We start from the raw sequence: 288358 nt of genomic DNA, 5'->3' as shown, positions 1-288358 counted from the left end.
CCTCATCAAAAATACAAACCTGTCTCCTCAGATCCCTGCATTCATTTTAACTGAGAAGGCTGGATGGGAACTAAATGTAGATCCAGGAGATCCTGGATTCTTGGACTAGATTTACACTTCTGCTAACACCAACTGGGTGCTTAAGCAAATCACTTAACTTCTCAGAGGCTCGGTTCTTTCTTAGTGAAATAGGGATGATAATAATTTCTACCTACCACAATTGTTAAGCATTGAAGAGATACTACATGTAAGCAATGCTTCTCAAACTTGAGTGTGTATCAGTATCACCTGGAGAATTTGTCAAAATACGGGTTTCAGATACACCTCCCAACCCCCCCCATCACACACACCTAGTTTTTGACTCATTCGGTCTTGGATATTCTGAGCATCTGCATTTCTAACTAGCTCCCAGGTGATGCTGAAGCTGCTGCTAGGGGCTACACTTTGAGTATTGCTGTGGTAAAGCATCTTGTGAATTTTAAGGTGTCGTGTAAACATAAAGAGTGATTAACAGATTCTTAATGTCTTGTCTCTCCCTATAAATATATTTAAATTAGTTTTCCAAGGAGACACAATAGTGGCTTTGACAAAGGAATGAATTCCTTACACTTTACCAGGGGGTTTAATGGGTTACACACTGAAATTTGGGAATGCTAGGGCTGCACCATGTGGTTTGGAACGGAGTGTGACAGCACTCCATCCCTAGGAATTCCCCAATCCTTGGATAATCAGAATCACACTTTACATCCATCTAGGACTTTACAAGGCCCCAAGACTGCTCCTCTTCCAGTGCTTCCCAGCTTAGGGCATAGCTTCACCATCCAATTAGCTTTCAGGCCAGAATAAAGTCCTGTTCATTTTATTACCAAATGCCTTTCGGTTCCATTTTCTTCTCTCTGTTTTACCACCACCATCACCACCCTAAAATAAGCTTCCATCTTCTTTCAACTTGGTTATTGCAGTGACCTCCTAAGTGGCTGACCTGCACTTACTCTGTTCCTCTCTAATTCATTTTCATGCCATAGCAGAGTGGTGGTCTCAAAATACAAAAGATCACGTTCCCACCACCCCCAGTGGCTTTCCCCTTGCTCTTAACATAAAGATAAGATTCCTGAAAGTGGCTCACAGGACTCTGAGCTGGCCCAAACTAAATCCCTCTAACCTTACCTTGGACAGTTCCCGCCACACTAGCACTCAGAGGGAGGTTTAAGTAGTAAGAAATGTTCCTTGCAATGCTTGCAAGACAGTTCAACCTCCAGAAGAATTGAACATGCTGAAAAGCAGGTGTTTAGAGTTATAATCAGTCTGACAATTATTTCCATTGCTCAAAACCTAGAAATTTCTCACTTGATTATCATATCTACAAGGATCATTATATATCTGAAGATATCAAAGATAAAATGAGGGATAAAGTTGTTTTTAATTTTCAAGAAGGGGCTCAAGATGTTATTCATTTGAGGAACGAGGATTAGACATTTATTTCTGATTTTCATGGCCACTCAGATGCAAAGTTGCTTTTATTTTCCCCTCTCACTGTGTATGCAATGTGTACACTTAATTATAATGGTGGCAGGGCAAGGTGCCAATGTTCCTTTTGCATGTCTCTCAATTCTTTGTATTTATTCTGGGTCTCTTCTTTATGAGGCTTTTGTACATCTTACTCCCACTGCCTGGAAGGCTCTCCCCTCTCTCTTCCCCTAGCCAACTTCTATTTTTCCCTTCAGGTTATAGCTTAATCATCACTACCATAGGGGAAGCCTTCTCTGACCTCAGACCTAAATCAGATCTCCCTAATACAGTCTCTCATAGCATCATGGACCTCTGCCTTGGAGCATTTGTCACAGTTAAAGTTTACATTTGTTGTGTGGATTTTAAAACTTGAAATCTAATTTTCCCAGTAGACTCAAGTAAGCCCATATGGAAATAGACCATGTCTATCTTTGCTCTATAATTTCACACTAAGAACCTGTCAGAATACATGGCATACAGTAGGTGCCCAGTAAATTAGAATGTCCATGTTGGCATCTCTTTTGATTATCATTTGATTCCCTATGAGGTGGCCAGAACATACTTTTTTATTATTATTATTCCCATTTGACTGATGATGAAATCAGGGTTCAAAAACATCTATGTCTTCAGGGAGGAGAGCATCATACCTAGGGGCCTGTCATGGGGTGGGGGGCAGAGGGAGGGCATTAGGAGAAATATCTAATGTAAATGACGAGTTCATGGATGCAGCAAATCAACATGGCACATGTATGCCTATGTAACAAACCTGCACATTGTGCACATGTACCCTAGAACTTAAAGTATTACATACACACACACACACACACACAGATATCTGTGTCTTGCTACAGCCTGTATCATTAGTAAGCAGGGGAGTGGAAACACAATCCCTCCTAGCTAGGTCACAATGTTCTTTGGCGCTAAGGGCCTCATGAATCCCTTCCATTGAAGGGTCAGGTGCATTGCAAACTCATGTAAAATATTCCAGGAGGGGGAACAATGAAAGAGAGAGATGATCTTTCAGAAGCTATTCTCAAATACCTAGCTTCAGAAATGTCAGATCAGATAGTACCCAAGACCTTGAAAAGGGCAAAGAGACAGTGAACTCTGCAGTTACATAACACAAAACTCCCAGTTATCTTTGTTCCTGTTCTCTCTGCTTAGAGATAAGCAGACATCAAAACAGACTGACAATATTGCTACTTGTTTAAAGCTAGAAGTTTAAGAGTAGGCGCCTGTTTGACTTCACATAATAAAATGTTAATTGAACTTCACAGTTGAGAAAAGAATGTGTTATTTGCATAATGGCGTATGTGTCAGGTCTTCAGTAAATCTTTGATATCAAGACTCAGTGCAGAGTTCCATGGTGATAGTGGCTGGAATGTTTGAAGCAGTGTTTTTCTCCAAGCTTCCTTTGAAAATATGAATTCCAGACTTAATCCTGTGGCTCCTCTGTACTTATGGTATGTGATTTGTTAGGAGCAGCACAGTATGCCCTGGTTTTGGCTTGAGCACAATGTCTCAGACCTCTGGCCTCTGCAGTTTATATTCACCTACAAAGCAAATGGCATACACTTATGCTTAATTGCCTCCTTGTGTTGCCCAGAATTTAGTGTCTGAGTTGATTAGAAGTGGACGGCTCTCGAGATTGCGCCACTGCACTCCAGCCTGGGCGACAGAGCGAGACTCCGTCTCAAAAAAAAAAAAAAAAAGAAGTGGACGGCTCTGAGCTAATTCCACTTCAAGAAATTCTCTCTTCCTCTATCCCTAGTACCTCCTTGCTATCTCTTTGTTCCTGTGGATTGGTGGAGTGAGGGGCAAGTGAGGGACAACAGCATCACTTTGGATGAGTGGAGGTAAATACAATAGGAAGTTGGGGTGCTCCAAATAGCTGCCCTAACTCTAGGTCATCTGGGCAAGAAGATCCAAGGTCCCCGCCAAAAAGGATAGCAAGGACTATAGCAGTTGTTTGGGCATGGGTGCCCCTCATCGGGAATAGGTGAAGTGTACTTCTACAGGACACCGGGAGATGGTGGGGGCATGGACACAGCTGTCTCATGGCTATGGGCTAAGCTTATAGAGAGGTACACTGAAGGGCCTCATTGAGGCATCATGGTCTCAAGGACAATTTTTCTTAAAAATGTTTAAATGATCCCAAGATACCTGAAAGTGGAGATGCAGCTACAAGTTATACAAGGTAAGCTTCACCAGAAGAGACAAAAATCACTAGGTTTGGTACAAGTTAGCATTGGGAGTCATACCTGATGTAAATAACGAGTTGATGGGTGCTGACGAGTTTGGGTGCAGCACACCAACATGGCACAAGTATACATATGTAACAAACCTGCACGTTGTGCACGTGTACCCTAGAACTTAAAGTATAATTTTTTTAAAAAAAGGGAAAAAAGAAGAAAAAAGAATTTAAATTACCTGGCTTTTTTATTATTAAAGTTTTTTTACTACTGTGTGCTCCTCCGCCACCCTTCCTGTTTCCTGTGAGAACTGACCTCCTCCCAGCAATCCACATAGTAAAGGGGTATCAGGAAAAGGAACCCCTCCATCATGGGCCAGGCAGATCCTTCCTTAGGGATTTGGAATTGCAAGTAGGAGATTCCAGTTGTTCTAGCTCTCCTGTCTTTAATTGAGGAAATGTGTGCAAACCTGGGAGCTGCTGGCTGTGACTATTGTGTCATATAGGCTGAAAAATAGAGACAGGTGGTCTCAACCAGGAAAAAATGGAGCAGATGCATGGAGAAAAATGGAGACATGAGACAAAGAGAGAAAATGTTTTGGTTCCATACAACCTTCCTTTCCTGGGTTCCTGAGACCCAACTGTACCCTGCTCTTGAGACACCCTCGAATCCTTATATTTGATTGGGCTTTTACCTAGGCTAATCCCAGTAGGTCTGTTATTTGATTCTGCTTGTTTTAAGAGATGCTGAAGAAGTATGTTATGTATATGTGCAATTGTTACAGTACTAGTTACAGTAACAAGAACAGTGGCACTGTGAAAATAAACTAAAACCACCCAAATGAAAAGAAAGAGGCTATTTATTCAGAGTTTGGTATAACGAGGGAGTCAGCCACTGTCACTTGTTTTTGGCAGAGTTTCAAAGGCAGGCAGGGGAATAGAAAGGCTTTATTGTGAAAAGAATAGAAGGCTTCAGGTGCATCCTGATTGGAGGTTGTTAGCATGGAGACACTAGAGGTGGGCCAACTAGAAGTGGGACATCTTCTGTGATTTGCTTGGGGAACATACTTGACTTCCTCTGGTGGTCCTAAGTTGGAAAAGTGGGGACAAAAATAGGAAGGTTTCCTCCTAGGCCAGTTGCTACAGAGGTTGTGGGTCAAAGTTGTATTGTCATATCTGTGTGGTCTAGCCATTGTCTGTATCTTCAGTCTCTCGGATCACATATTCATTGAGTGCCTTTTTTTTGTTTCTTTGTTTTTGTTTTTTTAAAGATAAAATCTCACTCTGTTGCCCAGGCTGGAGTGCAGTGGTACAATCATAGCTCACTGTGGTATTTAACTCCTGGGCTCAAATGATCTTCCTGCCTCAGCCTCCCAAGTCGTGAGACTACAGGAGTGTGCCACCATGCCTGGATAAATTATTATTATTGTTGTTATTATTATTATTATTTTGGTAGAGACGGGGGTCTTGCTCTGTTGGTCAGGCTGGTCTTGAACTCCTGATCTCTAGTGACCCCCTATGTCAGTCTTCCAAAGTGCTGATATTACAGATGCAAACCACTGTGCCCTGTCTTGGCCTCCCAAAGTGATGGGATTACAGATGTGAGCTGCTGGGCCCTGCCACGTACCTCCTAACTGATAAAACTGACAATCTCACACCTGGCTGCATGTTAGAATAACTTGGGAAGCTTAAAAAGACTACCCTAGACCAATTAGACCAGAATCTCTGAGGATGGAGTCCAGACCTCAGTGTTTGTAATAGTTCTCCAGGCAATTCCAATGCACGGTCCTGGTTAACAAGCAAACACATGAAGAACTGGCATGTGCCTTGGCAAGACTGCTGACTTCTCCATTGGTCTTCTTTTCTGGAAGATACATGATTAGCAAGGTCTTATAGACATTAGGCAGACTGGTAAGACTCAGAAGTCATGAAATAAGAAAAGTGGATTCACTGGGCACAAAGTAGGTGCTTACTAAATGTATTCTCTAGAGTGAATGCTCTTCCTAATATTTTCATGCATTTATAAGGCTGTTCCCTGGTGCCTAAACCACCATAATGGTTTAAACAGGAGATTTGGAGGATCTCAATTAATGAAAGGTGTCATTTATTCAGCCCATTCCAGGTTGTAAACATTATGCTGAGCACTTTGTGTATTACGCCACCTGGACTTTACCATTATATCTCACAAGCTTAAACTGAAATGCAGATTTACCCCAGAGGTACTTTTTCCTCAAAAATTATCATTTTAGATAATCTAATTATTTAATTAACAAACATATATTGAGTACCTATATGCCAACATTATTTTAGGTTCTGGGAATTTAATAGTGAAAAAATAGACATGGTGTTGCCCTCATGGAGCTTAAAGAATAGTGCGAGATTGGGAGGCCGAGACGGGCGGATCACGAGGTCAGGAGATCAATACCATCCTGGCTAACATGGTGAAACCCCGTCTCTACTAAAAAATACAAAAAACTAGCCGGGCACTGTGGCGGGCGCCTGTAGTCCCGGCTACTTGGGAGGCTGAGGCAGGAGAATTGCTTGAACCCGGGAGGCGGAGCTTGCAGTGAGCTGAGATCTGGCCACTGCACTCCGGCCTGGGCGACAGAGCGAGACTCTGTCTCAAAAAAAAAAAAGAAAAAAAAAAAAGAATAGTGCGAGAGATTAACATTAATAAAATAATTACATGATAGATCATTACAAATTGTATTAGGATTCTGAAGGAAAGGTATAGAGAGCTAATAATTAGCAATTTTTTTCTGTAGAGGATTAAAGAGTAAATATTTCAGGCTTGTGGGCCAATCTTTGTTGCAACTACTCAGCTCTGCCATCACATTGCAAAAGCAGCCACAGACAATACATAAATGAGTGAGTGTGAATGTTTTGATAAAATTTTATTTAAAGAAACAGGCAGCAGGCTGGATTTGACCCAAGGGCCACAGTCTGCTCAAGAAAAAGAGGAAATGACAGGGGACAAACACATTCTGAAAAATTGGAATGAAAAGGTAGCAGATTCCACATTTACAGATAACTCTGCGTTAGAATCTTCACCTATACATGAGAAAAGTAAGGATCACAAAACTAACCAGAAATGCTTTCTCTGAACAAAACTCTAGCTCAGTATAATTTTTTAAAATTCTGCCGGGGATAGAAATTCTGTTGTTCCTTCATTGGGAATGTTCAAAATATCTTCTCAAAGTTATTAACGAAGAGATGGAATTATTTGAAGATAGAAGAGTCAGAAAGAAGGATATGGTATTAGTTTTAAATGTCTTCTTGCCATTCACAAACCAGAGCTTCTAAAAGCTGGATATTTTTGCAGAGAGTACTCTGGAGCTTTGATAATGACCATTGTCATTTTTGGTTTGTTAATACCACAGCTTTTTCAAAAGATAAAAAATTATTACACATTCAATTTTTTATTATTAATCAAGTTTTAGTCATTTTTATTCAGCATCAATTTTAAATAATATTTTATTTCTATTAATTGTCTCTTCAAATAATTCATAGCAGAACAATGTATGTTTAATGACTTTTTATAAATTAATATTTTCATTTCATTTAGTAATAGGTTTAAATATGTTTGCATTTGAAAATGTATTAAATATTAAGTTTCTATTTTTAATCGAGTTGTTAAAACACATATTACTTGTTTGATGCTCACAGCACCCCTATGAGGTGGGTATCAGTATTATCTCCACTTGCAGATGGGGAGGCTGAAGCTCAGAGAGGTTAAACAACTTGCCCAAGGTCACATAGTAGTAAATGATAGAGCTGAGAATCAAACTGAGACAGTCTGGTTCCAGAGCTCATGCTCTTAACCATTATGTGGTGCTAGTACTTTTTGAAAAATAAAATAGTGGTGTTAAAACTTGAAACAAATACTGAAATATTAGCATTGCCATTTTGCTCTAGTATTGTAATTACTACATTTGAACTTAAAACTCTCAATCAAGAAAATGATGAGACAAGTCTCAATCATTTGAGGAGGTTTATCTGCCAAAGTTAAGGATGTGCACCTATGCCTTACTCCAAAGATATTTTGAGGGCTCCACATTTAAAGGGGAAAGGGCGGAATATTAAGAAGTACACAATTTTCATGTAAGAGGGGCGTTAGGAAAAATAGTTATTCATGCCTTTGTCTGGCTCAGTGAATCTGCATTATTTTACAATAAGATGACATAGACAAATGGGACAGAGGAAAAATGCAGGGAATCTGCATTTTTATGTAAGATAACATAGACAAAATGGGACAAGGGAACAATCAGATATGCTTTTACGTCTGGTGGGCAGGGGATGACTGCACCTGTAAAGATAAGCTATCGATTTACATTACCATGGTGAAATTTAAACAGAAAAACCTTAGGGTAAAGATCTTTGGAGCTCATTAGGAATTTCCTTTTGCAGAATATGGGGGAAGGGTGTAGCTGTTCATCTTGTAGCCATCTTATTTAGGAACTAAAAGGGGAGGGAGGTTTGAGTGACTCAGTTCCCAGCTTGACTTTTCCCTTTAGTTTAGTGATTTTGGGATCCCCAGATTTATTTTCCTTTCACAAAACTGAAGAATGAGTTGGTTTTAGCTCAGTGAAAAGGGAGGGGAAGAATATTCCAGATAGGGGAATAGCAAAGGTCCTGAGGAATAGCAAGGTTCACAGGAAGAACTGGAAGGAGGCTTCTAATGGCCAGTTGTTCTGTGAATGTTTGTAATAACCGGAAACTCTTCATGTTTTGGCTGTTAAGAAAATGCATGTGTGTGCTAACAGCCCTAGTGTGGATGCAAAATACAGCTATATTTTCATATATTAATAGATTATTGATAGCTAATCTGGTGCAGTGGACTGGAGACAACTTGAATGGTGAGGGGAAATGGAATAGAAGTGTATGGTCTAAGGGCTGGTAGAGGCAGAGGAGGTACAAAGGAAGAGCAAGACATGAAAAAATTGACTAATCTGGAAACCACCAAATCCAAATCATTCATCAAAGAAACAGGTTGTTTTCCTGGGCTAAAAATGGGCAGAAATGGTTCTTTTTGTGCTTCCCTCATCTCAAAGTCCTTTGCCTTTCACATACCATCTTGCCAAATGGTGCCTATGCCTGGGTCACAGAGGAAGAAAGTTTTGTTCTGAGACCTTCACAAGCTTAATGTTCCTTATTAATTTACACTCCCTCATAGACTCTCCTATGTCCTGTGAGGTTTGAGAACTACCAGAAGGGCCATCTTATCCATCCCACAATCAGATGCTCCAATCCCCCTTCCCTGGTATAAGGTCCCCAGCATAAGGCTGCCTCCAGAGGTGACCTGCTGTTTTCAGACAGCTTCCACTCTAAGCCTCTGCCTAGCTCCACAACCGCTTCTCTTTCCACACCCCACCCCAGTCACAGTGAAGCCAGAGGTTGACTTGGTGGGGCTGGCAATGCAGGATGCCACCTTTCATAACTTTATAATTTACTTGCTGCAGGGCTTTCTCATTATAGTGTTAAACGTACAACTTTAAATAACCTGTTGTCCATTTGCCTCTTTGGGGAAATATGCTCAAATGGGCTACCATTTCCCCAGCTCTCCCCTACACCGCCCACCATAGATATCTCAGACCCCAGGGATAGAAGAACTTTGCCTTCCCACCAAAGCATGTTAATGCCTTCTCAATCACTATAATAACTGTGCATGCACTCTGACACTCCAAGCCATTCTCTTACCCCACTCACTGACAGGAGAGCATCGAGCCTTCCCACTCTTCCACAGCGGAGAGGGAGAATCCACTGCATTCCAACAAAGGAGCAGCTCCAAACTTATGCAGCAGTCCCCTTTCCTCCCCCAGATTCTCTTACCTAGCCCAGAGAATTCTAATGCCCCAGCCTGATTTTTACCTCTGAACTGTGTCACCATTGAGTGTTTTATAGAATAGCCCCCAGAAAAAAATAAACGTGATACCCTAGATCTGACCAGCTGGTGTTGCATGATGTCATCATTCCTTTTTTGGTTTATTAATTCCCCCATACATGCATTCAGTGTTTACTGTACACCGGCCACTCTAACAGTCAGAAAAGAATAAGATATGCACCACCAGTCCAGAACCCCCCTTTTAGCAGGGGACAGACTCATAAACAGACAATTACAATACAGTGACAATGACTGCATTGCATCCTGGATTTTAGATCCTCTATGATACCCTGTACTAGGTTTCTATTGAGATAGATTTTTTTGCTTTTATGGCAAACACATTATACTTCACGTATTTGTAAAAATATTTAGCTTCAAAAATATTGGTGAATAGTTGAGTCTTTACTCCCCCAAAATGTTAAAATTTTATCATGGCAGCTGAAAATAGAACCAGCGGCCACTTAACACCTGGCGAATTTATCATGTCATGGAACAGGTGCAGGGAGAAAACGATTGTCTGAAACAATTAGTAAAACAATCATGTTAAAAAAGAAATAATAAAGGGAGCCCACTGAGGGGGAATAACTAGCTGTTTTATTTTGGTAATTAATAATCATAAATAAACGAGCTGAAGATTGCCAAAATTATCAAAACAATTAACCTTCTGCTAAGCAATAAGACAGCCCAGTGCAGCTCTAAGGAAGTCAGTTAAACTGCGTGACAAATGTGACTCAGGAGGCCACCTCCAAGAGGCTTAGTTCAAAAGTTTGAGATTTGGTTCTAGGAAGAGTTACAATAAATTAAACAGCTCCTTGTAGACCAGTGGTTCTGCAACTTCAGCCTGCATCAGAATCTCCCCATGGGCTTGTTAAAGCACAAATAGCTGGGCCCAACACCAAAGTTTTTAAATCAGGAGGTCTCGGATGCAGCTCCAAAATTTACATTTCTAACAAGTTTCCAGATGATCCTGACGCCGCTGGTTGGGGACCACACTTTGAGAACTGTGGTTATGAATGCTGGCTTTGCATTAATATCACCCGGGGAGCTTTTTAAATGTGCTCAGGCCTTCCCAGAACAATTAAGTCAGAATTTTCGGGTACGTTGCTGGCAGAAGTATTTTTTAAAAGTTCCCTGGGTGATTCTGCTGTGCAGCTAGAGCTGAGAACCACTAGGTAGGGTATATGCCAGCAGAAAACACAACCTCTCAGAATTTTTGTGAGAATGGTTATATGTCAAATAAAATACTAAAAAATTAGAATTTAAGGCCTGAAACCTTCAACCAAAATCCCACATGAGACCTTCAGAAGCTGGGCATCCTGTTTTAGGGTGACTTTGAGTCAGAGAAATTTTCTAGTGACAACATTTTTAACATATAGAACGCATAGGAATTGTATCTAAATGTGATTTGTAAGGGGATGGGGAGTACTTTGGGTTGACTTATTATGGAAAGAGCTATGTAACCAGGAGAAAACTGAGAAATCACCTCCCAAAATGTAAACAGCCACTAGACAGGAGTGAATTTTAATCTTGTTTATGTAAAATTGCAGTACTTTTTCTCTGTAAATGATACATGAATTTCAATGCCCATAAATCCCCAGCCCATTCTGTGGGAAACAGCTCTGCAGGAGGTTTAATCTAGGGGGCAACGATTTTCAATTTCTTATGTCCCACTCAAATTTTACATTTCCGTAACAGGAAGCCATCTGGAACTTTTGGATAAGCAGCAATAAATCATTGTTGGGTCTCCAAGGGACTGTGTGAGCCTTCATCTAGGAAGCCAGGCTGACTCACAGGCAAAAAAAAATAACTACCCATCCTTATCCTGCCCTGCCCCCATGAGCTACAGGTGATTGAGCCTTGGGTGGGCACCTGACACAAAGGCAGCCAATCATCTGCCTTTGGTTTGGGCAGGAGGGGTTCTGCCCAAATGGAGATGATGGATATTGCAGAGGCAATCCAATCTTTTCTTTCATCAGTGGCATTGGAAATAAGGGAATAAGGCAGATGGTGGCATGAGGCAGATGTGGGCATCTCAGAGAGAACCAGATGTACCAAGAAGCTGATCCTGATAATGGAGGAACCCAAAGAGTAGATTCCTGAAACACCTTGAACTTTCTCAGATCCCAAACCCCACTCCACCTCCTGGGTCCACTCTACCTACTGGGTAGATTTCTTTGAGATCCTTCATTTTTCTTTGCCCCAGATATAGCTTTAGAATAACTGCCACTTGGGCCAGGCATGGTGACTCATGCCTGTAATCCTAGCACTTTGGGAGGCCAAAGTGGGAGGATCACTTGAGGTCAGGAGTTCAAGAATAGCCTGGCCAACATGGTGAAACCCTGTCTCTGCTAAAAACAAAAAAAGTAGATCACTTGAGGTCAGGAGTTCAAGAATAGCCTGGCCAACATGGTGAAACCCTGTCTCTGCTAAAAACAAAGAAAAGTAGCTGAGTGTGGTGGCACGCACCTGTAATCCCAGCTACTCAGGAGGCTGAGGCAGGAGAATTGCTTGAACCCAGGAGGCGGAGGTTGCAATGAGCCAAGAGCATGACACTGTACTCCAGCCTGAGTGACACAGCAAGACTACGTCTTGGAAAGAAAAAGAAAAAGAGTAACTGCCCCTTTTCTGAGGTTACCAGAGTAACTCTTGATGGAAAGTATAGTCTAATTGGAAGGGGTCTGTCACATAGGCAGGTAGTCTCTTCCTCTCCAGGTCTGTCCTCTCCTCTCATATTTGTCACGTCACGTTGTAGGCATGATTTTGTCTGAGGACAAGAAGGTCAGTTTGTTGAGGGGTTTTGAAATTTAACTTGTCTATGTTGGGGTCCTTGACTCTTTCTTTGACTTTATGTTGGGCCCTTTTCTACTGCATAGGACTGTAAAGTTGAAATAGAAAAGTATGTCAAACATTTAATAGAGTCATACGTGACACACGTGCACACACACACACACACACACAGAGTGGAGTGAGATTGCCTGGGTTCAAATCTCAGCCCTATATCTTCCTTGCTGTATGGCTTTCAATAGGTTACATAATGTCTCTGAGATCAAAGCTAGTAATAAAACACTCCTTATCTAGTTGGGGGGAATAAGTGAAATATATATGTAAAAATCTTAGCCCAGTGCCTAGTACCAGCTAAATATGTCATCAGTGCTAGCTATTAGGACTGCACAATACAAGAGGTTATTTACCCATTTAAAGGGTTCTCCAAAGAGGAATGGATTCTCACAGTTAGAGATTGGTAAGAGGATCTGACAATCAGCTTGGCTCTCACCTATAGGTCTCTTACCTGTAACTGTGAGTTGAGTTAAAGCTGCCGTAACAGGAAGCCATCTGGAACTTTTGGATAAGCAGCAATAAATCATTGTTGGGTCTCCAAGGGACTGTGTGAGCCTTCATCTAGGAAGCCAGGCTGCCTCACAGGCAATTAAAATACAGCCATGGAGATAAGAAAAGCTCCACTAATTAAAACATAGCACGTGTGCTCATGAGGGACTCATCCACCTACCTGTGATCTTACACTTGCCTCATTCATTCTGAAACTTCAAGCTCTATTCCTGCCTTCTGGGACAGGATGGAGACATGTGAGGTTCCAGCGAGGCAAAACAGTGAAACGGGCCCCCTCCAGACAAACTCTTTAATCCTAACATTAGGCAGCAAGCAGGCCTCCTTCAGCAGGTGAGCTCACACAATCAAAAGACTTGTGTCAAATCAGGGTGACTTTTCCTGTCTCTAATGGCTCCAAACTTGTATGAGAAGGGCTGACTGTGGAAATGCCTGTGGTTGCAAGGCTCTTCAAAACAGATAAACATGTCTTATTAGGCCTCCATGTATAAAAATCTGGGCTGTCAGTTCTTCTAGATTCTCATCATCCTATAAAAATTTAAAACATCTTAATTGCCAAATGTATATTTTATGAATTATAGTAAATGTTCAGCCTTCTTGCAAAGTTTTAATGTCTGGATTGCAGATAATTAGAATATAATGAGATTTTCTGTATTAAAAATGAACTGAGTAAAATAAAATATTGCATGACATAGCTTGAGTCAGTCATAACTGGTTAAACTAGGACAGTAGAAACCACATCATTAGAGCTTTCTGTGTGGAGAGAAGTCCCCTGTATCTACACTCTTCAATATGACAGCAACTAGGCGCATGTGTAATAAAATGTGACAAGTATGACTGGGATACTGAATTCTTTACTTAATTTTAGGTCATCTGAATTTAAATTTAAATAGTCATATGTGGCCAATGGCTACCATTTTGTAAGCTGCAAAAGGATTAAAGATTGGGTTAAATCCCAATGATGTGCCTTATAGGCAACATTTCAGAATTAACACAAATTATTGACTTACTTACTTTCTCAAAATACAAAGATAGAGTCAGAATATACAATATCTACTCCCACAACACATACAAAACAGACTGGTTATCTGAGCTTTCTAATTAGCATAGATTTCAGATAAAGAGGCATTTGCCATATATTTAACTGTCAAAAAATATGTATGATCTCATAGAATCCCAGAATTTGAAGAGATTTTGAGAGTATCCAAGGTGTTCAAAACTCAGATTGTTTGGAAATATTTGGGGATATTTTGGGTCACCATAAAGGCCAGGAGGTGCTACTGGTCAGAAGCTAGAGACTTAAAATTTCCTGCAATGTGCAGGATAGTCTTAGATGTGAAAGAATTTACCAATCTGTGACATCAATTATTACAATATTGTACAGTTAGTGTGACAACAGAGGTAAGTACCAAGGGCTATGGGAGCACGAAGGAGCTAGTAATTAGAGGAGTCAAGGACAGCTTCCCAGGAAAGTAGATATTGAAGGATAAATAGTTGGCAAATGGGGTATGTTATAGGCTGAATTGTGTTCTTCCACCAAAGTCCCATGAAGCCCTAACCCCCAGTGCCTCAACATATGAGTGTATTTGAAGATAGGGCCAATAAAGAGGTGATTAAGTTAAAACAAGGCCCATAGGGTGGGCCCTAATCCAATCAAACTGGTGTCTTTATAAGAAGAGAGGGTTAGGACACTGAAAGACATGCCAGGGTGCATATGTACAGAGTGACGACCATGGGAAGAGGCAGTGAGAGGGCCATCATTTGTGACCCAAGGAAAGGGGCTGCAGAGGAAGCCAACTCTGCTGGCACCTGCATCTTAGACTTCCAGCTTCCAGGACTGTGGGAAAATAAATTTCTGTTGTTTAAGCCTCCCATCTGTGGTATTTATTATTGCAGCCCCAGCAAAGTATTACAAGCTAGAAGAGAAAGATACTTTAGATCACGGTGAGAGCATCAGGGACTAGAAGAGCTATAACATTTGCAGCAAATAGCAAGAGAGTGTCATTAGAGAATTGTGGGTATGGCAGCCTGGGAGGTGGTGGAGGAAATATAAGATGAAAGAGGGACTGTAAATGCTGAAGCATTCATTTAAGTCCCTGGGCAGATAGTGGGCTTCTAGAATCTGGTTTCCAGAATGGTAATTCTGATGGTAGATGCAAGAATAGTCCCAGGGAAACCAAGAGGGTAGCCTGAAATTTATGAGCAAGAGATAAGGAGAACCTGATCTATAGTGCTGTCCATGGAATGCAAAAGTGTGAGTGGACTTGAGAGGCACTTCAGAGGAAAAAAACTAAAAAGATTTTGTTGGCCAACTGAAAGTGGAGGAAATGGTACAGCAAAACTCTATCTGCAATAAAATCAAATTTCCACAAGTTTAAAACTTGTCCTTAACCCAACTGGATACTCATTCCTTGCCCAGAAATTACAGAAAACATTCTTTCCAAGGAACAAATAAACTGTGCTTAAGTTTTAAGATGGGTTAAAAAAATAAAAAATGACTTAACCTGAAGGAATTTCTGGATAGAGAAAATTAGGTGTCATAAATTAGAGAAAAGAAAGATGGTTTTAATGGATAATTAAAACTAGACAGGGCAATGAAAGATAGTTTATCAATACTAGCACTAGGAAGTGTTGGAATGATGTGTATATGGGCCTTACAAGGCAAAAGGAGGTGGCAGCCTTAAAAATGAGATCTGCTTCTATGAGGATGGGTTCAAAATTTATTACTTTAATATAAATTTTAAATTGATGCCAGAGTTTTAAATAATAACAGCATTGTTGCACAAAATGTGGGTGTTTTTATCCTGCATTCGAATGTTTGCTCTTAGTAATATGATGTTCTTTGAAACTGATAACCTAATTATGCAGATGTTCATTCTTGTATGTAGTCAATAAAGAACCAGCCTAGCCACACTGAATGCCTGAAGATACCCTCCTTTTTAGAGGCTTTATTTGAAGGGCCTTAGATTCACTGGAATTGAAGACAGCAAAATCTCCGTGGTTTAAAATATCAAAAATTTCTTTGTTGATCATGCCTCGTAGCCATTGTGAGTTGTCAATCTCAGTGAGAGAGTCAGGCTACTGCAGAAGCCTTATCTTAGAGGTGGTCAGTTGTCATAGTAGAGGAAAAGAGAATGTGGCAAAACATACTTTGACTCTTAAAGTTTCTATCCAGATATGTTATGAATCACAGGCCAAAGCAAGTCACACGGCCACACTTACCATAGAAAGTGTAGAAAATAAAATCCTACTATGTGCTCTGAAGGAAAGAGTGCTGGAACATCTGTGAAACAGAACATTTGGGAAAAGTTTTAATGAGTACCTAGAGCAGACTGTGGCTTACGTCTTCAAAGCATGGCCAGTAACCTTGACTTTGTATCTTTATGTGACGGTACTTACAAACTTTTCGCAAGGAGCTTATTTTAAGTGAACATTTCAATGAAAGGTTAAAAGCTATATAAGAAAGTTCATTTTTTACCATTCATTTATAATCTTGAACGTCATAATGCCCAAAAGTATACTAATAATAACAATAGCTAACATTTATTGAATACTGACTACATTTTGGGCGCTATTCTAAGCAATTTACTTGTATTACCTAACTTTATCTCACAATAACCTTATTGAAAAGACACAAGCATTATCCCAATTACAGATAAGTAATCTGGGACATACATAATTTTTCCAAGGCCATACAGCCAGTACATGGCAAAGTTAAAAATATCAAACCAAGCAAAATATTCCCAGAGTATGGCTGCTTAATCACTTATTATTTGCATAATTAATAGCAAATAAAAATAAATACACATTTAATTGAAAGGGCATTTTAGTAACTGGGCAAATGAAACCCAATTATAATGATTTGATATTTCATTTTCATTGCTGTCAACATTGCAACATTCACATACTTTTAATACCACTGGATGTTTTTACTTATTTGTTATATCACCTTTATCCATGACATAATAAGGAACTAGATATTAATATTTTAAAACACCACTATTCTTAGATTTAAGTCCTTAAACCATCTTGAGTTTATTTTTGTATAAGGTGAGAGAAGACGATCCAGTTTCATTCTTCTACATGTGGCTTGTCAATTATCCCAGCACCATTTGTTGAATAGAATGTCCTTTCCTCACTTTACGGTCTTGTTTGCTTTGTTAAAGATCAGTTAGCTGTAAGTATTTGGTTTCATTTCTGGGTTCTCTATTCTGTTCCATTGGTCTATGTGCCTATTTTTATACTACAGTCACCATGCTGTTTCGGTGACTATGGCCTTATAGTATAGTTTGAAGTTGGTTAATATGATGCCTCCAGATTTGTTCTTTTTGCTTTGGCTATGTGGGCTCTTTTTTGGTTCCATATGAATTTTGGGATTGTCTTTTCTAGTTCTGTGAAGAATGACTTGAAACCATAAAAATTCTGGAGCATTGAAAAAACCCTTCTAGACCTTGGCTTAGGCAAAGACTTCATGACCAAGAACCCCAAAGTAAATGCAACAAAACAAAGATAAATAGATGGGACTTAAACTAAAATGTTTCTGCACAGAAAAAGAAACAATCAGCAGAGTAAACAGACAACCCACAGAGTGGGAGAAAATCCTCACAATCTATATATCCAACAAAGGACTAATATCTAGACTCTACAGGGAACTCAAACAAATTAGCAGGAAAAAAGTCCCCTCAAAAAACGGGCAAAGGACATGAATAGACAATTCTCAAAAGAAGATACACAAATGGCCAACAAGCATATGGAAAAATGCTCAATATCACTAATGATCAGGGAAATACGAATCAAAACCACAATGCAATACCACCTCACTCCTTTAAGAATGGCCATAATCAAAAAGTTAAAAAAAAAAATAGATGTTGGCAGGGATGCAGTGAAAAGGGAACACTTTGGGAATGTAACACTGCTGGGAATGTAAACTGGTACAACTGCTGTGGAAAACAGTGTGCAGATTCCTTAGTGAACTAAAAGTAGAACTACCATTTGATGCAGCAATCCCACTGCTAGGTATCTACTCAAAGGAAAAAAGTCATTATATGAAAAAGATACTTGCACACACACGTTTATAGCAACACAATTCGCAACTGCAAAAATATGGAACCAGCCCAAATGCCCATTAATCAATGAGTGGATAAAGGAATTGTGAGATACACACACACGCACACACACACACACACATATATATATACACACACATACAAACACACATATACCATGGAATACTATTCAGCTACAAAAAGGAATGAAATAATGGCATTCACAGCAACCTGGATGGAGTTTGAGACCATTATTCTAAGTGAAGTAACTCAGGAATGGAAAACCAAACATCGTATCTTCCCACTTATAAGTGGGAGCTAAGCTATGAGGATGCAAAGGCATAAGAATGATATAATGAACTTTGGAGGCTTGGGGAAAAGGGTAAGAGGGGGGCGAGGGATAAAAGACTACAGACTGAGTATAGTGTATCTCAAGCAGCAGACAATTACCTGGGTGATGGGTGCACCAAAATCTCAGAAATCACCACTGAAGAACTTATTCATGTAACCAAACACTACCTGTTCCCAAAAAACATATGGAAATAAAAGATAAATAAGTAAATTGAAAGAAAAAACAAAACACTTTTTCTAAAGGAACTCACAGCACCAGAGGCATTTGATATTTTATGTAAAATTTACCTTATTGACTATAAGAGTCTAATTCCTTCAGATCAATGTAATGAACTATTTTTGCTAAACTACATACAGCCACCTGTACTCCTCCACTACTTTCTTCTGGAAATCACACCTTCCCATCCTCTGCCCTACTCTATCAAGATGGTAAACTCTAGACCAATGATCTTGCACAAAGTGTCCCCTGACTTCAGTTAATTGGTCCAGGAGAAGATGTGTAGGCCACTCACCTCCCATGACCTGTCCTGGCTAGCAGATTGGTTCTAGGGTAAGCATAGGATCCAAGCTGACCACTTAGGGTCCTTCAACAGGGATTTGGCAGATGAAAACAAGGAAGGTCAATTTCTTCCCAGCTGACTGCAACTATAAATGAAAAACTCAGATAGGTTCTGTTAACAGCCATGTTTCCTTCCCATGTGAGCAGAGTACACCAGTTGAGAGAGTGAGAAAGAAGGAAATTAAGTGAGAAGTAAAGACAAAGACACAGAAAGGCAAAAGGTGAAGTCAGAGGCCCACTGGACATTGGCAGCCCAGTCCCACTTCTGCTCTTGAGATCTTTGAGACACCACAGCATCTCTGCTTCAACCACTGTTACTTGGCTTTCTATCATTTGCAACCAAAATAGTTCTAATTAATGTAATCAATTTCTCAAATTCTTTATCCAACTGGAGTTTTATTAAAGATTTATAAAAAGAACATATGTGCAATCATGGTTCTTATAATTCACCAAAGGATATAAAGTGATCAAAACTGAACAGAAGGTTGAAGGGATTCCATGATGGATAATTACTCACATAATGCAACCACAAGAAAAAGGGTAATTCCAAGTTTTCTCTAATTTTTGCCTGTGCTGGCAAAAGCATAAAGAAGCCAGAATCCACATGGTATCTACTGGTTACAAACAAAGGAGCAGTAATAGGATAAAAAATAATTTGAAGCATGCTATCAAATGAGTAGAAACCCAATTTCTGCATCCCTGATGGATGGCCAAATTTCAGGGACACCCCTTTTCCAAAGCTCTCTTGTAACATTCTCATACCTTTGAGATTCTGATAGGATCCTATTTTCCTGGGCTAGAAAATAAATTCCTCCTCAAGACATTGATTATGGAAATGGTCATCAGAATTCCTCTGCATGATCATGAGACACTAGAATTTGGAGGGGGGTCAACTTCACTTAAGAAGGTGTTCTTCTAACTCCCTTCTCTTTCAACCCCCTAAATTCTCCTGATGGCAATTTTGACAATGTTTCAAACTGAACAGGTTTTTAAAGTAAAAGGAAATCATACTGTATCATCATTATCAATTCAACCAATCCTTAATTATTTGTTGGGAATAAAATGTGAATTATGTCAAGCAGCAGATAATAACAATTTAATTCTTAGAGTTAAACTAGTTTATTTGCTTTGTGGATTTCCCAAGATCTCTTCCCCACCATCATACCACAGGATTCTAGGTTATAAAAGAAGTATCAAGTTGGAAGAAACTTGGAGCTAGGAATAGAAGAGTTTTGACTGTCAGTAAATATGGGAGTGGGTGTATCTCAATATCAAATATACATAATTTTTAGGTAATTCATCTGTCTTTTTATGTGGATAACTAAATCATTACTAGACCTAGCTTTGTAATGCAGTTATATAGTCAGACACATACATAGACATGCACATCTTCACCAAACAGAGAAAGGCTTCTCTTTATGTTTGACTCTCTATTGGTACACTTTAGTAAGAAATAATATGAAAGAAAAGAAAATGCTAGCTCCTATTTTATGAGGAAGAATTCTGTCTCAGCCTGGATTCCCCCAAAGCAGAGCCTGAAGCAAAAACTTCCTTGCAGATAGTTTATTTTGGAATATACAAGTGTTTTGGAATATACAAGTTATTTGGAATAACACATCCCTGTGTTATGATGTGTTACTGAGTTGGCCACCACTGTGAGCAGCCAGTGCTTGGTCTACCAGGATGTGCCAGAGTCTTATGACCTCCATCTCAGAAGTGTCCATCCTGGGGACAAAAGAGGGAAGCATTTATCTGTCTCCTCCTTTCTCCCACTCCAGGGTTTACTCCTCTGAAGTTTTAGAAATTTGAATATCTGTAAGTATGGAGCAGAATTCCATGTCTGTGGCACCAGCAAGCCATAAGGCATGAAACTAGAGGTACATGGCCATGGCATGAGTGCATTGCAAGTCTCAGTCTAACTGCACCTGCATGAAGCAGATTTAGTTCTGCAGGAACTAGTAGTCATAAAAGTAGCTTGGGTAAGAAGTAAACCCGAGAAATAGAAAAAGTTGTTCAATATAAATAAATAAATCAAGAGATTCATTTCAAGACAGCTGTTAGGAATTTACCTTATGTTAAAAATGCCATGCCTCTTCTCGCAAACATGCACCCACCATCACTGTGTTAACTAAAGAGGGAAGAATAGTTTTCTCTGTATCGTCCCTGCCACCAGAGAAAAATGTAGCAGCTCTCATCTAACACAAGCTTTTAGCATCTGAGAGTGACAAAGACAGATGGCATATTTCTGAAATATAATTTGATTGTTTGGTGGGGACTTGAAAGAGTATCTTGGGTTCAACAAATACAAGATCATACATGGCTAAAAAAATTCAGCAGCAAACTAAAAACAGAATTTAAAAGCTCTTGAGTAATTATTATTTTCCATGAAAAGCAACTAACGGTCTCCAGGTCAAACCATCCTCAAGGCTTAAAAATGGGAAGACTCCCAGGGGTTTGACTTAAAATGATCCATGGACCTCATATTTATGTACATACCCCATTAGAGAGGGACAGAATTAGACAATGTGCCCTATACAAAAAGGAGAATTTGTCTTAAGACAAAATCCACTCAAAGCCTCAATGTACAGAACAAAGCTGTGACCAAAAGAAAGTTTAAAAAATTGTACGTCTTTGTATTTATTCATTTGATCCTTGCTAGTCTTGGCATCAGCCATGACTTTCTGTGAATGAGCCCCTAGAGGAAACTGGGCTATGGTGTTCAGGAAAACAAGGCAGACCTAAGAGAAAGGATTGTATTTCCCATAGGATTCCCATGGGAATTTGAGGCTAAATTCTTGACTTATTTCACTAGACAAATATTTCATATATAATGATCCAAAAGCTCTCCTAGTTGACTCACCAACTTGAACCATGAGCATCTACCCCAGGTGAGTCCACATTCCTCAACAGGCTGACCACACACTGGAGGCCACGAGATTCACTGCCAAGTGAGCAGCAAATGCCAATAATGTCAGGTTAGTAGGCAGAATTTCCATGGAGAAAGTACTTTATAAATGCGAATGTAATTATCTTTAAAAGTTAACCCAAAGTTTCAAAAAAAATGTCCTCATTAATCATATTCACTATTAAGACTAAGCCATGAGGCTTAATGCCTTGGGAAAGGAGGCAGAGCCAACTAGAACAAAGATGTCTGCAGATGAACAGGAAGAAGGGAATGCCTTAGGGGGCATCCCCAACAGACAGGGCAGGTCATACCCCATCTGGAGGGGAAAAAAGATTGAGAAGAAAAGATTGCAGGAGGAATGGTTTGCTTAATCTCATAAGGGGCCAGTGCTCCCATCCCTCTGCTCCTTAGCTCAGGTACTAGGAGTGGATGATGAAAGGATAGAAATACAAGATAGAGAGAAGGTAACAAAAACAGGATTCAGACAAGCCCACAGGCCAATGAGGGGCACAAAAATTGTAGCTGAGAGTAAAGATTACCAGGCCATGGAAAAGTAACTCCATTGGATGGACATGGGCCATGGAGTGGACATCCTGGGCAAAGATACTGGATAAGGCTTAGCTGAGACTTGAGAGCTGAGGACCTAGGAGAGGGCCTGTTCTCCTAGCAAGGCCAAGGAGAACCTAAATAGAACTGAATCAGCAGCAGTCCTAGCCATCAGCTTCTGCAGTTGAAGCCAGTAGGGTATCCAGGGAACAGCAAGAGCATAAAGCCCTCTTCTCCCCTCTGTCACAAGGATAAATGAGCTGCCCTCTATGCCGAGATACTGTATTATCCAGGGAAGAAGCTCTAAGAGCTTGAATATGCATATAAAATGAGACTGTTACCATTAATTGGCACATTTTAAGTTCCCTGGCCAGCCTCTAATGAGATGCAGACTTGTTGGTCAAGTGAAATAAATTATAGAAAATAATAGATAATACATGCACATCTGAATTGTGTCTTTCAGAATAAGTTATGCTGAGATCATAAACTATGTCAAAATCTCAGTAGCTCAACACAATATGTTATTTCTTGCTGATGGGTATCTCACATCAGCGGGTCTATGGGTGGGGACTCTCTACTCCACGTTGTCCTCACTCTAGCACCCAGAATATTGGAGTCTCTGTCATCTAGAATATCTCAGCTTCTGATAGCAGAGGAAAAGGAGTGGTGGGTCATAACACCAATAATTACATACTTTGGTTCACACATCAGTTTTGCCCACAACCCAGGGGCCAGACTAGTTACATGACTCCATCCAAACAAAAGATGGAAGGGCAAGAGTAACCTCCACTGAGCTGAGATGAGAAGTGAACAGGATAGAGTAAGCACTAAAAGCCTCTACCACATAAGCCAGAGACTTACCTTACTACATAAATTATTGTTCTGTTTGAGAGTTTGAGTTACACAAAATTCACATTATCTCCCAGCAACCAAAATGTAAGTTCTCCACCTTTGACCCACGTTATCTTTTTCTTTTTTCTTTTTTTTTCTTTCTTTCTTTTTTTTTTTTTTCTAAACTTATCCTGTAACTGGTCTGGACTTCTTCATCCCTAACCCAACCTCCCACTGCTACTTTCCTTCCAGATCTTTTCAACAGTGCCTCCATGAGGTGACCCATTCCTAGGAAAACTAACTTCTCCATCCTTGGTTCTCTCACTTTCCCCTGACCCCCAAATACTTCCCAGCCTTTATCACGTCAGCCTGGACCCTACAATGCTCTCATAACACCCATCTTGACCTTGGATGCCTCTGCCCCTGCAGCCACTCAAACAGCCAAATCCCAACACTTGTAGAAACTTGATAGTCCCACATTCTAAGGTTCCAATATTCAGAGGCTGATAAAAATCAACCAATAAAGCTCTGCCTTAGCTGTATGATACTTTGAAAACTGCAAAACTCTGGTTTATTCAAACTGCATTAAGCATTGAGATCAACATTAATATTTTATGATCTAGGCACTTTTTATTTTTAAAAAGCTTTCTTCCTGCTTAGTGTCATCTTGTTCAAGAGGGTTGGTAGGGAGCCTAGAATTTCCTCTGATGGGACTGTTATGGGCAAAGCCAGAAACAGCATCCTGATGCTTCCATTCATAGCATATTCACTGCTTGGGAATTGGAAATCATGTCAAATATTAATAACTCCCCAAATTTTATTCACATATTTGTGTTCACTTTGTTCTGAACCTTTATAACACCAATAATGTCAATCATTTTTCTCTCAGTCTTTATCTAGAAATTCCGAATCTTCTCAGTTTGTCATCTAACAGAGACCAAACCACCCATCACTTCTAAAAATGGGTCCAGGGCAATGACTTTGTATGTGGGGAAAGACAAGCTTGTTTCCCTAGATCTCAATCTACAGGGATAAAGGGTATGATTTAGTCTAATTCTCTCTTCACATGCCTTGAGGGAAATTGGTAGATGTTAAGCAAAGGATATGGTAGGGGAATTCACTAGTATTTGATCAGGGATGGGGTCGGCTCTATAGGAGAGCTTCTCTCTGCTCTCCTGTGGGTGATAACTGCACACTCTCGAGGGCTTTCAGTAATTGTTTGCATCTCCAAAATATGTCACTTCCTTGTGCCCTTGTGAGAAGCTTGTCACACAGCAACACTCTGTACAAATGCTGTCCTAATGAAACAGTGAACCTGAGATACAGACAGACCCTTTCCAAAGCAGCATTTTCATGGTCTGCAGAATAGGGATACAAAAATTAAAACAAATTTTTAAAAAGGATATTTCTAAAATCAATGTAAAAGTTCTTGCCTCACCAAGTCTCTCAGAGTTGTTTATCTCCTCTCTACTTCTCAGGCAAAAGACTGAAAATCTAATAGTTTATGCTCCTGATAGTCACTAAATCTTTGGCAGATTGTATTTTTGCAAAGATGGCTGCTCCAATCTGTATATCCCATCTACATGCTCCCCTTCCAATGTGGTTGACGCTCGTGCCACTGAAATGTGGAACCTTTATTACTTCCACTGAACCTGGGTGAGTTTGAGACTACCCCTACCAATTTTCGAGGACAGCAGAAGTGATGCTGTGTGGCTTCTGAAGTTAGGCCATGCAAAGCACACAGTGCCCCACTGGCTCCCCTTTAGGGCACTCACCCTTGGAACTAACCCTTTAGGGCACACTTACCGCTGGACTAACTGGCAGCATGGTGGCAAACTAGTCCAAACTAGTCCATGCAGAGAGACCACATGAGAAGCCCATGTGGAAAGGAACTATGACTCCATTTGGCACCTAGAAGCAGCTGCTGATCGAGTGAGTGAGTGAACCTTCAGATGATTCTAGTGCATAGCCTTCCTGTCTTCCACCTGATGACCAGGCACTGTGGAGCAGGACAAGCCATTCATGCTGTGCCCATTCCAAATTCATTACCCACAGAATTACAGAGTATAATAAATGTTTTATTCCTCTAAATTTTACGGTGATTTGTTATGCAGCCACACTAACTGGAACAAAACATTTCTGGGTATTTTATCTCTCATTTCATCTTTATATGACTCTTAAGCTGACTTTTTGAAACAACCTGAAAATTATGTGATTGCATCTAGGATAGTAGGAGGATAATTTCTGTCCTTTTCAACAAAATAGGATTTTGCTTCTCCAGTTATAAAATGAAGGCAGTTCTCAAGGTCACAGATTAAAACAAAACAGTCAAAATGTTTCTTCTCTTTACTTTTCACAAGAGAGCAGACGTTTTTTGAACTAAAACTCTGTTCCTCACATTGATAAAGCCCTAGAGTCCAAAGAAAATATTTGTTTTTGGGCCTCCCTGACTTCCTCTTAACTTACAAAGAGTTGAAGAGTGGAGAGTACTTTCAAAAAGAGATCAACTATAACTTCAGTGCCCATTAATCTGTGAGATATCTGGAACAAGTGGCCTGCAGGACTGGTTTTCATCCTAAAGACAAAATAATAAGAACCTATTTAGTAAGGAAAAGAGTGAGTGAGTAATAAGCTAGAAATATAATGAAAATACTAAATGGTAGTAAGAATAAAAGCTCTCCAATAACTTTTGTGAAAACCTGAGTGATGGTTTTTATTTTAACTTACATTTTATCAGTTCCAAAGAGACTCTAACTGGACTTCCCTTTTCTGTCGACACACCCCCACTCTAGGTATGCTTATCTAGCCTTTAGCTTTGAATCTCTCTTTTCCAACAATTCCCCAAATTTGCATCTTCAGCCCAGACTTTGTCCCAAACACTAGACTCATATATTCATCCACCTACCCAACATCTCCACTTAATGTCTAACAGGCATCTCATATCAACTTGTCCAAAAATGGATCCTGTTGTTCCTCCCCAGACCTGTTCCTCTCCCTGCCTTCCCCATCTTAGTTGATAGTGATTCCATCCTTTCACTGACTCAGGACAAAAGCCCCGACATCTTGGTCACTCTTTCACAAACCACAACCCGTCTGTCAACAAATCCTATTGGCTCGAGCCTCAAGTCATATCTAGAATCCAACCACCTCCCATGACCTCTTCTACTACTAATCTGGTCTAAGCCAACACGATCTTTTGCCTATGTTACTGCACCAGCCTCCTACCTGGTCTCCTTGCTTCCAGCCTTGCCTTCCTATGGTCCGCTCTCAACCCCGAAGCCAGAATGATCCTTTAAAAATTTGAGCCAAATTATGTGCTTTCTCTGCTCAGAATTCTTTAATGGCTTTGCATCACACTTATAATAAAAGCCAAATTGTTTTAAATGTCAAATAAGGCCCTCCATGATTGGCCCCTATCACACCCCACTTACTCTTCTCCCCCGGCTCACTGTGCACTAGGGTCGCTGGCTTCCTGACTATTCCTATAAGATGCCTCCTGATGTAGTGCTTTTGGACTTGCTCTTCTCTCCGCCAGGAACACACCCTCTCCCAATCTGCTCCACATCTGTGTGGCTCATTCCTCACCTCCTTTACCTTATCAATTCCCCAAATTAATTAAGGCCTTCCCTCACCACCCAATTTAGAATAAAGACCATGTTCTGTCACTGCAGGTTCCTCTTCCCTATATTATTTGTCTCCAAAGTACTTATTGTCCCCAACATTAAATAAGTAAACAGACCTGTTTGTTCATTCACTTATTGTCCATCTTCCCCATCTAGGATGTAACTTCCATTTGAGCCAGAATTTTTTGGTCTATTTTGCATATTGCTATACTTCCAGTGCTCAAAATAGTCTCTGGCATATATAAATGGCCAAAACAGCACACACCTTCTCATGAGTAAGTGAACAACAAAGGAGCCATTGGACCATAGTCAATTCACAGCCAAGCACTACCTGAGCAGGCAACAGAAAACATACAGAGAGCTTTGGAGAATGCATACATCTGTCCAGCCTGTTCCTGGTTGCCCAAGTTGTACTGGAAATTCTCCTGGGTGCAGAGCAGTGGCAGCAAACTTGAGGGTCTTTGGTCACCCTTGTCTCTACATCAGGGGATTGATTCATCTTGCCTCATTAAAAGTGCAAGCTTTGGTGCCAGAGTCTGGCTTCATCATTTACCAACTCTTTGGGAGATTCTGGACAAGCTAGCCACATTGAGTTTTGGTTTCCTTATCTGTAAAATAAAGATAATGCCAGCTATTTTTCATAGGAGATGCAATGAAGATTAAGTGAGCTATACAGAAATAAAGGGTCAATAAATATAAACTCTAATTGTATAAGAGAAAAACCTTGACTTGAGCCTGCTAAGCACCAACAGTAATATGTTCTTTGTAATTGAAGGATACGTGCTCAGTCACAAATGGACAAACGACAGGTTGGTTACTACTATAGTATTTATTGGCCTAAAAGAGGAGGGAATTGACAATGTTTTAGTGCCTACAAGTGGGGTTACTTCACATACATGATTTTATTTCATCCTAATAAAAAATACTTGTGAGGTAAATATGACAATCACTTTAAAGTGATGTGTGGTTCCGAGAGTTTAAGTAACTTGCCGAAATTCACATGGTCATGTAGCTAGGAATTATAAAGCCATTTCCTAAACACCAAGCCATTCTTTTAGACTTTTAAAATTAACCTTTCTACCCATGATTTTTCAATGTGTTAAAGACAGGTATTCTACATAAAATGTAAATGGAAGGAACATTCTAGTAGAAAGTAAAACAAAAAAAAAATTAGTAGAAAATGGGAAAAGTCTTATACAAAAGAATACATGCTGTATGATTCCATTTACATGAAATCCCACAACAGATAAAAGTAAGCTATAGTCATAAAATCAAAATAGTGATTGCCTCATGTGGATGTTTTGGGAACTGGTTGGGAAAGGGTGAAAGGAACTTACTGGTGCAATAGAAATCTCCTATATCTTGATAGTGGGTTACACAATGTATGCATGTGTCAAAATTCATCAGACTGTATACTTAAGATCTGTTTCACTGTATATAAACTGCATTTAAATTTTACAAGTTTAAGTCAGAAAGAAAAATGAATTTTAGACTTGGAACCCAACTGAAAAATAATATCACTGTTTATTATGATGATGGAGGTTTGGAAATCAAGCTCGTCTTTGAGATGAAGTGAAGTACACAACATCAAGTAACTTTTATGTTCCATACAACCGGGAGTGATGGAACTTGGATTCAAACTCAGCCATGGGATTTACCACCTCAATACAGCTGTCTCTGAAAAGGACTTGCCATGACAATGATAAAGCTGAAAAGGGAAGATTTTGGTTCATTTGTTACAAATATATACCAAGTTTTGAGACTCAGTGTCATGTGGATAAAGAGAATATATGAATACTAAGTAGCCCATCTAGACTTTATTCAAAGAGGTACCTTAATAGGAAATTACAAGGAAAGCTAATAATCTGTAGAACCATAGGGGTAGAAAGAAAGACGAGATTTTGACTCCTAAGCCCCAACACATTTATTTCTTTATATTCATATTTGACCTTACGTAAGTAAAAAAATTGTCTTATCTTTACAGGAATAAATGAAGTAAACATATGGCTTTGAATTGTAACAAAGAATGAACTCTATTTTGAATAACCACCATAACCTAGATTAACTCATTTCAAATGAACTCCTTTTAAAACTAATGTGGAAGTGTTAACCATATTGTATGTGGCCTATTTTTAATGCATCTCTCTATAGACAGTAGTTTTTATTTAAGAGACAGAAGTAAGAATAAAAGTATTCCAGAATAGTTAGGAGCCTTATGGCACATTATTTCCCAATAGTCCTTTTCTTTAATGATTGAATTCTCTATATCTTCCTTAGTAAGGCAAAATGCTAGGCAATTTACATTCACACAACCAAACAGTACATAGCCAACTTAGAATGCAGAGGGTTGCAAAAAGCAACTCTATGGATCAGGGAAGACATTAACCACCATAAAGAAACAACAGAAAATAAATAACAGAATCTTGCTTACCACACAGGCTTCTAACTGTAAATACTTTCTTGATATTTGTCTCGAATGAGACAATAAACAGAAAGACCTCTAAAGAGAAAAGCATTGATTTGGGTATAACTTTTATTTAAAGTTACATAATATAATTAATGGTAATACTGAAGAATTTAATTGGTGCATAGAAGCTAAAACTTCTGCAAAAACCCTAACCTACATTTGACAGGAGTTCAATACTTTTATGGGAGACATTAGAACAGCGCTGCCCAGTAGACCTTTCTGTGATCATGGAAATGTTCAGTATCTGCTCTGTCCAATACAGTAGCTGCTAACCACATGTGGAGTTGAGCACTTGAAATGTGCCTCCTGTGACTGAGGAACTAAATTTTAAATTTGATTTAATTTTAATTCATTTAAATTTACCTGCATGTGACTAACAGCTACTATATTGGACAGTGCAGCCTTACAATAGTTTCAAAAAAATAGATAAACATTCAAAACTGACCTAATCTTTAAAAAAAAAAAAAAGAAGCCCTGCTTATTCTGCCGTTTCCCAAACTGACTTCTGAACATTAGACATGACTGTATGGTTTTAAAAATCTTATTTGTTGTAGATACCTGCTGTTCCCGAGGGGGGATCTTGCAGCCATGTCTGATAAAAGTTTGCCCATAATAACAAAATGGATTGTGACATTCAGAAACACCCTCACTCCTTCCCTTGACCCATGAGATTCCCAGAACATAGCCTACAAAGTTGAAGTATAGTTTTATCTAATTATTGGATTTTAAACCAAGAAAATAACAAGGTTTCCTGGTGGGTTTCTTAAGAAAAAAAAATAAAAAGGTCTGACAGTCTGGCTTCCCTTTGGCAAGAACTTATTTCTCTTACTAGCACATTTCTTCCATGTGGTTTGCTCTGCCACATGCTGTAATGCTATAGCATTATAATCCTCTAGGTTTCTACCATCTCCCAAATAAATGTAGTCATTGGTGGGAACCAATCGTGGAATCTATGTAGTGAAATTCACTTCAACTAACCAAAGCATTAAGCTTTGATTATGAACAAGGCCATAAATGTAGCTAGAGATAGAATGTGGATTTCATGTAATCCACTAGTAATAACTACCAGAAGCAGTTGTTAATAAATTAATAATGTCCTGAGATGCCTTGACGTACATTTAGGCTTAGTGGAAAATCATATTGTAATCATATAGTAATATCTTCCATGGGCTCACAAGTGGAGATTTGTAGCTTCTGTGCTATGTATCTGCCATCCCTCTAGAAGGCAATGTAAGGATACACAATTGAGTAAAACAGAATCTAAACACATTTGCCACTACATATCCTACAATGGAGCATGGTAGGTACAAAAGGAGCACAGAGATAACAGAGATCAGTTGCAATTGGAAATATTGTGAATGGCATCATGGAAGAGGTGGCATTTCAGCTGGGTCTCCAAAGAATGGTGGATTGAGGAATAAATAAGGAGAGCAAAGGCATTGCCAGCAATAACAGACACAGGAATGCACAGCATGTCAGAGGATGGGCAAATGTTGCATGACAAGGACAGAGAGGGATTACACTAAAAGATAATACTAAAAAGTTAACATGGAGTCAGATCCCAAAGGTACTGCATGCCATGCTTTGGAGATTGTTTTGTAGCAATAGGCAGCCAGCAAAGTTTTTGAGCAAAGTTCTAGCATGATCAAATCTGTATGTCAGGAAGATAAGTTTGGCTGCCATGAGCAGGATGGATAGGTGAAATAAGATGTCAAAGGTAACATGCTATTCTATTAATTTATTTGTAATATGAGCTTCAGAAATTTCCAAATCTGGGTTGAGAAGCCTTACTATTCAACCACTGTTGGTTGCTATTTCGACAACCATTTTTTCTTCTTTATTAGTTTATAAAATCTTAATCTTGTTCAGATAGCAAAATGAACAACAGAATTCACCTTACTTTAAAGGCATCTTACCTCAGAAAGATAAGGGCCTTTCACCTTACCTCAAAAGTTGAATCATTATTGGCCTACAAAATCCATTGCCCAGCCAGGGCAGGCACAGTGGTTTATGCCTGTAATGCCAGCTCTTTGGAAGGCTAAGGCAGGAGGATTGCTTGAGGCCAGAAGTTCAAGATCAGCCTGGGCAGCACAGTGAGACTCTGTCTCTACAAAGAATTCAAAAAATATTAGTTAGGTGTGGTGGTGTATACCTGTAGTCTTAGCTACTAGGGAAGCTGAGGTGGGAGGATCGCTTGACCCTAGGAGTTTGAGGTTGCAGTGAGCTATGATCACACCACTGCCCTTCTGCCTAGGGACAGGGTGACACCATGGCAGGCAGGCAAGAAAGAAGGAAAGAAAGAAGGAAAGAAAGGAAGGAAGGAAGGAAGGAAGGAAGGAAGGAAGGAAGGAAGGAAGGAAGACTCCATTGCCCTTTACTAGTGATTGATTTGGGAGAGTCTCATTTCTGGCTAAAGAAACATTAAGTGAAGTTTTCTGGAAGGATTTTGAGCATGGTTTTTCCCCCTGATAAAATCATAAATGGAAAACAGACCTATTCCTTCTTACTACCTAGAAAACACCTATGTGATGATGTGACGTCTGGAGCAGTGGCAGCCATCTTGCAACCACGAGACAACAAACTAAGGTTGAAAACATAACACATAGGAAAATGGCAGAAGGAAAAGATAACAAAAATATGGGTCCTTGACACATATATATATTTATGTTATATATATTATAATATTATATATATATGTATATATTCCTTGGCAAAAGGAAACACCTAAAGTTTGTAAGCTTTGACCCATACTCACCCTGGCTCTTGGCTTGGCAGCATTTTTGTGACCACAATGCAAGGAGATGAAATGTGAGCTGAGAGCATCAGAGAGAACAAAGGGCATCAGAGAGAATAAAAAGTTGCCTGGTTGTGAAGTAGGTGGGGGAAAGTCCGTGTAGGTCTTCCTTGGGTTATTGGTTGAAGGCTAGGCTGCACACGTTTGGGGAAAGACCCAATGATATCTAATAGAGAGTAGCTGCTACAGGGATGCAAACTGAAGTTTGAATTAGTCAAGGTTCTCCAGAGAGACACAACCAATAGAATGGATAGATAAATAGGTAGATGGATAGATAGATAGACAGATAGAAGATAGATAGATAGATGATAGATAGATAGATGATAGATAGAAAGAAAGAAAGAAAGAAAGAAAGAAAGAAAGAAAGAAAGAAAGAAAGAAAGAAAGAAAGAAAGAAAGAAAGAAAGAAAGAAAGAAAGAAAGATAGATAGATAGGGGGTTATTAGGAGAATTGGCACACACAATTTTGAAGACTGGGAAGTCCCATAACAGGCTATCCACAAGGGGATGCCATTAGTATGGCTCAGTCCAGGCCTAAAAGTCTGAGAACCTGGGGCGTCACTGGTGTAAATACTGCAATCCAAAAGCTGGATAGCCTGGAGCTCTGATGTCCAAATGCAAGAGAAGAGTATATCCTAGCTCCAGGAGGACAAAGACCAATTTGTCTTTTCTCTGTTTTTGTTCTATCCAGGACCCCAGCCAACTGGATCATGACAGTCCTTCCCCCACCACAGACACACACACACACACACACACACACACACACACACACACACACACACACATTTAAAGTATATATCTGAAAGAATCGAAAGCAAGGACTCGAGCATATATTTGTACATTTGTGTTCATAGAAGCATTATTCACAATAGCCAAAAGGCAGAAGCAACCCATGTTGCTTCCATCAATAGATGGTAATTCAATATTGTTGCATCCATCAATAGATGAAAGGATAAACAAAATAGGGTATATACATACAATGGAATATTATTCAGCCTTAAAAAAGAAGAAATCCTGGCTGGGCGCAGTGGCTCATGCCCATAATCCCAACACTTTGGGAGGCCAAGGCAGGCAGATATCTGAGGTCAGGAGTTCAAGACTAGCCTGGCCAACATGGTGAAACCCCGTCTCTACTAAAAATGCAAAAATTAGCTAGGGGTGGTGGCGGGTGCCTGTGATCCCAGCTACTCAGGAGGCTGAGGTAGGATAATTGCGTGAACCCAGGAGACAGAGTTTGCAGTGAGCCGAGATCGTGCCACTGCACTCCAGCCTGGGCAACAGAGCGAGACTCTGTCTCAAAAACAAAAAAAGAAAAAAAGAAAAAAAAAAAAGAAATTCAGACACATTCTATAACATGGATGAACCTTAAAGACACCATGCTAAGTAGAATATGCCATCCACAAAAGAACAAATGCTGTATGATTCCTCTTATATGAGGTCTTATAATAGTCAAAATCATAGAGAAAGAAAGTAAAATGGTAGTTGCCCGGGTTGAAGAATTGGGAAGTTTGTGTTTCGTGGTACAGTTTCAGCTTAGGAGAAAAACGTTCTGGAGATGGGCTGTGGGTGAGGGTTGCACAAAAATGTAAATGCACTTAATTCCTCTGAACTGTACATTTAAAATGGTGAAAATGATAAATCTTGTGTTACATATATTTAGCCACAAAATCTGGCACTTGTAGTAGCACTAAAATGTGATATGTGCATCTATATATAATTAAATATATATGTATGGAATAAATTCAGCAAAGACATATATACCAAAAGCTATAACACATTGCTGACAGAAATTAAAGAAGACCTAAGTAAAAGCAGTAAAAAGAATAATGTTAGAACCTCATCCTTCCTGATTTCAAAACTTATTATAAAGGTACAGTAATCAAGACAGTGTGGTATTGGTAGATAGAGAAATAGATTAATGAACAGATTAAAGAGTCCAGAAATAGACCACACATTTATTATATTCAATTGATTTTGAATGAGGAAGTTAAGGTAATTCAATGCTGGTACCTCTGAATAAGTAGTTGGAAAAGTATTAATATTAGCTGAATTATAAACCTAAATGCAAAAGCCTCTAGAGTCTGCAATGCCAAGGAGAAGGATATGAGTCCCAGTTATCTAGACCCAGTCAAGACAAAAATAACTATTCCAAGTTTCAACTGTCATAACTATCAGCACCAAACATGAGCAGAACATCCAGGGATGGAGCCTGAAGCTCAACTGCAAGTGGCAGCTGGGACCAAGCACTCTCTAGCTAAGACCAAAGAAGATCCAAGAGAAACTGCAACAACTGAAGGGACACCTTTTTCTCTCTCAGACTATAATGCCACACAAGTGACATTTTTTCTTTATTATACCCAGGTAGCATTTTGGAGAAGAAAAGAGGTATGAAGAAGCAATCTGAGATGCTGAGCATTTACATGAAGGGGCCACGTGGTAGAGTACAGAAATGGCGACTGCCATCCCTTCTCTGAATCTATGCCCTTTGTAACATGACTTTGCAGCTCCTCCCATTGGGCAAATAATCCAGCAGACTGAATAGCAAGAGGAAAGGCCCTAAGGCAAGGAGATTGGCCGTGTTGAAGAAACACAGAGAAGGCCAGTGTTGCTGAGAAGAGGGTCTGGGGAGTGATATAAGGTGAAGTCTGAGAGGTAAGACAGCAACAGAACACATATAGCTATAACGCATATAGCCTTCAGACTAGGAAATCCCCTGTTAACAGCAGAAGGATCAAAACGTAAACCATGGTGGCCTGCTCTCCCACCGCTGTGTACAGCTGGACCTATTGTTAAAATATTAAAATGCTTTCATTCCAGTTGGTAAATAGCTATTGTGCTGATCTCCCCAAAGTGTCCCTACAGTCCTGGCCAATGAGGCCCCTCCACCAGGACACTAAACCTCCCATGATCCTATAATTTAAGGATTCAGGGCACATAGAGGCCTCTAACACTCTGATCAAGTGTCATGGCCATATCAGTGATTAAGGATTTCCAACATCACTCCCAGGCAAAAGGCAGAGCATTTTTTTATCTACATCTTAATGAAATTCTGAATAAGCATTAATTCATTTCATGAATAAATATTCATTAAACTCCAACTATGGGTCAGGGCGTATTGCAGGCATTGAGGATGAGTGAGAGTAAACCAAACCAGTTTCTGCCCTCACAAAGCTTAGAGTGTAGCATTCAGGCAAATTATTGCCTTCAAGTAGCAACTTTTAGGCAGTGGTTCTCAACTCGGACTCCAGAACCAAATCATCAGAAAGTTTTAAAAAGTACTGATGCCAGCTGGGTTTGGTGGCTCAAGCTTGTAATCCCAGCACTTTGGGAGGCTGAGGCAGGAGGATCACTTGAGGTCAGGAGTTTGAGATCAGCCTGGGCAACATAGCAAGAGCCCATCTCTACAAAAATTAACAATAAATAAAGAAAAAGTACTGATGCTTGGGTCCCATTCCCAGAGGGTCTGATTTAATTGCTCTGAGGTGTGGCCAGGACATTGGAAATTTTTTAAATTCCCCAGGTGATTCAATGTGCAACCAGGATAAAGAACCTCTTAGAGAGATGTGATCTGATGTGGGTAACAGATTGAATTTTTAGTAGAATCTACAGATGTAAATCAAGAGTTAAGTTTTCACTGCATGTTAACTAACAAAAAAAATCAAGATGAAAATGATTTCTTTAAACATATTTGTCAAAGAATGCTAAAGGCTGTCTTTGGAGAACGGTGTTCTGTTAAAATGGCAATCCTGACCCAACATTAGACCAGCTGACTAATTGTATTCTGCCAATATATAGCAGAACTCTGGGCTTTTTGAAATCGAATTCCTCAAGAGAAGGAATTTTAAATATGAACTCTCCTCCTACACCCCCTCCCTCCTGACTAGTACCTTCTCAAACTGCATTCCCCACCCAAAACTAGCTATCAGCCTGAGGAATAGGCACATGCTGAGAACTCCATGCCACAAGTAAGAACACCAGCCCCAGGGGTCAAGAACCAAGACCGAGGGTATTGAGACCACTTTTCAGATGAATTTTTTTTTTGAGACAGAGTCTCGCGCTGTCGCCCAGGCTGGAGTGCAGTGGCCGGATCTCAGCTCACTGCAAGCTCCGCCTCCCAGGTTTGTGCCATTCTCCTGCCTCAGCCTCCTGAGTAGCTGGGACTACAGGCGCCCGCCACCTCGCCCGGCTATTTTTTTGTGTGTGTATTTTTTTAGTAGAGACGGGGTTTCACTGTGTTAGCCAGGATGGTCTCAATCTCCTGACCTTGTGATCCGCCCGTCTCGGCCTCCCAAAGTGCTGGGATTACAGGCTTGAGCCACCACGCCCGGCCCAGATGGATTTCTTTACTCTGTTTTCTAGTTGCTTCCCTAAGCTGTTCATCAAGTGGCAAATGTTCAAGATGAAATGGAATCAAAAACATCTCCAAAAGGTTTGACCCAGTGGAGAGTCCATGGGAACTGTGGGAAGGGAAACATACCTCAGATGCTGGGCTGTCGCATAAGTATTTTCTAGATTCACTGGGTCACGGAGAGGCAGCAAAGCACATTCTAGGGCAGCAAATATGCTCAGTGCTAGCTCTTGATTATTCATTCTAATGAAGGGGAACAATGATGTGGGCTTTCCAAAATAGTGGCTGCTTTTAATGAGTGGTTTGGCTTTGACTCTGGAAATCACCACTAGGCAAATCATAAAAGCACCCAGCAAGACTGAGCATATTTCAGCTGGGCACTGTGGAATGTGGCCAGGAACGTGAAAGAGAATGTGGCTTAGGATTTCAAAATTCACTGGAAAAAAACTCACAAAACAGAAACATTTCAGTGGAAATAACAGAGTCCTATATTATGATTTAGACAACAAGAATTCTTGCCTCTGGTCTATCGTGACCAAGTGTGTCATCCTAGGTAAGTAACTTTTCTGTGCTGGGGTTTCCTCATTTTTAAAATGAGAGCACTGGACTTAAATGCTCTCCAGTAGGATGGCTGGGTAAAATGGAATTTCATATCTTTGTGTGAGAAAGAAAGAAAACGCTGATATGTAGAGCCTGAAGATTGCTGGGGTGAAAAGGGGAGTAGCCAAATTTGCATTTGGAGCCCAAGACTCTCCTAGAGGAAGGGATCAAGACCCCTGCACTTTGTCTCTAAAATTAAAACTAGTCAGAGTGGACTAGGGGTGGCCCTGAGCAAGGCCTGGAGTCAGGAAAGGGCCATGAGACCCTCAGATAAGCCCTTACCAAAGAGAAAACATAGGAGCACCAGACCAGCCTCTGCAGACTTAGGCATTTGAAAAGGAAGGTGCTTTTGGAGCTATAAGACAGTGCACACTGGGTCTAGACCCAACCCAAGAATCAGATGGCAGATAGGAGTCCTAGAGAAGTGGCTGTGTGAGTGAATTGAAGGGATTCTAGTGATGGGAGGCCAGGCCAGGTCTCACAGGAGCCCTCTCCTGGCTGAACTTATCCAAAGGCTGGGGATCTTCTCTCTGGCTCCCTAGAAAAGAACAGTCATCCACTGCTTTAAAGTTCATATGGAACCAAAAAAGAACCCACATTGCCAAGACAATCCTAAGTCAAAAGAACAAAGCTGGAGGCATCACGCTACCTGACTTCAAACTATACTACAAGGCTACAGTAACCAAAACAGCATGGTACTGGTACCAAAACAGAGATATAGACCAGTGGAACAGAACAGAGTCCTCAGAAATAATACCACACATCTACAGCCATCTGATCTTTGACAAACCTGAGAGAAACAAGAAATGGGGAAAGGATTCCCTATTTAATAAATGGTGCTGGGAAAATTGGCTAGCCATAAGTAGAAAGCTGAAACTGGATCCTTTCCTTACTCCTTATATGAAAATTAATTCAAGATGGATTAGAGACTTAAATGTTAGACCTAATACCATAAAAACCCTAGAAGAAAACCTAGGTAATACCATTCAGGACATAGGCATGGGCAAAGACTTCGTGTCTAAAACACCAAAAGCAATGGCAGCAAAAGCCAAAATTGACAAATGGGATCTCATTAAACTAAAGAGCTTCTGCACAGCAAAAGAAACTACCATCAGAGTGAACAGGCAACCTACAGAATGGGAGAAAATTTTTGCAATCTACTCATCTGACAAAGGGCTAATATCCAGAACCTACAAAGAACTCAAACAAATTTACAAGAAAAAAACAAACAACCCCATCAAAAAGTGGGCAAAGGATATGAACAGACATTTCTCAAAAGAAGACATTCATACAGCCAACAAACACATGAAAAAATGCTCATCATCACTGGCCATCAGAGAAATGCAAATCAAAACCACAATGAGATACCATCTCACACCAGTTAGAATGGAAATCATTAAAAAATCAGGAAACAACAAGTGCTGGAGAGGATGTGGAGAAATAGGAACACTTTTACACTGTTGGTTGGATTGTAAACTAGTTCAACCATTATGGAAAACAGTATGGCGATTCCTCAAGGATCTAGAACTAGATGTACCATATGACCCAGCCATCTCATTATATACCCAAAGGATTATAAATCATGCTGCTATAAAGACACATGCACACGTATGTTTATTGCGGCACTATTCACAATAGGCACTATTCACAATAGCAAAGACTTGGAATCAACCCAAATGTCCATCAGTGACAGACTGGATTAAGAAAATGTGGCACATATACACCATGGAATACTATGCAGCCATAAAAAAGGATGAGTTTGTGTCCTTTGTAGGGACATGGATGCAGCTGGAAACCATCATTCTTAGCAAAATATCACAAGAACAGAAAACTAAACACCGCATGTTCTCACTCATAGGTGGGAACTGAACAATGAGATCACTTGGACTCGGGAAGGGGAACATCACACACCGGGGCCTATCATGGGGAGAGGGGAGGAGGGAGGGATTGCACTGGGAGTTAAACCTGATGTAAATGATGAGTTGATGGGTGCTGACGAGTTGATGGGTGCAGCACACCAACATGGCACAAGTATACATATGTAACAAACCTGCACGTTATGCACATGTACCCTAGAACTTAAAGTATAATAATAATAATAAATTAAAAAAAAAAAAAAGAAAAGAACAGTCATCCAAGGCAGGGTCTACACCAGCAGCTTCCTCTGGAGCCACCAGCTTCTTGTGGGGCATCAGAGACAGACACTCCTGGTGTCTGAGTTGAGACATCAGGAGTTGAAATGGAAGTGGCCAGAACTGACCCTAGGAATATCAAGGGAGGGGGCTCCCAAACAAAAGCACTGTTTCCTGTTCCTTGGGCATGTGACGCTCACGTATTGCACTTTGGGACCTCTCCTGAGCAGTCCCTTATTTGCATTCCAAACTATAAACTGGGGCACTCTGGTTACAGACCTTTAAGATCCCTTAGACCTCTAATATGTTGTGAGTACAGTGTATGATTCAAAACAGCACTTAAAGACTGACTTTAATTCAGAGTTAACACATAGCTCTATCCATAAGTTTGTAGTCAGTGGTACTCCTGTCTAAAAAAAGGAGAAGTGCAAACTAAGGATCCATCTGGGATTATTAAATAGCTTAAAATTTACACAGAAGTTGTATCACTGCTAACAATCCATGAATTCCTCTAAGTACACTCATTAAAGATTGTTAAAGGCCAGGCACGGTGGCTCACGCCTGTAATCCCAGCACTTTGGGAGGCAGAGGTGGGCGGATCACGAGGTCAGGAGATCGAGACGATCGAGACGGTGAAACCCCGTCTCTACTAAAAATACAAAAAAATTAGCCGGGTGTGGTGGCAGGCGCCTGTAGTCCCAGCTACTCAGGAGGCTGAGGCAGGAGAATGGCGTGAACCCGGGAGGTGGAGCTTGCAGTGAGCCCAGATCGTGCCACTGGGCGACAAAAAAAAAAAAAAAAAAAAAAAAAATTGTTAAAGGGAAAGCTGGGAATACAAAAGATAATTACACAGTTAGATATCTAAGCGTCTTTCTGATAGAGGGCAGAAATGTGTGTGTGAAATACAAGTGTGTTACCCTGAAATTGAAACTGAAACACATGCTTGCTTTAGTGAAAGATGATCACTACATCAATTTATTGTTTAATATTGCCCTAACCAATAAATATCAGCATTGTAAATGGACATACTATCTGATCCAGTAATTTTACTTGTAGACATTTATCCTGCTGAAATGTTGCACATGTATACAAAAATAAATGTACAAGAATGCTCACTGTTGCAACATGGATAGCGGGAAAAAAATGGGAAGAATTAAAATGCTCATTAATAAGAGACTAGTTAAATAAATAATCAGTAATCCCTATGCTGAAATACCAGAAATAGTCAAATATATCTTTGTAGCAAATAAATAATTTTATATTAACTAATGTTTCTATCATTTACAATTTGTTTGTTTACCCTACATCTGCTTCGAGCTTTAAAGCAAATAGATATTGAGGCTAAATCCTTCTTAGTTTCAGGGAGGTATGGTTGTGAAGAGCACTGATTACAGAAGGATAATTGCAACTGCTTTGCACCAAGGACAAGAGGCCAAGAGAAAGGCATTCCTCATCTTGAAAGTCTAGCTTTGAATGTCCAAAGCCAAAGTTTGGGCGCAAAGCAATAGATTTTTGAAAGCCTGCATGTTGAAGGTAAAGCCATTATATTTGGTTAGTTCATAAACTTACTTGGGAAAAAAAAAATCCCTAAATGAATAAGGAGCTGAGAGAGTAATGAGAGCAGTGGAAGGGAGTTCACTCTGATGTCATCTGCTACACTGGGTGAACTCGAACATCAGTGTTCCTAGACTCTCAGGCCTCTGAGAACAGACAACAAAGTCTAGGTCTTGAAAGTCTAACATGACTCCCAACCCCCACCTCCACTGAGCAAGTCTTCAAAGGGCTGCATTTTCAATATAAGGGTAAACTAGAAATAAACCTGACCCCTATTTCTTTTAGAGGAGGCTTTAAAGAAAATTGCCCAGTCTCAAAACTTGATGGTGGGAGGAAGGAGAAAAATGTCCCACATGAGCATTCATAATCATGAACCATCCCTTACAGGAATTTACAACAAAATTCCAAAACTTGCAAGCTGATAATTCACAGTAGTTCCAGAGCAGTAGTATCACCAAGGAATCTAATAAAGGCAGATAAACTTTCTTCCGGGAGGAACTCATCTTCATCCTAGGCCTCAAAAAATGTTTCACAGATCAAGAAAAATAAACAGCATAAATCAATAAATGTTAAAAACCATAAAACACACAAGGAAACAAAGCACCAGGAGAGAGGACCAGAAATAAAACCAGCAGCAAAATGAAATCCATGTAAAACTTCCAATATTAGAGTCATTATGTAAGTGTTATATTTCAAGAACAAAAGAAAGGCTTGAAAATATGAGGAAAGAAAAAGTAGGCTTGATACTGGTATAAGTCTCTGAGAAGAGCCACTTACCCTGTTCTCACCTGTGGTATAAACCCCAAAGGGGAAAGATAAAACACTTGAATAATTTGGAAAACCCAAAAGTAACGATCTTGTGTGGGGAGTGCACAAAGATTTATGTAATATATATTTATCTACCAGTCCTCCAACTCGCCTCCCCTTAGGCGAAAAGAGTTAGACCCAAGCTATAAATGGAAGCTATTCAAAAACGTCAACACCTGTACATTGGAATGTTTTATGTTAAAGTTAGTCTTCCATAAATATGAAAATCAGTTGATGTATGCTGAAATTGCACCATGAGATTTCTTGACTTTTTCTTTCCCTTGTGAGTGCACAAAACCAAAACTAAACAGCAAAACATAACCACCAGGATCTGATAGTTAACAAGAAGATACTGTTTCAGAACATCAGCAATCACATTTCCACTCTATTCATGGAACATGACCAATCCAAATAGTAAGGTCAACTACTGCCTTTATGACTAACATTCCTATGTTAGCAGCCTTACCGTTGGGTTTATGTATATAAGAATCACAATTTTCACAGTTCTTTAAAATCTTGCTGTTCAAGCTATGTTCCTTGGATAGCAAGACAGGCATCACCCAATCATTTGTTACAAATGTAAAATCTGAGCAGCAACTTGGGAGGTTAAGGTAGGAGAGCAGCACTTGAGGCCAGGAGTTTGAGACCAGCCTGAGCAACATAGCAAGACCCTGACTCTGTGAAAAAAAATTTAAAAAATTAGTCAGATGCAGCGGCACACGCCTGTAATCCCAGCTGCATGAAAGGATGAAGCAGGACGATTGCTTAAGCCCAGAATTTTAAGGCTGCAGTGAGTTATGACTGTGCCAATGCACTCCAGCCTGAATGACAGAGCAAGACTCTGTCTTTAAAAAGAAAAAAAGAAAGAAAAAAAAAGTAGACTCTCAAGAGGCACCCCAGAACTACTAAACTAGAATCTGCATTTTAAAAAGATTTTCAGATGATTTGTATGCCTGTTCAAATTTGAGAAGCACTGGTCTAACTATTCTCACTGTCCTACCTAACAGGTGGTAGACATGCTTTTAGAGAAATAAATGTGTGTGTATACATTTTTTTAACTTTTTGTTTTTAAATAACTCCAGACTTATGAAAAAGTTGCAAGATAATAACAAGTTTGGCCCCAAATATGTACATCTTCCATACCATGGTACAATTATTAAACAGGAACCGATTCAACAGTATTATTACAGACCTTATTTAAATTTCACCAAATGTCCTACTGATGTCCTTTTTTTGTGGTCCAGGGCTCAATCCAGGATGACACATTGCCTTTAGTTGTCATGCCTCCTTAGCCTCATCAATCTGCAACAGCTGAGAGCAGTGCTGTCCCATTGAACTTTCTGTGATGATGGAAAAATTTTATAATCGCACTGTTCGATACAGTAGCTACTGGCCATACATGTGGCTAGTGCAACAAAGAAACTGCATGTTTAAATTGTAATTCATTTTAATTAATGTAAATTTAAGTTAAATAGAGGCTCTTACTGTTTTAACATACAAAACACAAATATTTCAGCTGGGAAAACCCAGTTCCAAAATCTCTCTAAAGCAAAGCATAATGAACAGCCCTTTCATAAGCATGCAAGGGGAGCACTTAAAAAAGCGTAGTCATAATTCTGCTTGGCAAGGCATACAGACTCTTCATTTAGCCCAATCCAGTCTCTCTAACTGTGCCACCTGCCCTACCCCTCCACCACCAGTGCCCCCACTGCCCCACCACGATGAACCCCTCACCATGCTTTGAATGGTACCAGTCAATCACATGGCCAGGTCTTTACTCATGCATGAGTTCCTCTACCACATAGGCAGGATGACCATGTAATGCATTATTCAGCTGGTGCTCATTTGATGATGAAAAGGAATGCTGTTCATAATTACGTGGAAATAACTTGGACTGTTCTGGGAAAACAGGGACACCCTACCTCTGGATCTTTCCCCTCAGGTAAACTCATTTTCTCATGGCCCAAAGACACATGTCCGCTTTTAACAGATAAGAATTTTGTTCCCACGGAACGTTAGGCAAATAGAGATAAGAAATAAGAGAGCAAAGAAGTTAATGAACAAGATCATTAAAAATGAATAAAGTTCTGAAGAAAACCTAAAAAAACTGGGTGAAGTAAGGCAAAGTGTAGGGGAAGAGCGGTCAAGAAGGCCCGCCTGAGGAGATGTCCTCTGACTGGAGATTCTATTTTTTTTTTTTTTTTGAGACGGAGTCTCACTCTGTTGCCCAGGCTAGAGTACAGTGGTGCAATCTTGGCTCACCGCAAACTCTGCCTCTTGGGTTCAAGCAATTCTCGTGCCTCAGCCTCCCGAGTAGCTGAGATTATAGGCATGTGCCACCACACCTGGCTAATTTTTATATTTTTAGTAGAGACAGGGTTTCGCCATGTTGGCCAGGCTGGTCTCAAACCCCTGACCTCAGGCGATCCGCCTGCCTCAGCCTCCCAAAGTGCTAGGACTACAGGCATGAGCCACCGTGCCTGGTGGAGATCTTAATGTCCAGACAGGGCTGGACATGCCAAGATGTGGGGGCAGAGTGGTCCTGACAGGAGACTCATAAGGTGAAGCCCATGAGGCCCTTGCTGGGTTGAAGGGACAAACCCATGGAAAGGAGCATCCACTGGCATTTTTAAGCAAGGGGATGGTGTGATTTGATTCATAGTTTAGGGAAAGGAATCAGAAAGAAGGAGACTATGAAGCCAAAGACAACTGACGGAGGCGTTGGGCGATGTGTCTAGAAGAAAACAAAATTAGTAAAGGCAGGAGAAGGGCATTGGGCACACAGGAAAGAACAATCCTTGTACCTGCTCCAGACTACAGGTATACTGAGAATTGACAGCACCAGGACTGGCTCACATGGAGGCAGAGGAATTTTCCTAAAGCCAAAGGGAGATAGGGGTGAATAGAAGGAAGACCTGAAAGTGGAGAAATGTAGCCTATTCAAGGAAAGGCTAATGTAGAATTTACTTTTAAACATATTCATTAGGATTAGAATTTATCTCAAGTTAAGAAAAGCTCTCTGGGAATTGAGCTGACTTGACACTGTAAGTAGAAGAGGTAATTTGAGTGGTTGGATATTTCCTCTGCAAAAATGCTCCAGAGTGATAACTGCTTTGCAATTCCATATTGTTGGGGCTTTGTACTGTGTTCCATTCATCTGTGTATCTGTCCTTTGACCAATAACAATGTTTTGATTTGTAAAGACTTTATACACGCTTAGCTTTAGAATAAGTCTTAAAATCAGGCAGTGTGAGTCCTCCACCATTCTTCTTTTTCAAAATTATGCTCCCTACTCTGCAATTCTGTCTTTAAAAATCTTATTTTAATCTTTGTAAGAATGTTTTCATGTTTACTACATATAGTTGGTAAATTTATTTTTGAGTGGAAAATAGAAAATTTTTAAAAGAAGAGCTGTTAGTAAGAAACACTTGGGCTGCAAGTAACAGAATCCTTCATTTCAATGCCTTAAACAAAGAGGACTTTGTGTTTCCTCGCATAAGAGAAATCTGAAGTCAGGTGTCTGCTAGCATTGGTTCAGTGCTTCAGTCATGTCAGGGCCCACTTCTCTGTGAGTCTTGTGGCCTCTCTCTCATGGTCACAAAATGGCAGTGATGTGGATTGGAAATTTATTCCCTTCAAGTCTCCTGTTGAAATATGACCTTCAATGTTGGAGTTGGGACATGGTGGGCGGTGTTTGGTCATGGGGGCAGATTCCTCATGAATGGCTTGGTGCCCTCCTTATGGTAATGAGTGAGTTCTCACTCTGAATTCACACGAGATCTGGTTGTTTAAAAGAGTGTGGTGCCTTCACCCACCCCTTATTCCCTCTCTTGCCAGGTAACACTGCCTGCTCTTCCTTCACCTTCCACCATGATTGCAAACTTCCTGAAGCCTTGACCCAGAGCAGGTGCTGATGCTGGCACCACACTTCTTGCACATCCTGCAAAACCATGAGCCAAAATAAAACTTTTTTCTCCATAAAGTACCCAGTCTCGGGTATTCCTCTATAGCAATGCAAATGGATGAATACAGGCAGCTACAGCTGCTGCTATCTTATCAATTTAAGGTAGAAAAAAAGGAAAAATAGGAGAGGGGTAACTTATGTCTCCTTGTCCCCAATTGTGTCAGATGACCTCCTTTGGCTACAGGAGAGGCTAGGAAAGTGAGTACTTTTGTTTTTCAGCCTACAAAGTAGACAGAGGTTAGAAAGAAAAGGGTTTGATATGAGAGGTGAGAGTGCCAACGTGCAGCATCTGCCACAAAAATTGATGAGAAGTTATCCCCCCAAAGAAGCTTTTCATTAAATTCTTCCTCCATCCTAAAAAAAACCGCTTTCTTCTACCAGTGGTAATGAATCCATCTTAAGCCACACTGCTTTCCTTCTCCACGTTGGATGGGAACCATCTCAGTGCCTCCTGACTCTGCCTCTCCCAGCCATGAGAGTTAATTTTCCCCCAGCATTTTGCAGCACATACGCAGTCTGTGAGAGTCAGAGAGACCAGCTAGAAAAATAAATCTAGTCTATTGCTAAAGAACAAGAGTGACATTATGATCAGGATACAGTCTAGCTCTCTTTAATAAATTTTCAAGGAAAGACTGTTAGAATTCAATTCATGTCCATGAATTGCCCATTTCAGTCCCTGTATAGAAGAAACTAGGTATTTCTTCTTTTCTCTCATTCAGTAAACATTTACAGGACTCCTATGTGCCAGGCGCTAAGGGGTTTTATTCTTTTTTCCTTTGTTATTGCTCCTTATCCTATTTTCTTGGATTATTTTTCTTTCCAAGTGTATATGGAATATGTGTGTGTGTAAAGTTACACGAAAAAAAGTCAAGCCTGCAGAGTCAGGGCCCCATAACTGCAGCTCCCTCCAGTCTCCTTCCAGGGCCATGAAGAGCACAGATCACAACCCTTTGAGAAGGAAGGTCTGAGAAGGTACGAAGAATCAGGACCCAAGTGGTATCTGTCAGTAGTGCCACTTCTTACAACGTCATGTACTTATTTATGCATTTATTTATTCATAAAATATTTGAGCCCATTTGCTAGACGTTGGGGACATTGTGGTGAACACACAGATATGGTCTCTATCCTCATTGAGTTTATATTTGCTGCCGGGCAATGTTTTTAAAATATCAACCAATGTTATTTTCTCCCAAGAGTTCACCTTTTTCTTCCCCTGCTTCCACTAGCTAGGCTGTGCTCATTGCCTCAAGGGAGAGATGTAATAAGCAGAAAGCAGAGAAAAAAGAGAAGACTTCTTCTGTGTTAGGGGAATAGAAGTGATATTAGGCTAGACAAAAATGCTATCAGGAGCAGGGCTTCACCTCACACAAATACCCCTCTAAACTGAAAAAACAAAAACAAAAAAACAAAACTAGTGTGTGTTGAAAGGAAGAGATGGGGAATTACTCTAGAGATACCAGGGAAGACAGGAGGGAGCAATCCAGATCCGAAAGGGACAATGGATAAGCACAAGATGTGTCTCTGTCAAGAACCACAGTGAAGAGAGCTGTGGAACCAGGAATCTCATGGTAGCAAAGGGTGGACTCGCCAAAACTTAGGGATCACCACCTATCACCCACACCTGGGCCTATACCAATCGTTCTTTCCCTGGGCATCCAAACTCCATGCCTGCCTCTTCTTCCTGGGCATAGAGTTAGACTATATTTCCCAGCCTTCCTTGCTATTAGATGAAATCCTATTGTGAACCAGTGGGTTCTGGCCAATGGAACGTGGGTAGAAGTGACATACACTTCTTCCTGTTTTGTCTATGCTCCTTCCATGCTCCCTCTTTCTTGTTCTGCTGGGTAGAGATGACAGGCTCTAAATCCCTAGGGGACAGCTTATATCCCTGAGTCCCTGCTTGGAAGAAAATGACACAAGGTAGCCACCCTGATCACACATACCTGCAATGGACTCTTACTTGAGCAAAAGTGAACTTTTATGGTGTTAAGCCACTAAAATGTTGTAGTGTGTTACAGAAATGTTAGCCTATGCTAACAAATATTCCCAGAAACCACCTAGCTCAAGTAACACTTTCCTGTCTCTAGACTTAGTTCATACCTCATCCAACTTATCTCATGAGGACAGGTACTCCATTTGTAAAATACCAGGACACAGTACATACCCACGCCACAAAAGGAGGATGGGACTCTCACAATCTACCCTGGCATTGTGATGACAAGGAAAGGAAAGGTTCTGCTTGTGAGGCTAAACAGAATCTGGTTAAGATTTTTACCCTGAAAGAGTGATTACACGCACAAGCGTTATACAATATAGAAGGAGAGAGAAACGGTAAACAAGTAAATGTAGAGTTCATATAGAATTACAAATCATGCTAACCTCTATGGAGCAAAACTACAAATGGCACAAAGAGAATAACAGTTGGGATATAATTTGTATTTGGGTTGGTGAGTGAAGAGTTTTCTGAGGAAGCAACAGTTGAATTGAAACCTAAAAACGCAATCAGACTCAAGCAGGTTAAGAGTTGGGGCAAGGACATTCTAGGAAAAGGGAGCAGCATGTGCGAAGTCCCTGAGAAAGGAAGGAGGTAGGCTCATTTGAAGATCTGAAAGATGCCAGCAAGAGCTATGACACATAGAGAAGGGAAGAGAGGTGTATGTGGTGGGACTGGAGAGACGGGGAGAGGCAAATTCAGGCAGGGCCATCTAGGCAGTGTTCTTGAGTTTGTATTTTATTACAAGAGTCTAAACGGCCATTGAGGAATTATAAGCATGGATTGTGGTCAGGACTGCATTAAAAAAAAAATCAAACTGACCAAGATGACAATTCGTTGGAACAGAAGCAAAAGTGGGAGGAGAGAGCTCATTTTGTGAAGCTATTTTAGAAATCCAGGCAAGATAGAATGGTGTATGAACTCAGAGGCAAGGCAGCATGCATATGGGAAAAATGAATGTGTTTAAGATCTGCTTGAGAAGTTGAATGGAATAGTAGCTTTTGCATGCAATATCCTTAAACTCTACTACAATGTGGGAGAAGGTAATAAGTTGTGTTTGACAGTGTTCAACCCATTATCTGTTGAGAGGATGCAGCAAACAACAGTAATGGTACCTTCCCCTGTGTCAGAATCAGCACTATTTGAGCAGAAAAGTCTGGAGGAGATAGAGATTACAGGGAAAGCTGGGCTTGGAGTCAGAAAGCTGTAGCCCAATTGGGTGAGTGACTGTGTACTCACTTAAATGTGTTGTACCAGGAAGGATAGAGGCTGATTAGTTAGCAACGTTGAAATCTAATAAATTAGGACTTTCCCCAGACATGATCTAAGCACTATGGGGGAGGAAGTGGTCCTCAAATAATTTTACTTTTGCCAAATCTTATTAGTTATTAATAATAATATCAAGAGGAAGAAGAGCTAATATTATGGAGCTCCCTGTGCCGGAGTCCTGTGCTAAGGAATGTGTATGTATTCTCTCATTTAAGCTTATGAGAGCCCTGTGAGATGGGTACAACGACTGCTCTTGTTTACTAACACCAAGGCTTAGAGATTAGCGCCCTGTCCAAGAGCATATCTCTCGTAACTACAGTAGTTACTCAAACCCAGCTCTGTCCTGACTCCAGAGTCAAGGTTCCTACCAATGTAGTCTAGTGCTGCATGGAGGACTCCAAAGATGCTTTGGGGCTCAGCAGGGCAACGTCAAATGGGTACAGTCTGACAAGTCATTTATTTGTCACCTCTGTACCAGAACTAAAAGCTTCTAAAGTATACAGACTCTAGCCAGGCATGGTGGCATGCGCCTGTACTCTCAGCTACTCAGGAGTCTGAGATGGGAGGATCGCTTGAGCCCTGGGAGCTCGAGGCTGCAGTGAGCCGTGATTATGCCACTGCACTCCAGCATGGGTGACAGAGTGAGACCCTGTTTCAAGAAAAAAGATAGATAGATAGATAGATAGATAGATAGATAGATAGATAGATAGATAGATAGAGTCTATCTAAATAATAGTAGATGCTAAGATTATGCCTCTTTCAGCTGGCTTTCTTACTGTAAAGTGAGTGCCTTTAACCATTGCTGCCTTATTCTAAAAGATAAATCACTATGGATTGCATGCAGCTTCAAATAAGAAAAGAAATTTATAACAGTACATTATAATTTTTATGTGACATTATTATGGACTGAATGTTGTGTCCCCCCCAAAAGTCATATGTTGAAACCCTATCTACAATGTTATAGTATTAGGAGGTAGGGCCTTTGGGAGGTAATTTAAATTAGAAGAGGTCTATGGGAGCCAGGCACTGAGGCTCACGCCTGTAATGCCAGCACTTTGGGAGGCCGAGACCAGTGGATCACGAGGTCAGGAGATCGAGACCATCCTGGCTAACATTGTGAAACCCCGTCTCTACAAAAAATACAAAAAATTAGCCGGTCGTGGTGGTGGGCCCCTGTAGCCCCAACTACTAGGGAGGCTGAGGCAGGAGAATGGCGTGAACCCGGGAGGCGGAGCTTGCAATGAGCTGAGATTCGTGCCACTGCACTCCAGTCTGGGCGACAGACTCCATCTTAAAAAAACAAACAAACAAACAAACAAAAACAAAAAGACGGTCTATGGGACTAGTGCCCTTATAGGAGTCATGAGAGAGCTTGCTGCTTACTGCTCTCTGTTCTCCACCATAAAAGGATACAGCAAGGATCAGCAGTCTGCAGCCCTGAAGAAGGAGCTCACCAGAGTTCCACCATGCTGGCACCCTGGTCTCAGGCATCTAATTTCAGAACTGTGAGAAATAAATTTCTGTTGTTCATTAGCCACCCAGTCTATGGTACTGTGTGTGGGTGTGGGTGTGTGTGTGTGTGTGTGTGTGTGTGTGTGTGTGTTTTAACTTAAAAAATCTTGTACATGCTTTATTTGGGTTTTTAAATTTTTTAATCGTTTTAAAATTTTTTGTGGGTACACAGTAGGTGTATATATTTATTGGGTGTATTTGTTATGGAAACCGAAACAGACTAAGGTATCATATTCCTATTCTAATGGCTGGCTGTATTTTCCAAGGCAATTACCTCAAAAGAATATTATTTAAAGAGTCTGTTATATCATGCCCTCTGGACATCTTGACACAAAAATTCCAAAAACGTAATGCAAGATTAAAAACCTTCTTTGAAAGCCACTTCTCTTCAGAGATGAACTGAGGAGTCACATCAGGCTAGAAAATGGTTCTGGGACTAAGCCAAGCTTTAAGCTATCAGAGGAAAGGCTACATTGAAACAGAATTGTATCATCTCTGGGAACTCAGTGTTAACTGGTATAAACCAACATTATTGTTCTTAAATGTTCTCATGAGAAAAGAGCATTTTAAACTACTAATGTGATTTTCTTCTCCTCACACTCTTTCCTTATCCCAGGGAGGGAAAATGTTTATCCTTCTTACATAATTTGCTCTTCTTTATGTTGCCAAATGCCTTCTGACAGTATTACATTTGACAGATATCTTATTGAGAAGTTGCCAGCAACCAAAAGATAATTAACTTAAGTCTTCCAAGCATATAAAAAACCAAAGTGGACTATGCACAATTCATTGGAAATAGTGTCCAACTCCTCATATTTCAATGAAATTCACTGGGGTTATGAACAATTCTGCATCTTAAAGAATGCTTTGTGCAATAGAATTTTTTGCTGAAAGGAGATAAGCCCTTATTTATAAGAGGATAGAAGTAGAGAAGGATTACACAGGTGTCTTTGTCAGCTTGGAGTGCTATAACAAAATATGATGGACTGGGTGGCTTGAACAACAACTTTTTATTTCTCGGAGTTTGGGGACTGGAAGTCTGAGATCAGGGTGCCACCTGATTTGGTGGCTAGTGAGGGCCCTCTTCCAAGGTTGCTTCTCCTTGTAAAATCATGTGGAGAAAAGAGGGTGAGCTAGCTTTCTTATAAGGGAACTAATTCCATTCATCAGGGTTCCACCCTCATGATCTAATTAGATCTCAAAGGCCCCACCTGCAAATACTGTCACACTGAGGATTAGATTTCAACATAGGAACTTGGGGGAGAAACAAACATTCAGTCCATAACAACAGAGAATCAACAAACATTTGTGAGATGTCCACTTGGTCAGGCACATTGCCAAACTCTGAGAATATAAAGAAGGGTGAGACCTAAGGAAATTAACAGTCTCACAAACAGAGGAGAGCGGATTTTGCATAGCAACTCTTGCAGTGAGCAAAAAGAGATTAGTTTAAAAACAAAACCCATAGGATCATCTCAATAGACACAGAAAAAGCATTCAATAAAATCCAAAATCCCTTCATGATAAAAACCCTCAATGAACTGGGCATCAAAGGAATACACCTCAAAATAATAACAGCCATCTATGACAAACCCATAGCCAACATCCCATACTGAATGTTCAAAAGTTGGAACAAGACAAGAATGTCACTTTGGGAGGCTGAGGCAGGCAGATCACTTGGGGTCAGGAGTTCAATACCATCCTGGCCAACATGGTGAGACCTCATCTCTACTGAAACCAAAAATTAGCAGGGCGTGGTGGTGCGCACCTGTGGTCCCAACTACTCGGGAGGCTGAGGCACGAGAATTGCTTGAGCCCGGGAGGCAGAGGTTGCAGTGAGCCAAGATGGCACCACTGTACTCCAGCCTGGGCAACAGAGTGAGGTTCCATCTCAAAAAAAAAAAAGAGAGAGAGAGAGAGACAATGTTCGCTTTCACCACTCTTATTCAACACAGTACTGAAAGTCCTAGCCAGAGCACTCAGGAGACATATACATAAACGGCATTCAAATAGAACAAGAGGAAGTCAAATTATCTCTTTGCTGATAACATTCTATACCTAGAAAACCCTAAAGATTCTGCTAAAAGACTCCTAGACCAGATAAACAACTTCAGCAAAGTCTCAGGATACAAAATCAACATACAAGAAAACAGTGGCATTTCTTTCTTTCTTTCTTTCTTTCTTTCTTTCTTTCTTTCTTTCTTTCTTTCTTTCTTTCTTTCTTTCTTTTCTTTCTTTCTCTTTCTTTCTTTCTTTCCTTTCTTTCTTTCTTTCTTTCTCTTTCTTTCTCTCTCTTTCCTTCCTTCCTTCCTTCCTCTCTCTCTCTTTCCTTCCTTCCTTCCTTCCTTCCTTCCTCCTTCCTTCCTTCCTTCCTTCCTTCCTTCCTTCCTTCCTTCCTTCCTTCCTTCCTTTCTTTCCTTCTTTCTTTCTTTCTGACAAGATCTCACTCTGTAGCTCAGGCTGGAGTGCACAGGCACGATCCTAGCTCACTGCAGCCATCTCCTGGGCTCAAGTGATCTTCCAACCTCAGCTTCCTGAAGAGCTAGGACTACCAATTCTATACACCTATACAATCTGAGAACCAAATCAGGAATGCAATCCCATTTACAATAGCCCCCAAAAAAGAAATACCTGGGAATATACCTAACCAAGAATTTACCTGGGAATATACCTAACTGCTGAAAGAAATCATAGATGACACAAGCAAATGGAAAAGCATTCCATGTTCATGGGTTGGAAGAACAAACATTGTTAAAATGTCCATAATGTTGAAAGCTATCTACAGATTCAATGCTATTTCTGTTACACTTCCAACGTCATTATTTACAGAACTAGAAAAAACTATGCTAAAATCCATATGGAACCAAAAAAGAGCCTGAACAGCCAAATCAATCCTAAGCAAAAGAACAAAGCTGGAGGCATCATCTTACCTGACTTCAAACTATACTACACGGTTACAGTTACCAAAACAGCCTGATACTGCTACAAAAATAGACACATAAACAAATGGAACAGAACAGAGGCCCCTGAAATAAAGCCACAGGCCTACAACCAACTCACCTTCAAAAAAGTTCACAAAAATAAACAATAGGGAAAGAACATCTTATTCAATGAATGGTGCTGGAAAAACTGACTAACTATATATGCAGAAGAATGAAACTGGACCCCTACTTCTCACCATATACAAAAATTGACTCAAGCTGGACTACAGATTAAATTTAAAACCTTGAACTATAAAAATTATAAGTTCCTAAAACCCCAAACTATAAAAATAAAAATTCTAGAAGAAAACCTAGGAAATGCTCTTTCAGACATTGGTCTAGGCAAATAATTTATGATGAAGACCCCAAAAGCAAGTGCAACAAAATCAAAAATAGATAAATAGGACTTAATTAAACTAAAGCACTTCTGCACAGCAAAAGAAACTCTCAACAGAGCAAACAGAAAACCTTCAGAATAGGAAAATTTTTTTGTAAACTAGACCTCCCACAAAGGACCAATATCCAGAATCTATAACATACTTCATGGAATCAACAACAACAACAAAAAAACCAAACAACTCTATTAAAAAGTGAGCAAAGGACGTGAACAGACAGTTCTCAAAAAAAGACCTATAAGCAGCCAACAAGCATATGAAAACCTGCTCAACATCACTAATCATCAGACATGCAAAACAAAACCACAATGAGATATTATCTCACACCAGTCAGCATGACTATTATTAAAAAGTCAAAAAATAACATGTGCTGGTCATAAAAAAGAATGAGATCATCTCCCTTGCAAGAACATGCATGAAGCCAGAGGCCATTATCCTTAGCCAACTAACACAGGAACAGAAAACCAATAATTGGGAGCTAAATGATGAGAACACATGGACATACAGAGGGGAACAACACACAATGAGGCTTTTCAGAGGGTAGAGGGTGGTAGGAGGGAAAATAACTAATGGGTACTAGGCTTAACACCTGGGTGATGAAATAATCTGTACGACAAACCCCCGTGACACAAGTTTACCTATATAACAAACTTGTACATGTACCTTTGAACTTAAAATAAACATTATTTCTTAAAAAGTGTGGGCAGAGATTGCCCTGGAACCTGAAGCTTTCTTATTGCCATAACTAAAATATTTATAAAAATTAGGGAAGGTTCATTATCATTATTCTTTATTGTTGATATGTACCTCTTTTGAGTAATCTCAAATGATTGCATGTAAGATCATTTATTCATTTATTAAATAAATATTCCTTGCCCTGTAAAAGCAGAATAAATATGACCTGTCTTAAAAAAAATAATAGTAATAACAGGTGCTGGTGAAGTTATCGAGAAAAGGGAATGTTTATACACTCTTGGTGGGAATGCAAATTAGTTTAGCCTCTACAGAAAGCAGTTTGGAGATTTCTCAAAGAACTAAAAATAGAACTACCAGTTGACTCAACAATGCTGTTACTAGATATATACCCCAAGGAAAATAAACTGTTCCACCAAAAAGATGCATGCACTTGTATGTTAATCACAGCACTGTTTATAATAGCAAACACATGGAATCAACCTAGGTGCCCATCAAGAGTGGATTAGATAAAGAAAATGTAGTACATGTACACCATGGGATACTATGCAGCCTTAAAAAAAGAATACATTCATGTCCTCTGCAGTAACATGGATGCAGCTGGCAGCCATTATGCTAAGAGAACTGATGCAGAAACAGAAAACCAAATATCGCATGTTCTCACTTATAAGTGGATGCTAAATATTGGGTTCACAGGGACATAAAGACAGGAACAATAGACACTGGGAACTCCAAAAGACTGGAGGTAGGGTAACAAGGGCTAAAAAGCTTCCTGGTGAGTATATATTCACCTTCTGATACATGTTCACTACAGAAGGACAAACCTCGGCACTACACAACATACCTTTGTAACAAACCTGCATGTATATGACATGGTGAAACCACATCTCTACTAAAAACATAAAAACTAGCCAGGCGTGGTGGTGGGTGCCTGTAATCCCAGCTACTCAGGAGGCTGAGGCAGGCGAATTGCTTGAACCCAGGAGATGGAGGTTGCAGTGAGCCGACAGGGTGCCACTGCACTCTAGCCTTAGCAATAGAGGGAGACTCCAACTCAAAAAAAAAAAGTGAAAATTTTTAAAATAAAAATTTTTAAAAGAGATGAGTGTGTGTGTGTGTGTATTTTATATATACACACACACACACACACACATATATATATATATATATATAAAATATTAATTCTCAATGTTGTCCCCAGACTAACAGCCTCAGCATCAGCTGGGAACTTGTTAGAAATGCAAATTCTCAGTCCCTACCCCACACCTACTAAATCAGAAACTCTGAGAGTGGAGCCCAGCACTAACCCTCCAGGTGATTCTGGTGCACATTAATGTTTGGAAACTATCGATTTATCAAAACACTTCTTCCTTTAGCATACGTAGAGAGAAGCAGGGTAAGAGGGAAAGGAGGGACAGGTGTCTGGAGTCAGGAGGGAGTGGTGTAAGTTGCACTAGAACACACTGGTTGGAAGAAGAGGAAAGACAGCAGCTCACTTTAGACCATACATAAGGGAGGATGATCCTACTCAAAGGCAAAGAACTAACTTGTGTCACTCTTTCATTCTGAAGGTACAATGGCAACTTCCAAAAGCAACCAACTCAAAGACAATCTGTAGTCTTCTGTTTTAGATATAGGATGACTTGATGCTCTTCCAAAACTCAAACTGTGACATAATTGAAAAATATGGTTATTATGCACCTGTTTGTTCATCACTGTGAATTTAAGGACATTTACAGAGGACACATCCAAGCATATGGTCTGCCTCTTCCTCATTGTAAGTTGTTGGCAACATAGCTGCCCACAGCTTGGTATGCTGTGTTAGCACTAGCAAGAGAATTTAAGGAATGCCATTCTGTGCCAGCTAGTCCATCTGAGATTCCTGGCTAAGATAGACCCCCAAGGGAAACTTTGTGAAGAAGGCAGAATTCTTCTTTAAAACTTAAAATTGTAAGTTAGTGATGTACTCAAACACCCCAAAAACTCCCTAATCTGAGTCTATTGTGAATAAATGGCCTAAATCTTCAGCCAATTTATACTTTGTCTTTACTTCTTCTTAAGGTAGCGATTTCTCTTGGTTGACTTTCTACGCAAAATAGGACAATTTCTCTTCCTATTAACTTCAATTATTTTGGTTTTGACCTTCAAAGAAGGGTCCCAGTTCTAATACACAAGATTTGATAAACACATGGATGCAGCTGGAAACTATCATTCTCAGCAAACTATCGCAAGAACAGAAAACCAAACGCCGCGTGTTCTCACTCATAGGTGGGAACTAAACAATGAGATCACTTGGGCTCGGAAGGGGAACATCACACACCGGGGCCTATTATGGGGAGGGGGGAGGGGGGAGGGATTGCACTGGGAGTTATACCTGATGTAAATGACGAGTTGATGGGTGCAGCACACCAACATGGCACAAGTATACATATGTAACAAACCTGCACGTTATGCACATGTACCCTACAACTTAAAGTATAATAATTAAAAAAAAAAAAAGATTTGATAAACAAGACCTGTTCTAACTATCCTTACTTGCTTTTATAAATTTTGGTCATGTCTCCATGGCCTTTCACTTTATAGACTAGAAAATGTTTTAGTTTTCTCCTGAAAAGAATCCATTTAGGCCAGGTGTGGTGGCTCTGGCTGGGCTTGGTGGCTCATGCCTGTAATCCCAGCACTTTGGGAGGCCAAGGCAGATCACTTGAGGCCAGGAGATCGAGACCAGCCTGACCAACATGGTGACACCCCATCTCTACTAAAAATACAAAAATACAAAAATTAACTGGGTGTGGTGGCGCATGCCTATAATCCCAGCTACTCAGAGGCTGAGACATGAGAACTGCTTCAACCTGGGAGGCGGAGGTTAACGTGAGCTGAGACTGTGCTACTGCACTCTAGCCTGGGTGACAAAGCGAGACTTTGTCTCAAAAGAAAAAAAGAATTCATTTGAAGAAAAGATTAGACTTGAATCCTGATTACCTGGACTTGAATTTCAGCCTTCTCACTTACTAGCTAAATGAATTTGAGGAAATTAATCTCTGAATCAGTATCTTCATCTATAAGTGGCAATACCAACAAGTACTTCACTTGACAATTATGAAGATGAAATAAGATAATACATATATTAGTCAGGGCACAGATTAAGCTGCTATAACAAAGAATACCTAAAATATAGGGGTTTAAATAAGATAGAAATATATTTCTTATGTAATATTCCAGAGATAATGGACAATTCAGGACTTACAGCTTCGTCTTCATTCTCAATCTGTAGCTTTCATTTGTGGATAGGTTGCCTTCCAACCAGCAGCCTAGAGGAAAGAGACAGTGGTGGTAAAGAGCTTCCTTTTAAAGACATAACCCAGAAACCACAGACATCCTGCTGCTTATGAACCATTGGCCAGAATGTGGTCATGTGGCCATATCTAGCAACAAGAGAAATTTAGTCTTTATCTGGATGGCCATATGCTCATTTAAAATTATGGAAGATGTGGTCTATTACTAAAAGGAAGAAGGACAGAATGCACATTGGGGGGTCATGAGCAATTTATGTCAGCTACTTTCTCACCATTACATACATTTCTATTACAGGTTTAAAAAAACTTGACATTTTATTTCTGATCCCCTTCTTATAGACAAAAAAGTCCATATAGCCAGCACCTTCAAGAAGCAGAAGATGAGTTTCTGAAGACAGAAGACCATGTCTTATTCATCTGAACATCTCCAGAAACTAACATAGAATCATTCTTAAAAAAATATTTGTCAAAGTGAACAATTACAGTCAATCCTAGAGCCCTTAACTGGGTTAAACCCCTTTAGTGACATGTGGATTATAGACTTTCCAAATTTTGAGGAACTGCACTATACCATGTAAATGGCACCACTGGCCATGCCTACCATATAATCCAACAGGTTGCACAGTGAAGCTCTTTAGTATGTTCTTGCTATATGGTATTTTTTTTTTACTTTGAGTTCCAGAATACAAGTGCAGAACATGCAGGTTTGTTACATAGGTATACATGTGCCAGAGTGGTTTGCTGCATCTATCAACACATCATCTAGGTTTTAAGCCCCACATGCATTAGCTATTTGTCCTAATGCTCTCTCCCCCCTCGCCCCTCACCCCCCGACTGGCCCAGTATGTGCTGTTCCCCTCCCTGTGTCCATGTGTTCTCATTGTTCAATTCCCACTTATGAGTAAGGACATGTGGTGTTTGGTTGTTATGCGGTATTTTTGAGGAGGAAATGGTAATATATTTTTCAAAATGGACTCTAAAAGCGGGGTTATATATGCTCAAGCTGAAGATTTAAATCACACATGAAGTCATTAATTTTTGAAAACGTTTTTCATCCATTTTCTTGGCAGTCAGAGAAAACCGACTGCAGAAGCAGCCACTGGGAACCATTGCCTGGCCTATGCAGCTATGTAGTAATATTTTGTAAGCTATGTTTCTTTATAACTTGTCCCAGAATAGACCTGTTTTGCCTGAGATTGGGCAAACCAACTGAAAGGATTCAAATTCTCTCAAATCCCAGATAGTATATGTTAATTTGTGGTTGCACGAGGTGTGCAGTCTGGGAAAATTTGACTTAATTGGAAACAGGAAGGAAACCTAGCTGGGGACTGGAAAGGAATTTTCCATCATTGGGCATCTATTCTGTGTCCAACATTGTGCTGGGGGGACATTCAAGCACGTTATTTAATTTAATTCTGATATAAACCTTGATTAAATGAGACAAACATCGTTACAGGAAATTTTTTAGGATCAAAGAAGTTAAATGACATGCAAGATCACTGTTGCACATTGGGTTTCTCAGAAGCAGACTTTGAAATGGAGATTTGTGTTCAGAAAATGTGTTAAGGAATATTCTCAGGATCAGCATCTGGAGGGGAAGCACAAGAGGCAGGAGACAGGCAGAGGGAGAGCTGGGCTTCAGTGTGGTTCCAATAAGGCCTCAGCTTATCTGACAGAGAGCCCTAGAGTTGTCATGACCTTTAAGAGAGGTTCTGAGTTGGGATGAGGGGACTGGAACTTTACACTGTCATGTCAGTTAGTTGGATGAAGTCTGAAGCAATTGTAGCAGCTGGGGGGAAGCAAGTTCCTTAGTCCTGAATAGAGATCGGAGCAACATATCACAGAGTCTGCTATAGTCAACCAGCCCGGAAGTAACAAAGCTAGCATATGAATACAGCTTTGGCATCAAAGCTCATGCACTTTTCCACTCACTTGACTCACTAGGCAATCAGCCAGTTGAGTACCCATACATTTTACCATTTTAGAAAAGGGCAAATAATTAATAATAATAATAATTTGTATCCTGGTTTTGGAAATATGGTCTTGGTGTCTTGACATCCTGAAAATTCTCCAAATTTTATATAGATAATTCAACCTTGGATCTATTATTCTCTTTTATGATAAACACTTTTTATAAAATTATTCACAAAAATGTCCTTACTTCTTAAACTAGGTTCAACTAAAACAATAACTACGCTGAAGACTTAAAACATACTCAATTTAAGCTGATTCATTATATAACTTCCAAACGTTGCATCTTAGAAATCAGGAATAATTTAATAGCATAACTTGTGCCAGATGTGTGGCATTCATTTTTAAATATTTTTGATTCACCTAAGGCCTGATAGCTAAGGACAGATATTGGTTTAGAACTCCCAGGAGAAAAAAATGCACAGGAACTCAGAGAGCCTTAGTGAAATGCATGTGCTCCTCATCCTGATATAGAAATCTGAAAAGTGTAGCTAAAATCTATCAGCCATGTTCTTCAACTTGAACGTTGTCATGATTGAGCCAATGTAAAACCCACAGCAGATAAAGCATTCATCCATTCAACAAACACGTAACAGAGGACCTATGGTGTGCAAGGATCAGTGTTTAGCACTCTAAGCATCCTACCCGTGACTTCACTCTTCCAAGAAATTTGGTCTGCTTTCCAGCTGCATCATAACGGCATCTTCTTCCTGTCTTGTTTTAAAGCAATCATTCTACGTAACAAGTGAAGCCAAATATCCTCGTCAACTGTCTTCACATGCAAATTTTCCTCAGCTTATGATGGGGTTACAGCCTGATAAACCCTTCATAAGTTGAAAATATCATAAGTTGAAAATATATACCCCATCAAAAAGTGGGAAAAGGATATGAACAGACATTTCTCAAAAGAAGACATTCATACAGCCAACAGGCACATGAAAAAATGCTCATCATCACTGGCCATCAGAGAAATGCAAATCAAAACCACAATGAGATACCATCTCACACCAGTTAGAATGGCAATCATTAAAAAGTCAGGAAACAACAGGTGCTGGAGAGGATGTGGAGAAATAGGAACACTTTTACACTGTTGGTGGGATTGTAAACTAGTTCAACCATTATGGAAAACAGTATGGCGATTCCTCAAGGATCTAGAACTAGATGTACCATATGACCCAGCCATCCCATTACTGGGTATATACCCAAAGGATTATAAATTATGCTGCTATAAAGACACATGCACATGTATGTTTATTGCAGCACTATTCACAATAGCAAAGACTTGGAATCAACCCAAATGTCCATCAGTGACAGACTGGATTAAGAAAATGTGGCACATATACACCATGGAATACTATGCAGCCATAAAAAAGGATGAGTTTGTGTCCTTTGTAGGGACATGGATGCAGCTGGAAACCATCATTCTTAGCAAACTATCACAAGAACAGAAAACCAAACACCGCATGTTCTCACTCATAGGTGGGAACTGAACAATGAGATCACTTGGACTCAGGAAGGGGAACATCACACACAGGGGCCTATCATGGGGAGGGGGGAGGGGGGAGGGATTGCACTGGGAGTTATACCTGATGTAAATGACGAGTTGATGGGTGCAGCACACCAACATGGCACAAGTATACATATGTAACAAACCTGCACGTTATGCACATGTACCCTACAACTTAAAGTATAATAATAATAAATAAATTAAAAAATAAAAATAAAAAAAAGAAAAAAAGAAAAAAAAAAAAAGAAAGAAAAAAAAAAAAAAAGTTAAGGAACTTGCCCAAAGACATACAAGGAGGCAATGGAACAGCTGAGAATAATACTCACATCTTCTGATTCTTGGCCTGAGTTTAATCTAACTATTTCTTGCTAAATGGACATCATAAAATTACTATTGAGAACGAAGCATTGTTCCCAAGTGTTGCGAAAAACAGTACTGGTAATAAAACTACCCTTGAACAAGCATGAGATAGCCGTATCTAAACATCTTGCATATTTCTGGGCATTTTAGAGTAATAGTTTTATTTATTTATTTTTCATATTCAATTAGATATTATTCAAATATTATAGGGCCCATGGTATAGGAACAACCTACTAGAATTATGATGTGTGAACTTGAAAAGAAAGATGGAGGCTGAGAAGAAGCAGGACTGATAAGTCAACAATATAAACGTATTTACTATGTCCTGAAGTACTATGAAAGAAGATCATGTAAATTCAGGTAAAATAGAATGATGTTACAATGTAAAGTGATTATGCCTGTAATTAAATGCTTTAAGGTTGTCACGCCAAAAAAAAAAAAAAAAAAAAAAGAAAATATATTAAATATGCCTAACCTGCTGAACATGATAGCTTAGCCTAGTCTACGTTAAATGTTATCAGAACACTCCCATTAGCTTACAGTTGGGCAAAATCATCTAACGCAAAGCCTATTTCATGATAAAGTGTTGAATATGTCGTGTAATTTATTGAATACTGTACTGAGAGTGAAAAACAGAATGCTTGTATAGGCACATGAAATACAGTTTCTACTGAATGCATATTGCTTTCAGCACCATGGTAAAGTAAAAAAATCATAAATCAAGGGCCCTCTGTATATGTAAAATTATTATAGATTTGGATGGTATAAAATTTTGCATTTTGTGTTTAGGAAAATCAAAAGTACTGGAATTTTTGTTCTTTCTCCCTTTCAAGCAAGTATGAGGAAAAAAAGCAAATAATGTATTCCAAAGTGTACACTGAAAAAGACTGAGATTATTTAAGGACATCTGAAAAGATTTTTCACTTACATATGGCATTATATTATAATTTAGGTCTGCCCTCTACCACATTATTGCTGCCCCAGGCACTGAATTATTTTCTTTCCTGTAGTGCAGTGGTTCTTATAGTGTGGTTCCCAGACCAGCAGGTATCAATGTCACCTGGAAACTTATTAGAAATGCAAATTATTGGATCCCTCCCCAGATCTACTAAATCAGAAATTTTGGGGGTGGGGCTCAGCAGTATGTGTGTTAATAAGTCGTGCATAATTTTCATGCATGCTGAGGTTTCAGAACCATGGTTTTAAGGTTATATATTAAATCATGTTTTTCAATTTCCATTCAATAAATGTTTATTTGGGGTCATGTAATAAGTGCTACACATTATTCAACCTTTGCCAATGGCACTCCTGCATCATATGTAGTTTTTAAAATATATTTATGTCAATTTTTAGCATGATATTACATATCATGTATGCTGGGCACAATCGTGTTTTCGCAGGCTCACCAGGTGATTCTGATGCACTCTCAAGCTTCAGAAGTACGCTGTAACTCATTATCCATTAGTCCTGGCCAAAACAGAAACCCAGTATAAGCTACAGCAAGAAGTAGGAATGTTGTACTCATCTTTAAAGACAAGAGGCAAACAAAGATCTAAGAATTCTTGGCAGCACAGAGCATCTTGTTGCATTTCCAGGCAATGAAGTCTATCAGCCAAAGTAGCGGATTCTGCATAAGAACACAGGGGTTTGAGTCTTGGTTCTTTGACCTCCTGGCTGTAACTTCTTAGGAGGTCGTTTAATCTTCATCATAATTTGTTTCCTCATCTATGAAAAAAGGGTTTTGCCCTGGAGATCTGTATGGCGACTTTCAGCTCTAACTTCTGTGATTCCACGCATCTCAATCAATATGTATATTTTATTATCATTTTGGAGATGAGCATATTGCCATTTGTTTCCACTTCATGCTACTACTTAAAAGCATATCAAAAACCTCTTATAACTCAATAAGAGAAAGGTCAATTAAAAAGTGAGTAAAGGATCTGAATAGACATTTATCCAAAGAAGATAATATACAAATGGAATATAAACACATGAAAAGATCCTCAACAGACAGAGAGAGAAGAAGGATGGTTACCAGAGGCTGGGAAGGGTAGTGGGGGCTAGAGGAGAGGTAGCGATGATTAATAGGTACAAAAAATAGTTAGAAAGAATGAATAAGATCTACTATTTTATAAGCACAATAAAGTGACTATGGTCAGTAATAACAATTGTATATTTTTAAAATAATGAATGTAACTGGATTGTTTGTAACTCAAAGGGTAAATGCTTGAGGGGATGGATACGCCATTCTCCATGATGTGCTTATTTCACATTGTATGCCTGTGTCAAATCATCTCATGTACCCCATAAATATCTACACCCACTATGTACCCACAAAAAGTTTTAAAAATTAAAAAAAAATTTTGGGGCGGAGCAAGATGGCCGAATAGGAACAGCTCCAGTCTCCAACTCCCAGCGCGAGCGACACAGAAGACCGGTGATTTCTGCATTTTCAACTGAGGTACTGGGTTCATCTCACTGGGGAGTGCCGGACAATCGGTGCTGGTCAGCTGCTGCAGCCCGACCAGCGAGAGCTGAAGCAGGGCGAGGCATTGCCTCACCTGGGAAGCACAAGGGGGAAGGGAATACCTTTTCCTAGCCAGGGGAACGGAGACACACAACACCTGGAAAATCGGGTAACTCCCACCCCAATACTGCGCTTTAAGCAAACAGGCACACCAGGAGATCATATCCCACACCTGGCCGGGAGGGTCCCACACCCACGGAGCCTCCCTCATTGCTAGCACAGCAGTCTGTGATGTACCGGCAAGGCAGTAGCGAGGCTGGGGGAGGGGCGCCCGCCATTGCTGAGGCTTAAGTAGGTAAACAAAGCTGCTGGGAAGCTCGAACTGGGTGGAGCTCACAGCAGCTCAAGGAAACCTGCCTGTCTCTGTAGACTCCACCTCTGGGGACAGGGCACAGTAAACAATAACAAACTCAGCCGAAACCTCTGCAGACGCAAACGACTCTGTCTGACAGCTTTGAAGAGAGCAGTGGATCTCCCAACACGGAGGTTGAGATCTGAGAAGGGACAGACTCCCTGCTCAAGTGGGTCCCTGACCCCTGAGTAGCCTAACTGGGAGACATCCCCCACTAGGGGCAGTCTGACACCCCACACCTCACAGGGTGGAGTACACCCCTGAGAGGAAGCTTCCAAAGCAAGAATCAGACAGGTACACTCGCTGTTCAGAAATATTCTATCTTCTGCAGCCTCTGCTGCTGATACCCAGGCAAACAGGGTCTGGAGTGGACCTCAAGCAATCTCCAACAGACCTACAGCTGAGGGTCCTGATTGTTAGAAGGAAAACTATCAAACAGGAAGGACACCTACACCAAAACCCCATCAGTACATCACCATCATCAAAGACCAGAGGCAGATAAAACCACAAAGATGGGGAAAAAGCAGGGCAGAAAAGCTGGAAATTCAAAAAATAAGAGCGCATCTCCCCCGGCAAAGGAGCGCAGCTCATCGCCAGCAACGGATCAAAGCTGGACGGAGAATGACTTTGACGAGATGAGAGAAGAAGGCTTCAGTCCATCAAACTTCTCAGAGCTGAAGGAGGAATTACGTACCCAGCGCAAAGAAACTAAAAATCTTGAAAAAAAAGTGGAAGAATTGATGGCTAGAGTAATTAATGCAGAGAAGGTCATAAACGAAATGAAAGAGATGAAAACCATGACACGAGAAATATGTGACAAATGCACAAGCTTCAATAACCGACTCAATCAACTGGAAGAAAGAGTATCAGCGATTGAGGATCAAATGAATGAAATGAAGCGAGAAGAGAAACCAAAAGAAAAAAGAAGAAAAAGAAATGAACAAAGCCTGCAAGAAGTATGGGATTATGTAAAAAGACCAAATCTACGTCTGATTGGGGTGCCTGAAAGTGAGGGGGAAAATGGAACCAAGTTGGAAAACACTCTTCAGGATATCATCCAGGAGAACTTCCCCAACCTAGTAGGGCAGGCCAACATTCAAATCCAGGAAATACAGAGAACGCCACAAAGATACTCCTCGAGAAGAGCAACTCCAAGACACATAATTGCCAGATTCACCAAAGTTGAAATGAAGGAAAAAATCTTAAGGGCAGCCAGAGAGAAAGGTCGGGTTACCCACAAAGGGAAGCCCATCAGACTAACAGCAGATCTGTCGGCAGAAACTCTACAAGCCAGAAGAGAGTGGGTGCCAATATTCAACATTCTTAAAGAAAAGAATTTTAAACCCAGAATTTCATATCCAGCCAAACTAAGATTCATAAGTGAAGGAGAAATAAAATCCTTTACAGATAAGCAAATGCTTAGAGATTTTGTCACCACTAGGCCTGCCTTACAAGAGACCCTGAAGGAAGCACTAAACATGGAAAGGAATAACCGGTACCAGCCATTGCAAAAACATGCCAAAATGTAAAGATTATCGAGGCTAGGAAGAAACTGAATCAACTAACGAGCAAAATAACCAGTTAATATCATAATGGCAGGATCAAGTTCACACATAACAATCTTAACCTTAAATGTAAATGGACTAAATGCCCCAATTAAAAGACATAGACTGGCAAACTGGATAAAGAGTCAAGACCCATCAGTCTGCTGTATTCAGGAGACCCATCTCACACGCAGAGACATACATAGGCTCAAAATAAAGGGATGGAGGAAGATTTACCAAGCAAATGGAGAACAAAAAAAAGCGGGGGTTGCAATACTAGTCTCTGATAAAACAGACTTTAAACCATGAAAGATCAAAAGAGACAAAGAAGGCCATTACATAATGGTAAAGGGATCAATTCAACAGGAAGAGCTAACTATCCTAAATATATATGCACCCAATACAGGAGCACCCAGATTCATCAAGCAAGTCCTTAGAGACTTACAAAGAGACTTAGACTCCCATACAATAATAATGGGAGACTTCAACACTCCACTGTCAACATTAGATAGATCAACGAGACAGAAAGTTAACAAGGATATCCAGGAATTGAACTCATCTCTGCAGCAAGCAGAGCTAATAGACATCTATAGAACTCTCCACCCCAAATCAACAGAATATACATTCTTCTCAGCACCACATCGTACTTACTCCAAAATTGACCATGTAATTGGAAGTAAAGCACTCCTCAGCAAATGTACAAGAACAGAAATTATAACAAACTGTCTCTCAGACCACAGTGCAATCAAACTAGAACTCAGGACTAAGAAACTCAATCAAAACTGCTCAACTACATGGAAACTGAACAACCTGCTCCTGAATGACTACTGGGTACATAACGAAATGAAGGCAGAAATAAAGATGTTCTTTGAAACCAATGAGAACAAAGATACAACATACCAGAATCTCTGGGACACATTTAAAGCAGTGTGTAGAGGGAAATTTATAGCACTAAATGCCCACAAGAGAAAGCAGGAAAGATCTAAAATTGACACTCTAACATCGCAATTAAAAGAACTAGAGAAGCAAGAGCAAACACATTAGAAAGCTAGCAGAAGGCAAGAAATAACTAAGATCAGAGCAGAACTGAAGGAGATAGAGACACAAAAAACCCTCCAAAAAATCAATGAATCCAGGAGTTGGTTTTTTGAAAAGATCAACAAAATTGACAGACCACTAGCAAGACTAATAAAGAAGAAAAGAGAGAAGAATCAAATCGACGCAATAAAAAATGATAAAGGGGATATCACCACCGACCCCACAGAAATACAAACTACCATCAGAGAATACTATAAACACCTCTACGCAAATAAACTGGAAAATCTAGAAGAAATGGATAATTTCCTGGACGCTTACACTCTTCCAAGACTAAACCAGGAAGAAGTTGAATCCCTGAATAGACCAATAGCAGGCTCTGAAATTGAGGCAATAATTAATAGCCTACCAACCAAAAAAAGTCCAGGACCAGATGGATTCACAGCTGAATTCTACCAGAGGTACAAGGAGGAGTTGGTACCATTCCTTCTGAAACTATTCCAATCAATAGAAAAAGAGGGAATCCTCCCTAACTCATTTTATGAGGCCAACATCATCCTGATACCAAAGCCTGGCAGAGACACAACAAAAAAAGAGAATTTTAGACCAATATCCCTGATGAACATCGATGCAAAAATCCTCAATAAAATACTGGCAAACCGGATTCAGCAACACATCAAAAAGCTTATCCACCATGATCAAGTGGGCTTCATCCCTGGGATGCAAGGCTGGTTCAACATTCGCAAATCAATAAACATAATCCAGCATATAAACAGAACCAAAGACAAGAACCACATGATTATCTCAATTGATGCAGAAAAGGCTTTTGACAAAATTCAACAGCCCTTCATGCTAAAAACGCTCAATAAATTCGGTATTGATGGAACATACCTCAAAATAATAAGAGCTATTTATGACAAACCCACAGCCAATATCATACAGAATGGGCAAAAACTGGAAAAATTCCCTTTGAAAACTGGCACAAGACAGGGATGCCCTCTCTCACCACTCCTATTCAACATAGTGTTGGAAGTTCTGGCTAGGGCAATTAGGCAAGAGAAAGAAACCAAGGGTATTCAGTTAGGAAAAGAAGAAGTCAAATTGTCCCTGTTTGCAGATGACATGATTGTATATTTAGAAAACCCTATTGTCTCAGCCCAAAATCTCTTTAAGCTGATAAGCAACTTCAGCAAAGTCTCAGGATACAAAATCAATGTGCAAAAATCACAAGCATTCTTATACACCAGTAACAGACAAACAGAGAGCCAAATCAGGAATGAACTTCCATTCACAATTGCTTCAAAGAGAATAAAATACCTAGGAATCCAACTTACAAGGGATGTAAAGGACCTCTTCAAGGAGAACTACAAACCACTGCTCAGTGAGATAAAAGAGGACACAAACAAATGGAAGAACATACCATGCTCATGGATAGGAAGAATCAATATCGTGAAAATGGCCATACTGCCCAAGGTAATTTATAGATTCAATGCCATCCCCATCAAGCTACCAATGAGTTTCTTCACAGAATTGGAAAAAACTGCTTTAAAGTTCATATGGAACCAAAAAAGGGCCTGCATCTCCAAGACAATCCTAAGTCAAAAGAACAAAGCTGGAGGCATCACACTACCTGACTTCAAACTATACTACAAGGCTACAGTAAACAAAACAGCATGGTACTGGTACCAAAACAGAGATATAGACCAATGGAACAGAACAGAGTCCTCAGAAATAATACCACACATCTACAGCCATCTGATCTTTGACAAACCTGAGAGAAACAAGAAATGGGGAAAGGATTCCCTATTTAATAAATGGTGCTGGGAAAATTGGCTAGCCATAAGTAGAAAGCTGAAACTGGATCCTTTCCTTACTCCTTATACGAAAATTAATTCAAGATGGATTAGAGACTTAAATGTTAGACCTAATACCATAAAAATCCTAGAGGAAAATCTAGGTAGTACCATTCAGGACATAGGCATGGGCAAAGACTTCATGTCTAAAACACCAAAAGCAACGGCAGCAAAAGCCAAAATTGACAAATGGGATCTCATTAAACTAAAGAGCTTCTGCACAGCAAAAGAAACTACCATCAGAGTGAACAGGCAACCTACAGAATGGGAGAAAATTTTTGCAGTCTACTCGTCTGACAAAGGGCTAATATCCAGAACCTACAAAGAACTCAAACAAATTTACAAGCAAAAAACAAACAACCCCATCAAAAAGTGGGCAAAGGATATGAACAGACATTTCTCAAAAGAAGACATTCATACAGCCAACAGACACATGAAAAAATGCTCATCATCACTGGCCATCAGAGAAATGCAAATCAAAACCACAATGAGATACCATCTCACACCAGTTAGAATGGCAATCATTAAAAAGTCAGGAAACAACAGGTGCTGGAGAGGATGTGGAGAAATAGGAACACTTTTACACTGTTGGTGGGATTGTAAACTAGTTCAACCATTATGGAAAACAGTATGGCGATTCCTCAAGGATCTAGAACTAGATGTACCATATGACCCAGCCATCCCATTACTGGGTATATACCCAAAGGATTATAAATTATGCTGCTATAAAGACACATGCACACGTATGTTTATTGCAGCACTATTCACAGTAGCAAAGACTTGGAATCAACCCAAATGTCCATCAGTGACAGACTGGATTAAGAAAATGTGGCACATACACACCATGGAATACTATGCAGCCATAAAAAAGGATGAGTTTGTGTCCTTTGTAGGGACATGGATGCAGCTGGAAACCATCATTCTTAGCAAACTATCACAAGAACAGAAAACCAAACACCGCATGTTCTCACTCATAGGTGGGAACTGAACAATGAGATCACTTGGACTCAGGAAGGGGAACATCACACACAGGGGCCTATCATGGGGAGGGGGGAGGGGGGAGGGATTGCACTGGGAGTTATACCTGATGTAAATGACGAGTTGATGGGTGCAGCACACCAACATGGCACAAGTATACATATGTAACAAACCTGCACGTTATGCATATGTACCCTACAACTTAAAGTATAAAAAAAAAAAAATTTTAAAGATGCTCATCATTATTACCATCAGATAAATGCCATTCAAAACCACAGTAAGATACCACTTCATACCCCTTAGAATGAATAAAATAAAAAAGACTGACAATAACACGTGTTGTGGAGGATGTGAAGAACTCAGAATTCCAATACATAGCTGGTGGGATTGTAAAATTATGCAGCTGCTTAGAAAACAGTTTAGCAGTTCCTCAGTTAAACATAGACGTTCTACAAGACCGAACAGTTCAACTTCTAGATGTATACCCAAGAGAATTGAAAACATAAGTTTAAAAAGTTCTACACAAATGTTCATAACAACATTATTCACAGCAGCTAAAATGTGGAAACAATATAAATATCTATCAATGATGAATGAGTAAATAAAATGTGGTCTTGCCCATGCAATAGAACATTCTTCAATAATAAAAAGGAATGATGTATGAATAAATGTTACAATATGGATGAACCTTCATAATGTTGTGCTAATTGAGAGAAGACAGTCACAAAAACTACATTATTTTATGATTCCATATTTATGACGTGTCCAGAATAGGCAAATCCATAGAGACAGAAAGTAGTTTCCTGGTTAGCCAGGGCTGGAAAGACTTGGGGGAAGAGGGGGACGGGTGTGATTGCTAAAGGGTATAGGTTTCTTTCGAGATGCTGTAAATATTCTGAAATTAATTGTGGTGACAGTTGCACAATTCTGTGAATATACTGAAAATCATTAAATTATATGCTAAAAATGGGTGAGTTGTATGGTATGTAAATTAGATCTCAATAAAGCTGTTACAAAGAAACAACAGTATATCTGGACTTTCTCCCCTGCTCCACCTCTCCTCTCATCATATCTAGTGACCATCAGTGAGATACTGAACTAGCTGAACTAATGCCTTGACAACTCTAGTAGTCTGGAATGATAGTGCCATCCTACTGTATCTCATTCATTATTTTAATACTCAAGCAATTTGGATGCATTATAGATGTCCAAGACATAATTCTGTGTTGCTGTTAATCAAACCCAAACTCCTAACAAAAGACATTTCTAGGACTTATTTGTTCTTCTTCTTCTTTTTTTTTTTTTTTAAGACAGAGTCTCACTCTGTCACCCAGGCTGGAGTGCAGTGGCATGATCTCAACTCACTGTAACCTCTACCTCCCAGGTTCAAGTGATTCTCGTGCCTCAACCTCCCAAGTAGCTGGGATTACAGCCATGTGTTACCACTCCTGGCTAATTTTTGTATTTTTAGTAGAGATGAGGTTTCGCTGAGTCACCCATGTTGGTCTTGAACTCCTGAGCTCAAGCGAACCGCCCACCTTGGCCTCCCAGGCGGGAGCCACTGTGCCTGGCATTTTTTTTTTTTTCTTACTCATTAATCACTCCCACCTCTCTCCCGCCCCCCACTACCCTTCCCAGCCTCTGGTAACCACCCTTCTATTCTCTGTCTCCATGAGTTCAATTGTTTTGGTTTTAGATCCCACAAATAAGTGAGACACAACAGGGGGACTACAGTCAATAATATTTTAATTGCATCTTTTAAAATAACTAAAGGAGTATAATTAGATTGTTTGTAGCACAAAGGATAAATGCTTGAAGGAACAGATACGTAATTTTTCATGATGTGATTATTACACATTGCATGTCTATACCAAAAAACCTCATGTACCCCATAAATATATATACCTACTATGTACCCACAAAAATAAAAAAAATATATATGTATTTTTTAATGTGTAAAGTGTGATTTTTTTTATTTATTTTTTATTATTATACTTTAAGTTCTAGGGTACATGTGCATAACGTGCAGGTTTGTTACATATGTATACTTGTGCCATGTTGGTGTGCTGCACCCATCAACTCGTCAGCACCCATCAACTCGTCATTTGCATCAGGTATAACTCCCAATGCAATCCCTCCCCTCCCCCCTCCCCATGATAGGCCCTGGTGTGTGATGTTCCCCTTCCCGAGTCCAAGTGATCTCATTGTTCAGTTCCCACCTATGAGTGAGAACATGCGGTGTTTGGTTTTCTGTTCTTGTGATAGTTTGCTAAGAATGATGGTTTCCAGCTGCATCCATGTCCCTACAAAGGACACAAACTCATCCTTTTTTATGGCTGCATAGTATTCCATGGTGTATATGTGCCACATTTTCTTAATCCAGTCTGTCACTGATGGACATTTGGGTTGATTCCAGGTCTTTGCTATTGTGAATAGTGCCGCAATAAACATACGTGTGCATGTGTCTTTATAGCAGCATGATTTATAATCCTTTGGGTATATACCCAGTAATGGGATGGCTGGGTCATATGGTACATCTAGTTCTAGATCCTTGAGGAATCGCCATACTGTTTTCTATAATGGTTGAACTAGTTTACAATCCCACCAACAGTGTAAAAGTGTTCCTATTTCTCCACATCCTCTCCAGCAACTGTTGTTTCCTGACTTTTTAATGATTGCCATTCATCAAAAAGTGGGCAAAGGATATGAACAGACATTTCTCAAAAGAAGGCATTCATACAGCCAACAGACACATGAAAAAATGCTCATCATCACTGGCCATCAGAGAAATGCAAATCAAAACCACAGTGAGATACCATCTCACACCAGTTAAAAATATATATTTTAAAAAGACATTTACCAAGATGAATGCTAGAAGCTAGCTCTTTTTAAAATTATTATATGGGAAATGACCATTGTCAGTTAATGGCACATGATGAATTGGGCATAAACAGGACATCCACAGAATGAGCAAACATTTTTCAATTCTTTCTTTAATCCTTGATTCATTCATTGTGAATTTTATCAGTGAATGTGAGGGTTTGCAAAAGGAAACCTTATCCTTTGTGAAGCTCACTAGTTTTTAAGTTCACACACATAAAAATGATGCTCTGAAAACCTTTGCTAAATTATGCACATGAAAATAAACAACAATCTAGGAAGCAAATTTCTCAAAGTCTACAATGATGAGGCTAATCACAATCATAAATTGGGCCTTATAGGGCATGCCAAATGTCTGCAGCAATTACACCTACCTGTTTTATTTGCCCGAGCTTCAGGTAGGCCAAAAGACATTCACTGTGAAAGTTAGCATGACTGATTTTTCGTTAATCAAATCAGAAATGTAAATTTCCTTTTCTAATAACACAGGGCCAGAGGAGATGATTTTCATTATAGAAAGGGCTGTGGATGCATGAGGACATTCTAGAAATCTGGGCCAAATAGTATTTTTAGACATTAAGAGTTAGTGAGAATTTGTGTTACTTAACTGCATTTTACAGTAAAATAAAATCTATAAGAAGTGAGAGCATAAATAGTTGATTCCTGATATTTTATTATGGCCTATGCTATCGGACTGACCAGAAATCATACATTTAGAGACTGCCCTTTGTATAAATGTAAATACTTGAAGAGATGAAGGACTGCATTAAGAAGCTGAAAATTATAGACTCTGTCCACACGCACACAAAATGTAAGCAACTGTAAAGTTTTGCATATAATTTCACAAACATACCCCAAGAGTGTTCTATAGATACCAGATTAAGAATCCATGAAAATGTTAAAAAAAAAAAAAAAATCAGTGATACCATGAACACACTCGTGGCTACATTGAAAACTATCTGACAACACCAAGTGTTGGCAAGGATATGGAATCCCTTAAACACTTTGGGAAACTGGCAGTTTCTGTAAAAGTTAAATGTATGTCATCTACACTATGACCCTGCAATTCCAGTCCTATGTATTCTTCCAGAAGAAAGGAAAACAGAAGCTTTTACAATGACTTGTATAAGACTGTTCTTAAGTTTTTTTCTTGATAGTTAAAAACTAGAAATAATACAAATGGCCATGAACAGTAGTATGCATAAAGAAATTATGGCATATTCATACAATGGAATCTTTTTTAAAAAATTCTAATGTTACTTATATCCACAACAATATGATTAAATTTCCAAAACATGCTGAATGAAAGAAGCCAAACACAAGAGAATACAAAGTTCTAGAACAGACCAAACTAATACAAAGCAATAGTGACCAGATCAATGGTTATTTCTGAAAGGAGTGATGGTCTAGAAGGCACATGGAACTTTCTCGGGTGACAGAGATCTTCAATATCTTGATAGAGGTATGGGTTGCACAGGTATATGCATTTATCAAAAGTGATTGAACTGTTTACTTAAGACTTGTACATTTCACTTTATGAGGAACAAACCTCAATAAAAATATGCTTTAGAAAACATGAATTGGAGATCTGTAAGTATCAGTGTGAGAGAATTCATACTTTTACTACATGTTTAGGCATTGTTAGTAAAAGCACTGGACAATATGGAAAGTTGTTTTTTAAATCATGGGGACATTCTCTTTGAATGTATAGCTGTAGACAGAAAGGATGACACCTCTGACAGAAATATAATTTGTACTTTTGTACAATTTATTCGGCATTTTCCTACATCTCTCATTTGATTCTCACGGCAACTCAGGCATTATAATCACACCTGCCACCCCACTGCTGCCATTGTGCAGATGAAGATATTAAGGTTCAGAGAGGTTGAAGGTTGTACTCAAGGTCACACAGTCCATTTGTGGCAAAGCTGGGACCAGAACCCTTATTTTTAAAAGAAAGTTAAGTGCTCACTTTACTCCTATTCTTTTAGAGAAGCAAAACTTACAATAGCCAGAGAAACATATGATTTAGACTCCAGAAATATAGACATTATTTAGTGAATTAAAACTCCACTTTGGGAGGCTGAGGCGGGCAGATCACAAGGTCAGAAGATCGAGACCATCCTGGCTAACACGGTGAAACCCTGTCTTTACTAAAAATACAAAAAATTAGCTGGGTGTGGTGGCAGGCGCCTGTAGTCCCAGCTACTTGGGAAGCTGAGGCAGGAAAATGGTGTGAACCCAGGAGGCGGAGCTTGCAGTGAGCCGAGATCACGCCACTGCACTCTAGCCTGGGCAACACAGCGAGACTCCATCTCAAAAAAAAAAAAAAAAAAAAAAAAAAACCTCCAATGTGTCTGATACACACTGTAAAGCGCCTCTAGAGCCCCTTTTAATTTGGGCTCAAGAATACCTTGTTCACTGAAAAAGCATGGCTGGCCATGTTAAAAACTCAGAGTTAGTTTGGGTTTCTCTGTCACTCAGTATCAAGATTTACTAATAATTTTAAGGACACAGTAATTAAGAGGCTGTGAAGGTTAATTTTATGAGTCAACTTGACTGAGCCACAGGGTGCCCAGACATTTGGTCAACCATTATTCTAGGGGTGTATGTGAGGGTGTTTCTGGATGAGGTTAACATTTGAATCAGGAGACTAAATAAAGCAGATTGCTCTCCCTAATGTGACTGGGCCTCCTCCAGTCAGTGGAAAGCCTGAATAGAACATAAGCCGACCCTTCTCTGAATAAGAAGGAATTCTTCTGGCCTGACTGCCTTGAACTGGGACATCAGATCTTTCTTGTCTTCAAACTCTGAAACATTGCCTCTTTCTGGGTCTCAAGCCTGCTAGCATTTCGACTGGAACTACCCCATTGGCCCTCCTGCATTTCTAGCTTGTTGACTGCAGATCTTGGGACTTGTCATTGCCCGCCTCCATTATGGCATGAGCCAATTCTTAAAATAAATCTGTATGTAAGTCTCCTCATTGGTTCTGTTTCCCTGGAGAACATTGACTAATCAAGAGTCCCTGGTGAAGCAGGGAGAGACCCAGCACATGGAGTATGGTTCCCAGGTCATCCTCCCTGGGACAGACATGCATTCTCTGGCCCAAAGCAATGACGGGGTCTCTAAAGAGATTGGTAGATTGCTTGATACAGTAGGGAGATTTGGTGTTATAAATCATCTCCATTTTATGCCGGGATCATTATAAGATTTAAACAAAATTGTCCAGGAAGCCAGGCCTTATAAATCCATAGATTCTACTTTAGTTTTCCATAAGCAATTCTAATCCAGGGTCATTCCTGCTAAAATGGACTCTCCTCCTAGCAAATCTCATTAGTTTATTTTCCAGAAGGTCAATTATGAGCATGTTTATAAGAAGATTACATTCAACCATTTGCTTTCTTTGCCCCCAGGACTGTCCTCCTGGTACAAGGAGAGAAAAGGATCAAAGGCCAGCTGCTTAATTCACTGCTTCCCCAGGATTGAAATCCAAGTGATACACCACAGACCACAATCTAACTCCACCACATGCTAGTTCTCAGAATCTCAAACCATTGGTGGCTCCTTATGAGGTAACTGGCAAGCCCCTCAGAGAAGAGCCATCCCAAGGTTGAGGTAATTTGGGCCACATCGCTGGGAAGGATTTAGGAAAGAACATTGTTGGGGGAGGAGGGGAGCTGGTGCTACATAAACAAAGAAATGAAATTAGTAGAGTCCATTTATTGAAGGCTCACTAACATAAACTTATAAGGGAATGTTACCTTCGTTTTACTCTTGTAGATCTGAGGCCCAGGGAGGTTGAGTAACTTGTTCAAGGTCCCACAGTGAGTAAGAGGCAAAGCCAAGAGTTAAACCCAAAATAGTCTAAGGCTCAATCTCAACTCCAAACTGCCCCTTGCCCCTTTTTATACTATGCTTTATGATGTTGGACCTGGAATGCTGCAAGCTGCATTTTGGTTTCCCAGCTGTTGGACTCTACCAGCGGGAACACTGGAGGAATACAGCAAGGCTGGTGGAAGGAGAAAGGATGTGCTTTTGCCTGTTTGCCTCCTCTTCCTGTTAGTGTCACCCAGCAATGCCTCTTCACCCCAGCATTAGCAGCTTCTTTCTATAGCAGCAGCAGAATCCAGTTTGCAACCTCTCTGACACTTGAGAAACTAGCCTCATTGCCCCTTCAGAGACACCACCACCAGCCAGCCTGGGCCTCCTCATCAGGGGCATGGGTCTCAGGCCCCAAGACCAGACTCCGAGTTTCTAAGATTTAATTATTCTAATCTTTCCCCTCTGTTCCCCTAACTTTCATGAGGGTAGCTGCATTCTGCAGTAGCTACATCCCTGACTCCTCCGTGTTCTCTTTTGTGTTTTTTCAATTACACAGTTCACAGTAGTTGAAGTGACTGGTGTGGTGTCCGTCTTCTGACCCTGACTGATACATGTCTTCCTCTACCATCCATTTTTGCTCTCTACTCCCAACCCACATTCTTCAAAACAAAGCAGGTGGGACCATTCCTCTCCCTTACACACATCCTTCTCAGGGAAACTTGAATTTTATTTGGGGCATGGAGTCTTAGGAAGTAAAATGAAGTTTATTGAGCTAGTGCTCTCTGGGCCTCTTTGGTCAAGCCCAAGACTTTGAGTATTCTTAGTTTGATATGTATTTTCATCAGCTTTATTGAGATACAATTCATGGAAAACAAACTGCATCTCTTCAAAAGGTACAGTTTAATGCATTTTAACATGTATACACCCAGGAAACCACTAAGGCAATCAAAATACAGAGCATTTTTACCACCCCCCGACACACAATGATTTCAAGCATTTTTTCAGTTCCCCCCTCCCTCCTCCTTGGACCCCAGGCAACCAGTCACTGGTCTGCTTCCTGTCACTATCAATTAGTTGACATTTTCTTAACTTCAAGTAAATGGAATCATATAGTGTGTCATCTTTTGTGTCTGGCTTTTTTCACTTAGCATAATGATTTTGTGATTCATGTATGCTGCCACATTTTCAACAGTTTAGTCCTTTTTCTTGCTAAGTAATAGTTCATTGTACAGATGTACAATAGTTCGCTTATCCATTCACTTGCTGACTCACATTTGGGTAATTTCTAATTTGGGGTTATTATGACTAGAGCCTGAATACCTATGTATAAATCTTTGGATAGTAAATACCGTCCAAAGATATGTTACTTTTAAATTTAGGTGTAACATATATACAGTAAATTATGTTTTAAAAAAGTATGTAGATTGACAATTTCTCACATACTCATATGCCCCGGTGTAACACCACCCAGATTAAGACTTAAAACATTTTCAATATCAAGGAAGGTCCCTCTGTGCCCCATTCCAGACAGCAGAGGTCACCACTATTCTGACATCTGTCTGCATTGATTGCTTTTGCCTTTTTCAGACATCATATAATAGATTATAGAGTATGTGTGTACACTGTTGTGTTGGGTTTCTCTTGATCAATATTGTCTATGAGATTCATTCATGTTGTTTTACATAGGTATAGCTCATTCTTATTGCAGTGTGGTGTTATATTGTGTGGATATACCACATTTACTTATCCATTCTGTTGATAGATATAAGGATTATTTCCAATTTTTTCTCTTATAAATATAGCTACTATGGACATTCTTGTACATGTCTTTAGTGAACGTATGTTCTCATTTTTTTCAACCTAGGGATGGGATTGTTAGGCCATAGGATAGACTTATGTTTAGCTTTCCCAAGTGGTTGTATCAATTTATACACCTACCACCAATGTAAGACAGTTTCAGTTACTCCGTGTCTTTGCCAATACTTCGTACTGAAGGTCTTTTTAATTTTAGTCATTCTACTGGATGTGTAGTGGGATCTCATTACATTTCCCTGACAAAAAAATATTTTGAGAATATTTTCATGTACTTATTGGCCTTTTGCGTATATTCTTTTGTGAAATGTCTGTTTAAGATTTGTTCATTTTTAATTGAGTTGTTTTCTTTGTTATTGATTTGTAGGGTACTTTACATACTCTGGACATAAACCCTTTGTTACATGTATGTATGGCAAATATATTTTCCTAGTCTGTGGCATGCATTTTCAATTTCATTAGTGTTTTTTGGTGATCAGAATTTCTTATTTTAATGAAGTCTAACTTATCAAGCTTTGCTTTTACGACTTCTTTATAAAATCTTTGCCTATCCTAAGGTCACTTAACATTCATTTAAGATTATTTTCTCATGTGAAATTTCAGGGATTCAAGGGCCAAGGTTCACATATTATATGAGCCACACTGGGCAGCCCTGATGTTCATATGTTGGGGGAGGGAGTTTCTCACAAAATAAACAGAAAAGAGAGCAGCTTGGGGCAAGAGGATAGAGACAAAGCTCAAGAGAGAAGGAAAGGATAAGAAGGGAGGTGGGAGAAAATGGAAAGACAAGATGGACACAAGCAAAGAGGAAAATAGGAAGAGCATGAAGAAGAGAAGGGGTGCCTTCCCAGCCTGAGTAAGGCATGCCTCCTTCTCAGGAATCTGGGAACTCTGGCAAGAGCAGAAGTCTGTTTCCCAGCCCTCTCAACCTTCCCATTCCTCTCTGCACTCTGATCAGTGAGCACCTGCTGTGGAAAAACATATTTTTAGAACATTGACTGATTTTGTTATAAGAAATCTTTATTTCTTGAGGATGTTCTAAGACCTCATTATATTAATGTGTACTTGATGACACATCCAAGCTATGGTCAACATCCAGAAATTAACCTGGACAAAATGTATAGTATTGATAAATGTGGGCTTTGGAGTCACATAAACATAGATGCCATTGCTTACCTGCTCCTGTACTTGGGCAAGTTACTCAGCCTCTCTGAGTCTATTAAATAACGTTATTTTTTATTCATTCATTCAACATATATTTATTGAGCACTTGTTATGTATGAGGGACTGTTTTAAGCACTATGAATTAGTATATAAAGCCTAGAAAAATTATTTCCTCTCAAAGGCCACACACATAGGAAGAGAGGATGTCAAAGTATCCTTGTTTGCAGAAGACATGGTCCTACCTCTAGAAAACCCCATAGTTGCAGCCCAGAAATTTCTTAAGCTGATAAGCAACATCGGCAGTCTCAAGATACAAAATCAATGTGCAAAACTCACTAGCATTCCTAATATACCAACAACACTCAGGCTGAGAACCAAATCAGGAATGAACTCCCATTCAAAATTGTCACAAAAAGAATAAAATAGCTAGGAACACAGCTAACTACAGAGGTGAAAGATCTTTTAAAGGAGAACTATAAAACACTGATGAGAGAAATGAGAGATGATACAAACAAATGGAAAAACATTCCATGCTCATGGGTAAAAAGAATCAATATTGTGAAAATGGTCATACTGCCCCAAACAATTTATAGATTCAATGCTATTCCTGTTAAACTACCATTGATATTCTTCACAGAACTAGAAAAAAAAAACTATTTTAAAATGCATAGGAAACCAAAAAGCCCAAATAGCCAAGGCAATCCTGTGCAAATAGAATAAAGCTGAAGGCATCATGCTACTGGACTTCAAACTACAAGATTACAGTAACTGAAGTAGCATGGTATTGGTACAGAAATAGACACATAGACCAATGGAATAGAATACAGAACCCAGAAATAAGACTGCACACCTACAATGATCTGAATCTTCGACAAACCTGACAAAAACAAGCAATGGGGAAAGGACTCCCTATTCAATAAATAGTGCTGGGATAACTGGCTAGCCATATGCAGAAGATTGAAACCAGACCCCCTCCTTACACCATATACAAAACTTAACTCAAGATACATTAAAGACTTAAACATAAAATGCAAAACTACAAAAACCCTGGAAGACAACTTAGGCAGTACTATTCAAGACATAGGCATAGACAAAGATTTAATGACGAAAACACCAAAAGCAATTGCAAGGAGAGCAAAAATTGACAATGGGATATAATTAAGCTAAAGAGTTTCTGCACAGCAAAAGAAACTACAACAAAGTGAACAGACAACCTACAGAATGGAAGAAAATTTTTGCAAGCCATAGATTTGACAAGGGTCTAATATCCAGGATCTATAAGGAGCTTAAACAAATTTACAGGAAAAAAAACCACAAACAACCCCATTAAAAAGTGGAGAAAAGACATAAACAGACACTTTTCGAAAGAAGACATACATGTGGCCAATAATCATATGAAAAAAAACCTCAGTATCACTGATCATTAGAGAAATGCAAATCAAAACCACAATGAGGCCAGGCACAGTGGCTCATGCCTGGAATCCCAGCACTTTGGGAGGCCAAGGTGGGCAGATCACCTGACGTCAGGAGTTCAAGACCAGCCTGACCAACATGGCAAAACCCCATCTCTACTAAATATACAAAAATTGGACTACTCTCTGTAGTCCCAGCTACTCTGGAGGCTAAGGCAGGAGAATCACTTGAACCTGGGAGGTGAAGGTTGCAGTGAGCCATGAGAGTGCCGCTGCACAGCCTGGGCAACGGAGTGAGACTCCATCTCAGAAAAAAAAAAAAAAAAAAAAGCAAAACACAATGAGATACCATCTCATACCCATCAGAATGGCTATTAATAAAAAGCCAAAAATCAACGTTCTGATGAGGTTGTGGAGAAAAAGGAATGCTTGTACACTGTTGGTGGGAGTGTAAATTAGTTTAACCCCTGTGGAAGACAGTGTGGTGATTTCTCAAAGATCTAAAAACAGAAATACCATTTGACCCAGCAATCCCATTACTGGGTGTATACCCAAAGGAATATAAATCATTCAATTATAAAGACACATACACCCATACGTCCATTGCAGCACTATTCCCAACAGAAAAGACATTGAATCAACCTAAATGCCCATCAATGACAGACTGGATAAAGAAAATGTGGTGCATATACACCATGGAATACTATGCAGCCATAAAAAGAACAAGATCCTGTCCTTTGCAGGGACATGGGTGGAGCTAGAGGCTATTATCTTTAGCAAACTAAGGCAGGAACAGAAAACCAAATGCCACATGTTCTCACTTATAAATGGGAACTAAATGATGAGAACACATGGACATATAGAGCAGAACAATATACACTGGGGCCTATCAGAGGAGGAGGTTGGGAGGAGGAAGAAGATCAGGAAAAATAACTCATAGGTACCAAGCTTAATACTTGGGTGATGAAATAATCTGTACAAAAAATCCCCATGACACAAGTTTACCTATGTAACCAACCTGCATATATACCCCTGAACTCAAAATAAAAGTTTAAAAAAAAAGAAAGAAATATTTCCTCTCCTGAAACTTACCTTCTAATGGGGAGCAGACAATAAATAAGACAAAACAGTATGATGTATAGAATGTTACAGTGATACATATTTTGCAAGTAGAATCAACAGATTTTACCTCTAGACCCAATGTTCAATGTAAGAGAGAAGTAGGCAGTGTAAAGAGATGTCAAGAACACCAATGTTTCTGGCGTGAGTGACTGAAAGTGTGGCATTGCCGTGACCTAGGAGCAGGAAGGTTGCAGGAGCCGCTGGATGAGGGAGAACATCAGGAACTCATTTCTGGATATGTTGCATTTTAGATGCCTATAAGTCATACAGAAGAAGGTATCAAGTAGGCAGTTAGATATACAAGTTCAGGGAAGAGGTCCAGATTGGAGATATACATTTGGAAATCATCAATGAATAAACAGTATTCAGACCCATAAGACTGGATGAGCTTAGCCAAGGATCTGACAAAGGGCTAATATTCAGAACCTACAAAGAACTCAAACAAATTTACAAGAAAAAAACAAAACAACCCCATCAAAAAGTGGGCAAAGGATATGAACAGACATTTCTCAAAAGAAGACATTCATACAGCCAACAGACACATGAAAAAATGCTCATCATCACTGGTCATCAGAGAAATGCAAATCAAAACCACAATGAGATACCATCTCACACCAGTTAGAATGGCAATCATTAAAAAGTCAGGAAACAACAGGTGCTGGAGAGGATGTGGAGAAATAGGAACACTTTTACACTGTTGGTGGGATTGTAAACTAGTTCAACCATTATGGAAAACAGTATGGCGATTCCTCAAGGATCTAGAACTAGATGTACCATATGACCCAGCCATCCCATTACTGGGTATATACCCAAAGGATTATAAATCATGCTGCTATAAAGACACATGCACACGTATGTTTATTGCGGCACTATTCACAATAGCAAAGACTTGGAATCAACCCAAATGTCCATCAGTGACAGAATGGATTAAGAAAATGTGGCACATATACACCATGGAATACTATGCAGCCATAAAAAAGGATGAGTTTGTGTCCTTTGTAGGAACATGGATGAAGCTGGAAACCATCATTCTCAGCAAACTATGGCAAGAACAGAAAACCAAACACCGCATGTTCTCACTCATAGGTGGGAACTGAACAATGAGATCACTTGGACTCGGGAAGAGGAACATCACACACCGGGGCCTGTTGTGGGGAGGGGGGAGGGGGGAGGGATTGCATTGGGAGTTATACCTGATGTAAATGACGAGTTGATGGGTGCTGACGAGTTGATGGGTGCAGCACACCAACATGGCACAAGTATACATATGTAACAAACCTGCACGTTATGCACATGTACCCTAGAACTTAAAGTATAATAATAATAATAATAATAATAATTAATAAATGTGAAGTGCTTAGAAAAAAAAAGAAAGAAGATTAAAATATAGCTCTACTCAAAGGGTTGTTGTTTGTGATGAGGTGTGTGTGTGGGTGGTTTAGGTTAAACTACTGAGAGTTTTATTTATTGAGTACTGAATATGTGCTAAGAGCCTTATATCCCTTAACTTATTAAATTTTCTAGGAAGTAAGTGATATTATTTTCTTCATGTTTAAAAGTTTTTATACTTGCCCAAAGTCATAGAATTAGTAGAGATTACATGGGGATTTGAAACCAGAACCCATGTTCTTAACGCATATACTTTATCTTATATATAAAATATAACTTTTTATATATTATCTAATGTATAAAAAACCTAATGCTAGTTGATCATTCTGACACATGATAAGAATTTGATTAAATGAACCCCAATACTCTTATCAACCTGTGCCTTGAACAATAACTAGTTTGACAATGGCTTTGGGATCCTCAGTTTCAAATGTGCATGTTAGTAATAATGACTTTTCTACCCAACCAAGGGCAGAAGAATAATGACTCTTCTACCCAACTAAGGGCCAAATGAGATAATATCTAAAAAAGTGTATCATAGATGATTCCATACTTGTTGGAGAGCATTGTTACTATCACTTCAAGATGAGTCTGGGTTTTGTGAATAGGAGAGAATCCGATCAAATGGATTTTGCTCATGAAATACACATTCCAGTTGCACAGAAGTGTTGCATTTTAGAATAATGTTCCTTCTGTGAGGTGTTTGACCTTGACTAGGCACTAATATTTCAACAACTGGCTGCTCGTAAACTGGAACATAAACTGAAATACTTTAGTGAAGAAATAAAAATTGAGTATTTCCACAATGGCAAGGATTTTTTTTAAAATCAGGATTTTGAACTGTTTTTTTTTTTTTGTCACTTTCACTACTGAAATATTACAATATTCAATTATCTTTTTAAATTTGTAAACCACTGTAAAAACATTTTAGTTGTTTTCCCATTTCTTGATTTTAGTGTTAGAAAATATTTCTATACATAATCTAAACTCCCAGGATATTTGGGAATTTGACTCTATATCCCAAATGCCCAGCCTGTGTTTTTGAAGGAACAGGTAGACAACATATGGAATTTGAAGTTGGAAGACCAGTGTTAAGTTCTAACACCTAAGTTGTTCAAAAGTGTATCCTAAAACATGCTTTTTCTTCTCTTCCTACTATAGTACCTGCCTGCAGATACGGCCGGGTGAGAGACTCAGACATGAGACTTCTTTGGTCTTGGGTTTCTTTACTGACCATCAAATCAACACTTATCACTCCAAACAATACAAAATACAAAACACAGACGTATAAACCAACTAAACATCCACTGCCCCCTAAGCACACGCTTATCTCTGTACCCCATACACTGAGAGAAAAAATAAACAAAAGTTGTAGTCCTTGCTCCCTAGCAGCCAAAATCTATGTCCAAAACCACGGATAGACGAAAAATAACTTTAAACAACTATAAACAATATTTAAACAAAAATAAACAATAGAAGAATGACTGTGATTTAGTGTGTGATTAAAAACTCAAAATGAGGAAAAATAATTATAGAATCATCAGGGAGGTGATCATGGAGGTTGACTGTAAGTAGCTGCATCCATTTGCACTGTTTCATTTCCCTCCTAAAGGTTTTATCCGTTTCTGTAGCCAAACCATTGAATAATCTTTGATAGAAATTTCACTGCTCTATGACTCAGTTTCTTCGTATATCCATTTGTTGAGTTTGAGCTGTTGAGTTGTTGTTTATTTTTTGTTTCTTTGCTTTGTTTGATTTTTGAGACAGGGTCTTGTTCTGTTGCCCAGGCTGGAGTGCGGTGGCACAATCTCTGGTTACTGCCACCTCCACCTCCCTGGCCCACGTGATCCTCCTACCTCAGCCTCCTGAGTAGCTGGGATTAAGGGCGTATGCCACCATACTCGGTTAATTTTTGCATTTTTTGTAGAGACAAGGTTTCACTATGTTGCCTAGGCTGGTCTCAAACTCCTGGGCTCAAGCAATCCACCCACCTCAGCCTCCCAAATTGCTAGGATTACAGGTATGAGCCACTTTGAATATAACACTCCTTCTTTCTTGTAAAATTCACAGGGTGATAATTGGAAAACATCGAGAAATATCTCATTTTATTTTTGCAACTATCTTCAAGGTGTTTTAATTCAATTATCTATCATAGACATATCTATGATAATTAAAAGATGACTCAGTGAGCCAAGTTATCTGTGCAGCCTAAACTTAAGGTAGACAAAAATAAAAATCTTATGACAAGGTAGATTCACACAGAATTGTGAATGAAACTTACAGGTTTATAAACATTCCGGTCAGCATTTTTAATATACCAGAAGTGGGATGTTGAGAAATAAATCAACAAAGTGTTTCTAACAAGTGAATAAGGGCTTTCTTTTCTTCTTTTTTCTTTGAGGATTAAGTTTTTGAAAAATTGGGTAAAAATTAGTTAACTTTATTGCTGCCAGCAGCATTTGAACCATTAATTTTTCCCTGCATTAATTGGACAGCAGGAATATCCTTGGTCAATTTCTAAGTGAAAGACATAGAAGGAAATAGAAGGAATTCTTCCTTCTAATTCAACCCATGAGATGGGCCTAAGAAATATTTGTCAAATAAATTAAAAAGTATATGAAAGAGTCAGTCAATGGTAAAAAATAGACATCTATATACTGAAAATGATCTTGCTCTTTTGAGAGGAAATGATTTGTCATTATTACTGTATTTGCGGAGTATTTTTTGTTGTTGTCATAAAATTGAAAGTACAGGATTCTAGAAATTTGCTTTGAAGTAGTTACCTAAGAGACAAACTATCCGACAGAACCTAGTGATATGACTAAGCTCAACACTTGTCAATATTCTCGGTCTACCCATAGCTGACAACTGCAGAAATGCCTACTGATAAGCAGGACGTTATCATGACATTTAATAAGTAGCTCCAGCTGAAATAAAATGAAATGAGAAGTCTAGGCTGGAGGCAGCTGAGAAGCAACAGGAAACTGATAATGCCCTTGGAAGAAGAGGTTACCATTAAAGGCCCCTCATCAAACAACAAAGCACAGATCCACAGGCAAATCGATAAACAGAACCAGACCTAACAGCCAGCTAGTGAATATGGTACAGACAGACTAGATAAGATGGAAAGAAATTGACCAGCGTTGAGAATAGAATATACAGGACACATCACACCCTGTTGCTCAAAGAAGACTTAAGGAGATACTAGACATGGGGTAAAAGTTCAAAGCAGCTATGTGTGGAGAGGAGTGAGGAGTCCTGTTCTAACAGGACCCTTAGGGGCTGGTGGAACTTCTAAGAGGAAATTTGGCACAGGCTGGTGCCAAAGGATTCACCTCCAAAATCTAAACCCAACATAGATTCCAAAGTTTGTAAGGGAAATTAAAATGTCCCCCAAAAGGCCAGGCATGGCGGTGGCCCAGAGTGCAGGGGATCCCTAAATAGACCCCCAATACCTGAAATCTTCCTTGACAGCTCCTCTCAGGGGCCTCAAAGAAACTACAAACTCAATGTATTAGAAACAAAAATTCATGATCATTTACTGAAAACCAAGTCTTCCACCTCCATTGCTTCCTAACTCAACAAATGGTATCCCCATTTCTCCAGTCTCATATCCAGAAAACTAGGCCTCACTCCTGGCCCCCTCTCCCCCACTCTCCAAATGGAACTTCTTAAATATAACCATTCCTCTCCACCTCCACCACAATGCTACTTTAGGCCACTCTCCCGGTTCATGTGGATTCAGAAGTAACTCCCTAACTAATCTCTCCCCAACCATCATTGCTCCCTACAATCTGTTTCAACCTTGCAGCCAGAGTGGGCATCTTTCCAAAATGCAAATCTGACCATGTCATACCACTACTCGAAGCCCTTTAAAGGTCTCTCATGGCTTTGGGGATAAAGAGGGAACTCCTTACCATGGTGTATGAAGGCCAGAATTCTCTGGCTACTGCTTACATCTCCAGCTTCTTCCCATACCACATTGCCCCTCAACAATCTGTTCTGGCCATTGCATCCTTCTTTTGGTTCTTTGCTGTCACTACATCCCATCCTGCTAAAAGGTCTTTCTGTTAAGGAATTCCATCTCATCCTTTTAGACTTTAGGTCAAACAGTATCTCCCCCGGAGAGCCTTTCCTGATGTCTCTGGCCAGGTACCGGTAATCTCTCCTGTGCAGCTCTTCTCACAGTTGCAATTTTACACTGATACTCATAATTTGTTTTTATTACTATTCACATTCCTCCTAAACTCTCTAAATTCCATGAGTATAAGGTTAGCATCTGATTTTGCTCACCACTGGACCCCTAGCTCTCAGGAGAGAGCAAACAGGCCAAGCATTGTTGAAAATTAAATGAATGAATGGCACAGAAAGAAGCCCGAAAGACAGCCAGGGAACTCCACCTTCCTGCTTCTGGTCCCTCTTACACATGACTAGGAATAAATTTAAAACATGGCTTATTTTGTCCTGAATTGCTCCTTTGCCCAGAAATTGTTTGGTGAACACCCTAAGAGTTGACTGCGGCAGAGTGAGGTGCCTGGTTATAATTCAATCAGGACATAAGGCTTTGGGCACTGTCCAACCAGCATTTTTAGGGCTCATTGATGAAATGAGAATTTTCCCCCTGTAATACAAGTGCAATTTTAATGACAGGAAATTTTTGAGATATGTAGAGTATAATTTTTTGAAACCTAGGACAATACGAAAAATTTCTCATGGTAGTTTTTATCTTTATAGGTTAGAAATGAAAGAGAAAAGATACTTTAAAGACCTTGTTAGTGTGATAATAGAGAAGAATCATTGTTAGAAAACATTTTTTAATGAAATGTAATATCTATATGTATTTTCTGCCAGAGAAAAAATTAATTTAAAAGTTTCCACAATAACCACTAATAAACAATAGTACAAGTGAAGGATCATAGGTTCTGTTTGCTTTAATTCACCTCTATTTATATGTTTCAGACCAAAACCCTCTTCTATCAAAGTTCTCAGATTTAATATACAATTTCCAAACAATCTACAATAAATATTTATAACATACATCCATACTACGTCAGTTCTAAAGGCAATGTTTGCTTATTTGTTTGTTTGTTATAGTGAAATCTGCTCTTGTTAGGTGTTTTTAGAAACTTCAAAAGGTTTTGTTTTAAAGCACCTAAATTATTGAAAACTAAACAGACAAGCTCATATAGGCAAAACACATACACACATGCATACGCACACACACTCATCCTCATAGCCTTAACACATCATTAATAATACTAATAGAACTATTGAGTGCTTAGTGCATGTCAACCTCTGTGCTGAACACTTGCTTCATGCATGTTATCTCCTACCACCCACTACTACTTTGTGAATCAGATTCTATTTTTGTTCCCATTTTATCACCCTTTTTATAATTCTGATAAAATATTAAGGCTTAAAAGGGTTAAAATTATGTTCATTAAGGATAATAACCTGGGTTAAATAAAACATTAGTCTGAAATGGAACAATTAATATGTAAACAAGCTAAATGATTTCAGCAGAGTTGTTGAGGGTTCAGCTTTACCATTCACACATATGCATGGTAACCTAAAATACCAAGAACTGAAAGAAGGAAATAACTACAGAACAAGCAGCTTGCTGATTTACACATTATCTTTTCCATCCCCAATAAAGATTTCCGTCTATCTCACTTATATAATTATAATTTGAAAGCTCAAAACATAATCCTGTAGAAAATATCAGTTAATAGTTAGCTATGAAGGAATGTTGACTTGGCGGTCTTTGATTAATGTTCTGGGAATGGTTAGAGTTGGTTCCAATGGAACAGCCTTTCCTGGTTGCTGAATGTTTACAAGTACAAATTTAAAGTTCAATCTGAATAGACATAATCTTCAGAACACTGGGTGATAGTTGCCACCCTAGGTGATCACTGTCATTCTGTTTGTGTTTCTATTTCCCATTCGACCTGTAGTTAAATTCTTAAACAGTCTCATGTTAGGAAATGTTGCCTTCTCTAATTTAACGAAATGTTCCATTTGGGGGCAGAATTTGCCAGGTGATTACCATAGAGTGGTCACCTTATTTTGATATTCGTCAGGAACCATCTTTGTCCCTGTAGAAGGTATGTGTCCCCGCTCCATTCTACTGCTCTGCACCATGAAGACCCTTCATGCTGCTCTTGGTGCAGCCAACATCGTTCTTTTCTGTAAGCATCATAAAACATAGGGCAAAAAAATAATTTGGTGGGATCAACTCCCTGGACTGAGACACATGTCAAGTTAACGTCAAAGCTAGACTGGCAACGCACTAGGCTGTCATAATGCAGTCTGCATTTCTTTAATCACAGGTTAAGCAATCATTTTTCTGATTGTGTAATTCTCTTTTGAGAGATATTATATGTATTTCAAAATCCCCTAGTGCTGTTAGAATGTTTTTTTCTTGACCTAGAAAGGGGAAACTATAATAGGTTTCCTGCTGAATTAACTCCCAAAAAAGAACTGTTTGGTAAATTTAGTTATTTAACATATCTGTTTCTATTTTCATTAAGAAAAATGTGGCAAAAGGAAAACACCAAGTTTTACTTTTGTCCAGTGCTTCTATAGATGAAACTCATTCTTAGCATTGGGTTCTAGAGAGAACTCTGGACTTGGTGCCAGCAAATGAATTCTAGATGTTGTGCCTTCTGCCATTTACCCTTTCAACCTGCTAAGGAACTTGAATATACTTTCCCTCTACAGCTGAGCTTATTCACCTTCGAAATGGGCATAGAGTGGAAAGCCTACACAATTCATTATGTCATCTATGCAACTATTTATTGGCCTAAGTTTTCAAAGAACAAACAATAAACACTTAATTTAAGAAAATGGAAAAGATGACTGCCAGTACTGGTACTGTAGTTTATGATAATTTGATTAGAACACTTTAATGTTCCATAAGAGTGTGTGACCAAAAACAAAAACAAAAAAAACAAAAAACAAAAGCAAGCAGCTTTGCTAAACTGGGCTCACTGAGTCAAATAGAGTTAAATATAGTGACTGTTCTTCAACAATTCTGCACTCAATATCTCATTTTCTGATAAATTTTCAGAAAGATTCTCAAAAAGCTTTAGACTCTCTATCTTCCAATATGTCTATAGAGATATTTTTGCATGGATGAAACATGTTTTCAGGGGAAGTCACTAAATTAATAGCATTAATTGAGTCCTTTTTTATTGATAGCTACTGAAACTATACATTGTCCAAACAACAGTCCCTCTAACTGAAAATAAATTTAGATAATAACAAGCTTTCCACACAGCCTACAGATAGTAGTTTATTTCACAAAGGTCAGTGGATCAGTTTCATTCATCATGCTCTGCAGTAGTTAACAAGAGTGTTGATAGCATGTTTATCACTATATATGCTAGAATGTTGTGTTTTTCATTCATCATTTCAATTACTTACATAGTGTGGAATAATAAAGCACTGGCTTAAAATACAGCAGCCTTTCTGATTTAAAAGCTGTATGCATCTCTGACAGTTCTGAGCAATGCTTTTTATGGCTTTGTTTAGCTTGTTCTAAAATGAAATGACAATTCATTTTTCATAAATAATCTGAAGAGTCTTTGCAGCAGATATTTTTTCCTTTGAAGTAAATTTAAAAGAGGGTTTCAGATGTATACATATATTTCTTCTTAAGTAGCAAATAGAAAATACCTCCAAAAGTTTTTCCTTGTGACATCTGATAGAAAGTCTTGCAAAGCAGAAGCCACTCTATAGGTAAATGACAAATATACTCTCTAAAAGCCATAATTTACACCTCTTTTTGAACACACAATTTTCCACATGCTAGAGTTTGGATACTACTCTCCTGTTACCTATATATTGGAAACACAAGCAAATCATTGGTAGAACAAGAAGGCATTAGGCTCTTGGATAATGGACCTTATGCTAAAAAGTACACATTCTGAAGTGTTCTGTTTTTCATTTTTGAGGTAGCTGTGCTTTGAATTTACTTACTAACTTCGTTTACTCAGTGTGGGAGCTATGGAAGAACTCCAGAGTAGAAAGCAAGAGATTTCAGGTTCTGGTTTGGGCCCTAGCATTCGTTTTTCGGAAATAACTAGTTAGTTAGTTAGTTAGTTAGTTAGTTAGTTAGATTGATTGATTGATCTTGAGATGGAGTCTCGCTCTGTCGCCAGACTGAAGTGCAGTGGCGCAATCTCAGCTCACTGCAACCTCCACCTCCCAAGTTCAAGCAATTCTCCTGCCTCAGCCTCTGGAGTAGCTGGGACTACAGGCACGCACCACCATGCCCAGCTGATTTTTATATTTTTAGTAGAGACGGAGTTTCACCATGTTGGCCAGGATGGTCTCAATCGCTTGACCTCGTGATCCGCCCACCTCAGCCACCCGAAGTGCTGGGATTACAGGTGTGAGCCACCGCACCCCGCCAGAAACAACTAGTTTTTGAGAAAATATTGAAATTCCTTGGGCCTCAGTTCTCAGAACTATAAAACTAGACAAGAGGGTCTTCAAATCTTCCAGGTCTATAAGGAGTCTATGATTTCATAATCCAAAGAAAGCAACATGATATAAGTAAAACACTTTAAATTCATAAAGAACATTTGTGAATTCTGCTATTAACTAACAAGGGGGTGAGGTTTCAGAAAGCATAGCTGTGTCTGATAAAGAAAGGGTATATTTAGAATGAATCCTTTTCATTAATTAAGGCGTCTTTCTTCTTTAATTTTCCCAGGGCATTACATCCAATACAATTACATCTGTTTTCAATAATAACATCTTTTCTTTTAGGGAATTTTTTTTTAATATAATAAGTTTAGTTTTACCATAAAAGTATAATAATGTATGCATTTTTATTACATTTTTATCTCCTACAAATATATAAAAAGAAAGAAAATGGTTCTGTACTTTCCACATAATATGTATACTAAAATAGCTTATAGGCATACTTTGCATTTAATTATACTGATGTCATCTAGGAGTCTCATAAAATTTTAATATGTGTCTGTATTTGATACATGGGGAAACAGGCAGAAGATAAACATGGGACCCGTTCTTGAACACATAGTAATTGCTGAGCAGGCCAAAGATGAAAATTCTGACTCTACCATCCTGGTAAAAGGCTTTAGGCTTAGCTCACTATTGCTAGCTTTTCCTGTCTCTGAAATTTTACTCCTGATATATTTCCAAATGTCTTTATAGTACTGACAAAAATTTTGAGTGGGACCACTAACATCATCAAAAATCATAACCAAAAATCATAAGCAAAAACTAAGAATAATATGAGTATAAAATAAGACAGGTGGCTAATATACTTAATATATAAATTTCTGGAACTCCTGGAAATAAAGATAGGACCCCTATTGAAAACGTAATAGATAAGTGAATATAGTATATGAACTGGGTATTCAAAAATTAGGAAAACAAATTTAATGAATCTATTTTAAAAGTCTAAACTCATTAATGATAAAAGAAATACAAATTGACACTGCAAGAAATACCTTCTTTAGCATGTCAAAGGAGAAAAGATTTGAAAGAGGGATAGTACTCAATGAAAGAATATGATAAGATAGCCATTTTCATATGCTGCTGGTGGGAATTTAAATGATCATATTCTCTTCTGGAAAGCATTTAGGGAAATAATATTTATTAAGAGACCTAAAGATGTTCCATACTGTTTGGCCCAGTAATTCCCCTTCTAGGAATGCAGCCAAAAGAAATAATCCAAAATGCACATACATATGCAAAAACAGATTTTTATTACAAGTATAACAGCAGAGAGAGAATAATCTGATGTCCAAAAATAAAGGAATCATTAAATAAATTACAGCATATCTATAGCATAGAAAGTCACACAGCTCCTAATATTATTTATGAAGTATCTTCAATGACATGTGAAAAGATTGAAATAGTGTTGGAGGTGGGAGAATATTACAAAGCTATATACACAATGTGATTTCAAATGTGTTAATATTAACATAGATCATAGGCCTAAACTTAAAAACTAAAACCTTAAAGCCTTTCAAAGAAATCAAGAAGAATGTTTTCATAACATGAGGTAGGCAAAGATTTCTTAGGTAGAATGCAATGCAGTAAGTGATAACCGTAGGAAAAAAAAACATTTGATAAATTAGACTTCATTAAAATTTAAAATTTGTGCTCATCAAAAGATAGCATGTATTTTTCTGCATGTCTGTGGCTTGTGTATTCTTCTAAATGCTATCTTCTCTTCTAATATCTTCCTCTTCTTAAGAATAGGCAAGCCGGCCGGGCGCGGTGGCTCAAGCCTGTAATCCCAGCACTTTGGGAGGCCGAGACGGGCGGATCACTAGGTCAGGAGATCAAGACCATCCTGGCTAACACGGTGAAACCCCGTCTCTACTAAAAAATACAAAAAACTAGCCGGGCGAGGTGGCGGGCGCCTGTAGTCCCAGCTACTCAGGAGGCTGAGACAGGAGAATGGCCCGAACCCGGGAGGCGGAGCTTGCAGTGAGCTGAGATCCGGCCACTGCACTCCAGCCTGGGCGACAGAGCGAGACTCCGTCTCAAAAAAAAAAAAAAAAAAAAAAAAAAAGAATAGGCAAGCCACAGACACATAGAAAATATCACAAATTGTATATCTGCATGCAGAACATATAATGAATTACAACTTAATAAGCAATTCCAAATAAGTAAAGGCACAGCAGATACTTCACAGAAAAAAAATATACAAATGACCAATAAGCACATTAACAAAGTGTTCCACATTATTAGTCATCAGGGAAATTTAAGCTATAATTCCAATGAAATACCACTACACATTCACTAGAATGGGTGAAACATATAGGTAGTCTTTGACCCAGCAATTTCACTTCTAGGCATTTATCCAAGAGAAGTCATAACTCATGTCCACAAAAAGGCTTGTACAAGAATGTTCATAGCAGTTATAGTCACAAAAGCTGGATTCAACTCAGATGTCTACAACATGAGAACAGATCAATTACAGTCACACAATGGAACACTATGGAACAATAAAAAGGAATCATAGCACAGGTAAGTCTTACAGACAGAATATTGAATGAATGAAAGAAAAAAGACAACATACTGAATTATTTCATTTATGTGAATTTCTAAAATAGGCAACACTAATATAAGGGGGGAAAAAAGAACAGTGGCTGCCTCAAGGGTGGGAAGAAGAGCTTAGAAATTGCCTGGAAAGAGACATGAGAGAATTTCCTGGGTAGATTGCTAAGCTTCCTATCATGCTGTTGTGCATATGTTAGTCAGCTCAGGCTGCTTTACAAAATAGCAAAATACTGGGTGGATTATTTCTCACAGTTTTGGAGGTTGGAAAGTCCAAGATCAAGGTGCAGCCATGGCAGGTATCAATCTGAGGCCTCTTACCATCACACCGTATGCTGACATGATGTCTTCTTTGTGCATGCACAGAAAGAGAGAAAGAGAGATCTCTGGCATCTCTTTCTCTCCTGATAAGAACACGAGCCCTATCAGATTAAGGCCCCATACTATGACCTCACTTAACCATTATTACCTCCTTATAGGCCCTGTCTCCAAATATAGTCACATTGGGAGTTAAGAATTCAGCATATGAATCATGGAGGGACACCATTTAGCCCATAACAGTACAGTTATATAAGTAGATCCATTTGCCAATATTGTACGGTTAAGATTTGTATTTTTCATGATTATAAATTCTACCTTGAAAATTTTGTTAAAGAATAATAAATGGAGGGTTGGAGAATGGGTATTAGAATAGATGAAAAAAATAACTGGTTGAAATAACCATTCGAATGTTGAACAATTTTAAACTTGGGTGATATGTACATGGAGATTCATTATTCTATCTACTTTATATTTGTAATGATTCTATTTAATTTATATATTTAAAATTTTTAAAAATAAAGTGTCAAATAAACAAAGAAAGCAAAGTCAAATAAGCAAAGAAAATAAGCAAATAAGCAAAGAAAAATGAATGTGTCAATGTCAAAGATACTTTGTAGAGATGAAAATTCTGTGTGACATTCTTCTACATTGAGCTCCATCTTAGCTCGGGTCACATTATACGTCTTGGGCAGGTCACCTACTGGGCTTAATTCATTCATCTAGAGAATAAATTCATTATTTAGATTTATTGAGTATTCATTAGGTGCAAGATACTAAGCACTATGGTGAGTTTAGCTCACACAATCACCAAAATATTATTCAGCATTTAAATTATATAACCATTTTTATATCATGTATGCAGGTCACCCTCTCTTTTGCTGCATGTAATTCTCAAGATGTTTTGCCTTTATATCTTGGGTTGATTGTTACTACTTGTAGAGATAGGATTCAGTAGGCCAGGACAGCAGTCATCTTTCAGCAGATTTGTTTTCTACTGAAGTCTTTTGGTCTAGTGAAATTTCTAGAATAGTCATAGGGTCAAGAAAATAGATGACTATATGAAGAATTTTATGGAAAAACACAACTCTATTTCAAGGAATTAAATTAAGTATAAATCAGCAAATATAGCTAAATAAATAAATATATATAAGAATTCAATAGATAATTCTAAAGACAAATCAAACTCAAATGACTATTAATGAAACTGAATAGTTCGGTATAAAATATCCAGACTGAAATACAGTGAGAATAAAAGAATGGAAAATTATTTTCCATTCTCTTATCTGTTTTCTGAAGATAAGAGACATATACAATAGAGTGAAAAGGTCAAACATATATTTAAACAAAGAATCAGAATAGAAAGAGAGAGAAAATTTGGCAAAAACAATATTTAAAGAGCAATTGGCTGAGAATATGCAAAAATGATCAACCTAAAACACTGAGCTTTAGGCTAAAAAAAAAAAACTCTAAAATCTCAAACAGGATGCAAAAAACTATAGTCAATTTGCTGAAAATGAAAGATAAAGAAAAAATTTTAAAAAGAAACAGAAACAAAAGGGGAACATTATCTTCAAGGACACTACAATGAAACTTATAGTTAACTATTAAATATAAGCAATGAAAGCTATGGAATCAATGGAATGACATGTTTAAAATGCTGAAAGAGGCTAGGCACAGTGGCTCACGCCTGTAATCCCAGCACTTTGGGAGGCCAAGAGGGGTGGATCACCTGAGGTCAGGAGTTTGAGACCAGCCTGGCCAACATGGTGAAACCTCACCTCTATTAAAAATACAAAAATTACCCAGGCATGGGGATAGGCACCTGTAATTCCAGCTACTTGGGAAGCTGAGGAAGGAGAATTGCTTGAACCCAGGAGGTGGAGGTTGCAGTGAGCCGAGACCAAGCCATTGCACTCCACCCTGGGTGACAGAGTGAGACTCTTGCCTCAAAAAAAAAAAAAAAAAAAAAAATGCTGAAAGATAAAACTAACAGGTTAGAATTTGATATTCAGCAAAAATAACCTTCAAAAGGTGAAATAAAAATGTTTAAAGACAAACAAAAATGGGGAGAATTTGTTCCTAGCAGACTTTGGCTAAAATAAAATACAAAGAGTTTTGGGTAAATAAAAAATGACCTGAAAGTTCTGTTCCAAGATGGCCGAATAGGAACAACTCCAGTCTGCAGCTCCCAGCATGATTGACAAGGAAGATGGGTGATTTTTGCATTTCCAGCTGAGATACCTGGTTCATCTCATTGGGACTAGTTGGACAGTGGGTGCAGCCCATGGCGGGTGAGCTGAAGCAGGGCAGGGCATCGCCTCACCTAGGAAGTACAAGGGGTTGGGGGATTTCCCTTTCCTAGCCAAGGGAAGCAGTGACAGGTTGTACCTGGAAAAACAGGACACTCCCGCCCAAATACTGCACTTCTTCCACGGTCTTAGCAACTGGCAGACCAGGAAATTCTCTCCCGTGCCTGACTTAGGGGGTCCCACGCCTATGGAGCCTTGCTTACTGCTAATGCAGCAGTCTGAGATCAACCTGTGAGGCAGCAGCCTGGCAGGGGAGGGGCGACTGCCATTGCTGAGGCTTGAGTAGGTAAACAAAGCGGTCAGGAAGCTCAAACTGGGCAGAGCCCACCTCAGCTCAGCAAGACCTACTGCCTCTGTAGACCCCACCTCTGTGGGCAGGGCATACCTGAACAAAAGGTAGCAGAAACTTCTGCAGACTTAAACATCCCTGCCTGACAGCTCTGAAGAGATCAGTCATTCTCTCAGCACAGCATTTCAGCTCTGAGAATGGACAGACTGCCTCCTCAAGTGGGTCCCTGTCTCCCATGTAGCCTAACTGGGAGACACCTCCCAGTAGGAGCTGACAGACACTTCATACAGGCAGGTGGCCCTCTGGGACGAAGCTTCCAAGGATCAGGCAGCAATATTTGCTGTTCTGCAGCCTCCACTGGTGATACCCAGACAAACAGAGTCTGGAGTGGACCTCGAGCAAACTCCAACAGACCTGCAGCTGAGGGACCTGACTGTTAGAAGGAAAACTAACAAACAGAAAGGAATAGCATCAACATCAACAAAAAGGTTATCTACACCAAAACACCATCTGTAGGTCACCAACATCAAAGACCAAAGGTAGATAAAACCACAAAGATGAGGAGAAACCAGAGCAGAAAAGATGAAAATTCTAAAAACCAGAGCACCTCTTCTCCTCCAAAGGATCACAGCTCCTCACCAGCAATGGAACAAAACTGGATGGAGAATGACTTTGACAAGTTGACAGAAGTAGGCTTCAGAAGGTCATTAATTACAAACTTCTCCGAGCTAAAGAAGCATGTTCTAACCCATCACAAGGAAGGTAAAAACCTTGAAGAAAGGTTAGACGAATGGCTAACTAGAATAAACAGTGTAGAGAAGACCTTAAATGACCTGATGGAGCTGAAAACCATGGCACAAGAACTTTGTGATGCATGCACAAGCTTAATTAGCCAATTAGAATAAGTAGAAGAAAGGATATCAGTGACTGAAGATCAAATTAATGAAATAAAGTGAGAAGACAAGTTTAAAGAAAAAAGAGTAAAAAGAAATGAACAAAGCCTCCAAGAAATATGGAACTATGTGAAAAGACCAAATCTACATTTGATTGGTGTACCTGAAAGTGATGAGGATAATGCATACAAGTTGGAAAACACTCTTCAGGATATTATCCAGAATAGCTTCCCCAATCTAGCAAGGCAGACCAACATTGAAATTCAGGAAATACAGAAAGCACCACAAAGATACTACTCAACAAAAGCAACCCCAATACACATAATTGTCAGATTCACCAAGGTTGAAATGAAGGAAAAAATGCTAAGGGTAGCCAGAGAGAAAGGTTGGGTTACCCACAAAGGGAAGTCCATCAGACTAACAGTGGATCTGTCTGCAGAAACCCTATAAGCCAGAAGAGAGTAGGGGTCAATATTCAATATTCTTAAAGAAAAGAATTTTCAACCCAGAATCTCATATCCAGCTAAACGAAGCTTCATAAGTGAAGAAGAAATAAAATCATTTACAGACAAGCAAATGCCAAGAGATTTTGTCACCACCAGGCCTGCCTTACAAGAGCTCCTGAAGGAAGCACTAAACATGGAAAGAAACAACTGGTAGCAGCCACTGCAAAAACATGCCAAATTGTAAAGACCATTAATGCTGTGAAGAAACTGCATCAATTAATGGGCAAAATAACCAGCTAACATCAAAATGACAGGATTAAATTCACACATGACAATATTAACCGTAAATGTAAATGGGCTAAATGCCCCAACTAAAAGACACAGACTAGCAAATTGGATAAAGAGTCAAGACCCATCAGTGTGCTGTATGCAGGAGACCCATCTCACATGCAGAGACACACATAGGCTCGAAATAAAGGGATGGAGGAAGATCTACCAAGCAAATGGAAAGCAAAAAAAGGCAGGGGTTGCAATCCTAGTCTCTGATAAAAGAGACTTTCAACCAACAAAGATCAAAAGAGACAAAGAAGGCCATTACATAATGGTAAAGGGATCAATTCAACAAGAAGAGCTAACTCTCCTAAATATATATGCACCCAATACAGTAGCACTCAGATTCATAAAGCAAGTCCTTAGAGACCTACAAAGAGACTTAGACTACCACACAATAATAATGGGAGACTTTAACACCCCACTGTCAATATTAGAGAGATCAATGAGATAGAAGGTTAACAAGGATATCCAGGGTTTGAACTCAGCTCTGCACCAAGCGAACCTAATAGATATCTACAGAACTCTCCACCTCAAATCAACAGAATATACATTCTTCTCAGCACCACATCACACTTATTCTAAAACTGACTACATAATTGGAAGGAAAGCACTCCTCAGCAAATGTGAAAGAATAGAAATCACAACAAACTGTTTCTCAGACCACAGTGCAATCAAATTAGAATTCAGGATTAAGAAACTCACACAAAACCACACAACTACATGGAAACAGAACAACCTGCTCCTGAATGACTACTGGGTAAATAATGAAATGAAGGCAGAAATAAAGATGTTCTTTGAAACCAAGGAGAACAAAGACACAATGTACCAGAATCTCTGGGACACATTTAAAGCAGTGTGTAGAGGGAAATTTATAGCACTAAATGCCCACAAGAGAAAGTAGGAAAGATCTAAAATTGACACCCTAACATTACAATTAAAAGAACTAGAGAAGGCAGAGCAAAAAAATTCAAAAACTAGCAGAAGACAAGAAATAACTAAGATCAGAACAGAACTGAAGAAGATAGACACACGAAAAATCCTTCAAAAAAAAACCAATAAATCCAGGAACTGGTTTTTTGAAAAGATTAACAAAACTGATAGACCACTAGCAAGACTAATAAAGAAGAAAAGAGAGAAGACTCAAATAGATGCAATAAAAAATGATAAAGGGGATATCACCACTGATCCCACAGAAATACAAATTACCATTAGAGAATACTATAAACACCTCTATGCAAGTAAGCTAGAGAATCTAGAAGAAATAGATAAATTCCTGCACAAATACACTCTCCCAAGACTAAACCAGGAAGAAGTTGAATCTCTGAATAAACCAATAACAGGCTCTGAAATTGAGGCAATAATTAATAGCCTACCAACCAAAAAAAGTTCAGGACCAGACGGATACCTAGCCAAATTCTACCAGAGGTACAAAGAGGAGCTGGTACCATTCCTTCTGAAACTATTCCAATCAAGAAAAAGAGGGAATCCTCCCTAACATACTTTATGAGGCCAGCATCATACCAAAGCCTGGTAGAGATGCACAAAAAAAAGAGAAATTTAGACCAATATCCCTAATGAACATAGATGTGAAAATCCTCAATAAAATACTGGCAAACTGAATCCAGCAGCACATCTAAAAGCTTATCCACCATGATCAAGTGGGCTTCCTCCCTGGGATGCAAGGCTGGTTCAACAAATGCAAATCAACCAATGTAATCCATCACATAAACAGAACCAACGACAAAAACCACATGATTATCTCAATAGATGCAGAAAACGCCTTCGACAAAATTCAACAGCCCTTCATGCTAAAAACTCTCAATAAACTAGGTATTGATGTAACATATCTCAAAATAATAAGAGCTATTTATGACAAACCCACAGCCAATATCATACAGAATGGGCAAAAACTGGAAGCATTCCCTTTGAAAACCGGCACAAGACAAGAATGCCCTCTCTCACCACTCCTATTCAATAAAGTGTTGGAAGTTCTGGCCAGGGAAGTCAGGCAAGAGAAAGAAATAAAGGACATTCAATCAGGAAAAGAGGAAGTCAAACTGTCCCTGTTTGCAGATGACATGATTGTATATTTAGAAAACCCCATCATCTCAGCCCCAAATGTCCTTAAGCTGATAAGCAACTTCAGCAAACTCTCAGGATACAAAATGAATGTGCAAAAATCACAAGCATTCCTATACACCAATAACGAACAAACAGAGAGCCAAATCATGAGTGAACTCCCATTCACAATTGCTTCAAAGAGAACAAAATACCTAGGAATACAATTTACAAGTGATGTGAAGGACCTCTGCAAGGAGAACTACAAACCACTGCTCAACAAAATAAAAGAGGACACAAACAAATGGAAGAACATTCCATGCTCATGGATAGGAAGAATCAATATTGTGAAATGGCCATACTGCCCAAGGTAATTTACAGATTCAATGCCATCCCCATCAAGCTACCAATGACTTTCTTCACAGAATTGGAAAAAACTACTTCAAAGTTCATATGGAGCCAAAAAAGAGCCTACATTGCCAACACCATCCTAAGCAAAAAGAACAAAGCTGGAGGCATCACGCTATCTGACTTCAACCTATACTACAAGGCTACAGTAACCAAAACAGCATGGTACTTGTACCAAAACAGATACATGGACCAATGGAACAGAACAGAGTCCTCAGAAATAACACCACACACTACAACCATCTGATCTTTGACAAACCTGACAAAAACAAGAAATGGGGAAAGGATTCCCTATTTAATAAATGGTGCTGCGAAAACTGGCTAGCCATATGTAGAAAGCTGAAACTGGATCCCTTCCTTACACCTTACACAAAAATTAATTCAAGATGGATTAAAGACTTAAATATTAGACCTAAAACCATAAAAACCCTAGAAGAAAACCTAGGCAATACTATTCAGGATATAGGCATGGGCAAAGACTTCATGACTAAAACACCAAAAGCAATGGCAACAAAAGCCAAAATTGACAAATGGGATCTAATTAAACTAAAGAGCGTCTGCATGGCAAAAGAAACTGCCATCAGAGTGAACAGGCAACCTACAGAATGGGAGAAAATTTTTGCAATCTATCCATCTGGCAAAGGGCTAATATCCAGAATCTACAAAGAACTCAAACAAATTTACAAGAAAAAAACAAACAACCCCCATCAAAAAGTCGGCAAAGGATATGAATGGACACTTCTCAAAAGAAGACATTAATGCAGCCAACAGACACATGAAAAATGGTCACCATCACTGGTCATCAGAGAAATGCAAATCAAAACCACAATGAGATACCATCTCACACTAGTTAGAACGGCAATCATTAAAAACTCAGGAATCAAGAGACGCTGGAGAGGATGTGGAGAAATAGGAACGCTTTTACACTGTCAGTAGGAGTGTAAACTAGTTCAACCATTGCGGAAGACAGTGTGGCCATTCCTCAAGGTTCCAGAACTAGAAATACCATTTGACCCAGCCATCCCATTACTGGGTATATATCCAAAGGATTATAAATCATACTACTATAAAGACACATGCACACATATGTTTATTGCGGCACTATTCACAACAGCAAAGACTTGGAACCAACTCAAATGTCCATCAATGATAGACTGGATTAAGAAAATGTGGCACATACACACCATGGGATACTATGCAGCCATAAAAAAGGATGAGTTCAAGTCCTTTGCAGGGATGTGCATGAAGCTGGAAACCATCATTCTCAGTAAACTGTGACAAGGACGGAAAACCAAACATTGCATGTTCTCACTCTTAGGTGGGAATTGAACAATGAGAACACTTGGACACAGGGTGGGGAACATCACACACCCAGGCCTGTCAGTGGGTTGGGGGCTGGGGAAGGAATAGCATTAGGAGAATTATCTAATGTAAATGATGAGTTGATGGGTGCAGCAAACCAACATGGCACATGTACACCTATGTAACAAACCTGCATGTTGTGCACATGTACCCTAGAACTTAAAGTATAATTTAAAAAAAAAGAAAAAGAAAAGAAAATCTCCCCAAATGGAAGCAGAGGAATGCAGCAGGGAATGAAGAGCAGCAGAAAGGGTGAAAGGACATCAATATGAACAAATGCTCACTGTATAAAAACAGTTATGTTTGATAAAACTTAAAATAGAGAAAGAATTAAGATACTTGACAACAAAAGCATAAAAATTGAAAATGGAGTAAATGAAGTTTAAGTTTTTAAATTCTTGCATTATCCATGAAATACTAAAAGTTCTAAATAATGATAAACTGAATAAGCCAAGCATACATGTTGAAATGTTTAGAATAACTGCTAGAAGACTAATACATAAATATATAACAAGCTAACACGGACAAATGAAATAACATTTAAAAATACTTGATTAATCCAAATAAAGGCAAGATATACATATGTATACTATTATGTAAATGTAATATACGTAATAAACATACATATTTACACATACATATGTATTTGTTATCTATATCATATTTATACACAAAATATATATTATATGCAATATATATATTTCTTTTAATATAAAATATATATTTATATGCTATATATATTCCTTTTAAATGGAAGTAAAACTTCAGCATCTGTTGGATATAGGCCTTTGGTTTGTTTTGAAAAAAATGAGGAAAAAATTAAAACTTGTAAGTCACAAATATTGATAATAAATATTGTCAATATATATGTGGCCTATGTAACTATTATATTTAAATCCACCAAGTTGCAGAAGAAAAGTTACCCAGGATAGAAACTTTGTGGTAGAGTTCAATAACATATGGAAATTATTTCTAAGGAAAGAAACGTAATTTCAAAAACATAGCTAGTTCTGGGGAAGCCAATTTACTTTAAGAAGCTGAAACATTCAGGATAATTTAATGCAGAGGGAGAATGACAAAAATCACTTTTTTCAGGTGATGATGGGAAGTGTGAAGTTTTATTTCTTCAGGTGAAGAAGGCTCTTATTTACTCAAAGGATGTTTATTCCTAATTCAGGGAAATAGTATTTGATAGATGTGGTTTTATCTTCTGAGGCTTCACTATAGCAATGTTCTGTGAAACCATACTAGAATTAAGAATTTTTATACCTTTGGTAACTAACTCTCCCAATGTGGAGTTGAAAGGGGATGTTTTTACTTGAATATATCATAACAAATATTTTTATTTATTTGTATGTACATACCCCACCCACACCCACCCCCTCACCACACACACATTGGCATTAGTGAAAGTAACTGACTTATCACAGATGTTACAAATACTGAAGTTTCAAGATAATAGAAGTTTCTCTGATGAAGGGCCACCAACATCTTTTTTAAGAAAAGATATTAGCTACTTAGCGGAGAAGTTTTTGTAAATTATTATACACTTCCCAATATACTTACATCAACTACAAATCACATAATACATAATTTTACTGACAATTAAGGACTATTATTATGAACACTGATCGTTATACTAGCCTACAATGTTCTCAGGGACTGCAGAACTGCTCAAGGTGCTAAACTACTTCTTTTTTAAAGGAAAATTATCCTATCTAATTTTTGTGGTTTTCCTGCTTCCTTTCTTGACTCCAGGCCACAGCTGTAGTTTTCAGTATTGCCAATGTTCCTGCTTCGTCCAGTCTTTTCTAATATATTATAAATTTGAAAGCCAAGGTCCAACACAATAGAGCATAGGACCTTCATGCATCCTCTCCTGTGAGTTAAATGAATGCTGGTCATGGAAAGTGCATAGACTTTTACCAAAATTACTTTTCTCTTTTTCCGCTTATGGGTTTGGGGTGGTATTTTACACAGCTGAGGTTTTTCCTATAAGAGAACTACATGGAAGTGAAAAACACACGTTTGTCGATTTGTATTAATAATGCATATAATGTCAGAATCTACTTCCATCTGAACTTCAACCCATTAACTCTCAGGAAATTGGTTCTACTTAGCTCCTGGATGAAAGGGGGTGGAATGGGATGAGAAGTGAGGGAGAAAGGAGCTAGCACTCACTAAGCCACTGTTAGGGATCCTGCTAGGTAGAACCACCACTGTGTTACCTCATTTAATTCTTAAAGCCAGTCTATGAGGCACACATTACCAACTTCATTTTATAGTTAAGAGGGAAAGAAACTAACAGACAAAAGCAAGGCTCAGAGGAGTAAAGGAATTTATCAAAAGTCACCCTGCTAGAAAATAGCAGAACTGGGATTCAAACCTTGCTTTGTCTCACTGCCTCCTTTATTCCCTTCCACTATGTAAAAGCTTTGGAAAGTCTCAGGGATTAACTAGAAAAGACCAATGCTAGGGAATGTACTATGGCGAAGACATAGCTCCAACATTCTGGGCAATATTACTGTGATTCTAAAACTGCACAGAGGGAAAAGATGACATAATAATCTAAAATCTTCTAGAAGAAAATTGAACAATTTTAAGTAATAAAAGGTACATACAGGAAAAAAGGCAAGAATAGATTTTAAATGAATCTGAAGTTTCTTTTTGGTGGTATTTTTAAACTTCCCTAAAGAGAAATTGTGGATAACCACCAGGGATCAAAATTAACTTGCATAAGGTATGAGTAAGGCAAGGGCAGTGAACTTGAATCTCTAGGAACTCCTTCTAGTGACTCAGGGAATCATGTAAATTTGCATTAACTGGCTTGGTGTAGTTGGTAAGACACTATTGATAAGTTACAAATGGGACTTATAAATTGCCTGATTTGGAGACTAAATGGTGTAAGGGAAAAGGCTGTGGCAACCCTTCCCTGGGAAAGAGTAGAAGATGGGCTTTCACTGGGTATAATTTGAGTTGTAAATGAATGTCCAGTGAAAGAAATGCATTTGAAAAAGGGCAATGTAAAAAATGGACAGAGGTGATAAGTTCAAAGGTGAAAAGATGAATTCAAATATCACTTGTGTAGACAGGAGCTGAGCTCACACCTGAGACTACAACCACTCAAAACCCAAATACACTGGAAGAAAAACAGAGGACATCGTTATGAGGAGATTCCTGATATGGTTTGGATTTGTGTCCCTGCCCAAATCTCATGTTGAAATATAATCCCCAATGGAGGTGAGGCCTGGGGGAGAGGTGATTGGATCATCAGGGCGGTTTCTAATGGTTTAGCACCATCCCCCTAGAGCTCTTCTCATGATAGAGTTTTCACAAGATCTAGCTGTCTGGTTGTTTAAAAGTGTGTAGCACCTCCCTGCTCTCTCTCTTCCTTCTGCTCTGGCCATGTAAGACGTGCCTGCTTCTCCTTCCCCTTCTGCCATGATTATAAGTTTCCTGAGGCCTCCCTAGCCATGCTTCCTGCACAGCCTGCGAAACTGTGAGCCAATTAAACCTCTTTTCTTTATAAGTCTCAGATATTTACTTATAGTAGTGCTAGAGCAGACTAATACACTGCCTGAGTCCAGCAGCAGTGGAGAAAACATTAGTTACAGATAACGAAAAGTGATTAAGCAAGCTATTTCCTATATGCTATATCCTATCATTTTGTGCTAACAGTTAATGCTTTGTTAAAACTTAAATCATATATGCCGGTTATGTTTTCCCCACCATGAATAACAACCCTTCCTTCTGTTTTCAGAGTAGCATTTCTTTCTGTAGGTCTTCTTTTGTTTTGGTTCAATTTAGTTTGTGAGTCTGTTGTCGTCTAATAAACTGATGTGTGGGAGGCAACTCAGATGCTGCTAAAAATCAGTTGAAGAATATGTAAATAAATGCAATGATATTTCATGTTTATGGATTAAAAGAATAATATTGATAAAATGTCCATACTACCGAAAGTAATCTACAGATACAATGTAATCCCTATCAAAATGCTAATGATACCTCTCACAGAAACAGAAAAAATACTCTAAAATGTATATGGAACCACAAAATAACCCAAATAGCTAAAACAATCTTGAGTAAAACAAACAAAGCTAAAGACATGACCCTGATTTCAAAATCTACTACAAAGCTATAGTAGTCGAAACAGCATATTAGTAGCATAAAAACAGACATATAAACCAATAGAACATAATTGAGAGCCCAGAAATAAATTCATACATTTATGATAAATTAATTTTTGACAAAAGTGCCAAGAGCACACAATAGGGAAAGGACAGTCTAGTTGATAGTGTTGGGAAAACTGGACACCGACATGCAGAAAGAATGAATAGGACGTTATCTTACCCCATATTAAAAAAACAACTCAAAGTGAATTAAAGACTTAAACATAAGACCTAAAACTATAAAACTGCTAGAAGAAAGCACAGGGGGAAAATGCTATGACATTGGTTTGGGCAACAGTTTTTGGATATGAACCCAAAAGCACAGGCAACAAATGCAAAACAGACGGAATTATATCAAATTAAAAATCTGCATGACAAAACAACAAAAACAAAAACAAAACAAAACAATTAACAGAGTGAAGAGACAACCGATGAAATGGGAGAAAACATTTGCAAACTGTACATCTGATAAGGGCTTAATATCCAACATATAAGGAATTCAAACAACTCAATAGCAAGAAAACAAATAACCTGATTTTAAAATGAGCAAGGGGGGGAAAAAAAGCTAACAAAAGCAAGGCTCAAAGGGGTAAAAGAACTTACCAAAAGTCACACTGAATAGACATATCTCAGAAAGACATACAAATAGCCAACAGTATATTTTTAAAATGCTCAACATCACTAATCATCAGGGAAATTCAAATTATATAATTTGCATAATAATAAAACCATAGTGAGATATCACATGTCAACCAAAACTGAGGCTGTTGAGGCAAAAATAATTTAACAAATTATTTCTGCATTCCATGTATTGCATTGGAAGCCAGATGTGAGGACTGGACTAGGAAGACATACCAAAAAATTGGGGAGGGTTCTAGAGTCTATTACAAGTTGGAAGGCCTTTATAGGAAAATTGAGGAGAATGGAAGGGAACTCCCCGTAGTGGAATAGTCATTTTTAATTGGAGATTATAAAAGAGAGGTTGCAATCTAGATACAGATTGCAAAGTGCAGGCTAAAATGTCTATATGCAAAATAATTAGTAATACTTTATGATTTAGAAATAAAATCAGTGTCCTTTTCAGAGTCAGTAAGTTATGCCTTAATCAATACATTAACAATTTGAGGAACTCATGATAAGATTCATCACTAAGGGACAGGATGTCAGCATGAATCACAAGACCTTCCCAAGGTGGGTTAATTTGGAAGCCTGTTTACTTTTAAAGTGAACTATCAAATGCGACCTGTAGGTTATTTCCCCCTTTTGATCAAAAATCTTCCCATGGAAACATTGATACTCAATCTCTGCTTAAGTTAGAGTGACAGACATTCTTTATTTCTCAGCACGGGGAAGGCCCATGCCTAGGAAGTCATGTCCCTCAGCAAGGGGAAATAACTTTGTTATAACAGGCAGGCAAGATTACTAGCAACATGGGGCAGGTCATGAGACAGGCTACATGTTAGTTTCCTTAATAAGGAATCATCTCCAGTCACTGGGAGACATTAGCCATTGATCTCAAGGAATCTAATATTCAGTCCGAATTGTAGGCAAATAATAATAATAATAAATATCAAAAACAATGGGCAGGTCTAGAATCAAAAAGCAAGTATACTATAGTTTTCTTCTGAAACATAATTATTCTCTCTCCAGTCTTCCTTTTTTACCAAAGACAAATAATGAGACCAATTCTATTCACAATATAAGTTTTTGTCTTATCACAGTTGACCTAATTATTTGCATAAAGTACAACAAAAATAGTGATTGGCCATATAGGTTCTTTTAGGTTGACTTTGCTGGAACTTTTTCATAAGGGGTTTTAGATTAGACTTTTAAAAACCCCTTCAGGCTAGGGAGCCAAGCCAAGGATTCACCATCAGACTGTGCCTATAATACCTGTATGAAATGGGTGAATTTCTGTCTTTTTGAGGTACCCAAAATATCTGGAGGTTCCTAGGCCTGTCAGAAAGTGACATTCTTTAATTACTGCTAGGTCAGGAACTCTATAAAGGAACTATGTAGACAGGGTACCAGGCCAGTCTTTTCCAAGTCTATTCGCTTTACAAAGTCAGTTTGAATCCCTCAAAGCAGTCTTGTCATATTTGAAGGTATGACATTATAGTCAAAGCCTTGGTAAAATAACCAGGGTTTCCAATGTGTCTTAATACAAAAGAAAACAGAATTGAATCGAATTTATGCAAATAAATATATTACCATAAAATAAGAACACTTATGAACAGTTTCCAAACTCTCTGGAGAATTTAGGTAGAGAGAAAAAGGTAAATCTTTCAATTTTGCTCACAAAACTATACTTTATCCAATTGCTATAAGATATAAATAGCTCAGATGAAACAAAATTCTTGACTGGAAAATAAATATGAAAAGAATCAGCAATGTTTCAAACAGTCATAAAAATCATTTTAGTCCTCTATCAGTTTAGTTTCATGGTATTCTTGTTTTGCTTTGTGTTGGGTTTGCTGTCTTCATGAATCCATCAGTTTATTATTAGAGTTATGGAAGTTTTTACCTAATACATTGATCTTAACGTTATCAGAAATCTGTGTTCAACAGTACTTGTCAGAGTCTTTTCCATGAGAAGCAATTTTGGACTACAGCTCATTGTCAATGCTTTTAGTAAAAAATTCAAAATAATAACTGTGGATAACAAAAACTTAAAATAGTCATGGTTAAAATCTAGTAGAAGTTTCCAATTGACAAAGAAATTTAGTTATTTCTATTATATGTGGCATTTTAAAACAACAAACAAGAATAATGACTGACAGCATCACATCATGACTTACAAACTTTTATACATTTCATGTAATCTTTACAATATTCCTGTTAATAACATATCCATACAAATATAACTTTAGGAAAGATTTAACATAGTCAAAATTATGACTCATAACATTAGATTTTTATAAATTTATATAATTCTGGGGATATTTATATCAATAACATGCCCATAAATATAACCGAAAGAAGATCTAGTATCATTTATCATTTGACAATGTTTCTCATACAATTTACCAAATAAATCTAATAATTTAATATCTCTATAAGACATATTCTTTGAAGTTCTCCAGAGGTCTAACTAGAAAACCCTAAAGTTAATTTTAGGGGAAACAGCATATTTTAGGAGTTGATTTGGGGGAAGTTTGTCAAAGATGTCAAAAGTTCCAAGCATTTGATCAAAACAGAATCACTGGTCACTGTTAATTAATACTTATTCATTTAACCAGAGTGGTAATCAAAAGACTTCAAAAGCAATAAAGAAAGTTACATGGATACAAAAACCTTAACCCTTTTAAAGCAACCAAAACCAAGTAAGGACAACACAGAAATTATCTTGATAAAAGGAAGTTCCAAAAAGAAATAGATTTTAAAAATTTAAAATAAAAATCGTTTGCAATTTTATTATAAGAAAATACTTTACAAAAACCTTGTTGTTATAATACAGGGGACTACAATGTTTTAGTTTTGTTCCAGCATATTTTCAATGTCAAAGCTTAATCTTAGAAAGACTTAGAAATAATTCCTTTAGAATTATAGCCAACTTAATCATACACAAATTTTTTTTCATAAATTATCTTTTCACAAACCTTATCATGACATACACAGACCATTGAAAACATGCTTGGACTTTCTGCCTTATCCTATATTTCCTCTTTCTTAAATAACCAATCATTAAAAAAAATAACCAGTCATTCTACTTTAGGACAAAACTTTATCATATGAGATCCTTTCTCATACAAAACTATTCTCTTTTCTTTTTAACCTTCCTTACTAAAAATGCCTCTTCATATCCATAACCTTCTTCATATTTTTCTCTCCCAATCTTGTTTCTCTTTCCTTCCTAAGTCCATATTTTGAAACAAACTTTAAGTAACCTACAAATTAGACAAAATTATTTTATCTTTCTCAATAAAGAACACATTTTTATAATAATTATTATAATAAAGAATGCTTCTTATAATTTTTTCTCATCAAAAACACATCTTACTTTTGGCACATTCTATGTATAAAATTATAGATAAATGTTAATTAGAACTTTTAACTCTTAGTGACCTTACATTTTAATGACAACCTCGGCAACAAGAATCTTTGTTTGTCACATATGAGTATCTTATAAATGAAAACCATTTTATAATCTTTAGAAACATGTTTTGTTATAACATGTTTACCTTAGTTGGAAATGACCCAGACATTTAATGAGTATCTATTATGTAATTTAACATAGCTTTAAGATTTCAAATTACAATGTAAAGTTCCTTTACAGGTGTATCTCATTGACAGTTATCTAATTTATTTATTTTTAACAGCTTACCTAGAATATGTATGAAAACTGAAATATTAGAAAAAGCTAGTCATCATTTCAAGTTATTTTCCTGCTAACCACTTTTATAGCCTGTGAATATCAGATGTTCACTTAAGAAAGAAACTTAAAGTTAAATGTATGGATATTTTGCCAAAAACTCAGAAGATGGTGGTTTTTATTAAATTAGTCTTATTTGCTAAAAGATCTCTTCAGGTGATATGAATTTACAAAGTATTTTGACGTACTAATTGATGAATGCTCATTTATTTATAAACCAATTTGGTATCATGTAAACAATATACAAATATAGACATGTACACATAAAAATACAAATGGATGCAAATAAAGATTTTATAGTTTTGCCTTTAAAATTTTATTCATGAGTCAGGTAAAATTCACCAGCTTAGAAGGACAGTTGAATTAAATTTTGCCTCTGTAAATAGAACAAGTTAATCCGTCTTCCATGGCCAAAGATCTTACTGAGTATAGCAAACTGACATCTCAAAGCACAGAGACATAATTTAAGTTTTCTAAAAGGCCAGTGAAGTTTTATATCTGCAAGGGACTATGAGGTCTAGCAACACATTTAAAGAGTATTGTCTGATATTGGGTAAAAGTTTTAATCAGGTTTACTTCCACTTTAATGGAGGTGGCTGTATGTATTTTACTAACGTATATGGAAGACTGGGACCATAAATGGCCTGGCAAAGCTAGCAATAAATCATCAAATGTATCGATCATTAGTCCCAGTTTAGAAAAAATTTGTTGGGTCTGTATTTTTAGAATCTCAGTAGTTTCATTCTCATTCTGTAGTTGTTTTATTTGCTCCTTCTGTTTTAAATTTAAATACATTTTAACCACCTTGAAAGAAGTAAATGAGTGCATTGTGAAATTCCAAAAATCTCTGCCTAAGAGACATATGGGAGCCCAAGGAACAAGCAGAAAGGAATGAATTCATATAAGAGCGAAGATGAAAGAACAGGGGTAGACAAGGAGGAGCCATGGGGAAGAAAGGGAAAGAGCCTTCTAAGTATTTTTCAACTAATGTACAATAGTTTGAATGGTTTCAAATATCCTTTTGTTTACCTCTTGAATGGAGACTTTTTTTTTTTCAAAGAATTTCTTTTAGAAGCTTCTAGGTGCTGTTGGAAGTAAGTCTCCCATTAAATCTGGTTCTAAAACCAACTTTTTCCATTTGTGTGCACAAATAAATTATTTTAGGCATTTTCAAAAGATCTCCATTTTGGCCACTGCTGTGATGACCACCTGAGTTAGCTGGGTCCACTTATCTAAGTACTTGCAAGTAAAAGAACATGAAACCAGCTGGTGTCAACAGAGGTGGTGTACCTTCAGTCTGGATGCATTTTCCATCTTGGCTGCTTTGAGCAAAACAAGCTCTGTAGGGGGTCAGGTGTGCTGACTATGAATCTTTCTTCTGGAGATTTCATTCAATGGGCTGAAAAGAGCTCTTATGTGTCTTGGACTACCAAGTCACCTCCAAAGAAGGGTCAGGATGCTCAGGGGTAAGAGATGATCAGTCTTTCTAAAGCCTGCAGGCTGAGCAAAAAGTTCAGTTTGGCCAGAGGGAGTGAATGTCTCTTATCTTTGGAGCAAGAGTGCCCTCATGTGATTGAGAAGGAGAAAACTAAGGAAACGTTGTCTCACCCCAAGCCTCCAGGGAAACAATTCACTGAGCTCCTATTTTATTCTGCCCTAAAATTCCCAATAAAACCCTTCCCTTGAATTGGTAGCAGTAACTCTTCTTCTGAAAGAGTCATTGTACCTCCTGGCCAGGGAGGAAACTGGCTTTAACAAACCAGAACTTCAGCCAAGATATGAGGGTTCCAGGAGGAGCCCATCTGTAGCACCCGGCAGAAGCATTTAAATTTGGGAACACAATAGGTTCATTACTGGTACGTGCACAATAGTAAAAGCCACATTGGATGGTCCATGGAAGTTGCTCTGGAATCCTGCTGATTATGCCAGAATGTTGACTGAAATTAAATCTTTTAAGGCAGAAATAATTTTATAAATGTACTCTGGAAGCCAAATGTGAAGATCAACCCAGGAAGACACACCAACAAAATTGGGAGGGTTCCAGAGTCCCTTACAAGTTGGAAGGCTTTTGTCGGAAAATTTAGGGGAAGGGAGGGGGACTCCTCATAGGAGTTGTCCTTTTTCATTGGCGAGTACAATATAAAAGTTACAATCAGTGGATATAGATTGCAACATATAGGCTAAAATGTCTATATACAAGACAACCAGTAAAACTTTGTAACTTGAAAATAAATCAGCATCCTTTTCAGTGTCAGTAGGGTATGTCTTTCTTAGTACACTAACAATCTGAGGAACTCATAAGGTTCATCACTGAGGGACAGGATGTCATCATGAATCATAAGACCTTCCCACGGTGGGTTAATTTGGAAGCCTGTTTACTTTTAAAGTAAACTGTCAAATGTTACCTGTAGCTTATCACACCTCACACCTGTTAGACTGGTTATTATGAAAAAGATGAAAGATAAGTGTTGGCAAGGATGTGGAGAAAAGGAAATCTTTGCACACTGTTGGTAGGAATTAGTACAACCACTATGGAAACAATATGGAGGTTCCTCAAAAAACTAAAAACATAACTACCATATGATCCAGCAGTCCCACCAAGGGGTATATACCTAAAAGAAATGAAATCAGTATGTTGAAGAGATATCTGCACTTCCATGTTCATTGCAAAATTATTCACAATGGCCAAGATACAGAATCAACTTAAGTGTCCACTAACAAATGAATGGATACAGAAAATTTATTATGTGTATCCAATGGGACAGTATTCAGCCTTTAAAGAAGAAAATCCTGCCATTTGCAACAACATAAATGAAACTGGACGGCATTACACTAAGTGAAATAAGTCAGACACGAAAGACAAATGCCATATGATCTCACTTATATGTGGAATTTAAAAGAGGACTCACAGAAGCAGACAGTAGAATGGTGGTGGTTACCAGAGGCTGGTGGTGACGGGGGCTGGAGGATGTCTGTTAAAGAATACAAAGTCTCAGTTAAACAGGAGGAGTGAGCTCAAGAGATCTGTCATACAACATGGTGACTACAGTTAATAACAATATATTGTGTACTTGAAAATTACTAAGAGAAATTTTAAGCATTCTCACCATAGAAAGTATGTGAAGTAATACATATGTTAAATAGCTTGATTTAGCCATTCCACAAAATGTACATGTATCAAAACATCTTGCTGTATACCAAAAATATATACAATTTCTATTTGTCAACTTAAGAAATAAAATAATTTTTTAAAAGGAAGTCTGGCACCTTTTACCTTTTGGCCTCAGAATATAAGAGATCATCACCCATCTCCATGGACTGATTTGACTCTGGTTCAAAATGGAATAGCCAGAAAACAGTGAAGAAACACTATTTTTTAGTGTTTCTAAATGGTAGTGATATGGATTTAAGGATGCAGATATGCCAGTGATTTCTGTCACAGAGAGGCTGAGTTTTGTTGGATATCAATCAAAACAGCCTTCAAAGAATGAAATATATCCGTCAGTCTTGTCAAAAAAATGTTTAGGGTCTTCCTACTAAGTTACTTAGAGAAGAGAGTTTAAATGAAATAGTGCATTTTCTGGATCCCTGGGAAACAAAACAGAATCAAATCTAGTTTATTTATTTGGACGTCTACAACTGCTATAAAGTGAACTACTATTATCTCCATTTTCAGATGAGGAGACTAAAGTGCAAGAAGCCAAATAACTTGCACAAGATTTTGCCAGAATCTAAGCTATGGCAACCATATAACAACTTGTTCCCTATTCCCTTTTCCAGGTCTCCTCCCTACTGGAACAACTGTCTCAGACCAATCAAATGTGTACACTTCGGCCTGTGGCCTTAGGTGTCTTCTTCATGGTGCCCAAGGATAGATGTGTTCCTGGATAATCTGAGTTAATATGCTGAAAGCATATTTCCAAAGACTACATATTACAGTGGCGTTTGAGTTGTTTACTCTGCACTTAGCATAAACAGCATTCAGCTGTGTGCTGAGCTGAACCAATAGCCACCTTGTCTAATGCTATTTCTTGAGGAAATATGCTTCAAATACTAAATATCAGATTTTTAAATTAATCGCTGGAACACAACTCCTTTCTAAATTGGGGTTATAACTCATATGTAAACTCCCCTTAATTATGATGAGAATTAATAAAATTTTGTAACCATAAGTAAATTTTATCTAAAAGATAATATCTCCTATGTTTTAAGCTTTTTTTTTTTTTTTTTTTTTTTTTTGAGACAGGGTCTCACTCCCAGGCTGGAGTACAGTGGCACGATCCTGGCTCACTGCAGCCTCCACCTCCCAGGCTTAAGCGATCCTCCCACCTCAGCCTCCCGAGTAGCTGGGACTACATACAGGTGTGCATCACCATGCCTGGCTGATTTTTTTTATTTTTGTAGACAGTGGGTTTCACCATGTTCCCCAAGCTGGTCTCAAACTCCTGGACTCAAGCGATCCACCCGCCTTGGCCTGCCAAAATCCTGGGATTACAGTCATGAGCCAGCACACCAGGCTGTTTTAAGCTTTTAAAGTTAAAATCAGTCATTTTTATTCGTACATTACTTATGAAGAGATTTTTTTCCCCTTGCAACTACAAATGTCAGCTGACTGTCTTCTCCGCAGCTGACTTTTGTCAGAAAAGGCACATCTCAAATGTATACAGTAGTGAAGCCTTCATCTCTCCTTCATAGGAACTAATTGAATATGGCGCCTCATCTTCCTCCTGGCATGTGGGCATTGAATGTAAGAAAAAAATGATAGTCACTAATGACAACCTGAAGTGGGCACTGGTTACTAGGTTTGGGATGGATGGCTCCATAGATGAATTTAAGGTTATATTCAACTTCACAGATGAACATGAGGCAGAGGCGGAGAGAGGTGGGAGAATAGCCTTGAATTTGAGAAACAAAAGGACATTTCTCAGCAAGTAAGAAATAAATGGCTTCTTTCATTCTAGAGGCTGCTATGGAGAAACAGAACCCCTTTATTTGTTAAACAAATATCCCAAATGTGCAGTATGCTTTATACAGGACCACAGGTGAACATATTGGCTATGGTATTCTTAACAAAACCCATTGCAGCGCTTCTTAAAGCATGGCCTTCTAAATATCCATACATTTGATTAGCCCAAGGGGAAACAGCCCAGGGAAACCCTATCGTTAGAACACATACTTCATAAAAGAATGGATACCCCATATTTAAAATATTCTTACCCCATTTCCCGGTACAGTCCATGTGGATGTGCTGTCTTTGTTTCACCCTTGCACCCACCTTGGCACTAAACTCCTCTTCTTCACCAATTCATGAAAAAAATTAACAGGTCACAGCAAGTTTTTCAGAATTTGTAAACTTATGGAACATTTGGGACATTTTTAAGGAGATACTACACAGCACTCCACCATTTCTCTTATCTCTTTTCCTTCTCCTTTACTGTTTTCGTCAATCTCTTCTCCTTCCCTGTTCAGGTTAATTCAGTATGCCCCTCTGTCTGTTAAGACAGGCTGGGTTGCTCTGTGGCCAAAATAATCTGAAGACTAGGGCCTTAATACAAACATTTACAGAAGAATGAGCCTTTCATTGATGTACTTTCAGAGTAGTTATAGAGATTATCTAAGCCTAAACTTCACAGTTATATCTTTTGTACCATGGATAGTTATTTGGATACTAAAAACATTGTAACAAGGTGGACTGTATGGTTTCCTAAAAGGTAAAGTTAACTTTATTTTATCCTAATGGTTCCTAAATTAGTATTTGCTTCTAAATCAAAAGATAACTTTTAAAAATTCAGATATGTGAGCTCTACTTAAAAACATTTTGATTCAGTGGACTTGATGTGGGGTCCCTGACTCTAAATTTTTTTTAAAGACTTTTTTTTTTTTTAACTTTAGGTTCTAGAGTACATGTGCATAACATGCAGGTTTGTTACATATGTATATATGTGCCATGCTGGTGTGCTGCACCCATTAACTCGTCATTTACAAAATTAAGTATATCTCCTAATGCTATCCCTCCCCCCTCCACCCACCCCACAACAGGCCCCGGTGTGTGATGTTCCCCTTCCTGTGTCCAAGTGTTCTCATTGTTCAATTTCCACCTATAAGTGAGAACATGAGGTGTTTGGTTTTTTGTCCTTGCGATAGTTTGCTGAGAATGATGGTTTCTAGCTTCATCCATGTCCCTATGAAGGACATGAACTCATCCTTTTTAATGGCTGCATAGTATTCCATGGTATATATGTGCCACATTTTCTTAATCCAGTCTATCATTGATGGACATTTGGTTTGGTTGCAAGTCTTTGCTATTGTGAATAGTGCCTCAATAAACATATGTGTGCAGGTGTCTTTATAGCAGCATGATTTAGAATCCTTTGGGTATATACCCAGTAATGGGATGGCTGGGTCAAATGGTATTTCTAGTTCTAGATCCTTGATTTTTAACAAACTTTCTAGGTAATTACCCAGGTTTGAGAACCACTCCTCCAGTTCAGGGGTCAGCAAGCCTGTGAGCTACATTCAACCAGTCACCAGTTTTTGCAAATAAAGTTTTACTGGAATGCACACACGCCATTTGTTTGTGTATGGTGTGGGGCTGCTTTTGTGCTATAATGGCAGAATTGAGTAATGTGACAGAGACTAAAGACATATCTATTATTTGGTCCTTTATAGAAAAGCCTTGCTGATCCTGCTCTTGTCTGTTTCATAATAATTTTCAGAGTCATGTTATTACTTGTGATGGGAACCAAGTAAGGCAGTGTAAATGATTGCTAATGAAGACAGCACGCAGATTGTCATCTTCACAAGATGATCCTTTTTAATATACAGCCAAATTATTTTTTTCCTGAGTTACACTGACCCCTAATGGTAGAAATGTTAAATTACAGCTGCTCAATCACAGTTTTCCCCTATTGTTAATTAGTTCCTAAAATTAGGGTCATACTTACAGACTTTGTAGTAGGAGACTTTAGAAGTCAGAGTTCACTTCGTAGAACTGAGCAGGACCAAACAGCCTGGGAGAAGGTTGGCAATTTTAGTGAGAGCTAGAATCCCTTCCTTTTGCAGAGTTCCTTTTTCTTCAAAGACTGTTACTCAATGCAGCATTTCCAATTATACAGGTCATTTATTCCAAAGGGATAAATTTTATCAGGACATTATGACCATTTGTAATGCCATGTCTATCTCTAAAGTTGAAGCACAATAATACCAATGTGGTCAAAATTACCTGTGCCTTCACTATGATGAACTGTGAAGAAAGCTCACAGAGTAATCTGGATACATGTAAACAGATACTGAGAAGGTTAACAAAGAGGATCTCACACGTGTTGGCAATAATGAGATGGCAGAGGTGAAACCATTGGTTTTTAACCTTGACTACTGATTAAAATCACCTGGGGAGCTTTTAAAAATTGATGCTGTTCAGACCTCAACTCCTGGAAATTCTGATCTAATTGGTCTAGGGTGAGGCCCAGGCAGCAGTCTTTTTTTTTTTTTTAAGTCCTGCAGGTGATGGTAATGGCAACCAAGGTTAAGAACCATTTTTCTACAGTAGTGCTTCTCAAATTTTCATCTATATTCAGATCACCTGGGAGATCTTTTCAATCTGCAAATTGTGATTCAGGAGGTCAGTGATAGCATGTGAGAATCTGATTAACAAGCTTCAGGGTGATGTTGATGCTACTGCCTGAGGACCATGCTTGGAGTAGCGAGGAATTAAATCATCCCTAGCCACAATTTTTATGCAGTCTCAGTGTTCTGAGATCTTGAAGTACATAAGCATCACCCGGGAATGAACTAAACATGCAAAATTATCAAGCTCCCCAAATTTTTACCAAATGTCCCAAGTGATTGCGAGATTCGTAGTCTGAGGACCAAATACACACTACCCTACCCAAATGATATTTATTCTACAAATCCCATTTTTTTTTTTTAAATGGCAGGCCGGGCACGGTGGCTCAGGCCTGTAATCCCAGCACTTTGGGAGGCCGAGGCTGGTGGATCACGAGGTGAGGAGTTCAAGACCAGCCTGGCCAAGATGGTGAAACCCCATCTCTACTAAAACTACAAAAAAAAATTAGCCAGGTGTGGTGCTGCATGCCTGTAATCTCAGCTACTCTGGAGGCTGAGGCAGAAGAATCGGTTGAACCTGGGAGGCAGAGGTTGCAGTGAGCTGAGATCGCGCCACTGCACTCCATCTGGGGCAACAGAGTGAGACTCTGTCTCAAAAAAAAAAAAAAAAGGCAGTAGCATTTTTTATCAGTTTATTGGCTGCCTGATCAAATACAGAGAAATTTTTCTTATTCCAGGTGAAAAGACGAATTACCAAGTTGTAATGGCTCAAACCAAGAGTAATTTTATTATATCTCATGATTTTGTGGGCCAGAAATGTGGGCAGAGGTTGGTTGGGTGATTTTCCTCCCTGTAGTGTATACTGAAGTCACTTAATTTCTAAATAGTGAATGCACTGGTCTGAAGAGTCCAAGATGGCTTCATTTTACATGCCTTGGTACTCTGGCTGGAAAGGTGGGCCCAGCTGAGGCTGTCACCTGGAATGCCTACGTATGACCTCTTAAGTTAGGCAGTCTCAGGTTAGTAAGTCTCTACATGGTGGCTCAACACTCCAGAGTGTTCCAAGACACAAGAAGTGGAAGTTGCCATTCTCTCAAGACCTGGCCTTGGAAACTGGCACAGTGTCATTTCTGCCACACTCCTCTGGTCCAAGTGGTCAGAGTTCACTCAGTTTCAAAGTGAGGAGTCATATACAGGCTTGCTTCATGGCCATGCAACCTCATGTGCAGTCGTGCAGGGCCCAAAACTCAAAAGCGCCCCATACTTGGCTTAATGCTCTGCTGTTGCCATCTTGAAAATATTTATAATTTTTGAATGAGGGGCATTACACATTCATTTTGCACTGGGTCCCACAAATTATGTAGCTGTCTTAACTGTCTTTTCTATGAGAGGACTATTAAAAAAAATGTGGCCGTCTTTAGTAAGTTATAAGCCACCTGCCAAATATTTTATTCTCACTATATTTCTGTATTAAAAGTTATTCTTCCAAAATGCAGACTGAAGTATGTGGGTTAAATTCAGCATGAAGAAGAAAAACAGATTATGAGGTTAGAAATAATGTCTTTTTTTTTTTTTTTTTTTTTAAGACGGAGTCTCGCTCTGTCGCCCAGGCTGGAGTGCAGTGGCGCAATCTCCGCTCACGCCATTCTGCTGCCTCAGCCTCCCGAGTAGCTGGGACTACAGGCGCCTGCCACCACGCCTGGCTAATTTTTTGTATTTTTAGTAGAGACGGATTTCACCGTGTTAGCCAGGAAGAAATAATGTCATTTTTTGAGGAATAAGAAATTTGGTCACTTTGGCATTGACCAATAGTAATCCAAGATCAGTACGCAAGTAGGGTGGAGAAATGTGGATTAGAGGCATGTCAGTGGACAGAAATGACGTGGGGGAAAGGAGAGATGCATTGTTTCAGAGCACTCAGTTCCAGACTAGAATCTGAATGTACTCTCCAAGCTGTAGGAAGTTCGCATAGTGCGTTTGGTTATTTGTTGGAGAGAATGGGTGATAGCTGGCTATTTTATCTTATTACTCAAGCATAGTTATAGAAGTGTTCAGCCGAGGCCCATTCCAAAGGAGGTACTAAGATGCAAAAATGTTCAAAGTGTTTAGTCAGAAACCTAGTGGATGATCCTTAAACCCCTGATCCACAAGGAGAATTCAAAAATTAGGAGTTAGAGATCATAACGGACGTGAAAAGGTAGAAAGTTCTTAAGGTACTGTGATGGTGGAAATGTTTCCCTTTATCTCAGGAGACCACCTGAAGAAATTAGTATGTATACTCTGGATTTTGAAGAATGCAAAGGTCTGGCGTATGACTTCTTCCTGAAGAAAATCTAAAGGGTAAGAGAAAAGATGACTAGCCACTTTGATGGAGGGAATGAAGAAGAGATTGGTGGGCGGTCTCCAATGTCTCATGTTGCAATGAGTTAAAAAACTTACCTTGTCTAAGGATTGTCCCTGGTGGTTTCAGACCGTAAAATCTAAAAGCTCTTTCTTGGCTGGCATTATTCCTTGCTGGTCATTCTATCTACATGCAAACTAAGAGAGAGACATCGCGGGAAGCACATAGCAGGCACTCCATAAATTTTTCAGATTTCCCAACTGCTTCCAGAAAGGAGTTTCCGGTAAGGCACGGCGGCAGCGAAAGAAATAGCTGCAGCATTGGTGGAGCAGCTGGGACCCAGGCCTGTGCTCCCTGTAAGGCACGCCCCCCAGGGAGCCTCGAGCGGGGCGGAGACAACGGAGAGAAGCCCCGCGTCGGAGCACCACTCCAACAACATCCAGTCCACTGCTGGTCCTGCACAGTCGCCACTCGCCCCGTCCTTCCTGCGAGCCCCGCCCTTCTTGCTAGCCCGCCTCGCCCTTTTTGCTTTCTTGACCCACCCCGTTTGCCCTGCCCCGCCCATATACCCCGCCCCACTTGCCCGGCCCCTCTTGTTGTCCCGCCCCGTCCTGCCGCCCCGCCCCGTCCTGTTGCCCCGCCCCGTCCCGCTGCCCCGCCCCGTCCCGCTGCCCCGCCCCTCCAGTTGCCCCGCCCCTCCAGTTGCCCCGCCCCATCCAGCACTCCCACACCTCCCCGTTCCTCTGCCCCTCCCCGTCCTGCTCCCCTGCCCCGTCCGGTTCTGCTGCCCCGCCGCGTCCTGCTGCCCCGCCCCTCTAGTTGCCCCGCCCCATCCTGTTCTCCCGCCTAGCCCCGTTCCGCTGCCTCGCCCAGTCCTGCTCTCGGGCCCCGCCCCGTTCCGCTGCCCAGCCCCGTCCTGCTCTCCAGCCCCGTCCTGCTCTCCAGCCTCGCTCCATCCCGCCGCCCCGCCCCGTCCCGCTCCGTTCAGCTGCTCAGCCCCGCCGGTACCCACTAGCTAGTGGCCGCCGCGGACACCATGGGGACCGCCTCGTCGCTCGTGAGCCCCGCGGGCGGGGAGGTGATCGAGGACACGTACGGGGCGGGCGGCGGCGAGGCTTGCGAGATCCCGGTGGAGGTGAAGCCCAAGGCCCGCCTGCTACGCAACTCGTTCCGCCGAGGCGCGGGGGCGGCGGCGGGGTCCGGGCCGGGGTCGCTTCCCCGCGGGGCAGGCGCGGGCGGGCTGCTGGGGGCCAGCTTCAAGTCCACCGGCTCGTCGGTGCCCGAGCTGGAGTACGCGGCGGCCGAGTACGAGCGGCTCAAGAAGGAGTACGAGATCTTCCGCGTCAGCAAGAACCAGGAGTTGTTGTCCATGGGCCGCCGCGAGGCCAAGCTGGACACAGAGAACAAGCGGCTGCGGGCCGAACTGCAGGTAACGCCGGGCCGGGCCGCGCCGCGCCGCGCCGCGCCGCCGGGAGACCCCTGGGAAGCACGACCGTCCTCCTCCTTCTCCAAACCAAGCGGCTTTGAAAGTTCGGCGGAAACTGCGTATTTTAATTTGAGAGGCCATATTCTCTTCGAGTCTGAAATGATTCCTTAATTCCCTCCCCTTTATCTGTCTCTTTTTTTGGAGACAGGGTCTCGCTGCGGTGGCACGATCGCGGCTCACTGCAGCCTGGAACTCCTGGCTCAACGATCCTCACGCCTTGGCCTCCTAAAGTTCTGGGATCACAGGAGTGAGCCACCGCGCCTCGCCCCCGCTTTTCTATTTCTGGTTTATTTATTCAGACACCTAGAAGAAATTAGCCATAAAGTGTCCTGAGGAGGCAAATGCCAATCTCCAGCTCCACTCCGGCCCCCGCGCCCACCCCCTCAGAAGGCTGGTGACATCTGTTGAAGCAACTCAACAAACTCTTCCTAGGAGTTTTATCCTCCCCCTCCCTATAAAAATTTTGCCTGGGGCTCCAAAGTGGGGCTCATGTGTCGGTTTCTTTGTGAAGTTTCATGGCTCTTGCATTGTAATGGTCTTGACATGAAATTTTCTGGAAGCCTCCTGATTCTCACCATCTTAACTGCTATGATTGAAAACCTTTTCTAGATGTAGTCAAATTTCCTTAGTCCATTTGATTAATTTACTCTAAAATTAATTATTGCATGCCCTCCATGTAGCAGGTCCATTATAATTCACTAAAATAGTATATAAAGCAGCCGGGCGTGGTGGCTCACGCCTGTAATCCCAACAGTTTGCGAGGCCTAGGCGGGCGGATGACCAGGAGATCAGCCTGGCCAACATGGTGAAACTCCGTCTCTACTAAAAATACAAAAATTAGCTGCGCATGGTGGCAGGCGCCTGTAATCCCAGCTACTCGGGAGGCTGAGGCAGGAGAATGGCGTGAACTCAGGAGGCGGAGGTTGCAGTGAGCCGAGATTGCACCGAGCCGAGATTGCACCATTGCATTCCAACCTGGGCAACAGAGCGAGACTCCGTCTCAAAAAAAAAAAAAAAAAAAAAGCATATAAAGCAAGAGGTTGCTTTTCTGTGAGCAAATCTCTAAGACTTTTTGCCATCAGTTTGGGGCCCCTCTGATCGTTGTTGTGTCGTTTGTTTATTCTTCACTGTGGGAGAGACTTCTAGGCAGCCTAAGAGTTCCTGGAGTCGTTACAGTAGGGGTGAAATAAATACCTCAGACTGATTTTTCTAAAAGAGAAAAAGCCTCCTGTCTTCAAGACTAGACATTCTTCTAGTCAGGTTTCATTGTTGTTGTTTTTATTTTTAAACTCCCTCATTAGCGGTTGTGTAATTAATGTGGTTGTCTGGGAAGAAGTCCGTATAGCAGTTTATCTGTTGTCTTATCAGTTTTCCTACTGGGCAGCCTTAATGCACTTGCATGTATAAAATGGACTCGCGCATTTCAAGTATCTGATTTAATGTGTCCAAGCCACTGCCCAACAGACATTGTACGTTGGAAACAACTGCACGGTGGGGGTAGAAAAGGCCAGACCAAACAGGGCAGGGTGTAATAAGGGTTGGCAAGTGTCACAGTCACTCCTGTCACAAGTCCTGATTTCCTGTGAAACATACTGGTTCCTTTCTCACATATCGAGGCATGAAAAAACTCTTCTATATTTCATTCATTGAGTCAGACATTTACTGGAGACCTGCAGCGTACCAGGCACTGTGAAGTGCTCAAGGGATGGTGAGATGAATAAGACATAGTGCCAACGGGCACACAGTCTCCTAGAACTAAATATCCTTCAAGTTAAGCCTTATAAAATGTAATGTTTACTATCACAAAGATGGAAAAGGCATAAAGAAGTTTAAGAACTGATGCAGTGTTTCAAAAAAAGTTAATGTCCATTGAAAGCTTAATGTTGAAGTCTTTATTTGTTGTAGTTCCAGCATGCTTGCGGTTTTTTTCCATTATGTTTTGAATAAAATGGCAACATGAAGTTCCTGATAATTGGTAAAATAATAAGTAGACTTAAAATTCTAAGATACGTAACATATATATATATATATAAGAATGTAAAATTGGGGAGCAAGACTATTTTTGTTAGGAAATAACGAGGTAAATTATTGTAGGCACTTCAAAAAACATACCAGAAGATACTTCGAGAAAAAGAAAGTGCTTTAGAAGCAAAATACCAAGCAATGGAGAGAGCAGCAACATTTGAACATGACAGAGATAAAGTTAAAAGGCAATTCAAGGTAAATTCCTTACATTTTTACCCCCAAAGCAACATGGAATAAAACAGTATATTCTAAAAGTGTATATAATATATAATGTGGTGAATAAATAGAAGTAAGTTATGTAGGATTCATGAAAATTGTAAGAATTAGCGTAGGGCACTTTCACATTTTTGAGTTAGATGTGGTAAACTTGAGATCATTTCAAAGAAAAATGTATGAAAGTGAACATTTTAATAACAATTTCGAAAAGAAGGGAAGCGTTTCTGTATGGGGAAAAGCATGTGGAAATGTTTAGGGGTGTTGTATTATTGGTATTTAGTGGGAAAGAGAAACAGATTTCCTAAACGTCATGCAGTGCACATGACAGACCCACACCACGGACATGCATCCTGCTGGAATTCCAGTGGCTTCCAGTTGCAAAACAGTAAGGTAAAGGTACTGGGACATTCACCCTACGAAAGGGGACATCGAGGACCAAATGAATATTGGTTTTATGAATGAAATATTTTTCCCTTAAAGTTGATGACACAACTTTTTGATTATAAAAAAACTTTCGAAATTAAAATTATTCTTTTTAAAGATTTTTAGAGAGACCAAAGAAAATGAAATTCAGGACTTACTGAGGGCCAAGAGGGAGTTGGAGAGCAAACTTCAGAGGCTACAGGCTCAGGGCATCCAAGTATTTGATCCTGGGGAGTCTGATTCAGATGACAACTGTACAGATGTCACTGGTAAGTGTATATCCTATTTATATTTTGAGCTTTCAACATAGCTCTAATGACATGTAGAGCCAACTTTGGATTCTGCTAGATTTCTTTTACTTATCTATATTAGGTTATCACTTTAACTATTGTTGCAAATAGAGTCATGCGTTCTTTCTCTCAGCTGCTAAGACACCTCTTCTCCACGAAGTGTATGAATTTGGGGACTAAAGTTCCTTCTACTTTGTCACTCTGCCAACCCTAACCCATAACTTTTATTCTCTGGTCTAAGATAGCTATCCCAGCTCCCACCAGCACATCTGCATTTTAGCCAGGGGAAAGAAGGAAGGGGAGAACACATTCCTTTCCCAGAAAGCACAACCTAAGATGACTTCTCAAATCCCATTAGTCAGAAGTATACCTGGGAAGACTGGGTAGTGTAATCAGCAGCCAGGCAGACAAGAGTCCAACTCAGATGTAGGGTTCTGTTACTGAAGAAAGAAGAGGAGAATGGATATTGGAGTTCGTAGTCTCTGCAGTGTTATTTCTTTACATAATGATGTATTTTTTGCAACTATCATTTAGAATACTTGCATTATAGTTCACTGAGTGGTTTCCAGTATAGCTTTGTGAACTATTCAAAAAGTATTTGTTTTATAATTACATAAAATATGTTTTTCTGGAAATAAAGAAAAGCTTGAAATCACAGAGTGAAAGGATTTACGTATTCTAAGAAAATGTTAATAAAGTGTGATTGATACTGAAAAATGAAAAAGATTCTATTTTAAAATGCAGTGGAAAAATGTAATCACCCTCCCATTTATAATGAACTGTAAGTATATTCTCACAAATGGATGCATTTTGGAGTAAAATATAGTAACTGACAGTTCCTTCTTAATTTTCATTTTAGTATCATTGGAATCTGACCAACATCCTGGAATTTTTATTGCTAACTTTTTTTTTTTTTTTTTTTTTGAGATGCCATTCTCCTGCCTCAGCCTCCCAAGTAGCGTGAGCCACCGTGCCCGGCCTTTATTGCTAACGTTTAAGGAAAAAAATGAAGGCTGGGTGCGGTGGCTCATGCCTGTAATCCCAGTACTTGAGGAGGCCGAGGCGGGCAGATCACGAGGTCAAGAGATCAAGACCATCCTGGCCAACATGGTGAAACCCTGTCTTTATTGAATACAAAAATTAGCTGGGCGTGGTGGCGTGTGCCTGTAGTCCCATCTACTCGGGAGGCTGAGTCAGGAGAATCGCTTGAACCCAGGAGATGGAGGTTGTAGTGAGCCAAGATCGCGCCACTGCACTCCAGCGTGGCGACAGAACAAGACTCCATCTCAAACAAAAAAGTGATTGTTAACAGCCAAGAGTAGCTGAGAAAATACTTTTTTATACCCCAACACAAGTCTTAGTGATTATTTCAGTATTGACATATTCAAATGTACAGTGTTTCAAAACTATTGTAATTGTCTCGGCAAATTAGAAACAAATTCCTTTCTAGGTCTTTTTTCTTCGTATTTTGTGTTAAATAGGAAGAAGGAACACTTGAGGGGGTATGTCACCCATTTGAGACTCAAAGAGCTACAAATAGTAAGCTCAGTTTTGCCAGAGATGTAGACATTCTGGCAAATATAATTTATTAGAAAATCATCAAGTTCATAAGTTCTTAATGATTCAGACATTAATTTTGTTGCTCTAGGAGGTTGAGAAGGATGTACTCCCTGCTGTAAAGAGTTTATGTCCTAATAAATTATGAATATTTTTATATTCATGTGTGTTAGTAACAGTCTACCTTTGAGGCTTTTTTCCTTCAGATTTTAATTGATGCCTAAGCTGTACAGTTAGAAATGGTTTTTAGAATTTTTTTTGTAAAATGTTTTTAACTTCCCTCTTATTATGATTTCTTTTCTATTGTTTCTTGTTTCTTTTCATCTTTCTCTTTTTAATCCGCTCTTTGAATTTGAGATGATAACCAGAATTATGTTAATCAGTATCTTTGAACTTTGCCAAAAGTCAATGGCAAAGTATTTTCAAAATCGTTTGAATATTTATAATATTTTAGTATTTTTTAAAATTAGAAATCCTGTTCAGTACATGTGATGAGGTTTTGAACATTCAGTAAGTTGGCTTTCACAAGATAAAAATCTCTTGCTGAACAGCTGCTGGAACCCAGTGTGAATATTGGACTGGCGGAGCCTTGGGAAGTGAACCTTCCATAGGAAGCATGATCCAGCTTCAGCAGTCCTTCAGAGGCCCTGAGTTTGCCCATAGTTCTATAGATGTGGAAGGACCCTTTGCAAATGTTAACAGAGGTAATACATGCTCTTTGTCAATTATTTGCCTAGTGGTAGTGATTGTTCATGTTTTATAATCTTGTGCTAGAACTATTAATACCATTAGCAAAGCATGAAATTTGTGTTCCTAGTGCTTTCCATTGACAAACCATCATACAGTGGGGCTGTAACTAACAAGGAAGGACGAGGTTACATAATTTAGATGGGGATCAGATGGTACTCCTGCCAGCCTGGCCTGCCAGGTTCTGGTAACTGTGTTCTGGTCTGAATTGTCCGGTGTTTTAGTTGAGCAGCAAATCTAATGTAGATTAACTGAAAAATAGTAAGTTTTAATCTTTCCCTCTGCTTCTTTGATAGTGCTGAAGATTAGTGCAGGTTATGGAGCAAAATACCAAAAAGCTCTATTAGGTAATATAGTACAGTTTTCCCTCCATATCCACAGATCCACTCAACCACTGATCAAAAATATTTGGAAAAATAACAAAGAAAATAACAGTATAACAATAAAAATAGAAATAAGAAACATTACAGTATAACAACTATTTACATAGCATTTACATTACATTAGGCATTTTAAATAACTAGAGATTATTTAAAGCAGGGGTATCCAATCTTTTAGCTTCTTTTAGCTTCCCTGGTCCACAGTGAAAGAAGAAGAATTGTCTTGACCACAAGTAAAATACACTAATACTAATGACAGCTGATGAACTAAAAAAAAAAAATTGCAAAAAAGTCTTATAATGTTGTGCTGGGCTGCGAAGCCATCCTGGGCCACATGAGGCCCACGGGCCGCGGATTGGACAAACTTGATTTAAAGTATATGGGAGGATGTGCGTAGTTTATGTGCAAATACCACATGATTTTATATAAGGGACCTGAGCATCTGTGGATTTGGTATGTGAGGGGAAGTGCTGGTACCAGTCCTCCACTGATACCAAGGGACAACTGTATTCATACCCAAAAGTATATTTTCATTATTTTTACATAACACAGTGTCCAGAATAGCTCTAAGATCTGTTTAGAATTTCAGTATCAGTGCAGACCTAAGAAGTTATAAGTAGCTCTACTCTTTTTCCTTAAAACCATACAATTATTTCTCTATCAGCAAAATGAAAATCATTTTTAAAATTGTGCTTCTTGAACTAGCCAAATATATGTTAAATTTTTATTCTCACTAAATATAGTTAGCATAAGGCTACTTTTCATTTTATGCCATTCTTGAGCTTTCTTTTAACTCAATATATTTCAAGAATAATAAGAAAGTAAAGCTACAGATCCTCTTGGTAATGTAGGCTAACTTCAAGTAACAAACTAATCAAATAACTCATGTAAAATTTTTTCATGACACTTGACTGGAACCACTGGTGCCTCAGGGAAGACCACTGGTGACATTCATTGCTTCAAGTCCTAGGATAGAATTTGTGTTTAGAAAACTAATTGCCTTTGAATATATTACTCTAGAAGCTATGGCAGTATTAACATGTAAGATGAGATTCCATTCAATGATACCTGTTATGATTTTTAAACTTTTTTAGAATGATCAAATGTGTTCTGGTAACTTTTTCATGAACTTGAGCAATTTTATTTTCAGATGATTGGGATATTGCTGTAGCTAGTTTATTACAAGTTACTCCTCTGTTTTCACATTCTCTGTGGAGTAACACTGTCAGATGTTACCTCATTTATACAGATGAAACCCAGCCTGAGATGGATCTTTTCCTTAAGGTGAGGATATTTATAAATTCTGTATCCACCAATTTAAAATATAAGTTAATATTATATTCTGTTTCTGATACTACTGTATCTAAACCAAATAGTTTCCTACTAGATTTTATGTCTTAAAGAATAGGCAGCGTCTTGGGCTTTTCTTAAGAGAAAATATTTTTCAGTATTATATGCAAAGAAAGGTAGTGAATTGAGGGTTTATTTATTTATGTTTACTTTCTGGAATTAACTTTCCTAGGATGGGAGCTAGGACAGAAAAAGAAGGTTTTAACTTGTTTTAGTGAGTTTCAAATGTCAGACTAAGGTGTTGGAACTTTCTGGAGTTTTTGTGTGTGTGTGTGTTTGGTTGTTTTGAGACAGTGTCTTGCTCTGTTGCCTGGGCTGGAGGGCAGTGGCACAGTCATAGCTCACTGTAGCCTCAAACTCATGAGCTCAAGCAGTCCTCCCACCCAGTCCTCCATAACAGCTAGGACTACTACAGGCACACACCACCAAATATGGCTAATTTAATTTTTTTTTTTTTTTTTTTTTTTTTTTTTGTAGAGAAAGGGTCTCATTGTGTTGCCTAGGCTTTTTTGTGAAATTTTCATTGCATATTCTCCACAATAAGACTCTTGTTGATTGTGTCTGCTTTAGTTACTCTCTCTGCCAGCTCTATCCTTGAGTCTGTCTCAGGTAATAAAATTTTCTCCCTACCATGGTTTAAATTTTCCAAGGCAGCCGTTGGAGTTATTCTAAGGCAGGGATCACTATAGCCTGTTGGTGAAATCTGGCCTGCTGCCTGTTTTAAATGGCCCAGAGATAAGATTGGTTTTCACATTTTAAGTGGTAGAAAAAATCAAAAGGAGATTAATGCTTTATGACGTGAAAATTATATGAAATACAAATTTTAGTGTCTATCAAGTTTATTAGAACATTGCCGCACTCATTTGTTTACATATCATCCATGGCGGCACTACACCACCAATTCAATGGCAGAGTAATTGTGATGGAAGCCAAATAAACCACAAAGATCCCTGCTAAAACAGCCAAGTTGTTAAGCGATTATTATTGTTGCACAAATATTTGCTATCTAACCCTTTATATAAAAAGCTTGCCTACCAGTGTTCCAAGGGCATTTTATAGAATGTGTGTCACATGCTATACCTGCTATATTAACATCTTCCCTGTTGTTGATTACCAAACCCATCTAGCTTTCCTTTGTGATATTATTCAATTTTAGTAAAAAGATAAAATATTTTAAAGCCCAAAGCTTCCATCCAGTAATTGAATATGTTATTCCCAAGGACATTTTGAGGGTATTACTAATTTCTTTCATCATAATAGTCATCGTTACTTACTATATTAATTGTCGATTTATGTGTTTTTAACTTATATCTCTCTGCTTTAGCGTTCTGATGTATCATAGTGGATGTTTTTTACTATACAGATCTATAGATCTATATTTTGCACTCTTTATGACAATAAAACAGATTGTTCATGGTAATAATACCAAAAAGAAACAAATACCAAAGCAAAATAGCCTAATACTGTCTCCTGTTGTTCTAGGTTTATTATGAAATAAGTGATCTTCTGAGCTAGAAAAAGGCCAGGTTGCTAAGCTATTATTATTTGTATTTGAGAGAAACATGTCTTTTCTCTTTAAAATTTTCTTTAAAATGTGATTATTTTTAAAAGTTTATATTAAAAGATATCCAGTATAACCTGTTTTAAAGCATACTTTTTATTTTGAGTAGTATGAATCTCACTTGATCTTTAGTTAAATGCATTAAGCTTTTATATGTTTTCATTTGTTTTTAGGACTATTCACCTAAACTTAAGAGAATGTGCGAGACAATGGGATATTTTTTCCATGCTGTTTATTTTCCAATAGATGTTGAAAATCAATACCTCACTGTAAGAAAATGGGAAATTGAGAAAAGTTCTTTAGTTATTTTATTTATTCACTTAACATTACCAAGGTAAGCTGAAAAAAATGTAATTTATTATAAGCAGTAAACTGTAAATAGAATTGAGGTTGCCAAATAAGCTTCAAAGATAAATTTTAATTGCATCCTTATAATAAAAAAATCCATGAAATTCAATTAATTCTACAACTGTTTTGTACTTAAATAAAATCAAGAATGAAAAGTTTTATGCTGTTAGACTTTTTTCATAGGTCATATGATCAACATCATTAATTTATAACTTATTTTAATCAGAGTTTGGCAAATATAGCCCAAGGGCCAAATCTAGCCAGGAGTCTGCTTTTGTAAATAAAGTTTTATTGGAACACAGCCACATTCATTCATTCATTCATTCATTCATATATTTTCCTTTTTCTTTCTTTCTTTTTTTTTTTTTTTTTTTTTTTTTGAGACAGAGTCTTGTTTTGTCGCCCAGGCTGGAGTGCAGTGATGCGACCTCGGCTCACTGCAAGCTCTGCTTCCCGGGTTCACGCCATTCTTCTGCCTCAGCCTCCCGAGTAGCTGGGACTACAAGCGCCTGCCACCATGCCCAGCTAATTTTTTGTATTTTTAGTAGAGATGGGGTTTCACCGTGCTAGTCAGGGTGGTCTCGATCTCCTGACCTTGTGATCTGCCCACCTTGGCCTCCCAAAGTGCTGGGATTACAGGCATGAGCCACCACACCTGGCCCATTCATGTATTTTCTACAGTTGCTTTCATACTATAATAGCAAAGTTGAAGCCTTACAACAGAAACCATATGTCCTACAAAACCTGAACTGTTTACTATCTGACCTTTTACAGAAAAAGTTAATAACTCCTAATTTCAATAAGCAACATTAACCTTCATTGTTTTTTTTCTTTGGATACAAACTGAGAGGTATTTGAACTATATATGTTACATATGAAGTTCATGTACTTGATCACTTGTATAGGTGTTGAATCATAATTTACATGCTGTGAGGAGCTTACTGTTTAAATAGACCCAGTAAAGTGAACAATGTCCTTATAATGTGAATATAATCATGCTAATGAATCTTGTCTGCAAGTAAAGATTTTTTTTTTCACCAGTTAGATATAAAGGACAAAATAAGTTTAATAAGAGGCTAATTTTTCTTTCTAGATTTACTGTCTAAATTTAACCTTTCCAAAGCATTTTGCTTTTTTATTTTTAATTGTGGACGAACTCTGACTTTAACTGTGTATAGATATATGTAGGGCCTTAAGTTTCACCAGTTTCCCTACAGTATAACGCATTTGTGACCCTTAAGACTTTGCCTAGTGGCCAGGTGAACAGGCAACTACCTGGTCAATAAGCCTTCATCCAGAATATGTTTAAGGAGTTCTTCAACTTGATTGCCTTCAGTTGGGTTTCATTGCTATCCACCCCTTCCTTTTTCTTTCCCGGTTTTTATATTTATTAAGGATATATCTTGTCTTATTACTTAATGATTGAGTAGTTTTTTTTTTATCTTACTTGGTAATATGTTATTTGTTGTTACCTTATTTTTTCTAATTCTTATCTTTAATCCATACAACCATTTTGTTTTTCTTTACATTAAAGAAACTTTCTGGGTGACAGAGCATAACCCTGTTTCAGAAACAAACCAAAAAAACCCTTACTTTTTAAATAAAACATTGTATACATTATTTTTACACTTTTAACATTTATTTTTCTTTTCCAATTTTAAACTCTTCTTAATGTTTTCCTCTCCATTTATTTCATATTTTATTACTTTTGCTTAGTAGTTTTCAGTTTATCTCCTTTTAGTAAAATTTTATATTGTACATTTTTAAAAATTTTATTCTTGTTAAATAAGGATTTTAATTTCTTAAATTTAATAATTTTAGTCTCTACTTTGGCTTTATTTTACTTAAACTTTTCTTATTCCAGCTGCTTATTATTTTATCATTTGTTTCTTTCATGCCTGTCAAGAGGTACGGCAGTGGGGATGGGCTCTACACCACAAACGGGCTGTTGGAGCCTTTGTTTCTCTCAAATTGCGCCTTCACCTACCCCAGTGACTACCCCATCCTTCCCAAAAGATGAATCTAGAAAAGCTTCTCCTGAGCAGCTTGGAAGCTCCATGGGGAAACAGTTTCCTGGTCAATAACTATTCCCTGTGTGCAGATGGTATCCACAGAGTTATTTGAAGATAGTGTTCACTGGCTTCTCACACTATTCAGGTCTCTTACAAGAAATTATGAAGCTCAAAATGTATGGTTTTAGGGTATGAAATGATTGGATTTGGAGCAGCTATGCTACCAACATGCTTAGTTGTAGGCGGGGAAGGTAGGCAGGAGGTCACGCTTAGTGAGGTGCACAGGCACTGTGCCTCTCAGTGTCACCGGAGAAGGGTGCATTAGAGGGAAATGGCCAGGCTCCTGCACTGCTTTTCCAGGGGTTCTTGTTTAATGCCTTTGATTTGACCCGCCTCCCTTCATGGAAGGAGAAAAATCCTGGGAGAAATCTACAGTGAAGGATGGGAACTGAAATATGGCGAGTCCAGGAGAGGCTGGCTGAGTAGGAATATTCCAGATAAAGGTTTTAAAATGAGGAATTACTTGCCCATGATTGGCCCTCCTTCATTACATCAGCACCCTTGCTGGGCAGACCAGACTCACTAAGAATGCTCGAACCTACGTAGAAGGAGTAGAAGGAGAGGTGCCTCTCCCTCCGCACAGCAGCACGGCAGCACAGAGGGGCGACTGGGACTGGTTTTCCTCAGGGCATCATCAGTCTTTCTCAAGGGATGGGGAGGCTTCCGCGCCTAAAGGGTAGTTCAGTCGGCCGGGCGCGGTGGCTCAAGCCTGTAATCCCAGCACTTTGGGAGGCCAAGACGGGCGGATCACGAGGTCAGGAGATCGAGACCATCCTGGCTAACACGGTGAAACCCCGTCTCTACTAAAAATACAAAAAACTAGCCGGGCGAGGTGGCGGGCGCCTGTAGTCCCAGCTACTCAGGAGGCTGAGGCAGGAGAATGGCGGGAACCCGGGAGGCGGAGCTTGCAGTGAGCTGAGATCCGGCCACTGCACTCCAGCCCGGGCTACAGAGCAAGACTCTGTCTCAAAAAAAAAAAGAAAAAAAAAAAAAAAGGGTAGTTCAGTCACCTTTCAGGACTTCTTAGGCCCTATTATTGGTTTCGTTGGTTTTTGTTTGTTTGTTTGTTTGTTTTTTTACCAGATCGCCTATAGAGTTTCCTTACAGAATTTAGGCGAGTGGAAGCTCTTGTTTGTTCTATAATTGAACTTTCCTCATTATGCCTCAGCCTCACTGTTTTAACTCCTCCAGCCCCACAAAGCTGCATCTTCTCTAGCAGCTCCTCCCCTACATTTTTGTCTACTGAGGCTACTTTCTGAAGGGATCCTAAAGTGCAGTTTATCCACATATTAGCTGGCCTGTCATACTGTCTAACTTCAGCAGTTATCAACTCATGACCAGTTGTTTCATCTGTAGCATCTGCTTCCGTTCCACCAAATTATTTGATTAAAATCCCAGAGATCATATCATTTTATCTGAGCCCCATGGGTCAGTTTTGTAGGGAATGTTTTGAAATATGGACATGTGCCTGAACAGCACACCCACTCTTTGGTCTTCTAATGGGCCACAGACTTTTCCCCCAAAGCACTGACAGATGAATCATTGAAATTCCAAAATTCTATAGAACGTGGTCAGAGTGATTTTAACATAGAAAACTTCTGTGGTTTGGGTAGAATGGATTGGCACAGAAATATACAATAGAATGTTTCTTAATTTTTAATAATTTGGTCTAGTAGTCTAATTTGCAAATTCTGAATCATATAGTATCACCCTTCTACACATACACACACACACCCCACACACAAAATTTGTTTCTCTAGACAACTTTCATTTAATGCTTTCTAGAAAGGGGAATTGGTTGCAGTGTCCTTTGTTGTGTAGAAAACCCCAGCAGATGTGGGCTGCGCGCCTTGGCTCATGCCTGTAATCCCAGCATTTTGGGAGGCCAAGGTGAGAGGATCCCTTGAGGCCAGGAATTCAAGACTTGCCTGGGCAACATGGTGAAACCCCATCTCTACAAAAAATACAAAAATTTGCTGGGTGTGGTGGCATGTGCCTGTGGGCCTAGCTACTCTGGAGGCTGAGGTGGGAGGATCACTTGAGCCCAGGAGGTTGAAGCTGCAGTGAGCTGTGATTGTACCACTGCATACCAGGCTGGGTGACAGAGTAAGACTCTGTCAAAAAAAAAAAAAAAGAAAAAAAGAAAAAACAAGAGGGAGAGAAAGAAAGACGGGAGGGAGAGAGAGAGAAAGACCTCAGCAGATTATTAGTTGTAGGATTTTTTTTTTCTAGAATTTTCATTAAAAATATAATTTTGGTTCCCTGTAACAAAGTTGTTTTTTGGAATTTTTTTACCTTCACCTCAGTCAAGGTTTTTTTCCAGTCATCTAACCTCTTCCAATCTGTCTCCAGATCTTTTTTGTAGTATATATTGGGTATAAGGATTAGGGTCATTTATTAGATGAGAAAAGACTAAAAGAACTGGGAAAGAGAAAACTGTCAAAACTTTGGGGCTGCCATCCAAACAGAGAAGCTCCTCTCCTTCTATGTAGGTTCAAGAATTCTTGGTGAGCCTGGTCTGCCCAACAAGGGTGCTGATGTAATGAAGGAGGGCCAATCAAGAGCAAAGAATTCCTCATTTTGAAACCTTTATCTGGAAAAAACGCCTCTCCTGGACTTGCCATATTTCAGTTCCTATCTTCCATTGTAAGAGATTTCTCCTGTGATTCTGCCATGAAGTGAGGTGGGTCAAATTAAAGGCATTAAAAAGAACCCCTGGAAAAGCAGTGCAGGAACCTGGCTGTTGCCCTGGATGGTGCCTGTGTACCTCCCCACGCATGACCTCCTGCCTCCTTGTGTTAACATAGAAATTATACATTTTTAGATGGAATTTTGTTTGCCATCTATTTTCAAAGTCTCATGAGTCTGGTCCATTATTTTGAGCCAAGTTTAAGAGTGTTTTTGAGATCTTTTTTAGTTTTAAAAAATAAAGTTATATAGGCTTTACAATTTAATGCATAATTTATTATATTTATGCTCACTGTGGGTTAATGAATATATTATATTTTAAGACCAAGCTAGAAGAGAGCCATAACACATCAATTTTTGGAAAACTTCACTTGTTCTGCAGTTGGACCTTTTCTGGCCACTTGTCACTGTAGTAAAACTCCGTTATTGGTATAGGTTGATTAACTAACTGCTTGCTGCCACATGCAGTATAGCACACAAAATGCTGATTTCCAATCTAGCCTTTTATTGGAAGACTGTGAAGAAGCGTTTCTGAAAAACCCTGAAGGAAAACCTCGATTAATCTTTCATCGTTTGGAAGATGGAAAAGTCAGTTCTGACTCTGTCCAGCAATTGATTGATCAAGTTTCTAGTCTAAACAAGACCAACAAAGCCAAGGTAAAATTCATAGGCGTTTTTGAAGAACACTCAGCTGAGGGAAAAACTGGAGCAAAGGCCATGAGGTGGACATGAGCCTGGCATGTCTGGGCAGGGGAGAGAAACCCATGTGGCTGGAGCAGATAAGTGACGGGAGTAGAAGGAGAGGGGACCTCATTGATTGTGAAGAACCTCAGAGGTCATTTTGAGGATATTGGCTTTTCACTTGGAGTGAGATTGGGAGCCATTGCAGGACTATAAGCAATAGAATGAAGGCCAGAGTGATCATCTGACAGTCATCTTTTTGGCTGCCACGTTGAGAATAGGTGGTCATTCAGGGGTTAGTGTGCAGTCTCAGAGCCATTGCCGTTATCCAGGTGAGAGATGCTGGTGGCTCCAAGCAGGGTGGTGGTAGAGGAAATGATGAGAAGTGGTAGGATTCTGAATACATTTTGACAGTAGAGCCAATATCATTTCTTAACAGATTGGTTGTGGGTTGTGAGGAAAAAAAGGAAAAAGGAATCGCCAAGTGTGGCTAGCACAAGTATGATCTGATCAGATGGTATTTTGTGCTTTTCTCCCAAGCGTAGAGTTCTTCTGTCTACTGACCAAGGATTAGTGTCAGGAGGAGCCTTTTTTTTTTTTTTTAAGAGACAGAGTCTCACTCTGTCACCCAGGCTGGAGTGTGGTGGCATGTTCACAGCTCATTGAAGCCTCAGATTCCTGGACTCAGAGATCAAGCAATCCTCCCACCTCAGCCTCTTGAGTAGCTGGGACTACAGGCACGGGCCACCATGCCTGGCTACTTTGTTAACATTTTTATAGAGATGGGGTCTCATGTTGTCCATGCTGCAGGAGGAGACTTTTTATAGTGACTTTTCCTAAGAGCATTGGGAAAAACAAAAAGCTGATGATGGGATGAGAGAAATTTGATCATTCCTAGATGCCTGTTGGGATAATTTTTAGAATAGATATTATAGGCTTTTTATTACTGTACATGGAGGCAACTTGGTAAATGTCTGTAGTTAATGTGAATAATACAATTGAGAACAACTCTAGGATTTTTACAGTTTTCACTTCCCTGTGCCCAGCCAGGAAATAAAATCACATATGAATACAAGCATTTTTCTTTCCATCATTTAGTATTGAAAAGATAGCTTGAGGGCTGGGCGCGGTGGCTCAAGCCTGTAATCCCAGCACTTTGGGAGGCCGAGACGGGCGGATCACGAGGTCAGGAGATCAAGACCATCCTGGCTAACACGGTGAAACCCCGTCTCTACTAAAAAGTACAAAAAACTAGCCGGGCGAGGTGGCAGGCGCTTGTAGTCCCAGCTACTCAGGAGGCTGAGGCAGGAGAATGGCGGGAACCCGGGAGGCGGAGCTTGCAGTGAGCTGAGATCTGGCCACTGCACCCCAGCCTGGGCGACAGAGCGAGACTCTGTCTCAAAAAAGAAAAAAAAAAAAAAAAGAAAAGAAAAGATAGCTTGAGACCAGCATGCCATATAAAGCTAAGACAAAAAGGAAGTGCATTTTTATTATCATTTCCAGAGCCATTTCATTCTTTAATTATTGTAGTATCAGCCTAGTCCACTAGGTCCCACAAAAAAAGATATTAATTGATCTTTTTTATTCTATGTATTCTATAACCTTTACTTTTAAAAAATTAGTATGCTAGAAGGATGAGTTTATTTTATAAAATAGGAGTGAAATAAGGTCTCCCTACCATGATTATAAATGTAAATGGAGGGTGAATCTCCATGCTTGTTCACTTGGTATTTATTGTAAAATCATTGCCTTATTCTCATTTTATCAAATATTATTAGTAGCAGTACACATGTTCTTACAGATTGGGTGTTCTTCTTTCAGCAAACTCAGTAAGACTACATAGTAAAATACTATTTTGCTTTTGTCTTTTGTAGAATTATAGTTTTATTGATATAAAATTGGATTTTGATGCATTTTGAAGGGTAAATATATTGAGTGGTATGGAAATACATAAGAGAAAATTTGGAGACAGGGCAAAAAAATGTATACTTCTTTTTACTTGTTTATTTATTTATTTATTTAATTTTTTTTTTTTTTTGAGACGGAGTCTCACTCTGTCACCCAGGCTGGAGTTCAGTGGCGGGCTGTCCGCTCACTGCAAGCTCCGCCTCCTGGGTTCACGCCATTCTCCTGCCTCAACCTCCCAAGTAACTGGGACTACAGGCATCCGCCCCCAAACCTGGCTAATTTTTTGTATTTTTAGTAGAGATGGGGTTTCACCATGTCAGCCAGGATGGTCTCGATCTCCTGACCTCGTGATCCGCCCACCTCGCCGCCTACTAAAGTGCTGGGATTACAGGCATGAGCCACCGCACCTGGCCTACTTCTTGTTTTATTGCTCCATTTTTCACACTAAATCCCTTGTGTGACCTTGGACAAGTTACTTACTGTGCCTCAGTTTACTCTTCTGTAAAATGGGGATAATAATAGTATCTCCCTCCTAAGATTGTTGTGAAGATAAATTAGCTAATACGTGTTAAATATTTAGAATAGTTCCTGTCACATAAGCACTATGAAAGTGTTTACCACCATTTCTTTCTGATATTATGGTTTTTCTCACTGTTCTTAAATGATTTTTATCCAGATCATTGATCACTCAGGAGATCCTGCAGAAGGAGTATATAAAACTTATCTTTGTGTAGAAAAGATTATTAAACAGGTAAATATGCATTCTCTGTAAGATTTCATCTAAAATATTTTAAGATCGCTTTCTATAAAATTGAATTTTCCAGAGAAAACCACTTGCTTGTCTTTTTGAACATAGTACCTGAGGAAGGCGCTGTTGTTTCTGTTGGGAGTCCATCCTGTGGTATGTTCTTAGCATTACCTGGATCGTGTATTAATATCTTTGCCTCTGATCTATTTCACAGGACTATTTGATGCTTCAATACCTAAGTGTAAAACATATTACAGAAGCACTAGCTAAAAACTGAGAGAAAGTGTTCATTTTATTCAATAGGGAGGCTCCTCTGTGTACCCTTTGAATTTTTATATATTAGGAAAGTCCCTTTCAGGTTTTCCCACAATGTTATTCCTAACAGAAGAGGGGGATGAAAGCATGCCTCCAGGGGGGATGAGAACATGGCCCAGGGAGGGGCCTTGAGCTGGAAGTCCTTATGAAGTTTCATGTGCTGTCTTGAAAATTTATGTGAGTCATATATTCTGCCTGATATTATATCTATGTTTGTGTTCAATATAAAAATTAATTTAAAATTATGTATTAGAAAAAACAGTAATAATAATTATTTATTACTCCCCTCTTCCTCAAACAGAATGGGCACAGTGGGAAGATGTACCATGTTTAGCCTGTGGTTCCCCATACCTTCTGACACCTTCCCAGGCATCCAGGGACCCTATTTGAGAAGTAGGAAGTATGAAGATTTATTATTAGAGAAAAAGAGTGAGCCCCAAAATGATATGACCTATGGCAACACATTTTATATGGTACTCTCTAGTATGACGGTTGTCTTTATCAAATTCGATCTTCACAATCTTGCAAATTTTAGGACCAAGATAAATAAAATTCATTGAGCAGAAGGAATGGCAGCAAGTGAAAGTAAATATACTTAACATCATTAGTGCTTGAAGGAGAACATATTTTCAGTAACTTAATATAAAGACTAAATATGACAGCAGAGATACTTGAGATCAAAAAATCACATCTTAGTAATTCAATTCTTATAACGTATTTCCTAGTCGTTAGTACTTTATAACTATTCACCAGCCAGATTCAACCAAAGATGTTGAGTAACATTTTTCAAGAAACAAATTCCATGGGATTCAAAATATTCCTTTAATTTTATTTTTATAAAAAGAGGTATTCATTTCTATTACTTTAATATTTTTATTTCTTTTGTTTTAAATTAGTGATTTTTTATAGTTGTAAGTTTATTCTTACAACTGTAGGTGTTATACAAGGGCCATATGTTTGAACTTGCCCTCCCGAAAGTAGGTGAAGCCCACTCTGGGCCTGGGTGCCCTCACTGTAAGATCTTATTTTCTTCATTCATTTTTGTGTGGTTGTTCTTTGTGTTCAGGATATACTGGGTTTTGAGAACACAGACCTGGAGACTAAGGATTTGGGCAGTGAGGATTCCATTCCAGAAGAAGATGATTTTGGTGACGTTCTGTGGGACATACATGATGAACAAGAGCAAATGGAAACTTTTCAGCAGGCTTCTAGTTCAGCCCATGAGTTGGGATTTGAGAAAGTAAGTGCTTGGAGTATTATTCCAACAAAGATCTGTCATCACTTACAGGCTGTATTGTGATTGTATTTTCATCTCAATATAGTTCAGGTTTATGATTATTCTGGTTGTCTAATCTCATGGCTTGATTATCCATGTTGAGACATGCTTAGGTTTGTGTCATAAGAAAGATACGTGAGATTCAAATATGCTTATAGACCAAACATTTTTAGTTACAGACCGGAATTTATCAACCACATGTTTATTATGCCACCATCTGCAACTCACTCAGACTAGAATTAGGATAGCTAGGAAACTTGATAAGGATAGTATGGCTGAGGCCAGGTGCAGTGGCTCACGCCTGGAATCCCAACCCTTCGGGAGGCTGAGACAGGCAGATTGCTTTAAGCCCAGGAGTTTGAAACTAACCTGAGCAACATGGCAAAACCTTGTTTCTACAAAAAATAGAAAAATTAACCAGGCATTGTGGTATGCACCTGTAATCCCAGCTACTAGGGAAGCTGAGGTGGGAGGATCAATTGAGCACAGGAGGTCAAGGCTGCAGTGAGCTATGACCATACCCCTGCACCTTAGCCTGGGCAACAGAGCAAGACCCTGTCTTTAAAAAAGAAAAAGAAAAGAAAAGAAAAGAAAAATGAATAGTAAGAGTATCTGTTCTTCCAATTCTTGAATCAAAATATTACATTCAGAAAACAAACCATAGTAGTTCATGAAATAGGCAGATAAGTCCTTCTTTATCAGTCTTATCAACATCCTTAAATATCTAAACAAATTGGAACTTGAGGTATACAATGAAATCTATGTGCAAGTTCAAAAAAATGTAATACTTAATAGTTAAAAATTAATGTAAGAACTAATATTTTAAAGAATATTATAGTAGCTAATACTAACAGTTGTGTTTTTACAGAACTTTTAAAATTTAGACTGTCAATGTCCTGATTCCATCATTTATTAACTAGATTTTTTTCAAGTTACTTGGCCACTCTAAACTTTGACTTTCTTGGCTGTAAAATGAGAATAACTAATAGTAACTACCTCATAGGTACTTGTTGCAAGGATTAAACCAGATAATGCACATAAAGTGCTTAGCACAGTACCTGATACATGATAAATGTTAGTCGTTGTTTTATGAGAAGTATTGCTATTGTTATTTTATAAATTAAGAAACTGCGGTTCAGATTATGGTTTGCCTAAGAGTACACAGTGAGTAGATTGCAGATCTGGGAGTTGAACCTAGTTCTTTTCTGGCTTCAGATCCATGGTTTTTCTTTTATAGCCAGGGGTCTGAACTTGGGAAGAATGGATCCTATAAATGGACTTTCTGTGGGACCACGAACTAAGTCGTTAGGACTTAGAGGTAGTAAATCAAGACTTTCTTTGCTCCTTCAGAAGAATCATTTCTATTCAAATTATTTGAGTTCCTGGGGAATATATTCTTTAGAGATATAGTTTTTCTGCTTGTTAATTAAATATAACAAGTAGAAAAATTGATTGAAAACCTATACCAAGTAATTCATTGTAGTTGCTGGAGAATTGTGCTATTCCAAAGCTAGCCTAAAGCTGGCTGCAAACTACTTGCTATACACTTTTTAAAATTCCTCATCAGCTATCACTTCACTGGTACACTGAAGAAAAACTCGAGTCTCAAGATAACTTTTGAAACTCCTTAATAAGTACTAAGATATTTTGGTTTTTGTGTGTGTCCTTTTTAGCTTTGAACCAGTTTTGAGTTTCTGGGGAAAGCTTGGGAAATAGGAATTCTTGGACTTTACACCGAACTCACTTAGTTTCAGAAAGATCTCAGGCAGCCTAGGCTAACCTGATTCTTGGGCAGGTTGGGAGACTCCAAGTCCCCAGACAAAACCTCTTATTTGGACCTTTTCTCAGCAACCCCCAGAAACTAAGGTGATTCCCAGAACAGGTGTTTATTCCTCTGACCAGGAGATCTAGGTCGCCTGCCAGTACCTTCAAGGTGTTCTGCAATATTTTCTGTGGTTTGGGGGCTACATTGAGCTCCCTGAAACATTCTGCAAACATTTGAGTGTTGCAAAACCCCACAGGGACCTGAAATGTTGTCCTTTACCCATTAATTTGCAGCAATACTATGTGTAGAAGAAATCGTGGCCCATTCTTTTTATTTATTTATTTTGAGACGGAGTCTTGCTCTGTGGCCCAGGCTGGAGTGCAGTGGCGCGATCTCGGCTCACTGCAAGCTCCGCCTCCCGGGTTCACGCCATTCTCCTGCCTCAGCCTCCCGAGTAGCTGGGACTACAGGCGCCCACCACCACACCCGGCTAATTTTTTTTGTATTTTTAGTAGAAACGGAGTTTCACCGTGTTAGCCAGGATGGTCTCCAGACCTCGTGATCCGCCCACCTTGGCCTCCCTAAGTGCTGGGATTACAGGCGTGAGCCACCGCGCCCGGCCGATTGAGGCCCATTCTTAGTTGACTAGTTCAGTCATGTTTTTGCCAGCCATAAAAATAGCCGGTTATGAGGGTGCTGTCAACTAAAAGTAGATTTCATTTTCTCACGGAGCTTTTCTCCAGTATTTTCAGAGAATAATCAGAAGTTGACTCTTCAGTAGTCTCAGAGGCATGTGCTTCCTTACAATGTAAATTCATTTTTTTTTCTAGTATTACCAGCGCCTTAATGATCTAGTGGCAGCACCAGCCCCGATCCCACCTCTTCTGGTGTCTGGAGGACCAGGTTCTGGAAAGTCTCTTCTTTTATCCAAGTGGTATGACGCAGTGCAGTTAAATTATTGTTGTCATTGTTTGAATTACTGAATCTATTCAACAAAATGTATTGCATGCCTGCCTTCCTGCGTGGCCTACAGTAAACATTAACAAATGAATAAAATAATAGTTTCATGCCCTGAAATGCATTGAATTTGGATGTCAGAGAGAAGACACAGAATGAGAAAGCAATAGGAAGCATGAACATTCATGATTATGTACATAAATCACATAGGTAACAGCTATGGGAGTGCTATGTAAGGAAGTGATATGTGACATAACATGTCATATAACACATATGACATGTTAAGTGGATTGTAGAGTAATGTGCCTTTATTTTTAATTATTGCCTTTATTTAAAAGTTTCATTGGGATTTTAAATATTGGAAACGACAAAAGCAGACTAGAGTGAAATACATTTTACAGAACATCAAAATTAAGGATAACCTTTACTATGAATGCAATCTAGTTCTGCAAATTATGGACTAAGGTTCATATAAGCTAATAAACTTTATTTTTTCATTATGTTGCTTAAAAACAAGCAGTAAAAATACTTTCTTTCATTCATAATTATTTACATTGAAGGGTTAGCATATGTAGTTGTTTCCTTTTTATTACCCTTTTAAAGTTATGTTTGGAAAATAATATTTTTGTACCTAACAAATTTTCCTCTAGTTGGAATTTTTGATTAAAAGTTTATGCTTATTTTACTAATACCTTACCCTCATATGTAAAGTACTTTTGTTTATGTTAATTAACATCTATTTGTAATTAAAATGAATCTACAATTTTTTAAAAGATTATTTAGAAGGATCTAAAAGTGGAGTAAAAACAGAAATTTCCATATTTATTTAAAAGTAACTGACCATCTGATTCTTCAATTAGGCAACATTTGATGTTTACTGCATTGTGAATTCTTTTTTTATTGACTGTCAAGGAACTTCATCAGTTTTATAAAAGTGCTGCCTTTTTCTTTCAGGATTCAATTACAACAGAAGAATTCCCCCAACACACTGATTCTTTCCCATTTTGTGGGAAGGCCCATGTCAACCAGCTCAGAGTCCTCCTTGATTATTAAACGACTAACTCTAAAGGTATAGTATTCCATATTTTGGAATTACAGAATTTTATTTAGATTCAGAAATTGTTGGGACTAATAAGTACCTACTGGTAAACTAATTTAAAATATTAGCCACCTGTTTTGGTTTTGTATTAGGTTAAAAATAATATTCGATACAATCAGGTCCTCTTGGTGACTTGATTTTGGTTTATAAAAAAGTGAGAATGGAAATATTTCCCCCAGCTCTGTAACTACTTCAGTAACTATGTGTAACTACTTCAGTTTGTGTATGTTCTTATCTTGTAGTTGATGCAGCACTCTTGGTCAGTCTCTGCTCTGACACTGGATCCTGCTAAGCTTCTGGAAGAATTTCCACGTTGGCTGGAAAAACTGTCTGCTCGTCATCAAGGCAGCATCATCATTGTTATTGATTCTATAGATCAAGTTCAGGTACCGTTTTCTATTTGTTACCTATTGATACACTCAGAAAGAGATACAAATTCAGTAATAGCTGGATCAGGCACTTAAATTATATGTTTGTGAGAAGAAAATACGATGTTATTTTTTATATTTCTTCTTTATTTCTAGGGAGGAAACATGGATTTAAAAAATATATTGTATGTCCACAGACACTAATATTTTATTGAGAAAGACCAACTGAATTTACACAATTAGCAAAGACTATTAGTTTTGACATATTTTTAGGGCCTTGACATTTCCTGACGTGTCCAGAGTTCAAATTGGTGATGATAATGTTTTGCTACTTGTTCTTTTAAAATTTAAAATAAATCACCCCAAAATAAGATTTTTGTCCTTAATAAGATAAACTTAATGAGAATTTCATTTTATTTGGGGAGCTATTATTGGATTGTTTTGCAATATTTTGATTAATAGATTGAATTTTGTTTTTATATTTTTAAGCAAGTTGAAAAACACATGAAATGGCTGATAGATCCACTGCCAGTGAATGTAAGAGTAATTGTTTCTGTGAATGTAGAAACATGCCCTCCAGCATGGAGGTACGATGCCAACTTTAGTTCTTTCAGAGTACATGAAATGTTTTAAGTACAAACAAGGAAAGGTCTTAAATATGCATTTATGGTTTTCATGTTTTTTATGTAACTTGCAGCGAGGATGGGGAGAAGTGGGTGAATTTATGAAAAAAAAATCTATAGGTTTTGGGGCCAGGTGCAATGGTGTGAGCCTATAATCCTAGCACTTTGGGAGGCCAAGGCAGGCAGATAACTTGGAGCAAGCAGTTTGAAAACAGCCTGGCCAACATGGTGAAACCCTGTCTCTACAAAAAATACAAAAATGAGCTGGGCATGGTGGTGCATGCCTGTAATCCCAGCTACTTGGGAGGCTGAGAAAGGAGAATTACTCGAACCTAGGAGGCAAAAGTTGCAGTAAAGCAGAGATCGTGCCACTGCACTTCAGCCTGGGTGACAGAGGGAGACCCTGTCTCCAAAAAAAAAAAAAGGATTTGGTGGGAGGTTAGATAGATCTGGGATGCAAGGGAAAAAGAAAGAGCCAGGATGATGATTCTGGAGTTTCTGACTTGAGAAATTAATTAATGTAGCTTCATGAACTGAAATAGGAAACATGGAGGACAGGCAGGTTGTGGGGAAAAGGTGATGAGTTTAGTTTTTAATCATGGTTAGTTTGAGTAGCTCCACATAACAATGTCTAGTAGCCAGTTAAATTTATAGATGAGGAAAATAGAGAAAGGGCCGGGCTGGGAATAATAGACACCTGTTGTTTTGAAATGCAAGCTCACTTTAATGGTCCTTTAAAAAGTAGTAGAGTGTAGGCCGGGCGCGGTGGCTCAAGCCTGTAATCCCAGCACTTTGGGAGGCCGAGACGGGCGGATCACGAGGTCAGGAGATCAAGACCATCCTGGCTAACACGGTGAAACCCCGTCTCTACTAAAGAATACAAAAAACTAGCCGGGCGACCTGGCGGGCGCCTGTAGTCCCAGCTACTCGGGAGGCTGAGGCAGGAGAATGGCGTAAACCCAGGAGGCAGAGCTTGCAGTGAGCTGAGATCCAGCCACTACACTCCAGCCTGGGCAGCCTGGGCAGCAGAGCGAGACTCCGTCTCAAAAAAAAAAAAAAAAAAGTAGAGTGGCTGGGCACAGTGGCTCACAACTGTAATCCCAGCACTTTGGGAGGTCGGGGCGAGTGGATCACCTGAGGTCAGGAGTTCGAGACCAGCCTGGCCAACATGGTGAAACCTGTCTCTACTAAAAATACAAAAATTAGCCAGGCGTGGTGGTGGGCACTCATAATCCCATCTACTTGGGAGGCTAAGGCAGAAGAATCACTTAAACCCAGGAGGCGGAGGTTGCAGTGAGCTGAGATCGCACCACTGCCCTCCAGCCTGGGCAACAAGAGTGAAACTCTGTCTCAAAAAACAAACAAATGGCTGGGTGCAGTGGCTCATGCCTGTAATCACAACACTTTGGGAGGCCGAGGCAGGTGGATCACAAGGTCAGGAGTTCAAGACCAACCTGGCCAACAGTGAAACCCCATCGCTACTAAAAATACAAAAAATTAGCCGGGCATGGTTGTGGGCGCCTGAAATCCTAGCTATTTGGGAGACTGAGGCAGGAGAATCACTGGAACCTGGGAAGTGGAGGTTGCAGTCAGCCGAGATCGCACTACTGCACACCAGCCCGGGCAATAGTACGAGACTCCACCTCAAAAAAAAAAAAAAATAGTAGAGCAATTGGATCACATGGAACAGTGTTTCTCAACCTGTTTTTGCTCCTATAAGGAACCTTTTTAGACATATTTGTAAATTGCCTCCCCCAAGAAATTTTAATACCACACACATACTGTATGTCAGCTTGTATATATAAATAGATATATGTGTCTATGTGTACATATACATAAAAAGAGTAAGTTTAACTCCCCCACAACTCCAATTTTCACTACATCGAGAATGTATGTTGTAATAGTTAAATTTCAGTTGCATTACAAGTGCTTGTGGACAATAATTGTGTCTGGTGCCACTCCTCATAGATACTCATACCTATGCTTAGTTTTACTGATAGTATGGCATATAGAACTAGAAATGTTTACTATATAACTATCTAATGTATATACTGTTTATTTTATAACTTTGTTGTGATTCATTGCTGAAAGTAATGATACACATGTTAGAATGAGTGAGATAATTACTTAATATGATTAATAGACATTAGTTTTGCTTATTTTACAAAAGCATTATAAAAAGTTAATTCCTGTGGTGGATTTTAAATTGTGTTGTGGGTAATTACAGTTCTTGTATTATTAAAATTTCATTTTTCTTGTCTTTAAATAAAAGGTTGTGGCCTACACTTCATCTTGATCCCTTAAGTCCAAAAGATGCAAAATCTGTTATAATTGCAGAATGCCACTCTGTAGACATTAAATTGAGTAAAGAGCAGGTGTGTATTTTTAATTTTGATGCAATCTTTTACTCTTTCTTATCTTTCATATGAAACATCTTATATGAGACTTAAAATTCAATGTAGGGGATCTGTTATAAGGAAAACTAGAGTTTAGTAATTACTTTGGTAAATGTACTGCCTCTTAAACTAATGACAGGTAGAAAAGAAGCAATAAAAAGATATTGGTCTTAAGGTTTACTTTACTATATAGTATTAAGCAAGTATTTTAAAAGCAAAAAAGCATTTTCCTACTGGCCACATCTGTGGTCTGCAGCTGGAAGGCTGACCACAGCCGAGGATCCACCACGCAAGGCGTGATGTCACTGATGGCAGCAGTGGTGTTACTTCTGTTGGGGTATTTGTTGATGGCTGGATAGTAAAGACCGCTTAATTCCAGGGTGGTTTTTGTATTTCTGTTTTGTTTTTCTTGGTAAACTGGTGCAGGAGAAGAAGCTGGAACGACACTGTCGTTCTGCTACAACCTGCAATGCCCTTTATGTCACCCTTTTCGGCAAAATGATCGCGCGGTAAGTGTTGGTTATTTTACATGATCTTCTGCATGTTTTGTGATTGCTGCAGACCCTTTCTCACCCTGCAAAACTGAGAACCAATCACTACACCGGTCTCTTGAGCCACTCAGATTTTATTTGAATAGTGATACTAACGTTTGTGAGAACATGGCTTACAGGTGAAGATTGAGTACCTACTGCCCATGATTGTCAGAACTTAATAGATTTGTCTCATTTTCTTCACACTAATCTGTTCCCTATTGGAGGTTGCAAAAGAAAGCCATCCTCACCCTCATTTGTGGCCCCTAGCTTTGGGAAAGTGAAGGAAACAACTGAGGGTTAGAATATTATTTCAGGTGTCTTTGAATATCAGGAGGTAGATATATGGATACGAATTTTTAATTGTCTCTGTTCTCAAGTCCTGATAAACTTTTATTATAAAATAGTTCTATTTTAGATATCCATTAGTAATCTGCCTTTAGATAAGCATTAGGGTGTCACTACTTTTATTTCCTCAAGATAGCTTTACCCTATTCTATCTATTCTCAACCATTAGAATGTTTTACTACTTTTATTTCTTCTTCAGTATAGCATCACTCTACTTTGTCTTTTCTCAATCTGAGGTAAAAAAAAAAAAAAAAAAAGATTAATACATTTTTTGTTATTCATTGCAATAGATGGCAATTCTAGCACACATATTTCCAGACATCGAATCTAGTACTTCTTGTCTGTTTATTCCATGTTCTCATCTTGAGCACCAAATTTGAAATTTAAAAAATCTTCTGAAACTTTACATTGCCCATGATATTTCATCTTCATTTTTGTTTTTGAGACAGTGTCTCACTCTCTGTTGCCCAGGCTGGAGAGCAGAGGCTCGATCTCGGCTCACTGCAACTTCTGCCTCCCAGACTCGAGCGATCCTCCCACCTCAGCCTCTTGAATATCTGGGACTACAGGAGCATACCACCATGCCTGGCTAATTTTTGTATTTTTTAATAGAGGTGGGGTTTTGCCATGATTGCCAGGCTGGTCTTGAACTCCTGGGCTCAAGCAGTCCACCTGCTTAGCCTCCCAAAGTGCTGGGATTACAGCCTGTGAGCCACTGTGCCCAGCCTGCCTGTGATATTTCCACCGTCCTTTTCCACTGTTAGTTGTGGCAACGCATCTGGCCTCTGTGAACATAAGTGATACAATGAGTATGATTCAGGAGTGTGAGTCATTTGTCATACATTTAATAATGTTCATTGAAAGTATCTTTTATTGTTTTTATTTTTGAAAGTACCTATTTTAAAGACACTATCGATCCTTTGTTTTTTCTCTTTGTACATCTTTATATTATTTTTAAAAACTGGTAAATATGGCCGGGCGCGGTGGCTCAAGCCTGTAATCCCAGCACTTTGGGAGGCCGAGACGGGTGGATCACGAGGTCAGGAGATCGAGACCATCCTGGCTAACACGGTGAAACCCCGTCTCTACTAAAAAAAATACAAAAAAAAACTAGCCGGGCGAGGTGTCGGGCGCCCGTAGTCCCAGCTACTCGGGAGGCTGAGGCAGGAGAATGGCGTAAACCTGGGAGGCAGAGCTTGCAGTGAGCTGAGATCCGGCCACTGCACTCCAGCCCGGGCGACAGTGCGAGACTCCGTCTCAAAAAAAATAAATAAATAAAAAATAAAAATAATAATAATAAAAAACTGGTAAATATTGTGTAATCTTTTAAAACAAACTCCCCTATTTAATGATTTTCTTTAGCCTTGTGTTTTCAAAATTCTGGCTCCACACAAATTTAATTTGCATGGCTAACTAACAATACTTATCATCGTTTCCCTGCTTCCTGTATGTAGGTGGCATGCTTCTGGATAATAAGAACCATAACTGACTCATTTTTATATTCCCTAATGCCTAGTAATTGCTTGACAAATAAGAGATTTCAGCATGTTTATTGCACTGAATTAAATTATATATAGTAAAATTAACCCAATGACTCTAGCAGCCGCATAAAACTACCACTTTCCTGTATCATGTTTTATTGAATTTGTTATTGGTTGCAGTACAAAAAATAAGAGTTCACATTGTTTTTAATCGATCTCAAAATTTTCACAGATGTTGGCAATCTGTAAGAAATTAAATCTCTTCTCAATTCCAACAGTGCTGGGAGAGCAGGCAATTTAGATAAAATCCTTCATCAGTGTTTCCAGTGTCAAGATACTGTTTCATTATATCGACTCGTTCTGCACTCTATCCAGGAGTCCATGGCAAATGATGTGGATAAAGAGCTAATGAAGCAGGTAAAATGTAAAATGAAGCAGGTAAAACTTATAAAAAGGAATGTTAGTTTGCTTTGTGTGTGTGTGAATGGAAGTAAATAACAATTCTTTTAAAATTTGTGCTTAAATATGTTTCAGGCGTCTGCAGGAATGCTGATAGCCGGAGTGTGCTTGTGGAAATTTGTGTTTTCCTGATTATCATTGAGATTTATCATCTTTTCTTGTTACTGGCTATCCTTGTTTCCTTTTTTTCTGAATTGCTGGTTCAAGTCTTTACCCATTTTTTAATTGGGTTGTTTGTCTTTTCCTTATTGATCTGTAGGTGTCTTAAATGTTCTGCATACTGAAAACAAATCCTTTATTAGAAAATTCACAAATAAATGTCTTTTTCCTGTTTGTTCTTGTCTTTTAACTGTATAGTATCATTCATTATGGTTTCATCCATTATACAAAGCTTTCTTTCATATATATATGCATGTGTTTATACACACACACACACACACAAACAATAATTTCCTTCAAAAAGCTTTACAGTTTTGTTCTTCATGTGTGAAGTCCTTAACTCTTGTTGGTATCTTTTTGTTTATTGTGTGAGGAAGGGATCTACTTTTTAATCCTCTGTCATGTGGATAATTAATTGTTCTTTTTACTAAATAATACATGTCTTCTGCTCATTTCCAATGCCAACTGACAAATATCAAGCTCACAAATAAATGTGGGTCTGTTTCTAGGCTCTTCTGTTCTGATTTTGCCTATTCTTTGCCAGTGCCACACTGCTTAGTTATTAGAACTTTAAAGTAAGCTTTCATAGTTACTTGGGTAAATCTCCTTTTATTATTATTCTTCACAATTGCTTTGTCTAATTTTCCATATATATTTTTAGAATTAAGTGCTATGTAATTAAAGTAACATTTTAGTTTTTGTTGATGTATTCAATTTTGGTTTTTGAAAATGTATATCTAGCAACCTCATCGTTTGAACCTGGATCTATTTTTGTTAACTTTTCAGCTTGGTGGTTCCCGGGGTTTGGACTTCTCAGCCTACTCCAACCTTGCAAGCTTCCTTGTATTCTCTCCACGTCTGTGGGCTAATGTTTTTCTCATGCACCCCTTCACTGAGCGTGAAGGTCCTTCAAAGCCCTTTAACGGTCCTGGTGTTGACAAGAAATCTAGTTCCACCTCCTTGCCTCACACGGCTTAAGGGCTCACCTTCCATCCCACTGTGGGTATGAGAAACCTAAACCCTTAAGTTCCTGGGGGCTGCTGCCTGTCCTCTAGCTCCACTGCCCCCATAGCCAGCAGTTTCAGCTGTCAAAACTCTGATTTCAATTTCCTATTCATTTTTGACAGTTGGAGGATTTCCCTATCTTTTTTCCAGGATCAACTGTGCTTTTAGAAATGTGTCTGATATCCATACATGTTTATAATAGGAGGGCTATTTTCTTCCACTGTCTTCCTGGAATTGGAATTCTGCCATTAATTATAATAATACATTTATGCAGTTTTAATTTTCACTATACTTTTTTCTATATGAGTATTATCTTTGGTGTGCTAGATTTTATAGATACACTATCTTAATCTTGATTAATGTCTTTTGGACAGTGTGCTTTAAGAAATCTATTTTTTGATTTATTAAATCATTTGGATTATAAGTTTTGGTAAAAAAAAAAATAGCCTTAAAAGAATTATGGAAATTTTAATGGCTGTTAGTTACTTATGGAGGTGCTTTATGATTACTGTTGATTTGTTTTGCTACCTAGATTCTCTGCCTTGTCAATGTTAGTCACAATGGTGTGAGTGAATCAGAACTGATGGAACTCTATCCTGAGATGTCCTGGACTTTCTTGACCTCCCTTATTCACAGTTTATACAAAATGTGTTTGTTGACTTACGGTTGTGGCTTGCTCAGGTTTCAACATCTGCAGGTAATGTTATTTTAGGCATCTTTTCATTTATTTATTTATTTAAGAAACAGGGTCTCCTCTGTCACCCAGGCTGGAGTGCAGTGGCAAGATTGTTTCTTCCAAAGGAATAAATTCTAAAGATCTGCTATACAACATTGTCCCTGAAGTTAACAATACTGTAGTACACTTAAAAATTTATTAAGAGGGTAGGTCTCATGTTAAGTGAGACAATTTTTAAAATTAAAAAACAAGTCAGATACAAAAGATCAAAAATAGTTTCTTAAAGGTAGTTTATTTTTTGAAGAGAAGGAAGTTTATTTCAATTATGTTTCATTGAATTGCTGGTATTGTTATATAGTTATGCATTGCTTAACAATGGGGATATGTTCTGAGAAACACATCATTAGGTGATTTTATCATTGTGTGAACATCATAGAGCGTACTTACACAAATCTAGATGGTACAGCCTACCACACTTGGAGGTGATATGGTATGGCCTATTGCTCCCAGGCTATAAACCTGCACAGCATATTACTGTACTGAATACTCTGTGTAACTGTAAGTGTTTGTGTATCTAAATACAGAAAAGTTACAGTAAAAATGTGGTATAAAAGTTTTAAAACGGTATGCCTGTATAGGACAGCTTGATTATAATTTTATAGGATCATCATCATATATGCAGTTTGTTGTTGACCAAAACATTGTTATGTGCACATGACTATATATGTATTAAGAGTTTGGACTCTGTAAGCCAGTCAGCCTCCTTTTCCTGGATTAATACCTATCTAAACTTGGGCAAGTTCTAAGCCCTGGGCAGACTTTAGCAGTTTACAAAAGGGGTTGTGAAGCAAATTAATTGAGGTGGTTCTTGGTCCTTGTGAGGAACTAGAAAGATATTTAGCACATGGAAGTAAATGTTTAGGATGTTTTGGATAAAATGATTCCTATCATCTGCAATGCCATGGTTGATTTATATATATACGCAATTACAAATTAAGTCTTAATTTGAGTATGCTGTATCGTATTTGTAGATGTGAAATGTTTGCAATTTCACAGACTTTTTCCTTTATTGTGTATTGTTTGAATATAATTTTTTTTTGTAACTTTTCATTCCACACTTCTGAGATTTTTAATGTATTAACTCAAGTTTGAATTAAATTGTGTTTTGAGCTTATAAATATTAGTACAGGAATTTTTATTCTAGTAACAGTTTATCAAATAAATATGTCCTAAATTTAAAAACATTTAAGTGACATTTCTATTATACAGCTATAAAATAGGAATAATTATAAATTCTTTTTTGCAAGTCTGTTGTTAGATGTACAGTGACTTACATAAAATAGAACTGAGTATTTCTTCTTTTTCTCCGTAGGCTTGGGAAACAGTGAGACTGGAGTACCTGGAAGACCCCACCGTTAATTCTTCATACAGGCAAAAGCTAATCAACTATTTCACCTTGCAGCTAAGGTATTGTAAATGTTCCTATTGTTCTTCTGTGACTTCTGCAACACCCTCTACCTTTGTGTCCTTATTTCTGTTTCTTAGCTTACAACTTAAAGTATAAAAATTTAATTATTACAAAAAAGATTAAATCCTCTCCCTATTCTGTTAATGTCAAAAGAGCAAAAGATGATTTTGTCTTTTAATATTATGCTAAAAGTTTAAACAAGGAAAATCAGTGTAGGATCATTTTATTATTTTTATTTTATTCCAGTAGTTTGTGTCCATGTATCCGTATGTGTGTATATGGGTCCATTGAGGGTTTTTTAAAATAGTTCAATTTTAGGAAAATACTTTTAGAGTTTGGTTGATGGTTCTGCATGTCACTGAATTTATTTTCTTAGATTGGTAAAGTCTCTGATTTTGATCTAACTTTTTTAGTATTAAATTATACTTAAAGAATCAGAGACATATGTTAAATATATTTTTCTTCCTTCAACATTTGTTTGAAGCCTTTTTGAGGCAGTCTCATTGTAGGAAGATATTGAATATTGTCTCCTCTCTTACGATAGTCAGGACAGAGTGACTTGGAGAAGTGCAGATGAACTCCCGTGGCTTTTTCAGCAGCAGGGAAGTAAACAGAAGCTGCATGATTGCCTTCTTAATCTCTTTGTGTCTCAAAACCTTTATAAAAGGTAAGAAACATTATAGAACATCCTTCCCCAGAAAGAGAGATTTAAAGATGTTCAGTTTAACAAAGAAAAATGGTATTTTTAATTTAAAAATTAGTCCAGGTATCTGAAATACAAACAGTGTAGGAGAAATCTTGAGACAATTTACAAATCTCTATTAGATCTACTTTTCCCAGGAGGAAAACATAGAGTACTGCTGCTTTATGAAATCAGAGCTGGAATGATTTCTGTTCAACTTTTTATCTTATGCTTACATTTAAGCAGGTCTAAATCTAAACCACCCAGAGAGGTGGTTCATGATGTCTGCTTCTTCGGGCCTTCAGATATCTGAAAGCATTGGCTTCAAAGTAGACTCTGGGCTGCAATAGAATCTGTCTGGTGTTGAATTTATTTGTTTTTGTTTGTTTGTTTATTTTCTATGTCTGGTGTTGAATTTAAAGAAATAATTACCCTAATTCAAAATGTATTCTGTTTGTCTCTCTTGTTGTGTTCTGGTTTGTCAGTGGCAGAACTACCTTTTTATGAGCCAACTGTCTAACCTGCTAAACTTCATGAGGGTTTTTTTTCTGCCTTACTTAGAAATTTAGACATTTCTTATACGATACGTATGTAATTTATTTTGCTCCTGTATAAACTCTTTCAGATTTGTTGCATGTCTTAAATTATTTCTGATCTCCATTCCAATTTTTCATGATTCCTTTGAAATCAGGTTATTTTAGTTTACCAGCTCTCCCATGCTACTTAAAGTCACCTACAAATGAATAAGCTTACTTTTGTCATTCAGTTTCTTGATGAAAATGCAAAGTAGATACTCTGTGACAGTTGATTTTTCATTAGTTTCTTCTCTTTGAATTTCCATACTTAAAATAATTTTGGGAGTGAACTCAGCAGTTGGCTCCGTATTGTGAAATGTGTAAAAAGGATTCAAATAGATTCCCATTGGTAAGTAGCCATGATGGTATTAAGGATAACAGCCAACACTGTGGATTACTTACTGTGTGCCATAATCCCCCTACAGTACCAGCCGAGGCAGCTAGTGTCTCCATTTCTGCAGGTGAAGGTGATGAGGTCTAAGAGGTCAGACAACCTGCTCAAGATCACATAGCTAAGATAGTGGTGGAACTCAGATAGTGAGTGGTCTGAGTCTCACCTCACTACACAATACTCGCCTACTAATAAATTGTCAATAACTTGATATTAATTCTGGAATTTCCATTCTGTAGTGGATTTTAAAGTGTGGTTTTCATTAAAGTACTGTTATTTGTTGAAACAGGGGACACTTTGCTGAGTTGCTGAGTTATTGGCAGTTTGTTGGCAAAGACAAAAGTGCAATGGCAACAGAATACTTCGATTCATTGAAGCAGTATGAGAAAAACTGCGAAGGCGAGGAGAACATGAGTTGTTTAGCTGATCTTTATGAAACCTTGGGGCGATTTCTCAAGGATCTAGGCCTTCTCAGTCAGGTAAGCTCAGCACATCAATGGCAAGCCAGAGACAGGTGGGATTTTTGTGTTCACTCTTCTGTTTTTCTAAGATGTTAATGTAGTTTTCATTTGTTGTGCTATAATCTTTAATATTTAATCAGATGACAGATCTTGCAGCATTTCACTCACTTTAATTGGCCTTTCACCCTTTTTCCCCCCAGGCTGTAGTACCTTTGCAGAGGTCTCTAGAGATTCGAGAAACAGCTTTAGATCCCGATCACCCAAGAGTAGCCCAGTCCCTCCACCAACTAGCAAGTGTATATGTGCAGTGGAAGAAGTTTGGCAATGCAGAACAACTGTATAAACAGGCATTGGAAATCTCAGAAAACGCTTATGGTGCGGACCATCCATATACTGCTCGTGAACTGGAGGCACTTGCAACTTTGTACCAGAAACAAAATAAGTAAGATTTTTTAGATCAGTAATACCTGATTTTATGAAGGGGAATTATAGTTTTAATGTACTTATGGGATAGGCTTTATTTTATCACTGTGTACTTTTCCGTACCCTGTGCCTAATCTTCATGTGGTAAACAGAGAAAATTAGAACTGTAAGATTCATCTCTGTTTGAAGATGCATGAAGGATAGAACATGGACTTTTGAGTCATATAGTCTTGGGTTTGAATCCTGGAATCCTGGCTCATTCACTGACTAACATTGAGTGCTTTACTAATATAAGTTTAGTATCCTTTATCCAAATGTGGAATGAGAAGTGTTCAGGATTTCGGATTTGTTCAGATTTCAGAATATTTGCATATATATAATGAGATTATCATGGGGATGGGACATCCCCCAACTCTAAACATGAAATTTATTTATGTTTCATATACAACTTATACACATAGCCTGAAAGTAATTTTATGTACTAGTTTTAATTTTGTAACTTCTAGAAGTATTGTTTCATACAAATTTTGTGTGAATTTCACATTTAAACTTGACCAGAAATTAGTCTATGCAGAAAAAGTTGTTAAAAATTAATAGTGCGCTATAGAAAACTAAAATTTTGGATTTTCATTTAGTTAGGTTGCCCTTCAGAGACTTAGGATGAGTTAGTTAAAGATTATTAAATGTCAGCTACTTAGAGGACTAGACTTAATTTGTCAAAATTTTTTTAATTGAACAGAACTTTTTATTAGAAAAACATCCATGATAGACTAAGATATCTTAGTGTTTTGCCATATTTTGTTTTATGAAGGGTTTTTAGAGATTTGTAATGTCATATGACTATCATTTCTAGAAAAATGATGTATTTAATAGCCCAAAAAGACTTTACACTATGAAAAGAGTGCTTTCATTTCACTGAAGTATACTTTGAATGTTTCTTTTGTTTGACTTACTGTAATTTTTTTTAAGATATGAACAAGCTGAACATTTTAGGAAAAAATCCTTTAAGATTCGTCAGAAAGCTGTAAAGAAAAAAGGCAACTTGGTAAGGAGAGATTTCTTTTGTGTTGTGTTTTGAATGTCAGAGGAAAAGAGCATCATAAACGCATACACCCCACATGTTTAAGAGCTTTAGATTTTAAAATCTTCTAGTTTTTAAGAAAAGAACTACCTAACATTTTCTTATTTATGTGTTAAAATATCATATTACTGAGAAGTACAATTTAGACTTTAAAAAGTGGAACTCTAAATTCATTTGAAGGTTAGGCTTTGAAAGACGGAATTTAAAGCTACCAGTTTAAAGGGTTGGAAAAAGGAATAAAATAAATGTAGTTAACATTTTGTGTTATGTTCAATGTGAAGAAAGCCTTTCCCTCAAATACACAATAAAAGTTATTTTTATTTTTTTAAGTTGCTGATAAAGTCTAAATGTAGCATATTTCTTTAATTTAAAATGCTGTGTGCATTTTTATGGACCTGATATTTATGTGTTTACCTATGGGGTTGATAAATATCTGCAAATTAATTATATTCTATTGTTTCTTGAAGCACTTTGAGATATAGTTTACTTTCTAAAATACAATCATTTTCATGAAATAGTTTTTAATGAATTTTAGAATGTGTTGCTATGTGGAAATATTTGTGTTTGTAAATCATCAAGTTAATTTACTGTGATACTTAAAATAAGTTATCTAGATTAAATGGGAAAAAAGGAAGATGTTTTAGGACCCTCATATATTGTTTCAGAATCAAGGATTGCACCTACTTAGTGATTGCTTTTCATTTTTCATGTTCGCTGCAGTATGGATTTGCCCTTTTACGTAGACGGGCTCTGCAGTTAGAAGAGCTTACATTAGGTAAGGACACACCTGATAATGCTCGGACCCTCAATGAACTGGGTGTTCTCTACTATCTTCAAAATAACCTGGAGTGAGTACCATGGGGTTAATAATGAAAATAACCATTTTCTCTTTGATACAATGTTGTTTTACATTTTTATCAAGTCTAAAGCTAGAAAAAAATTGATAATGCCAAATTTCATGTATGATGTCATATAATGAGCATACACATACTTGAAGACCATGGTATTTTCTCTACTGTGTTTCTTTTCACATTGTTTCTTTTTTTTTTTTTTTTTCTTAATTTTGAGATGGAGTCTCGCTCTGTTGCCCAGGTTGGAGTGCAGTGGCGCGATCTCGGCTCACTGCAACCTCCACCTCCCATTCAAGCTATTCTCCTGCCTCAGCCTCCCGAGTAGCTGGGACTACAGGCGCCCGCCACCACCCCGGCTAATTTTTTGCATTTTTAGTAGAGACAGGGTTTCACTGTATTAGCCAGGATGGTCTCGATCTCCTGACCTTGTGATCTTGCCCGCCTTGGCCTCCCAAAGTGCTAGGATTACAGTTGTGAGCCACCACACCTGGCCCACATTGTTTCTTAACTGAAAAGTTATTCTGTAGCTTCCCTGGTGTATTTTGTATATTTATGAAAAGTGAGTTTGTGTAGATATTGTGCATGAGACCTCACAGAAGCAGCAGCTTGGGACTAATAGTAAATCATGCAGACAGTTTCTAGTTTTATTTGTCAGTTTATTTGGGCAAAAGGATTCAAAATGACATTTATATGTTATAAAAATAAATATTTTTGGACTTCAGATATGAGAAAAATATAACAAATTTGAAACTTTGGATGTCAGAAAAGTATAATAAATCTTTAGCCCACTTACAGAACCTTATGTAAAAAATAATGATTTATTCTTTTGTTAAAAATTATTTAGTACTGGCTGGGCATGATAGCTCATGCCTGTAATCCCAGAGCTTAGGAGGCTGAGGCATTAGGATCACTTGAGGCCAGGAATTCGAGACCAGCCTGGGCAACATAGTGAGACCCTGTCTCTAAAATAAAATTAATAAATTAGCCAGACATGGTGGTACACACCTGTAGACCCAGCTACTTGAGAGGCTATGGTGGGAGGATCACTTGAGCCTAGGAGTTCAAGGTTACACACACACACACACACACACACACACACAAAATAAAATAAAAATTATTTAGTACTAACTCCAAAGGGAGGAAGAGTGAATACCAAAATCTTTTGTTTGACCTAGGTCTAATAATTTTTAAAGTATAAAAAGTTTGTTTTGGAAAATACCAGTTTTTCTTTCAGAAGTGGAGAATTGAGGCAATCATCCACACATTTTAGGCCCTCAAACTGTCAGGAAAAGGGCACGAAGAGATAGGGGTGGGGAAGAGGGGGAAAGTAAGATTTTGAGCTGAATCTCTTATTTTAACTTGAATCTAAGAATAAAGATGATTCAGTTCTCCACTCAATTTAGGGGTCAGGATTCCAAACTCTAGAGAATAGATAGTTTAAGCCATTTTGGGATTGTGTTCACAGAACAGCTGACCAGTTTCTGAAGCGTTCCTTAGAAATGAGGGAGCGAGTTCTAGGACCAGATCACCCTGACTGTGCTCAGTCTTTGAATAATCTGGCAGCTCTATGCAATGAAAAGAAACAGTATGATAAAGCAGAAGAACTTTATGAAAGAGCTTTAGATATTCGGAGACGTGCGTTAGCTCCTGATCACCCCTCTTTGGCATATACAGTGAAGCATCTTGCCATCTTGTATAAGAAAATGGTAAGTAATCCTTGGCATTGTTACATGTTTTACAACACATCAGTTAAGCCATAACTGCTATCAGCAAAATAATTTATCTTTATCATGGATAGGTTAGTTTACATGAGCTTTAAAGATCATGATTTAACTTTTAACAAGTAACTGAGCATAACATTTAAAAATAATTATTTCATACTGAACTGGTTACATTGATTATTGATTCTGAAATAATATACTAGTAAATTAATATGCTGGTTTTGTTTTGTTAAATACATTCCAAGTACAAATGCATTTATTAGCATTCTAAATCAAACTTATTTTACATTTCAGAAGTTCTAAAATTCCACCAATATTAAGTTTGCTGTGTAAAGCAACGTAAACATAAGAAATCAGGAGACATCTTTGTAGTTGATTAAATGAACATTTTTATTTCATTCTTTCTTGGCTTTGCCTGTAATTAAATGTAACCATTGTTTGCCATAAGGTTCTATACTGAGTGATATTTGGAATTTTTATAGCTGTTCTCCAAAAAAAAAAGAAAAAATCCAGGGATGTCTGCTTTCCCATTTAGCATAGTTACAGAGCTTTGTAGACTATCTTTAGACGTTGTGGAACCATTACTGGTCATCCTGACACTGAAGTTGTTTTAGTAAGAAGGGTACATTGCTGCTCTTTCTGCCCAACTTTCAGATGAAATGAAGTAGTTAGAAAAATCTGGAAAGGATTTGGCAAGAAATGAGCTTTTTATTTTGATGCAATCTCCAAATTATGTGCAATATGGTAAATCTACTTTAGCTGATATGTTTTTACTACACTAGAAACAGTAATAGTGGATGATCCTAAAGGGTGTTCTGAATTATCAAAGGAAATGCTTTTGTATACAGTGTAGCTTTAGATTTTCAGTTATCTATAAATTTAATCATTCCGCTGAGAGGAAATGCTTCTGAGATTTTTTTTCCTCAAAATTATCCTTTAATATGAAATTTTACATATGAAGAAAGCTCTGATAAGATAGTATTTATTGCCTTATATTTTTGTTAGATTTAACTTTTGTTTTTTAGGGGAAACTTGACAAAGCTGTACCTTTGTATGAATTGGCTGTTGAAATTCGACAGAAATCTTTTGGCCCAAAGCACCCTAGTGTAGCTACTGCTTTGGTGAACTTAGCTGTTCTTTATAGCCAAATGGTAAGTTCCCATATTTTAACGTTTTATCAGTGAATGATTTTATGGTATAAAATATAGAGAAACATGAATTAGATAGGGAACAGTAAATACAATGAAAGACAATTTAAAGATATTTCTAATACTTCCTTTAGTACTTGAGAAACTATTGAAGTTAGACTTATATGAAGTCCCTTCCTCTTAGTGTAAAACGCTGTTTAGTTCAGAGCATAGGCTTAGTTTCTAAAGTTGTGGAGATACCCTACACCCCTCCATATAATATTGTACTTAAGCCTGTGGCATTTGATTATGATGGGCAAGAATCAGGTGGGGGACCCATTGGGCAATAAAGGAACAGGTTTTTGCTTACAGTATTGGATTATGATTAGATGGTTACTGAGCTAGGTCTAAATCTTAAGTATCTGACTTTCTGTTATACTGCTTCTTCTATGATTATTCATAAATTAATCTGTTTATTCCCATCTTTTAGAAGGATATTAACATTTTAAAGTACTAATCAAAGTCGGTTAGCTTAGTCTAGAATACATTAATTTCAGAAACCCAGTGTGTTTAAGTGAGCATTATTATTTTTTTAATAAGAAAAAACATGTTGAAGCTTTGCCATTATATGAAAGAGCATTAAAGATTTACGAAGATAGCCTGGGTCGGATGCATCCTCGAGTTGGAGAAACATTGAAAAATTTAGCTGTGCTTAGGTAAGAATTTTTTTCACTTTCTTTATAAAGCCTCTTTTATTTGAAGTAGCTTTAATTTGTCTAAGAAGAGCACAAAATATGTATTACTGAATGTTTTCTTAGAGTAGGGAGGGGTTGTTTTTTGCTGATCGACTTCAAGAGGTACTAAAGTAGTATCCAGAAATGAAACGAAGGCTGCATGATCTATTTTGCAGAGGAGTGTATATATGCATCATGGCAAATAGTGAAGGATGGTTTACACTGCAACTGGCTCTGGGAGTAATATGGGTAATTTGCTGTCCTCAGAGTGAATTTGCCATTAAGTATATGTTGACTTTTGCTTGCTCATTTGTATTTTTCTCAGGATGCAGAGAATACCTAACTTTCCTTAGCAATTTCACTGCCTCTATTACAACATGGTTTTAATGATATCCATATGAGACACAAAAATACTGATATTGGTAAAAAGGAGAAGAGTTTGGGTGTTGTTTTACTGGTCTGCTTGAGTGAATGAATACATTGGGAAGAGGGGAGAAATGGGCAAATATTTATAGCTTCTTTTTCTGTATCCCATAAGGTCATTTTGAATTGGTAAGAGGTTATATTCTCATTTTAAGAGTTTTTTTTTTTTTCTCTCTCTCTCTCTCTCTCAAAGCTATGAAGGAGGAGATTTTGAAAAAGCTGCTGAATTATACAAAAGGGCAATGGAAATAAAAGAAGCAGAAACATCACTCTTGGGTGGAAAAGCTCCTTCACACCATTCATCAAGTGGAGACACGTTTAGCTTAAAAACAGCTCATTCTCCTAATGTTTTCCTTCAGCAAGGACAAAGGTAATAGCAGCAGTTAGAATTCTTTGCAAATGTACCTTAAGACAAAATAATTAAACATTTGGAACATTTGAATTTGAAACTTTAAAAAAATGTTTTAAGAAATTTTACTCTTACTATGTGTAACTGCTATTTGTATGAAGTTGTATTGGACTGCATTAAGTTGGAATTGTGATTGTGTCTGTTTTAATTGTTTAAAAGAATTTTCCTATTATCTGGTATCCAAGGATGTAGACACATTAGAATTGTAAGATGACATGAGGAGCAAATCATGAAAAGTGGGTTGGTCTTTGTTCAACAAAAGCTGGCACAGCAGTTAAGGAGTTCAAGAATTCCATGAATCTTGGCCAGGCATGGTGGCTCATGCCTGTAATCCCAGCACTTTGGGAGGCTGAGGCAGGAGCAGCACTGGAGGCCAGGAGTTCGAGACCAGCCTGGCCAACATGGTAAAACAGTCTCCACTAAAAATACAAAAAAATTTAGCCAGACAGGGTGGTGCATGCCTGTAATCCTAGCTGCTTGGGAGGCTGAGGCATGAGAATCACTTGAACCCAGGAAGTGGAGGTTGCTATGAGCCGAGATTGCACCAATACATTCCATCCTGGCCAACAGGGTGAGACTGTCTCAATAAATAAATAAATAAATAAATAAATAAATAAATAAATAAAATAAGAATTCCATGTTTCTTTTCAGCTCTCAAGAGCTACTTTAGCCTCACCATTCCTCTTGCTTTTCAGCAGCAGTCTGGCCCAATTCTCTACCTCAAAGGAAAGTTTCAAGGATTAAAAGGATAATGTTTATGAAAGATTCAAATTGTCTTCAGTGAAACACATTAGTCACAAGAATCCCTATTGCTGCATTTTAAAAAATTCTTTACCCTTTCCTTGAGCAGACTGGTCCAGTCCCTCTGCTTTTTGCTCTGTCTACATTGTGTATTATTTATTACTATATAGTATATGTATCTGCATAATGTCTGAAGTCATTAATGCAGTAACAGGTCAAGCTCTTTAGCATTCTTTGTCTTTTCCCAAAATAGAGATATGATATTCTCCTTTATCTTCCTCCTTAGATGGCCTAAATCTGTCTCTTCATTTACCTCAAACTCAAATTAGTATGCCATTTTTATACTGAAAATTATTTTTATGAATTTTATAAATATTGCAACATTTTAGATATTGTTTTGGACCATTTGTGTATTTATATATAATAAAATCATCAATTTAATACTTGCAAGATCCTAACATGTATTAATTGTAAAAGTGAAATATGTAATAGCCACACTTCACTGTTTTAAAATAAAAGTGCAATTTTAAGTTCTTTTTTCTCCACTCTAGTTTATACAAGAGGGCTGTTCTGCATAATTTTTAAAGAAATACGTTGAACATTTTTTTAGAACTTGAAATGGACCGGGTGTGGTGTCTCATGCCTGTACACCTAGCACTTTGAGAGGCCAAGATGGGCGGATCATAAGGTCAGGAGATCGAGACCATCCTGGCTAACACGGCGAAACCCTGTCTCTACTGAAAATATAAAAGACTAGCTGGGTGTGGTGGCACATGCCTGTAAGTCCCAGCTACTTGGGAGGCTGAGGCAGGAGAATTGCTTGAACCCGGGAGGTGGAGGTTGCAGTGAGCTGAGATTGCACCACTGCACTTCAGCCTGAGTGACAGAGTGAGGCTCCGTCTCAAAACAAAACAAAACAAAAACCTTGAAATGTTATCAATACTTGCTGCTCAGTAGTTTGCTCAGCTTAAGGTTTTGGTTAATGTTCTCTTAAGGCCGAGTTACTACTCACAGGGTGGTCCACAAATCATTATCACCACCACCTGGCAGCTTACTAAAAACTCAGACTCTCAGGCCTCTCCCCAAACCTGTTGAATAAATCTGTATTTTAGCTATAGCCCAAGGTGACTAATAATATGCACATAAGTGTGAGAAGCAGTGGTATAACTGTACAGCACTATAGTGGTAATTTAAAAAGAAATGAGGCAGTATATAATGAGCATCCTTCTTCCTCCTTTGGGAGTAGTCCAAGAGGGAAAAATATAAGATAAAACTATAGCCATTAACATACCTTTCTGGGTTTGGCAGCTGTGAAAGACACAAAGTAATTGAAAACACAAATATACCAGACAATGATTTTAGAATTAAGCTGTTAAGAGCTTAGAATTTGATTATTTAGGGGTACAAATAATTTAATACATAGCAAGTAATGTGTTCAGTTTATCACCTTAGAAAAACTGCTTTAGGAAATAATCTGAGACTAGTACTCTAGAAGAACCCTGACAAAAGGAAAAACTACCTTAAGAATATTATTCTTTGTACCTCCAAAAGTTGTGCCTGAATAACTATAGTTGGGGACATGATCACTCAAAATTATGTATTCTAAAAGAATGAAATCTAAACATAATAAACTATGTTTTGATATTCCTACTTATTTTACTACCAACCCAAACGTTCTCATGTAGAATGCATACTTAAAAAGATAAAAATAGCTGGAACATCTTTGTGTATGCATATTTGAAGTTCTCAAATAGGAATATTTTATTCACATCAATATGCACCTTCACAATGAAAATGGTAGCTTTCAGACAACTCAATTATAAATCTGAATTGGTAGAGTACTTATTTATTCTAGTTACAATTTTCATTCATTAATACTTTTTTTTTTTTTGGGAGACAGAGTCTCACTGTTTTCCAGACTGGAGTACAGTGACGCTCTCTTGGCTCACTGCAATGTCTGCCTCCCGAGTTCAAGCGATTCTCCCATCTCAGCCTCTTAAGTAGCTGGGATTACAGTCACGCACCATCACGCTCGGCTAATTATTGTAGTTTTAGTAGAGACGGGATTTCGCCATGTTGGTCAGGCTGGTCTCGAACTCCTGACCTCTTGATCTACCTGTCTTAGCCTCCCGAAGTGCTGAGATTACAGAAAGAGAAATAAGAAAAAAATGTGATGCAGGGGTCAAAGCTTCCTTTAATAAATATTCTTAGCTGGGCACGGTGGCTCACTCCTGTAATCCCAGCACTTTGGGAGGCCAAGACGGGTGGATCACCTGAGGTCGGAGTTCGAGACTAGCCTGGCCAACATGGTGAAACCTCGCCTCTACTAAAAATACAAAAATTAGCCAGGCATGGTGGCGGGCACCTGTAATCCCAGCTACTTGGGAGGCTGAGGCAGGAGAATCGCTTGAACCCAGGAGGCGGAGGTTGTGGTGAGCCGAGATTGCGCCACTGCACTCCAGCCTAGGCAACAGAGTGAGACTCTGTCTCAAAAAAAACAAAATAAATATTCTTAACTGGCTATTAGGTTTTTTGTGTTGTTCAGTGTACGTATCCAGGGAGTATTTTTATGAGAAGAAACTAGTAATACTTATTTTCTCTACAACATTTAAGTAGAACCATAACTAACTTCCCATTAACAATGAGACAGGAATTAAAGTTGAGTATGTTGTTTTACTATCATCTAGAGTCTCTGTGGTAAGCAAATTTTGGGACTGCTTTTCCATCTTTCACATTAGAATCATTTAAATTTGATTCTCAGATTTGTAGTGTTACAAATCTGGACAAATGCTATGAGTTTAGTAATACTAAATGCAATGATAATTAATTTTTCGTAATCTGCTGCCTTATGCAAGTTTTCATGGCCTGCAGACTGTCAGGAGTATTCTAGGATAGCAACATATCTATTACCAGATTATTTTTTTTCTGGTAAAATAATCCAGTCATTTTTAATGAAAGAATTTAGACAAAAAAAGTTAGATCAATTAGGTAAGATTTGGTGCAGTGTAAGACACAGGCAGTGATGCAATGCCAACTTGAAAGCAGATAAAAGAAGACAGTGAGTTCTAGATATGATACTTTATCAAATTGTAAAATTTTATAAAACCTTACTAAATTGATATGCAAGAATTTCCACAGGAAATTTACTTTTGAAAAACTGCATTTCATTTTTTAAATTCAAAACATCTCTCATACTAGAAATGCTATTTTACAGTTGCATAAGCTAAATTTTTAAAAAATGATAAAAGACTCACCAAGGCAACATAAATAAGTCTCAAGGCTAAAAAAACCTATCCTCCTGCTTTCCTGACTTTACTATAAACATAAGAATCACAGTATAATCCTAGCATCTCAAAACTAGTGTATTGAACACATTTGGTATTTGAGACTTTCTGAAATCTGTTTTTTGAACTTTATTTTACAAATCAGGGATGCACTTTTAATTTTTTACAACATTTTCTCCCTAGAGATATAATTTAGATATCCCTATCTTCAACGTAAAAGTCAAAATAGGAAATAAGCATAGAAACAGCCTACTGGCAATGGTTACACCTGCATGGTATTTATGAGTCTCCAAATTATTGGAAATTTATTTCAACCAAGGTTATCTTAAGTCTTCATTACTTGGATGTAACTCCAGAGAAAACTAATTTATATCAATCAATTTACAGTTTAGTGGTCATGATCCGGGAAAGTGATACTCTACCACTGACTACAAGTCATTGGAGAGGCAGTTTAGAACTTTTCCTTTATGCCTAATATACAGGACAAACCTTGCCGACATCTCATTACCTCAAGAATCAAATTTAAATGAAGTATCCAGGAGTGGCCTAAAGAATGAGTGTAATCTGGGTGGATTTTAGTCTAAATTTATGCCTTGCTCTTCAGTAAAGTATAGTAACTCCAGATATATGCTCCACAGATGCAGTAATTTCTATTCCTGGGTCGGTGCAGAATATAATGTATACTTCCTGAAATCAACTTTGTCTATTCATAAAGATAGCTGCTTTTTATTTGCCTTTGTCTCACTTTGAATATATATAATCCACAGGTTACAGACTTTTCCAATAACTACATTTCAACTTGTATTTCATCAGCAAACATTTGAGAGGATGTTATTTCATAGATTAACTATTTTGAATTCATTGTTGATCAAGTTAGAAGTAGTGGGAAATTTTCTTATAGAAAGCAATTCCAAACATAATGAGCAGATGCTTGCCAGCTCTAATCAATAAGCTGTATGCCTTGTCCTTCTCCCTGTATCTGAGAATCATGTACTGCTTTATTGTCCATGTCCTCATGCAACAGACACAAGGGATTACTGGAAAGAAAAAGATTACAGGATCAGATTTGTCCTTTCCCCACTCCAAAAGGCCAAAACATTTCAACAGCTGTGTTTTCAAGTAAGATTTATATCCTACAATATCCTTTGAGGTTTTCTTACGAGAATGAAACATACATTTTAGGAGAGTCAATGATTTCACTGGAGCGGGGAGAAATAGGCAAGTCACAGGATTTTCAAAAAGTATAACAATTCAGATAAGAATATACATTAATAAATGTTGCCCTAAGTTTTATCAGTTAAAATTTTTTTTTTTAATTTCAAGGGAAGAGGCTTTAACATGAGAAATAAAATATATCCCAGTCCATTATCTACATATTCTTCATCTTGGCCATGAGGTCTTCCAAGCTTTCCCCAGAATCTTCCACTGTTACCTCAGTGACAGAATCTTCTTGCTATTGACAAATAAGGGAAATACAGTGAAAAGAGAACCATATGGAATTCTTGATGCTTAGGAATATATAATCAGTAAGTTTTGACCGTGCTCAACAGGGTTATAAAGTAAATTTTCTTTAACAACTGTCTTCTAATTTTTAGAAGACAAAGTCTTTTACATTCCCCACCAGTCTTTTGATTTACAAGGCAGTAATTTCAATATTCTTGACAGCTCTAGTTTTTTTAAATGACATTGTAGCTAAAACTACCAATAAACAAAAATGAGATCTTCATTTAATCAAAATCTATTATACTTGGTTCATTAATGAGTGAACAAAATCATTTTATTCTGTTTTAAAAGTCTAAAATAAGCTATAAATATTTGCATATTAACACTGAATACCTCTGTCTCACATCTTAATGCCTATAGCATAAAATACCTTAAAACAGGAAATACTTCACTGGCATTACAAATTAGAATGAAGATGAAGAAAAATATTTTATATGATATTTACATATGGGTAAATCGTATTTTTGAAGTACCTTTTTTGGAATTGTGTATGCCACTGTAATTCCTTCAGGTAAGTCTGGAACTGGACCTGAAGAATTTTTCAATTCCTCTTCTGAAACCTCAGATACCAGCTCAATACCTGTAAATTTAATCCTGTATCAGTTTTTAAGGAATTTAATAAGCAATAATTATTCAATTTGTATAATCTTATTAGATTGGCTACCATAAAAGGTTTTGTTTTATGCTGCCATTTCAATTTATAAAAGAACACCTACCCCATTCATTATCTTCATGGATTATCTCTTCCTCTTCTTGCATAACCTCTTGTTTAGGCAGTGCTGCTACCTTTTTCTGTAGAAATCAAACAGCATCAAAGTGTTCTTACTCATTCTCAGTTCTCTAAAGCATTAATCAAGAATTTTCCTTTATGACTAATATATAGGACATTACAAGCCTTAATCAAGAATTCAGACAGGCTTTTTATCTTACCAAAAGCAAGAAAGAACATTCATTTTTGAAGTATGGTGAATAAATTAACCATTTATCTTGTATTCCAAATCTGTTTAAGTTATTTATTGTCCTATGCAATATGATCCCTCATGCATTCTAACAGAGTGCCATATACCTTATATTCTTCCTGCTGCTTCCTGCAATTTCTGTCATCACACTGGGGATTTGGCTTCATGGACATAGTAGGAAAAAAATCCTGCATTGCATTGTATCCAAGGTAAAAACTAACAGTACCAAAATTTAACAGAAACCTAGAAAAATCAAAGTAGACATAAAGAAATTAAATCCATGAAAAATACTAGAACAGTTAAATTTTTAAAAAATAACTTTGAAATGGGTAAATGATACACTTTTTAAATCAGAAAACAGAAATCTGCATCCAGAAAACAGCAATTTTCTCTTATTTACAGTGCCTGGCTCATAGTAGATGCTTCAGTGTTTATTGAATGAAGGAAAGAAAAGATTACTCCATTTCATCAACTGTAGAACACACTATTTTTTTGAACCTCTAATAAAGATTAAATGCTGGCAGCTGAACTATTACATGTCAATAACTTCAAGAAGCATGCTGATTTCAGAGAAGCTAAAACGCGGGAGAAGTGTATTTTTTAAATCCCTGATATATGGTATTAAAGCTACTTAATTTTTTTTAACATTTTGTATGTAATTTACTATAAAATGCACAATCTTAAATGTATAGCTCAGTAACATTTTGTATGAGTCTTTCATGGAACCACCACCAGATCAAGATATAGAACATTTTCAGCAACCCATGTGCCTCCAGCTCCCTCCTGTCCTCTTCCCAGTCAAATCTGATACTTTTTACTCTGCTGCCCATACTGGAGTACAGTGGTGTGATCATGGCTTACTGTAGCCTCACCCTCCCAGGCTCAAGCAATCCCATCTCAGTCTCCCAAGTAGCTGTGATTACAGGCAAGCACCACCATGCTTGGCTAATTTTTGCATTTTTTTTTGGTAAAGATGGGGCTTTGCCATGTTGCCCCAGGCTGGTCTCGAATTCCTGGGCTCAAGCGATCTGCCTGCCTTGGCCTCCCAAATTGTTGGGATTACAGGCGTGAGCCACTGCACCCAGCCAATCTGATGTCTTTTATTAGGTTGGCGCAAAAGTAATTGCAGTTTTTGTTAAACGTAATGACAAAATCTGCAATTACCTTTGCACTAACCTAATAAAAGTTTTTATACAGAAAAAATCACATAAAAAAGATAAATGACAAAAGAAAAATATTTGCAAATACACATTCTTAATATACAACAAGACAAAAAAGAGCAACAACTATTAGCAGACAATTCACAGATGAAGTGTTCAACTTTTTTCACAAATAAAAATAAAAATTAAATGCCTATTTTTTACCCACCAGAATGACAAAGGTTACAGAGTTTGATGATACCCAAAGTTATCAAAGGTATGGGTCAACCAGGTACTCCTAAACTATGATACAAATGTATAATCTAAACTATAATACAAATGTATAATCCTTTTGCAGGAGAAATTTAGTAAATATTTCATAAATTCAGAAATTCTACTTTTAAAAATGTGTACTATAGGCCAGGTGCAGTGGCTCATGCCTGTAATTCCTAACACTTTGGGAGGCCGATATGGGCAGACTGCTTCAGCCCAAGAGTTCAAGACCAGCCTGGGGAACATAAGGAGACTCTGTTTCTACAAAAAATACATAAAAATTAGCTGGGCGTGGTGGTGGGTGCTTGTAGTCACAGCTACCTGGGAGGCTGAGGTAGGAGGATCACTTGAACCTGGAAGGTGGAGACTGCAATTAGCTGAGATTGTGCCTCTGCACTCCAGCCTGGGTGACAGAGTGAAACCCTGTTTTTAAAAAAAAAAAAAAAATGTACTATAGAAAACTCTAGGCTGGGCACGGTGGCCTGTAATCCCAACACTTTGGGAGGCTAAAGTGGGCAGATCACTTAAGCTCAGGAGTTCAAGACCAGCCTGAGCAACGTGATGAAACTTTGTCTCTACAAAAAATACGAAAATTAGCCAGGCATTGTGGCATACACCTGTACTTCCAACTACTTGGAAGGCTGAGGTGGGAAGATCACTTGAGCTCGGGAGGTTGAGGCTGCAGTGAGCCATGATTGTGCCACTGCACTCCAGCTTGGGCAACACAGTGAGACCTTGTCTCCAAAAAAAGAAAAAGAAGAGAGATCAATCTAGTATTCAGAGATATATACAAGATGTAGCCTGTAGCATTGTTAATAAAAAAAAAAAAAAGAATTAAGTAGCCTAAATGACCATCAACAGAGGGGCTAGCTAAATAGGACACATCCTTAAGAGAATACTTGGTTAGCCATGATTCTTTGCTTCTTTTTTGTATCATACTATGAAATGTTTTGTTTAGACAGGGCCTAATACTGTCTAAAGAGGCTATTTGCTCATATGAAATAGCCCTAGACCATTACTTTGAGAGTTTATATGTATGCTTTTTTCAATTTCTTTGCTAGCAACTGACACTTCTTATTGATTGGTGCCTCCATGTATCTTGTTGCAGTTTGTTCTTATTATATTGGAGGCTTAGGATATACAACTAAGCTTATTAAAGTTGTGAAATGAGGGAAAATAAATGGCCTGAATTAGAGAACACCTAAAGGGGATCTGCTTTTAATGAAGTATGAGTTGATTCATAAACTCTGACATAAATTTTAGCAGCAAAGAAATCTTTTCCCTTCTTTTTAGCTATAGTTTAGATAGTAAAGTTGCTGGATGTTTGTTTTTGGATAGCAGAGGTATCCAAAAGCAGATTTTAAGAATCTGTTTTTTTTTTTTTTAAGTATTCTTAATGCGTTTTATATTAACACTAATATAAATGTTAACATTTTATGTATATGTAAGTGTAAAATTTACAGTAACAATGTTTAATTACATTAACATTAATAATTACTGTTTAGTCACATTGGGGTTATTTTTGGTAAGACTTAAATCAAGATAGTAGAAACAAGTGTGTTTAAGTCTCCATCCACTGGTCAGACTTGGAAAGATTTAAATCATTTGGTTAATGCTTCATAAATAAATACGTCACTACCATTGTATCATTTCATAAAAGCTATTCCAAATGCAGGGAGTAACTGACATTCTATATATTCATGTATGAATATCAATATACGTAATATTTAATATAGCAATATATATGAAAAGTAGACATACATATATAAAATAGAATGTACACGTATGCATATATAAAACATTTAAAACTACATTTAAAAGTAACTATATACTTAGCTTATAATTTTAATTTCTGAAATGCTTTGTGAAATATATTTATTTTTATTGAAAGCACACAAGACTATTCAGAAAAATTAGCCCTGACTTACTTTAACACGTTTTGTACTAAGATCCCGGCAACCACACCCATAGTGGTAGGAAGACTGGCTGCACAAACACCTTCTCGTTTCAGAGTCTTTTCATCAATATTTGCAGCAACTACAAGTGGTGGAGCACACTACATGAAAAAGAATAAAAGAAAACACATTTCAAAAAAAAAAGAGGAAAAGTATGAGATGTTCCAAATAGTATTCCATCCAAGTTTGTGTTTTCTTTGAATTGTAATACATTTTCAATGCCCCTAAGAACTCAAGTACCTAACAGTGAAGAATAATCCAAAAAGAGTAATGCATACCGCAAAACAAGCAGATTCTCCAGGAATTATGAGCTGTATATGCCCTGAAACTGCATTTTCACTGACCCCAGATTCCATCCATGTTTGTCCAAGTTCATTACAAGCCTTAGTAGAAATGGGTGAAAACACAAGGAAAAAAAAAAAAGAGCAAGAAGTAATTTACAATACATTCTTTGAACTGAATGGATTACCAAGGTCTTTTAAAATTAATTTTCAAAACAAATGAGGTAAGTTGTAAGATAATGGAATTCCTTGGTAATTACCATACTCTATTTAAAGAGTAAAGTGACAGTATTCAAGATGCAATCAGTAAATATTATTAAATTGAATCAAAGTTTATTGGATTTCTTGTCAAATTGATGTGAAATTTCACTTTTCTAAAATAATTTCAAGAACAAAAAAAGGCAAAATATCATCTGAAAAGTTAAAAACAATATTCAAAAGGAAAATAATTATTTTTATTTTTGAGAAACCAGGTTTTTAGGCAATTTATACATATTTATACATTTATAAAATAAAGTAACAAAAGCTAAAACTAACGCTGACCAATAATTATTATAAGATACCAATTTAAGAATTATACATCAGAGGTATTTGCTGTTTCACAGTTTACCAGCAAAAAGAGTAGGATACTGTAACACATGTTACAGCAGCAAGGTTAGACAGGTATCACAGCTATTAGAATAGATTTTAAGAGTAGGCTAAGAGAACATTACAAATAAAACACAGAAAAGGGTTTACATTCAGAACTGTTTTTAGGATGGGAATTATATACAGGAAAACAGCTAAATCCATGAATATATCTTGCACAGCAGGAATACTCACTGTATTTATTGTCATTCGAGCTTCAAAATTGTCCACACAGCTAAGAACTAGATCAACAGGTTTTCCTTCTTCTAACCCACCATTACTAGTCAAAGAAAATAAGTTTGAAAAACATCAGGACACAAAATACACTCTAATACATTATACTTACTTGTTCAGTCCAACATTTATACTTTCATTAAATGTTTGACTATAATTATCACATAACTGTGTAATATTAAAGATATATATATATATCAAGTATTGAGTAACATACAAATATAACATCAATGGTACTGTAGTATTACTTATTTTACAAGAACTACAAGGGTGAAGGAAGTATAAAGTATGTTCACAACAGTTACTTTTTCACTACCGGCTTTCACATTTTTATTCATGCTTCATTATAAATGCAATAAAAGCTAATTGGATGCAATTCATTATTTCAGTGGTGGTCTGACAGTCTCTGAAGAAAACCATTTTCAGACAGAAATACAATCTAGAACACAGAACTTAAAACTGATACTCTCTTCTTATATTGTAACTTACAGGGGTTTTTTGCTTGTTTGCTTTTTAATTGTTTTTGGACAATATATACCTTTAAATGATATTCTAATACATAAAAATTACACAAAAATTACTGTTCTAAAAAAATGGAAAAATATATATCAATCTTCCATTCATTGGATTAATCCATAGATTTTTCTAATAATTTTCTAATACTTGAGCTGGACATTATACAAAATATTCATAAATTAAAATTTTACCTTATTCTATCCATGAAATGTTGAAAGTTTTCCACTGTGGTTATATTATAGTTGTGTACTTCAAAAAGAACATCAGGATTAATGTTCCTAAGAAAGAAAAAGGGAATGATTATAAGCCTGTAATCCTAGCATTTCAAGAGGCTGCGGTGGGAGGATTACTTGAGTCCAGGAGTTCAAGGCTACAGTGAGCTATCATCGCACCCACTCCACCCCAAACTGGGGGACACAGTGAGACCCTGTCTCTAAAAAAAAAAAAAATGTTTTTAAAAAGACTACTACTAGTAGCTGTACTAAGAAAAAGCTGTGAGGAAAAGAATTGAAAGAGCTAAAGGGCATTTGACATACCTTAGAGAAGCGAATTCAAGCTATTCAAAGAAAACCCAAAGTTCTTTTCTATCTCTTTTATCTCACACTTTAAGGACTAGGTTCATTTTTGTCATAAAGATTACAAAACTGTTCCCACCCCAATTAATCTAAGTGTTGGGAATTAAGACTTAACCATGTCCAGTAACTACCTATAGCTCAGCCTCACTTCCTTATTCCAGTTAAGAACAAATTTGGGGCCACAAAGAAAGTTCCTAAAGCAGGGATTGGTGAACTGTGGCCCATGGGCCACATCTGGCCCACCACCTGTTTTTGTGCAGCCTTCAGGCTAAGAATTTTTTTCCATTTTTAAGTGGTTGGGAAAAGAATCAAAAGAACATTTTATGACATATAAAAATTGTATCAGCCAGGCACGGTGACTCATGCCTGCAATCCTAGCACTTTGGGAGGGCTAGGTGGGCAGATGGCTTGAGTCTCAAGAGTTTGAGACCAACCTGGGCAATATGGCAAAACCCCATCTCTGCTAAAACTGCAAAACATTAGCCAGGCATGGTGACACGTGCCTGTAGTCCTAGCTACTCAGGAGGCTGAGATGCGAAGATAGCTTGAGCCTGGGAGGTGAAGGTGCAGTGAGCTGAGATTGTGTTGCTGCACTCCAATCTGGGTGACAGAGTGAGACTCTGTCTCAAAAAAAATTCGTTTTTTAATTTAAAAAATTAAAAATTGTATGAAATTCAAATTTTGGAGTGCAAAAATAGAATTTTATTGGAGCACAGACATGCTTATTCATGTTTATGTTGCCTACAGCTGCTATCACACTACAACTAACAGTTGCAACAGAGAACATCTGGCCCTCAAAGACTAAAATATTTATTATATAACCCTATACATAAAAAGTTTGCCAACCCCATGTCCAACAGGTAAGAGAATTCTTTGTACAAGTGAAATCTGCATTTTATAGAGAAAAATTAAGATCCATTTACATTAACTCATATCAAATACATAAAGTAAGATTTCACTGAATATGTTTCTTGATTGCTATTCCATTTACCTCAGAGTATGTTCTGCTGCTTGAACTTTACTTAATCCTGCTTGATGAGGTTGGAAGAAAAGTCTATTCATATTGGCGAGTTCCACCTTGTCATAATCAAAGAGTAGCAACTAAAATGAAAACAGTGGTATTCTGATGAAAAACATACCAAAAAACTAAAAATATCAAAGAATAAATTAGAGAGCTTTACATTTAATTAGTTTAACAGTTTGATAATAATATTAGCTAACTTTACAACACTGGGTGCCATATATTAATTCATTGAATGCTCATGTGAGGCATGTAGGTACTATTATCCTTATTTTAAAAATGAGGCAACTACAACACTTGTCCAAAGGCCACTCATCTAATATGGGGTGAAAATGGCATTCAAACTCAAGCATTCTCAATCCAGCATCTGCACCGCAACCACAATGCTTTGTTGCCTCTCTAAATAATTCACTCAAAAATTAATTCCCTTTCATTCCATTTTTTAAAACTGTGGCAAAATCCTACTTCATTTCCATTTTTTTGCTAAAAGTCAGGAATCTATTGGATAAATGAAATCTTTAAATAAGATAAAAACAAATGCTGTAACTTAAAATATAGTATAACATGACTCCTTTTGTGTATATGACAAAATATATACCAGTGACATGGCTAAAACATCATTCCAAATAGAATTACAAACCAGTTAATTGTTGTTTCCTGCTATATACTTAAGCCTGTTTCAAAAAGCATTTCACACACACACACACACACACACACACACACACACAAATGGCAATTAGATCACATTTCTTATCGATAAGAACAGGCTAGAGACAAGGACTTCCTAAGTCCCTTCTTGATATGAAATTCTGTGACTCTGTAATACAATTCTCAGCATACTAAACAATAAACACAAAAATGGGATTTTCTTCTCAATAAAAAAAACTAAAAAGAAAAAAAATTAACCTAACCCATAACTCCTAGATAGCCCTTAATACCTTGCTAGAAAAGATCTCACTCTCCAAAATTTTCTAATCCTACTTAAGAGTCTCCAAAACATAGTTTATTTAAGTTCATCAATAAATATTTATTAGGTCAGGCTAAGTATTAAATGAGTTTCTGCCTCATAGCTTGTTTATACATAAGTTGCGGGAAACATTAAACTTGGGAACAGAAGGTCTGAGGTGTAACTCTGCCACTAATTAGTTCTGATTGTGGGTAAATCATTTTCACTTTTTAGGCCTGTATCTTCATCTCTAAAATAAAGCAGCGAGTATAGATCTGGTGATCCAAGGCATCCCAGATACTTTAAAGAGATCCCAGAGGCTTTCAGAGATAAGAAATGGACTCTGGGTTTCCTAACATCTTCTACTTTCCTGTTTAACCTCATTAATTCGCTTCATATTTATCTGTTTTACAAATTAAAGAAAGACTTCCTGAAACTTACCTGTGTAGATTCTGTTTACAAACTTGAGGGCACACTGGAATCACTTGGAGAATTTTTAAAAATACATATGTTTGTGCCTCATCCCCAGAGATTCTTATATGGGGTGCAGTCTGGACACCAGAATTTTTTAAAACTTCCCAGGTGATTCTAACTACAACAATATATAAATACTGTTCTACCTCTTTGCTACTCAAAATGTGGCCTGGTCTAGCTAATGCAGCTAGCATCTAGCTAATGGAGCTAGCATTAGCATCACCTGAAGCTTGTTAGAGATGCAAGCACACTTCTCCAACTTTAATATGCAAATGAATCATTTGGGGATCGTGTTACAATACAGATTCTGATTCACTATGTCTGGGGTAGGTATTGAGAGCTGATACTGATGTTACTACTTCAGGGACCAAACTTAGAGTAGCAAGGATCCAGTGGTTCTCACTAGTGTAATCCTAGGAACATCATCATCAGGATCACCTGGGAGCTTGTTAGCAAGTCAATTATTAAGTCCACCTGATACCTATAAAAATCAACACCACCAGAGTAGGATCTGTTAATCTGTGCTTTAATAAGGCTTCCAACTAATTGTGATAACATATTCAAACTTGAGAGCCGCTAATCTCAATAATCTCTATTATCCCTGGTCAATAGAGGTCAGTGATCTCTAATATCCCTGGTCAGGGTAATTAAGTCAGCTATAAGCAATTTTTATCCAGATTTTGTAAATCTTTTGAAAGATATTAAAATTTCAATGAACATCTTTAGTATTTTGGTGTTATTTCTATATTGATAAGTGAGTGCCAATTTTGAAATCACTTTCTTTTAAGAATTTGGGGTAGATCAACATATTAGAAAGCATTGGTAAACTGGGAGAATGCTTCCTTTGCCAGAACAACAAATTAAAGGATACATAATTGTGGAAAGTTTATTTATTCAACCATTATGTATCTAACATCATAGACTTTGGCTTTATAAATCTAAGACTGGTAGACTGAATTCTGGTACAAGAAAGTTACTTCTTTCTACCCATAATCTAAATAAATTTTAGAAAAAAGTAAAGAAGTACCAATTTTTAAAAATTCATCCAGAGCATTCTCTAGTTCAAAATCAAGAGTAGGAAAGGTACATGTTTTCTATTCTGTCTGGTATGTTTAATAAAATAATTGTTAGATGTTTCAGTGTTTCACACACTATCAAATTAACAGCCTTCTTTCCTAAGCTTCTGTATCTAAAACACTTAAGTCCAAATTGTTTACATATTACTTCAAACAAAAACGTTTCTAAACACAACTAGACAATCTTTGTCTAATTAGAAATAATATCACCTTTTATTTGGGTGGGGATATGTCTCAACCCAAATAGAACAATCTAGATTAATACACTGCAAGTCAATAAGCCATTAGTAAAGAAAAAAAAATCCTAATTTGTACCTGATTTACTCCAGGAGTGAGTAGTTCCCTATACAAGAGGCAAAGAGAAATGTTTTTACCTTACCAATGCCACATCTTGTCAGCATTTCAGCAGTCACACTACCTACTCCACCAACACCTACTATTGCTACGGCAAAGGTACGGATTTTCTGTGAAATACAAAATAGTATGTGTTGGTTAATAGGTCTTCATCAAATATATCACCAGAAGTTATTTTAATTCACTGAATTCATCTTACAAAAACTTGGAAAGGGTTTATCATACCTCATAGTCGCTTACAATTCCCATTCGTTTCAATGCCATCAAGCGGCTTAAAACAAAGAAAAATATGTTTTAAAGCTTACAGTCTTTTAGGTAATAGTAATACAAACAGACATACATCACCACAGAAAATAAACACCAAAATATAATCATTACTAATCGTTTCAAAGAGGAGGATGCTTACAGGCTGGTTTTTACCAGATGAAACTCAATTGCCCAGGTACCTTAAAAACTCCCAAGTGTAGTCCATGAAACAAGATTGGTTTTTAAAAGCTATGTATTCTGATTTGCAACCAAGATTGTGACTACTACTTAAATGTTAAGGGTCAAAGTTAAATTTCAACATTTTTCTATGCTTTGGTAGAATACGTAAATATTTAATGTTTTAACACTCAGATCTCCATCATCAGAGTAAATTCATGGCTGGAATTCCATTCTCGTTGCCTCTGCCCACAATGGATGATGTCTACTTTTAGTAAGCACCTACTGTATGCCAAAGACTCTAAGAGGTGCTTTAACTAGTTACTGGTAATCTGCAGTTTAAGTCTATAATTAATTCCCATTCATCTTCACTTTAAGGAGTCAAATAGTTCCACCAGGCTTGTCAGGAAATTCAGCCTCCACCCCCATTTTCCACTCCCTCACTTTTAACTCCGTTACCATCATATTCCTAAACAACATGCTAACATTGTATTTCTTTTCAGTTATAGTCAATTATCTGAATCAGATTTTTCTCTTAGCATTCATCCCTACTGCACACAGACATTTTCCATCCCACCAACCTCCCAATATTATTATATGGTCATCTTGGTTAGATGTTAACTCTTCACAACCGGGTCATGCAGTATATTAAAACTTACCCTTTCCTTTAACCCCCAACCCTGAAGTTAATAAGTGTGCTTCTCCTGATGCTTAATTTCCTATGTATTTTCACAAAATCAACTCCAACTTTTCACTAGTTGTCTAAAGTTCCTCTAGATACATTCATATTCATGAGGTATTCTATCAATTTCATCTTCTTAAAGATGTATCTCCTAGAATCTGACATGATGTCTCTAGACTTACTGCACATACAGCTCCCTTCCTAGGCTCTTCCTTCATCATTAAGTCTCTTAATTTCTTTAAGAGACTACAAAGTCTCTTAATTTCTTTATTCTGTATTAATCCACTGCTTCCTGTATGCTATAGCTCACTAGTTCTAAAGTGTCTATGGATCAGCAACAGGACCACCTGAGAATTTAATAGAAATGAAATTTCTTAGGCCTTACCCTATAATCACCCACTGAATCAGAAATCTTGAATGTGGAGTCTAACAATTTGCTCTAACAAGCCCTCCAGTAATTCTGATGCACATGACAGTTTAAAAGACTGTCATCAGTTATTAAACTTACTCTCTTGCTGTGGTTAGAACATCTTTCAGTAGTTTTGCAAAGGGTACAGCAGAGGTAAATTTTGAGAACTTTCATGTCTGAAAATGTTCCTTATCAAAATTCTGTTCTTTATAAAAATGACAAAGCAAAGGGCATATAATTGTGGGAAGCTACACGTATACTCTTAATCGATAGTTTAACTTGGTAAAGAAGTCTAAAGTTAGAATTGTCTTTCAACATTTTAAGGTATTGCTCCAGTGTCTCCTAGCTTGTAAAATTTCACAGTGTCCCTTAATGTGAATCTGTTCTCATCCCTTGTGCTGAGTTTTTAGTGAACCCTTTCAAAATGAAAACTCACATTTTCAGTTCTGGGAATTTTCCTTGAAGAATTTGGTTACTTCCTTGTTTGGTTTGTTTCCTGGACTGTCTGGAACTATTATTTGGAAGTTGGACCATTTGGATTTGTCCTTTATCTTCTTTCTCCAATTATCTACCATTTTAGTTTTCTGCTCTATTCTCTGGATGATTTCTTTTGACTTTATTTTCCAACACTTCTATTAAGATTTTCATTTCTATTACCATCTCCATTTGCAAGAATTCTTGATCATCTAACTACTTTGCACCTTGTTCCTGTATCATTTGTACCATATCTTCTCTCATCTCAGGATACTAATGATAATTTAGGGGGATGTGTTTCTCTTACATAGTCTATCCAAGTTGCTATTTTTATTTCTTTCATGTTAGAAGTTTCTCTCATCCTTTGTTCTGTTCATATTTAAGAGTGGGACACTAATAAAGGTAACAATATAGGCAATACTGTTTGACTTCACTGGCCTATTTAGTTGAGAAACCCACAATGTCAGTGTCTTTCAGTCTTTCCTCTTGGCTCTATCAGATTCCCTAGAGAATAATCTTTCAAACTCCAACCTGAGTTGGAGTTCCAACCCCGCGATCAGCTGTTGGAAGTGAAGAAGCAAGGCTGGGAGTCTCAGCATTCAGTATGTAAGCATTTAGTTTACATTCAGTCACAACATTCAGCATGTAAACAATCAGTTTACCCCTTCTTTCAGGTACAAAGACCTGCCCCAATTATTCTTGGAAATCTTCTATTTTAGTCTTTCTAATGAAGAAATCTCTACTCTCCTCTTCTGGTAGGGAAGGAATGTTTGCCCAGTTACCCACAGTGGAGTAGGGGATCTGGGGCTTTGTTTCTTCAACAGATTTTCAACTGAAAGTTTTGGGGTTTTTTAGCCCTCCCCGAAGTTCTCCAAGTACCTGTGTCTATTCCTGAGCCTTTGGGGATTCCTGCAATAAACTGGGTTGCAAGCTTAAGATTAATGAATCTATTAAATCAGTTACCTTCACCCATCCCTTCTCTAGTTTCCAAATTGTTACTATAATCAAGTACAGGGACACACCCCTCCCCATAAGTTATTAATATGAACCCTTTATATTTTCAATGGGAGTTTTCTTTTAAAAAATTCCTTTACTGTCATTTTAGTGAAGTTGGTTAGAAAGTGATGCAGATCCATCACAGGAATTTGCTATCCTTACCTTGATGCTCCCTTCAATCTTTAAATAACCTGAAAAGCATGGATGGCAACCCCATTTTACAAATGAGGGAAACAGTTTGGGTTAATCAACTGTCCAAGATTAGCTAACTGGCAAACAGTATTCTGAGCTGGGTTTCTGGGTCAAGATTTGATACCAGGTTTTCTAATCTCAAAGCCTCTCCAGTTTTTCCACAAGCTTATAACTATATTCCATAACACATAATTTTACGGTTACTTATGTTGTTTAATATCCCACATCCATGTAGTCTCTCAAACTGAAGCAAAAGTCAGGGGCTTTATATTTCTTTTGTATCTCTTGAAGCAGTTAAAATGGTGTTGAACACATACATATCCCTTTCCTATAACCTTCTGTACTTCATCATAATTCAATAACCTGTACTTTATCAATAATAACACGGTACTTTATCATAATTCTTACCACCTGTACTGCAATGCACGTTTACTTTTCTATTTATCTCATACTCATCTGGTAAGCTCTACAGGAAAAAGACCATGTCTACTTTATATTCACAGTGTCTGCGCATAATAAGTACTCAATACAAAGTAAATAATGTTGTCAAGGAGGACTGGAGATGAAAAGGTACTCAGTAAATATTTGCTGTATGAACAATTCAAAAAATTAAAGCTGACTTTTATTAAAATTCCATATACCAGTGAAGAGCTTTGGGTATGAAACTGCCATCTCCTGTATAGCAATTTTAATAAAGTCAATGGCGCAAATCAGATAGGAAATACTAAATATTTAGACTTGAGTTCTGAAAGTCTTGTTTGTCATCATTACAATGTCAAGGGATCATCTCATATTAAAATAATGTCTGAAAGACAACTTAAGTTCATGACCCATATTCCTCTGCTTTTCATTCTGGAGGGAAAATTTCAAAGTCTTCATTTGTAAAATTTTAAAATGTTTTAAAAATGTCAAATAGTTTCCACTTATTCTGATTAGAGATGTCAGTTCATGCTTATTTAATCTCTAAAAGTTTTGGACCATTAACCCTTCGTATTTGGCAACACAGTTAAAACAGTGCACCTTAAGACTTCTACTGCGGCTTTATATATCACAAACTAAAACCTGTTTTAAAAATCAAAACTCTTATGCTCTTTAAAGGAAAAAAGCAACAATAAAATCTTCCTTATCTACTTTAACACTATACAATTTTTAGCTACACGACTTAATTGTTTTTACTGGGGAGATGGTTCATGAGAATTTTACATTAAGACAAATCGAATGCAAGACAGGCCATATTATTTACTACCAAGGCATGAACCTGAGGTGGCTATTTAAGCCTCAATTTTCTCACCTATATAACGGGGGTAAAATAGTAGCAATCCCATTGGGTTTTGGTGAGAGGAGACAATGCATGTAAAGTGCTCAGCACAGTGAAAGCTCAATAACTGCTTGCTACTAAATGCACCTAGCAATAAAATCTTGCATAAGGTTTACCATGTACAAGCGCTACTCTAAGACCTTTATACATACTGATTTTTTCAATCCCCACAACTATGACAGAGATAGATATTACTGTTATCTTCATTGTATAGGTGAGAAGCTGAAGCGGAGAGTTTCACAACTTGCCTAAGGTTAGGCAGTTATTAAGAGAGTAGTTAGATTTGAATTGCAATCAGTCTGGCGGTAGAGTCCTTACCCTTAACCATTGCACTACATTCCATCTGCTGAATTGACAAGCTTTATTAGGAAAGAAGAAAAGAGAGGCCTGGGCAGTCTTGGTAATGTCGAATGGTTTGAGATGTTAAGGAGCACCCGAATATCTCAGATTAGAGCTAATCCCGCTCTCCCCCGCCCCGCCCCCATTTAAGATGCATTGATAAGCCTTTATGAACCTCAAAGTTTACCTTGGCAGGTTTTACATCTTCTAAAAGTTCTTACTATCAGTCTTATACACAGCGAGGTGGACTAATTAAGAGGCAAGGGCGATAGGAAACTGGACATACGTCCTCAGCAGGCACAGGAGCAGCACCATATGGCTGACTCACTGGATGTTTATTAAAAAGAGAAATAATATCTTCCGATCAGTACTAAGATGTGGCCTTGCCCATTTGGGAACAGGATTCCCAGACCAAGAAAAGGGTGGAGGGAGTCCGCATGAGCGGGACGTGGAAGGCTCCTCACTTCTGACCTCACGGAGCTTGACCTCGTCTCCCGCGCCTGCCTCGGACCGGCGACGCAGGTTACCTGTAGGGATTCGAATCCACCACCTCTGAGCTCATCTTATCGATGCGGACCCGGCCGCCCCCTCCTTCGCCGCTCCCCGGGACCCGCCGATTTCTCTCCTGGGCAAGTTCCCGCTCCAGCTCCTGGACCCGCTGCTGCAGCCGCTCCACAAACTCGGCCATGGCTGGGACTCCGGCCGCCAACGCTCCCAGCCCGGGCCTTCGCCGCCGCCTTCGCCCCACGCTGCTCGGCTGGGCCCGCAAAGGGTACTTGGGGAGGCACCTAGCCGCTGCCTTCCTAGCCCAGAGACCTGGGGAAGTGCACCCAGCGCCTCACAGACAGACACGTCTCCTTCACTCCTTCCTCGGAGCCGCTTCCGGTGCGTCGCAGACATCGCTCCCCCTTAGCAAAAACCTGGCTCTTCCGGCTTCCTTCCTCTCTGGGTAGGCTAAACCCGGCCGCAGCAGGACCGGGGTGATAAGTGTCCAGGGCAGGAGGCCTGCGATGCTGCCTTTCTAACCGGGTGTCTAGGAGAAATAGGGTCTTTTTATTCTTGGGCTCGAGGTCCTGACGGGCTTTTTTCTGAACCGGACCCTGCAGGTCTTCCGCCTGCTGATGCATTAAATTTGGGGATGGAAGAGGCTTCTGCCTTGTTCCTTTCGCGCAACGATGACCATGGCTTTGCTTTCTTTAACATTGAGGCCTCCAACTCTGACGCTGACTGGAGAACTGAAATCCGAACACACATTGGGCTCTTCTGGCACTTGGCTAGAGCTAAAACCTCCAGCTACAAAGGGCAAGCGTTGCTCAGCAACGGCGGGTAGGGTGTATGTGGTTGGCTGGAACCAGACCCCGTGCTCTGGGGGCGTTGCCCAATCCTGAAGGACTTCTGCGCTCCAGACCTGTGGATTACGCTTTGCTGTGGCCTGCGGGGGCAATCATGAAGCTAGGTGCTACTGGCGAGCCCAATGTGGACGAAATGCTGCCCCAGCACAAGTTCGACAGCAAGTCCCTGGAGGCTTACCTAAACCAGCACTTGCCTGGCTTTGGGGCCGAACGTGAGGCTACGCTGACCATTGCCCAGTACAGGTATCGACGCCAGCCTTTGCCTCCAGCGGAAACAAATTTGTGCATTGCCTTTTCCTTCCTTTGGCCCTGGGTGGTTTCCGAAGTTTCTCCCACCCCGACTGCTTTTCCTGCAGTCGGTGGACGCACCCTGCAGGCATGAGCTGCTATTGCCTGCCTCCCGAATTCGATGCTGGGGTCTTCCCAATTGGAGGGCGGTAATGGAAGCGCAATAACGTTCACCATTCCACTATCCAAAGGAATCGTTGTTAAAGGATGGATTTATGTCCCTCGAGGATTCACCAAGGCAATTAAGGCTAGAAATTCTGAGAAATAGATGCCTTCTTTTGTAATACAACCATTAGATCTTTTTCTGAGAAGCTGGTGTAATTCCGTTTGATTGGCGGTATTCCGGGAGGCTGAGTTAATGACACCAGATGAAGGATCCGAATTCGAGTACTAGCTTTTCCACTTAGGAGGTCACAGCACCACTTTGGGCCTCAGGTTTTTTGAAGTGAGGTAATGCAACTGGGTGAGAGGATCCTGAGAATACCGTTCCCTACCGGGAATCTGGCTTTAGTCTGATGTTTTACAATAGATGATACATTCTTAAAACTTTATTCTAAAAATAACATTGTTACTAATACAGGGCTATAGAAAGAGTCCTATCATTCAGAAAACTGGATCTGTCACTTGCTGTCTGGGAGTTTAAATATGTTACATAAACACTCCTGAGAACCGGTTTCCTAAGTTGTAATACCTATTTTAATTAGTCTTATTAATGAAATGAAGTACCGTAATATAGGTGAAAGGTCGTAAAAATTGCAACAACACAGTATGCTAGTGGTATTTTATCACTGGCATTTATATTCTTTGACTACTGATTTTGGTGAAAATGAAAATAGTAATAAATGAGATTGATCAGGGAACATGTTAGGGTGTAGAATCAAAAGGTCCCATGTCCTAGTAGATATTGGAGGATGAAGGTAAAGGTGGAATAAAGAATAGCTGAGATTTCTGGGCCAGAAGCCTCGTGTTGTAACAAACTAAAACAGATCAAAGTTCAAATTGCAACTATTTCAGTTCCTGTGGAGTTTGGACAAGTTGCCCTTTGAGCATCTAGTCCTGCTTTGGCAAACAGGAAATAGTAACGTCCATATTGTAGGGGTGTTGAAGAGGTACATAACTGAAAGAGACTTAATTCTGAACCAAGCTGAATGTTAAACCATAATCGTGTTTAAAAAATGAAATTAGTTTGGTATAAAAATTGCCTCCAGAAATGTTGTATAAGCTTGGTTTGACAAATATATACAGAACTCTGGATCCCACAGAGAACACGCATTCATTTCTAGGACACGTGAAAAAGTTTATAAAAATTGAAAACACATAGGCCATGAAGGAAGTCTCAAAAATTCAAAATAATCAATCTTTATATTTTGAAAATATGTGTTTTGGCCAGGTGCAGTGGCTCACACCTGTAATCCTAGCACTTTGGGAGGCGGAGGCACGTGAATCACTTGCGGTCAGGAGTTCAAGACCAGCCTGGCCAACATGGTGAAACCCCCATCTCTACTAAAGATACAAAAATTAGCCAGGCGTGGTGGCATGTGCCTGTAGTCCCAGCTACTTGGGAGGCTGAGAGAGGAGAATCGCTTGAACCAGGAGAGGGAGGTTGCAGTGAACTGAGATTGCACCACCACACTCCAGCCTGGGTGGCACAGTGAGACTCAAAAAAAAAAAAAGAAAGAAAGAAAATGTGTTTTTTTAAATGCCAAAAGTTTAACAAAAGACAGCTAACAAATACATGTTTATAAATTAATTGATTCATGGATTAAAGACCCAATAATCTACACAAACAGTAGAAAACTGTCAAAGTTCAGTGTACAGAAGTCAACTACATTTCTCTACTTTAGCAACAGTTAAAATGTAATTTTCAAAAACTTATAAGAGCATCAAAAATATAAATTACCTAAATAAGAGATGTGCAATACCTTTGTAGAGAAATGATAAAACTTTTATTAGGACCTTAAAAAGAATTTTAAAAAATGAGAGATGTCATGTTGTTGAATAGGAATATACAGTATTGCAAACTTTTTTCTTCCAATCGATCTATTGATTCAAAACAATGACAATCAAAATCCTAATTTTTTTCTCTAATTTGAAAAAGTGCTCCTAAATTTTATATGTAAGAGCGAAGGGCTAAGGATAGAAGAAACATTTTTAAAGAACCACAAGTTGGGAAATTTGAATTAAGATGATATGATATTAGCACAGATATAGACAAACCAATGAAATAGAATAGAGAGTTGACAGAAAGACCCACATATTTATAGAAGTTTGATATGTGACGGTGTTGGCACTGAGAGTCAGTGGGGGGGAAAGAAGAACTTTTCAAGAAGTTATACTGGAATAATTGTTATCTGTATTAAGAAATAGAAATTAGACTCTTTATCTCACACAGTTCCAGGTAGATAAAAGAATTGAATGTTAAAGGCAAAACTATAAATGTTTAGAAGATGTGTAAGTTATTTTTATGACTTAGATAAGAAAATTTTTTAAAGACAAAAGCAGAAACCACAAAGGAAATGATAAATGTTCATTAAAAGACTTCTTAAAGTGAAAAGACAAAAGAAAATATTTTCAGTGCACATAATGGTTAAAATATTCAGAATATAACTATAATAGCTCACCAGAAAAATAGGTGAAAACTTGAAGGTGCTCAACTTCATTATACTGTAGTAATAAGGGAAATGCAAATTAAGAAAAAAACAACACAATGAGAAACCATTTCACACCACCAGATTGACTTCTTTTAAAAAATTTGACAATAGGCCGGGCACAGTGGCTCATGCCTATAATCCCAGCACTTTGGAAGGCTGAGGCGGGTGGATCATCTGAGGTCAGGAGTTCGAGATCAGCCTGGCCAACATGGTAAAACCCCATCTCTACTAAAAATATGAAATTAGCTGGATGTGGTGATGGGCACCTGTAATCCCAGCTACTCGAGAGGCTGAGGGAGGAGAATTGCTTGAACTCGGGAGGCAGAAGCTTTAGTGAGCTGAGAGTGTGCCACTACCCTCCAGCCTGGGTGAGACAGAGGCAGACTCCATCTCAAAGAAAAAAAAATTAACAATATCAAGCATTGGTCAGAATATGGGGCAACAGGGACTCATATAGGGGTGTGAATCAGTATAGCTACTATTGAAAAACAACTTGACATGATCTTGTAAAAAATGAAGTTGGGAAGATACACATGCCATATGAACTAGCAGTTCTACTCATAGATGTATACTCCTGAGACTTTTCCTATACTAGAGTATAAGGGGACAATCTACAAAGATGTTCGTTGTACTGTTTGTAATAGCAAAAATCCAGGAAACAACACAACGTCTATAGAGAATGGATGAATAAATTGCAGTGTATTCACATAATGGAGTACCATACAATAGTGAAAATGATTCAGCTGCAGCTATACATAACACAGAATAAAAAACATGAAGAAATGAACAGTATATTGTGTACAGAGATAAACTTCAAGGGAATGATAAATATAAAATTCAAAACAGTAGTTATTCAAGGGGAGGGACATACAGAGTTTCAAAGACAGTAATTTTCTCTGGGTAGTGAAAGTCGTGTTTGTGGCATTACTATTCCTCATGCCTTACCAATTTTGTAAATACTCTTTTTATCTGCAAGATTTACTTTTAAAATTTGCAAAAATTAAATCCTATTGGAAATATAAAATATTTAGAACTAATCAATAATGAAAGCATTATATGGCTTGATACAACAAAACTTGTGATTTGCAGCTGAGTGCCTAATATGTGTATCTAGCACTGTCTCAACCACTGAGGATATAACAATAATCTTGCCTCCCTGGAACTTCCATTTTATTTGTAGAAGACAGACAGGAAAATCTACTTCTGAACTTTACAATGTAGAAGTTGATATGTAACATGGAGGAAAAAAGAACAGGGAATATTTGGGTGTGGGGCAGGAAGGCTTCCTTGAGCACATGGCATTCAGCAAAGACTTGAAGAGGGATGAAAATGTGAGCCATGTAAATATCCAGGAAAAGTGGTTCCAGACAGAGGGGACTGCTAATGCAAAGGCCCTGAAAGGGGTGTGTGCCTAGTGTGTTGAGGAAACACAGCCCAAATGCCTGAAGTAGTGTAAGCAAGGGCAACAGGGACCCTGTCAGGCAATGTAGAGACTTCGGCTTTTACTTTGAATTGAGGTGGGGAGAGACTTAAAACAGGCTGGAGCAGAGGAGGGAAGTAATCTGTCTTAAAAAAACAAACAAACAAACAAAACCCAGAATCTCTGCTTCTTGTGTAGAGAGTTGACTGAAGGGGCCAAGGGCAGAAGCAAGGACACCAATGTATTACAGTGTTCCAGCAGGGAGATATTAGTGGCATGGATCAGAGTGGTAGTGTAGAATAGGTGAGAAGCGGTCATAGTGTAAGTATGCAGTCACATGCTGCATAATGACGTTTTGGTCAATGACAGACTGCATGTATGGCAGTGGTCCCATTAGATTATAATACTGTGTTTTTACTGAACCTTTTCTATGTTTAAATATGTTTAGATACACAAATGCTTATCATTGTGTTACAACTAATTGCCTGTAGTATTCAGTACAGTCACATGCTGCACAGGTTATAACCTAGGAGCAGCAGGCTGTACCATAGAGCTCAGGTATGTCCTGTCGGGTTCGAATCAGCCTACTTATGCTAACTCCAACCAGCCGAGAAGTTTCACAGTGAATCAGTACCAATTAAAGGCATAAGAATTCACGGTTTATTGTGTGGCTTCCACACAACAATCATGTAACTCTATCCAACACACATAGGCAGTAATAGAGAGGGGAAACACAGCAAGTAGCTTGGGAGACCAGCACACTGACTGAGAAAACCAGGTTTGGTTTTCCTCAGAATGCCCACTGACCCGGGTGGTGGGTAGCTGCTCTTTTCCCAGAGGGCTTACCACAGCCAGAGGAAAGGAGGCCTCAGAGTTCTCATGGGCAGGGATTCTGCAGGCATCTCAGCCATGTTTTTGGCTTCTCTGAGGCTTTTACAGCTCCCCACAGAAGTGTCCATGGCCATTATCTTCAGCTAACTTTTAGCTTCACTTTCTTGTCAGGTGTCGGGGTGCCTGGCCACAGCAGATGCTATCTTATCACCTCAGTCCATATGCTTACTACTCTGAGGGGTCAGTGATTTCACTGTAAGCTGAGTCACCTGTCATAAGTGACTCAATTTTGAGACATTTAGGATCACAAAACATAATTATGTATCAGTGCATAGTAGGCTATACCATCTAGGTTTGTGTAAGTGCACTCTAGGATGTTTATATGTGACAAAAATCACTTAACATATTTTCTAGAACATATCTCTGTCATTAAGCAATGCATAACTGTATTGTGAAGGATTTACTAACTGATTAGATGTGGGCTAGGAAAGGAAGAGATGAAGATTATTTCATTTCTTCCTTGGTAACTTAAAGTATAGGGTTATTATGAACTGAAATATAGATGACTATAGGAAAGCAGATTTGGGGGGAATTTGAGGAACTCAGTTTTGGAGTGTTGAGTTTCAAGGTGCCTTTTGGACATCCAAGTAGATATGTATAGTAAGCAATTGGTTATATCTTGAGGTTGGGGCAGCGATCTGGACTAAACATATAAATTTGGGAGTCATCGACCAAAAGAAGATATTTAAAGACATGAGATCGAAGATCTTAGAAAATAGTTCACGTAGAGAGGAGGTTTGGAGACTGAGTCCAAGGCACCCCAATATTAAGAAGTTGGCAGATTAAGAGAAACCTACAAAGGAATCTGAGAAGAAGTGGCCAAAGAGGTGGGGGAAAACCATGGTTTGTATTAGTGATCTTGAGAAAGTAGTATTAATGGAAAGAAGGGAATGAAAGCTTGATTGAAATGGGTTTAAGAAGATAGGAGGATGTGTAAACTCTTGAGGAGTTTTTCTACAAAAGGAAATAGAAATGTTTTAAGTAGAGGGGGAAGTGAGGTCAAGACAAAGCTTTTTTAAAAATAACATCATATTTGTATGCTGATGACAATAATCTAGAAGAGAAAATTTTGTGTAGGAGAGAGACCTGGAAAGAAATCCTTCAGAAGGCAGGAATCTAATATGCAAGAGAAGGGGCTGCCCTTAGAAATGTGCACATCCTTCTGCAGACTCTGGAGGGAAGACAGAATATATGGGTACAGATTATTGTATGCAGTAGATACAGTAGTGTAAGCTTGTGGAAGTTCTCATCTGATTGCTCCTATTTGCTCGTTGAAATAGGAAACTAGGTAATTAAGTAGCTGAGAATGAAGATGGAGAAGAAAGTGTTTGAGGTTTGAGGAGAGAGAATTATGAAACAGCCATCCAAGAGAATGGGAGAATGAATGAGCTAAGGAAATATGATTGCCAGATGCGGTTCATTTTGAGGTTTGCTGAGGTCATGAATTTGAAGCAAGAATAGATATTTCAGTAGATATTATTAATGCTTTGTCCAGATCCTCTTGGATCCTTTCTTAGTGTTGCTGTACATATCTTGCCTTTGTTGGTTTTTGCTTCCAATGAACATGGCTCTTTTTTTCGCAAACTGCCCTCAGGCTGCTGGAGCACACTTTGCTCTTACTGTTGTAGTACCTGAGATGGACCTTAACCACTAGTGATTCGGAAGTATGAAATCTTCATTATCCTTGCTTCAGAGACATGTTTTGAACTTCGACACGGCAGAGTTTTCCCATTATCTTTACCCCCACCCACACACTGGTGAGATCAGGCTGAAGCTACCCTCTAAGGGACTTTGTCTTAGACCACACCCCTCGCTTGTCTTTCTCCCCTTTCTTGACCTGCTTCCTCAAATTTTTTATTAGTTCCCCAAACATTTCCTTAATAAGTCACTTGTATATAATTTTTTTTCTCATGATCTGTTTATTGGGAACCTAACCTAAAACAGTAATTATGACTGTATGTGTCTTTCTTCAGCTATGGCCAGTTATATCACTGTAAGCAAAAAAAAAAAAAAAATGGATTTAACATGGATGGAAGTTTTGCCAAGCAAACACCATGAAGTGAGGAAAGGGCAAGTGAAGTGTACTGAAGGTACTTCAAGGTAGTGGTTATATAATTTACTATCAAATTTAACCTAGTTAAGAAAGAATGTATTAGTCTGTTCTTATGTTGCTAATAAAGACATACCCAAGCCTGGATAATTTATAAAGGTAAGAGGTTTAATGGACTCACAGTTTTACATGACTGGGGAGTCCTCGCAATCATGGCAGAAGACGAAGAGCAAAGGGATGTCTTACATGGAGTCAGGCAAGAGAGAGTGTGTGCAGGGGAACTCTCCTTTATAAAACCATCAGATTTCATGAGACTTATTCACCATCATGAGAACAGCACAGGAAGGACCCACCCCCATTATTCAATTACGTCCTTCCAGGTCTCTCCCACGACACGTGGGAATTGGGAATTATGGGAGCTACAATTCAAGATAAGATTTGGGTGGGGACACAACCAAACCATATCATTCCACCCCAACCCCTCCCAAACCTCATGTCCTCGTATTTTAAAATGAATCACGCCTTCTGACAGTCCCCCAAAGTCTTATTTCAGCATTAACTCAAAAGTCTACAGTCCAAAGTCTCATCTGAGACAAGGCAAGACCCTTCTGCCTATGAGCCTGTAAAATCAAAAGCAAGTTAGTTACTTCCTAGATACAATGGGGGGTACAGGCATTAGGTAAATACACCTGTTCCAAATCAGAGAAATTGTCTGAAACAAAAGGGACTACAGACCTGATGCAAGTCCAAAATCCAATGGGACAGTCTTAAAGTTCCAAAATGCTATCTCTTGACTCCATGGTCACTTGACATCCAGGTCACAGTGATGCAAGAGGTGGGCTCCCACAGTCTTGGGCAAAGGACATGGTCGGGGGATATGAGGTGAATGGCAGTATGATCAGTGGACGGTAGGTCTAGGATTGAAGGATTGTTGGAATTGAGGTACTAGCAGGAGTGAGTGGAAAGGCAGGAGGTCAGAGGTAGAAATGTTTAGAAACTAGGATTATTCAGTGCTTTTACTGTTGATATTGCTAAAATGTAGGGTGTAACTCAGAATTACTGGCTGAGATAGTGTCAAGGAAAATATCACTGGTGGAGAAAAATTAAGGAGCTTATTGGCCTAAATGTTAAAAGGGACATCTGTGTAGATTTTGAAATCAGGAATGAAGACAGGAGTAGTGTGAATTATAGTAGTAGTGAATATGCCAAAGTCCTTAAGAAATGAGGGGAAATGATCTGAGAGTTAGTAGGTGACTGCAAGAAAAAGGGGTAGAGGGTGGCAGAGTCTCATGGCCTGAGATTCAAAGCTGAGGGAAGAATTTACACAGGAGGGAGAGCAAGGAGTCTGGAAGTGGCAGTGAGTTTCAGGAAGGATATAAACTCCATCCAGGCTTACTAGAAGACTGATGTGGGAAAAACATCTACCACTTAAGAAGCCTACAAAGGAAACAGGATTCTCATGGAATATTCAGGTTTTAATTAGAGCAAGGAGGTAAAGGGTCTATTCAGAGAAGATATTGAAGCTGTATGGAATTGTGAAAGACTGTGAGTTCCAGGGGCACAGTGGAAGGATATCAGGCGTTGAGGGGGTGGAGAAGATGTGGGAGAAAATAGGGAATGTGCAGAGTCTTATGGGAATCACAATTCAGTAAACAAGTATAAACGGGAATTTGGGACTTCTGGTATTGATGATATAAAGAGGGGTAAAGAGCACAGTGAAACCAGTTCTGGTGGTCTCAAGGCAGCAGTGCTGTCAGTGATAGGAAATGGGAAGTGGTAGGTAATTATTGGGGCTGGGGAGGGACAGTCTTACACTAAGTTAAGTAGTCCGGACTCACTGTTTTTCTTTCTTCTTTTTTTTTTTAATCATGCCAATTTTAAAAACCTTTGTCCTGTGTCACGAATTCTATTTATCATGTGGATAAAGTGCAACTGTATGTCCTTACCCTGTGTATATTCAGGTATTCAACAATGTCTAATAATATATGAAATAGCAGCTCAAGTATGATTTAAAAAAAAAAAAAACTGTCACTAAACTGACTTCCTACAAATCAGAGTCCTTCAGATTTCATGACTGTGTGTTCATGTTCAAACTTCATGTTGAGTTTTGGTTGGCTTAGTCTGTTTCTGTAGTCATGGTTCCAGAAGACGCACCTCTAGAGGATGGGTAACCACTTCTAGGGAAGTCCCTAGCAAAGCACCTAGCATGGTGCTAGCTCTGGTACACTGTGATGATGGAAGTGTTTGGACACTCTCCAGCTCTTTTGGCTGATGTTAAATTCTTCCTTCTCAGTAATGAGATTCTTGACCCGTCATTGATGACTCCATTGCACTTGTCAGGAGTCTTCCGTTTGACTGTATCTTTGATTCTGCTTTGCCATCTCTCATTTTTCACTGTGGCCTATTGAATACATAGGATCTGAGCAACTTCTTAAGAGAAACTCTGTCTGTTTGTTTCTTGTTTTCCGGCTTTGTACTTTTATGCCTCTTGGACCATATACTCAGTGTTTCCATGGGCAAACACTGGGTCATTTGTCTTTTAATCTTCTTTTTTTCTGATCTCTTATCAACAGCAAATACATTTGAGATGCTGTTGGCATCAATATAAAAAGTTTTTTAAATTTGTGGAAATCCAAAGGGTTCAGGAGGAATGCTTGTGAGTTCAAATTTGCCAGGATGGTTGTTATCCTTCGTCACTGCTCACTCAATATCATAAACCTTAATGAGCAAACCAAACTGGTTGTCAGAGTAGATAGTTGGTGAAGGTCTGAGTCTGCTTAGTGGTTTTATTAAATGCACTTGATCAGAATAGTCATGAATCCACCAGTCATGATTTCCACCAAAGGAAAAGGAGTAAAATTAAAAAGCAGCAAATCCTGAATATTTTCAAATCTCTGCACAAGGGATTAGATGGCTTCTTAGATATCCACAAACATAACGGATTCCCTTATCAGGGCCTGTGCTTTTCTTTTTTCGTTCCTTTCTGTTAAAAAAATTCCTATAAGAATTTCTGAGTTTCTAAAGCTTAGAGATGCAGGTAGATGCACCCTCTAGGAGGATGCCATGAGTCTGAGACTTGTTAACCGTGACATAAATAAAGGGTTAAAAAACCTTTCTCCTGCTCTGTGGATAAATGTATCTAAGTTTCTAGCTCTATAATTCTGAAAACTTGGTAAAGGTGGCATATCAGATGTGTTTCCAGGCAACATTCCTTATGGTAAAAATAACATCTAATTAGTAAACTGCATCTGAACTGGAAAGTCTATAAATGAACTGTTTAAGTATCTGGTGGAAAGGCATAGCTTTGGGCTTTCCTAAGTGTAGAGGATTATTTCAACTAGTCATGTCTTTTGCTAGGGCCCTGGAAGCTGGTGCCAAAAGACTGCTACTACAGATAATGGCTTCTGTAGGGCATGAGGCTTTACTATGATCTAAATGTTTGTGTCCCTCAGAAATTCATATGTTGAAATATTTACTCCCAAGGTAATGATATTAAGAGGTGGGGGTCTTTGGGAGATGATTAGATCATGAGTACAGTGGCCTCAAGAATGGGATTCGTGTTATAAGAGAGACCCCAAAGAACTGCCTTGCCCCTTCCACCATGTGAGGAAAGAGCAAGAACATGCCGTCTATAAGAAAGCAGGTCCTCACCAGACACTGAATCTGCTGACGCCTTGATTTTTGACTTCCCAGGCTCCAAAAATGTGAGAAATAAATTTCTGTTGTTTATAAGCTACCCAGTCTATGGTATTTCATAATAGCAGCCTGAATAGACTAGCAGCCTAAATAGACTAAGACTTCTAAATCAAGGTGGTACCCATACTCACCCATTTCCTGATCTCATTCCCTCTTACCTGAGCTGTCACCGAGGGGAAATGGGGGCATGGAGTAAACCCTGGACTGCTGCAAGGAGTCTGCTGAAGAAACTCATCTGATGCCGCCATGACATCATGGCGTTTATGCTCCTAAGGGAACCAATGCTATGGATGGCTTAGTAGGGTCTCGTGAGATTGTCTGTTTAAAGTCTTCTCTAACCAAGTAAGTGTCCATGGCTGCACACTTACATGCAAAGATTTTCTATTTGTTAATGGAGGTTGGACACATCAAAAGTGCTATCTCTTAGGTTATAGATCAACACATTTCTCTCAGCACCAAATATCTTGTCCAAGAACTAATCAATAGTTATGACTATTGGCTCAATGATGATTCTTACATTGAGACCATCAGTGATTCCAGACTCTTTGGAGGCCTGATGCTTGGAGTGGTTAAATTTAGCGAGTACTGTATTGACAGTGTTGACAATGATCCTCCGATGCAAATGGGCTTCTGCAATTTTTTTTTTGTCTTTGTTATAACCATTTTAGATACTTCCTCAAAAGAGAAACTTTTGTTTTTGTTTGTTTTTGAGAAATTCATATAACATAACATTTAAAAATTTAACCGTTTTAAAGTGTATAAGTAGTTGTTTTCCATATATTCACAATGTTGTACAATCATCACCACTATCTAGTTCTAGAACATTTCCATCACCCCCAAAGAAACCTCATACTTCCCAATTTTTTCCACCCCCTATCCCTTGCTGCTACTAATCTACTTTCTGTCACTATGGATTTGCCTATTCTGGACATTTCATAGACATGGAATCACATAATATGTAGTCTTTTGTGACTAGCTTCTTTCACTCAACATAATATTTTCAAGATTCATCCACATTTATTCCAAAGGAATAAAATGAATCAGCATTTTATTCCTTTGTATTGCCAAACAATAGTCCATTGTATAGATATACCACATTTTGTTTATCCTTTTGTCTGCAGATGGACATTTGAGCTGTTTCTAATTTTTGGCTGTTATGAATTGTACTGCTGTGAACATGCATGTACAAGTTTTTGTGTTAATTTTATGTGTTCAGTTCTCTTGGATGTATATGTAGAAGCAGACTTGCTGGGTCACTCTATCTTCAACAAGAAGCTTTTAGTTTTTTCTTTGTATTTCATTTGGGTCATTTACTATCATGAAAGACCAGTGCTTTATATAAGACTAGAGAACTGCCTCATCAAAAATGCATCCAATCAGATGTTTGGCATTTAAAAAAATGTGTTTGTAAAATTCACTGTGGCCGGGCGCGGTGGCTCACGCCTGTAATCCCAGCACTTTGGGAGGCCGAGGGGAGCGGTTCACGAGGTCAGGAGATCCAGACCACGGTGAAACCCCATCTCTACTGAAACATACAAAACATTAGCCGGGCGGTGGCGGGCGCCTGTAGTCCCAGCTCCTCGGGAGGCTGAGGCAGAAGAATGGCGAGAACCTGGGAGGCGGAGCTTGCAGTGAGCCGAGATCGTGCCACTGCACCTCAGACTGGGCGACAGAGCGAGACTCGTCTAAAAAAAAAAAAAAAAAAAAAAAAAAAAATTCGTTGCAATTGATCGTTTGCAGCATCAAAGATAAATTGTTCTATATCAATAAAGACAGGCTAGCCTGTAGTGGTCCTATTTCCTGACCACTGGTGATTATCTCCACCTTCATATGGTAAAAAGGCACTCACACAGGATTAGATGGTACCAAAACCAGTGCTCCTTGATGTGATTGCCAGGGAGGATGGGTCTGATTTACAGAAGACATAGACACTGGGGCTGCTGCCACACTCAATCTAGGATCATGCTTGTTTTTTCTTGATGGAGGTTGGAGTCCTGTGAAGAAGCTTCAAAGATTATTTTTTCTACTTTCTCCTATTACCTGTTACTTTAAGGTTTGGTTCTTCTGTTTATTTAATTTAGGATCTCTCCTTTATATAGTTGGATTCTTCCAAAGTTGGGTGATTCTTAAATGTCCGTATTATAAGTGAAGGAATAGACTGAATAGTTTTGGTAGTGAAAGTGTCTATCCTTAGTCTAGGTGAGAATTTCTGCTCATCTGGCAGGGAAAGTCAATGCCCTGGTGTCTGTGAGTTAGTTGGGCCAGCATTGCACTTCCCTGGGCCAGATGCTCACTGTGGGACCTCACTTCTCAGAACTCCCATTGTAGAGAGCTGAACTCACACACTAACCTTGTTGACACTTATGAGGGTTATCTCTCTAAAGGCTGATGAGGGGGCATTAAGCCAACTGCTCCTGCATCTTTTAATTCATTTTCTGACTGATAACTTACAATCTCTCCTCAGATTCTTTATTTACTTACATCAGTCATTGTTCTACAGGTTTACTTAGATTGTTCTACAGGTACTCCTGATAAAACTTCGGATTTGCAGTCAGGAAGTGTGATCCTCTCTTCTACCTGTGTGAGTCACAGATTCTCCAGCTGCCAGTATGTTGCCATCTGCTTTAATCTAGAATTCATGTTGTGAGCTGCTGATAACACCCCTCTTGATTTTCTAGCATTGAGACAAATTTATTTTCATTTGTTTCTTCTGACATTTCAGTAGGATTTGGGGATGAAGGAAAACATATCTTTGTAATTGACTTTTTTTTTTTTTTTTTTTTTACTTTTATCTAGAGCAGGACAGTCCAATCCAACCTTTTATCTCCAGAAGGGCTTTCAAACATATGTGCTCAGGAAAAAACCACCAGGTTCACTTCTTCCTAAAGCACATAAGGTATAGTATACAAATGTAATGATAAATTCTTTGGTGACAAATAAATGCTTTTAATATACACAAAGCCAATTTTCTTTTAAAAGGCATCTTATGATTGCCAAATAACATAAAATGTATTTTATTTCTAATGAAAATTTCCCTTGAATTATATCTTTTTTTGTTTTAAAAAATGATTTGAAGTTGAAATGTAAGTCTATCTTTAGGCTATTAATCTTGAACAACACCCAGTTCTTTTGTGTATTTGATTTTCCTCTACACTGTTGGCTAGAAGTAAAATCAACCAATGAATATTTTCAGTGCTACTCATCTATAGATGTTTTGTTTTGTTATATATTTATTATATGTAATAGTATCTACTCAGAATTATTTTAATATATTTGCTATGACAATCCTCTAATCTTTTGGTGATAAAAAGAAAGATTTGAATAAGTATTTTATAGTACTCTCTAAATATTAGACAGTAAGAATTATAGAAGATTTTTGTTAAAAACTAGCTTTTTCTGTCTTCAGAAAACAGGTATTATCTGTGGATTTTCAGAGAACAAGAGGGGACAGAAATCAAAGCACTGTAGAACATTAAAAGCACTGTGCATATTTAGGGTATGACTGTAATCATGTACAGCAGGTGCTTCCTAGGCCCAGCTCACTGGGGAAGGACAATTGTGGGGTAGGCTTAATACTACAGTAATAGAAAATGTAGATTCTATGAGACTTTCTTGGTCCCATATCATATTCCCAGAAACATGAAGTAAGTTGGATGCTTAAGATAAAAAAAAGTTGGGTAACTTTTATTAAATATCAATTAGTATGGCTGAAGGATAATCCCCACGCATGCCCCAATAAACAGCTTTGTTTGTCTCTTTTCTTCATGGCATCCCACCTGAACACATCAGAACAGGGCATAATGCTCTCAGCCCTAGTATAGCTCCCAAGGATCTGGAGTACTCTGTTTCAACTCCCTTCAGTTTTCTCAACTCTGCATTGAAAAAGGCAATGCTCCTGCTCTGTGATCCACTTTTTGCTTCTCTAACCCTTTTGCCCTTTCCCCTTTACCTCCTCCCCCTCATTTCCCAACACCTGAGTGGTTAACACTTCTTTCCACAGCCCTTGGAACCCCTGGCTGCTCTCACCCTGGGCATGGTTTCGTTACTTTTCTGTTCCGGTTATTGCCGCAGCTGCATAGTTTCCCCTCCTTAGAATGGTCAGTCACCATTGCCTGAGTCTGGGGCCAGGTGACTACATGTAGATGAGCCATCGTTACTTGGCTTGCATCAACAGCTCTGCCCTTGGGTCCTGAGTGATAGCCTGTGCATCTGTCCTAATTAAGGAAGCCATTTTTTCCCCACTATCTTATTTGGGCTCCAGTTTGCTTCTAGCTGCCTACTTTCCTGGTAGTTATCTTGAGCTCCACAGCAGTCATGAGTGCCAGGAAAGATCCCCATGCCCCTGCCCTGGAAACACATGCCTCCCTTGCTCTCCAGAAAGGGCGGGTACTTTTCCTTCCACCACCACTCACCTCTCACCCCCAGCTCTTTGTATTTGACTGTGGCAGAATGCTAGAATAGAGACTTACTTGAGCTTCCTTGGAAGACATGAAAGAGTGAGCAGCCAGCCAGGGAACTGCTGAGGAAAAAGGGATGTTTTATGATAAAATATGTGAAATATTGTTAACAGTAACTATTGCCTTCACATCATCAGAGCCAGGGTTAAGTCTCGTGCAGGTGCTCATCTTCTTATTCTAATTAAATTACATTTTTTAGTAGTGGTCTAATTTATAATCATAATGCTTACACCAAGACTACTATTAGGGAAGTTATTACTATTATCCTCTGGAGTATTTGTTGATACTGTTTTACGTTGTTTTCTAGCCTTAAGGTTAGCTGATGAGTAGTTATTACATTTACTTATAATTAAATCAGTTTCTCTGATTTTTAATGATTTATCATCCTATTTAGATTGATAGAGAATTTAAAGTCCAGAAAGCCTTGTTTTCAGCTGGATTCCCTGTTCCCAAGCCTATACTGTACTGCAGTGATACTTCTGTCATTGGAACAGAATTTTACATAATGGAACATGTGCAGGTAAATTAACACTTAATCTTATTTTGTTGTTGCTTTTACTTTTAATTATGAAGTTAATTAAGATGTTTTATGATACTTAATAAATGATATAGTTTGTTATTTAACATTTTAGGTAATTAGATTGCTTTGCAAAGACTTACAATTTTGTTCAAATTTGAGCACTTACAAAGGGAGGGATGGTATAGACAAAAAACAAATTTAGTAATTAAGGGGTATTGACTTATTCTTAAATTTTCCTCTAGGTGTCAGTAAAGAGCTATCTGTAATGGCAATAACCAAATTGTCCATAAGGTAGTAGGGAAAACAAGACTCCACATAGGTCAAGACATTAAGAACAATAAATTCAAAATGTGTTTTAAATTTTTTCTGTAAAATAGTTGAGAGTAGTTTTGATGTTTACATTTATCTTGGCATATCCTTTTATTTTCCCTTTGGCATGTATACTCTAATGTTAAATATGTTTCACAAATGAATGTTTTTCTAGTATATTCTACAAAGTATTGATTGCACACATTTAAATAATCTGTTGTAATCACTTCCATAGGGTCGAATCTTTCGTGATTTAACAGTTCCTGGAGTTAGCCCAGCAGAACGTTCAGCCATATATGTGGCCATGGTAGAAACATTGGCTCAGTTGCATTCCTTGAATATACAGTCATTGCAGCTGGAAGGATATGGTGTAGGTGCTGGGTACTGCAAAAGACAGGTAATGCATCCACATTAATAGCTATTTTTTCAAGTTCTTGTAAATAATATACCTTGTTAGTCAACAAAAAAACTTATTATTGTATACTTTTCTGAAGCTTGGCTATGACTTTTAACATTGTCCTTCAGAATGACTAGTTTTTAGTATAAAATTATCTTATGTTTTTATGTTAGGTTTTGTTCCACAAAATCTTCTGTTTTAGACTCTTCACTTAATTTTCCAATACTTTTAACTATACAATTTTTTCTTCTTATTATTTTATTTATTTATTTATTTTTGAGATGGAGTCTTGCTCTGTTGGCCAGGTTGGAGTGCAGTGGTACAATCTCTGCTCACTGCAAGCTCCATCTCCCAGGTTCATGCCATTCTCCTGCCTCAGCCTCCCGAGTAGCTGGGACTACAGGCGCCCGCCACCACGCCCGGCTAACTTTTTGTATTTTTAGTAGACATGGGATTTCACCGTGTTAGCCAGGATGGTCTCGATCTCCTGACCTCGTGATCCGCCCGCCTCAGCCTCCCAAAGAGCTGGGATTACAGGCATGAACCACCACGCCCGGCCTACAGTTTTTTCTTTCTAAGTTGGACTGGCAGACATTTACTAAGCTTGACTCTGTGTTTAATACCTGCTGAGTATTGTGTTAAATATCAAGAAAAATATACAATAGGTTCTTCCCCATAGGAACTTGTGGTCATTTTTGAGAGACCTGTACATGCATGTCATACATGAAACCTGAAAATGGTGTAAAAGAGTGTAAAATCTAGTAGTAAATTGATACTCATCATAAGAGCCATTCAAAGGGTGGAAGCTGGGTTGCCCTTGCTTATATGGAGAAAGCTTCCTGGGAGAGATATCTTATAATGAGTATTTAAGGAAAGATAAAATTTAGAGTGATGGGGATCATTTTAAATTAAAGAAAAGCAATACTAGATATATATGGGGCAGCTTTCCTTTATAAGCATATCATTTTGTGGGAGTTAAGGAAAGAGAAAAGGAAACTAAAGTTTAGAGAATACTTACTATATGCTAGGTCCTACATGGCAGAGTGAGTTGTCGACCTCTCTTTTTTGATCTTTACAACAACCCTAAGATATAGGTATTACTACTCCCATTTTGCAGATGAAGAAAGGGAGGCTTGCATCAATCAAGTAATATACAAGTAAGTGGCTTAGATATAATTTAAACCCAGGTCGATATGACTGGATAAGACCAAGTAAAGATCTTTGCTCTATTGCACTAAATTGAGCAAAGATGCCTTGGGAAATGGAGATTAAAAAAACAAACAAGATGTTCCCACTTGTTGGAGGACTTTACGAGTAAGTTGATTTGTTTGTATTCAATTCTAAGAACAATAGAAGATCTTTACACTAATCATACCTGTAATATATTTAGAAAATTCTATGGATAATAAGAAAGAGTATTAAAATGAAAAGTAGACGGGGTGCGGTGGCTGAAACTTGTAATCCCAGGACTTCGGGAGGCCAAGGCAGGCAGATCACAAAGTTGGGAGTTCGAGACCAGCCTGACCAACATGGAGAAACTCTCTCTCTACTAAAAATACAAGAATTAGCCAGGCATGGTGGCGTGCACCTGTAATCCCAGCTACTCAAGAGACTGAGGCAGGAGAATTGCTTGAACCTGGGAGGTGGAGGTTGCAGTGAGTCACTGCACTCCAGCCTAGGCAACAGAGTAAGACTCTGTCTCAAAAAAAAAAAGTAAATGTCTTCTTTTTTTCTTCTAGTCCCCATATTCCCTTTTTTAGGGGTTACTTATTTCTTGTGACCCTTTCCAGAAATTATCTATATCTATATATTTGTGTTTGTGTGTGTGTGTGAGAGAGAGGGAGAGAGAGTGGGTATGTGTGCACGTGTGTTTGTGTGTGTTTGTATGCATTCTTTCTTTTTTCTTCTACAAAGTAGTTGTTGAATAAAGACTAGAACCCATATCTCTTGATCCCTAGGCCAGTATTTTTCTCCTGATAAAAAGCTAGGTAAGTAAAATGGAACTATATGGAAAAGAGACTTAAATGTTTAAGGTTTAGGCTGATTTGAGTGTTTTAGGCTGACATGAGTATCACCAGTATGGGTCTTAAGTATTTAGGAGTAAAACAGCATTTGAATTTTGTTTTAATTTTAGAATTGCTAGATCCTACATTCCACTTTCAGCTTTACTATTTTTCTTATTTATATGTCTTTAGGTATCAACCTGGACAAAGCAATATCAAGCTGCAGCTCATCAGGACATCCCTGCCATGCAACAGTTATCGGACTGGCTAATGAAGAACTTGCCGGATAATGACAATGAAGAGAATTTGATTCATGGAGATTTCAGACTAGACAACATAGTTTTCCACCCTAAAGAGGTACAGTTAACTATGTTTACAATTAATTGAGTAGGTCTGTTTTGTGACACAATACTAAGTAAATGCTCCCCCAGAGCACTGAAGAAGCCCAACGGACTCCCTGTTCCCCTACAGCTCAAGACTGTCATCACCACTCAAAATTTTTGGAAAGCAGTCCTGCAGATTTTCCAGCGTAAGTTAGCTGCCTACCTTTAAGACTGGTTCTAATCCCAAGTGGTATTTGGTTTACTGCTTAAAAGGATTTGGGAATTTTACATGCATAACGCTGTTTTCTTCAAAGAAGTTTTTCATCTACTAGTTACAATATTTAGCTTATCCATGTTCTTGCTTTTTTTTCTGGTTCATTTATACTTCTTTGGGGTTTTTAGCCCTATCTCATGAAGAATTTATTATCTGTTTATTATAAACTCTGAGAACAGAGAATTCCAAAAGCTTCTTGAGGCTTCAAAAGAATTCCATGAGATTAATATAACCTTGCTCTGTGTAAATGTGCACACTGTACTCTTTATAAAGAGTATAAACAAATGAAAGCTGTACTCCTCCACTGAGCACCTGCAATGAGGCCTAGGATTACAGTATAGTGGGAAAGAGGAAACCTCTTCAGTTTTCCTCTGATTAACTGTATGTCTTTGGGCATGCCATTTGGCACTTAGTATTCCTACATGCATGAGAAAGATTTGCAGTTCCCTGAATCCGGCTTCTGAGAGGAGGATTTTCTGGGTTCATTAGTTTTCTTAGAATGCTAAGATGTTTTAGGGCAGGAAGAGCTGCTCTAAATTAGTGTGCTAAACTTCCAGGTTTTGTGTTCCTTTCCTATTGGAAAAAGATGGCGGAAAATACCATTATAAATTGCATTGTTGTCATAACTCAAAGTAGTGTGTATCAATTGAAAATCCAAAAATAATGTAAACACATGTGAGCATGTTTACCCACAGGAGAAAAAATTTTTCATAGAAAGTCCCAGCCTGACCAACACGGAGAAACCCCATCTCTACTAAAAATACAAAATTAGCTGTGCGTGGTGTCGCATGCCTGTAATCCCAGCTACTTGGGAGGCTGAGGCAGGAGAATTGCTTGAACCGGGAGTTGGAGGTTGCGGTGAGCCAGGATCACACCATTGCACTCCAGCCTGGGCAACAAGAGTGAAACTCTTGTCTCAAAAAAAAAAAAAAGAAAAGTCAATTTAGATATTAAAATTATAGTATGTAATTATGTATGTTTGTGCATACATGTGCAACCTGTTGCTACTGGCACTGATGAATTCTGAATTCTAACCTTGTTAATTATCTACCCTTAGACTAGAAAAATTAAATATGCTAATTTATAATCTAGAAAATTATAAAAGCATATGCCTTAAAACATACCAAGATCTGGCCTGTATTTGATCTGTGTCATTTAATATTTTAGTTGAGTCTATATAATATTGAGTCTCTATAGTAGATAACAGAACCCACTAGACTTGGAGTTCTTTTAAAACAATGACTATGTCTTATTCATCTTTATATTGCAGGTGCTTATATGATTCTGAATGAATCTATGTTGAAGGGATTAATTTTAATTATTCACTAAGCAACTATTTCCATCTCATAAATTTGTGCTTAACTTTCATTCCCTAGCAGTGTGAACTTAAAGCAAGTTATTTAATCTCTCTCTGTATCTCTGTTTTTAACTTTTTGTTTCGAAATAATTAGAGTTCCACAAAAAGTTGTAAAAAAGTATTATAGTACAGAGAAGTCCTGTGTATCCATCATCCAAATTCTGCAAAATGGATATTATACAACCATGGTACATTATCAAACCCAGGAAATTGACATTGTGTGCCTTTTAAAATTGAAAAAAAAAATTTCTGAGTTGCTGGGCAGCTAAAATGAAACAGTCAATATGAGCAACTAGCTGGTACCTGGCACATCAATGATGCTCAATTTATTTCAGGTACCCTCACTTTTCCATTTTTTCCCCTTCATTTTTCTCTCTGACTTTTCTAAGACTACTTGTCAAACTTCTTCAGAAAAATATTAGGGTATAAGTAAACCTTTCATAATATGTACTAAAACCTAAACAGTGGTTGTAGGGGATGGAATTAGAGGAGACATAATTGTACATTTCTGTAATGTTTAGGATTTGATGTTTTTTGGTTTTCATTTTTAAAACAACAGCATGTTGTGTTTTTGTCATCAGAAAACACAACAATTAAGAAAGAAGACAAAAGCAATTTTAAATGACAAACCTTCCAGGAATGTGTGGGGTAAGCCAGTAAAGGAAACTACAGGATATGGCAAAACGAAATTATTTTCCGTTACTTATTTATAAAGTATTTAAAGCATGTTTGAGCAAGTGTTTCAGTAGCACAACATGCTCACTGCAGTGTTGAAAAGAAATCCAGTTTTCCTGGAAAATGTTGATTTTCCAAATATAAATTTTACCGGTAGAGAAATGTTTAGGATCTTGGAGTTTAATGTAAAATCTGCATATTGTCATTTCAACTTGAAAAATATAATTAGGAACATCCATTGGAACTTGTCAACTTCAGTGATCTAGAAATTGAAACCTGTTATCTTTGACCTCACCCTCTTTACCTTCTGTTCGTTTATTTCTCTGTATCTTCCCTGAGACACTGTAAATTTGATTGCTGTTAATTTAGAATCCATAAGCCCTTCATGACTTCACTTGACTTCTTATCCTACATAAGCCACATGATCATAATCAGTCATCTCAAAAACTACCCTCTTTAGTATCGATTTCATTAATAATTTTTTGACTATAGATGTATGTAAGTAATGTAAGAATTATAAAGTGTCCTGACCTTAGGTTACTTATTATTCTAGAATCTTCCCATCCTGACTTCATATCATCATTATTATTATTATTTTACTTTTTCTAATAATCCTACAGGGGATGTTCATCACCCCTTGACTTTAACCAATTTCTAGCCCTAAACTTGAATCCTCATATTTTTACTGCAGAATAAAGTGAAATAAGGTTAATTGGGTCTGAGACATTTTTATGCCACATGATTTTATCTAGGCTGTAACTTCATCTCTTAGTAAAACCTGTAACATTTAAAAAATGGCCTTTCTAAATCTTTTCTCTTCTTCTCAAACTCTCACATTTCTTGTCCCATCTCGGTTCCCACTCCCAGCATGTGGTTTTGTCTTCTACTTGACTCATCTTTGTCCTTTCAGTCATTTTCCAGCATAGCCTGCTTTCTAGGAATTACATCATGCCCCTGAAAAGTTCTCTTTATATTGTTGAAGACGTTTTAGTCCGCTACACAATATCACCTGTATGCAGATTGATGGGTGATATTTTTCTTTAGCCTCATTGCCAAGAAAAGTTGTCCCTCTTGAGCAGCTGGTTTGTTTTTGACCTGCATTCGCTGTAATGATTGTGAGTGACCATGCTTCACACTTTATTTTACCCGCTAAAAATTGAAAGCAAATCTTACTACCCACACTAACAACTCTGCATGTCCTATCACATTCAATTATGTGTAATAACCTTACTCCTAGCTTCATCTTTTTATAACAAATTCTGTTATTTTCTTCCCTGCCTTCTTCATCTACTGTTTCTTCTGTTGGATTGTATGTATTTTTTGTTTGTTTGTTTTGAATGCCAATACACATACATATTAATAAAATTCAATGGCATAAAAAGTATACATAAAATGAATCTCTCTATAAAGAAGATAATTTAAAAAACTAAAAGCTTTCTGTTGTGCTGAGGTTTCAGAAAAACTGTCAAAAATCATTTTACTAATAAGTTCCTTAGTAGCAGTAAGATGATTTAGTAAATGTCCAGATCAACCACTAAAAGTTATGTTGAGCTTTTAATAACTCTCAACACAAACAGGCATCGACAGGATTCTATAAGTTATTGCTAATTAATTTGCACTAATTTATGCAATTTGATGAGCCATAAGCTTTTCTCACTGGCTTTTGTTTTATGGCTTTGTGTTTTTACCCCAAAAATGGTTCAGATATTCTGAAACATAACTCCAGAGAAGTTTCCCAATTTGTATTAAAAAAGAAAAGTAATCATTTATCGCATAAGTGCCTCATCCTTTCTTTGGACGTTAAAAGCATAGATAACAAACAGAATGATGTAAGAGAAAAATGCATCCATCCTCTTCAGTAGTTTCACAAACCTAACTAGTATAGTAATTTATAATACTTATAATATTACAAATTTATAGTATAATATAACCACAGTAAAAGCTCTTATAAAGTCATAGAGAAGGGAGTGATCAATTTTTTTCCACAGTAACAATGGCCAAGTGTTGATTGCCTGGCTATATATGTGAGGCTCTGTACATATTCATCAAATAAATACATATTGGCCATCTGTTGTGTGCCAGGTACTTTGCTAGAAACTGGTAAATGAACTATACGTGCTATCTGCCCATTTAATCTTCAAACTAACCCTGTGTAAGAGGTGTATATTATGGCTGAGAAAATTGAGGATTAGAGAGGTTAACTAACTTGTCCAGAGTTATACAGCCAGCAAATGGTAGAGCTAGAGTTTGAATACAGGCCTGTCTGATTCCAAAGCCCACATTTCCACACAAAGCTCCAGTAATGTGTGTAAGTTTGCCAGCGGAGCAACGGAATGCAAGCACACACGGTTATATGGAGGCATGAAACCCAGTAACTCATATTACCTAAATGGGGTCTGCAGTTTTATATAGCTTGGATAACCTGCCTAGAGTATTGCTGCAGCTGCCTCACTGGCCCCCTATAGTATATTGAAATCATAGTAGCCAGAGTGACCCTCTTAAAATACAGATCATGTCACATCACTCCTGTATACAGAACCCCGCAGTGAAGGTTCCCCTCTCTGGACCTCATCCCTCCTGCCTTAATCCCTTAAAGTAACCACAGCCATAGCTCTCAGTTTGGTGCAATATCCTTTCAACTTTCAGTATTCATTTGTAATCTTTCTCTTTAAGCAAAAATCGGATCATACGCTATGTACTATTCTGCAAATTGATTTTTTTGGCCATATGTACAGCCAAATGAACATAAGAAATGAACAATAGAATGTCCTGTATCCTTAACATCAAGATGTATATTCCCTTTGGGAGGCTAAGGCGGGTGGATCATGAGGTCAGGAAATCGAGACCATCCTGGCTAACACGGTGAAACCCCGTCTCTACTAAAAATATAAAAAAATTAGCCGGGCGTGGTGACAAGCACCTGTAGTCCCAGCTGCTCGGGAAGCTGAGGCAGGAGAATTGCGTGAACCCAGGAGGTGGAGCTTGCAGTGAGCGGAGATCGTGCCACTGCACTCCAGCTTGGGCTACAGAGTGAGACTCCGTCTCAAAAAAAAAAAAGAAGAAGATAAATATGCCCTTGATACATACTGTTACAAGGTTGAATGAGGAAAACTTTCTGTTTTATTGGTTCCACGTTACATGATTGTTTTATGTTGCTGTGTAATGGTGGATTTTATATTTATAAAACTAACAGTATCTTTTATAACAATTATGCTTTGTATCTACAACGTGAAATAACTTTTAAAAGTACTATGGGTGGAGTAGTACATTTGTTATGTAGTTAGATTAATTACTAAAGCAAATGTTTAATCATGCATAACATGGATTAATAAAATATAAGTAATTCACTATAATTCCTTTTTATCACAGTTACTTTCAGTTGAGAAGTTTTAACTGCTTTTGCATCTGCTCATTAGCAGAGATATTAAGGCTGTGTAAAGTAAAATGAGAAGGATTGATGGCCAGCGATGGAACCAGAGGACTTAGCTCTATATAACCAAGGCTAATTGGCTATTTTATAAATGAGATATGCCACTGTGGGTAAATACCTGAAATTGACTTTTGATGGAAAACATGATTTTGAATGTATTCGATGTTATTTCTTTATTATGCTTGTTTTAAGTTTCAATATGTTAAAGACCTCTGTATTTTTAATTACAGTGTCGAGTTATAGCGGTGCTGGATTGGGAGCTTTCAACCATTGGTCATCCTTTGTCAGACTTAGCTCATCTTTCCCTCTTCTACTTTTGGCCAAGAACAGTTCCAATGATAAATCAAGGTTCTCGTATTCAAGAAAACTCAGGTATGAGAACATAATGTTGTCTAAATTGCTATTAATATAAAATTGTCTTTATTACTTTCATAATTAAAATATAAAATCCTGCAATTTTAGATAGTAGTTTTTGTTTCTTAAACATGTTTCTATTTTATTATTATTATTATTACTTTTAGATGCAAGGTCTTGCTCTGTCACCCGGGCTGGAGTACAGTGCCACAATCATAGCTCACTGAAACCTTGAACTCCTGGGCTCAAGTGATTCTCCCACTTCAGCCTTCTAAGTAGCTAGGACTACAGGCACATGCTACCATGCCCAGCTAATTTTTTAATTTTTTGTAGAGACGGTGTCTCACTGTGTTACACAGGCTAGTTTTAAGCTCTTGCTCTCAAGTGATCCTCCCACCTTGGCCCCTGCAAAGTGCTGAGATTAGAGGCATGAGCCATCGTGACTGGCCTATTTCATTTTCTTTGTTAAATTTTCTGAACTTAGCATGCCACTTTTAGTAATTTATGACCAAATGTAATCCTTTGTATATGATAATCTTTTGGAAGTCAAGGTTTAGAACATGTTTTGTTGTATGGGCTAATGGTTATTACGTTGTATTTTACATATCTGTCTCATAACATTGTGAAATAGTCACCATGACATTTTAATTAAAGTTTATATTACATGCCAATTTTATAGGGATACCATCAATGGAAGAACTGATTTCAATATATTGCCGCTGCAGGGGAATTAATTCTATTCTTCCTAACTGGAATTTCTTTCTTGCCCTTTCATTTTTTAAGATGGCTGGAATAGCACAGGTAATTAATTGTTTTAAACATGTGTTTTGCCATTATTTACCAATGTACTGTTGACAATGTTTTCCAGTCTTCCAGGTTTTATATTCTTTATCCTTAGATCATTTTGCTTATCATAATGACAGGTATCAGACGTGGGTAAAATATAAATCCAGAATTTACAGAATAGGAATTTGGCAAGGAAAAAATTTGAGTAGCAAAATGTATTATCAGTTTTTTGTATAATAAACTTACAAGATGGAAGGAGGAAGAAAGACTGATATAATGATAAAAAGAGAAAAGCAGGTAAGGGTTAGTCATTTCCTGAATATCCAGTGTGAGAAAAAGCTAAGATCTTTTGATGATCTCTGCCTCAGACTATGAAACCATTTATTAGTTAGGGTTGATGATGAGGGAAGAATTATCTTTGTACTTCTCAGAGGCCAGCACAGTATCTAGTGTGTAGTAGCCTCTTAAAATGTTTTTGAGTAAGTAGATGAGTAAGATTTTTTTATTTTCATAGTCATATTTGTGTGATTAATTTTAAAACATCATAGAGCATAAATTTAGTTTTTTTTCTAATTATATTGTGATCTAAACAGATGCCTTCTTTGTACTAATCCAGTTTTCAGGCACTTTGAATCTTGGAGGTTTAAGAAATTGAGATGCTTCATCAATAGCAAGGGGCTAGGGTTTAGAAGAAAAACAGGTGAATAAGTTCAAAAGCAAAAAAGAATGAGAAAAGAATGATTAAGGAAAATTATAATAATTGACTTTCTGTCCTCAGAGTTCATACTATCCATGAACAATTGAAATAGTTGTGTTACATCTCATCTTGTACCCTGGTTAATCATGTTGAAAGAATGGGTTTCTCAAAATGGGTATATCTCTGTATTTGACGGTTTCCACAAATAAGATACCAAATAGGCTTTAAATTTGAAATGGCTTTTCATTTCAAATAAAAGTTTGACATGGATTATGATTGACATTAAAATGTACAACATAGGCCAGGTGCAGTGGCTTATGCCTGTAATCCCATCACTTTGGGAGTCCGGGACGGGTGGATCACCTGAGGTCAGGAGTTCTAGACCAGCCTGGCCAACGTGGTGAAACTCCATAGCTACTAAAAATAAAAAATTAGCCAGGTGTGGTGGCATGTGCCTGTAGTCCCAGCTACTCAGGAGGCTGAGGCAGGGGATTCGCTTGAACCTGGGAAGTGGAGGTTGCAGTGAGCCGAGATCACGCCACTGCACTCCAGCCTGGGTGACAGAGTGAGACTCCGTCTCAAAAAAAATTGTACAACATAAACTATGTATATTGTACATGTAGTAGCTTTCAAGATGATCATAAACATTCCAATCTCATTGGAAATATAAAATTGAATATGATAGAAGAACTATTAGAGTGTTTTATTGTATAAGGAATCATAAAGAAGACACAGTGATGTTTGTTTTTAGGGGAGAGGAAAGAATTTATTATGTTGATAGTACAGAAATGGAGAATTATCAAAGAAACACTGATTAGCATTCAACTAATACTGTTCAAAAGAGACAGTTTTACCTAAATTAGGGGCCCAAAAATGAGATAAAATGTTCTTAGAGATCATCTCATTGTCTTCCCTTTGGTTTTATAGTTTTTTTAATCTTATTTTTGTTTCTTTAGATTTTCCCCCATTATGAAGGAGGGTAGTGATCTTTAGAGGTGAAATAACTTGCAGACTTGGTATCTTTGGTAACTGCTGAGATCATTTTCAAGTTTGATTTGATTATAAATTAGAATTATGTTAGGATGAGAGTGCATTAACTGGATGATATGAGTATGACTCTTTAGAAGGGTATAATTACTCCTGCATGTACATTGATATCATTGATAGTCTGTTTTACATCTTCATACCGTGTGAGTATAATGTCCCACATAACTGAGAAACTGGAAAGATTGATTGGATAGTTGAAGGACGGTTTCCAATGAATTTTAATTGTTCTACGTTTATTTGTAGGGGATATATAGCAGATATCTTCTGGGAAATAATTCATCTGAGGATAGCTTTTTATTTGCCAATGTTGTGCAACCTCTGGCAGAAACTGGACTACAACTCTCCAAACGGTAAGGAAAACAGATTCCTTGGCTAACTGAAATTAGAGCCTTTATTGGGTATGTGAAGGTTATAAACTTTAGGGGAGTAGGGATTATTTTTATTGCATACTGCTGCCAATCACGATAGTTTTTTTTTGGTAAATCTCTTCTATGCCTAAAAACAAATTGACCTAAAACATAAAGAAAATCTCCATATTTAAGTTTAAAAGTATTTTTGTGCCACTTGAATGTGTAAACTTTTAAGGATATAGGTAAAACTCTCAAGTGTTTCTTTCTAATATTTAAGTCACTTACATATACCTAATTTTAAAAATGCATTGTATAAGATGATTTATTAATTTAGAAATATTGTTCTGTTCCACTGTTATATTTCATTAAGTTTTATTCAGACATTTCATAAGCATCTTTGAAACCCATCATCATGTCTTCATCAGCGGGAGCACTTTTTCAAGCATCGAACACACTTTGCCAGTTACATTCCCATTGCTTACCAAATGCATGTGTGATGCTGTCCCAGAAATTCTGCTTAAGCCACAAGTACCCATGGCATAATGTTAGGGCAATTGCTTTTTCCAATTTATCTTATAGATGGGTATTTGTTCTCTCTACACCATTACAATTGATTCTGTTGTGCTTCATAATGACCTTTACAGGTCTTCTTTGTTTTATTTTAATTTATTTTTAAGTTCCGGGATAAATGTGCAGAGCCTGCAGGTTTGTTACATAGGTATGTATGTGCCATGGTGGTTTGTTCAACTCCCACTTATGAGTGAGAGAGAGCATGCAGTGTTTGGTTTTCTGTTCTACAGATCTAATATTCAGCAGCTGTATTTGTGAGGCATGTATTAATACTAAGAATAATGATTATTTGTGTTCAACTTCTTTGCTTTTTCTTTTGGAGAGTCTGACAGGTGACTTCAATAAAGATTCAAAACCAATGAAGCAGGATTTTTTGCTCCTTAGTTCAGCTAAAATCCAGGTTCTCGTCTCACAGGAAAAAATAGGCACACAGACACATTAAAGGGTGAGGAGGCCCGATTTATTAAGCGGAAAGAAAGCTCTCCGCAAAGAAAGAGATGGTCCTGCCAACAGGCTCCCACTTCACAGATTGAATGCCAGGCTACCACACGCTAGCTGAAGAGGCCAGCCTCCTCCCCCTACATAAGGCTCAAATTCCCGGTGGCTCCACCCCATTCCCCCAGTGTGCAGGCGTGCCCCCAGTCCGTTGTGGGCACGTCCAGACAAGACCCTGTGCCTCCTGCATCTATCACTAACATTGCTTGAGGTGATGCCAGGCCTATATGTTTTCCCCAAATAGTGCTTTAAGCATTAAAGTTAAATGTTTAAAATATAAGAGATTCTACATTCAGTCCACAATATGAAAGACTTTTTAAAAATATGAAATACAGCTCCTCCTTCTGGGGGATATTTTTTGGGTAGCTGAGGAAACTTCACATTATATTAGAAACATGTGGTGATGATCTTTGGACATCTTTGTAACCTTTTTTCTTTTGGCAAAGGACTTTCAGTACTGTACTACCACAGATTGATAGTACTGGACAGTTGTTTGCGCAGACTCGGAAAGGTCAGGAAGTTCTTACCAAGGTGAAGCATTTCATGAAACAACACATTCTTCCAGCTGAAAAGGTGAGTATTATATAAACAGAATGTATTTGTGCTAAAGGACCATCGATGAATACTTCTGTGATTTCTGCTTATAGGAGAAGCATGGTGTCATTTTCTTCAGTCAGTCCTTACCTGGATTCTTCTTCTCACGTTAGCATTGAGCCACGATAGCACCCAGGGAATGCACAGATAAGTCTGTGGCTTTATAATTAAGCCAAAGAGAATTAGTAGTTTTAAAATTGGGAGCCTAAATATATTAGAGTAAAACACTACTTTGGGGGCCTTGTCCTAAGGCATTATCTTTTTTTTTTTTTTTTTTTTTTGTAAATATGGACCCCTTTGACAATTTAATGAGAAGTGTTGACTATACAAGATAGACACACTTAGAGAATTTTACATATCATTTCAAGCTGTTCACAGATACTACCACCCCTCTTCCCTATAAGCTACTATTTTAAGGCATTAAGTTTCAATAAGTTCACTGAGAGTAGAGAGGCAACATGGAACATCCATTCATTCAGTTACCAAATAATTATTGGGCACTTGATGATGGCTTAGGCACCTGGAGAGCTACCGAATGTAAATAAATAATAAGACATACAGGGCTTATGCTCATGTGAAGCTTAGACTTTAGCAGGAAAGGAAGACGCTAAATAAGAGATGATAAATGTTGTGAAGAAAAGATCAAAAAACTTTTACAAAAATATGTAAGGGAGGTGGGGCAGGGTGTGTGTATGTGGGTAGAACACTGGTGTAGAAATGCAGATGGCTTTATTCTAGTCTATTCCTGTCACAAGTTAGGTGGCCTTGTGTTAGGTGGTCTTTAGTGGCCTCAGTATTTTCCTCTACAATGTGAGTAGGTATGACTAAATACACAATACATTCTCATTTTAATCATCTATGATTCTGAGAGATCTGCAACTAGCCTGGCAAAATCAAATAGGGAACTGAAAGAGACCAAAATCCTTTCAACAGAAATGTTCAGAGCTAATATGTGTTTGTAGGACAGTTTGTGCTATTGCTCGAATTATATAAATATTATATTTTTAGTAAATATCTGGCTTGAGATTAACTTTGTCTCAGAATAGGGTATAATTTCTTTTAAAAATACTACTTAAAGTGAGGAAATTCTTTCTAAAATAGTCACCTCTCACATGTGTTTAGTGACTAAAGTGTCATGTTGAATATTTTCTGATCTAGTTAGTATTTGTTCAATTCTGATTTTTAAAACTGTGAGCTTTTGAGTATTAAAAAGGGAATGCAACACTTTTAGGTTAAGATAGCAGTGGGAATTCAACACTGTCTTCCCCTCCCTCAAATAAAATCCAATTTAATAAATAATAAAGTTTGTTTATAAAATGGAATAAATTGGTATACGCTTGAAAACAGAAGAGGGACATATCAGAGGAATTAAGGTTTTGAAAAGAGAATGGAAATTAGATTTGGAAAGCAGAATGGATTAACCCCTAGAATAATGAAACAACGGAAGCCATATCTCAAAAGAATTTTGGAAGAAGGCTGTAGCACAAGTGGCAACCATTTTCCCGCAATGGAGCCCGTGTGATTGGCTTATATAGACAGCAAAAATGAGAAAGGGAAAGAAATCAAGATGTTTGATTTTAAAATTACCTGCACATGGATGACTGCTTGGGTTGATCTCTTACAACCTGTTATAACAGTAGTGTTTGCCCCCAAACAGAAGGCTGCAACAGCCGTCCAAAAAAATGCAAATGGGCCAGTATGCTGGCTCAAGCCTGTAATCACAGCACTGTGGGAGGCCGAGGCTGGTGGATGGCTTGAGCCCAGGAGTTTGAGACCAGCCTGGGCAACATGGTGTAAACCCAATCTCGACTAAAAATACAAAAATTAGCCCGACGTGGTACACACCTCTAGTCCCAGCTACTTGGGTGGATTGCTTGTACCTGGGAGGCAGAGGTTGCAGGGAGCCAAGATTTTGCCACTGCACTACAGCCTGGGCAACAGAGTGAGACCCTGTCTCAACAGCAACAAAAAAGCAAATGATCTGTTTCAAAGAAGCCAGGGCTTCAACATGAGATTTAGTGCCCTAGAGGAGGGTCTTCCATGCTTTGGCTTTTTTTTTTTTTTTTTCAATGTAGTCTCTATTGCCCAGGCTGGAGTACAGTGGCACCATCTCAGCCCACTGCAACCTCCGCCTCCTGGGTTCAAGCAATTCCTCCGCCTCAGCCTCCCAAGTAACTGGGACTACAGGCACCTGCCACCATGCCTGGCTAATTTTTTATTTATTTATTTATTTATTTATTTGAGGCGGAGTCTCGCTCTGTCGCCCAGGCTGGAGTGCAGTGGCCAGATCTCAGCTCACTGCAAGCTCCGCCTCCCGGGTTCCCGCCATTCTCCTGCCTCAGCCTCCCGAGTAGCTGGGACTACAGGCGCCCGCCACCTCGCCTGGCTAGTTTTTTGTATTTTTAGTAGAGACGGGGTTTCACCGTGTTAGCCAGGATGGTCTTGATCTCCTGACCTCGTGATCCGCCCGTCTCGGCCTCCCAAAGTGCTGGGATTACAGGCTTGAGCCACCGCGCCCGGCCGCCTGGCTAATTTTTGTATTTTTAGTAGGGATGGAGTTTCACCATATTGGCCAGGCTGGTCTCGAACTCCTGACCTCGTGATCTGCCCACATCGGCCTCCCAAAGTGCTGGGATTACAGGCACGAGCCACTGCACCCAGCCTTTTATTTATTTATTTTATTATTATTATTTTTTAATTTTTTAATTTTAATTTTTATTTTTCAAGAGACAGGGTCTTGCTGAGTCTCCAAGCTGGAGTGTATGATGTGATCCTAGCTCACTGCAGCCTCAAACTTCAGGGCTCAAGCGAACCACCCAACTCAGCCTCCTGAGTAGCTGGGATTACAGGAATATGCCACCATACTGGGCTAATTTTTACATTTTTTTGTAGAGACCAGGTCTCACTCTGTTGCCCAGAACTACTGGTTTCAAGCAGTCCTCCCGCCTTAGCCTCCCAGAGCACTGGGATTACAGGTGTGAGCCACCGCACCTGGCCAACTTTTCTTTTTTGGGGGGGTGGGGGAGGGTGGTAGGGATTGGGCAGAAATCTCAGGTTGTCTATCCTCCCTGGTTACTGCCTGATTCCGACCTACTTTCTCTAAAATGAAGCCTATCTGATAGCATGCTAGTACTTGGAACCAGCCCATCATTCAGAGGAGAGGCCAGAATTGGCAGAGGAAACCAGGCAGGCTTGTTCTTTCATTGGTAAATGTGAATAAGCATATAAGAGAAACTGCAGCACAGAAGAGGTATCACAAGTTAGGTTGTGATACTCTGCTGAACTTCGTATCATGCAGCTATTGAAATATGTACAAAAAATCTGCAATAAAAGGAAGTGCTTTAAGATAAATAAAAAAGCAGCCTGTGGCTTTAAAGGGAAGATTGCCAATGTTTTGTGTGACCAGAAAAGCCACAATCTTTGAAGATCCTTTAAATCTGAGACATATCCATATCTGATAATGTGAGCTTTTTCTTCTTTTAAAAAAGTCGTACTGTACCAACATCTGTAAAAATGTTTTATTCTGTAGAATGATTGTGAACAATACAAATCTCTGTGTAGCATATTAGAGGATATTATTTGGAGATTATATTTGGAGAAAAGTAAATAGCTTTTTCAAAATGAAAGAGGGAAAAATCTATATAAGATTCTATCCAACATTATTATAACTAAGTTTACGGAAACCAAAACAGTCATTTCTAGAAAATAGGTTGTATCATATAATACAATACTTTAACAGCACTTGTCTTTAACTACTGAGATTCTTGATGACTTTTTCTTTATATTTTTAGGTACTTTCAAATTTTCTATAATGAGAAAACATAAGCTTCATTTAAACTTTTCTAATGACCTTTTGAAACCCCTTGAATATTATAAAGTGAGGACATAACCCATATCTATGAAAATATTAAAAGCTAGTTTAAGCCAATTTAAAGTGGATAAGACATCCTAAAAATAGCATGTAAAACAGGAACTAGCAACATAACACACTGAGAACACACTTTTAGCATTCATGGTAACATTAATCATACTTCCCTACTGAGTCTAATGTACTAAGGATGAACTCTGTTGCTTCTTTCTAGTAGACTTCAGTTTAAAATGAAAAACATTTTGCAAAATTATTTGTAGGCTCAGATTTAAGATGCTGAACCAACCAACATACTCAAAATTAGTATCTCTGTCAGTGAATGAGGACACAGAATGCTACAGGTGATATTTTGGGAAGATTGACCAGGCACCAAGCCTAGTTTCTGCTTTTGGCTATTAACTATAAATTACTTTTCTTACTTTAAGAACCAAAGAAGGGTTCTTTGTAGTGAGGAATTTTATTTAATTTTGAATCCTACCATGCCACAAATAAACTTTGCAAATATCTAAATGGATAAAATTTAGAACTCAAAGTATTAAATAATACAAATTTTAAAATAATTATATAAACACTGGCATAATTTAATTTCTTCAGACTGTGATCAGAGATGAGAAAAGGTGGTCAGAGATTAGAAAATGAGAAATGTATTACATATTTCTTTTCAAACACAGTAGCACTGAATATTTCCAAGGCAGTATAAGGGATGGAAATAATAAACAACCCCAAACAGGAAATCTTCCAATTTAACTGACTTCCTGACAGAAATGACAAGGGCTATTCATCCTGGTACCTTTGAAAGAGCAGACCTTTGCCTTCTTGAGGTTCTCACTAAATACAGCAATACTGTAGACTAGCCATGCTTCAATGAAAGCAACATTTTAGTACATTGTTATATGAGTGTAAATTGATAAGAATGATTTGGAAAATAATTGGATAATATGGATTAAGAGTTTTGACAATGTTTATAAGTAATACCACTAGCCTAAGTGTAGAAACATACAGAGATACTATAATAGCAAAATATTGGAAAATGGGGTTATACTCCAATATTTTTGTTCTATATTGATTATTTTAGTTGTATAAATTAGAGATTGTTATTGTTTTATCTGGCTTTTTCTTTTTTTTTTTTTGAGACAGTCTCATTCTGTCACCCAGGCTGGAGTGAGGTAGGGCGATCTCAGCTCACTGCAACCTCTGCTTCCTAGGTTCAAGTGTTCAAGTGATTCTCCTGCCTCAGCCTCCTGAGTAGCTGGGACTATAGCCATGTGCCACCACACTCAACTAATTTGTGTATATTTTGGTAGAGATGGGTTTGATTATGTTGGCCAGCCTTGAATTTCTGACCTCTGGCCAGAATTCTGATTCTGGCCAGCCTTGAATTTGTGGCCTACCTTGGCCTCCCCACATGCTGGGATTATAGTTTAAAATTTTAAGTTTACCTACCTATTTATCATTTTATTTACTATTCCTTCTTGCAACTCAGATGTTTCTTCTAGGTCAAGTTCCTTTAGTGTGAATGTGCTAATAAACCTTTCATTTGTTTTTCTTTTCTTTTTTTTTTTGTTTTGTTCTGTTTTGTTTTCTTTTTTCCTTGCTGGGGAGAGGTGTCAATGACTTTACTTATTGTTAATACCTTTATTTTGCCCTAGTTTTATAGAGATAGTTTTACTGAATATAGAATTTTGCAGTGACAGTTATTTTCTCTCAGCAATTGAAGCTATTATCCCAGTGATTTCTGGCTTCATTTGTTGCTTTGAGAAGTCAGCTGTCAATCTTAACTGTTGTTTAATTATCAGTAATCTTTCTTTTTTCCCCCTCTTCTTTCTCTTTTTCAGATTATGAGACTGATACACTGCCTACTGTGCTAAGGAGGCAACTTCCTCTTTCTCTTTTTAAGAACTTTTCTTTCTCTTTAATGTTCTGTAATTTTACTATGCTCTGGCCTCATTGGCTTTCCAAATTTGAGGATTGCTGTCATATCAGTTCCAAAAACTTTTAAGAGTAATTTTTCCAAATATAGCGTCTCTTCATTCTTTGTGTCTGGGACTCCAGTTAGACTTATGTTAGAACTTCTCTTTGAATTCGTTATATTCCTTTACCACTCATATTTGCCTTCTTTTGAGTTTCTGTGCATCATTCTGAGAAATTTCTTCAGATCTTTCTTCCAATTTATGACTTGTTTTTTCAGCTGTTATCTAATCTACTTTTCAACATCCACAGAGTAACTGTTTTCAGATTTTGGAGTGTGTGAGAATTGCTTAAGCTAGTAAAGGACACAGAAGTGCAGGTTCATTGAAGTAGGACACAGCTTAGGCCCCCATATTTTTACCAAGTTCCCCAGGAGATTCTTAGAGCCACCAAAATTTGGGAATCACTGCCATAGAGTTTTTAAGTTTCATTTCTATGGTTTTCCTTTCTTTAGGTTTTATTCAATTCTTTTTCAAATGTGCCTGGTCACTTTTGATAGCCCTTTGTTATGCTTTTAATTTCTTCCTTTATTCTTGAAACATGTTAAACACAAATAGTTTATGTCCTGTGACTGATCATTACTCTATTTATAGTCTTTGGGAAGTGCAATTCTGTCTGGGTGAATGATTGTTTTTGCTAACTCTTACTAATGGTGGCTTGTTTCCTTGAGTGATAAGTACCTTTTTTATTTTGAACTCATGTTCTGGAATTTTATCTGTGAAAGTTATTTAAGGCTTTGTTTGAAGGTCTTTCCTACAGATAGGATTTGTTTTCGCATCTGCCATGTGTTAGCAGGCACAGTCACCAGAAACATTGCAAACTTAAATGTTAGCTTGCAGTTTTAGAGCCCCATAAGTCTATGAATTCAGTCCCAAACTTGGGTGAAGACAGGCTTCAGTTAGAAGTGTTTATTTTGTCTATTCCAACCAGAGCTAAGACCTATATAAAGGCCTGTATTTCCGTGGTCTACTTCTGAGGGGTGGGTTTTCTGTTTATTTTTGCTTTTTAAATTTTCTTCCACTTAGGTTTTACCCATCAAGCAGCCTAGCTTTGGTGGAGGGAAGAGCTGATCTTTGATCCTCCCTCTTGCCATGTTTGAGGCATTTGACTGTGTCTGACTCCTGCCTATGTGGCCCATTAAAACCTAGGGCCTACCTAGGCTAACATAGATCAGCCTATATGCCCTGGGCAAACTTGGCTGCAATGTGTGCTCACACTTGAAGAGCAGGCTTTTTTGTTTCTGGCCTCCAAGGAATTTTCTTATTTTCCTTCCAGCATGGCTATGTATTAATAAATGTATTTAAAAACTATTTTTAATATTTTACCCAATGTTTTTAGTTGAGGGGTTTCTATGACTGTCTAGTTTGCCATATTGCTAGAAATGAAACACTCAAATCTTGGTATAAGATTTTAGTAGCCTACTATCTAATATTGTGGCAGCATGATTTTGTGATCAGTAAACCTTTAGAATGTTTTATGCTTCTGCGTCTGGTTTAATAATAGCTGAAAAAGCATCTTCGCCTAAAAATGTTTATTTTAGATATTAGCAGTTTATGATGTTGTTTACTTTGTATTAACTTTAGCTAATGAAATTTTTTTCTTTTATTACTTTAAGGAGGTAATTGAGTTCTATGTTCAAAATGAAAATTCAGTGAACAAGTGGGGAAGACCTTTAGTGATTAATAAACTCAAGGTAAGAAAATCTTTAACGCTGGAAAATTCATATGCAAGTGTTTTTTGAGACCCTAGACCTTAGTTTGTTGTTGCTATTGTTATATCTGTAGAGGAAAATTATATCAATATAACCTTTTAAAAAAGCAAGTTAATAGAGTCCATAACATACAAATTAGGCTAGGTAGTGTTCTATATATGGTAGTAATGAAGACAACCTCTTACAGCTGTTCAAAGGGAAAAATATGATTAAAACTATTCATTATTAGCCATCACTGAATTGAGACTGAAGTCAAGGCAGGTCATTTGTCCCACATAGAATTAATCTAAATTTCATGTTTTTCAAATCTTAACATCAATTCATGTAAGAAATTAAAATGCACAAAGTAGTGTATTTGGCATATTATACTCAAATGTGGGAGATTGTAATAGTTCTGATTCAATAAGAAATTCTCAAGTAGCCAACTTAATTTTTCAGCCAAATCCAAGGAAGCTTGGAGGAAAAGACGTTTTATTAGTGGTTAAACTGTTGATTTATAATGAATTAGTAAGAACTTGGTTTTGCTCACTGGAGAATACAGTAAAATAAATAACTCCATAAGTGTTTTTAAATTTCAAAGGTCATAAATACCAATATTTTAAAAAGAAATAAACTAGTGTGAGTCCTGGTAAATTATGGTCACTCTAGCGTGTTCATCACTTTGACAGGAAATGGCTAAAGCCGAGGGTCTCTGGAACTTGTTTTTGCCGGCTGTCAGCGGTCTCAGCAACGTGGACTATGCCTTGATTGCTGAAGAAACAGGAAAATGCTTTTTTGCTCCAGATGTCTTTAACTGCCAAGCACCAGGTTACTACATTAATTGAAAACAGATTTTTTTCTAATATTTTGATCAGTGTTTAAAATTTCTATCTAAGAATGTGTTTTTATACAAAGTTATTGACTTACGAATTTGGCTATAATTTTATTTTTCAGTTACTTTGATTTAAATGTAAGAAATGGATTTGAAATTTTCATTGGACTATTCTTTTGTTAAATATCATTACAATTAAGAGTATTGGTGAAAAAAATTAGCCACCAAAGGGATTGGTCATGTAAGGATCTCAGTTTCCTGATTGGGAATTGGATATTTCTATTACTAGTTGGAATGGATAGAGAGTTTCAGATCTTTTGGTTAGCCTCACTGTTCATTCACCAAATGAATAAACCATTCATTTACCAATTATTTACTGATTACCTACTATGTCCCAGGCAGTGTTCTGTGTTCTTGCAATGATATATCAGTGAATAAAATACACAGAGATGCCTTCCTTCAAGGATCTAGTTGACATACAAAGAGACAAAAATAAATAATAATTATAATAAGTAAACTTCAAACTTATGTAATAAGTTTGAAGATGAAAAGTGCTTTGGGAAAAAACCAGCAGAATAGGGGAGCTCTGAAATTGGAAGTACAGGGAATATGGGTTACATTTTTAAATAGAATGGTCAGGATAGGCCTCATTGAGAAAAATGACATTTGATAATAACTTGTATAAGGTGATTGCTTGAGTTAGCCATGCTGTTATATGGGGAAAGAGTTTTTATAGCAGAGGGAACAGAAAAGGCAAGAGTGTAATTGATGTATTCCAGTAATAACCAGAGAGGCCAGTGTGGCCAGGAAAAGAATAGGCAAAGAGATCAGAGAGGTAAGGGCGTCATATTTTGAGCTTTATAGGGCACATAAGAGGGGCTTATACCTTCATTGAAAGGATGAGCCAATGGGAATTTTGAGCAGATTAGTGATAAGTTGTAACTTCAGTTTTGAAAGGATCACCTTGACTGCTATGTTGAGAATTGACCAAAGGAGGGTAAGAGGGAAGCAGAGAGTCCGTGGCAATAATCCCGGTGAGAGATAATGGTGGTTTAGACTGGGGTGGTAGTAGTGCAGTGGGTGATAAGTAGCAGGATTCTAAATATATTTTAAAGGCAGAGCCATGAGGATATCCTGATTGGATATGGGGTATTAATGGAAGAGTCAAGGATGCCTCCAAGGATTTTGAGGTGAACGTCAAATTGAAAAGATGAAGGAAGGAGGCCAATTTTTAAAAAAGTAAAATGAAAGGAGTAAACCTGGAATGTAGTCTGTAGGAGGTATCTTAAAACCTGGATTTGCAGAAGAACCACCTAAGGAACTTTTGAAAAATCTAGATTCCCAGCCTCTATCCCTAGAGATTCTGATTCAGTATATCTAGGGTAGACCGTGGGAATATATATATTTTTTTCAAATTACTCTGATTATCCTAATGCTACCAATCAAGGACTAGCACTTGATTTGTGGTAGGATGATTATGGTACAATATCCAATGGCAGGCCCATCCCTGTACAAGATATACCTCAGTATTGCCTTTTGTGTTTATATATGGCCCTGGTGCTAAAGCTCTACCAAAAACAAGTTAATGTAGGCTGCCAGAAAGAGGTATATAAGGCAATACTGGACTTCTGAGACAAAATGCAGTCTGGATTTTCCACACTGGACTTTGTCTCATTTCTTTGGCATCGTTAAAATAGTTTGTAGAGTTCTGATAATGGTTGAACTTGTCCCTGAAATGATTTTCTCTTTTCCAAACACTGATTTATCAAATTACTGCTGTACTACATTGTATTCCGATAATAAGCTACTCTAAAAGTAAAATCTATTCACAGAGCTTCTAAAGATTTCGTCTCAACTGTGTAAGGCTATTACATCATTCTACATAGGTAGCATGATTTTGTGGAAAGGGAACTGAATGCTAATTTTTGATTGCTACTCATAGTAAGAAATATATTTTATATTTTATATTGTGATCCAATTTGTAGAATATATAGGTATATGTATATGTTCAGAATGGATGGATGGATGGATGGATGAATGGATAGATGTATATTATTGAAACAGAAGTTTCACAAAACAAGAGTTTCTCTTACTACATGCAAGTGCATTTGGATGTTTTCCACTGAGTCTAATCTAATGCATTATATTTTGTTCTATTAAGTTTTTTAGAGAATGCTAGCTATATTCCATTAAGTTGATTTCATAGTGCACTAATGGATCATAATATGAAAAATAATGCTACCAAAGACTTCTTTTGCAGATGGAGCTCTGCCACTGTTTTATTATTTGACCTGTTAACTCACTTTTCACTAGATGGTCATGGATTTTTCTCTAGCATTAAAATTTCATGAGTCCATCAGTTGTACTGCCTTTATGAGATAACTAAATTGCTGAAATTTTAAAATTGGACAGAGATTTGATTTGACTAAGAAATGATGAGCAAGTCTCCTAAGTAAGCAAGTTGTGTAAAACTATAAATAGAAAACTAGGCATTTTCTCTTTGTGGTGGAGATACCATGAAGGCCTTAAGCATTGTGTTTTGGGTCATTTCCAAAGCAGATGAAGAAGGCAATATAATTGATGTTGAGTAAATACTTCAAGAGGTTTCTTAAGTATAAAAGATGAATTTCTACTTAAGTCACCCAGACCATTTCCCAAATAGTTATAAAACATATGGGAAACATACATAGTCTTCCAGTTTGCCCTTTTTCCCCCCTTCAATAAGTCATACAATATTGTGTATTGGAATGTTGAAAATAGCAACTTTAATTCTAAAGCTATTACTAGAAAATTTGGGGGCCTTTGGGCTGATATTTGTTTATATACTTTAAGTTCTGGGATACATGCACAGAACGTGCAGGTTTGTTACATAGGTATACATGTGCCATGGGGGTTTACTGTCATCTACATTAGGTGTTTTTCTTAATGCTATCTCTCCCCTAGCCCCTTACCTTGCGACAGGCGCTGATATGTGATGTTCCCCTCCCTGTGTCCATGTGTTCTCATTGTTCAACTCCCACTTATGAGTGAGAACATGCAGTCTGTGGTTTTCTGTTCCTGTATTAGTTTGCTGAAAATGATGGTTTCCAGCTTCATCCATGTCCCTGCAAAGGACAGGAACTCATCCGTTTTTTATGGCTACATAGTATTCCATGGTGTGTATGTGCCACATTTTCTTTATCCAGTTTATCATTGATGGGGATTTGGGTTGGTTCCAAGTCTTTGCTATTGTAAATAGTGCTGCAATAAACATACATGTGCATGTGTGTTTATGGTAGAATGATTTATAATCCTTTGGGTATATATCCAGTAATGGGATCGCTGGGTCAAATGGTTCTAGATCTTTGAGGAATCGCCACACTGTCTTCCGTAATGGTTGAACTAATTTACACTCCCACCAACAGTGTAAAAGCTTTCCTATTTCTCCACATCCTCTCCAGCATCTATTGTTTCCTAACTTTTTGATGATCACCATTCTAACTGGTGTGAGATGGTATCTCATTGTGGTTTTGATTTGCATTTCTCTAATGACCAGTGATGATTAGCTTTTTTTCGTATGTTTGTTGGCCACATAAATGTCTGCTTTGGAGAAGTGTCTGTTCATATCCTTTGCCCACTTTTTGATGGATGGGGTTTTTTGTTTTTTTCTTGTAAATTTGTCTAAGTTCTTTGTAGATTCTGGATATTAGCTCTTTGTCAGATGGATGGATTGCAAAAATTTTCTCCCGTTCTGCAGGTGGCCTTTTCACTCTGGTGATAGTTTCTTTTGCTGTGCAGAAGCTCTTTCATTTAATTAGATCCCATTTGTCTATTCTGGCTTTTGTTGCCATTGCTTTTGGTATTTTAGTCATGAAGTCTTTGCCCATGCCTATGTACTGAATGGTATTGCCTAGGTTTTCTTCTAGGGTTTTTGTCGTTTTAGGTCTTACATTTAAGTTTTTAATCCATCTTGAGTTATTTTTTGTATAAAGTGTAAGGAAGGGATCCAGTTTCTGCTTTCTGCATGTGGCTAGCCAGTTTTCCCAACACCATTTATTAAATAGGAAATCCTTCCCACATTGCTTGTTTTTGTCAGGTTTGTCAAAGATCAGATGGTTGTAGACGTGTGGTGTTATTTCTGAGGCCTCTGTTCTGTTCATCGGTCTATATATCTATTTTGGTACCAGGACCATGCTGTTTTTGTTACTGTAGCCTTGTAGTATAGTTTGAAGTCAGGTAACATGATGCCTCCAGCTTTGTTCTTTTTGCTTAGGATTGTCTTGACTATATGGGCTCTTTTTTGGTTCCATATGAAATTTAAAGTAGTTTTTCTTCTAATTCTGTGAAGAAAGTCAATGGTAGCTTGATGGGGATGGCATTCAATCTGTAAATTACTTTGGGCAGTGTGGCCATTTTCATGATATTGATTCTTCCTATCCATGAGCATGGAATGTTTTTCCATTTGGTTGTGTCCTCTCGTATTTCCTTGAGCAGTGGTTTGCAGTTCTCCTTGAAGAGGTCCTTCACATCCCTTATAAGTTGGATTCTTAGGTATTTTATTCTCTAACAATTGTGAATGGGAGTTCACTCAAGATTTGGCTCTCTGTTTGTCTATTATTGGTATATAGGAATGCTTGTGATTTTTGCACATTGATTTTTTATCCTGAGACTTCGATGAAGTTGCTTATCAGCTTAAGGAGATTTTGGGGGCTGAGACGATGGGGTTTTCTTTTTTCTTTCTTCCTTTTTTTTTTTTTTTTTTTTTTTTGAGACGAGTCTCACTCTTCTCGCCCAAGCTGGAGTGTAGTGGCGCAATCTTGGCTCACTGCAACCTCCACCTCCCAGGTTCAAGCAATTCTCCTGCCTCAGCCTCCTGAGTAGCTGGGATCACAGGCGCCTCCCACCATGCCCAGCTAATTTTTGTACTTTTAGTAGAGACATGGTTTTGCGGTGTTGACCAGGCTGGTCTCAAGCTCCAGACCTCAGGTGATCCATCCGCCTTGGCCTCCCAAAGTGCTGGGATTACAGGTATGATCCACTGCGCCTGGCCGATGATGGAGTTTTCTAGATATACAATCATGTCATCTGCAAACAGGGACAATTTTACTTCCTCTCTTCCTATTCAAATACTCTTTATTTCTTTCTCTTGCCTGATTGCCCTGGCCAGAACTTCCAATACTATGTTGAATAGGAATGGTGAGAGAGGGCACCCTTGTCTTGTGCCAGTTTTCAAAGGGAATGCTTCCAGCTTTTGCCCATTCAATATGATATTGGCTGTGGGTTTGTCATAAATAGCTCTTATTATTTTGAGATACGTTCTATCAATACCTAGTTTATTGAGAGTTTTTTGCATGAAGGGGTGTTGAATTTTATCAAAGGCCTTTTCTGCATCTGTTGAGACAATCATGTGGTTTTTGTCATTGGTTCTGTTTATGTGATGGATTACATTGATTGATTTGCATATGTTGAACCAGTCTTGGATCCCAGGGATGAAGCCAACTTGATTGTGGTGTATAAGCTTTTAGATGTGCTGCTGGATTCGGTTTGCCAGTATTTTATCGAGGATTTTCACATCGATGTTCATCAGGGATATTGGCCTGAAATTTTCTTTTTTTGTTGTGTCTCTGCCAGGTTTTGGTATCAGGATGATACTGGCCTCATAAAATGAGTTAAGGAGGAGTCCTTCTTTTTGTATTGTTTGGAATAGTTTCAGAAGTAATGGTACCAGCTCTTCTTTGTTCCTCTGGTAGAAATCAACTGTGAATCCGTCTGGTCCTGGGCTTTTTTTTTTTTTTTTTTTTTTTTTGAGACGGAATCTCGCTGTGTCGCCCAGGCTGGAGTACAGTGGTCGGATCTCAGCTCACTGCAAGCTCCGCCTCCCGGGTTTACACCATTCTCCTGCCTCAGCCTCCCGAGTAGCTGGGACTATAGGCACTCCCCACCTAGCCCGGCTAGTTTTTTGTATTTTTTAGTAGAGACGGGGTTTCACCAGGTTAGCCAGGATGGTCTTGATCTCCTGACCTCATGATCCGCCCTTCTAGGCCTCCCAAAGTGCTGGGATTACAGGCTTGAGCTACCGCCCCTGGCCGCCCTGGGGTTTTTTTGGTTGGTAGGCTATTAATTACTGCCTCAATTTCAGACCTTGTTATTGGTCTATTCAGGGATTTGACTTCTTTTTGGTTTAATCTTGGGAAGGTATATGTGTCCAGGAGTTTATTTCTTCTAGATTTTCTAGTTTATTTGCATAGAGGTATTTATAGTGTTCTCTGATGGTAGTTTGTGTTTCTGTGGGATCAGTGGTGATATCCTCTTTATTATTTTTTATTGGGTCTATTTGATTCTTCTCTTCTTTATTAGTCTGGCTAGTGGTCTATTTAGTTAATCTTTTCAAAAAACCAGCTCCCGGATTCATTTGTTTTTTGAAGGGTTTTTCTTGTCTCTATCTTCTTCAGTTCTGCTCTGATCTTAGTTATTTCTTGTCTTCTGCTAGCTTTTGAATTTGTGTGACTTGCTTCTCTAGTTATTTTAATTGTGATGTTAGCATGTCAATTTTAAATCTTTCCCGCTTTCTCCTGTGGGCATTTAGTGCTAAAAATTTCCTTCTAAATACTGCTTTAGCTGTGTCCCAGAGATTCTGGTACATTGTGTCTTTGTTCTTATCAGTTTCAAATAACTTATTTATTTCTGCCTTAATTTCATTATTTACCCAGTAGTCATTCAGGAGCAGGTTGTTCAGTTACCATATAGATGTGCGGTTTTAAGTGAGTTTCTTAATCCTGAGTTCTAGTTTGATTGCACTGTGGTCTGAGAGACTTTTTTTTATGATTTCAATTCTTTTGCATTTTCTGAGGAGTGTTTTACTTCCAATTATGTGGTCAATTTTAGAATAAGTGCAATGTGGTGCTGAGAAGGATGTATATTCTCTCAATTTGGGGTGGTGAGTTCTGTAGATGACTATTAGGTTAGCTTGGTCCAGAGCTGAGTTCAAGTCCTAAATATCCTTGTTAATTTTCTGTCTCGTTGATCTGTCTAATATTGACAGTGGAGTGTTAAAGTCTCCCACTATTATTGTGTGGCAGTCTAAGTCTCTGTAGTCTCTAAGAACTTGCTTTATGAATCTGGGTGCTCCTGTTTTGGGTTCATATATATTTAGGATAGTTAGCTCTTCTTGTTGCATTGATCCCTTTATCATTATGTAATGCCCTTCTTTGTCTTTTTTTTTTTTTTTTTTAATCTTTACTGGTTTAAAGTCTGTTTTATTAGAAACTAGGATTGCAACCCCTGCTTTTTTTGTTTTGCTTTCCATTTTCTTGGTAAATCTTCCTCCATCCCTTTATTTTGAGCCTATGTGTGTCTGTGCATGTGAGATGGGGCTCCTGAATACAGCACACCAATGGGTCTTGACTGTTTATCCAATTTGCCAGTTTGTGTCTTTTAATTGGGGCATTTAACCCATTTACATTTAAGGTTAATATTGTTATATGTGAATTTGATCCTGTCATTATGAAGCTAGCTGGTTATTTTGCTTGTTAGTTGATGCAGTTTCTTTATAGTGTCGATGGTCTTTACAATTTGATATGTTTTTGAAGTGGCTAGTACCCATTTTTGCTTTGCATATTTAGTGCTTCCTTCAGGAGCTGTTGTAAGACAGGCCTGGTGGTGACAAAATCTCTCCCAGCATTTGCTTGTCTGTAAAGGATTTTATTTTTCCTTCTCTTATGAAGTTTAGTTTGGCTGGATATGAAATTCTGAGTTAAAAATTTCTTTCCTTTAAGAATGTTGAATATTGGCCGCCACTCTTTTCTGGCTTGTAGGGTTTCTGCAGAGAGATCTACTGTTAGTCTGATGGGCTTCCTTTTGTGGGTAACCTGACCTTTCTCTCTGGCTGCCCCTCACATTTTTTCTTTCATGTCAATTTTGGTGAATCTGACCTTGGTGTCTTGGGGTTGCTCTTCTTGAGGAGTATCTTTGTGGTGTTCTCTGTATTTCATGAATTTGAATATTGGCCTGTCTTGCTAGGTTGGGGAAGTTCTCCTGGATAATATCCTGAAAAGTGTTTTCCAACTTGGTTCCATTCTCCCCATCACTTTTAGGTACACCAGTCAAACCTAGGTTTGGTCTTTTCACATCATCCCATATTTCCTGGAGGCTTTGTTCATTCCTTTTCATTCTTTTTTCTCTAATCTTGTCTTCATGCTTTATTTCATTAAGTTGATCTTCAGTCTCTAATATCCTTTCTTTCGCTTGATTGATTCAGCTATTGATACTTGTGTATACTTCACAAAGTTCTCGCACTGTTTTTCAGCTCCATCAGGTCATTTATGGTCTTCTCTAAACTGGTTATTTTAGTTAGCCAGTCGTGTAACCTTTTGTCAAGGTTCTTAGGTTCCTTGCATTGGGTTAGCACATGCTCCTTTAGCTCAGAGGAGTTTGTTATTACCCACCTTCTGAAGCCTACTTCTGTCAATTCGTCGGCAAACTCATTCTCCGTCCAGTTTTGTTCCCTTGCTGGCGAGGGGTTGTGATCCTTTGGAGGAGAAGAGGCCTTCTGTTTTTTGGAATTTTCAGCCTTTTTGCACTGGTTTTTCCTCATCTTCATGGATTTATCTACCTTTGATCTTTGATGTTGGTGACCTTCAGATGGAGTTTTTGTATAGGCATCCTTTTTGTTGTTCATGCTATTCCTTTCTGTTTGTTAGTTTTCCTTCTGAGTCAGGCCACTCTGCTGCAGGTCTGCTGGAGTTTGCTGGAGGTTCACTCCCAACCCCATTTGCCTGGATATCACCAGTGGAGGCTGCAGAACAGCAAAGATTGCTTTCTGTTCCTTTCTCTGGAAGCTTCGTCCCTGAGGGGCACCTACCACATACCAGCCGGAGCTCTCCTGTATGAAGTGTATGTCGACCCCTGTTGGGAGGTGTCTCCCCATCAGGAGGCACGGGGGTCAGGGACCCACTTGAGGAGGCAGTCTGTCCCTTAGCAGAGCTAAAGCGCTGTGCTGGGAGATCCGCTGCTCTCTTCAGTGCCGGCAGGCAGGAATGTTGAAGTCTGCTGAAACTGTGCCCGCAGCCACCCTTCTTCCCCCCAGGTCCTCTGTCCCCAGGAGATAGGAGTTTCATATATAAGCCCCTGACTGGGGCTACTGCCTTTCTTTTAGAGATGGCCTGCCCGTAAAGGAGGAATCTAGAGAGCTGGTCTGATATCTTTTAATGGGAAATAATTTTTCTTTCTGGTGTAGTTTATCCACGTTTTTTGTTGTTGTTGTTGTTTTTGTTTTTTGTGTTTTTTTTTTTTTTCCAATCCATAAATGATAACTTTGTAAGCTTTTTGGAAGAAACTGATAATTTTTGGAAATTCTGAATTCAATATTTACCTTATTTGTACTATAATACGTAACAGTGAGTTTAAAACAGCCAAAGAAAACAAACAATGAGCTTCATGAATTATAACTCAGGACTTATTTTCTCCCTCAGTCAAAAAGAATGTTCAGCTGTGTTAATCTAGAAGGAATTTTGTTAATGTTGATATAATGTTGGCTCTGTTAGGAGTCCCTGAACAGAGTGCAGACATCTTGAGAGATTTAACTTACACAACTCAATTTTCATAAGCATTTCAGTAACTATCCTTAAAGTCATTGTAAATGTTGATATGAAAATTGTTTTCTCAAAATCTTCTGAATAATCAACACTCAAGGAAAAGATTTTAGACAGTATTTTAAGAAATTTGACAGGAATGGAAAATCAGAGGAAGCCATCTAGAAAATTTTACTCCATGGCAGACATGAAGAATTCTTTGTTAGCCAAGGGCGATACTACAGTGCATCATGTACTATAAACAATAAATCCTCCAAGGGTCAGAGAGGGTCTTTAAAGTTCTCTACTGCCATTTTCTTTCCAGGGCGGGGATTCTCTCTTTATCATCCTTGAGAATTATCAAGTATTTTCTAGGTAGTATGGGGTACATAAAAGTAAGAGCAACGTTAGAGGTAAATAGAAATAATTGTTATGTGAGTTCAGAGGAAGGAGGTGTTACTGACTGCGTAATCAGAGATTCTTTGCAGAGGAGGTGGCTCATAAGCAGGAGTTTACTTGTGAAGGACAGGGAGAATTTCACTAGAGAAAAAGCCTGACCCAAGCAAATATGTGGAAATTAGAAAGCATAGGGTGTGTTTGAAGAACAGCAGATAGAATTAAGGGCTGGAGTCTCAGTAGGACATGCAATGTTAATTGTTCTCCAGGAGCATTGCAATCACTTCTAGCAGGGCATATTTGCAATACAGCAGGCAAGGTTTAGGCCAGTAAATTGTTTCCTTCAGTTCTAATTGAGTTAGACGTCATTAGTGCCATTCTTCATTGGGATGAACTGATGAAGAGTCTGTGATTTAGAAAAAGTTGAATAAATATGTACCAAATACCATGTAAATATTTGTAAATATTTATGACATGCTGTCAGTGTAAATTATACTTACTATATGTTTCAAAACATTTTTGTTTGCAAACATTTGCTTTAAAAAGATGCATTTCTCTACTCTCTATATAAAGTTGTGGATTTCATATTGATAAATTTTCAAATGCAAAACAAATACTCCTTCTTATGTATAGACACAGGGAACATGGAGGTTCTGCACCTGTATGGAAGTGAGGAACAGAAGAAACAGTGGCTTGAGCCTCTTCTTCAAGGGAACATTACCTCTTGCTTCTGTATGACAGGTAAATGCCAATCACCATTCTCTCCTTTGTAGTCAGTCATCCTGGAGTTATTATGGATGAGCTGCAGAAATATAGGATGTGGTTCTGTGTTTCAGTCAAATTTGCTGTTGGCCAAAAATATGAGTATGTTTATTTTGAGCCTGTTATTAAATTTTGGCATTTTCAAATGTTCAGAAAAATATTATCCTCTCCTTTGTTAGAATATCAGATGGTGTTCTCTAGTAGCCTCCTACAGCATTAGCAGCAGAGTAAACTTAGTTTCACAATCTTTTGATGTCATTACTAAAATTGCTGTCTATGAGTATTTAAGATCTTCTTTGCTGTTATGTATGAAATATCTATTTTTGTGATAATTTTGTATTGATACTTACAAAATATTAAACTCTTCCATAAACTCAGAAAAATAGAACTTTCACCAGTACTGGACATATGGCTCAAATTATAATCCTGTGGGAAAATAAAGGAACATATTAATAAAAACAGATTTAATATCATTTGTACATAGGAAGCATTAAGAACGCTTCAGTAGAAAAAAAAATCATTGTTTTGTGATTTAGTTTAGAATTAAACCAAATTTTGCTTGGCCATGATTTTTAAGTGCTTTCAATAATGGCCAGATTTTATTGTTTTGTATAACATTGTATACATTTATACAGTACTCCTCTTTTATCTGAAGGGGATACATTCTATGACCCCCAGTGGGTGTCTGAAAACTGGGGATAGTCCTGAACTTTATTTAGACTATGTTTTTTCTTATACATATGTACCTATGATACAGTTTAATCTATAAATTAGGCATAGTAAGACATTAATAATAACTAATAATAGAATAGAACAATTATAACAATACTCAGAATGGTACACTATTTAAAAATTATGAATTGTTTACTTCTGGAATTTTTCATTTAATATTTTTGGAATGCAACTGGCCTCTCATAACTGAAACCTCAGCAAAGCTACAGATAACAGGGGACTACTATAATAGCAGAACTGATCTCCATTTAAATCAGTAATAGGCATTTATTGAATACCAACAGTGTGATGTATTGTCTACAAAGCACTAGGTGGGGGTTACAAAATAAGTAGAATACACAACCCTCTTTCTAAAAAAAAAAAAAAGAGTCTTAAGTTTTAGAAACAGAACACATGGAATATCTGAAGGACTCATTTAAAGGGGTGTCGTATTAACAAGTGCAGATTGCTATGATTGAGAGCTAGACAGTTCTGAAGTGCCATGCAGTAAAGCGGTTGTCTAAGGGTGTCCCATGGAGGACTTTCTGAAGACCTTAAGTGTTGAACAGGCTTTAAAGAATGCAAAGTATGTAAATCAGTAAAAGCATTCATGATGGAATTTGCAAGGCACATTAGAAATTGCTTAAGACGGTAAACTATATGGGAGGAATCTGTCTTGCCCATCAATATTTAGTACATTATGTCCATTGTGAGAAGTAGAAAACAATACGTTTACTACATTTGCTGATTGGAGAAAGGAGTGGGTTGTATCCCAAGTCATATATCAATGAGGAAGCCAAAAATACAATTCAAATTACTGATCCCCAATGTTCAATATACTTCATTCATTCACTCATTCTTCCAGTGCACATTTATTGAATACCTACTGTGTGTAGGTTATGGGAAAAGCTGGGTGGCATGGGGAATGATAGGACGTTGAAAAAGATAAAGAGGCCTTTGTTTTTAAAGTTTCCATATCCTTATCTAAGCCTACTGATGATATCTGCCTATCTGTAAATTCAGCTCTTGTTTATTTATAGAACCTGATGTAGCTTCAAGTGATGCCACAAATATTGAATGCAGCATCCAACGAGATGAAGATAGCTATGTAATTAATGGCAAGAAATGGTGGAGCAGTGGTGAGTGTTCAGCCTAATTTTTTCATCTAACTGACTGATCCTTTGTGCCAGATGCTATGCTAGAATAATTCTATGATACATAGTGATCAGTTTCATGATCATAATTCTTTAAATTCTTCATGTGTAGGCCAGGCGCGCTGTGTCACACCTGTAATCCCAGCACTTTGGGAGGCTGAGGTGGGTTGATCACCTAAGGTCAGGAGTTCGAGACCAACCTGGCCAACATGGTGAACCCCTGTCTCCACTAAAAATACAAAAATTAGCCAGGTGTGGTGGCAGGCATCTGTAATCTCAGCTACTCGGGAGGGGAGGCTGAGGCAGGAGTCTCGCTTGACCCTGGGTGGTGGAAGTTGATGTGTGCTGAGATGGCACCACTGCACTTCACCCTGGGCAACAAGAGCGAAACACTGTCTCAAAAAAATGAAAAATTAATTAATTCTGCATGTGAAAGCATTTTCAAACTTAGAAATAGTGGTTGAAAGAAAAAGGAATTTTAAAGTAACATATGCTGGTTAGGTGATGTTTAAGAGCAGAAAACGGCATTTTTTGTAGTTTTAGAGATAAAATCCGTTAGTGCCTACTATTTTTGACCAATGTAATTGCTAGCAAAATTTAATTTTAGTAGGAGCATATCACATGGATTATAATAATTTACAGCAAAGATTTTTTTAAAAGATAAGTTGTGCATGTTATTAATATAATTTATTGTGGTATATATTTTTATTACTCAAAAATAAAGTGTTTAAATGGAAATAGGACATTTTATGCATGGGATAATATACTTTTTAGTCAATCGGCAGTGATAGACTCATATAAATGGATGAGTTCTTTAGGAGGTTAAGAAATTGGAACCCAGATGAAAATGATAATCTGAGGATTACACCTAGACTATACATGGTAACTCTAACATTTGTCATGATAACCAGTTAGTACTAAGAAAGTTGACATCATAGAGTCAGATTGTCTTTAGGAACTTACCAGAAATGTTTTGAAAAGAATCAGAAAAGCTTATTATAGTTTTTTTTTTTTAATTTCTTTTTTGGAGGAGGTGGGTTTTATAAAATTACTTACAAACTAAAAAAAAAAAAACCAGGAAAAAAGATACGAGTTCTGCTGCATACTTATTCAAGTACTAAAATTATGCAGGGAAATTGTTCTTGTATTAAAACTCAGATAATTAAAAATATTTATGAATGCCTTTTAACATGACCCTCTTTAATAATCTGTTTTAGATAGCCTAACTTATAGCATAGTAAGTTTGTTTTTTTAACTTTTATTTTGAAATTATTATAAATTCACAGGAAGTTACAAAGATGGTACAGAGTGGCCCTGGGTACCCTTCACCCAGTTTCCCTCAACGGTTTCATCTTACATAATTATACTATAATGTCAAAACCAGGAAATTGAAATTGGTACAATGTATATATACAGTTCTGTGTCATTTTATCACTTGTGTAGATTTGTATAACCACCACTGCAACCAAGACAAAAAATTATCACCTCAAAGCTCTTCTTCTTTATAGCAGAGTGTTCTTATTCACTTATGCCTGTTACTATTATTTTCCTTTGTTCATTTTAATTATCATGTTTTGTACATTTATTATCTTGTTTCCTCTTCTTGGCTTTTATTTCTCCCCCTTCTCCCAACCCATTCTTTATTGTAAGTTGCGACCACAGCATTTGAGATTTGAGTTTCAGAATAATGCAAATGTTTTATTTGAGGGGGAAGCATCATTCATATGTATCCAAGCAAAAGGCAGAGCAGTTTTATCTTTAAATGCTAAAAGTACTGGTTGGCTCTGTAGGACCCTCAGAATCAAAACGAAACTCCTCCACACTTTGTCTCTGTCTTCTCCAGGACCCATATTTCTTGGCCACTTTCATAATGTAGTTTTTGAAAGATGCTCCCATAAAAACATAAAGGATTGGGTTGAGGCAGCTGTGAAAGAGTGCGATGCTTTCTGTGATTTGGATGGCAATGTCCATGCGTTTGCTCATGTTGCAGTTGGTGATCAGGGAGTAGATGATGTCTATGGCTCGGCAGAACTTGACAATGTTATAAGGCAGCTGAGTGACAATGAAAACTAGAACCACTGTGAGCAGAACTTTTAGGGGTCGAGATATTTTAATGTTTGGCATCTTCATGAGTGTCCTTGCAGTGATAAAGTAGCACACCCCCATAATAAGAAAGGGTACTACAAATCCAATGCAGATTTCTAGCATTTGAATCGATGCTTTCATTGATGTTCCTAGGTAGTGGGGAAAAATGGGAATGCACCTAGCATTGTCATTTACTGTATAAAAAACCAGCTGGGGTATGCTCAGCAAGATGGCAGCCATCCAGACACAGAAACAGATGACCCAGCATGGTTTTCCCACTGCTGATTGGCTGGGGCCTTTAGTTACTGCCACGTATCTGTCTATGCTGATACAAGCCAGAAACTGCATTCCAGAGACAAAGTTTAGTGTGTACAAGGCTGAAGTTATTTTGCACATTATTTTCCCTAAAACCCACCCATGAACTGCATTAACAGCCCAAAAAGGCAGAGTGAATAGAAGGAGTAAATCTGCCACAGCCAAATTCAGGATGTACACATCTGTTTTGGTTCTCTGTTTCTTGTAATAGGCATAAATTGCCACTACCGTGGAATTGCCTGCAAGTCCAATGACAAAAGCTATTGTGAGGAATACAGGGAGGAAAACTTTTGCAAATTCTCTGACGTCTTCTTTGATACAGATCAATTCATATTGACTGTAGTCATAAGTGCCATTCGTTTCATTTTCCTCATAATAATAATCTGTTGACTGGTTCTGTTCCAAAGCCATGGCTCCAATCTAGATGGCAAACAGAATACAGGATAGATATTTGTCTAAATATGCTTAAAAGGAAACAGTTTTTTATCAAGCTGTTTTGTTCTTTCCCTAGAGTATAGCCTGTTGCTGTAACATATGTGAGCCTGAATCTAGCACTCTTTGAAATGCTTTAATGGGAGCCACATTGGAATATGACCCCAAGATTAGTTACTCAAACTTTGCTTGTACAATTCTGTGTGAAAGAACTGGGATTTGCACAGGGCAATAAACATAATGCCCTGGAGAATTTTCTTAATCATTAAATCCTAAATAAAAGTGAAGACTTTTATGTAAAAATGATTTTTAAAATATGAAAATTTAATTAGATTTTAACTAAAAAGAATAAATAGTGTTATAATCTTTACATACATAATTTTGTGAATCTTAAAAGTATATCTACAACAAATTGAATAAAAATGAAAATAGTAAATTACTTGGTTTATTTAATTAAATTTTTGATTTTGATGTTATTTATAAATTTAATTTAAATAAGTTAAATAGCCGGGCGCGGTGGCTCACGCCTGTAATCCCAGCACTTTGGGAGGCCGAGGCGGGCGGATCACAAGGTCAGGAGATCGAGACCACGGTGAAACCCCGTCTCTACTAAAAATACAAAAAATTAGCCGGGCGTGGTTGTGGGCGCCTGTAGTCCCAGCTACTCGGGAGGCTGAGGCAGGAGAATGGCGTGAACCCGGGAGGCGGAGCTTGCAGTGAGCCGAGATCGCGCCACTGCACTCCAGCCTGGGCGACAGAGCGAGACTCCGTCTCAAAAAAAAAAATAAATAAATAAATAAATAAATAAATAAATTCTCTCAGCATTTGTACTAAATTTCACTAGTTGCCTTTTATAAAACAAGATCTCCTTTAGCCATCTTCCCTCCAAAACTGGTCACTACTTGCTTATTTTATACTGTTTTTAAGTAGCACCACTATCCTCTAGTCATCTAAACTGTGAGCCTGCTTCATTCTTGTCTTCTCTCTTACCTTCATCCCTGATTCCCTATCAGTTCCTAAGTTCTGATTCTGCCTTCCAAATAGGTCTTGAATCTTAATCTGCATTCTTCCACACATTTGCACAATTTAGCTATTATGTTTCTCACCTAGCCTACTGCAATATCTTTCTTTTTTAATATTTAAGTTTTAATTTTTTTTTTCCTTTTGAGATGGAGTCTCGTTCTGTTGCCCAGGCTAGAGTGCAGTGGCGCAGTCTCAGCTACTGCAACCTCCGCCTCCCGGGTTCATGTGATTCTCCTGCTCTCGAGTAGCTGGGATTATAGGCACACACCACCATGCCTGGCTAATTTTTTCTATTTTTAGTAGAGATGGGGTTTCACTATGTTGGCCAGACTGGTCTTGAACTCCTGACCTCGTGATCCACCTGCCTCGGCCTCCCAAAGTGCTGGAATTACAGGTGTGAGCCACCGAGCCTGGCCTATTTTTAAATTTTAATCCATTGATTGATTGATTGATTGTTATAAGACTGTTTAACTTTTGTATTTTTGATGGAGACGGGGTTTTACCAGGTTGCAAAGGCTGGTCTCAAACTCCTGGGCTCAGCAATCTACCTGCCTTGGTCTCGCAAAGTGTTGGGGTAACAGACATGAGCCACCGCACCTGACCAAGCAGTATCTTTCTAACTGATACCCTGTTGTTACTCCTCCTCAATACCTCCTTGTCAAAAACGTTTTTCCTGTTTCCACCGGAGTATTTGATCTCTGAATTGCCAGTCTGCCTCTCCTCTGTTTTGTTCCTCATCTGGAAGACACATCTCTTCACCTGAAAGCCACAATCCAAGCTCCTAAGCATAACACCCAAGGCTCCCTTCATAATGCAGTGCCATCCCTGGCTCCTGCCACCTCTCCCTACTCTGTGTCCTACGCAGCAGTGGGCTGGCACCCACCATGCAGCAGCATCTGTCTACATCATTGCTCATTCTGTTCCTTTATCTACCATACGATTTCCTGCCCTTCCCTGGAAGGGCCAATTCCTACTCAATTAACGCGGATGCCACCTCCCCAGAAGACTTTCCTGATGTATTAGCAATCTCTACATACCTCTCAGAGAACTGATCCATGCTATGGAAAGGATGCGTTTCCCATACTACCTTGTTCCTCTAGGTTTTAAGTTCCTCAAAGCATGACCTGTTTGATTTGTGTTTGTAAATAGAATCTTGTTAATGTGCCTGGCACAAAGTAGCTTCTCAGTAAATATTTATCAAATTAAAGGTTTTGCCAACAGATATAAAGCTGTTACTCTAGAATGGATAGATAGTATGCCAGCAATCTTCTATGTCAACATTGTTATTGCACTGTGTTGGCTACTAGCACCCCGTAGTATTAAGATAAGCTTGCACAGAATTCATAAGTTTTGGAATGTATGGAATGTATAAAATAATGACTTTCAGTGTTTTTACTATAGTGCTGAATTTTGTTTTCCTTTTTCTTTAGACTTTCTATCTTCCTTGGGTTGTTTTTGTCCTTTTAAGTATCTCAAATATTCTTATAGAATCAATAATGAAAATATTATTTCTAAAACAGTGGGCCAACTTATAGTACATTTTCAAAAGAACATTCTTATGTTTGCTAACTTTTTTTTGAATGAATATAGCAAAGAAAAGAAGGCTGTGAAGAAAGATACCACATAGCAGAATTGCTTTCATTATGTAAAAACCAGGTGCCCACTTTTTTAAATGACTCTTTTGATCATTAAGGTTAGTTAAAAAGTTCCAATCTGGAAGACTACTCTGGTCTTCATGTTCTTATGCATTAATTATTAACACAATATGAACCTTGTTCTTCCTTTCTCTTTCATAAGAAAATCTTGAACCTGATGATAAGGAATAATATGGCCAAGTATTATAATATATTAAGGAAGGGAATTTTTAAGTAAGAATTAATCTTACTAAAAATGTGAGTAAAAAAGAGTAGAAATGGAATTATTTGCAGAAGTGATCCTTCTGGCAGATATATAGACACACTTTTAAGTGTCTTTGTAATTACTATTAGAACAAAAAAAAATCAGTACTTGTAAAAGAAAGTGGAAAAAAGTGGTATAACAAAACCTATTTTCTCCTTAACAAAATTTTACCAACAAGTAATGGTATTTAAAATCATATTTTCTTCTTGCTATATTAAGATTTTCATTTAAGTTTAAAGTGTACAGCTGTTTTCAAGTAACTTTTTTTTTGTTTTACAAGTAAGCATTTAAACTTTTATGCATCAAGACGCCCTCTATATAAGTAAATATACAAGGTCTTTGGGCTTAAAAAACATATTCAAGTCAGAATGAGAAAAGAAATAAAGTACCAACCTGTTGCAGTCGAGAGAGAGGAGCAGTCTTGAGTACAGAGTGTAAAATCAAATGACCTAACTCCAGCTACTTTTGTTTTCACTTTACACCCCGCCTTTATCTCGTATCCAAGAAGGCTTTCCTGAAATTTAACCTTGTGAGCACTTGATCTTTTATTTCCTGTAAAACCATCTGTGAAGTTACATTCAACTTCTTAAGTGGTTTAGGTTACAAATTTGAAAAACATCCATCTTTTTTCAAAAACTACAGACCTTTCCAATTTCCACTTAGTTAAAGGGGACAAGAAAGTGCCTGCAGCTGAGCTACTGACTGCTGAAGCAGAGGGAGAATCCACCTGAGGGCATCTAGGCAGCACTTGTAGGTAGCATCTAGAGAAATACTCTCTAAAGTTATTTTGCCTAAGAAAGAAAGCAAATATGATTTTAACCAAGGAAAATATCTTTTTGAAGACTAAACTATCAAAGATTAAATTATAAGTAATCATTAGGTATTTGCAATAGAATTTAACATTTTTATGCCACTTCATTTAATATTTAACTATTAGACTCCTCCTGGCTTCACTGTACTTCCTCTATCCTTGTCCCAGATTATTTTCCCATGGCTTTAAACTCTCTTGCTTTCTTGTTACCTTTTTTTCCCAAAGCTAGAATACGAACCTTCAAAATCCTTCAGTCTGGGAGACTGTTTATTTTTTCCACATTTCCACACACATAAGTTAGAGAAAGAAGAGACATTTGTGCCAATTTGGCCCTCATCGTCTATTTGAACTTGGCTGTCCTCAAATTTGCATGGCAGTTATCTATTTTTTCATGCAAGGCCAGGCTCAGTCTCCACCTGCAGAAATTATTTTAGACCCATGCCATTTTTTCTTTTCTTTTTAAAAAAAAACAAAAAAACAAAAAAAAAACTTTTAAGTTCAGGGGTACACATGCAGGTTTGTTACACAGGTAAGCATGTATCATGGGAGTTTGTTGTGCAGATTATTTTATCACCCAGGTGTTAAGGCTAGTACCCCTTAGTTATTTTTCTTGATCCTCTTTCTCCTACCACCCTCTACTCTTTAATAGGCCCCGGTGTGTTCCTCTCCATGTGTCCATGTGTTCTCATCATTTAGCTCCCACTTATAAGTGAGAATATGCAGTATTTGGCTTTCTGTTCCTGTGTTATTTTGCTAAGGATAATGGCCTCCAGCTCCATCCACGTGCCTGCAAAGGACATAATCTCATTTTTTATGGCTGCATAGTATTCCATGCTGTATATGTACCACGTTTTCTTTGTCCAGTCTATCATTGATGGGTATTTAGGTTGATTCCATGTCTTTGCTATTGTGCATAGTGCAGCAATGAACATAGGCATGCATGTGTCTTTATAAGAGAATAATTTATATTCCTTTGGGTATATACCCAGTAATGGAATTATTGGCTCGAATGATATTTCTGTCTTTTGTTTGAGGAATTGCCACACTGTTTTCTACAATGATTGAACTAATTTACGCTCCCACCAACAGTTTATAAATGCTCCTTTTTCTTCACAACCTCACCAGCATCTGTAATTTTTTGAGTTTTTAGTAATAGCCATTCTGACTGGTGTGAGATGGTATCTCATTGTGATTTTGATTTGCATTTCTCTCATGATCAGTGATGTTTAGCTTTTTTTCATATGATTGTTAGTGGTATGTATGTCTTCTTTTGAGAAGTGTCTGTTCACAATCCTTTGCCCACTTTTTAATAGGGTTGTTTTTTAAATGTAAATTTAAATTTCTTATAGATGCTGGATATTAGACCTTTGTCAGATGCATAGTTTGCAAAGATTTTCTCCCATTCTGTAGGTTGTCTGTTTACTCTGTTGATAGTTTCTTTTGCAGTGCAGAAGCTCTTCAGTTTAATTAGGTTCCATTTGCCAATTTTTGCTTCTACTGCAATTGCTTCGTCATGAATTCTCATAGTAGCCTACAAGATCCTACAGGGTCTGCCTCCATCCCTCATTGTCTCTCTGACCTCATTTCACACTACTCACCCCTTTGCCTACTTGTTCTGCCACGCCCAGCTTCTTGCTGTTTGAGAGCATACCAGTCACAGTCCTATTAGGGCTTTTGTGCTGGCTCTTCTGTCTGCCTGGAATGTGCTCTGTCTTAGTAATTGCAAAGCTCACTTCCTCTTCTCTTTCAAATCTTTTCCCAATCACCACCAACTCACTGAGGCAATTCTTGACCACTCTACTTAAAATACCCCTCACCCACCTGGACTCCCAGTCCACCGGACCCATAGCACTTATCATGTTCTAATGCACCATATCATTTGTACTATGATTGCCTTAAATTGTCTTTCACCCTGTATTAGAATATAAGCTTCATCAGGACAGAGACTTTTGTTTGCTTTGTTCATTGATATATCCCAAGTACCAAGAATAGTATCTGGCACATAATGACTACTCAAAAATATTTTGAATTAATAAAAAAATTCTACTGTCCACTTTGATTGTTATCTAACAACTGGTCTGTAACTGCAGCCTCCATAATTATCAGTTGATAATCTCTTTGGTCTTTCTATGTAATACACAATACTGACTTGTAGGCATTTGCAAGTACTCTTACTCCTGCCTAGCATACTCTTCCCACCCTGTTTTAGATCCCTAACTCCTATTTACAATTCAGATTTAGTTCTGACCTTAACGTTAATCCAGGAAGCCTTCCATAACTCTTTCAGATTAGATCAGATATACCTACTCTTCTATAGTCTTTTCACTGTATTGTTGGTACTTATTTAAATTTTCTTCCATAGCTGTCTTATACCCTGCTGTATCCTCAACATTTGGCTTGGTACCTTACTCATGGTACCAGCTTAATGAATAATAATTAAATTCATGAATCAATCAACTGATGTTTAAGTAACTCATCCTCCACAGCCATATAAGTTTAGCAATGGAATTGGAATTCTGAATTCAGATCTTCAGTCTATTTTATCATCTTATCTCTTATATCTCTTTGTTATTTTACGATGCCATCTATTATAGAATCTTGATACTCTTTTATAGATTCAAAAGTATCTATCCCTTTCCTTTATTTACCCCACCCCCAACAATCATAAGCTTTCTTGTAAATGGGATTCCTTTATTGCAAATCGATTGTAATGCTATAATCTTTACATCTTTTGAATCTACACATTGTTTTTACTAACTGAGACACGTACAAAGCCCTTGAGGCATAGGGGAATCTCAGGATTGACCAGCTTCTTCTGGTAGCGTGTGTATGAATGCTGTGTATAAATCATGGTGTATGAATCATGGTGAAACTAGCTGACTGGCTGGCCTTTTCCTGTATTTTCCCTTTTCTCCTGATAGAACTAGGAGAGACAGTGGTAATAGGGAGAGTTGACAAAATATGCAAAATAAATCATGTAGCTTGGAGGGTAGGCAGAAGCATCACTCACCTTAGGCAACTTTTCAAAGTACTTACTTGATGCTTGTGTAACTCTCTTCTACTTCTCGTATTCCTAAGAACTGATGATGATTCCATTTTGCTGCTTACCATAAATTGGCTCCTATTCTTAACCTCCCTAACATAGCAGTGTCCCTTGTTCTTGAAGAATCTCTCTCCCCCCACCCATTTCTCATCCCTTTCCTTGTACTGTCATTTTGCTCTGTTACCCAGGCTGGTCTCCAACTCCTAGACTCAAACAATCCGCCCATCCTGGCCTCCAAAAGTGCTGGGATGAATCTGTAATTTTGATGAGTATTGCCAAATTGTACTCCACAGAGATGGTATTACTTTGTTCTCTACCAATAATGTATAGAAGTGTCTGTTTTTCTAAAATATTGCCAGTAGAATGTGTTATTTCACTACCACTCTGCTTTCTAAATGACTTGTAACAACTTCAGCACCCCTTACCTACCCTTGCCAGGCATGTGTGAAATACTGGATAACAAACTGCTTTTGAATGTTTCATTATTGCTCTACTCCACATTTATTTGATTAGTGGTAAAGTTAAGCAATTTTAAAAATCTCTTTTATTATTCTTATTTCCTCTTTTTGCAATTGTGTTCTTTGCCCATCTGTATACTGATTTTCAGTATACAATATGATTTCTTTATAATTTAGGGAGCTAAATATTGCATACATTTTGTCATAAATGTTGAAATATTTTCCCCCCAATTTTTTTTGCTTTTTAATTTTATTTTCTAATGTACAACAGTTGTATATGGACAAACCAGTTGATCTTTATCTTTTGATTTTGATTCATTTATCATTTTTAAGTTTTAAAATCCTTTCTCACCCAGAGATTTGATAAATATTATATTATTTTTCTTCTAGTTTTTTATGTCTTGATTTTTTTAAAATTTTAAACTCTGATCTATTTGGGATTTATTTTGATCTAACCATATTCTATAGTAACAACATAATAGCAGCAACCTGTAACATTATTACTTAATTCTTATTATTTAGATGTAAACCTAGAGATGGATTCAGTGAATTTTGAAGATTTCCCTGTTAAAGATACACACTCTAAGATAACACATGGGATTTTTTTTCTTTAACTGTGGGATTGTACAATAAACATCTTTTTTCTTATAAGGGAAATTTTATTGCAAAATAATACTTACTCCAATTTGAATTGTCAGTATTAAAGCTAAAACCAAATGAAGTTCAATTGTTCCACCTCAGAAATTCAACGTTGGTAGAAGAAACAGCCTTGAGAATTTGTGGATAGCTATCTGTGCTTCATGGTATGTAATTGTTTACATCACTTTCTTAATTGTTACAAACCACACTTTACTCAAAGGTCATGTTTTTTTATCCACCTATCATATCTCCTTTTGTTTGAAAATGATTTTGTGGATAAAAGCCTAAGAAATTAAAAATCACCAACTAACATCAGGGAGATGTAATTTTCAGCCTGACTTAATCCTGGCACTTGAAGAGCCTTGAAATACCATAGTGTCTGGATTAAAAACAAAATTACTTTATCTAGGCCATCCATTTTCATTCATGAAGGCCTGTGACACAGCATATGTGTTTAAATGTTCTCTAGTCTATTCAGATTTCCTCTAACATATTTATTTATGACATTGGGTATCCTGTTCATTAACTAAAATGACACAAACAAGCAAAACTCTCTATAAAAGAAGGTTGTTTCAACTGCTGCACTTGCCAAATTCTGCTTATAGCTAAGGGGAGATGATATCTTTGAGAAGGGTTTTTCTCCTTTTTCTGAAACATCGTTGTTAAATACAAATATTTCAAATTCTACAAACTATGCATTCACCCTTACTTCCTCTACTTAATGATCACAAAAGACATCCAACTTAAAAATTGTATTTTTTAGAATATTAATTGTTCTCCATATAAGATTGAGGAAGACAGAATCAAATAATTATTTGCCTTGCTTCTTGAGTTTCTTCAATATTTACCTGGTATCTGAAATCTATTGGGCATTTATGTAAGGCTGTGGCAACATTTTTGTTTGTTTGCTTTGTTTTGAGACAAGGTCTCACTCTGTTGCCCAGGCTAGAATGCAGGGGCATGATCACGGCTCACTGCAAACTTGACTTCCCAGGGCTCAAGCAATCCTCCCACCTCAACATCCCAAGTAGCTGGGACTACAGGCATGCTGCACCATGCTTGGCTAATTTTTAAATTTTTTTATATAGACGAGGTCTCGCTAGGTTGCCTGGGCTGGTTTCAAACGCTTGGGCTCAAGGGATCCTCCTGCTTCAGCTTCCCTTTTGGGATTACAGATATGAGTCATCATGCCCGGCCAGCATTTTTAAATGATAGAAAGAATGAGGTAAGAAGTAATATTGGGAAGTATTAGATAAAAAATTACATATTCAGAATATTAGAAAAAGAGGGCTTTAGACCAGGGTTCAAAGGAAATAGAAGATTTTACTTCAACTCACTGATGCTGGATATCTAGCATCAGTGAAACCTTGAAAGATTTACCCAAGTGTTCTTGATTGCTAGAATGGAAAGTAGAGAAAGAAAAATATCTCTGAGAATGGGCACATAGACCAATGGAACAGAACAGAGAGCCCAGAAGTAAGGCTGCTCACCTATGACCATCTGATCTTCGACAGGGCTGACAAAAACAAGCAATGGGGAAAGACTCCCTATTCTATAGATGGTGCTGGGATAACTAGCTAGCAGTTAGTTATCCCATATGCAGAAGATTGAAGCTGGACTCCTACCTTACAACATAGACAAAAGTTAATTCAAAATGAATTAGAGACTTAAATGTAAAACCCAAAACTATTAAAAACCCTGGAAGATGTGTTGGGGTCTGCGTGTTTCCTAAACAAAGGAATGAACACACAAGACAACACAAGACAAGACAAACATGGCGGCCGCCTCGAATGGTGTGCTCTGCTTTATTTTATACAGTTGTTTGTGGAATGTTGCCAAGTCACAAGACACATTGTTGTTTTTCTGACCTTTCCCTGACTTTCTGGATTTTCAAGATGTTTACACATAAACAAGCCCCCAGGGTCTGCTGTTTGCAGCTGGCTCCTTTGTCCTCCCTGTTTACAGGGAAGGAACACCCTGCTTCATTTGCAAGAGCAGGACTTATCGGGAATACCCTGCTTCGTTTGCAAGAGCAGGACTCATCCGGAACATCTCATTTGCAAGCACGTAGTCCTCTACAAAGATGACTTAGGCAATACTGTCCTAGACATAGGGATGGGCAAAGAGTTCATGACAAAGACACCAAAGGCAATCACAGCAAAAGCAAAAATTGACAAGTAAGATCTAATTAAATTTAAGAGCTTCTGCACAGCAAAAGAAACTATCAGCAGAGTGAGCAGACAACCTACAGAATGGAAGAAAATATTTGCAAACTGTTTTAATTTAATTTAATGTAACTTAATTTAGGAGAGCTAAGTAATTAAACATGAGGCCAAAGTACGTAAGAAAGTGGCAGTCTTTTATTGCAAATATGCATACACTCTCGGGCGAGGTTCTCTGGTCCTCAGGTGTGGGGGGCCAGGGAAGTCACGCCGGCGCTCTCGGGTGATGTTCTCCGGTCCACAAATGCGGGGGCCGAAGAAGTCACACCGGCTCCTGCTGGCGGCAGACTTTTATGCATTGGTACTGGAAGGGGGAGGGCAGTGGGCGGGATAAGGGTGTGATAGGGGCGTCTCTGTAGGCGTGGCCGGGAAAGTTTCAATCTCTTCAGATTGACGTCACCTGGCGCATGCTCGGTTGATCTGCATCTTCCCGGGCGTGGGCTGCATTTTCCCGCGCGTGGGAAAGTGGGTGAGGAAGAACCCGGAAGCAACATGGATTGTGCCTTCTTGTTCACCTTCCTCCATCTTGTCCTTTCTCCCTCACCCAAAGAGTCCAACCTCTTATTGATTATAAGAATTTGGGGTGCCGTTGTCTGTCTGGGTGCTTCCTGCTGTTAGGGGGCATAGTTAGGGTCTGAGGTTGGCAGTTGGGTGTAGGGATGCAGGAGCATTTGGTTGAAGGTGACTGGGGTGATCTCTTGGACCCTGGCTCGGAGAAATTTTATTAAAATGGGAGCAAAATATAAGGCAAGGCAGAGGATTAGTATGGGAATTAGGATATCACAAAGGGCACCCTGCCAAGCTAGGTCTTCTATGAGAGTAAAAAGTTGGGAAACCCACTGGTTGGGGGATGGGTCGGGAAGGAGGGTGTCTATGGGGTTTATGAGGGAAAAGTCAGTTAAGATGAAGAATGGTGAGGAAGCGGGAAAATTTGAGGAGGTTGTTGATCCTTGAGTAGAACCTGGTCACCTGGAGAAAAGGAAGGGGAATAGATGTTTTGAGTTAGGTTAAGATGTCTCGTCCCAAGAGGGGGGTGGGACAAGAGGGCATGATGAGGAAAGAGTGGGCAAAGCATGCATAGTCTGGGCAGTAACTTAACATTGGGGTCTGGTGAGGGTTAGACGGTTTACCGTCTACGCTAACTACTGAGATAGTGGATGGCTGGCTAGGACCTCCATAGGTTGACAAAACAGAATATAATTGTAAAACAGAATAGGTAGCCTCCGTATTGACGAGAAAAGAAATTGGCTTACCAGCTACCTGTAGAGTTACCCTAGGCTCAGCGAGGGTGACAGGGGTCTCCAAGTGTGGGCACCGTCAGTCGTTGTCCAGGTGTAGGAGCTGGAAGGAGTCTTCCGACCCTTGAGGAGAGGCACCACGTTGAGGTGCAATGCCTGCCCTGCTGGTGGGGCAATCAGACTTCCAGTGTCCTTCCTGTTGGCAGGTTGGGCACGGCGTGGTAGGCAGGCGAGGATTTGGACACTGTTTTGCCTAATGCCCAGTTGTGCCACACTTAAGGCATGGACGAGACGGAGTGGCCGGCTTGGCCTGGGGACACTGGTTTGCCTAGTGTCCTGGGTCTCCGCATTTATAGCAGGAGCCCTTGGGAGACTTGCCCTGTGTCTTCCCTGCCGGCAGAGTGGGCAACGCTGGTTGGAGGGCAGCCACTAGAGCTTGCGCCTGAAGCACAGCCCTTCTTTTCTCCTTGTCTAGCTCTGCGGCCTCAGCTGCTTCCTCTCTGGAGTTAAAAACTTTGAAGGCCAATTTTCCTGTATGGGAGTCTGAGGCCCATCTGCAACCTTTTTTTGCTTTTTTCGAATATCTGAGGCTGACTGGGAAATAAAATAGGAGGCTAGGACAGCTGCCCCGGCTGGGGAAGTGGGCTAGCTGGGTAAATTGGGCCAGTGCCTCTGTAAGGCAATTTAGGAAGGAAGCCGGGTTCTCATCTAGGTGTTGGATAATTTCCTTTAATTTATCAAAATTGACCACTTTGTTAGAGTCTGCCTGCATACCGGCTAAGAGACATTGAATCATAATGTCCTTCCTACGGCAGCCAGGCTGCTGTGGTTGGTAATCTCAATCTGGTTCTATGGACGGGACAGCCATCTCTCCTAACAGGACGGTGGTGTCGGATAAATGCCATTGATCTGCATGTTGCCTGGTGGCTGCGAGAATGCACTCTCTTTCCTCTGGGTTAAGAGTGGAAGTAAGAATGACATGTAAGTCATGCCAGGTAAGGTTATATGCTCTGGCCTAAGTTTCGAAACTCTTTGGAATATTAGGTGGGGTTGGCTGAGAAGTCGCCAAGTCGTTCTTCAATTTTGGAAAGGTCAGCCAGGGAAAAGGGGACATGGACTCCAACCACGCCTTCGGCTCCGGCAACTTCTGGTGGGGGGGCCAACAAACTAGCAGGGGAGGTTGGAACAGACTGACCAGACAGGCTGACTGGTAGAGGGGGTTGGGGCAGGCTGACTGGTAGAGGGCTGACTAATGGGGGCCGCTACTGCGGTCTTGGAGCGAGTGTGGACGGAAATGGGAGAGGTAAGAGGAGTGGCTGAGGGAGGAGTGTCAGGAGGGGCGGTAGGAAGTCCATAGGGAGGGCAGTTGGAAAGTCGGGAGGGAGGTTGCCTGCCATCGGCCCCATCTGAAATGGAGGTGGAGTCCTCCTCAGTTGCTGAGGTGGGGGCCAAGGGCCGGGTTTAGGGGTTTAGGCTAACAAGACCTGGGCCATTTAACACCAGGCGCACAGGTCTGGGCGAGAGCGCAAGTCCTAAAAGCCTTGAACATAGATTATTTCTGACCACTTTCCGAGCCTCTGGCAGAAATTAGAGAGATCTAATTAAAATGTTACAGTCTAAGGTGCCTTCAGGCGGCCGTTGAGACTGGTCGTCTAATTTATATTGTGGCCACGCCACAGTGGAGAGTAAAATCAGTCGCTTTCGTTTAAGATCTTGCTCTAATTGTAAAGTTTTGAGATTAGTTAGAAGACACCCTAAAGGGGTATCTCTAGGTATTTTGGATTGGGGATTTCCCATTGCCTTTCTCTCACCTATAGGCGGAAACCGAACTCTACCTGGCTACAAAGCGTCCTTTGGAGCCACTAGAGACCGGGAGGCTCCTGGAGCCGGAATGGAGATTACCTCCAGGCGGACGTCTCCATCCTGGACGGGTCTCACACGGACTGGAATGGAGTTCCTTTGGGCAGACGTCTCTACCTTTGGGAACTCTCCTGTGGGTCACCTAGTGACCTAAAAACCTTGGGCCTGCGCAGGACTTCTGGCCAAGGAGTATGAGAGGGAGGCAAGAGATACTCACCCCTAGGAGACTTGGAGGTGTGGAAAGCGATGTCTAGGTCCTGGTCCGTCCGCAGCGTGGAAGAAGGAGGCTCCTCGGACCTTAGGGGGCCCTGAGGAGGGGTCTCCTCCCGGGTTTTTGGCATGCCACAGTGGAGAGGAAAATTAGCCACTTTCGTTTTAAATCTTGAGCTAAATGTAAGGCTTCCAAGTTTTGGAGGAGACACTCTAAAGGGGTGTTCATAGGGATTTTCGATTGTGAGGTTCCCATTGTTTAACCACCAGAAATGGAAACCGACCTCATGCAGTGGCAAAGCGTCCTTTGCCGCTGCTGGAGACCGGGGGCTCCTGGAGCTACTAATGGAGAATTGAGGAACTTCAAGATGGACGTCTCCGAGTTGAAGACCTCACTGCGCCACAGGGTGGCTACGTCCTTGGGCGTACGTACGACTCTAGGCCAAGGACATGGAAACGGACGGAGATGGTTAACAAAGGGGAGTACTCACCGAAGAAGAAATTCTCAGAGCGGCACCAGTGGAAAGCTGGAACACTTGTTTGGTGTTCGTGGCTGGTTGGGTTGGGAGCCGGTTTGCTGTGGAGGAGGTTCGTTAGACCCCTAGGGGATGTTGAGGAAGGGTCTCCTCCTGGGTCGGGTTTCGGCACCAACTGTTTTAATTTAATTTAATGTAACAATTTAGGAGAGCTAAGTAATTAAACATGAGGCCAAAGTACATAAGAAAGTGGCAGTCTTTTATTGCAAATATGCACACACTCTCGGGGGAGGTTCTCTGACCCTCAGGTGTGGGGGGCCAGGGAAGTCGCGCCGGCGCTCTCGGGTGATGTTCTCCGGTCCACAAATGCGGGGGCCGAAGAAGTCACACCGGCTCCTGCTGGCGGCAGACTTTTATGCATTGGTACTGGAAGGGGGAGGGCAGTGGGCGGGATAAGGGCGTGATAGGGGCATCTCCGTAGGCGTGACCGGGAAAGTTTCGATCTCTTCGGATTGACGTCACCTGGCGCATGCTCGGTTGATCTGCATCTTCCCGGACGTGGGCTGCATTTTCCTGCGCGCGGGAAAGTTGGTGAGGAAGAACCTGGAAGCAACATGGATTGTGCCTTCTTGTTCACCTTCCTCCATCTTGTCCTTTCTCCCTCACCCAAACACAAACTATGTATCTGACAAAGGTCTAATATCCAGCATCTATAAGGAACTTGAACAAATTTACAAGAGAAAAACAATCCCATTAAAAAGTGGGCAAACGACATGAACAGAAATTTTTCAAAGGAAGATATGTATGCAGCCAACAAAATATGAAGGAAAGCTCAATATCACTGATCATTCGAGAAATGCAAATCTAAATCACAATGAGATACCATCTCACACCAATCAGGATGGCTATTAATAAAAAGTCAAAAAATAACAGATGCTGATGAGATTGTAGAAAAAAAGGAACACTTAATACACTGTTGGTGGGAGTGTAAATTAGTTCAACCATTGTGGAAAGCAGTATGGAGATTGCCCAGAGAGCTAAATATAGAACTACTGGCTGGGCACGGTGGCTCCTGCCTGTAATCCCAACACTTTTGGAGGCTGAGGTGGGAGAATCAGTTGAGGCCAGGAGTTCGAGACCAGCCTGGCCAACATGGCAAAACCCCAAAATGCAAAAATTAGCCAAGCATGGTGGCACATGCCTGTAATCCCAGCTACTCAGGAGGCCAAGGCACAAGAATCACTTGAACCTGGGAGCAGGGAGATTGCAGTGAGCTGAGATCGCGCCACTGTACTCCAGCTTTGGCAACGCAGTGAGACTGTCTCAAAAAAATCCGAAAACAAAAAGAAAAAACCAGAACTACCATTCAACCCAGCAATCCCATTGCTGGGTATATACCCAAAGGAATAGAAATTATTCTACCATAAAGACACATGCATGCGAATGTTCATTGCAGCACTATTCACGATAGCAAAGAAATGGAATCAACCTAAATGCCCATCAATGACAGATTGGATAAAGAAAATGTGGTACATATACACCATGGAATACTATGCAGTCATTAAAAAGAATGAGATCATGTATTTTGCAGGAACATGGATGGAGCTGGAGGCTATTATCCTTAGCAAACTAACACAAGAACAGAAAGCCAATTACCGCATATTCTCACTTATAAGTGGGAGCTAAATGACGAGAACTTATGAACACAAAGAAGGAAACAACAGACACAGAGGTCTACTTGAGCATGGAGGGTGGGAGGAGGGAAAGGAGCAGAAAAGATAACTATTGAGTACTGGGTTTAATACCTGGGTGGTGAAATAATCCGTGCAACTAACCCTAGTGACACAAGTTCACCTATGTAACAAACCTTCACATTTACCCCTGGACCTAAAATACAAGTTTGGGTTTTTTTTTAAGAAAATATTTCTAATGAAAATGAACCTCAAATCATGTTATGTCCTAATCTGATTTTCAGAAGTATGCCTACCAAGGAGTATGCCCACACAATGCTTATGTGAGGCAAGTAGCTTTGATCCTTCAGCCTGTAGGCGTCTAGAGAGGCACTGGCCAAGGCTTCCTACAACTAAAACCTCAAAGACAACCCCAAGTAGAAAAATATTCAGTTGAAAAATTAGAAGCGAACACTCTGTAAATGATTCTTCCTCTTTAATTTCTAACTAAGAATCAAAGCATGATTCCTTATTATTGCATAGCCAGGGATAAAAGATTCCCCCAACTGAGCATTTCCAGATAAGTCATTCAGGTAATATCCACAATGGAAGGTAAGTATTGTCATCTGCCATTAAATCATCTGCCATTAAATCATTAAATCTTTAATGATTAAAGAAGGTTTGTTAATATTCTTTGGGTTGGTCCTCAGATTAGTGGAATTTTGTCATAGTCCATTCAGGCCACTATTATACAACACCAATAATTAGGTAACTTCTAAACCACAGAGATGTATTTCTCATGGTTCTAGAGGCTGAAAAGTCCGAGAACAAGGCACCAGTAGAGTTGGTGCCTGGTGAGGGCCTGCATTCCGGTTCATAGATGGCACCTTCTTGTTCTGTCCTCATATAGTGGAAAAGGTGACTAAGCTCACTCAGGCCTCTTTGATAAAGACACTAATTCCATTTTAATCACTTAATCACCTCCTTTGGGACCTCGTCACTGGCAGCTTGGGAGTTAGAATTCCAACACATGACTTCTAGGGAGGGACACATACATTCAGACCATAACAGTTTCTTTACCTGTTAACATCTATAAAAATCAAAAGGACATGTTCTTGTAAATATAAACAATGGTAAACAATTTGAAAATTTAGATGTTTGGATAAATTAGGAAAGCCAAATAGAGTTACTGTGAAGAATATGACATTTGAGATTTTTAAAACTTAACTTTGAAATATGTGAATGGGGGATCTTTTCTCATTAGTACAAATGAGGATGGTCCTTTCTGAACTGATTAAAACATAGGTTCCATTAAATTTGAAGGAATCTAAATTATAAGCAACAGTTTTAAAGGCATTGCATTTCAGTCTTAACTATACTTTACATATGTTATAGTATGGAATAATGGAGGAGATTAGAATTTTAAGCTCTTGGTTTTATTAGTTTTGAAATTTTAGAGCTTCTAAGATTTCTAATTCTGCTTATGTGATCATTTTGAAGTGAGCATTGCATTTCTCAAATTTCAGCTGATAAATAAAACTAATGTATTTGTCATGAATAAAAATGTAGATTTGTATTCAAATGTTAATGAATGTATAAGAAATTATAACACTGGGTAAGTGAAGACCTGGTTTTTGGCAAAGTTTAAAGGTAAGAACTCTGGAGGAGTTCTATTGCCAGTCTGGTGGAGTAAGTACTTAAGATTAACCTTCCCACAGATAACAACTAAAAAGCTACAAAATACATACCTGCCTGCCTGAAATTCTCAGGGGAGTGAACAAAAGCCGATTTTGTAGGGGAGTCAAATTTTGGAAAGTGAGATGGGCATAGGGTGAGTTTTTCATTTTTAGACTTTAGCCTGAGGAAAAAGTGTGGAACAGGAAAGCTAAATCTTCTTTGGGAAACTCAGATCTCTGTGTCCTGAGAAACCAGAGGAGAGTGTCTAGGGCAGCCATCACTGCTGGGAAATGAGGTGGGTATTCCTAGAAAGGAAAACGCCAGAAAAGGGGAGCTCCAGCTTTCATGTGGAAACTTTGCTTGGGTATCTGGCTAACTCCTGAATGAAAGTGATGCACAGGGCAACCTCAAAGCACCTTGCGCTAAATAGTAAGAACTATGCTGAAATTTGATTTCCACCTGAATTGTGATACACTCTGCAGTTTTACTCTACCTGAGTTAATTGCCTATCAAAACAAAACCATCAACATTCTGTGGAGGAATATGACAGAATCCAGAGTTTCAAAACAAAAAAAAAAACACAATGTCCAGAATACAATCTAAAATTACTCAACCAATGAAGAATAATGAAAACATGACCCATTTTCAAGGGGAAAGGCCAACACCCAAATGATTCAGATGTTGGAATCATCAGACAAGGACTTAAGGCAGCTATTATAAATGTGCTTATTGAGGTCAAGAAAAATAAAACGATAAGAAATATCAGAAGAGAAATAGAAAACATAGAAAATAACCAAGTAGAAATATCAGAACTTAAAGGTAAAATATGTGAAAAGAAATTCACTGACTGGGCTTAATAACATAATGGAGATAACAGAGGAAATAATTAATGAACTTGAAGATAGACAATAGAAATTATCCAATATGAAGAAAAGATATAAAGAAATGAACAATCCTAGGGACCATTTAGTTCTAAAATATGTGTAGAGTTCCAGAAGAGGCAAGAGGGAGAGATTTGCATTTGAAAGAAGAATAAACTCTAAAAATTCTAAAACTGCTAATTATTTTTGATTGGTGTAAAATAAATGTGTTTAACCTGAATTAAGGGTCTTTATCATCTAATGTCAGTGCACATACTAGAGATTTTTTTTTTTTTTTTTTTTTTTTTTTGAGATGGAGTTTCACTCTTGTTGCCCAGGCTGGAGTACAGTGGCGCGATCTCAGCTCACTGCAGCCTCTGCCTCCCAGGTTCAGGCAATTCTCCTGCCTCAGCCTGCCAAGTAGCTGGGATTACAGGCGCCTGCCACCACGCCTGGCTAATTTTTTGTATTTTTAGTAGAGATGGGGTTTTGCCATGTTGGCCAGGCTGGTCTCGAACTCCTGGCCTCAGGTGATCCTCCCACCTCGGCTTCCCAAAGCGTTGGGATTACAAGCGTGATCCACCGCGCCCAGCCTATTATAGACTTTTTGATGCATGATAAAGTGTTCTACTTGAAAAACATTATATTGTTTAACTTGTATTTATGAAAATGCTTGTATTTTTCTTTTAGTGAAAAATTAATTTATTTTCAGTATAATAATTTCTTATTTTATTTAATAAGATTGTGGAGCAAATGCCCAGAAGGGTAGAGAAAATGATTTTTCTATCTCAGATGTAATATAGACAATAAGTCATATATTTGGGGGAAAAATGGGAGAGATAATTTTGCCCAACATATTTGTTATCTGATTGCAGTGGGACATCTCTTGGTCAATTTAATGCATGTTTTTAAAAAAATTCCTGTTCCAGTTAAGAGTCCTCTCTCTTCCTTTTTAGTCATAGATAAAATCATTTATATGTATATATGATTGTATGTTCTTAGAATTCCGAGACTGTGACTGTGGAGAAAGCAGGCTTATGATTCAAGTTCTAAGTCGGTTTAAGGTGTCTCCTCATTCTGCCACCAGCCTGGAGATGAACAGAGTCACCCATTTTAGGCACACTGCCTTCCTCTCCTTCCCTCCCTTTCTCAGATAATATCTATTTTAGGTGGTTTTTAAAAAATCAGTTTTAGCATTTTATCAGGCAGAGTGTGCATGTAGGATTTCTGGAGTTATGTATTACACAAAAGTGGGGAAATGACTCCTTCACAGCCCTCAGATTAGATATTCAGATTAAAAGGAAATTCGGAAAGAAAAATAAAACATTGTAGTTCACTCAGCAAGCCTCTCAGTGTCCTACTTGGGGATCCAGATTTGTTTACAAGATGGATTTTTTCTTTAATGTTTTTAAAGTCATTATTATTATCCAGTTAGAAGTAGTAACAAAGGAAAAAATATCTAAGAGCATTGTTTCCTGTCTCCACATCCCAACATCATGCCCTAGAGAAAACTTTTTTTTTTTTTAACAGTTTCTGTTTTTAGTTCTCTGGTGTCCATTATAATTGTGGATAAAATATTTTTTCTTTTTCTTAATTTATTCATTTTAGACAGTATCCATTGACTCCCCAATTTGAATAATGACAGTTTCGCTCATTTGTCTCATAACTCTCTCTGCTCTTTCTAAATGTATTTATCTTATTACATTTTTATTATTTTTTAAACCTCAAATAATTGTTAAAGTTCTCTGCATCCTCATTTCACAGATTCTATTCAAACTCTGCTTTAATATAAGAATATGTATACTCTTAACCCTTTCTACACTGTTTATCCCTCCCTTTCTTGTTGTAACTTGTATCAGCTATAGCTTATACTTTCACATTGTCAGGATTAGTAATATTTATGTTCTGTCTTGCAGCCACAATTGTAGTTGACTACAGGATGACTATAAACTTTGAAAACCAATACGTAGCACTTAGCTTAGAGGACCATGTAAATATTGTTTGATACTGGCCTAAGTAGTGTGTTAGATTTTGTGTCCTTCTGTAACTTATGATGCAATATAAAATCACCTGGGCCATTCTAAGGAATGTTTCTAGAATTAAGGTCAATTAGAATCCTTTTCTTATATACTATATATTAAATTGATGTCACATTATTTTATATTTGGACCCACAGTTGTGCATTTCAACATTATTTTCCTGGAGTTTCTAATTGCCTTGTCTCTTTATTTGCATTATTTGCTTTTATAATATCTCCTTCCCCTTACATACACACACATCTCTAGATTGCACCTTTACTTCTATTGACTTTCTTTTCTGGAGACCTCTCTCTTAAAAGACTTCAGTATTTATTTTCCAATCTGGACTGATTACCCTTTAGGCATACTTTGATGCAATTATCCTAGGATTTTCAGATAATACTTTCCTGGGATCCAGTATCTTTTGGATTCTAGGACTTCCTTTTTCTTGATTTACTCCCTTATTTTGCTCGAGTATATTCTTAATTTTTTTGAGAAAAATAGTTAAATTCTCTGAGACCTTACATATCTGAATATATATTTGTTCTGCCATTACATAAATTGATAGTTTGGACAAGTATAGAATTCTAAGTTGAACTATTCATTTTCATCTGGCATCCCTTGTTGAGAAGTCTGATGCCAGACTAATCCTCATTCCTTTTAGTTGGCTTGTTTTATTCTCTCTGAAACCTTTTAAGATTTCCCCTTCATCGTTTTGAAATGTTACAAGCATTTAATAGATTCTTCTTGATAGTCAATGGCTTTTTCAATCTGAAGATGTTTTTCTTCCTTTCTAGAAAATTTTCTTCTACACATTTCTTCAATAAATTATTCCCTTTGTTCTTCTCTGTTTTCCCTTTATTTGACTCCTTTTACTCTGATGTTAGACTTCATGTTTTGGCTTTAAGAGTCTCTTACATTTTTGGCCATTCTCTTTAATATTGCAGGTTCTTTTTATATATTACAGATTCTTTGTTTTCTATTCACACTTAAGAGAAAAGAAAGGGTAGCTTGGTGAGGTTTTATCTCTTATTAACTTCTCCCCATCTTCTCCCCATAATATTTTGAAATAAATCTCAGACATCACATAATTTCCTTCACAAATATTTTAGTATATATCTCTGTAAGGGCTTTTTAAAAAATATAACCACAATACCATTAGCACACCTAAAATTACTTAATATCATTACCTATCCAATAACTATTCACATTTCTAATTGCTTAATAATTACCATTAATACTTTTTATTTTGTTTGATTGAATTAGGATCTAAGTAAGGTCTAAAAATTGCTGTTGGTTGATAGGCCTTTTAAGTCTCTCTCTTTTGTTCTTACAAGCTACTGCTCTCTCTTTTTTCTTTTTATTGCAATTTAATTGTTGAAGAAATTGGATTAGTTGTCTTATAAATTTCCCACAGTCTGAATTTCACTGATTATATCCCTGCAGTGTCCTTTAATATGTTCCATGGAGTTTATCCTTTTAAATCCTGGAATTTTATAATAATATTCAACTATTTGACATAATTCCTAACATTTCTCATTAAATCTTTATATGATTTCAAGTCTCCTCAAAACTCTTTTTATAATAAATGAGAAAAAAGAATCCGATCATTTGTTTGAGACTTTGTACAGATGTGTTTAACTTAATCTGATCCAGTTCTGTGTGGCCTTGTAACTGAAAATCTAGTTAATTGGTAGTTTCCCCAAGGGACTAGATGCTTAGACTTACTAGTAAACATGAAAAGTATTTTTTGCAAAAAGACCCTTGTAGGCAATTGCCACAGACCCCTGGACTGTGATAAAATAAAATTTTGCATTAAAATGAAAAAATATTTTTAAAATTTGACCCTTAAGAAATTAATAAATGAGAACCAGGCTTATTGGAAGTAGGATCACAGCCTCATATATGTTGACATATAAAATATTATATTAGACATACAAAATTTCTCAGCCTTTTTAGCATGCTGATGTCTGAAATGGTGTCAATGGGAGAGGTGTCAACTTTTTCATGCTGCTTTCACTTCTGGTTATTTTTGTGTAGCAGCTTTCATGGATGGAGTCCATTCTTGTCCTTGCCTAATCATTTTTCTTGGATGATATGTAGCGTTACAAAAGAATTATTATCTTAATGAATCAAGAATGTTCTCCCTATTTGTTTTCTGCCATAGGTAAAGTGGGAAGGATTAGAACCTTCAAGGTGAAATGTCAAACTAGAAATTTCCTTTTATAATCTGCTTGTGTTCCCCTTGGTTTTAGGAGCTGGGAATCCCAAGTGCAAAATCGCAATTGTTTTGGGAAGAACTCAAAATACTTCTGTCTCCAGGTAATTATACAATTCTGATTGAGAAACTTGTGTAGGAATGAGTCAATATTTCCTCCTATCTATGTAATTTACTTAAAATTCACTGTTTGGACTCACAAATCATAATATAAAATATGAGAGTAAATGTCATATATTTGTATTTCACAAGTATTTTCTAACAGGTGTATTTGGAAAACATTTTAGGGAGTATTGCTGAACATTCTTGACTGTGGAATTTTCAGTATTAGAAAGTGTTGCTAAATTATCAAAGCTGTTTGGATTAAATTATCAGACCTAAATGTTTTCAGACCTGTGTAATGAAGTGATTAAATGTTTAGATCAAAGGCAATAGTCTTGAAATGTTTAATTATATAAGTTTCCAGTTACCATTGTTGAGCAGTGAGAAGCCTCAATCAAACAACTCATTTATTTTCAAATCATTGTTTTGGTTCCAGATCACAGCCTGCATCAGACTATGTTGGTGTACGTCTTTTACACAGTTCCCATTCCAGTCATCACTGCTTGCATGATTACATGAAAACATCAAAAAGACAGTTGTGACTCTGCTTATTATCGGTTTTGTTTTTCTCCTTTGCAAACTTTTTCTAACATGATTTTTCTTTTGACTAGACACAAACAGCACAGCATGATTCTTGTTCCCATGAACACACCTGGAGTAGAAATAATAAGGCCTTTGTCAGTTTTTGGCTACATAGGTAGGTATTCGATAAATATGACCATGCATTAGCAAGCAGAAAAGCTAGAATATGCAGTAACATTGAAGGCAATAGTATTTTAATGCATGAGATAGATTCTTAGATATTCCTTTGTCTCTGAAAACTGTCTTAATAAAATTGCTGGTGGAGTTCAGAGTAGAGCCAATAAAAAGAAATAGTATAGCATTCTACCTCATTTTGTTTACTTTTTGGGAAAGGGCAGATTCTATTTAAGGAAGAGCAACTCTACCAGTCTTCTCTCTGTCACTCATAAAAATGGATTAATGCACAGATAATCCACAATAAAATTGTTTTTGTCTCCAATTTTAGCCCTCTTAATCAACTTACAAGAACTGTTAAAAAGCAATTAGTTTTTGACTTGAGTGCAAAACTCTTCCTTCCTCTGCCCTTGGGTGGGATTTCTAAGAAGCAAAGATCCATTTGTTTCCTGCCATCTACCGTGGCACGTGTTCATTGTGTCCAATAAATATTTGCTAAGATCACTCTCTTAGCAAGTATTTGCTTAGCCACCACGTCCAGCTAATTTTTGTATTTTTAGTAGAGATGGGGTTTCACCATGTTGGCCGGGCTGGTCTCGAATTCCTGACCTCATGTAATCCACCCTCCTCAGCCTCCCAAAGTGCTGGGATTACAGGCATGAGCCACTGGGCCCGGCCCCTGGCTTTCTTTTTATCATTGAATATGACTAATGAATATGTTCAAGCAGCAGATATAAGACTTGCAGTTTTATAGAATCACTTATCAGTAAGATGCAGCTGTAGGGTGTACCGCAGGGTAAGCATAGGTGGCAAGATGGGATGAGCAAGCTTGCTGGAGAAAATTGCATGTAGGAAATTATTGGGTTGCAGAGAAACAGCCTCAAAGATACCAAAAATGCATTTATAATATCGTTGAACTGCAGATAGTTTCCATTGCAGAGGCTACATTTGAATATTCAGTATGAAAATTTTACTAGCACCTCTCCAACTCCCTGTGTCCAAGGCCAAAAGAAACAGTGAGGAGAAGGCTGATTATTGTCTCTTCTGACAGGAAAAGGGAGTAGCGTTAACATGAGATTATCTCTAGAACTTGGCGGGGAGAAGGGGTAATGCAAAGATAAAATGTGAACGTGTTCCTGGCCTCAGTGATTCAAATGCCAGTGTTTTCAAGAGACGAACACACAGTGGAACAAGTGTAGACTGGGAATAAACCTGTCCATTTTCTGTATCATCACTAATGCCAAGCCTGCTGTTTCCCCTCAAGCAGATCCTTCTCATCTTTAGGCGTTGGTTTCCACAATGATAAAATTAGAAACTTGGATTACGTTGCTCATTTTTAATTTTTGAAACATTGAAACTTTTTTCCATGCAAATATTTTGGAACCCCATATGTAAAATATTTCAAAGAAGCAGCAATAATAAAACAAACAAAATACTCTGGCTGTAGCTATGGAGCCTAGTCTTCCTTTTTCCTAGCTCTCTGAAATTGTACTTCAGAGAATGAATTAGAAAACGTTTGGATCAAAGAGTTTCTCTTCTTGAACAGTTGATGAGTTTTGTGGGCTGCTGGGTCCTGGGGGTTCAGGGCTGAGGCTTACTTTGGAATGTTCATGCCATATGGATCTTTGAAATCCTATTTTCTTCAAGTAATTATATTTCAGCAGATTAAGTATATGTGACTCTTCTCTAGTCAACTCCTTTTGCTCTTTAAAATTTTATTTTCTATTTTATAGATAATTTTCATGGAGGACATTTTGAGATCCATTTTAATCAAGTGCGAGTTCCTGCCACAAATCTAATACTAGGTGAGTTGAGTTTGGAAATGATTCTTCAGTATTGTATATTAATATTTTCAGCTCTAAATCTGGAAAAGATAAGTCTTTCCAGATTTAGACCTGGAGTCTACCTTGATTTAGATATTAGGTTGGTGCAAAAGTAATTGCAGTTCAAAAACCACAATAACTTTTGCACCAAGGTAATTGCGGTTTTTGGCAAAAGCCACAATTACTTTTGCACCAACCTAATACTTTCCCTTCTTGTTTACTCCATTTGTCAAGGGAAAGTTTTCTATTTGGTGGATTTTCTTACATGGAATGGTGAGGTTTTATTTAAGTGCTGGATGTGGTTTTGTATATCACGTCAATTGAAAGGATAACTTAATATGAAAATTATGCAATTCAGAGCAACACACTTTCTCCTAGAACATGATCTGTAGGCCTCTATTTGTTTTAAGGAAACCTCAGTACTTTATGAATTCAAGTCTTAGATATAAGTTAGAAGCATAAATAACTTCAAACACTATATGCCATCCTCTTGCTTATTAGTATCCTGTATCCCTTTCAAAGAACATCTAGAATACTACCTCTTCCAGGAATGTTTTTGTGTTCATCCCATCCATTCACCAAGCCCCTGATACCTGCCAGGCCCTAAGGTTATAATGATGAACAGAAAATCTCTTCCTCCTTTGCCTTTCTTTGTTTCTCTCTATATCCCTTACCCTTGCCCGCTCTTCTGGATTCTAAACTCCTAGTATAGGGACTATGTGTTATTCTAAATTTGTATCTATTGCAGCACTAATAAAATAGCTTATGCATAGTATATACTTAAGAGACAGTTCTTAAATTTGAAATGTTTAATGGTGGTGGTTTCAAAAACATAGAAATCAAAATTCCCATGAATTCATAGTGAACCTTATTATAGAACTGACTTTTTTTCACCAGAAAGCCATTTTTATTAAGGGCAGCTCATCACTTTCCCAGGATTTGTATAAATAACAAAAGGAATGGGCTAGGCCATTTTCACATTCCCGCTTTATTTCCCCTTTCTTCCCAGGTGAAGGTAGGGGATTTGAAATTTCCCAAGGCCGCCTTGGACCTGGCAGAATCCACCACTGTATGAGAACAGTAGGTTTGGCGGAACGTGCTTTGCAGATCATGTGTGAGCGAGCAACACAAAGGGTAGCCTTCAAGAAGAAGTTGTATGCACATGTAAGGATGATTACTTATTTGAATTTATTGTAGCCTGGTGCACTACACTAACATTGAACAAAAACATTACTTGTGACGGAGAGACTTTCTCTACATGAACAGCGTGATCCTTTTCAATAAGGCGTATTTATGTCTGTATTTAAATATAGTCTGATGAGAGGTATTTATCTTTGTGAAAAATTAAGTAGTTCTTAAAATGCTTCAACACCTCTGCACACAAGAGTGAAGACAGTTCCTTCAACTTTCTCAGATTCTTGTTCTCTAGAGAACCTGAACATTAAAGCTCCCTGTGGACATGAAGGAGCCGTCATAAGGAAGAAGGATTTGCATTGTCCTTTGGTTTCCTAGAAGGAATTAGGACACGTAAGTGTAAAGATATAGGAAAACAGCCCAAAACTCAGGGAAAGGAGAAACATGCTAACAAACATAAAAGTGGAATCAGCTTCTTCAGGAGGACTTGAGTTCTGCCACTGGAGAAACACAAGTAGAAATGGGACCAACATTTTGTGAGATATTCATGATTTTTTGAATTTTCATCTATAAATTTGTGAGATATTCATGATTTTTTGAATTTTCATCTATAAATTATATACTACTGAGTCTGTTGTTACAAATCACTGTAAACATAGTTACATGTGGGCCATATAATAAAAATTAGGAAATATGGCCAGGTGCAGTGGCTCACACCTGTAATCCCAGCACTTTGGGAGGCCAAGGTGGGTGGATTGTCTGAGCTCAGGAGTTTGAGACCAGCCTGGGCAACGTGGTGAAACCCTGTCTCTACTAAAATACAAAAAAAAATAATAATAATTACCCGGGCATGGTGGCATGCGCCTGTAGTCCCAGCTACTCGGGAGGCTGAGGCAAGAGTATTGCTTGAACCTGGGAGATGGAGGTTGCAGTGAGCCAAGATCATGCCACTGCACTGCAGCCTGGCGACACAGTGAGACTCTGTCTCCAGAAAAAGAAAAAAAAATTAGGAAATATGTATTGAGAGGAATTAGAAGGTATTATTTCAGACTTCCTTGAAAAGTCTTTTACAGAGAAGTAGGATATCCAAATCATCTCCCTTCTAAGTTTTAAGAAGGCAAGAAGAACTATTATTAAATGTTCACTCTTTATTTTTGCTAACATGTTAGTGTTAGGTCAAATCTGTGGTGATGGAATTGTATTTGTGTTTGCTGCACATGTATATTTTAGTACGTCGGTCTCCTTGTACATTTTTGGCCATCCTATAAAATTTGCAGTATATTTTTTTACCTTAAATGTTTATAATCTATGTTTGCTTTTTGTAAAGTATTATTCAGCATGTATATGATTTATTTGTATAGGTTTTTGACTGAAAAACTACAGCCTGCTTTATGACCCTACACCTGGGAATAATTTGTCGGGAGCCCTTTTAATATACAGCAAAGGCAAGGGTTCAGCTTTTGGGTGGGCACTGTGGGAGGAGGTGAGAAAGTGTGACCTTCTGGGGCCATGGATATAGCCCCTGATGCTGTTGAAAAAGGATGAAGAGGTGCTCAGGGCACCAACCATTACTTGTTACCCTTTTGTCAAGCTTGTGTGCAAACCCTGGAGCAGGGTGAAGGGAGGTCACAGTAAAGTCGACAGACAAGCATCTCGAATGCACAAAAGCACTCTGCGCAAGTGCTGCTTTCATGAGTGGTGTTTTAAAACTGCACTAGTAAAAAATTTCCCTTCCACCTTTTAAAGTTAATGCTTCACACAGAGCAAGCCTGGCTTTTTAACAAATATGCCTGTCTTCACTGGAAACTTCTCACATCTGGCACAAATAACATGATCTGGCAGAAGCAAAAAGATGTGTGAGCATGTCATAAGCAAACATCTGGGCCAGCTTTTTTATTTTAATTTGTGAAAGGAACATTTCATTTCTTTGAATTTGAAGGCTCCTTCCAGCTGCCTTCTAATTTACTCCAGGCTGTAACAAAAAATTCTCCATCCCAATTCTGTCTCAGGAAATATATTTGGCATTTCCCTGGAGCACCTAGTTTATACCCATTTAATACTTTTCAGCAAATCTAGGGTCTATAGAAACCCTGCTGAGAATACCTCCTTTATTCTAAAGCTGAGAAGTAAATGTCTGTCTTTTAAGTCTGCTCATGAAGTTATAAAAGTTATAACTACCCTGTTTTACAGCCATCAAAAAATATTTATTCACCACCAGCAACTTGTTTGAAATTAATTCAGAGCCATGTTTCAACCTCTAGGGTAGTGCCATCCAAAAGAAATATACTGTGAACCTTAAATGTAATTTTAAATGTTCTAATAGCAACATTTTTAAAAAGTAAAAAGAAAAAGATGGAATTAATTTTAGTAATATATTTTATTTAACCCAAAATGTCAAAAATACTATTTCAACATGAAATCAATATAAAAATTATTAATGAGATACTTTATATTTTAACATTTGTTCTTCCATATGGGGTGCATATTTTATACTTATAGTACATCTCAGTTCAGACTAGGTATATTTCAAATGCTCATTAGCCACATATGGGTAGTGGCTATTATGTTGAACATCACTGCTTTAGGGAAACTCTAATCAAATATCCCCTGTTGAAGGGCGAACATGACCAGCATAAAAATGGCTAAGGTGTGCGTGTTCTCACTCATCAGTGGAGAGTTGAACAATAAGAACACATGGACATGGGGAGGGGAACAACACACACGGGGGCCAGTTGGAGGGTTGGGGCGAAGAGAGGGAGAGCATTAGGACAAATAGCTAATGCATGCAGGGCTTACAACCTAGATGGCGTGTTGATAAATGTAGCAAACCACCATGGCACTTGCATACCTATGTAACCTACATGTTTTGCACTTGTATCCCAGAACTTAAAAGAATAAAAAAGAAGAAAAGAAATGACAATAAAAGGATAATTAAATGTGAAAAAAATGGCTAAGGTGTAAGGAAGGGGCCCAGTTTCAATCTCCAGCATATGGCTAGCCAATTATCCTAGCACCGTTTTTTGAATAAGGGCGTCCTTTCTCTGTTGCTTGTTCTTGTCACCTTTGTCAATGATCAGATGGTTGTAGGTATGTGGCCCCATTTCTGGGCTCTCTGTTGTTACATTGGTCTATGTACCTGTTTTTATAACAGTACCATGCTGTTTTGGTTACTGTAGCCTTGTAGTATAGTTTGAAGTCAAGTAGCATGATGGCTCCCACTTTGTTCTTTTTGTTTAGGATTGCCTTGGCTATTTGGGCTCTTTCTTGGTTCCATATAAATTTTAAAATAGTTTTTCCTGCTTCTGTGAAGAATGTCATTGGTAACTTGATAGGAATAGCAGTGAATCTATAAATTGCCCCAGGCAGTATGGTCATTTTAATGCTATTGATTCTTCGTATCTATGAGCATGGAATGTTTTTCCATTTGTTTATGTCATCTCTGATTTCTTTGAGCACTGTTTCATAGTTCTCCTTGTAGAGATTTTTTACCTCCCTGGTTAGTTCTATTCCTAGGTATTTTATTCTTTTTGTGGCAATTGTGAGTGGGATTGCATTCCCAATTTGGCTCTTGGGCAGTGCTAGTGATTTTTGTTTGTTGATTTTGTATCCTGAGACTTTGCTGAAGTTGTTTATCAGCTTAAGAAGCTTTTGGGCTGAGACTGTGGGGTTTTCTAGATATAGAATCATGTGTTCTGCAAACAGGGATAGTTTGACTTTCTGTCTTCCTATTTTGATGCACTTTATTTATTTCTCTTGCCTGATTGGTCTGGCCAGGACTTCCAATACTGTATTGAATAGGAGTGGTGAGGGAGGGCATCCTTGTCTTGTACCAGTTTTTAAGGGGAATACTTCCAGTGTTTGCCCATTCAGTATGATGTTTGCTGTGGTTTTGTCATAGATGACTCTTATTATTTTGAGGTATGTTCCTCAAATACCTAGTTTATTGAGAGTTTTTAATAGAAAAGTTTAGCAGGGGTGTTGAATTTTATCGAAAGTCTTTTCTGCATCTATTGAGATGATCATGTGGTTTTTGTCTTTAGTTCTATGTGATGAATCAGATTTATTGATTTGCATATGTTGAACCAACCTTGCATCCCAAGGATAAAGCCTACTTGTTCATGGTGGATAAGCCTTTTGATGTGTTGCTGGATTCTGTTTTCCAGTATTTTGTTGAGGATCAAAGACTTAAATGTAAAACCCAAAACTATAAAAACCTTGGAAGACAACCTAGGCAATGCCATTCTGGACATAGGAATGGGCAAAGATTTCATAATGAAGACGCCAAAAGCCATTACAAAAAAAGCAAAAATTGACAAATGCAGTCTAATTAAACTAACGAGCTTTTGCACAGCAAAAGAAACTATCAACAGAGTAAAGAGACAACCTACAGAATTGGAGAAAATTTAGCAAACTATTTGCATCTGACAAAAGTCTAACATCCAACATGTATATGGAACTTAAACAAATTTTTTAAAAAGTAGGCCAAAGACATGAACAGACACTTTTCAAAAGAAGACAGACATGTGGCCAACAAGCATATGATAAAAAGCTAAAAATCACTGATCATTAGAGAAATGCAAATCAAAACCACAATGAGATACTATCTAACACTAGTCAGAATGGCTGTTATTAAAAAGTCAAAAAATAACAGATGCTAGTGAGGTTGTGGAGAAAAAGGAAGGCTTATACACTCTTGGTAGGAGTTCAACCAATGTGGAAAACAGTGTGAGGATTCCTCAAAGAACTTAAAACAGAAATACCATTTGACCCAGCAATCACATTACTGGATATATACATGAAGGTATATAAGTCGTTCTGCGTTCTACTATAAAGACACATGCATGCATATGTTTAGTACAGCATTATTCATAATAGTGAAGATGTGGAATAAATCTAAATACCCATCAATGATAGACTGGATAAAGAAAATGTGGTATATAAATACCATGGAACATTATGCAGCCATAAAAAGAATAAGTTGATTTCTTTTGTGGGAACATGGATAGAGCTGGAGGTCATTATCCTTAGCAAACTAACGCAGGAACAGAAAACTAAATACCACGTTTGTCACTTATAAGTGGGAGCTAAATGATGAGAACACATGGACACATAAAGGGAAATAACAGACATGGTGGCCTACCAGAGGGTGGAAGGTGGGAGGAGGGAAAGGGTCGGGAAAAATAACTAATGGGTACTAGGATTAATACCTGAGTGACGAAATAATCTGTACAATAAACCCCCGTGACATGAGTTTATCTATATAACAAACTTGCATGTGTATCCCTGAATTTAAAAGAAAAGTTAGAAATAAATAAAAAATAAAAAATATATGATTACCATAAAAAAAATAAAATGTAAATATAACCTGGAAAACACAGGTATGGAAGGTTAATATGGCTTGAATCAAAGCACCATAATTGTCTGCTGGTTTAACTCATCTTAATGAATGTTTTTCTTCAGTGTAAACATCAATTCCATATTTAGAATTGGAAACCAATTCTGTGTTTAGCTTAACAATAACCTGCGACACTCAGACCAACTCAGTTCTGTGTTTAGAACTGGAAACCAAAAAACTCATTAGAGCTCGCTGGATGCATTTTGTATGCTCCCTGGGTTTCATTGAGGAATTCTGAATGTTTGGTTGCCTGTGGGACTTATGGTGAGGCTTGATTTTAATGTTTTTTCCACTTACCTCCCTGCTTCTCTTACAAGTTCTGACAAATTGGGAAAACTCAGAGAATGTTTTCTAAGCTAAACAAGAAGCAAGTACCATTTTTAAATTCAACTTTTCATTTTGAGATAATTACAGTTTCACATACAGGTATAAGAACATACAGATCTCTTGAATCCTTTGCCCAGTTTCCCCAATGGTAACATCTTGCAAAACTAGAATACAGTATCAGGACCAAGATGTTGTCATGAATATAGTCAGAATACAGAGCATTCCATTCACTACAAGGATCCTTCATGTTGCCCTTTTATAGCCACATTTAGTTTGCTTCCACCCCAGCCTTCTCATTAACTCCTGGCAACCACTAATCTGTTCTTCATTTTACAATTTTGTCATTCCAAGAATGGAATCATACAGTATGAAAACATTTGACACTGGCTGTTTTCACTCAACATAATTTCTCGGAGATTTATCTACGTTGTGTTTATCAGTAGTTGGTTCATTTTTATTGTTCAGTAGTATTCCTTAGTCTGGATATACTACAGTTTGTTTAACTGTTTATCTGTTGAGGGACATCTGGGTTGTTTCCAGGTCTGGGCTATTGCAAATAAAGTTGCTGTAAACATTTGTGTAGGCTTTTGTGTAAATATAAGTTTTCGTTTCTCAGAGATAAATGCCCACGAGTGCAATTACTGTGTCATGTGGTAGTTGCATGTTTAGTTTTTTTGGAAACTGCTAAACCTTTCTATTTTTTGTTCTCACCAACTGAGTATGAGTGATTCAGTTTCTCCACATCCCCTCCAGCATATGGTGGTGTTACTACTTTTTAATTTTAGCCATTCTGATGGGTTTGTGGTTTTAAAACCACCCATTGTGGCTTTAATCTCAGTTGCCCTGTTGGTGAATCATGTTGAGCATCTTTTCATGTACTTATTTGCCATCTTATGTCCTCTTTGGTTCATGTCCTGTGTCCATGTCCTAGATCACCTTTTTTACTATTGAATTTTGAGAGTTCTTTATAGATTCTAGATACTATCCTGTCAGATATGTGGTTTGTAAATATTTTCTCCTACTCTGTATCTTGTCTTTTCATCTTCTTAACCAGGTCGTTCACAGAACAAAAGTGTTTAATTTTAATGAACTCTAATTTGTCAATGTTTGCTTTTATGGGTCATGCTTTTGGTGTCAAGTCTAATAACTCTGCCTAATCCTATATTCTGAAGATTTTCTCCTATAATGTGTCTCTGAGAGTTTCACATTTTACATTTGTGTCTGCTTACATTTTGAGTTAATTTTTGTATGAAACTTAGGTCAAGGTTCATTTTTTTTTTTTTTTTTTGCCTGTGAATGTCTAATTGCTTCAGCAACATTTTTTTTAAAGGCTATCTTTCCTCCATTGAACTGTTTTCGTGCTTTTCTCAAAAATCAGTCAGACATTATTTGTGTGGGTTTATATGTGGGTTGTCTCTTCTGTCCTAATTAGCTATGCATCAGTCTCTCTGCCAGCACCACACAGTCTTGATTACTGTGGTTACATAATTAATCTTCAAATAAGCTAGACTGATTCCTCTCAGGTTAGACTTCTCTTTCCAAATGTTTCAGCTCTTCTGGTTCCTTTGCCTTTGCATATAATTTAAAAATAATCTTGTCCATATCTGCAAACATTGAGAAAAATTGATATATTTACTATGTAGAGTTTTCTATTCTGTGAACCTGGTATATCTCTTCGTTTATTTCGCTTTTCCTTGATTTCTTTCATCATCTACACACATCGTCTCATCTGTGTGTAGTTTTCAGCCTACAAGTCCTATACATACGTATTTCAGTTTTGAGCAATTATAATAAGTATTGTGTTTTTAACTTCAGGGTCTATTACTAGTATATAGAAGTTTAGTTTTTTGTTTTGTTTTGTTTTTGAGCTGAAGTTTCACTGTTGTTGCCCAGGCTGGAGTGCAATGGGATGATCTCGGCTCACTGCAGCCTCCGCCTCCCAGGTTCAAGCGATTCTCTGGCCTCCGCCTCCCAAGTAGCTAGGATTCAGGTGCCTGCCACCACACCTGGCTAATTTTTTTGTATTTTTAGTAGAGACAGGGTTTCACCATGTTGTATGTTTATCTCATACCCTGTGGCCTCGCTGAACTCACTTATTAGTTCTAGGAGTTTTTTGTAGATTGCTTGGGATTTTACATAGATAATCATGTCGTCTGTAAATAAGGAACAGTTTTCTTTATTCTTTTCTGATATACATGCTTTTTGTCTCCTTCCTTTGTCTTACTGCACTGGCTAGAACTTCTAATACTATGTTGAATAAGAGAGGTGAGAACTGACATTCTTACCTTGTTCTCTGTCTTTGGGGAATATTAGGTATAATGTTAGCTATAGCATTTTTATAGATGTCCTGTTGTGGATGCCACCACGCCTGGCCCTATATCATTATATTTGATGTATATTTCTTCTAAATGACATATAGTTGGGTCATATTTTTAATCCACTTTATCTTTGTCTTTATAATAACTGATATGTTAGGGCTTAAATCGGATATTTTATTTTTGTTTTCTGTTTGTTCTCTCTGGTTATTGCTTTTCTGTTTTCCTTTTCCTGCATTCCTGTGGGTTAATTTAACATTTTTAGAACTTCATTTTGATTTATTTATAATATTTCTCGAGTGTATTTTTTTGTATAACTCTTTTGGTGGTTGTTCTAGGTATCACATATACTTGTTTATTTATCTATCTAGTTACCTTTCTCTCTAGATCTTATTAAAGTCTATTGGTGTCATCATTTTACCAATTTGAGTCAAGTATAGACATTTTACCTTCCTTTAAGTTCCTTTTACTCTCTCATTTATAATACAATTGTCTTGGGTCTGGCGCAGTAGTTCACGCCTGTAATCCCACACTTTGGAAGGCTACGGCGGGTGGATCACATGAGGTCAGGAGTTTGAGACCAGCCTGGCCAACATGGCGAAACCCTGTCTCTACTAAAAACAAAACTTAGCCGGGCGTGGTGGCGTGTGCCTGTAACCCCAGCTATTCAGGAGGCTGAAGCACAAGAATTGCTTGAACCCAGGAGGCAGAAGTTGCAGTGAGCTGAGATCACCCCACTGCACTCCAGCCTGGTAGATAGAGACTCTGTCTCTAAATAAATAAACAATATAATTGTCTTAATTATTTTCTCTAAATACATTTAGAATAACATCAGGGTTATAATTTTTGCCTCCACCATCAAATATGCTTTAGAAAATTTTAGAGAAGAAAGCAAACGAATTTTATTAGCCATATTTTTGCTTATTGTGTTCTTTCTTCTTTCCCGATTTTCCAAGGTTTCTTCTTTTATCTTTTCCTTTCCATTTAGAGAACTTCCTTTAACCTTTCTTTTAGAGTCTAAAAGTGACAATTTCTGTTTTGCTTCATCTATGTCTTATTTCTTCTTTTTTCCTGAAAGATATCCCCACTGGATATAAGTTTCTTTTCTTTCAGCACTAGAAAAATATTGTGCTACTTCCTTCTGACATATATACCTCCCTGCTATAGATAAGATGTCATTTTTCTCTGGTGCTCTCAAGATGTTTTTATCTCTATTTTTCCAGAAATTTAATTATGATGTGTGTTGGTATGGATTTCTGGGATTTATGCTGCTTGGGATTCACCCAGTTTCTTGAATCTTCAGGTTTAGGTCTCTTGCCAAATTTGGGATGTTTTCAGCCATTGTTTCTTCAAGTACTTTTTCAGCCTTACTCTTTCTCTTCCTGGAATCTGGTGATGTGAATGGTAGATCTTTTGTTATAATTCCACATGTTCCTATGATGCTGTTCTTCTTCTTCTTTTTTTTCTTTTCCAGTTTGTTTTCTTTCTGTGGTTTAGATTGGGCTGTTTCTGTTGTCCTATCTTCCAGTTCACTGATTTTTTTCCTCTGTCCCCTCTATTCTGCTGTGGAACCCATCCACCGAGCTTTTTATTTGAACTGTTATGTTTTTTTACTTATAAAATACCCATTTGGTTCTTCTTTACATCTTCTATTTCTTTGCTGAGGCTTTCAATTTTTTTAATTGCTTCAGTTGTGTTTGTAACTGCTCACTGAAGCATTTTTATCATGGCTGCTTTAAAATTTTGTCAGAAATTCTAACATCTCTGTTATCTGGGTGTGTTAGTCCATTTTATAGTGCTATAAAGGAATACCTGAGACTGGGTAATTTATAAAGAAAAGCTTCGTTTGGCCCATGGTTCTGCAGGCTGTGCAAGCCTAGTGCCAATATCTATTTCTGGGCAGGCCTCAGGAAGCTTACAATCATGGTGGAAGGTAAAGAGGGAGCCAGCACATCACGTGACAAGAGAGGGAACAAGAGAGATAAGGGAGGACATCCCAGACTCTCTTAAACAATCAGATCTTATGTGAACTCATTACTGCAGAGAAGGCATCAAACCATTTATGAGGGATATTCCCCCATGACCCTCACACTAAGTTCCACCTTCATGTTTCAATATGCGACTTGGAGGAGACAAGCATCCAAACTATATCACTGTGTCTCTTGATTTTTTAAAAATTCATTTTGAATTGTTCCAGGTTTTTGGTATAATGGATGATTTTTAAAATTGAAACCTGAACAGTTTTATATTGTGAGACTCTGGACCTTTTTAAAGCTTCTATTTTAATTGGCTTTCTTTGACACCGTTCTGTCAGAGAAAGGAGTGGCATCACCTCATTACTGCTAGGCAGAGAGAGAAGTCCAGGTTCCCCTCCCAGCTTCCATCAGTACCTGAAGAGGATGATGCCCTCATACTGCCAGGCAGGATGAAAGTCCAGGCATCCAATTTGGACTGCACTAACACTTCATAAGATGGGTCGGGGGGACTTATTACTGGCCAGTGGGGAGGAAAGCCTCAGGTTTTTGGCACTGTCTGATACCTTCCTGGCAGGGGTGTTGGGGCACCTCATTACAGTGCTTACCAGGGAGGAAGCCTATGCTCCCCATCCTGTCTTTGCTGGTGTGAGGAGGGGTGGGGGCCAGTGTTTTTTCTGTGGTATCTGGCTGCAGTAAAGTGGTTATTCTCTAAAAGATTTTTGGCTTGCTAGGCTGCCCCTTTGCTGATCCTTTGGTTAGAGAGATTATGCTTTTGTTGGGGTGCTTTATGTTTCTGTTTTGTTTCGGTCTGTGCTCGCTGACATTTCCAGGTTACTAGATTCTTCAGCTGCTGGGAAGAATCTCAGCAGCTGAGATAGATGAGGCAAAAAGAAAACCTAGGAAACACACCACTAGGTTATTATTTTGGACCTGAAGACTACTTTTTCTCTACCTTTCAGAGTCTTCTTACGTTTGTTTTATAGATAATGCCCAGGGTTATTAGTTGTACTTAACAGAAGAAATAGGGAAAAATATATCAATTCCATCCTTGTTAGAAGCAGAGGATATCAGACATACTGATTTTCTTAGTCTGTGTAGGCTGTGTGTGAGCCACAATGCAGAGCTCTCTGGGAAAACATGGATTGGAGAATGGGGTCTGGAGCCAAGGCAGAAGCAGAGTCTCCTCCATTCCAGATCTAGGACTTGGGACCCACATGCTCTAGTATGTGTACAAAACACATAAAGTTAACAATTTAGATGAAGTAGAACAATTCCTCAAACCCCACAAACTATCAAAACTCACTGAAGATGAAATAGACAACCTGAATAGTTCTACAACTATTGTTATAAGTTGAATTCAAAGTTAAAAAGCTCCTGAAAAAAAGAAATCTTCAGGCCCAGATGGTATTACTGGTAAATTCTACTAAACAGTTAGAGAAGAAATAACACCAGTTTTACATATCTCTTCCAGAAATAGAGAAGGAGGAAACGCTCGTCAACTCATTTTATGAGGCCAGAATTATCCTAATCCAAAACCAGACAAGAACAAATCATAGACCAATATAGATGCAAAAACCACCAGCAAAGTATTACCAAATAAAGTCTAGCAGTGTGTAAAAATAATCATACAGCATAGTCAAGTAGGGTTTATCCCACAAATGCAAGCCTGATTCATATCTGTAACTTGATAATTTAAAATAAATTATTATAATCTCCCAAACTAACAGTGAAAACTGCATGAACATTAAAAAATCACATCATCATATCAATTGATGCTTTGGCATTTGACAAAATTCAGCATCTGTTTATGATAGGAACTCCCAGCAAACTGGGAATACAAAGGAATTTACTCAACTTTATAGAGAGTATTTTTAAAAATCTAACATCATACTTAATGACAAAAGACTAAATGCTTTTCCCCCAAAACTGGGAATGAGGCAAGAATGTTCACCCTCACTATTCCAATTTATGATCATAGAAGAATTCCTAGCCAGTGCAGTAAAACAAGAGAAAAAAAGAGCATGTAGTTGGGGGAAAAAGAAGTAAACACTGGGCCTGCTTGTAGATGACAATGTGAGTGTATGCAAAATCCTAAGGAACACATCAAACAAAATGAAACAGCCCTCCCAGAACTAATACGTGAGTTTAGCAAAGTTACAGGATACAAGGTCAATACATAACAATTTTAGTTTTATATACAAGCAATGAACAACGGGGAACTGGAAGTTTTAAGATACCATTTACAATAGTTTTTTTTTTTTTAAGTACTACTCTATCAAAACACTACAATATCCACATGCACTCAAAGCGATAAAATAAATCAAAGGAGACCTAAGTGAATATGTAGATTAGAAGACTTAACAGATGAAAGATGTTAACCATCCTCAAACTGATCTGCAGACTTAAGGCAGTTCCAATCACAATCCCAAAAGGATGTTTTTATAGATAAAGACAGGCTGATCCCAAAATTTATATGGAAATACAAAAAAAACTAAAGTAGCCAAAAGAATTTGAAAAAGAAGAAAGCTCGATGAATCACACTACCCAATCTTAAGACTTACTCTAAGCTGCAGTAATCAGTAAGCAAAAGACATGTAGATCTTTGGAGCATAAGAGAGAGTCCAGAAATAGATTCATAGAAATATAGGCCAATTGATTTTTTACATAGGTGTAAAGGCAGTTCAATGGAGAAAGTTACATCTTTACAGTAAATAGTGTTGCAGCAATTGGACATACATAGGTAAAAGAGTGACCCTTGATCTAAACCACACACCTCACACAAAGTTTTAACTCGAAATGGATCATAGATCCAAATGTAAAAGGTAAAACTGTAAACTTTTAGAAGAAAACATAGTGGAAAAATCATTTTCTGGGATTAGGTAAAATGTTCCTAAACATGCACCAAAAGCAAGACCCATAAAAGAAAGAATTGTCAAATTGCTCATATGGCAAATGACTAGTGTCCTGGATATATAAAGGACTCTCTAAATCAAATAGTAAGAAAACAACCCAATTAAAAAATGGACAAAAGACTTTAACAGACATGTCACCAAAGAGGTATAGAGATGGCAAATCAGTACATTGAAGGGGATCAACAGCAATAGCCATTACAGAAATGCAAATTAAAACCGTGATATCTCTGCACACTGTTAAAATGACTAAAATAAAATATGATACTAAGTGCTGATAGTTTGCGGAGCAACTGGAACTCTCATACACTGCTAGTAGGAATGCAAAATGTACAACCACTCTAGAAAATTGTCAGTTTCTTAATAAATATTTACCACTGACCCAACAATTCTACTCCTGCTATCTGCTTTAAAAAATGAAAACATGTCCACACAAAAACCCATATACAAATGCACAGAAGCTCTATGAATAATCTCGCAATGGCTCACGCCTGTGATCCCAGCACTTGAGGAGGTTGAGGCGGGCAGATCACAAGGTCAGGAGTTCGAGACCAGCCTGGCCAATATGGCGAAACCCTGCCTCTACTAAAAATACAAAAATTAGCCAGGCATGGTGACGGGTGCCTGTAGTCCCAGCTACTCAGAGGCTGAGGCAGGAGAATCGCTTGAACCCAGGAGGCAGAGATTGCAGTGATCCGAGATCGCGCCACTGCACTCCAACCTGGGTGACAGAGCCAGAGTCTGTCTCAAAGAATAAATAAATAAAATTTAAAAATTGGCAGCAACTGAAATGTCCTTCAACAGGCAAATAGATAAACAAACTGGTACATACTTACAATGGAATACTACTCAGATACTACTCAGCAATAAAAAGGAATGAACAGTCAATACACAGAACAATTTAGATGAAGCTCAAAGGCATTAAATTGAATGAAAGAAGTTAGTCTCAAAACAACACATGCTACCTGATTCTATTTACATGACATTCTGGAAAAGGCAAAACTATAGTGATGGAGAACCTATTCATGGTTGCCAGAGGTTAGGAGTGGGAGGAGGCTGTGACTAAAAAGGGGCAGCACCGGGGAGTTCTGTGGGAGATGGAATTATTCTGTGTTCTTGACTGTGGTTATTCCAATCTATACATGTATTATCATTCAACTGTCCACCAAATGAAAGGTCATTTTAAATAAATAAATTACAGTAACAGCACAGCAGATTGCTGCTGAACTGTCCCCACACTGAAATTGTCCTGAGAATTTTCTAGTTTACCTATAAGCAGCTTCACTACCATGCATTTAGCCAGGTTTCCATGACAGCAGGCAATTCGCGGGCCTTTGAGTGGTTTCGCAGTAAGGCAGTGGCTTAGGTCAGCCATCTTTACCTTAGACATTAAGACATCCAAAATAAATGATTTTTCTGGGAAAATAAAATGTCTTTCTGAAATATTTCAATTTTAACTGTAGCATTCCACAAGTATGTGGTTAGGCTGGTGTGTATCAAATGAATTAACTCTTCCATTTAAAAATACTTAGAGTAAAGCTTGTGAACAATCTCTGGCCTAGAGAGTGTTTTCGCCAAACTATAAGACTGTTACAGCTTAGCTCCTCCTTCATTTTGCTGCCTTTTGTTCCCCTATAGGAGGTTGTGGCTCACCGGATTGCTGAAAGCCGCATTGCCATTGAGAAGATCCGCTTGTTGACTCTGAAAGCCGCTCACAGCATGGACACTCTGGGCAGTGCTGGCGCTAAGAAGGAGGTGAGGCTACCTTCTCCCCTCGGACCACCAGCTGCTGAGCCTTCTCCAGTTCTCTCCACCTGTTGGACATTTCAGTTTTCATGGCATCTCGATGGCACTCAGAATATTGGAAGCCCCCATGTGATTGTGGGTTATAAATTATAAATGCCTGTCACTTGCTAGTCTCCTTGCAAGTGCTTTAGGGAATGATTTTTGGGAGGGAGAATATCTTCAGCATTCTTAAGATACAGCAACAAAGAGTGGGGGAAATCATAAGTTTTACACAGCCCTGGAACTGCACCCACTCTGCCACTTTCTGCTAGCCTTGTGATCACAGGCAAAGTACTTAACCTTTCTGCCTAAGGCCTAGGGTTCTTGTGAAGAGTAACCAAGATAATATACATAGAATGTGCAGCAGCCACCCACAGTGGCTCTCGCCACTAATCCCAGCTACTTGGGAGGTGGAGGTGGGAAAATTGTTTGAGGCCAGGGATTTGAGACCAGCCTGGGCAATATAGTGAGACCCTGTCTCTTAAAAAAAAAAGAAAAAAAATTAGCCGACATGATAACTTGTGCCTGTAGTCCCAGGGAAGCTGAGGCAGGAGGATAGCTTGAGCCCAGGATTCTGAGGCATGAGTAGTGAGCTATGATCATGCCTGTGAATAGCCACTCCACTCTATTCTGGGTGACAGAGTGAGAGCCTGTCTCAAATAACAAAACAAAAAAATGCACAGCATGATACTGCTACATGGTAAATGTTTCATGGAAGAGACTTCTCATCCTCTGCTTTCTTATATTTCTGGCTTATATGAAATAAAGACATAATCATTTAATTCTAAAAGCCCATGAAACTGCTAAAAGAAAACTGATTAGAGGCACAAAGGCCCTTGGACTATTTTTATGATCCCTAAGGTAATGAGTGTGATTTATCAGCTGCCTGAAATCCTTTTGGAAACAAGGCAAGTTAGAAATAAATGGATAAAATGTGATTTGGAAGAGGTGTCTCTTTCCAGAGGGTCTTTATTGACTGAAATACGGCCATTAACTGCATTGCAGCAGGATCTCTTTGTTGGCTTTTGTTAAAGATCCTGTTTGAGTGGTGACTTGGGTGTGGGAAAGTTCCCTTGTTTCATTTCCCAGTTTTGCCACATTGTGTATAGTCTAAGAAAAAAGCATTCTTTTCATATCTTGCTTATGTAGATTGCAATGATCAAAGTGGCTGCCCCACGGGCTGTCTGCAAAATCGTTGACTGGGCCATCCAGGTGTGCGGAGGTGCTGGTGTTTCCCAGGATTACCCTCTGGCCAACATGTGAGTAGATGTCATTTAAGAATCGGCCGGGCGCGGTGGCTCAAGCCTGTAATCCCAGCACTCTGGGAGGCCGAGACAGGTGGATCACGAGGTCAGGAGACCGAGACCATCCTGGCTAACACGGCGAAACCCCGTCTCTACTAAAAAATACAAAAAAAACTAGCCGGGTGAGGTGGCGGGCGCCTGTAGTCCCAGCTACTCGGGAGGCTGAGGCAGGAGAATGGCGTGAACCCGGGAGGCGGAGCTTGCAGTGAGCTGAGATCCGGCCACTGCACTCCAGCCTGGGTGACAGAGCGAGACTCCGTCTCAAAAAAAAAAAAAAAAAAAAAAAAAGAATCATCTACATTTGATAGGCACGGAGGTAAAAAATCTATAGATGCCTTGACAAGAATTGCTTACATTTAGTTTCAGTGTAATTGAAGGCTAAATGAAGTGATATACATACTTTAATATAGAGCTGAACACCAAGAAATAGTTGCTCTTATTATTACAATAATCGTTTCATTCAATTATGTTAATTTTTACACTGAGGTGACCCACCGAGAATTCCTGGGCCATAGACACAGCATGGGGTTTCGCTGAATTTATAGCGGTACATGTCAGTGACTATCTAATATCTAGATCCTGATTACTGGGAGGTAGGAGCATTCTCCATTCCCCATCTGTCTATCTCCACACATAATTACAGCGTCTCCTTCTCTGTCATACTGGACATAGAGTCTCATCCTTCATCTATTTTTACCCTTAAGAAAGAACTAAATATATAGTATCATACCATTCACTGCCTGTTCTAAGTTCTAGCAACATCTAGTAAACTATAGGAAACCAGGAATGAGATTAACTCCACTGTACTTTGCCATTTAACTCTCCGAAGTTGGGAACTTTAAGATGGCATTGCAGAAGCCCTTTAGCTTATTTTCCTGGTACTCTTTTTCTTACCGTGACCTTGGTGGGATTTAAGAACTAATATAGTCTTGTTTTACAATCAGAGTGACTGACGTCAAAGTATCATGTTCCTCTTCCATAACTCCCTGTGATCCCTGGTTCTTTTGCTTTTTCAGGTATGCTGTAACCCGAAGTTTGCGTTTAGCAGATGGACCTGACGAAGTTCACCTTTCAGCAATTGCAACAATGGAGCTGCAGGACCAAGCCAAAAAGCTGACAGCCAAGATGTAAGGAGAGTGGCACTGCCACATCCCACCGGCAGAAACTCTCCTTCATACAAACTTCACTGGCTCCAACATTTGAATCTCATATTTTTGCAGCAGTTTGAGCACAGGGTTAATTATTCACTTGTGGTAAAGATTATAGCATCTATTTTGATCAGTGGGTTTTATAATTTCAAGGGTCACACAGGGTTGAGTTCAATAAGAAATGCTGTAGCTGTTGTCATTCAATCTAGTGCCTTCTTGAGGCCAGGAGTTTGGGAGCAGCCTGGGCAACACAGTGAGACCCCCATCTCTACAAAAAAATTTTTAAATGAGCCAAGTGTGGTGGCACATGCTTGTAGTCCTAGCTACTTGGGAGGCTGAGGCAGGAAGATTGCTTGAGTCTAGCAGTTTGAGGTTACAGGAGCTGTGATCATGACATGGCCTCCAGCTTGGGTGACCGAGTGAGACTCTTTCTAAAAATAAAAACAAATAAAAAATAAATTTCTTCTTGGGGTGGGGTGGAGGTGGGGAGCAAGAATTTGGCCTGGGCTCTGATCCCTTGTGTGTTGTGGGCCTCTTTAACATTGCCACTTTGCCTTAACCTCACTGTACCTCACTTTACTTTGCATGCATTGGTGTTAATATTTTAATCTTAGAAGACGCTGACCCACTGAGGGTTTGTTGTGAGAGTCCCTAAAGCCATGTAGAAGCACCTTGAAATCTGTGAAACCACAATAAAGTACTTTATAAAAGGTATCCTTATTTGAAGTGGACAGATCTTACAACTCGAACTATTTAGCCTTATGATTAATTTTAAAAGTTGTGATTTAGAAGGCAGGATTGTTTTTGAACATTAGGAATTAAAGGCTATATCTGGTCCTTACAGTTTTGTAATGTGTTTCTCTGTCTGAGGAAAGCGGGCTGGATTGGTTGCTGATTTGTTTTAGTTAATCTATTGTCATGTATCTGGCCCTCCCTAAGGCAAGTCACTCCATGTGATCTGTACTTACCTCTCTCCCTTCCCTGAATTTAGTCAGATAAAATTATGTTAAAAAGAACACCAAGGATTGTTTTGAAAAGGAAAAAAGTCTCCAAAGGATAAAGTGAAAAGATCAATATCAGGATCAGGGCCCCAGTCCTGGTGGGAGAATGGACTAAAGGTAAACTCCTCAGCATTGTGACCATTTCTAGGGCTATGTCTGTCACTGGGAGTCACTAGGCAGCCATTCATCTGGGACAGTCTGCCAGGTTTGCCATGTGTTTGAAACCACATGGTTTTAAAGCAAGAAACTGCCCTTTCTAATAATGAGATGGCAGGGAGGGAGCAGGGATGAGAGAGCTCACCAGTCAGGGCTCTACCATGAAGACCCCTCCAAGATTGCCAAGTGGTCTGCGACAGAGCCTCGACGAGGGGCCTTGAGACTGCCGGACAGGGAAGACACCATGAGGCGCCACACGAAGAGGTCATGGTCTTTCTCCAGCAAACATTTAGGATGCTCGGGGGTAGCTGTGATTATCCGGAGGAGGGGCTAGTTAAAGGTCTCTGGTAATTGACCTTGTTACTCTAAGAACACGCAACAGAAAGTTCAGCGGATTACGGAGGACTGATTTCCTCATCAGCCTGTGGTTATTGGTAAGAGCTTCTTCAGGGTGGGTCCTCATCACCCCAGCTGTTTCCATACAACTGTGGCTCACTTAGGTGTCATGGGCATGCCCACATTTTGTCCAAGAGAAATAAAGTAGGTGAAAAGCACTTTAGACACTTGAATGGATACATTGGGCAGGGCTTGCCCAAAACTGCTTTTCTCCTTGATCTTAAATGAAGCTACAACAGTGCCGGGGAAGTTCAGAAGGCAGGCATTTTTTACTTAGGCTTTCTAAGGGCTTTAAATTCGTCAGGTTCTTAAATAAAGGATATAAAGTGCAATGTATTTTTGCAAATGTCTGCTATGAAAAATGTCTTATTTCAGTCAAGCCAGGCAGCCCCGCTTGGCTCCTCCCTTTCCCTTTCACTAGATGGTCCCTCTCCAAGAAGCAGAGGAAAGGGGCGGGGAGGCTCCTGTTGACAGGCTGGTGTTTGTCTGTCACATATCTTTCTCCACTATTTCTTTTGCCTGGATCACTCCAGTAGTCTCTTAACTGGAGTTCTAATCTATTCTCACAGCAGCCAGGATGACCTTCTCAAATGCTGCAGTGGCTTCCATCTCACCTAGAATAAATGCAGAGTCCTTGCTTTGGCTGACGAGGTTCCATCTGATCTCATCCTCTGACACCTCTCTGATCCCATCGCCCTGGCTCACTTGCTCCAGCACAGCCTTCTGGCCGCCTTTCCAACATGTGAGCACAGCCAGGCCTCTGGGCCATGGTCCGGACTGTTTTCTCTGCCTGAAAGGATCTACGCTGAGGTTTTCCAGATGTCTAAGTCAAAAGGCACATTATTAAAATGTCCTTTCTTGACCATTGCTTGAAACTAGCACCATGGCTGGGCGCGGTGGCTCACGCTTGTAATCCCACACTTTGGGAGGCCGAGGCGGGCAGATCACCTGAGGTTAGGAGTTCGAGATCAGACTGGTCAACATGGTGAAACACTGTCTCTACTAAAAATACAAAAATTAGCTGGGCATGGTGGTGGGTGCCTGTAGTCCTAACTGCTCAGGAGGTGAGGCAGGAGAACCGCTTGAACCCAGGAGGTGGAGGTTGCAGTGAGCTGAGATTGCACCACTGCACTTCAGCATGGGTGACAGAGCAAGACTCCATCTCAAAAAAAAAAAGAAAAAGAGAAATTAGCACCACATGCGTTGTTATTCTCCACCTGCTTATCTGGCTTTGTTTTTCCACAGCACTTACCACCTGACATATTTAATATTTATTTGTGGTCTTCTCACTCAAGTGCAAGGCCCATTTTTCCCCTCCTCTATTCACTTCTCTCACTTTTTTGTGTGTGTACTGGTGTCTCCTTGGTCCCTAGAACCATGCCTTACATCCAGTAACCACTCAAAAAGAGTGCGAATGAATGAATGAGTTTCCATGGATGCTCTCTGGTTTGCAGCACAGCAAGCGGTGAGTGAGCAAAGCATTCATGTATAGGTCTGCCAACAGAACAGAGCCAGAGCCTGAGCCCCAGCCAGTCAACACAGAGGCTGGGCAACAGACCCAGAAGGGGTTATGGGTAGCTGGAGAAAACCTAAGCCTGGGAAAGGACATCAGTGTCCTGGCAGTGGGGGCGCACAGTAGTCTGGGCAAGTCAGTTGATGGAATAGGTGTTTAATGAGTATTTAACAATTCAGGGAAATATGCATTTCATTTTTTTCTCATGATATCTAATCTAATCAACTGGAGGGCTGTGGTCAGCTCTAGGTACAGAGGGCAGTCAGGATGCCTAAAAGAAACAAAACCACTTCTGGTGATTGTTGGAATTTTCCAATTTTCCAAATAAGCAGGATTCTAGGAAGTGTCCTCCCTTAATTCAAGACAGACAAAGAGCATTTAGGATTTATGATCCTGCCATGATATTTTTCTTTTCAGCACCTCTTTCTCATTGTGGTGATTATGAGTTTGTTGTGAAGAAAACTCATGTGCATTCTAGTGTGAGAGTGTGGTTACCGTAAGCTCTGTGAAACAAGGGCTTCTTTCTGCCTTACCTTCACCCCCAAATTATGTGACGAAGTAAAGCGTAACAATTTATCCTGGAGAGGCGCATCCCTCTTAGGAGGCCCTAAATAAGTACAGGTCAAATGGAGAGCAGTTGCATGGATAGGATCTCCAGAAGGTATTTTCCCCAGTCTTCCTTCATCTGACGGCTAATCACCTCGATGAGGAGCCTTTTGTTTATTTTTTAAGTGAGTGCAGACACCCCGTCCCTCCACCACCTCTCTGACTTCAGTTTCTACTGCTCTGTTTTCTTACTCTCTCCGTGCCAGACACATTGGCCTTCTGCTGTTCCTCCAGTATCCCAGATATATTCCTACTTCAGAGTCTTTGCACTTGCCTTTCTGTTTGCCTAGAAAACTCTCCCCCCACTACATGTCCTCAAGGCTTCCTCCCTTCCTGCAAATGTAACCTTCTAGGGATTCCTTCTGTAACCACCCCATCTAAGTTTCTATACCCTCCCAACACACACACACACACACACACACACACACACACACACAGTTTTTCCCTGCTTTGGTTTTCTTCTTAGAACTTTTCATCGTATGACATACTATGTATTTTTCTCTTTTCTTGTGCATATTACCTCTTCCTCTCCCCCTACTAGAAAGTATGTTTTAGCAGAGAAGGGTTCTTGTCTGTTTTGCTCACTGCCACATCCGTAGAAGCTGGAGCGATGCCTGGAGCATTCACGATACGTCCTCAATAAACATTTGTTGAATGCGTGAATGCATGCCAGCTGCAGAAGTGCGGGGAACGCAGGATGTTTGATTCACTCTATGTGAGAAGTGTAGTAGCATAGGCTCATGTTCCCTCACTTGCCATGCAGACATTTAAAACTTAGGGCCAGGCACAGTGGCCTAATCCCAAAGTGTAATCCCAGCACTTTGGGAGGCCAAAGCAGGCAGATCACCTGAGGTCAGGAGTTTGAGACCAGCCTGACCAACATGGCAAAATCCCCATCTCTACTAAAAATACAAAAATTAGCCAAGTGTAGTGGTGGGCACCTGTAATCTCAGCTACTCGGGAGATTGAGGCAGGAGAATCACTTGAACCCAGGAGACAGAGGCTGCAGTGAGCCGAGATTGCGCCACTACACTCTAGCCTGGGCAACAGAGCGAGACTCCATCTCAAAAAAACAACTTAAAGCAGTGATTCTTACCCTGGCTGAACATCAGAATCACCTGAGCAGCTTGCTATAGCTACAGCTGCCTCAGCCCCAGCCCTAGTGACGATTACTTTAGTAATAACAAGGTTCACCTGGGATTCTAGTGACTCGATGGTCAGGGGAGAGCCTCACATCCTGACAAATCTTGATTAAGTCAGCATTCTTGGCTGCAAACACTAGGAAAAGACTGGCTAATGTGAGCATAAAAATCTGTTGCATGAGTATGGGAAGGGAGGGCTACGAAAGTGTGGAAGATCCCGCCAAGACACAGGCAGAGAAGGAAGCAGGTCTTTGCAGCTGGGACCAGAGCAGCCTGACCTGGAGGATGGGAGAGACACCCCTGCATTGGTGACCTCCATCTGACCTTGTCCACCAGATCGCTCTGCCCTTGCCTTGCTTTGGCTCTGAGGCGCTCATGGTTGACCAAGCTCAGGCTACAGGCCTGCCCTCTGGGCTGTCCAGGAAGAGGAGAGCTCTTCCAGTGCTACCAATAGAAATATAAGGTAAGCCAGATATGTAATTTAAAATTTTACAGTGCCACATTTAAAAAAAAGTGAAATTTTAATATATTTTATTTAACCTAATATATCCAAATATTATTTCAACATGTAATCAATATAAAAAATTATCAGTAAGCTATTTTACACTTTTGCCCCAAAATCCCAATATATTTTATATTTATAGCACATCTCAACTTGGAAGCTAAATTTTCAGTGGAAATACTTGATCTGGAAAAAGTTAACTACATATAAGTAAGCTTCATAAAATTTATAGTTAAAGAAGTAGGTTCACATGCCCAACTTGTTCTAAACATACTTAACAGTTTTCAAATACCTGAACTCAGTTTTTAAATTTAAATAATTCATTTAAAGTTAAGTAAAAAATTCAGGGCCAGGTGCAGTGGCTTACGCCTATAATCCCAGCACTTTGGGAGGCCAAGGTGGGCAGATCACCTGAGCCTAGGAATTTGAGACCAGCCTGGGCAACATGGCCAAACCCCATCTCTACAAAAAATACAAAAATAAGCCGGGCATGGTTCCACACACCTGTAGTCCCAGCTACTCAGGAGGCTGCAGTGAGAAGATCACCTGAGCCCAGGCGGCAGAGGTTGCATGAGCTGAGATAGTGCCTCTGCACTCTAGCCTGGGCGACAGGGCCAGGCCTTTTCTCAAAATAAATAAATAATTTTTTAAAAATTCAATCACATTAGCCCGATTTCAGTGCTCAGTAGTCATGTGTGGCCAGTGGCTACTGTATTGGGCCACTCAGCTCTAGCCCCTTGGTCCTCACGGTTT

General features: G+C 38.4%; 4 protein-coding genes across 11 annotated transcripts; 2 read left to right on the top strand and 2 right to left on the bottom strand.

The window, feature by feature from the left end:
• Positions 1 to 122158: 122158 nt before the first annotated feature.
• LOC105490372 (nephrocystin 3) lies at positions 122159 to 173471 on the top strand. 5 transcript variants are annotated; one of them, XM_071090922.1, is made up of 28 exons: positions 122161 to 122661; positions 124813 to 124938; positions 125501 to 125651; positions 127781 to 127933; positions 129507 to 129640; positions 131441 to 131601; positions 136876 to 137032; positions 139641 to 139715; positions 141094 to 141267; positions 143899 to 144002; positions 144980 to 145094; positions 145367 to 145510; positions 145982 to 146079; positions 148388 to 148490; positions 148938 to 149020; positions 151149 to 151287; positions 153026 to 153190; positions 154542 to 154636; positions 155182 to 155304; positions 156575 to 156764; positions 156947 to 157188; positions 158139 to 158214; positions 158971 to 159098; positions 160567 to 160807; positions 161848 to 161973; positions 162550 to 162665; positions 163300 to 163476; positions 170405 to 173471. In XM_071090922.1, the coding sequence occupies exons 1-28, from the start codon at positions 122269 to 122271 to the stop codon at positions 170442 to 170444; spliced, it is 4029 nt and encodes a 1342-aa protein (XP_070947023.1). In that variant the 5' UTR covers positions 122161 to 122268; the 3' UTR covers positions 170445 to 173471. The 5 variants fall into 5 exon arrangements, with proteins under 5 accessions (XP_011754198.2, XP_011754199.2, XP_011754197.2 ...); XM_011755894.3 differs by lacking the exon at positions 170405 to 173471 and having other exon boundaries at positions 122162 to 122661; positions 163300 to 164791; XM_011755895.3 differs by lacking the exons at positions 162550 to 162665; positions 163300 to 163476; positions 170405 to 173471 and having other exon boundaries at positions 122160 to 122661; positions 161828 to 161973.
• Positions 168317 to 185196, bottom strand: LOC105490370 (ubiquitin like modifier activating enzyme 5). 3 transcript variants are annotated; one of them, XM_071090923.1, is made up of 12 exons: positions 184494 to 185196; positions 179699 to 179744; positions 179494 to 179583; positions 176594 to 176703; positions 175219 to 175305; positions 174473 to 174557; positions 173648 to 173752; positions 173343 to 173470; positions 170110 to 170245; positions 169760 to 169835; positions 169517 to 169623; positions 168317 to 168993 (listed from the first exon to the last, which is right to left on the bottom strand). In XM_071090923.1, the coding sequence occupies exons 2-12, from the start codon at positions 179735 to 179737 to the stop codon at positions 168910 to 168912; spliced, it is 1047 nt and encodes a 348-aa protein (XP_070947024.1). In that variant the 5' UTR covers positions 179738 to 179744; positions 184494 to 185196; the 3' UTR covers positions 168317 to 168909. The 3 variants fall into 3 exon arrangements, with proteins under 3 accessions (XP_070947024.1, XP_011754195.1, XP_070947025.1); XM_011755893.3 differs by having other exon boundaries at positions 184834 to 185196; XM_071090924.1 differs by lacking the exons at positions 179494 to 179583; positions 179699 to 179744; positions 184494 to 185196 and adding an exon at positions 179435 to 179456.
• A 321-nt stretch (positions 185197 to 185517) lies between these two features.
• Positions 185518 to 283130, top strand: LOC105490369 (acyl-CoA dehydrogenase family member 11). The gene is made up of 20 exons (XM_011755892.3): positions 185518 to 185901; positions 199451 to 199550; positions 201506 to 201631; positions 202176 to 202337; positions 204533 to 204697; positions 210630 to 210771; positions 211433 to 211554; positions 213527 to 213633; positions 215145 to 215271; positions 222744 to 222821; positions 223508 to 223646; positions 234228 to 234335; positions 236108 to 236206; positions 261413 to 261479; positions 262089 to 262174; positions 263907 to 263978; positions 265006 to 265160; positions 279691 to 279807; positions 280987 to 281096; positions 282158 to 283130. The coding sequence occupies exons 1-20, from the start codon at positions 185642 to 185644 to the stop codon at positions 282270 to 282272; spliced, it is 2457 nt and encodes an 818-aa protein (XP_011754194.2). The 5' UTR covers positions 185518 to 185641; the 3' UTR covers positions 282273 to 283130.
• LOC105490368 (atypical chemokine receptor 4) lies at positions 236789 to 243087 on the bottom strand. 2 transcript variants are annotated; one of them, XM_011755890.3, is made up of 2 exons: positions 242369 to 242445; positions 236789 to 239041 (listed from the first exon to the last, which is right to left on the bottom strand). In XM_011755890.3, the coding sequence occupies exon 2, from the start codon at positions 239030 to 239032 to the stop codon at positions 237980 to 237982; it is 1053 nt and encodes a 350-aa protein (XP_011754192.2). In that variant the 5' UTR covers positions 239033 to 239041; positions 242369 to 242445; the 3' UTR covers positions 236789 to 237979. The 2 variants fall into 2 exon arrangements, with proteins under 2 accessions (XP_011754192.2, XP_011754193.2); XM_011755891.3 differs by lacking the exon at positions 242369 to 242445 and adding an exon at positions 243025 to 243087 and having other exon boundaries at positions 237238 to 239041.
• Positions 283131 to 288358: the final 5228 nt, after the last annotated feature.

Source organism: Macaca nemestrina, chromosome 2, assembly GCF_043159975.1.
Source record: "Macaca nemestrina isolate mMacNem1 chromosome 2, mMacNem.hap1, whole genome shotgun sequence".
NCBI classification, from domain to species: domain Eukaryota; kingdom Metazoa; phylum Chordata; class Mammalia; order Primates; family Cercopithecidae; genus Macaca; species Macaca nemestrina.
This window is presented reverse-complemented; position numbering and strand designations above follow the sequence as displayed.

Coding starts and splice junctions, on each gene's coding strand:
- LOC105490372 (XM_071090922.1), top strand. CDS start 122,269: ATGGGGACCGCCTCGTCGCTCGTGAGCCCCGCGGGCGGGGAGGTGATC. Junction 125,652..127,780: donor CAACTGTACAGATGTCACTG/GTAAGTGTATAT, acceptor CTTGCTGAACAG/CTGCTGGAACCCAGTGTGAA. Junction 131,602..136,875: donor ATTCACTTAACATTACCAAG/GTAAGCTGAAAA, acceptor TTTCCAATCTAG/CCTTTTATTGGAAGACTGTG.
- LOC105490370 (XM_011755893.3), bottom strand. CDS start 184,994: ATGGCCGAGTTTGTGGAGCGGCTGCAGCAGCGGGTCCAGGAGCTGGAG. Junction 174,558..175,218: donor CATTTCATGGATAGAATAAG/GTAAAATTTTAA, acceptor TTCTTTGACTAG/TAATGGTGGGTTAGAAGAAG. Junction 169,836..170,109: donor AGCAGCAGGAAGAATATAAG/GTATATGGCACT, acceptor TGATTTCTACAG/AAAAAGGTAGCAGCACTGCC.
- LOC105490369 (XM_011755892.3), top strand. CDS start 185,642: ATGTGGTTGGCTGGAACCAGACCCCGTGCTCTGGGGGCGTTGCCCAAT. Junction 234,336..236,107: donor CTCTTGCTTCTGTATGACAG/GTAAATGCCAAT, acceptor GTTTATTTATAG/AACCTGATGTAGCTTCAAGT. Junction 262,175..263,906: donor GTCAGTTTTTGGCTACATAG/GTAGGTATTCGA, acceptor TCTATTTTATAG/ATAATTTTCATGGAGGACAT.
- LOC105490368 (XM_011755891.3), bottom strand. CDS start 239,032: ATGGCTTTGGAACAGAACCAGTCAACAGATTATTATTATGAGGAAAAT.